The following is a 248,075-nucleotide window of genomic DNA, read 5'->3' on the forward strand; positions in this document are numbered from 1 at the left end:
TCTCTGTGCTAACAGCTCAAAGCCTGGACCCTCCTTTAGCTTCTGTGTCTCTCTCTATCTCTGCCCCTCCCTCCCTCTCTCTCTCTCTCTCCTCTCTCTCTCTCTCTCTCTGACTCTCTCAAAAATAAATAAACGATTTTTTAAAAAATTTAAAAAGTGGGCAAACAACTCAGTCTAAGAAGATACACCCATGGCCAATAAACATGTGAAAAGATGTCAACATTGTTAGTCATCAGGGAAATGCAAATCCAACCCTCAACAGGATACCACTTTACGCTTACTAGAATGGCTAAAATAAAAAAGACAGATGATAACAAGCATTGGAGAGGATAGGAGAAATAGGAATGTGATACGCTGTTGGTAGAAATGTAAAAGGGTGCAGCCACTTTGGAAAACAGCCTGGAAGTTCCTCAAAAAGTTAAACATCCAGTAATTTCACTCACAAGTATGTACCCCCAAAGAATCAAAAACACGTGCTCAAACAAAAACTTGTACGTGAATATTTGTAGCAGCATTATTCATCATATAAAAAAGGGAAAAAATGCAATGTCCGGTGAATGGATGAAGAGATGTGGTATACTCACATAATGGAATAACTGGGAGTAAAAGAAATGGAGTACCGATGTGTGCTACAACATGGAGGAACTGTGAGAACACGCTGAGTGGAAGAAGCTCATCTTGAAAGACCACCTAATGTATGTATCATTCCATTTATATGAAATGTCCAGAATAGGTAAATCCCTGGAAACAGAAAATAGATTAGTGGTTGCCTAGGGCTGTGGGCAGAAGTGGGATGGAGGAGGGCCAGGAGGGGTTGGGGGAGGTTGGGATGAAATAAGGAGTACTCCTAAGAGGATATAGAGTTTCTTGTTGGAGTGATGAAAATATCCTAAAATAGATTGTGGTGATAGTTGCTCAACTCTGCAAATATACTAAAAACTATGTACATTTTAAGTTGGTACATTACATGGTATGTGAGTTATAGTTGCAATAAAGCTGTTGTAAAAATAACAGTGGTGAATCACTGATACCAGTGAAAATTAGAGTTGGCTAAGTAATTGTTAGTGTGGTTGTTGCACCTGTAATCATTGAGAAAAATACGTTTTGGGAAAAAACAGATTCTTTGTGCAACGATTATCAACATTTTGACAACCTTACTTTGTCTCCTAGCATATATTTGAACACCTTTGATAATCTGGGACCATATAAATTCTTTTACATATTTAGAATACCTATTTAGCATTCTTTTCAGCTGTCCACAGATGAGTAGGAAAAACGCACTCTTCTTGTGACTTTCTCCTTTACTCTCACACAACTACCACACTCACAACACTTCTAACACCAGATGTGTTGTGTTCCCCTCCCGCCCCCTGGTACCAAGCAATTCTCCATGATACTAGCTGGGTATCTTACAATTCAATTCAATTCTGACCCTAACAGGAGTAGCACAGAACCCATAGGTTAAGGGCCCAGTCCCACGAGACTGCCCCCCACTTCAGATGCCATTTACAAGTGGTAGGTCCTCAGATTACCCACAATTTCTGTTGACCTGGTTGCTAGTCAGAGGTTCCCATGACCACCACCACCCCCATTTTGAATTCAGTTACTTGCTAGAACAGCTCATAGGACTAAGAGCAACACTTATTTACATTTACAGAGATCATGTGTGATAGAGCATACAGATGACTATCCAGATGAAGAGATACAAAGGGCAAGTTCTGGGAGGGTTCACCAACCCTGTTCACCAACATGGAAGTTCTCCAAACCCTGTGCTATTGGATTTTTATGGAGACCTCATCACGTTGGCATGAACAACTATTGACTCGTTTTCATCCCTCTTTCCTCTGTGGAGAACGGTCGGAGGGGCGAGGCACAGAGAGAGGTGGTAGGGCTGAAAATCCCAAGCTTCTAATCACAGTCTTTCTAGTAACCAGCCCCCATCCAGGGGCCACCCATTAGCCCATCCAGAGTTCTCATTAGAACAAAAGGCACTGCTATCACCCAGGAAGTTCTGGGGAATTTAGGAACTGTGTCAGGGACTGGGATCAAATATCAAATATTGGAACAAAAGAAGCTCTTAGTGCTCCGATCAGTTAGGAAATCACAAGGCTTTTGGAAGTTTTGTGCAGGAACTGGGGGCAGAGACCAATGAACATATTTTCTATAATTTCATAACAATACTTCTAATGGATTATTACTCACTGAAGGTGGGAATTGTCTTGTTTACATGCTGAATTCTTTTATGACTCAGAAATGTTTTCAGATGCAAGTAACAAGAAACCCAACCACAGTGGTGTATACAAACACGAGGCTACTTTTTTCTTCATATGAGAAATCTGTGAGTAGGCAGCTGCTGACATTGGTTCAGATGCTCAACAATGTCAAGGCAAATGTTTCTGGCATTCTCTTGGCCTTTCTCAACATTAGCACTCAAGACAGGAAGAAGGAGGAAGACGACCAGGCAGCACCAACATCAGAAAAACAGAAGCTTAAAAAAGAAAAAAGAAAAAAAAAAAAAGCTTTCCTAGGAACCTCACCAACTTCCACTTACATCTGGGTCACATGGCCTCCTCTGGCTGGAAAGTGGATGATAAAAGGAGGGTCAGGGATGAGAAGGGGAGGCAGGACATCAACTGACAACATCTGCTAGGATTCCAAAGTCTATGACAAATGTTGGTATATAGTAGGAGGTGTCTCCACAGTCCTTCATAAGTATCTGTTGAATGCATATGATGGAATGTTTATTCACAGATACTCAGTCCTCCTCCCTTGGGAGGTTGAGACATCCATGCTGTGTGGAACCTTGGCATCTAAACTTCCTTCAGCCAATGAAATGAACACAGAAGTGGCTTTAAGAGCCAGGTTCTCTTTTCTTTGCCCCTGTGATCATGGAAGCAGGTGTCAAAGTGGAGCCTGTATCCGCTCCAGTCCTCAAATGGACATGATGAGAAGAACACCCAGCTTACCCATGTTAGTGAAGGCACTGAGAATATTTAGTTGTTATTGCAGCCTAACCTAACCCATCCTGACTGATAACAATGTACGTACCCAGGCAAAGAAATCCACAACCAATCCCCAAATTCAGATTTTACAAACTACATTTCCTGATCACATTAATAGCAAGACTGTGCCTAAATGAAGATAAATGATAGCCACCTGGAAGTGAAACAAAATAAAAAATAGCTCCTCTGTCAAAGTGGAAATCAATACTGAAAAGACAGACTAGACATTTAAGATGATGAGACCACTGTATAAAAATACATACGGGGATGGGACTAAAGTCATTCTTAGTAAAAATTCATGATCTAAAGCTGATACTGCTAACATAAATCTGCTTAAACGTTGGAAGATTGAGAATAATTGGATGAAGAATTCAAAATAAGCTAGAAAATGAACAGCAAAATAAAAAGTGGAAGACATTAATAAAGATAAGAGCCTACATTAATCACAAAGCAAAAAGTCTGTGGAATTGATTAATCGAATCAAGGACCAGAACTCTGGAAGGATAAATCAAGTAGACAAGTCTCTGGGAAATAGGATTCCCCTCAAAGCAGGTAGAAAGAGATAGATACTCAATGTAAGGCATGAGAAACAGACAATATAAATTGGTACCATATTTCTGGTGGTCAGATTGACACAACTGTCAAAATGTAAAATGTGCGTACCTTGAAAATTTGATGGATAAATAAGTGTTAGGTTGAACTGACTGAGGTTCTCAAATGTTGAAGTCTCATGGAAAAATACTACTTTTTTGTAAGAAGGTTGAAACCCCAGACTTGGCGAACAGGGGATAAATGGAACTCCCCTCTCCAAAAGCCTTTGGAGAGGGATGTGTCTCAGTCATTGACCTTGGCCCCATGATTCTATGAATCAGTCCTATACAAAGGACATGGTCCTAGGTAGCCAACTTCCCCTCTTCTCCTTCTGGAAAATTTTCCTGGGTTCTTCTGGGCTCTAACAGCCCAAACCATCCCCAGGCTCCCAGAGCATCCCCAGACTCAAGGGGTGTTCACAATGATGCCTTCTCTACTCACTGAACTGTCTTTATCTGATGCCTCCAGGGAAGCTCCTTGAGTCAACTTGTCCCTTCTCATGCTGTGAAGCGGGGCCTTTTTGAACTCAGGTTCACATCCCCTCCTCCTCCTCCTCCTCCTCCTCCATCATGTTGCCCTAGGCTTAAATCGGCACTTTTGGCTGGAAGGCTAGGGCTCATTCTGAGCTCTGGATCTCCCTCTGCCTTTAGCATCGCCATCTCCCGTTGGAACATTCCTTTATGCCCAGAATCCTAGAATGCAAAGTGCAGATACATCCAGGCTTCTGGCCTAGAGTAGACTCTGGCCATTGGGATTCATGGCCAGAAATGAATGCCTATTCATTCATTTATGCATGTTTACATTTATTTATGTACTCTAGTCACTCAAAAAAATATGTATTTGCACACCTAATTAGTGCTGGACATTTTTCTAGGCACTGACGATTCAGCAGTGAAAACAACAGAGGAAAATCCTTGCCCTCCTAGAGCTAATATCCCAGTAAGGTGGATCAGCAGTAACCAAATAAGTAGGTGAACTAAAGTGTATGTCAGTAGTAAAGTCTATGGAGAAAAATAAGACAGAGAGGGAGGCTAGGGAGTATGTAAGGGGTAGAGGCCCCATTGAATGATGACATTTGGATAAAGGCCTGAGGGAGTGAACCCCGCAGGTTTCCAGGACAGTTCTGTTCCAGTAGAGGGGATGGCAAGTGAAAAGCCCTAAAGAGGAAGCATATGAAGAATATCTGAGTGCTGGAGCTGAATAAGCAAAGGGTGAACGCTAAGAGGCGAGGTTAGAGGGAACAGTGGGGTGGAGGCTGTGGTCAGAACCCTGGCTTTCTTCTAAGTGAGCTGGGAGCCACTGGAGGGTCCTCAGATGGAGAGGGACATGAAAGACCTCTTGCTGCTGTGCTGGAAGCAGACTGTAGTGAAGCTGGGATAGACAGACACAGGTCAGTCAAGAGGCTTCTGTAATGATCTGGTGACAGGGGAGGGTGGTGTGCACCCGGGTGATGGCACGGAGGTGACACCATAGGCAGGGAGAAGGGGGTGTGTGAAGAAAGGGAACTGGAGCGGCTCCAACACCAGCCTTTAGCACCCAGAGCCCGCACCCCCTCCAGGAATCCCCACAGGGTGTCATGGTCTCTGGTAACTCCTCTTCACTCGCCTTCTTCCTCTCTGAGGACCTGCGTGTGATCGTGTCCAAAAGCTTGTTGCCCAGAACTCTGTGATTCTCCCTCCCGAGGGCTCTGTTCCTCGCTGTTGGATGAAAAATGAATAGGACGAGAACACCAAGTGAGCATGGGCTCATCTGAATTCTGCCTCAGCCCCCTTGCTCTCTTCAGTGACAGGAAAAACAACACCATGCAGGCTGCTCAGTGAAAAAACAATATTGAATTAGGGCTGAGAGAGTTAGACAAGTAAACAATGAAATGTTCTATTATGATCGGTCTTTAGCCATTTAAGCTTCAGTTCAAGAAGGAATCATGATAAAGGTCTAATAGAAATGAAAATATAAGGAGGGTAGTTTTGGGTTACGTTTCAACCATTGCCTCAGCCTTGCAGATCCAAAGTCGGTTTGACCGTGGCCGAGAAAGGCTCCCAGCCACAAGGGGACTTACACAGACAGGAAGGAGGTGGAAGGCAGGCATGTCTACCAACTGGCTGGGGTGGAAGCAGGAACCTTTCAGCTAAGAAGGTTTCATCCTGCACAACAGGAGCTTTTTCATTTTATTTTTAATGTCTGAGAAGCAACATGAGAATTCTGCCTGGGAGGCAGGAGCGGCAGCTTACAAGAAGCTTCTGGATGTCTTGTGAGATGCTGGATTGTAGAATAAATACGTCTAATAAAATCCCCCTGGTTACCCAGCTTTGAGGATTTGGAAATACCAGTGGACTGTTTCTTGAAGGAATTGCTTCACTGAAACTGGAAAAATACCTGCTCAGGACACCACAATCACAGCAGAGGACTTTGGAGTAAAGACACTATTCATCACTGAGGTCTGAGTCTTTGCAGCCGAGACACCGGCACATCCTTCCGGGGATAGAGAGAGGCAAGCCGAGGTCACCTCTTCCTTGGATCCTCTCAATGTCTCGTTCCTCTCAAGGAGTTCCCGTCTCTTCTCCAGAATGTCCAGAATCCCAGGGGAGTTCCAGAGTATAGGGTGCTCCAGAGCCCAGGTTGCCCATTCGAGGAGTCCTGCACTGGGCAGAAATGACCAGCCCCTAGGACTGCCATACTTCTCAGTCTTGGCCAAGGACCAACCCACAAAAAGGGTTACCTTGGTTCAAATCTAAGTACCTGGAAGGAGCTGCCGGATGGACGCTGTCAGTTATTCCTATTCTTGCCACGGCAGTTTGCTTCTTTGGAAGGGGAACTCGAGTGCTGTGTCTCTGGGTCTTCCACAAGCCCCCAGATCAAGCAGTCAATGTGAGAGAAGAGGCCAGGGAGGAAGAATTGCTTACCCTGGAGTAGGACCTTGGCCTGCCTCTAAAATGGGCCACACGGTTTAGATTTGGGACACAAGCCTTTCAGTACAAAGTGTGATTTTGCCTACAGTATTCTTTCTCTTGAGCACCCATGGTGACATTTAGCAGATGAATGAGAAGCCAGAGGCCCTGGCTTCTGGCCAAACTCAACGTGGCTACTACACTTGAGGTGAATCAAATTCATCCCCCCCCCCCCCCCCATCGGCAAACTTCTGGTTATAGTTTGGCTTCCCGTGTGGCTTTCTCTACCGTAAAGACGGTGCTGGCCGTTGGGCTTGAATGAACGATTGTATTTCTCATTGTAAATGAATGCTTTGAAATTACACCTTCCATACCGGCCTTTACTTCAGTAAGTCCACCTCAGAAATGGGTCCGATGTCAGGGTCTGGACAATATTTCAGCCCAATAAACTGAGAACTGTATTGTGAACAGAAAAAGCAAATGCCACCCTAGAAGGCTTTTTGGAACTTAATAAGGCCACCTTCCTTAGACATTCCCCTAACTTGTCAAGCTCTTCTTTGGGACCTCCTGTATTACAAATGTTTGAGAAGGTTCTTTGGGTGGATGACAGTCAACAAATCCTGTAAAGTGTAAAAGGCCCCATCATTCATCAACATCTGTGTTACCATGAGGTCAGTGCAGTGAGTCCAGGGTACAGGTGGGTACACTGGGGGTAGAGAACAAGAAAACCCTGGAAGGAGCACAGGTTAGCATGAAAATTATTTCTGTGCTGAGGTCCAAGACAGTTGTCATGTGTGGAAAGCCCCATCAGAAACATTGTGACCATGAATTTTTTGCACACGTGCAATAACCAGAAGAGCTGTTGATGATGAAGATTAACCAAAAGAGCATCCTCAAGTGCAGCAAAAGCTATGATTCACCAGATATTTGGGACAACAGACCAAGTTGCAGATAGATTTGTTTTATCTTGGAAAAGGGGAGATGTAAAGAATTTGATAGCATTTCTAAAATTTATTTTTTTTTCATTTCAACATTTTATTTGTTTGTTTGTTTGTTTGTTTGTTTATTTATTTGAGAGATCGTGAGTAGAGGATAGGCAGAGAGAGAGGGAGACACAGAATCCAAAGCAGGCTTCAGGCTCTGGGCTGTCAGCACAGAGCCTGATGTGGGGCTCAAACCCATCAACATTGAGATCATGACCTGAGCCAAAGTCAGACGCTCAGCTGACAGCCACCCATGTGTCCTGATAGCATTTTGTTTTAATGAGGAGCGTTCCTTTGAAAATCCTATTTCTAGCTTCTCTTCGAATCTAGGGCTTGAGCAGCATCTGTCTTCTTTAAATGGGGCCTAGGGCTTCATTCACAGGGGGCCACCCGGCCAGCTGCCCTTGTTGATATCCCCAGTCTGGCTGGTTCCTTCTGCATTTATAACTCTCTGTTTTACGGAGAACAGAGCAGCAGGACTTCCCAGAGGACAGAAGTGGGTGTCTTCCTGTGTCTTCCCCGGGTCCTCACAGCCTAGGATAGATCACAGGTACTGACTTGTGGATGGCCAACCGGGAGCCTCAGGTCAGCGGGGTCCTTACACCCTTAGGGGGAGCAGAGCAGTGCTGGCAGTGCCATGACCCAAGCCAGGGGCCACACAAGGCCACACAGGAGGTGGCACCTTCCTGAGGAGTGGAGTGACCCCACCAGCTTTGCAGAATGTTCCATCATCTTGCTAGGCATGAAGAGGCTGGCCGCTGGTATGTGTGGCTCTGAGGCGGGGGAATGGATGAAGGTGCATGTGGGGTCGGCGTGTGGAGGCCCTTTCCCTCGGTGGTGTCGGGCGAGTGGTGTGCGTGCCGAGGGAGAGGGGCTTTGTATCTGCTGGCATCAGAGCAAGTACCTACATGGCGTCTGTGTGGCTGTGACAGATGAGGAGCCTGTGTCTTGAACAGAGGGCATGAAATGTGTGGGCAGCATCTGAATAAATGTGCCTCATTGTTCTCATCACACAGCTCTTTGATCAGCATGTTATTTGTTTAATGGATAGCAGTCCTCCCTCCTCCAGGATAATTCATTCGGGTTGAACATTGAGAACAGAACTCCACCATCCGTCCTCACCTCACAGGGTGTTTGAGACTGATCTCCTGGTCCCGGTTTGCCTGTCTGGTTAGTTGGTTAGCTAGCTAGCTGAGCGGTCATACTTTTAAGTATCCTGAGTGGGTTTCCTGTCTTTTCTGAGCCCCATCTTTGGCTTGTTGTGCGAAATCACCAAATCCCTGTTCTCTGTGTCAGCTCATTGCTGCAGAATTCTTTCTTCCCTTCTTTCTTCTTTTCGATTTTAATGAGTCTAAGTTATTTCAGAATATATTAGATCATTCTCTCCCTTGTGTTGGATACTGGAGGGGATGCAAGTAAACCGAACATTTATCAGTCCTCTCTTCTCTTAATTGAACGGGGGCTGACTGCTGCGAGGCTTGGTGTTCTGCCCAAAGATGTCCCTGGACATCCACAGCTGGGCTTCTGTCAGCTCTGTAAGCAACAAGGACAGGCCAGGGCGAAGGTGCTTCAGCATTTAGAGCTGGAGCCTCGGCGCGGGAACAAAGCCTGTTTGAGGCACCCCGTTTGAAGCCCTACTGAATCCATGATGGCCGAGTCCTACCTTCACTGGCAACCATCGGCCTCGTCCAGCGATTCACAGGGAGCTCATGCCAGCATTTAGGCAGCTTCCTATTTTGCAAATGATTCGTGATTCATAATGGACAGAAGATTGCTCTTCAGATGACCTGTCAGGGTGAGCCTGATTCGGGGATGGGATCCATAGGAACCTGTCCTCCATGTTCTGAGGGGTAGTAGAGATCTGAGGGGCCACAGTGGTGCAGGGGTGGTCCAGCTCAGGCTTGCTGCCAGCTTATATAATGCCTTTGAGTGGATTTGCAAGATGTGCCCCCTCTGGGTACATGGACACAACCCCATGGCCACACAGCTTGGCAATGGGAGGGCTCCTTCTCGGAGGAAAATGTGTCCCTTTCCCCTGGCACGTTCAGCCCTGAACCAGGGAATGTGCTTTGGTAAGGAAAGCGTAGACTGTATTTAAGGCCCCACTTGACCCCTGGTGCTTTGGGGGTGCTTTAGTGCGGAGCCCTGAAGCAGATGCCCCTCCTTCTCTGGTGGCGACTGGGCGAGCCTTTCCAGTGCTGGTTCTTTCCACCTCGAGAGTGTTAAAGACAAGACAGCATACCCAGAATGGAGTCGCTTATGCTAAGTCCCACTGCGCCAAACTAAGGCTTACCGTGATTACAGTTTTGGCTCTCCCAGGAAGGGAACCTTAAACCCTTGAATAGCCTGATCATCATGAGTCAGGTAATCTGCGTGATAAGCCCCTTCCATCCCCTAAAGGAAAGTAACCTTGCAATAAGCAACCCACCTTTTTTTGACTTCCTTCTTCCCGCTCCCTCCTGCCTAGAGACCTGAGCTCTTTTTCGGACGCTCAACCGACTGAGCCACCCAGGTGCCCCATAAGGAGCCACTGTTTTCAGTTTGGTGAATACCTCTGCAGTCATTAAAAGACAGTCTTTTCGAACATTAAAACTATTTTTATTGAACTTAAACCAAAACTATAAATGTATTGCATTTCGCAAAAGGCCATTTTGTGATAAGGTACACACACATAGTGACTTGGTTTCTTTCAAGTAGTGTCTCCTCTCTGGCTTAAGAATCCTGTATTGCTTTGAAAGGTCTTTTGCCAGGTCAGTCCTCTTCCCAGGTGACAGTATTAATGGTGTCGTACGTGGGTAAAGTGTCAGTCACAGCATTTAGAAGGTGATGCCCACACCCATCCGTTTCCGGTCCAGGTGGACCGATTCTAGTGAATATCGAATTCTAGTGAATCGAATTCTAGTGAATTCGATTCTAGTGAATCTTTTCATCTTACAGCTACATGAGATATGCTTCTTTGGCAACAATTCTATCTGGCATTTTGTGATACTCTCTGTTCAGATTGCCGTTTTCCCTAGTTCTCCTGGAAGGCAGCTAATACTTGTTCTCTTTCCAAAGCATACCTTGCAACTGCTGCTGAAGGTTTGCCACATTCTGGTTGTAGGAAGCCACAGATGTCCTGCTGGGGCGGTCCTCTGTCTCCAAATCTTTTTGCCGGATAATCTGAGTGAGTTTACCGGTCTCATCTTTGGATGGGTGATCGATCAATCTGTTCAGTTAATCAGATGTTCTTTTCAGTGAGGAGTTTATTCTCCAATTCTTTTTTTTTTTATGGTTTTTTTTTTTTTAATTTTTAATCTCCAATTCTTGTCCTTTTGTTCCTTTTACTTAATCTTTCAGTTTCAGCTTTAGATGAATCATGCTTTTCACTTCCGTGTTTCTACAGGAAGATGCTGAATCGTTGTTACTTGAAAAACGTCAGAATGTGTTGTAGGAATGTGCTGGGTTCTTGAAGGATCTGGGTTTTCATTTCCTCTATCGTGTCCTGCAAAATCTTAATCTCCTCATCTTTCGCTGAAAGGAGCTGAGCGTGTTTAACGTTCATTTGCTCATGCTGGCGCGTGAGATCATCTGTCTTCCGTTTCTGGTCTTGTAAAGCACAAAGCCATTGCAGCTTACCCTGGCGTTGATCCTCAATGATGTTTTGTTGTTGTTTGATTTCGTCTTCCAGACGAACTCTTTCTGCATTCAGCTCATACACCTCGCATTCCAGTTCCATGATACGGTCTTGCGTTTGCGGGTCGACCACAGGTACAGTTTGGCCGTCTTCTCGCAGACACTCCAGTTCGTCTTGCAGAAATTCATTCTCTTCTCTCGTGGATGCAAGACGAACGTCTTGCTCCTCCACGGTTTGCTGTAAAATTTCGTTTTCTCTTAAGACTTGGACGTACTTCTCTAATAGCTCCTGGAGCTCTGGCCTTCTTTCAAGTTTTTCGATACAGATTTCTTTGTCTTGAATAAGTCGTGTCAATCGCTTATGCTCCTCCAGAGCAGAGGAGAGCATTTCCTTAGTTTCTCTATGGTCGGCATCCATCTGCTCAACACTCTTTTTGAGTTGTAGTATTTCATCGTCTTTCTCTTGACTGCGTTGAATTAAACACTCCTGCTCTAACTGGGAGGACGACTTAGACAAGTTATACGTGTCGGTCAGTTCTTGAATAGCTTGCTCATACCTGGCTGTTTTCTCCAACAGCTTCTTTTCAGCCCGGCACAATTTTACTATTAACTGTCCTTTTTCTATTTTCAAGGCCCGCGTAATAGACTTTTTTTCCAGAGAATTCTTACGGTTACAGACAGTAGTTTCTTCCAGCCGACGTCTTACGTCTTCAAGCTCCAAAACCAACTTTCCATTTTCCACCGTGAGGTTGCAAGCAGCTTTCTTTAAATTGCCATTCAGCTCTTCCATTTCTGAAAGGCTTTGCTGCAACTTTCTAACCGTCGTTTCCCTCCCCTTAAGTGAGTCATCTCCAACAGTATTGTCAGAGTCTTGATTAAGAGACGGTGCTGGCTCCTTCTCAGCGCTAGCAGATTCCTCCTGCTCTTGTTTCATGTGTTCCTTGAGTTCAGCGTTCTCCTTCGGGATGTTTAAATTACGTATTCGCGACGGATCTGACCGATGCAAATCATTAACGGCCGATTGACTCTGAGGTGATTCTTCGTTTTGTGCATCTAACTCTTTAGCTGTGTCCGTTTGCTCCTCTTCAAATGGACAAGCTCTCTTTTCGTCACTGAGATCGTGTTCCACTTTGCCGTTGATGCCGTCGCCTTCATTTTGTTGTTCTGATAGCTGACCTTTCATCAAAACCCTGGGCCGTGTAGTTTGTTTCTGTCCATCAAACTGCCCCAGCTCTGCTGTTGGGAGTTCCTTCTCGGTCCTACCCTGAGTGGATTTTTGTCCGTCGGCCCCCAAGTCACATCTGAAATGCTCTACTTCTGAATCCAAATTCACACCTCCTGGAGCCGTACCTTCAATCACTTCCTGCTCATGGCTCCCTTTCCAAAGTGCCAGTTGAAGCGCTTCCCGTCCTTGACCTGATGAGTTTTCTTGTTCTAAAACGTAGACTCGCCCTTCAAGTTTCAGATCGTCTCCAATGAGATTGTCACCCTGGGTTAAGCTACACCGTGGCGTCATCTCCTTTTCCGCATCGGACAGCACTTGCCGCGGTCCAGACGCTTCTTCCACTGCTGTACTCTCGGAAAGAACTCTTTCCTTTTCCGTCACTGTATCACTTGGCCTCAACGCGGAAGGCTGCGATTCACGTTCTTCAGTCCTCTCTTTCTTTTCCTCATTGACCCGGTCCCATTCTCTCCTTAAAGCGTCTCTCTCACTTTCTACCGAAGATAATTGGTTATTGATGTATCTTACGGTGTCCTCAAGTTCTTCAATTTTCCTGGTAGACTCCACTTTTTCAGTCTGTAGCACTTGAATGGTGTTTTGCATATCCTCAATGACAGACTCCTCAGCTGCTCTGAGTCCAGAGTCGTCCTTCTCTAACAGATTTTCCAGTTCTTTGATTCTTTTTTCATAGCCTTTTGCCTTTTGATGGTACCTGCGACGTATTTCTGCCAGTGTCTGTTGATAGACGTTCTGCAGTACTGCCTTTTCAAGTTGATGGTCATCCATTGCCTCATTTCGATTCTGTTCAAGTTCCCTGATGGTAACCTGCAGTTTGTAGATTTCATTTTGCTCGTGGCTATTCGCTCCCGGTGCTGAAGTCTGGGAAAAATGCTTCCAGTGGCTAACTTCAGCCTCCAGTCTTAAAACTTCATTTGACAGTCTGCTTATTTCTTGTTGTGACCAAATGAGGTCAGCAAAGTCCAGGTCATCCCCCGGGGAAGCTGAAGCAAAGTAGTTGATACCGTAACCCAAGGAAGGGGACGCTGTGGTTGATCGAAGGGCTGATTGGAGCTTCAGCAACTGGTTCTTGAGCCCTATCTGTCTCACTTTAAGAAGTTTCATTTCTACCTCTTTCTGTTGTAGCTCGTATCGGTAGCTAAGAGTCTGCCGCTTTATTTGAAGCTCCGAGGCTTCATACTTCTCTTCCAGGTGACTACAAAGACGTTTAAGTCTCTGATTCTCCCATCTTAAGGTTTCCCGACTCCCTTCACTCTCTTTTCGGTCAGAGTCAGGCCCTTCTCCCACCTTTTCGGTTCCCTCCATCCGCACATCTTTGATGACCTCAGAGATGCGGTCAGTGAAGGAAGCCACACCGCCACCCACTTGCTCTAGGGAACGGCCCAGGCCACCAAACGAAAAGGACATCGCCGCGGGTCACAGAACTGACCTGGTCCGCTCGGCAAAAAGCGTCCAGCGCAGTCAGACAGTCCCGCTAAGTGTCTCCAAAGGGAGGGCTGCGGGAGGCTACTGATCAAATCACAATCAGGCGTTTCTAGGCAACGCCACACCTCACGCGGGGCTGCTAGGGTCCGCGCGACCCCTGCCCATGACCTCCCACCCCTTACCCTCCCCCCACTGCCCCGCGGCCATCCCTGGCGGTCCCCAGGTGCCTGTGAGCACCTGCGGCGGAAAATGCGACCGGCCCTGGACTTTCCGGGAAGTCCAATCAAAGCGCACAGGGCTCTGCAGCTTGTGGTTTCCAGGTAACAATTTCTTGTAATTGACATGAAATGTACACAGTGACAGCACCCATCCACCTGGGAGCGTAGAAACAGGTCTACACCCGCGCGTGGCCACAGTCCTAACGGGGGCATCCGGAAGCTCCCGGGTACCCCAAACCCTCCCGTCTTCCTCTCCCACCATCGCCCCCCCCCCCACTACCGCCCCCCCCCCCCCCGCGGGTCCCCGCCCCGTGCCCGGGTGTGGCTGTTCCCGGCCTCCAGGACCGCGGGGTCACGCCACTGGCGCCTGCTGCCCCCTCCCACCAAGGCGGCGCCTGAACGCGGGGCTCCGCTCGCTGGGCGGGGCAGCCCGGGTTGGGGGGGCGGCGGGGGCCAGGCCGCGCGCCGCGCCCGAGCCTGGCGATCATCTGCCATCCCGGCCCCGCGCGGCCCCAGGCGGGAGGCGCCCCTGGAAGTGACGCGGCGAGGGCGGGGCCCCGGCCCGGGAGCAGCAGCCGCGGCAGCCACCGCTCAGCCGCCGCAGTAGCAGCCGCAGGAAGCGCCGCCGCCGCCGCCGCAGTAACCGCAGCAGCAGCCAGGCGGCGAGGGCGGAGCTCCGGCCGGGGAGCAGCAGCCGCGGCAGCCACCGCTCAGCCGCCGCAGTAGCAGCCGCAGGAAGCGCCGCCGCCGCCGCCGCAGTAACCGCAGCAGCAGCCAGGCGGCGAGGGCGGAGCTCCGGCCGGGGAGCAGCAGCCGCGGCAGCCACCGCTCAGCCGCCGCAGTAGCAGCCGCAGGAAGCGCCGCCGCCGCCGCCTCAGTAGCCGCAGCAGCAGCCAGGCGGCGAGGGCGGAGCTCCGGCCGGGGAGCAGCCGCCGCCGCGGCCGCCGCTCAGCCGCCGCAGTAGCAGCCGCAGGAAGCGCCGCCGCCGCCGCCTCAGTAGCCGCAGCAGCAGCCAGGCGGCGAGGGCGGGGCCCCGGCTCGGGAGCAGCAGCCGCCGCAGTAGCAGCCGCAGGAAGCGCCGCCGCCGCCGCCGCAGTAACCGCAGCAGCAGCCAGGCGGCGAGGGCGGGGCCCCGGCCCGGGAGCAGCAGCCGCGGCAGCCACCGCTCAGCCGCCGCAGTAGCAGCCGCAGGAAGCGCCGCCGCCGCCGCCTCAGTAGCCGCAGCAGCAGCCAGGCGGCGAGGGCGGAGCTCCGGCCGGGGAGCAGCAGCCGCGGCAGCCACCGCTCAGCCGCCGCAGTAGCAGCCGCAGGAAGCGCCGCCGCCGCCGCCGCAGTAACCGCAGCAGCAGCAGCCAGGCGGCGAGGGCGGGGCCCCGGCCCGGGAGCAGCAGCCGCTGCAGCCACCGCTCAGCCGCCGCAGTAGCAGCCGCAGGAAGCGCCGCCGCCGCCGCCGCAGTAACCGCAGCAGCAGCCAGGCGGCGAGGGCGGAGCTCCGGCCGGGGAGCAGCCGCCGCCGCGGCCGCCGCTCAGCCGCCGCAGTAGCAGCCGCAGGAAGCGCCGCCGCCGCCGCCTCAGTAGCCGCAGCAGCAGCCAGGCGGCGAGGGCGGGGCCCCGGCCCGGGAGCAGCAGCCGCGGCAGCCACCGCTCAGCCGCCGCAGTAGCAGCCGCAGGAAGCGCCGCCGCCGCCGCCGCAGTAACCGCAGCAGCAGCCAGGCGGCGAGGGCGGGGCCCCGGCCCGGGAGCAGCAGCCGCGGCAGCCACCGCTCAGCCGCCGCAGTAGCAGCCGCAGGAAGCGCCGCCGCCGCCGCCTCAGTAGCCGCAGCAGCAGCCAGGCGGCGAGGGCGGAGCTCCGGCCGGGGAGCAGCCGCCGCGGCAGCCACCGCTCAGCCGCCGCAGTAGCAGCCGCAGGAAGCGCCGCCGCCGCCGCCGCAGTAACCGCAGCAGCAGCCAGGCGGCGAGGGCGGAGCTCCGGCCGGGGAGCAGCAGCCGCGGCAGCCACCGCTCAGCCGCCGCAGTAGCAGCCGCAGGAAGCGCCGCCGCCGCCGCAGTAACCGCAGCAGCAGCCAGGCGGCGAGGGCGGGGCCCCGGCCCGGGAGCAGCAGCCGCGGCAGCCACCGCTCAGCCGCCGCAGTAGCAGCCGCAGGAAGCGCCGCCGCCGCCGCCTCAGTAGCCGCAGCAGCAGCCAGGCGGCGAGGGCGGAGCTCCGGCCGGGGAGCAGCCGCCGCCGCGGCCGCCGCTCAGCCGCCGCAGTAGCAGCCGCAGGAAGCGCCGCCGCCGCCGCCTCAGTAGCCGCAGCAGCAGCCAGGCGGCGAGGGCGGAGCTCCGGCCCGGGAGCAGCCGCCGCCGCCGCCGCGGCCGCCGCTCAGCCGCCGCAGTAGCAGCCGCAGGAGCCTCAGCCGCCGGAGGCGCAGCCGCCGCTGCCACAGTAGCCGCACCAACAGCAGCCGCAGCGGCAGCAGCAGGTGCAGCGGGCGCAGCCCCCGCCGCCGCAGCAGCCGCAGGGGCAGCCGCAGCAGCAGGCGAAGCCGCCGCTGCCAGAGGATCAGGCGCAGCAGCGGCAGCAGCCGCTGCCGGCGCCGCCGCCGCCGCCGCCTCCTCCTCCGCCTCCGCCTCCGCCTCGGCCTCGGCCTGGAAGCGATGTAGCCGCACCAGGCCCGAGCCCCGCGGGCCGCCGCTGCCGCTGCCCTTGAACCACATGAAGCAGCTCGCCAAGCAGACCGTGGGCAGGTGAGTGAGCCGTGCCGGGCGGCCGAGAGCGCGCGGGCCGGGGACCGGGGGTCGGTGTAGGGGCCCCGCGCTCCGGCCCGGCCACCCTGCCGCCCGCTCTGCGCCGGGTCCGCTGCGGGCCAGGGAGGAGGGCTGGGCCACGCACCCAGCTCGGAGCCACCGTCCGAGCGCCCGGGAACAGCGGGGCGGGCCAGCCTCCCGGGACGCCCCCCGCGCGGGTCCCCGCCGCCCATTGCCCCGCCCCGCTGAGCATCGTCCTCTGGGGTCTGGACCCAAGCTTTCCCCAGGCCTCCCCCCCACCCCGCCCCCTGCCCAGGCTCTGAGCTGTCAGCAAAGGGCCTGTCGCGGGGCTCGAACTCACGGACCGCGAGACCATGACCCGAGCCAAAGTCGGACGCTTAACCAACGGAGCCACCCAGGCGCCCCCTTTTCAGATTTTAGAAAAGTAAAAATATACATATGCTGTTACTGTATAATCCATGGTGTGCGTCAGCAGCCCTTCGTTGAATATGTTAATATTTCTAGAGTGAAAATATAAAGGTACTTCATGCTAAATGGAACACTTAAAGATTGTAAATGGTTTCATATTAGTTCAGGTCAAGTTTTGTTAGCAAATAAGTTGCCAAAACACCTTGTTTTTTAGATTTCAAAATGATGGATAAGGGCTTATGGAGCTGGTTTACTGAGTAGTAATGCTCCTATTGAGAGAGTCTGAGATGGTTTTTTGTTTTTTGTTTTGTTGTTTTGCCTTTTACTCTACGTAATGCCCCCTTACTCCAAAAAGTTAGAAACCACAATGATGTTCTGTAACTAGGGGTCACAGACTCAAGTGCCAGGCAGGTAAAATTAATAAGCGAAGGGAAGGTAGATGTAAGGCAGTAGAGAGAGGCGAGGAATAGCAAAACTAGCTCATTGCACAGGCTTGCTTGCTCTTGGCAAGTCTAGCTACCTGTGGACATGGGGAATGTGGGTGCAGGAACACCCATCTTCCCACTTTTAAGGATACTCCAGAACGCTGATCTTTTTGTGAAGTTTATCGATACTTAAGTATCAGCAGTGAAAAAGGAAAAGAAAAGAAACCGCTGGACGTAGGCCAGAGAAAATATATCTGCAAGCTTTATCTGGCCTTGGGCTGCCTGCTCTGACCTCCGGGTGCGAGACTGATTCTTACCGAATGAAAAGTTGGACCGTGGTGTTTTGGTAGTGAACGCTTTCTTGAGATGGGGATGGGACGTTTGCTTTATCATCGTTCGTTGTGCTTTACGTATATGTCACATAATTTTGCAGTCAGATGCTCTATCCCTGAGCTATACCCCCTAGTATATAATTTTGGAGCGTAAAATATTTCAAAAGAAAAAAACACTGGAGCACTGGCTTATTTTCTAGCCAGTGGGAAGTTTTCGTTCTCTTCTGTGAATTTGAAAGTTTAATGTTTATTTATTTTGGAAAAGGGAATGAGAACCCCAAGTGAAAATAGGGCCCTCTTTTTTAAAAAGTTTGAGTTAAGGGGGGTTAGATTATAATGTCCCTGCCTTTCCAGGGCCACAGTGATCTGAAGTGCCGTTGCATGTGCGCCCCCGTATTTGGACTGGGAGGTGTGCCTCATCTTCTGTCCTCTCAGACCGTATCCCTGGTCCTATCCCCATACCTACCGCCACACGGCTGATGACTTTCAACTTGATGTCTTTTTTTTTTAAGTTTATTTATTTATTTTGAGAGAGAGAGCGAGAGCGAGAGAGAGAGAGACAGAGGGAGCACACACAAGCAGGGAAGGGGCAGAGAGAGAGGAAAAGAGAATCCCAAGCAGGCTCCACGCTGTGAGGGTGGAGCCTGACGCGAGGCTCAAACTCACAAACCGGGAGATCGTGACCTGAGCCGAGATCAAGAGTCTCGGCTTAAGATCAAGATGCTTGATCAAGACTGACCCCCCCTCTGGGTGCTCCTTAATTTTATGTCTCTAGTCCTGGCATCTCTTCATCTCCAGATTGATCTTTGCCTTGAACTTCTCTATTGAAATGTCCTGCTGGAATTCAGCTCATGAACTGCATCCTCAAATTGGCCTTCTTTCCCTGTATTCCTTAGGCCGTGGGTCAGCAACCTCTGGCCTGTAGGCCAAATCCTGCCCACTGCCTGTTTTGTGAAAAAGGGTTATTGGATCACAGCCACGCACTGCAGCAGCACAGTCAAGCAGATCTCACGGTGACCGTATGGCCCACGGAGCCCATGCTATTTACCGCCTGGCCCTTTGCAGGAAGAGTTTGTGGACACCCGCCCTGGCGCACTGAATGCCGGAAACCGCATCTCCTCTGTCACCTGCGATCCCCCTCTTTCTCCTCCATCTTCTTTATATCCAGGCTCTCCCTGCCATCTGGCAGCTCTGCCTCTGGACCATCTCTGACTTGGTCTCTGCCTCTCGGTGGCCTTAGTTAGTTCAAGCTTGCGGGGTTTTTTCTTTCTTCTTTTTTTTTTTTTTTTTTAATGAAATGTACTGTCAAATTGGTTTCCATACAACACCCAGTGTTCATCCCAACAGGTGCTCTCCTCAAGGCCCATCACCCGCTTTCCTCTCCCCCCCCACCCCCCATCAACTCTCAGTTTGTTCTCCGTATTTAAGAGTCTCTTACGGTTTGAACTGTTTTTTGTTTTTTTTTTTTAACCTGGACTCACAATTGTCTTCCAACCGGCTTAGCTAGCTTGAGCTGGATTTTATCCATACGTGGGACGTCTGGGCCTCCACTTTGGTCCGACATGGCCAATCGAAATTTTAATGGTCATAGCTATTCCTCTCTAAATTATTTTCTTCTGATGACATCATGACGTTCGGAGGACATTTTATGTCGTCCTAGTATTGCTAAATTGTCTGTGAAACGATAGTGCTGTCATTGAGTTACGGTGCGGCAGATAATTTACACTGGATCGTATGTCACCGTGCGTGATATGATGAATGTCGTGTTTCACCGTTAGGCTGGTAACATTAGATGCTGTCTTGTAAAAAATCTACCTATTTTAATTTTTTCTGTTAAGGTTGAAATGAATGTGTCCCATATTTGTATTTCTTTTTTTTTTTTTTTTTTTTAATTTTTTTTTTTCAACGTTTTTTATTTATTTTTGGGACAGAGAGAGACAGAGCATGAACGGGGGAGGGGCAGAGAGAGAGAGAGGGAGACACAGAATCGGAAACAGGCTCCAGGCTCCGAGCCATCAGCCCAGAGCCTGACGCGGGGCTCGAACTCACGGACCGCGAGATCGTGACCTGGCTGAAGTCGGACGCTTAACCGACTGCGCCACCCAGGCGCCCCTCATATTTGTATTTCTTGATGAGTTTTCTGTATGTGTTATTTGGTCATTTAATTGCCAGTTGTCAATTTTGTTTTTTAATCGCCAGTTTCGGTTCAACACCTGTCTGCTGAGAACCTGTCAAATGCTGGGGTGAAAAAGATAACGGATTCCTAGGAATTTGAGTGGGGAGAGAGACCTACAAGCAGATAATTTGAATACAGCCGGTTGTACTTATTCTAGCAGGCCTTAGGAAGTATGAATGCCACATCTTGATTTATTTATACATGACAAGGTAAACAAGTTCACGTTCTTATCCTCAGGTACATTACGTAATGAGTGCAGGGACAGAATCTTGAGGGAACGCATTCACGACTAGGTACAGGTTTGATACAAGATTCAGAAAATAAAGCGGATTCTGTTGAAAATCCGACCGACCCTGTGGTTTATAGAAGAAACTGCTTTTGAATAGGAGGAGCCTCTTTGTAGCCAGTGACACGAAAGCAATATTAAGTTCATCTCAGCTCTCCAGGTTTCAAGACTCGTTTCTGAAGTCTTGCTATTCCCTGTGAATTACAGCTTATTCATTACTTGCCTAGACTCCTTCCTTTTGATTGGTCCCAGCATGGTTCTCTCTGTCCTTTCTCACAGTTCTTTTTTTTAAGTGTCTTCCTTATCAGAGATACTTCGGCCTGGTTGTCCACTTGATCTCTCCATTCATGTTTCATTAGCAGTTTTTCTATCATTTCTGAATGGGTTCGTTAAATTTCTGCCTCCTAAAGCGTTTATAGTAGAAATGGTAGACTGAGTGACCAGGTACTCAAATGAAAATAAATGTTCAGAACTGCACAGAAATTCTTCCAAGCAGTGACCAGCTCCCTGTCAGTGTGAACATTTAGAAGTCTACCAGCTTGGTACCTGCCACATGGTCGCTGGATACTTTGATGCATAGACAGGACTGGCCACTTGAACCCATGCCCGTCTGTACCTTGGGGAAATACACGAAAGTACTTCTACTTCACTAGGTACGGTGGGTGCAGGATAGATGTAGCGTGGGCGCTGGCATGGGGTCGCTGAGACGTGCCCAGGGGTCCGTGAAGCCTTCTCGGACATGGGACACCTGAATAATCTTGAGAACAGGAAGGTAGGGGTGATGGGTGGTAGAGAATTCCCAGGGAGAAGAAAAATTCTCGGGGGAAACCTAACCTAATCTTGTCCTTTAACTTCATGTTTTGTTTGTTTGCTTTAAATTGGAAAAAGGCAACGCTATCTGATTGCTAGCAGTGGAAAAAGTCTGTCCAGCTCTTATTTTCCAATGAGGTAGTGAACTAACGGCTGTTTGTAGATCCATATGTTCTTAAGTCCAGAGCAATTGTGGTGTTTAAATTCACAAGCCTCTGGATGCATTTCCATCCAATAGATAGAGTAAGTTGGTTCTTAAAAGCTTTGAAGCTCTAAAATCAGGGGACTTAGGTGGCTCATAGTTAAGTAACCAGCTCTTGATTTCGGCTCAGGTCATGATCCCACGGTTCATGGGTTCGAGCCCCATCCCGTGTCAGGCTCTGCGCTGATAGCTTGAAGCCTGCTTAGGATTCATTCTCTCTCTCTCTCTCTCTCTCTCTCTCTCTCTCTCTCTCTCTTCTCTCTCTCTCTTCTCTCAAAATAAATCAACATTAATAAACAAGGTTTAAAACCAGTGTACCCTTATTTTCTTTGCTTAATAATAACTGACAGCCATCTTTCCCCAAAATAGACAATTTTTAATTTTTTCTGCTAAGGTTGAAATGAATGTGCCCCATATGTGTCTGTGAACATCTGTGGAGGCATCATTTCTCACAGTGAAGCTTCTCATGTCCTTAATTTGCATCATGCTTGTTCATCTCCCCTTAGAACCTTTTCACTACTCTCATGGCTTTTACCTTCTTGGACACGCTAGGATGTGTAACGTTCCTCAGACAACCCCAAGATGGCAGGACTAAAACACACGAACACCTGTGGCCGTGGACGTCGACTCTTAGAGACGGGCAGTATCGATCGGCCTTTGTGCTCATCGGTGGAGGACCATTGTTCGAAAAGCTTCCGGGCCAGTTTTGGGGGATTGTGGTTTGAGGACCACTGCAGTAGAATTGGGGGAGCCCATATGTGCAGAAGGTTGAGGAAGCCAAGCTGGTGATTGAGGAGGTGTCCTGTGGTGGCAGGTGAGCCAGGACTGTGGAGGAAGGGGAAGGGACACGAGTGAAAGTCGAGTCAGGAAGCAGGAAGCGATGGCAGCAGCCTAAGGGAGAGGTGATGGCCCCCAGAGCAGGACAATGGCATGGGACTGACGTGAGAAACTAGTTAGCACCATGGCTTTAGGGGCGAAGAAGGGAGGGGTTGGCGTGATTCGGGTTACGTCTGGATGTTATTTACTGAAGTCGGTGACGCAGTGATTATTCGCTTTTCCATTCGTTTCAGATGCTTCTCTTTTTTGAACCATAGAATTCTCACACCTGCCTCGACTTTCTGTTGACTTTGTTTTCATTGACACGTGGCTTCGGGTGGGTGTGTTTGTGCGCACCGACACCACACTGTGCTAATAATAACTGTGGGTGTGTAATGTGTTCTCAATCTGGCAGAGCTGGGCTCCTTTGGCTTTCCTTTTTCAGTTGCTGTCTCCCATTTCTGTGTAGAAGTGAATTTTGGTATCGTTTCTAGTTCCTAGAAAAATGCTATGATTGTGATTGGTCGAGAGCACATTAATCCATATATTTAGTGGGTCCCTGCTATGGGGTGGGTCCTGAGAACCCAAAAATAAGTAAATCCCAGGCATTGATGGCCTGGCATATCTGTAAACTAAACTTTGGGGAGGATTGATGTCCTTTCCCATGAGCCTGGCACATCTCTTTCTACACACAAAGGTTTTCTGTGCTTCCTGAGGGCTTTGTTGTCATTGGAAGAGTGCCTGATTAGTTCAGTTGGCAAACGTGAGTGATGTTAATGTCTGTCTATATCTTTATGTACTAAATAAAGATGTGCTAAATTAGTCACAGCTGATCATTTTTGTTACTTCTTTGGATTTCTACGTATGTATTATCTATGTTTTTATTTCTCCTTTTCCTTTTCCTTTTCTTTCAGCAATTTCTTTTTCATCCCTCATGTAATTGGTTAGACTCGAAAATAATGTGTAGCTGTATAATTGTTTCTAGCAATATTGTCTAAAGGGCGTGTGATTTCACCCTAATTAGGCGTTCCAGAAATGTGGTAAGGTGAAGTCGTGTTTAAGTGCGAATGTCCTAATCTGAGTGGTTCTCAGTGGAAATCTACAAGCATTTTCCCTCTGCTTTTGGAGCCACACACCTTGTAGTGTGTCTGATGTTTGAGCCTTTGTTCCAAGGCTCAGTCATAAGATTGGCAGGCGTGTGGCTTAAAGGCAGAATACTGAATCGAGGTAGCCTAACCGTATGGAGAAAACAATCACAGTGCACTTGGACTGAGGAAGGAACTGGAAGAGAAATTTGAAATGGAGCCTATGTGGCAATAGGTTTTTATTTGTTCGTTAGTTTTAATTTTTAAAAGGTTTTTATTTTTGAGAGAGAGAGAGAAAATGTGAGCAGGGGAGGGGCAGAGAGAGAGGGAGACACAGAATCCGAAGCAGGCTCCGGGCTCTGAGCTGTCAGCACAGAGCCCAACACGGGACTCAAACCTACACATCGCGAGATCGTGACAGGAGCTGACGTCGGATGCTTAATTGACTGAGCCACCCCGGCGCCCCGGCAATATATGTTAACATAACTTCTAAAGAAGTGATCAGCAGGTCACAGGGCAGTGGACTTAACTGCAGCCTTTGACTCTTAGAACAGTCTTTAGGAATAGAAACCTTGCTCCCTGTAGATGTTACAGGGAGGTTCTGACGGCCTCTTCCCCCCCCCCCCCCCAAAATCATCCACACACACAAATTGGCAGAGAATTTCGCGGACTCCACAGACCTCTTCAAGCCCGTGGCCAAGAACCCCGGGCTAGCTCCTGGAGAGATGTGTAGTCACGGCTCCCACGCTAGAAACACATCTGTGGAGAAGCGCCGTTTACAGGTGTCTACCTCCCGTGTAGGTGGGTGGTGTTCCGCTGTTCTCCAGAACACACACTTGACGTCTGTGAGAGCCTTGCCCAGAAAAGCTGAGATGGGATATTCTCCATGATGAGATCTGGCGATCCCATGAAATTCCTTTCCCTGAATAATCTGCTTCTTTTGATAGTCAGTCCGTTCCATAATGTTTTCAAAGCTTTTAGGTGAGGGCTTAAGAAAACGAAGACTCCTGTGGGGCAGCTGGAGTCTAGTAAAGAGTAACTGGACTTGAGTCCGTGTGGTCCCCCAGCTCTCTGTCTGACCTTGGCCGCCCGAGCCTCCCGGCTGCGCTCCCACGCTGGTGAGACGGGGCTCCTGCTACCACCTGGGAACCGGCCCTGGGAGATTTAAGAAGGCGCCATGAGGTAAGGAGGCGTCAGAAGACAGGGAGGAAACAGTACGAAACAACAGGTTAGCACTGGAAAAAGCAGGCGGGTTAGATTTTACCTCACCATTAGGGGCCAAAGTCGATTCCAAACGGATGAAGAGTTTCAAGTGAAAACCCAGAACCACAGAATGGAGGAAAAGATGGAAAGTTCTTCATGCTCTGGCATAAAAGTACAGAGAATGAACAATAAAAGATAACCACGCAAATAAAACCACCATTGTGAACTTAAGCACACAAGAATTAAACTTCTGTCTGCCTATCTCATAATTAAAATTATGGCCAATGACTAGTTGGAAACAGGAGCAGCCACCACGGAGCATTAATATCTTCAATGTATAAAGCTGTGTTATCGATCAGTTGAAAGAAGTGCACGACAGGGGCACCCGGGTGGCTCAGTTGGTCGAGCGTCTGACTCTTGATTTCACCTCAGGTCATGATCCCAAGGTCATGGGATCAAGTCCCATGTTGGGCCCCACACTGAGCATGGAACCTGCTTAAGATTCTCTCTCTCTCTCTCTCTCTCTCTCTCTCTCTCTCTCTCTCCCCCCCCTCCCCCCTCTCTCTCTCTTCCTCCCTCCCTCCCTCCCTCAGTCCCTCCCTCCCTCCTGCTCTCTATCTCTTTCCCTCTGCCCCTCTCCTACACTAACCTTTCTCTCGCTCTCTCGCAAAAAAGCACACTATAGTGAGCAAATACCATGAACAGAATGCTCACAGATGAAATACAGATGACCAGTAAGTATATAAGACTCATTTCAAAATTATAACTAACCGAAGAAACCCAAAGCTCTGAGACTGCATTTTTCACTTACTAAACTGGCACAGCTCAAAATGATGATATGTTGCTGTCTTGGGAGAACTGACAAAGGCCGTCACACAGCCATACACAGGTGGGAATGTAAACTGGCATTCCTTTCCAGAAAGAAATCTGCCTTGGCGTTTTAAGAACCACTTCTAAAATTGGAACCCAAATCGTCCACCTCATCCTCCAGTCTCTTGTCTTTCTGGATTCTTTTCCTGAACAGTCCCCTTCTGTGCTTTGCTGGGTCTCTTTCCTTCTCTGACCTCAGTCAGTCACAGAGGGTGTCTTTCACATCCTTTCCAGCCGTCTGTCCAGCCGGCCTCTTTCCTTCACCTGTTGCGCAGAGCCACAGCCAGGCTCGTTCATCTGGGGCTTCTTCGCGCCTGCGTGTTGTATGTTTGTAATAGCTCTCTGTCGCCTCCCCTCCTTATCCACTGCTTTTGGGCGGCGGGGGGGTGGGGTGGGGTGCTCCTTATTCTCACTTGGATCTCCCATTCTCCCTCCGGTCTCTTCATTCTCAAGTCCTCAGTTTCCCTGCGCACCGGTGTGTCTTCCCTCCCCAGCCCTCCACGCACCTTCCACACTGTTGCCAGAAAGATCCTTCCAAAGAAAATGATTGTAACACTGCTAGCTTACGTGTGTTTGGGTGCTTACCATCTGCCAGGCCTTTTCCCAAGTGCTAGTTTTGTGTTGACTCATTTAATACCAAAATCAGTGTTGTATTATCCCCTTTTACAGGTGAGAAAACAGAGGCCCAGAGAGCTTCAGTTAAGTTGTCCCAGGTCACAGACCAGCAAGTCTATCTGCAGAGTCTACACTCTCAGCCACTTACATCATCACAACAAAAACCACATTTTGAGCTTTCTAGGAATTAGCTCGTTGCGTATATCATCTCTTTTAATCCACTCAGTTCTGGAAGTTGGAAATTCTTAATATCTCCACTTTTCTGACGAGGAAACAGGGGCACAGAGACATGAAGTAACCCGTTCATACTCACACGGCTTTTAGGTGGTGGACGGGGCTTTGACCCGCAGCAGATGTGCTCTGGGCTGTCAGTCTTAGCCACCTCACCCGCCCACAAGGGGCCAGCACCTTCTGAACTCACACTTTCATGAGTATTTTTCTGTTCTTCTGGGTTGTGGGTGGCAAAGGAGGTATACTTGTGTGGGATGTTCATGCTGCTAAGAGTGTGATGAGAAAAGACCAGCGCCTGATCAAGTGATATCCAGATGGAATGGAACGCTTTGCCCAGTAATGCTATTGAATTTCCTGTGCCAGTTGAACATGCTTCATTCTGTTTTCCCTCCTGCCTTTGTAGGCGTTGATCGTATAATTGGGGATTTTTCATAAATCCTTAGGAGCACAACTACCATAGTAATATGTTATAGCACAACAGCTTGTCTCCACCAGTAGGTTCCTGAAATTATCCAGGGTAGGAAAATTCTCTCGTGAACTTAAGACATTATCGGAGACATTTTCGTTTCAGGTGACCGGGTAAATACGTGTGTATTTCTTCTCTCTCATTACAGTCCACTGAAACGTTAGGTATTAAAAAAAAAAAAATCTGGGAATTAGAAAAGATGGTACTAAAAGCCATTCAGAAAAAGTCCCAGATGACTGATTAAGAAGCAGCTCTGGGGCTGTTTTATTTGTTTGCTCATTGTCCAAGGCAGGACAATAGGATGTAAGAAAATCCTCAGAAAGGCTAGTACATCCATTAAAAAAAAAAAACAAAAAAAAAAACAAGCTACTGAGAAAAAGGTACAGAGTTTTTGGCAATTAAAAAATCTGTCACCAGTTCATAAAAAGTCTTAGGACACTAAGGAAAGAAACGGTCTTTGGAAAAGCAGTGAAGCAAGTTTCTGTGTTCTTTGATTTCTCAGGATATAGGACTCCCCCAAAAGTACATCGTCAGGAATAGCACTCATAAAACAGGCCATTACACAGTCAGAGGAGCGTCCCTCCTCTTCCTGCAAGCCTCCCGTCCTATTAATGTGACGAAGTCACGTTGACGTTCACACGAAAAGACTGCTGTCTTTTAGCCTTCCTGGCAGCCCTAAAGATTTTTTTTTTTTTTAATCCCAGTGGTTCTTAACCGGAAGCAGTTTTGCCGTTCTCCTCACCCCCTGATCTGGCAGTGTCTCCAGATGGTTTTGCTTGTCCCTGCTGGGGAGAGGGGGACATGTTGCCACTGGCTTTTAAGCGTGTAAGGGCCGGGGATGCTGTTAACATTCTACAGTGTTCTGGACAGCCCACAGGAAGGAATTATTTAGACCAAAATGTCAAAAGTGCCAAGGCTGGGAAATAGTGAACCGTAAATTGCCAAGCCTACTTGCAACCAGAACTTTTCCTTAATCTCCCAAGATGTCAGAGACCTAAGAAATTAAAGCTGCAAGCTGAAAGTTGGCAGTCTTCTCTTTATGCTAAACTATCCTCATACTTTACTAGAAAGTAGATAAATCTCTAACAAACACTTCTTATGCCTGATGTGCCCGCAGAGTGAAGCTTAAGGCGTGACATCAAGAATAACATTTAGCCTGGGGGAAAAAAAATATCCGTAGTTGGACGGTTTGGTACATCTTTCCGTCGTCACTGTCAGTCTGTCTGGTTCTCTTTCCCAGGGTGCCCGGGTGCAGTCTCACAGCCCTCCTTTGACCGGGACTGCAGACAGCCGTGACGAGTCAGTGCTGGCATCATCCTTCCCTAAGAGCTGTCCCCACCCAGACTGGTCCGGTATAGATGGCAGATGCCTAGATTCTTTCCTTCTCCGCCTCCCTCTCCCTCCCCTCCGCACAACCGTGCCGTGGTGAGGTCTTCAGGAGATGAGATCTCTTTAACCTTTGTCTCTTTGATAAATGTCATTATTTTAGGGTTGCCTGGCTGGCTCAGTTGGCAGAGCACACGACTCTTGATCTTGGGGTCGTGAGTTCGAGCCCCACATCGGGTGTAGAGATTACTTACAAAAACGTTACTAGTTTTGTCTTCATCTTTGAAATATTGGCATTTGGTGTGCAATTGCAGGTTGACTGGTTTGTTTCTTTTTTTCTTCCTTTAGCACTTTAAAATGCCACTCTATTGTCCCTTGGTCCTAGTGTTTCTGATGATGAGTCAGCCGTCATTCCTCGTCATTCCTGTGTCGCTCCCCTCCACGTTAAGTGCCTCTTTTTTTTTTTTTTTTTTTTTTTCTGTCTGCCTTCAAGATTTTCTCTTTCTCTTTCTCAACACTTCAACCTTGATCCTTTTAGGTGTGTTGTTCTCTGTGTTTATCCTGCTTGGAGTTCTTGGAGTTCTGAATAAGTGGATTGGTATTGTTCATTAAATTTGGATACTTCCCAGCCATTGTGTATTGAGTAGTTCTCTGCCCCACTGTTGTTGGATATTGTTCCAATTTTCTTCCTCTCTGTATTTTCATGTGGATCATTTAAAAAAATTTTTTTCATGTTTTTATTTTCGAGAGAGAGCATGAGTGGGGAAGCGGCAGAGAGAGACAGAGACAGAGACAGAGACAGAGAGACAGAGGGAAACACAGAATCCAAAGCGGGCTTCAGGCTCCGAGCTGTCAGCACAGAGCCCGATGCGGGGCTCAAAGCCACAAACTGTGAGATCATGACCTGAGCCAAAGTCAGACACTTAACTGGCTTGAGACGCCCGGGTGCCCCTCGTTTGGATAATTTCTTTCAACTTCCAAACCTCCGATGAAACCCCTCATCTACTCATTCATTCGGTCCGCCTTTTTCACTAGATGCTTTAAGGTACTTACTGTAATTAAGTTCCTGCAAAATAATTCCAACATCTCGGCCGTCTTTGGATCTAGTTCCGTTGACTGTGTGTCCTGAGAACGCCTAGTTTCTATTTTTCTCCTGTGGTGAGTTTTGACAGGATGCCAGCCACGTGTAGACACTGAGAGTGCCACACCTCTGGTGTCAGGCTGGTCGCGCAGGCACTCAGCTCTGCTGGTCTGTTGTTGCAGGAGTCTGGGCTTTGCTGCGGCTCTGGGCGCATTCAGTTCGCCACAGGCTTCCGCTTATTTGAGGGTCGGATGAAAATGTCTCCTTTGGCAGCTCTTGTTTATCTCAGTCGTCCCGCCTTACCCCCAAACTGAGTAGGACCTGTGTGCTGCCTCAGGAGAGCTAGAACTCTCCTCAGCTCTCGTGCCCTCCCTACGGTAGTGGACCAGTGCCCGATACTCATTTTGAGGTGCAGAGGCCGGCAGGGACCGCTCCTCCTCTCGGTCGTTCCCAGCGCTCTTCAGCAGGCTCTGCCTGTCTGAGCCTCGGATGGTCCCAGGGTCGGGGGTGTCGTCAGCTGTCCCTTGCCCTCCTTCAGTGGTGGGCGGCCATGACCTCCCGCTCCCCCTCAGACTCCAGCAGGCCCCACACACCCAAGCCTTAAGAGGGGTTCCGGGGCCCGGGGTTCTCCCACCCCCGTCATCGCCTTGGGTGTGTTCTTCCCGCGCTCTCTTTCCCACCTCCGTCCTCACTGCCTTCACGTACCCTTCCTCAGCACCCAAGCTTCTAAATCCAGCTCACGGAGTAGGTCTCAAGAGCCATCACCAGTTTCAGAAAACCTTCCTGCTCTCTCAGGCCTGCATCAGATGCCCTCCCATCACTTCTAACCTTTGGTAAGTTATCATCATCTCTGCGTCTAGGTTTCTCATCTCCAGAATGGGTATGGTGATAGCATCGATGGCTTAGTTATCTTGAGGATTCAGTGAATCCACACACGCAAAGCACTCGGAACACAGAGGCGAAGAGAGGGATCTCGGGAGCAAAACTGCCCAGACTCAGCGCCCTCTCGTGAAACCTGGAGCAGGTCACATCACTTTTCAGTGCCTCCGTTTCCTCCTACCTAACGTGGAGGTAACGATACTTACCCCCTGGATGTTACCGCCAATGTCAAGGGGATTAACTCTTACGAAGCACCTGGACCAGTGCCAAGCACATAGTATGAGCTCAGTAAACGTTAGTTAGCTGTGATGGTGGTGACGACAGCCCCCTCCTCTCGGAGGCCCTGTGCCTCACTCACTGCGCTGGAGCATGATCACTTACTTTCCTTGACAGCCCTTGCGCCCAGTCAGCGCAGGGGCCGTGACTCTTACTCGCGATGGCTCATGGAAGGGACTCCAACAGATATTTGCTCAGTGACTCACTGAGTGAAAAGGTTAGTGGCAAAGTATGCATGACACCCTGTGGGGTCGAATGCAGCGATGGGCCGTACTGTTCCACTCAGGGACCATTTCATCATTCTGAATATCCTTTGGAGGAAAAGCCTCTTTTTAAGGGTAAAAAGAAAAATTCGCGTTCTGTATTGAGTCATCAATAGCGTCCTTTCCTCCATCAAGCCACGGTGTTGGAACACTCTTTTCTTTGACCTTTAAAAAAGGGCAAGTGAAGATTTATGGTGTCGTCCACCCAGAATCTCGCCGTCATCCAGCAAAAGAGCCTCACCCCGGTTTTCCAGGTGAACATTTTTTCCCTTCATTTTCTGCACCATGCTGATCATGGAACTTTCTGGGCTACATCTGCAATGTGTTCTCCTCCTAGACACTTAGAGGATCCACAGTTACTGCAAAGTCTCTGCCTTGCATGCCTTGAAAAATATGTAGCATTTATTGTTGTTTATAGAGATACGACCGTACATTTGCAAAGCACAGCTTCGAAGGTTTCAAATATTCTCTTTTCTGACAAATATTCTGTTTTGTTGCAATCTCTTAAAAGTTGCATGAGATGGTTGATGCAAACGTAAATAAAGTGAGGTACAGGAATGTCACGAGTTGTATTTTTAGAGCATAAGGTTAGTTTGTGGTGGAGCTGGGACCAGAATCTGGCGTGAAAACAAATGAGGAGAGAGTCCGCTTTGGTCAGGGACCTTAAAACTGCTCTTCCTGAGGGTCCAAAGGCTTCGGTTCCCATGTCATTTATTTAACGGGTGGCTGCCCCAGTTTCCACACCCGTGAGATAGGGATAAAAATTGCCCCATAAGGGTACGTGTAAGAGAATAAAATGAAATAATTATGCAAAAGTGCTTTCATAACAGAGAGGAATGTACGAATGCAAGCTTAATCTAGTATTGGAAAGCTGGTTGATTACCTGAGTTATGGTCATGAATTCTAGTTTCTATTCTGATTTATTTCCTGATCAGAGAGACCTCCACATTTTATAGGTTTTTCTTGAACTTTTTAAAGCGTTTTTCAAGCTGATGGTTTATAGTCAGTGAGTCAGTCCTACCATTTCTTTTAAAATAGCAGCATGGCATCGGCCCAGATCGGACTGGGAGGGCTTCCTGCCTGTGTTCTTGTTCACTCCCTGAATAACTGCAGAGACCCTCAAATGCTCTCCTACCTTTGGCCTGTCCTCCAGTGTCAGAATGTTCATTCTGAAACTCAAATCTGATGCCACTCCAGGACAGAGAAACCATCAATGGCTCCCTGTTGCCCCTTAGTTCCTGGTTCTTTTCAGCCAGGGCCCCCTCTCCTCTTCTTCTGTGCCCTAGTATAGGACGCTTTGCGCATTCCGTCTCCCATACTGTTGGGGTCTGCTTACGCTGCTTCCCTGTAAAGCCTTTCCTGGCCACACAATCCATTCTGCTTCTCTCTCTGCTCCCAGAAACTCGGCACAAAGTTGGTTCTTTACATTTCTGTTTTTCCTTTTAGCTCCCAAGGGTGGGGACTGCGGCTCATTTCTCTCCTTTTAGCCTTCCCAGTTCTTGACATTTAGAGAGGGCTCCACGAATACCGGCTGAATGAATGAAGATCTACACATCTCCTAGCAAGGTCATCCTAAGATGGTTTCTGTCCAGAGAGTTCTTTGGCCCTCTGGGAAGGCACACCTGAGAACCACCAGGGCTGGCGTTTTTATAGCCTCATTCCCAGCGGTGTCAGGCACAGAGGACTGAGACGTTGATCCTTTGATGAAGGGTTTTTGCTAACTCACCACATACTAGGTCTCTGAGTTTCTGTGCGTTACGTGCCTGTGATTCTCTTTGGGGGCCTCCAGCCCACGCAGTGTGACCACCCTGGTTGGTAGGCAGCCAGAGAGTAAATACTTTGAGCTCCACAGGCCGTCTGGTCTCGGTCGCAGTAACGCCACCCTGCCGTTGTGGTGTGAAAGCAGCCATAGATGATGCATAAACGTATCAGCCTGGATGTGCTCCAATCACACTTGATTTGTGCACACCGAAACTTGAATTTCCTATCATTCTTGCGCATCGTATGTATGTTCCTCTTTTGAGTTTCTTTCCCCCACCCCCTGACCATTTTAAAGTAAAAACCATTAGCTTGCCATACAAAATAGGCAGTGAGCTAGATTGGATCTGTAGGCCCCAGTTTGCTGACCCCTGGTAATATGGGTAGTTTACTTGCTGTATTTTTTTCATTAAAAAAACAACATTAGCTTTGGAAGGCACTATCATGTTTTAATTTTAGTCGCTGTGGATTTTACTGTGGAAGGCAATTCTACACACACGTCTGCTTTTCTGCCTACTGCCATTGAATTTTTTTCTTGCTACCTCTATTGAAATCTAGAAAGACCTTTTTTTCAAACCATTCTCTATTGTTGGGACAGCCGTTTGCTTTTTCATTAACGCATTCAGTGTGTATTTACGAAGCACCCACAATGGTGTGGCAGGCAGGTGGCAAGCTGGGTGCTCCGGGGAAGGGGGCAGTGATGGCCGAGATAGCCTTGGTCTCTGCCCCCGTGGATCTCTCTGGCTCACAGGGAAGAGGTCAGTCATGCACAGTGCTTGGCAGATCACAGCATGCATTGAAGGTGTGGACTTGAGCATTCATTGCCATGGTCCCGTAATACGTGCGTTATGCAGGTGGACGCGGCCCACGTGCAGTAGTCTGTATCCTGGGAAACAAGGTGGTGTTTCACATTAGTGGCGTTGGGCATTTGAGTCTACTGATGGCAGAAACTTCTCCAGAAATCAGTCCACAATTAGAGTTGGAAATTGTCACGCCAGTTGGAGATTTTCCTTTGACCCTGTGTCCTAGTGTAAGCATCTGTGTCTTTCCGGGTAAGTTGAACTGCTTCAGGTTGGGGGCGTTTCCATTTTCTTCTGGCCCAGTAAGAGTGAGACTCCCGTTAGGCACGAGTGAAAGGCTGGCCATTACCACAACCAGTCAAGGGAACAGGGGAAGACAGCAAAGCCTGCACAGCCCTGCCGCTTCTGGTTTTGGGGATTACAAGGGAAAAAGTTAATGATTTACCAAAAAGTCATAAATTTAAAAATTCTGCCATATGTAAGTAAGCCTTGTTGGAATGTGAGTGAGTGAGATTGCACAGTGGCTTGCATAGGAAAAAACAAACCCCAGAGTAAAATGGTGAGCCGGAAGTGCTTTCCTGCTTTGTATTGTTTTCCCAGTTACAGACAGGAAACATTCAAGTGTGTTTTCAAGCACAGAACATTGGACACAAAGAAGGCTCTGACGAAGCAGAAAAAAGACCCGTATACAAAAAGTTTAGGTCTGTGGAGTAAAATGTCTGATTGAAAACAATCTGATTTAGCAAGTATTATTTTTAATCGTTGGCTTGCGTTGTCTCTAGGTGCCTTGGTAAGCTTAACATATTGCTCTCCCTCTTTGCTTTATTAACGAATTTTTAAAATCTGATCAAAAATGACATCTCAGGGGCGCCGGGGTGGCTCAGTCAGTTGAGTGTCCAACTCTTGATTTCGGCTCAGGTCATGATATCGCGGTTCAGATTGTGAGATTGAGCCCTGCATCAGATTCTGTGCACTGATCTCGAGGAGCCTGCTTGGGATTCTCCCTCTCTCTCTGCCCCTCCCCTATTCACACTCTCCCTGGCTCTCTCAAAATAAATAAGTAAACTTAAAAAAAAATCACATCTCCGTAAAAACCAAGTTTCTGTGGCTGATACACTCTTTGAATGGGCACCGTGGCCAGTATTCTGAGTAATTGCTAGACTTTCCCTGGGTAAAAATTCTACTGGCACATTCTCTGGTAAAGATGAACACTCCCAAACAGTTCAGCATAGAAAGGGCTGAGCCTTGGACCAGACACAATGATGAGAAAGATCGAGTCATTTGGAGCACATATTGGGGGAGGTAGGGACCATGGTGGTTCCCTAAAATTAAGGTGGGGATAGCATAGACCAATGGGGGTATCTGTGTGAAGGAGCCACCCCAATTTGTATGTTACATTCCAGACTCATGATTCGTCACGAAAAGTAATCTTCCCAGATAGCCTGTATTCATGGTTTAGACGACTTAATATTATTAAAACCTCCATACTACCCAAAGCTGTCTACAGTTTCAGTACAGTTCCCATCAAAATTCTAATGGCATTCTTCACAGAAAAAAGAAAAATAATTGTAAAATCCACATGGAACCACAAACGACTGAAACAGCAAAAGCAATCCTGAGCTAGAAGAACAAGGCTGGAGAAGAACAAGAACACTTCCCAATTTCAAACTCCTTGATCCTTGAACAACGTGGGTTTGAATTGCATGGGTCCTCTTACATGCAGATTTTTTACAGTACTATACTGTAGATGTATTTTCTCTTCCATACAATTTGCTTAGTAACATTTTCTTTCTTGGGGTGCCTGGCTGGCTCAGTCGGTTAAGCGTCCAACTTCAACTCAGGTCATGGTCTCGCACTTCGTGAGTTCGAGCCCTGCATTGGGCTCTGTGCTAACAGCTCAGAGTCTGAAGCCTGGTTTGGATTCTGTCTCCCTCTGTCTGTCCCTCACCTGCACACACACACACACACACACACTCTCTCTCTCTCTCTCTCTCAAAAGTAAATATTAAAAAATTTTAAAAAGTAATTACATTTTCTAACTTTCTTTATTGTAAGAATACATTAAATAATGCACATAACATATAATACATGTTAGCCAACTATTTATGTTCTCATGACGTTTCTGGTCAACAGTAGCTACTAGTAGTTAAATTTTCAGGGAGTTAAAAGTTACGTGCCAATTTTTCACTGCACAGGGTCAACACCCCTAACTCCTATGTTGGTCAAGGGTTGGCTGTATATTACAAAGCAGTAGTCATCAAAATAGGATGGTATTGGGGCGCCTGGGTGGCGCAGTCGGTTAAGCGTCCGACTTCAGCCAGGTCACGATCTCGCGGTCCGTGAGTTCGAGCCCCGTGTCAGGCTCTGGGCTGATGGCTCAGAGCCTGGAGCCTGTTTCCGATTCTGTGTCTCCCTCTCTCTCTGCCCCTCCCCCGTTCATGCTCTGTCTCTCTCTGTCCCAAAAATAAATTGAAAAAAAATTAAAAAAAAAAAAAATAGGATGGTATTGGCATAAAAAAGATACATGAATGGAACAGACTAGAAAGCCCAGAAATAAACCTGATTAAGAAGAGATATTGGATCTCTTTCTAAAATTAATTTTATCAATGTTATATGTGGCTGAGTGTCCATAAAGGCAGGAAACATAGTGTCAACTTATTTTCAAGCTGTATGTTAACATTTTCGCATAATATGTTCCATATAGATTTCAGTCTCCAGATACCTTTTTAGGTAAAGTACCTCTAAATTGAAAGCAAAGGGTCTGGTTGGTAAAATGAAAACAAGGATAAGAAATACATTGATTTGCTTTGTAATCAAATGACTTGATTACAGGGGTGTCAAATGACTCAACTTAAATCGCTGTTTGAACCAGAAGTCCCACTATGGCACCTCGATTGCCATCATTCTGGGTATTACGTACAGCAACAGTGCTGCCCCTTTGGACTGCAGAGGAGTCCTCGGAAAGTACCGTGATCCGGCAACTGAGGCTCGAGCAACTCAGGATGTTCCTCTGCCGGTTGATGGCCGCCAGGTCGGCTTTCTGGAAAGGTCTACATAGTTAATGATAATTGGAAAGCATGAGTGGGAGAAAGCTGTGAAAATACTTTGTTTCTTTTTAAAGTAAAGATGAGATGCCTGAAGGAAGGAGTACTCAGTTGTTAACTATTTGTGTGTGTAGTATTGAATCACGTTCCTGGATTTGTGACAGACTTGTTTCCATAAGGCTGTGAAGCTCAGAAATGATCATTTTAGGAACTGAAGGTTCAGCTTCTCTACAGCGGTCTTTTTTTATTTTTATTTTTAAATTTATTTTAAGTAGGCTCCATGCCCAATGCGGGGCTCAAACTCATGACCCCCAGATCTAGAGTTGCACATTCTACCAACTGAGCCAGCGAGGCGCCTCTAGAGCAGTCTTTTCTCCAAGGGTGGCCTGTGGGTCTCGGCCATGGAATTCTGGGAGGAAAGGGCCTCTTAAAGAAGCAGGATCTTGTTCCAGACCTGCTTTTGAACAGAGGTGAGGCCTGGAAACTGGCATTTTAAATGAGCACACTCCCCACCCTCAGTGATTCTATCCATGCCCAGGTCTGGGAGCCACTGGTCTTGAGGCTTTGTTCTTGTTTGGGGTTGCTATTCTTTGCAGACTTTTGTTTGCTGGTTTTTTTCTTTGGTTTTGCTCCAGGAGCCCTCTGATGTCAACATTGGTGGAATTTCTCCCCATGTTATCATTCATTTCTGCCTGTTTTATTTTTTATATTTTTATTTTAGAGAGAGCGTGCATACACAAGCTGGGAACGGGGGGAGACAGGAGCCGAGGGAGACGGAGAGAACCCCAAGCAGGCGCCACCCTCCACACGGAGCCCGACGTGGGGTTTGATCCCACGACCCTGGATCATGACCTGAGCTGAAGTCAAGAGTTGAACGCTCGACCGACCGAGCCACCCAGGCGTCCGTCCCTAGCTGTTTTGTTTTAAACTCTGGGATAGTCATTATTACATTTCACGAGTTCCTTTGCATTTCTGGATTTCTGACTCTGAGCTTTTCATTTTTTCCCACAGAGCTGAGAAAACAGAAGTCCTCGGTGAAGATCTGTTACAGGTAACAAAATCTTCTTAAAGTGCTTTGCTTAAAGAGGAAAACAAAACAAAGCCTCATCGGCGAGAACTGAAGCAGATCTGTGTACGTACGTCTGTATGTATGATCTGAGATATGATGAGACTGATCGGCATGGTCCCGAGCAGGAAAGAAAAGCAGTTGGGTTGCACGGTGATAACGAGGGGATCTGGAACTTCGGTGTCATGTTGTGAAGTTCAAATGGGGCTGTCCTGCTTTCAAGTGCCAGGTGTCGGGGTGGGGTGTGGGAGGCGCTGGCTGGCCTGGCCGGTCCACTGGCACTGCAGCCTGGTCACAGGTCCCAGGCAGGCTGCGGGCCTTCGCTCGCTGCTATGACAGTGTCCTTGATGGGACAGGCCCTGCCGGCAACAGCCTAGAGTTTCCACTTCTTGCCTCTCATGCTATCATCCTCCACTTCTGGGCTGAGTTGGCTCCTGAAGGACTTAGAGTCTCAGTGACGGTGACCAGACCTGTCAGAACCACCCTGAGGCCCTGAGGTGGCCTGTTACCAGCCTGGACATTTCTGCCCTGCAGAAGGGATATTTCCTGCAGGGACCTCGGCCGGGGCCACTGCACTTCGTCTCTCACAGGCTTCCCTAACTTTGGGGCTGGGGGTTTCTTCCAGAAGGCCTGGGACCCTTTGTACACATCCCTTCACTCGGCCTCAACCCCGTTCCGTCTCCGCCCACCCCAGAGCACGCCGGGAAAGACAGAACCCTTCTGCACTGAGGTTTCTCTTAAGCCTCCTTGCTTGTGTCCTTGCTTTTCACCTGAGCCCCTGAAGACCAGCAATCTGCTCCCGGGTGACTTTCTGTCTCTTCCCACAGAGAGGAGCCGGCATAGCTTAGAAAACTGGTGCCATGCCAGCCCATGTCAGAATATCCTTCTAAATTACGACAGCCACCTGCAGGTAGAAGATTCTAAGAGCCCGTTTTTGTTGTTGTTGTTGTTGTTGTTGTTGTCGTTTTTTAAGGACCAGAAGTTTTTATTACGAGTAGGAGGGTTTGTTTTTTTTAAGAATTATTAGATAATCATATTCTTTTTTTTTCATTTTTCTTTTTAATGTTTATTTTATTTTTGAGAGAGAGAGAGAGAGAGAATGTGAGCAGGGCAGGGGCAGAGAGAGAGGGAGACACAGAATCTGAAGCAGGCTCCAGGCTCTGAGCTGTCAGCACACAGCCCAATATGGGGCTTGAACTCCTGAACCGTGAATTCATGAGCTGAGCCAAAATTGGACACTTAACCGACTGAGCCACCCAGGAGCCCTGACAATCTTATTCTTAGTAATATTTCCTCATTGGCTTTTATCGTATATTTCAGCTTCCCTTTCAGACTTTCAGAAATGTTGCTTGGGCTCGATAACCTTTAACTAGACTAGGTTTCACATCAGTGTTCTCTGTCCCACATCCCACGTTAGTAATAAATATGCACAACCTCCTTGAACCCTAGAAGCCCCAAGCCTTGCAGGCAGTTTGAGGACTGCAGAATTCCCACAGGTGGCAACTGTCTGCTCCTGTCCCTTTCTTAGAACATCCACGGGGGCCTCAAGAGTTTGCCAGTTTCAAGGAACTCCTTGTTTCATCATGAAGATGCTTACACCCCCCCCCCCCCCCCCCCCGTCAGCACAGAGCCTGAAGCAGGGCTCAAACTCATGGACCGCAAGATCGTGACCTGAGCCGAAGTCAGATGCTTAACTGACAGAGCCACCCAGGCGCCCTCCTTTTTTTTTTAAGTAGGCCCCACACCCAATGTGGGGCTTGAACTCACGACCCTGAGATCAAGAGTCAGCTGCATGCTCTACCGACTGAGCCAGCCAGGTGCCCCCCCCCCACCCCGCATTTAAAATGTACACCCTTCCACTCAGCAGTTCTGCCTTTAAGAGTTTACCCTATATGTACAAAGATGTACGTTCCAGAATATTGACTGCAGCCTCACAGCTGCATCACAGCTGTAACCGAGGAGAGCTGGGTTCAAGAGGTTATGGCGCACTCACACAACTGGAGGATATGCAGCTATCTGAAAGAATGCGATGGGTCTGTGTGCACCGACCTGGCACAGTCTCTAAGGCTCACCGTGGAATTCGAAAAGCAAACTGTAGAGTAAATAACGTGCAGAGTACGCTACTATCTACGTCAAGAGCAAGTGGGGGACATACGTGCTTCCACACGCGTAGCTCACTTCTGGAAGAACGGGCAAGGGCACTTGCGTCTTGAGAGAAGGTGGTAGACTCGTGGTGAGGGGAGCAGGATGGAAGGGTTGGTCTTCGTACTCTACACTGTCTTCTTCTGTTTTGTTATCATGTGTTTGTATGATTTTTTTCAAAAGAGCATTTAAATATAAGCTTTAAAATATATACACAAAGAGGCGCCTGGGTGGCTCGGTCGGTTAAGCGTCCGGCTCTTGATTTTGGCTCAGGTCACGACCTCACGGTTCATGGGTTCAAGGCCCTCACCTCGGACTCTGCACCGGCATCATAGAGCCGGCTTGGGATTCTCTCTCTCCCTCTCTCGCTGCCCCTTCCCCACTCGCGCTCTCTCTCTTAAAATAATAAGTTCAAAGAAAAAATCTGCAAGCAGACTTTTCCCCCTCAGAAGCCCTTGGGCAATGTCATCTCCCTCCTCCAAAACACAGGGACTGTGCAGAATTGCCAGCGCACAGGGTGCTCTGGGAGTGCGACAGGTGTGACTGCTCGTTTTGACCAAAATAACCCGCTTTGGCACAAACCCTATCTCCGTTAGTGGCTAATGAGTTCCTCTCAAGGTGCTATGGTTTAGCCTGTATTAGCAGATTAACATGGTTCAAAATATATCTAGTGAGTGTTGGAGGTTTGAGGTTTCTTTTGTGTTTGTGTTTACATTAAAAACAGTTATGCCTTTAATCAATCAGAATTGTTCGCCGTGAAACTAACTCTCGCCAATCCGTACCTGCTCGCTTCATCTTGAGGCAGTCTGCTGTACGCTTCCAGCACGTCGACGGCTGATGCTGTTTCCCACCCATTCGACAGGAGCTGTTCTTTCTAGAATGTGCAGCGGAGAGAAAAGGCAAGGTACGAGGCACTGTTGTACAAATCCAAGGCACTCTTGGAGCACATGAGAACTTGTCTCAGATGACTCCTTTTTCAAAAGCCCGTCCCAGCCCCCATCTTTCTTCTTTTTCTTTTCCAATTTTCTACACCGAACATGCATTGTTATCATGGGAGAGAAGTCACTAATGTATATTTAAAGAGAAATAAAGGAAGGAACTTCTCCGTGAGCAAGAGTGTTTGAATGCGTTCGAGGGGTAATGTGACATATCTCACCTATTTAATAGGGGCAGGGGTGGGTGGTGTCTCTTCAGCAAAAGAAAAAGAAAAAACCAAACAAACTAAAAAACAATAAATAAAAGATATTTAAAGTCTCTATTACAGATTCTAAGAAATGGAAGGGACGTGTCAAGTACAAAGTTTGGACCACGTTTGGATCCTGTTTCAAACACACCACCTATAGAATTTTTTTCTGTTTTTTTTTTAAACAACTGGGGAAATCCAAACACGGACTGTGGAGTAGGTGCTATGGAGGAGTTTCGGCTGCTGTGTGAGGTACAATAATGATGTTACCATTATCCCAGGGTGGGGGAAGAAAATGCTTACTGGTAGGAGATTCACATGGAAGTATTTATGGGGGTAATGCTATACTCTCTGGATGTGCCTTAAAATATTCCAATGACAACACTGACAAAAAATGGGGATAAATAAAACAATATTGAAAAATGTGAATCACCAAAGTTGGCTGATGGGACATGGGTTTTCGTTCTACTGTTCCCTCTATGTTCATGTTGTTTGAAAATATGCATACTGAAAAACTGGAATAATAGGGTATGGGAAATGGGAATGTGTATTTTCCAAACCAAGATGGCGGCCCAGGTCTTGGACTTCTTTAGCGTGACGAACCAGCGGCCCACGTGGAACCCCAGCTGCCTGTTCAGGTGGGCACTCGACAGGGCTTCTCACATTCTCTGATCTGAGAAGGGAGTGTGCCCTTCCCTGGGGGGTTAAGGGTACCAAAGGATGTCCCCGCCCTGCTCTCCGACCTGTGACTCTCACGGCTTGCAGGTCTCCACTCCCGCCATGTCACACTGTCGCCTCCGCAGGTTTTCGATCACGGTCTGTCCGAACCAGTCGGTCGTCCATGTTCACCTGGGAAGGGAAAGAGGAGGCTGGGCAATGCCAGAAGGGCTTCTCGAATACGCAAAATCAGACAACAGTATTCTGTTTCTGAGCCGTCAAGGCTGATGTTTGCTAATACCCAGTGCAGTCAACGGAGTCGGGGGCGGGCACGGCACGCAGGGCTGACGAGAGCGTCGTCTGCTGCCGCCCCCTGCGGGGCAACCGGGCGGTGTGCGCTCGGCCTGGGAGCCGGTCAGACCACTGACCGGCTGCTCCACAGGTAGACTCCCACGTGCACGCCAGCTGCAAGAGGGTTTACTCCGCAGCATGATGTGTAACGGGACCTGTGACGGAAGGACTCACATGCCCATCCGCTGGGGTTAAAGCAGTTGTGGCATGGTCGTTTAATGAAATATCACATTGCCATGAAAACAGCAAAAGGACATCCAAGTAGATGTAGGTACAGATGTAGACACACAGACACAGATACAGATGTGGAATAATGTCAGATAACAGACACTCGAAAAGTACAGTACAGAGGGATGTGCATAACATGCTCCTGTCTGCCCTTAAGAAAAAAAAATCTCTAGCTACATTTATATATGCGCAGAATAATTCTGGAATCTGGCAGTGTTGCTTCCCAGGTTGGAGGACTCACTAAGGTCCGGGGTAGAAGAGAGACTTACCTTTCCCTGCATACCCTTTTGTACTATTGGATTTTTTTTGAAGTTTTGCATGTAGTGTTACTTATCTAATGAGAAACCATTTAAAACCCCCTTCTTACAATGTCTATTCATTTTTGAGAGAGACAGAGCATGAACGAGGGGAGGGGCAGAGAGAGAGGGAACCCCAGAATCCGAAGCAGGCTCCAGGCTCCGAGCTGTGAGCCCAGAGCTCGACGTGGGGCTCAAACTCATGAGCCGTGAGATCATGACCTGAGCCAAAACCAGATGCTTAGCTGACTGAGCCACCCATGTGCCCCCCATTTACCACTTCAAAAAAACCATTAACGTATCTATACGCACAAATGTCACAAAACATACATAATACACCGCGGACTGTTATTACTTTGTCCCAAAACGTCAACAGTTTACTATACGAAATGATTCCCAGAGCTCCTGTGACAACGGTGGCAGGCAAGAAGGAGCATCACTCTCTGTCGGTGGACGTGTGAGGCTTACGTGGCATGAATGGTCACACTGGGTGCCTGTGAGCACGTGCTCCGTCGTCTTCCTGCCTGGGTCTGAATCCTGGCCTGAAACTTACCAGCCGTGAGGCCGTGCGGCCGTGGGCAGCAAGCTGTCCAATCCCTCTGTGCTTGGGTCCCCTCACCGGCCACACCCGCCACACCCTGGTTACGTGACAAGTAGGTTAATACAGGTCACACTCACGGAAGGTGCCTGCTATATAGCAAGCAACTTCTACAAGTTCGCTACCCTTATTCTACCAGTACTGAAATTTGCATCACTCAGGGCGCCTCGGTCGGTAAGCGACCGACTCTTGATTTTTGGCTCAGGTCACGATCTCACAGTTTGTGGGTTTGAGCCCCGCACTGGGCTCTGTGCTCACAGCATGGAACCTGCTTGGGATTCTGTCTGTCTCTCTACCCCTCCCCTGCTCGCTCGCTCTCTAAAAAATAAACAAATATTTAAAAAACAGGTTTTTTCATCATTCATGTGGTTTTTGTCATTTTAAAATACTGATTAGGAAATCATGGAAGGCATGTGAGCAGTTAGTACACCTCAGGAGGCTGATGGTTTGCATTTGTTAGGAAATTGCAGAATTCAGTGAAAACGGACACATCCCCAGGCTTGCTCCCAAGTGACTGGGTCCATGGTCAAGATTCACTTCATCCACCATTGCTATATGATGTTGAATAAGAGAACGCACGAATGAAACGAGGCGAACAGAGCAGGGTGAACACCCACAATGTGTGAAAACAAAGCAGAATTCAGGGGCACCTACGTGGCCCAGTCGGTTAAGCGGCCGACTTCGGCTCAGGTCACGATCTCACAGTTCGTGAGTTTGAGCCCCGCGTCGGGGTCTGTGCTGACGGTTCAGAGCCTGGAGCCTGTTTCAGATCCTGTGTCTCCCTCTCTCTCTATCCCTGCCCTGCTCGCGCGCTCTCTCTCTCTCTCTCTCAAAAATAAACAAACGCTAAAAAAATAAAATAAATTAAAAAAAGCAAGCAAGCAGAATTCATTTTCCCCAGTCCTGATATCCTGCAAGCAAAGACAGATTCCCAAGACTTACAGAAGCCAGATGAGGCCAGCTACCATTAGGTCCACTCACCAGGACTGAAGACTGAGTCTGAGGAATGCCCCCAGTTACACAGAGGGAAGGAACAAAACTCAACCGAGAACCACCTCTACGGGAATGTGGCCTGGAGCATGAAGGGGTGAGAAAGTCAACCAAGGTAAGGTCTAGCCGTAGATCTGTCCATAATTATGTGACACGGGGCAAAGCCTTTATTGCTCTCATCCGTAATGGAATTTAAAAATAAAATGAGATGAAAAAAATAAAATCAATAAAGTTAAAATGAAATAAGCAATAAAATTAGCGCCATGTATTCAGTCACGTGCCCCCCGCTACACATCATCTCATGAACTCCCATAATAGTCCAGAGAAGTTATCCCTTTATAAACAAAGCCCTGGCGGGGGCACCGGGATGGTTCAGTTACTTGAGCGTCCATCCAACCCTTATTTCGGCTCAAGTCACGATCTCACAGTTCATGGGATCAAGCCCCGTGTCAGGCTCCAGGCTGCCAGCACAGAGCCTGCTTGGGATTCTCTCCACCCACCCCCAACCGCCACTCCGCTCCTTCGCTGCTCATGCTCTCTCTCAAGTAGAGAACTTTAAAAACTTAATCAAAAACAAAAACAAGGACCTGGGGCTCAGAAAGATCCAAATCACAGCTAATACCTGCTCAGCAGCCGGGCAATCCTGAAAATGCTCTTGTACAAATTAACTCGCTTACTCCTCACTACACCCTATTAACGTCGGGACTGCTATTCTCATTTTCCTGATAAAGAGACAGCACGGAGAGGTTATGAAACTTGTCCAGGTCACACAGCTAGGTAATCTACCTCCAGAGCATGGACTCCCAACCACCCTACAATTCTGCCTAAGGGCACCCGGCCAATCATAAGAGCCAGGGCCAGGACTCGGACCCACACTGAATAATTCCAAAGCTCTAAAACAGAACCCTTCCCACCACATCAGAAGAGAAAAACAGGCAACCAGCGGGCCAGACTCGGGGATCTTACAAATTAGGAATTTTACATTAAAATTCTACACTGTAGCTTCTCCTGAAAAATTGGGGGTTCTCAACTCCAGGCTCCCATGTCCACATGGGAACAACGAGGTGGCACTGAGCAGGGGTGAACTGTGGTTCACCAGAGTCCCCAGCACTCCTGTCTGCCTTACACCTGGCCAACTTCCTCCACTGCATCACCTGCCTGCCTCGGAAGGAATCAGGGTTCGCTACCCTGACACCCATATGTTAGCCAAAATTCCTTCCATCGCGGTCTATGACTCTATAATTAATACAACAGTAAAATGTGAACTTTACAAAGTTTTTGTAAAGGCCAAGAGAGAAGTTCCAAAACCCTGGCTGCGAGTTTGCAGGAAGTTAAGAAATCAGGAACGCTGGGAATTGCTAGAATCGATTAAAAAGGAGATGTGTGTGTGGCCAGAGGCGGAAGGAAAAGAGTGAGTGGAAATTTATACTGAGGTTGCTCAGAGAGGGTTAGCCACCACGCGAACGCATACAGCACGCAAAGGTCTTGAGCTTCCTTTTACCTGTTCGTAGTTTATGAACATAGCTGTCTCAAAACTGTTAGCTGCCCACTTGAGAAGGTTGGCCAACTGCTCCGGAGTCATGTAAACCAGCACGCGTTCCGTTATCAGCAGTGTTGGCAATCTTCAGAGAAGAGAAAAGGCACATAAGTATGTATTCATCAAATCGGGACTCTAACGGCAGCCACGGATAGTGCTGGCAGGGCAGGAAAACCCTGGGGTGCACACCGCAGGAAGAGGAGAAGCCCCGGATAGCACGTCAACTATCAGGGCGGTAAGAGGTGGAGAGCCCCGTCGTGACCCAAAGTTTCAGACCGTAACAACGTGAGCACTGAGCAAGGTTTTGTCTGGCTTGCTACGAATTCTCCCCCGGCATGCCCGCGCATGGTGACGAGGTGGCCCTGCAGACCCCTTGCTCCAAGGCAGTCTAGTTCCCTTCCCCTGGAATCTGGGTTAGGCCTGTAACTTGCTGTGGCCAATACAACAGTAGCAAACACGACGCAAGCGGAAGCTGAAAATCACTTGCACGTTGGCCCTTGCCCTCTTGCTTGGAAGCCTGAACCCGTGTGGCAATGAACCCAAGCTGGCTTGCTATCAGAGGGGAGGCCCTGGGCGTGAGAATGAGGCATCCACATAGGAGGGAACCCCAGGGGATCTCAGCTACAGGAGTGAACCCCAGGGGACCTCAGCTGCAGCTGGCTCCAGTGGAAGAACCACCCAGCTAAGCCCAGTCCAAGTGGTCCACTCACACAATCCTGAGCAACTTGTGAACTGCTCTGAATTGTGAGTTGTTCGAGACCGCTGAGGCTGCAGAGATTTTGGTACACATCAAAAGCTGACTGATAAAATACAGAAATACTGCTATCCCTTTAACAGAATCTAATTCTTCTTACACAAACTTTTATCATCAAGAATTAAAAGCAACACGAACAGTCTTCAGCAAATGACACATTAGTATGCGGTCTGAGTTACCAGACCCGAAGTAACGAACAAATTACGAAACAGGAAAAGCAATAAACTCCTACAGAAATCTCTAAACGCTTTACAGTTGGAAGGGAACACAGGCAGCCCTAAATCGTGTGAGCTCTGCTGATTTATTCCTGCTCCTTCTGACTCCTTTACTGGATCCTCCTCCTTCTCTGCCCCTTTACGCTGCTGTTCCTCATGGCTGGTTGCTATTTTTCTCACAAAGCAAGTAGGTTACTTTTGCCTATTTTTATTGGCAGGGAATTTCAAAAGAAGTAAATTGTCTGAACTGAAAATACCCAAGAAATGTGCTGAAAAGAACATCGTGTACGTTAGTGTCAGAATGTAACCCATGCAGTTAGACTCAGTACCTGGACTCATGATCGCTAGAGAGAAAGGCTACCCACAAATGCTGCTGGCTTTGACCCGACAGTCCCGACTATCCACTGGTACTGTTCATCAGGATTTCCTTTTTTTTCTTTTTTTGACAAGGAAATGTTGTATAACTCAAGTGACTTAAAAATATACATCCAGGGGTGCCTGGGTGGCTCAGTCGGTTAAGCATCCAACTTCAGCTCAAGTCATAATCTCACAGTCCATGGCTTCGAGCCCCACATCGGGCTCTGCTCACCGCTCAGAGCCTGGGGCCTGCTTCGGATTTGGTGTCTCCCTTTCTCTCTGCTCCTCCCCGGCTCGTGCTCACACTCTCTCTCAAAAATAAATAAACACTAAAAGAAATTAAAAATATATATCCAGGTGCGCCTGGGTACCTCGGTCAGTTGAGCATCTGACTCTTGATTTCGGCTCAGGTCATGATCCCAGGGTTATGGGATTGAGCCCTGTGTTGCGCTCCATGCTGAGCATGCAGCCTGCTTGGGATCTTATCTCTCTCTCTCGTTTCCTCTTCCCCTCTCCCTGACTTGCACATGCTCTCTTTCTCTCTCTCCAAAATAAAAATGTATGTATGTGTATACAAATACACACACACATATGTATGCATATATCTACAAATGCTCTCTGGACCCAACTGGGTCATGGTACAAAGAATGAGAGAACTAAATCCAGAGGATAGACAATGAAGTCCAAGTTGCAGATGAAGTTGAAAATCAGAAAGAAAAACATTAAAAGGAAGTTTAAAGTAAGCACTTTTTTTTTTAACCTAAGTCTAAACCCCCAGATTATATCAATAGGAACGATTAGAAAAAGTGAGTGGAAAAAAAAGTTTCAAAACCTCAATAGGTTGGTAATTAGAGAAAAACAGTTCCAAAAACGTTTTTATTTATTTAAAAAATTATTTAAATGTTTATTTATTTTTGAGAGACAGAGCACAAGCAGGGGAGGGGCAGAGAGAGGGAGATACAGCATCTGAAGCAGGCTCCAGGCCTCCAGGCTCCAAGCTGCCAGCACAGAGCCTGACGTAGGGCTCGAACCCACGAAGCATGAGATCATGAACTGAGCTGAAGTCGGATGCTTAACCAACTGAGCTACCCAGGTGCCCCTCCAAAAACCCTTTTAATGTAAAAGGTACCGATTATTACATACGGTATTACCACATGGGGAAGCCAGGTGAAGAAGGCTACGTGGGAATTTCCTGTACAATTTTTGCAACTTTTTTTACAAATTTGAATTATTTTAAAATGAAAAGTTAAACACGTTTACAATATATTTTTAAGAGGCAGGCATCGCCAATGTTAAAAACAGGATTAATACTTTTCAGAAGAGAAGTCTAAGCGAAGCAAAAACAGCCCACGGAGGAAAACACAGAGCACAAATGAACCCCAGAGAATTATGAATGTAATTCTAATACTTGTGATAGCTGCTGTTCCTTATCCATTTTGTAGATCTCCAGGAGTGAGGCAAACTTGCCTATCAAGAGCTCCCCTGATTAATTTTTTTTAAGTGTATTTACTTATTTTGAGAGAGACAGAGGGCAAGCAGGGGAGGAGCAGACAGAGAGGGAGGGAGAATCCCAAGCAGGCTGTGTCAGCACAGAGCCCAATGTGGGGCTCAATCTCATGAACCAGGAGATCACGACCTGAGCCGAAATCAGAAGTTGGATGCTTAACCAACTGAGCCACGCAGGCATCCCAAGAGCTCTCCTGATTTGTAAGTGATTATTTCCCTGGCTATGTAGCACATTTGCCCAAATGGTGTGTTTCTACGTTCGCAGCGGGTTGCTGCTGGTTACCACTGCAACTGTAATAATCTACAGATTATAGCTTCTGCGCCAATTTCCGTTCAACTGCTTTCACACGCGTACTTAATATAATCTCCAAGCTCTCCGCGCAAAGCCTGACATGGGGCTCGATCTCCCCAACCGTGAGATCATGACCTGAGCGGAAATCAAGAGTTGGACGCTTAACCAACTGAGCCACCCAGGTGCCCTGCAGTTATAGGTTTCTATACATATAATTACCTTCTCTCAAACTTTATGGTATCAGGCATCAGTATGTTATAAAAGCAACACACGTGATTCTGATGTGAAAACAGGAGAAACATTGCTTCTCAAAGACTTAGAAAACCTCCCTCATAGCAATGAAATGATAAACATCTCAGAATTAAAAACGGAACACGGGTATCATGCTGCACTTTCACCTGACCTTATTTCGTATTCACATGAAATCACAAACGCGTAAGAGGTTAAAACAAGATCTCACTGTGGATTCACGTTACATTTCTCTAGCTTCTCTTCGAGTTCAGGTGAGTCTCGGAGATCTGCTCCGATAATGGCATAGCTCTTTGAATCCAACAGGTGTCCACCTGGAAAGCCAAGAAGAGATTATCATTTCAACAGAAATTCATCCAGAGGAGATCATTTCAATGGATTTCTTTTCAAAATTCAATTATTATTTTTTCTCCATTACAGAAATACATGTCCCACTGCAAAAAGGAAAAAAAAAAAATCAGGAAGGAGGAGGGTGGAATGAACGAAAATCACATCTTCCAACTATTAATGTTTTGGTATAGAACATTCCAGTCTTTCTTCTATACATACAACATAAACCCATACACACAACATAAGCACATTTTCTGTCACACAAATACGTACACACACATCACACAGGAAAAAGAAAGGAGGGCCAATTCTTCTTTTGAAAACTGCTTCTCCTACTTAACAGTAATATCAATGACATCATCGTCTGTAATGATTTCCTAGCATTCCATCAGTGGATAAAACAACTTACTCAGCCAAGCCCTCACGATTAGGCCTGTGGTATCTCCAAATTTTCTCCATCTGAGGCACTGCGATGAGCATCTTTGTTTAGACCTCATGAAGCACCCGTCCAGTTAAGTAGGTCTCTAGGAGTAGAATTAGGAGGTCAAAGGGTAAAATATTTAAGTATTGGTACCGATCGGCTGGCCACTCTCTAAATGTCGTGCCAATTTGTGAGATACTATGTTTAAAAGAAAATAGCTTCTAAAGTATTTACAAATACAATGATAACATTTGCTTGAAAATACTCCCAGAGAGATCGGACAGCATGGTTTCTATAGTGGTTCTCGAGCTTTGGCAGTCATCAGAATCACCTGGCGGGCTTGTTAAAAGAGACTGATGGCTTCAACCCCCCGAGTTTCTGATGTAGCAGATCTTCCAGAAGTAGACATTTTGTCAAATTCTTTCAAAAGCTAGACATCTGTATTTCCAACCAATGCTCCACAGTGGTGATGTCACTAGTCCAGGACTACACTTTTAGAACCACTGGTACAGATGAAATTGGCCACAGTTAAAAGTTCAGTGATGGGTACATGGAGGTTCATTTACTTACTTATTTTGAGAGATGGCGGGGGGGGGGGGGGGAGGGAGAGCGGGGGAAGGGTGGAGAAAGGGGGAGAGAAAGAATCCCAAGCAGGCTCTGTGCTAATAACACAGAGTCCAGTGCAGGGCTCAAACTCATGAACTGTGAGATCCTGACCTGAGCCCAAATCACGACTTGGCCATTTGACTGACTGAGCCACCCAGACGTCCCCCTTGATTCACTCATTCGGACTGACTTTTCATTGTGTGCCCATTTATATACTTTTAAGTTTCACCTCGTGCATATTTCAGCTTTAAGAAATGATCAATTTCAAGATGCGTATTTTTTCTCAGTTTCACATTTCTGAAATGAGGATGCATCGGTCAATAACGTTTCGGTTTAACTTATCAGCACCTTTTCTTTCCTGGCGGTAAATAGATAGTGTGATTCTTGCAATCACAGCCTCAAAGGTTTAATGAAATAGGGCAATTTTTCAATGAAAATGTGTCAGTGTTATCATCGCCTATCACTTTTCTCAAATTTTCATTCACATTTGTATTTTCATTAATTTTTATTTCAACTGTCCCTCTCCCAGAATGATGGCAAGATCAAAAACTATCAAGGACAGGACTAGAAAATTTGCCCACACAAGACACAAACCCAGAGTTAAAAACCAAGTGAAAGGCTAAGAAAGAAATCTGCCAATCAACAGTTGACGAGGGATTTATATCAAAGAACATTGCTTTATGTTGTAAAGGATTCCTATAAATTGAAAAGGAAATGAAACAATGCAACTGGAAAATATATGAGCAGAGGAAAGTTACAAGAAATCCCACAGGCCAACAGAAGGAAGGAAGGGTACTCCGTTTCACTAGCACGTTCAAAGTTATAAAAAATTTAAAACAAAGTTACAGAAAAATCTTTAATTCATAGATTTGGCAGACTGGCAGGAATTTTTTAAAATGGTAGTAGCCAGTGTTAGCGAGGGTGTAGGGAAAGGGAACCCGCATCTACTCTGGTGAAAATACAAATTAGTCGAAAGGGTCTTGAAGCACGGCTTGGCAGTAGCTATTAGAATTCATAAGGTACAATTTTTTGAACTGGCAATTCCTGCGAATATGCACATATAACTAGGCTTTCTACAAAACTGTTTAATAGGAAACCATAAAGAAGGCGGCAATCTAAAGGACCATCAGTAGCGAATACGTTAAGTAAAATGGAATTTCCATGCAGAGGAGTACTACGAAGTCACCAGAAATAACGAGGTAGATCTAATCTGGCAACATGAAGACAGCCGTGATTCCCTAGGATGCACAAAGAACAAGTTTCAAAACAGTACGTGTAAATTATTCGCTTTGCTAAAATTATACATATAACTGTATTTATTTATTTATAGAAGTATAGATTCACTCTTTCAACAAATACATGTTGGTCTACATCATATATATTTATTTATTCAATATATGCATAGATTCCTTCACCAAAAATTTACTGAACCTTTTGCGGGCCGGGCACGGGATTCTATTTACATGTGTATTTTCTTACGCGTGATATTTACCTGCCTCTAGGTACACTGTCCATCCACAGGAGAAAACACCCTGCACAGTGGTTATCGTGGTGGGGGGAGAGATCACGCAGGGTCTTTACTTTCTACTTCACATGCTTCTACACTGATGGGTCGAAGGCAATGCAAAGTGCTAACTAACCCTTTCATTACAGCTAATCCTTCTGACGCAAATATTAACCAAATATACAGAAAAGTATGACGGCTACGATGTAGAGAAAGCAGATGTGCCAGCCAATGGCAAAGCCTGAGGAGGTTGTACTTAAAATTTGTACGAGGGAAACAAAGGATGGAGGAGATATTAGTTTCTGTGGGAGTCTGTTCACTAGGAGCGTGACGAGGGCACTGTGCTGGTGTAGAGGCCTGTCTAGTTGCCTGACGTTTCCTGTGTTATCTGTGCCCACCATCTAAGGCCATCCTCTCTGAGCATGTTTTCTGACCTGAATTATTAATAAGCCCCTTGAACTTCTCTGTCAGACACACACTGAACACAATGGAACATTCTGGAAGAGTGTTTGTGACCTTAGTTTTAAAGGCTTAGAAGGGAGGAAAGAGTTGTTGGAAACACTCATACTGAAAACTTACGGGGAAAAACTGAGCCCCGGGGCCAAGGACCTAACGTAACAGGTGAAGCGGGTCAGGTACGAGACAACAGTGGTGGGGACGTGCATTCCCTCTCAACGAAGCAGCCATGTAGGAGTCAGGGTCTGAGGCTGCCGGACTGGATTTTTCCAAGGAAAGATTTTCGGGAAAAAGCTCCTATATTTGAAATGTTTGCAACTCACTGAAATGTTTTTCAAAAGATTTCAGATTGGGACCTATGGACATCTAAGAGGGGCCATACAAACAATTGTTTCAAGTTCCTTCACAGTAGATGTGATGCAGAAGTATACACTCTATGACGTCATGTGCACACACGCACAGACTCAGACGCGCACGCTCACACACACACACACACACACACACACACACACACACACACACCATCTTTAAAAAGAAAGGGGAAGAAAAGCAGAGAGGTAGCCCATACTGTATTACTTAGTTGCCAATTTGCAGTGTGTCCTCTGAATGTCATTCTATAATGGGTTGTAATAAGAAAGGCTTGTATCTATGGGAAGATGGGAAAGAGAGAGAAATGAGTCAAGTAGCTTAGTTACTGAAAAAACGCAAACACCCACTACCGAAATGGCCAGTAGGTACCGCTACTGCTCAAAGCAAGGGCGACTCCAGAGGGCCTGCTGCTTAATCACGTCTGACCCTAGGCACACACATGAAAAATTCAGTGGATCAGCTCTCAGAGTAGGTCAGTGAGCGTTACTCTCCGAATCTGACGTCAAGTCACAAACTGATCATGAAACACTCAAGACGTAGAAACCGCCAAAGATAGGCTAGCGATATGTTTCCAAATGTTCCAGTGTTTTCCAAGCTGTCTCTCGTTTCCTGCTTCTGCTCACTCAATTAAAAATTTTAACCATTGTTAATCACAGACAACTAAACAAACCGATTCCTACTCAGACCTGACGTCCAGTAACATTTAGGTGATGACTCTGCTCTCCTCCAGAATGTGCAAAAAATTAGACATCCGAGAGCTGATTTCAGTATCGCAACCACCATACACACATCTTTCACCCCAGAAACCTCCTCTAGGCTTAAGTGAGAGCCCACCTGCTCTTATTTGACTCGGTGTCCTAACAAGCTAGGTCGTATTCTGTGGCTGCACAGCGTCAGATGCCATAGCGCATCTCAAATGCACGCTACATGGGGCGCCTGGGTGGTCCGTCGGTTGAGCATCCAACTTCGTTCGGCTCAGGTCATGATCTCGCACACAGCTCGTGAGTTTGAGCCCTGCGTTGAGCTCTGTGCTGACGGCTCAGAGCCTGGAGCTTGCTTCGGATTCTGTGTCTCCCTGTCTCTGTGCCCCTCCCCAGCTTGCACTCTGTCTCCCTCTCTCAAAAATAAATAATTATTAAAAAAAATTATTTTTAGATAAAATGCACCTTCCGTGTAATATAATCTTGTATTTGGAAAAGGGCAAAACTTGTTTCCATAGGATAAGTTAGAAAAAAAAAAACTTAAACTATTTCTAGCTTGTGGGAATTACACATCTTTAAAGGACAAGGTGAAAGTTTTAATGGTTACTAAAAATTTTTTTAAATGTAAGACTTAAGATTTTGTTTAAATGACTAGTTTAAAAAGAAGGGGAAGAAGTATATGTTAAAAACCACTGAGAAAATCTGACCTTGGGCTTGAGGTCAGGGTTTAAATTTCAGCTCTACCCCTTTGTCAACAGGTAACCTTATGGAAATTAGCTTAACTTCTTTGAGCTTTGGTTTCCTCAACTGCTAATAAAAGCATGTCATTCCTGAGTCGGCTCTGAGGACTCAACGAGATCATCTGAGTGAAGCATTTCACATGGTGCTACAAAAGCTCTCAGCAAAGATTCACAAACTCGCCATCTGTAACTGCAGAATTCTTAAAACATGGACTCAGGGTGGCCCCCATACTATCTCATATATAGTAAATGGCCAATTTGGCCTCCCATTATTCATTCAAACGCTATTTACTACACATCTGCTCTGAGCCAGGCCCCTTTCTATGCTCTGGAGATACAGAAGTAGCCGGAGCACACATGAAAATTCAGATTATTGGAGCGCCTGGTTGGCTCAGTCGGTTAAGTGTCCAACTTTGGCTCAGGTCATGATCTCACGGTTCATGAGTTCAAGGCCCACATCAGACTCTGTGCTGACAGCTCGGAGCCTGGGCCCTGCTTTGGACTCTGTCTCTCTCTCTCTCTCTCTCTCTCTCTCTCTCTCTCTGTGCCTCTCCCCCACTCATACTCTGTCTCCCTCTCTCTCTCTCTCAAAAATAAATAAAACATTAAAACACTTTTTTAAATTTCAGATTAAAATTAAACCACTATAGGTCATTTCTATTACGTGTTCAGAGAAATTACGTTAACGGACAGAAGAGTTGCAAGGGAGGGGACATTTCATTTTGAAGACAGTTTGGAATGGGGATCTTGGGGCCAGAAGGAAGGCGGGAAGGGGGTAAAAGGGAAGAGTCCCCTAAAATGAGGTCTCTGGCGTTCAGACCGGCCGCCTCCTGAACGCTGCCCCTGAATCCTGCCGGGCTCTCTCCTGTGGTCAAAGCCATACTCACTTGATGCTGTGCAGCTTTCTCGTGACTCTCATGGGAAAGTCCACTTCAAAATATTTACTTGGGAGAAGATCTTCATCCTGAGGAAAAACACGCAGTAAGCTCTAGAATTATGTATTCACTCCTACATTTACTGACCACCTTCACGTACCGAGCGAGTACTAGGCCCCGAAGAGCATCAGGGCACTTAAGGGTTTGACATCCAGGAACGATATGGGCAGAGATGTATTTTCCAGATTACTGTGGTCTCCACGTGGGGAATGGATGGAGGACGGGCGTCAGGGGTTCACAGCTGTCCAGGGAAGAAGTCACGGGGAGCCTGAACTGGGGGAGCAGTGCCTGGGATGGAGGTGGGGGTATGTGGAGGCGCTGGGGGAGTAGGACCTGACAGGATTTTCCAAAAAGCAGATCGAGATGAATCAGAGAGGGTCAGGACACCAATGCTGACCAGCATTTGAGGGATAAAATGGAATAAAACAGCAAAAATCCCGAAGCATCGCACACAGTGGGGGTGAGTACTGTTTTGTGACACGTTTACTTTTTTCTGTGAGGGGAGGATACAGCGGGTGGTAAAGGGCAGGTGCTCTGGAGCAGGGGACGGGGGTTCGAATCCCAGCTCCACCGCCTGTCTGCCGCGAGGCCCCAAAGTCACTCCACTCCCTGGGCCAAGTTTCCCTCCTCTGCGAAGCAGAGACAGGGACAGCACCTCACGGGGTTGTGAGGAGTAATGAGGAAATGAGTACACACAAGGGACACTCAGAACGGGGCCTGCCTTAGTAAGTGCCACGTGTGTGCCTTTATCATTGACTGTCATGGGGACGGGGCGCCGAGGTGGCTCCGTCGGTTAAGTGTCTGACATTGGCTCAGGTCATGATCTCACAGCTCGTGAGTTTGAGCCCCACGTGGGGGCCAGGGCCCGCTTTGGATCTTCTGTCCCCTTCTCTCTCTGCCCTTCCCCCACCGGTTCTCTCTCTCAAGTTAAATAAATAAACTTAAAAACCTTATTGACATGGGTACTTAGAATTAGGTCTTGGCCTGGGGTGTACATTTATCTTTACTGAGGGCTGCAGTAAAAGAGCGTGGCAGACGCGCGCGCGCGCGCGCGCGCACACACACACACACACACACACACACACACACACACACACGACCCTGAGCCCCCTTCTGCATCCCTGGCCTGGTCTCCCCTTGGCCCCCTGGCCATCCTAGCACATTCTCTGTCACGTCCAATCAATCCCTCAGCCCCGGTGCGTATTCACGAACGCATTCTCTCCTCCTCAGCTCGCCAACTGCACACACTGTAAGGACACCGCTGTCTGGACTCTCAGCGACACCCTGCGCGTTGCCTGCAGCAGCTCCCGATGCCCCTGAGGCTTGGGGAAAGAAACAAGGTGCTCCACAACCTGGTGACCTGCCCGGCGCCCCCCCAAAGCGCTCTTCTAACGCCTCCGTATCCACCTGTACTTACATTCCACAAGTACAGAGCCGCTTCCTTAAAGTGGAAAAAAAGACCAAGAAAAAGACACTTGTTGGTGCCCAGAACCCGGTGGTGGGCCTCACAGGTGTGGGCCGGGATTAAGGAAGAGCTGGGGTGAGGATGACACCCCTCTTTCTGACTTGAGCAACTGCGCAGAACACCATTTACGTGCACAGTAACGAGCGATGGACAGCAGAGACAGAGAGGGAGCCGGCCCCCCACGACAGCATGACGGGCGGGGGGGCAGCAATCACAAGCAAGCATTTTCCAGTAGGAGGTGACCCTAAGGGCAAGTGTCAGAACTGGGAGAGCCAGCTACCCCTCAGCCCTTGGAAAATCTCAGGGGATCTGGTCTGGGGGACAAAGGGGGAGGGAGGAAGGGGGAGACAGGAAGACAGAGACAAAGACAGTCTCCTGACCCATCAGAAGAGACACGCTCACCGATCTCACCCGTTCTCTCTCGGTGCTGCCGCGCTCCCCTGCCCGTGTGTAGGGCAGGGCCGGGTAAAAAGCTGTCCGAAGATATTTGGAGGAAACGTTTAGAGCATACCAGAAGATGACTTTTGCTAGGAAATTCCAGAACACCCTCTAAGGATTTCGCTCACACGATATGAAGTTAAGGACACGCTAAAATTCCAGAAGGCCTGGAGAACAAAAGCAAATGCAGGACAGCATACGATCCTATGGCTCGTCTAGGACTTCTGACTTTCCAAAGAGCTTTCCCACTCATCAGCTACTTGCCCTCTTAAGAATGCCGATTAAGGGGTCACCATGGAGGGAAAGCTTCCAAAAGGCACACCTGGAGCTTTTAAGGAACAGACATCTTCTTTCTTGCCTTTGGGAAAGGGGCAACAAATGGCTGTGGGACATGACGCTTCAACTTTTATTCTGGGATTCCCTGAGCCCTTCTGACACTCCACTCCACTCGCCAGTAGCTCCACGTCACAGGAGGCACGGAAGGCAACCGGGACCGTGCATAGCTACCGCAGGGCAGCCGGGGACAACCGTGAGGAAGAGTATCCCGTAGGCTCAAAGGAGATCCAACGTGGCCGACCGCTGCACAGGCTGCCATATTGAGACTGACCCCCTGCGTCCTTGATCCTCTGGCCGTGTGGAAATAGGATTCAAGAGACACCAAGAAGCTGAGGTCCCTTAAAGGGTTTCACTCACCCTTTATTCTTTGTCTGGGGTTGTACTGGCTTTCCTGCACCCTACTCTCACCCGCTGCTTGAAGGTGGGAGCCTTCAACTGTCCCTTCGACTGGTCTTGGGGCCTGACGTCATACAGAACGAGCTCACACACCAGCGGCAGCAGAAAGCCTGTGACCCACAGCCAAGCCTCTGCTGGTGCAGCCAGGGGACCCTCCCAGGTGGAAGGTGCACCAGACAACAAGACTAGCCGACGAGATCTCCCCTCCTCTTTTACAGAAGCACATAGAGCTCAAAAACAGGGCTCAGCGAACTTGCTGTAAACAGCCAGTACTCTAGCCTTTGCAGGCCAGACGGTCTCTGCTGTGACTTCTCCACTCTGCTGCCGTAGGGCTAAAGCAGCCATAGGGAAGATGGAAGGAACTGGGAGTTGGCTGTGTTGCAGTAAAACTTTATTTACCGACATAGGTGGCAGCCTAAATTTGGCCCGTTCAGCTCCTGCTCCAGAGAGCAAACAAGCATCATTTTTCTAAAAAGAAACTTAGGTTTTTGAAAACCCTTTAGACCGATGTCATTATCAAAACGAAAAAACTCCACCAAATTTCTCAGACCCTGCACTATTCTCCTTCCTCACTGCTGACAGATAACCTTTTCCTCGGAAGGGGCACATGAGCTTCAGTGTACCTTGCTCAGAAATAAAAATCTCAGATTTAGTAATGATTAACCCACCTACACGGCGGGGGGAGAGACCAAACCACGGGACCACGTTGAAAAGGGTGTCAAGCCCAAAGGAGGAGTTTCTCCCGTGGCTTCTGTTCACACTGCACACATTCTGCCACTGCATTCTCTTCCAGTTCCTTCCACCACACCGTGGTCTCTGAGGCCCAGAGGCACCGCCGACCTATAGCAAAGAGCCCCCCACCCCCACCCCCCGAGCAGCCGCAGGGCTCTCTGGAGAGAACAAGGAGGGAATCTGGACGTGGACGAACTGCAGTCCGTTGTTTGTTCCATGCTCCAGCGCCACTGGCTGTCCGACCTGGGGACGCCACAAGCTCTCGGAGCCCGCCTTGCCCCGTCTGGGTAACCCACCCCCCACCTGCAGAGCTCTCATGTTCATTCCTGAGGTCATGGATGTGCACGCCCTTCAGAAACGTTAGCTATCTTATCCTGAATGAAGAATGCAGAGGCAACCGGTTAATACTAAGGCTGTGCTGAGGCCACTGATTTCTCGCCTCAGTGAGAGAGAGGCTGGGGGCACCGATGACCAAAGACCTCATCGGGTGAGCTGATGAGGGACAAAATACACACTCAGGTCGCATTAGGCCCACACGCTCTAGTTTATCTTGGTGTACTTCTGCAAGAATCTGGGGAAATGCACGTACCCATGACTGCCACATGACCGACCTGACAGAAGAACCAGAGAGATCTGTACAAACCTACAAAAAAGAAAATGCAATCAGTGAGATCGTTGTAGAGAAAAGGTTTGGTGCTACAAGTCCAGCCCGGAATCAAAGGCCAGGCCCGTGGTCCTGATTCTGCCACTAACTGGACCCATTTCCTCTTCTGTGAGTGAGTGTAATTATACCTGCTCTTGAACCCTAATGAAGGAGGTGAAGGACCAAATCAGAGAATGAAGGGGCACCTGGATGGCTCAGGCAGTTGGGCTCTGACTCTTGATTTCGGCTGGGGTCGCGGTCTCATGCTCCGTGGGATAGGCCCCGCATCTAAGCCCCACTTAGGATTCTGTCTCTCTCTCTTTCTCTCTCTCTCTCAAAATGAATAACTAAACTTAAAAGGGCTTTGTGTCATGTTACCATCACCCAGCCTTGCAAATCTCCAAACTATACTGAAGACACCATCATGACGACAGTGAAGTCTTTTGTTGTCGTCAAAACGGCAAATGCATGGGCCCCTGGTCTCAGCTACTCCACTGGCAGGGCTCTCGCACACACGCAGAGAATGTATACAAGCATTTGGATCAAAAGCCCTGTTTGTAACAGGAGGAGCTAAGAAGCAAGGCACATATCTAGGGCCCTGGTGATATCACGTACGTGGCTGACAGTGGTTGCACAGCAGGTGCAAGCAGATGGGGACAGGGAGGCGAGACAGGCAGTCACCACATTCCTTTTGAATATATTTCTAACATTTAAAAAAATGTTTACTGACTTATTTTGCGAGAGAGATGGGGGAAGGCCAGAGAGAGAGGGAGAGGGAGAGAGTGACAGGATCCCAAGCAGCCTCTGTGCCGTCAGCACAGAGCCCAATGCGGGGCCTGAACCCACAAACCGAGAGATCATGACCTGAACCGCAATCAAGGGTCAGGTGCTCAACCGACAGAGTCGCCAAGGTGCCCCTGACATTTTTGAACCCGCTGGGAACCTTCACAAAATTAAAGAATTGGGGAAACAAGGGGGCGGTATTTTTAAATTTACCTTTAGTCTCCAGAAGGTGGTATCCATCCCAGCCCCGAGATTTAGAATCTCACAGGGACATTCTGTCTTCCCTAGAAATGCCTTTATAAGCTGACTGACGCCATGGACGCGAGCAAAATATCCTGAGAGAGAGACAGAGACAAGCCATGACTCAGTGATGATGGAAATAAGCCTTGCAAAGTTCACACCAGGAGGACAAAACACAACCCTTCTGCCCTTCTTCAGGGGTAGCGGTTTAGGTTATCCATAGACCTTATGGGAGAAGTAACGACTTTAAAATTCTCTTCCTTTTTTTTTTTTTAAAGCCATTTGAACCAACATAAGCACAATCTATCTAATGGTTGGATCAACTACCTTAAGGAAAACGCAACGCCCCCCAATTCTACATATGAAAGAAAAATATTTTACATCAAAACATGGATCTAAATGTCCCTCTTAGAAATGTGTCTTTTCGTGGCTAAGTGAAAGCTACTCAGAATTCGGCTGAAACTCAAAATTGGGAGACCCGCTGGAAAGTATTCTGGGGTCAGGAAATGGGGCAGACAAATGTCAAAGCAAAGACAGCCATGTTTCTTAGCGTGCTCCCTTCATCTCCATCCTCTGCGGGTTAGAGCCTGGATGTTTGTAAAACATCACAGGCGGGGTTGGGCGGGGGGCGGTGCACAGGCAAATGGTGCCTAATAAACTGACTTGTTAAGCTCTGGCGTGGGAAGCTGGAACAGAGGAGACAAGAAATAAAAGAGGGTCAAAGGAAGATAAAATTGATCTGGGTTCTAAAGCCCTTCTGCTTACAGTATTACTATTTTAAGAACAAAATTTGAGTGGCATTTATAGACACTCACTGCAATTTGACATAGGGATTTCATGTCTATGGATTCTACTAGTAAATAATTTGAGCTTGTCTTTTTACATGTCTCTTTTGGGGCGCCTGGGTGGCTCAGTCGGTAAAGCGTCCGACTTCGACTCAGGTCATGATCTCACAGGCTGTGAGTTCGAGCCCCCCGTCGGGCTCTGTGCTGACAGCTCAGAGCCTGAAGCCTGTTTCAGATTCTGTGTCTCCCTCTCTCTCTGACCCTCCCCTGTTCATGCTCTGTCTCTCTCTCTGTCTCAAAAATAAGTAAATGTTACGTGTCTCTTCCATTTTACTTTTCTAGTAAATCCTTTTTACCGTGGGTTACAGAGTATCATCCACAATGGACTGGACATTGGAAAAATTTTTAAAATGCTCCCCACACACTGTTTGGGAAGCACTCTCCTACTGTGGGGCCCTAGTCTAGCGATGCCAACCCAGGGAGAGGAAGAAGGAAAGCCGGAGGGCTGACCTGCTGCCCAGGGCCCCCAGCACCCAGGGCACCATGGTGGGGCCCTGCCTCTGCAGCATCTGTTAGGAAAGCGTCCTCAAGAGTGCGGGAGGGAGGCTTAAGGCCTCTTAGCCAGGCCTCGTCCAATCTTACTGATGCCTGGTTTCACCCTCAGCTCAAAGTAAGTACCATGTCCTTATTCTCAGGAAGCACTACTTTAAAATTTCTTCGCATTTCTCATTGAAACTACCCATAGGATCCATCTTTAGGGCCAAGATGCCCTGCACCCACAAGAACTAGGGTCATTTGGCCAATTTCTCAATCTGGCTGAGACTAAGTCACCCTCCTGTCTCAAATCCTTTCACTGCCTTGATAGAAATGACTTGTACAGCCTAACAGTGTTACTATCACTTTAACAAGGCCAAAAAAAGTCATTCCTTCCATGAACAGACAGTTCACAGTAAAAGATATATAAATGGCTCTTAAACATATAAAATGATCTTGGGGCACCTGGGTGGCTCAGTTGGCTAAGCAAGTGTCTGACTCCTGATTTCAGCTCAGGTCATGATCTCACGGTTCAAGGGTTTGAGCCCCACATCGGGCTCTGTGCTGACAGCATGGAGCCTGCTTGGGATTCTCTCTCTCATTCTCTCATTCTCTCTCCCTCTCTCCCTCTGCCCCTCCCTGCTTGCAAGCAAGTGAACTCTCTCAAAATAAACATTTAAAAAATATATAAAAAAAATAATCCTAATGATCTTCAACTTCACCCCAAAATAAGAGGAATCTAAAATAAAATTACTGTAAGATACCGTTTTTCATGGATCAGATTAACACAGATGAAAAGTTTCATAATACACTGTGTTGGTGAGGATGTTGGGAAATAAGCACTTTCATATACTACCGGAGAGAAGGAACACTGCAACTCTCATGTTAAGAATGAATCCCTATGTTACACTGCTGGCTTTGAAATGGAGAAGGGGTCATCTTCCATGGAATGTAGGTGGTTTCAGAAGGTAGACAAGAAAAGGAAATAGACTCTCCCCTATGGTCTCCAAAAGAAACGGCCCTGATGACACTTTGATGTTAGCCTAGTAAGACCCATGTTTGACTTCTGACCTTCAGAACTGTAAGATAATAAATTTGTATTGTTTAAAAAAAAAAAAGGAATGAATCCCTAAAACCCCAGGCCTCTCAGCTGATGAGGGAATAGTGAGGAGGGAGGGGGTCACTTGCCTCTGTTAATTTCGGGGGCCTTCCTCTCCTTAGACAGTCTTACAAAATGCTGGATGTAAGGGTCATGCCAGTAGCCAATGCTTACTGCAAACCTGGAAGGGATAAAAAGGAGGCAGGTGAGTAGACGTCAGTAGATTCAGGTTCTCAGGAACCAGGTCAAGGAGGAAAACCATCTACTTCACAAGGCCAACACACTCCCATTTAGCACTCCGTTACAAATGTAAACAGACTCAGCCATCCGCCGAGGTGCTCACTTACACTGCCTCTCACCCTTCCCACGGCGGCCATGTGTCACCTCTCTTTATTCTGACTGCTAATTCCGTTTCCAGGACCCTGGAGAGCATATAACCTCGCCTCATAGCTCACCCAGAAGACGTGCAACCATCTATTCACTCGGCAAACTCACTGGCCAGAACTATTCAGACAACTCTACTCAACCAGAAGTTCTGGGTCCACAGGAAAGGAGATCTAGAATTGTTTTGTAAACATCGCTAATGACTCCCTAAGTATTTCCCCCGGCTCTGTCATTTCTGTCATTTCACGTCCCTTAAGGAGTAAAAGGAAAAACCAGGAACAAATAAACAGAACAGCTACAACCTAGAAAATGCCGTTGTAGCTTACCCTCTCTGGCATGCACTACAACCTGGAAAATGCTACAGTAACCTAACCTCTCCCCAGGCCACACGACAGGGAATCAAAGTTCTAGTGTTCTAAGCCAGGGATCTGAAACCCCAATGACCACTTAAGGTCTCCTGGCAACCATGAGTGGAACCAGCCTTAGGACAAGGACATGTAATGGAAGAAACCTGGATCCTTAAGGCCGAGCCACTGTGGGCCTGCACCCCGCTCTACCTCTCAACAGACATTTTTAGAGTTTCTAAATGTCTTTATTGCTTAAACCAAATGGAGTCAAGCCTCTGTTACCTGCTACACCCTGAAGCATCCTAAGTGATATCCTGAGTGTATGAGCTCATTTCCGTGTTTCTTGATGACCAAGCTGAGAGGGGAAGGGGTGCGTGACTGTTACGCAGCTAGAGTCTGAGCTCCCAGAGGCAGATATGAGATCTTCTCTTTACATCCACTGACAAGGCTTACCGCTGCCTTGACTTTGGCGGTGCTAATCCTGTACAAACCTATCCCCCCCAGTCTCTCTCATGTCCACGTTCACACATCCGCGCGTGCGCACGCACACACACACACACACACACACACACACACACACACACAAGGAAGCACATACTTTTGGCTTCTCGAGGCAGCAAGTCAGCACGGAAATGCACAAAGTACTCATTAAGGGACACGATTTGCTACGGGCCCAGACTGTCCAAGTTTTACAAGTGTGAACAGGCTCAGCTGTCTAAAACGGTGCTTTTCAAATGATGAATCATGACCCATCCGTATAATAAAATCAGTGTAGTAGTTTGCAAGTCTCCATCTGTGAAAATGCAGTCGAATAGAGTGAAGTAGAAAATATCAGTATGCATTCCACACTGTAAGAGTTAAGACGGTTTTGTGAAGCTTTTGTTGAAGTGGGTGTTTGGGGTAAAATGCAATGAAAAGTCTGTTCTCAGAACACACAAAATAGACTCTTAAACACAGAGAACAAGGTGGTGGTTGCCAGAGGGGGTGGGGGGACGGACAAAATAGGCAAAGAGGGCTTAAGAGGTACAAACTTCCAGTCATATGAGTAACGCACAAAGATGAAAAGTGGAATATAGGGAATACAGTCAATAATACTGTTGTAACAGTACGGTGACAGATGTGACGACACTTAACCGTGGTGAGGGCTGAGTAATATGTAGATTTGTCAAATCACTATGTTGCACGCCTGAAATTAATGTAACATTGTATCTCAACTATACTTCGATAAGTAAAAAAAGAGAGAAGGTGGTGTTCTCCCTGTTGGCGGATTTGAGGAGCACCGGCCTCAAAGGAATCACCTAGTGCCATCTAGTGGTAAAGGCCGTGTCTGCAGTCCAAGAACCACAGACTAGTGATGCGAACATCAAACATGGACGTAAGGGTTGGAGGGGGCCTTGGAACTGACCTGGTCAGCCCTGACATCCGATGCCAGAATCCTTCAACAACACCAAGCCACTGCCTGACTACGCACCACAAAGAAGGCAGTCACTCCAATGCCCAGCAGCCCTACCTGCTGAAAAGCTGATCGAGTTGCCCCCCTCCACAAGCTCTGCGTTGGACTTACTACCGCCCTCCTCTGGATGACAAGGAGCAGTTTCCCCTCCTCTCAACCGTATCCTCCGTCAAGTTAATACTATTGATTCCATCAAGCCATCTTTGGTGAGTGTCTGCTAAGTGCCAACCATTGGGGATACAGTAGTGAACCAGCCACAAAGATAAGGAAGGGCTTGTGACAGATGAAGGACAACAGCATGGAGGACGGATGGACCTACGTTAGAGAATGTGAGAGGGAAAGCCTCTCTGAAAAGGGAATGGGCTGAGTTGGGTGCTTACAGAACTGGAGAAAGCTGTGCAAAAGGCGTTCTAGACAGGAGGAAGAGCAGACAGAAATGCTCTGGACAGGAACCGCCTTGGAATGTTCCAGGAACAGAAAGTCGGTAGGGAGGCTGGGGAACAGCGGAGAATCAAGGAGAAACTAGAGAGGCGGGTGGTGGGAGCCAGGGAGAGACCTCTGCAGCCACGTGCAGCGGCCCCAAACCACGGCGAGGTGCACAAACGTAACAGGTGGGGACAGAACACAAACGTATCCGGTCACGAGTCCTTACGACTCCCACTTTCTAATGTTTCCAACATGCGTCTCCCTCTGGTCTCCAGATCTAGAAGACTGCCAGTGGTTTCTGGGAGGAAAAGGATGTCACTGATCTGCCCTTCAGAGTGGCTAACATGAGAAGATTTACAGAGCACTGCTAAGAAGAGTCCGGGTCAAAGAACTAGCGAGCACTGCTGATGGGGAGTTCCAAAGGGAGATGGGCAACCTGTTTCAGAGCTTAGAATTCTGTCGCCCCTGGGAGCCCAGCTGAACATGGTGGATCCACACAAGGAAACACCGGTCATCTCAGATATGAACTAGAAGGATCAGCCATGCCAAGATGTTGAAGACACGCCGTGAAGGGAAAAATGTTGGGCCAAAAACCGATGTAGCCAATGTGCCCGTGAACACGTGTATGTGCGTATGTGCGTATCTAAGGACAAGTACTAGGGTACTGGCGATTTCTGGTGTGTGTGTGTGTTTTATCTCTATGTTTTAAACTTTTTCTCCATGAACTATATGCCATATTTCATCTAAGACATTATCAATTATAAGACTGAAAAAAGAAAGGAGAAACACTGCCAGTTAGTTAGCTTAATGTTTTTCTTATTGCTCACAATTTTAATTTTGTGCTTGTTGGAAAAAGCCCGTTTACTTGTTTGTTTAATTAGTTTTCAAGTAGGCTCTGTGTGCAACGTGGGGCCTGAGCTCACAACCACATCCAGAGTTGCATGCTCTGTTGACTGAGCCGCCAGACGCTCCTGCAAAAGCCCCTTTGTGCTTATTTAAACAGATTGAAAGGAAATGGATGAATGCAGTAAGAGGGTTAAGTCTTCCCTTCTGGGGTATCTGTGAGTTTCCACACAATATTGACCTTCGGGCCGCCAAGGGCATTGGCAAGGCTGCATCCCCAAGAGATCACCATCATCCTCTCCAAGACTTCCTTCCACGCTGCCGACCCTCCAGGTGCAGGTTTTGTTACTGAGCCTTTCTTGATCTCATCAGGAGGTATCCATGGATGGTTCTCCAACAGCATCAGGATTTGTGCTCCTTCTGCAAATGGCCCTTAAAAGGCACGTGGGCAGAAGCACCCAAGAGCTGACGGTGTAGTCATCCGGCCCTGCCGCAAGCAACAATGACCACATCCACTTGCACAGGTAATGACAACTCTAACACGACTTGGCAGTGACTGCAGGACACATTGAGAATAAATCACAGCTGATGGCAAAGACGTAAGAACGTGTGTCACAGCATGGATCAAATACAGTATTGCCTTCACCACATGAGCAACAGTAAGCTTAGATATCATAAGCAAACGTAAAAGCAAATATTAAGCGATGAAAAGTACCTGTGACATCACATAGAAACATCCTGAAAACATAAAGAACTTATGAATCAGTAAGGAAAAAAATCCTAATATCCCAGAAGAAAGGCCAAAAATGGGCAGTTCACCAAAGAGCCAAGTGATCACTGAATATACAAAATAAAGAAACCAAAAAATGCAAAATGAAAGCAGAAACAGCAAGCAGTAAATCTGCTATCAAATCAGCAACAAAACCGTTTAATAGAACCTGGCTTTGGTGAGGATGAGAAAGAGGGCACCTGAGCCGCCAGAACTGTAAACTGTCACTGCCATGCCACGAGGCACTTCGGCTGCTGGTACTCAAAGCTGAAGAGTAATATTTATGCGATGCCCAAACAATCCCACTTCTAGGATTTTACCCTAAGGAAATAGTCAAGAATGAACACAAAAAGGTTTCGGTAAGAACACTGAACCTGGGGTTACGGTATCAGGTGAACAAAGCAAGCTACAAAATTCTATGTACAGAATGTTCCCAATTCTGTTAGATGAATGCGTACATTCACGTACACGTCAATATACATACATGTACAGTACACATATCAAGACTTCCCAGAGTAGGCACCAAAAGGTGAACAGTGGTCACCTCTACACTGACGCTGTGCACCTAGTGCTGCTGTCTGTCTGTCCCCACCACAGTTCTCTGTTGCCCAAACCCAGAAAATATCCCCTCTTTTTGTGTATCCTGACTTTGTTTAAAACCCAAAGAATCAAAAATCTCCGATTTGGAAAGACCTATTTCGCAGTCTTCGGTCAATCCCTATTGCTTTTGAAATTTTCATGACATTCACGTACCACCTGTTCAGTGTAACATTTCTCTAAATCAACTCGCTTTTTTTTAGTACTCGGGTCTGACGTGCTACCTGGGATTTTCTTCTAACACACACTATAATAAATACCTAACTATTAAAATTTCAAACATCTGTGTGCCACCTAAAGTCATTTCACATTCCTTCCGTGGGAAACACTGATCTGGGCCAACCGCCTACTCACTCGAGAGCATTTACTGACTCTGCCCTATAGGCATGAGTACCACCTACAACAGGAAAGGTGTGACATGCTCTCCGCCAGGGATTTCTTCATCTGAAGGAAAGGGCAGGGGCCCTCCGCACTCTCCCAGCCAGTGAGGATCGAGGCCAGGTTCATTTACTTCTATCAACACTCCTGAGAGCTGACTACAATGCCAGGCATCATTCCAAATGCTTGACCGATAGGAACGGAACGCCTACAACTCTCATAATGACCCCCCGTGGAAGGCACTGCTTTACAGACTAAGGTGAAGGTCGGTCCCTCAAGCTGCAGACCCCTGTAGAAAATTTCATTCTAGGGGCGCCTGGGCAGCTCAGTCGGTTAAGTGGCCGACTTCGGCTCAGGTCATGATCTCACGGTCCGTGAGTTCGAGCCCCGCGTCGGGCTCTGTGCTGACAGCTCAGAGCCTGGAGCCTGTTTCAGATTCTGTGCCTCCTTCTCTCTCTGAGCCTCCCCTGTTCATGCTCTGTCTCTGTCTCAAAAATAAATAAACTTTAAAAAAATTAAAAAAAAAAAATTTCATTCTATTGCTTTTCGACCTATTTACCCACCTGGATTTGGATCCCTCCCCCGACACTTCAGTTGCTTAAATGATATCTGTGTGTGTGTGTATGTGTGTGTGTTTACGTGGTCGTGTGTGTGTATATATGTACACACACACACATATATATGTACATTAAACATATATATGTAACGTATGCACACATACACATACATACAATGTACTTAAATGCAATTGCAAAAATCAATCCGATACTCTTAGCATCAATTTTTAAGTTTGAAATTTGAACTACATACTGCATACTAGCCTAAGATACTGCTCTACCACTTATTGTTAATTTTATTGTTCTTTTTTTCAGTCTCATTTTTTTTTTTGTTTGTTTCTATTTCTTGGTAGTTTTATTCTTGGTTATACATGGAAGGCAGGAAGCAAAGTCTTAAGGGCAACAGACTTTGTACCTAAACAGACTTTCAGTTTGTTTCCTTTCTTGTGAGCTCTGTTGCTTTCTTAAGTAGATCCGCAAGGCCTTAAGTGTTGAATCACCTAAAAAAAACGAAAACAAAACTGAGCCTCAATGAACTCACACGCTATCGTTTCTTCCTGACAGAGGCTACTGGTATTGCCTTTTGGCTTCAGCTAACACCCAATTACTTTACAAGGGTTAATATGTCCTAAAATCTACTGCCTCCACTGTAAGTACTCATTGACTAGTGGGCAAGGCATTTATGAAAAAGGAACCAACATTCACAAGAGGGTGAGTTAAGTAGGAGAAGTCAATCAGAAAGTTCCCATGGTACAATGTCTCCTATCTGACTTAAGCAAACAAAAAACCCAGTTAATACAGAATATAGTAACAGGATGTCATGGGCCTGAATAATGCTAAAGTTCTTTTGGAAAAAATAAAACATTTAAGCACATGTAATCTGAATATTTTCTCCCAGTCTGTCTTGCCTGTTCATTTTCTCAGTGCATCCATTTTTCCTTTGTAACTAGTGCTTTTTTTGGTTCTGTATCCAAAACATTTACCTACCTCAAGGTTGTCAACATATGCTCTCATGGTTTCATCTAAAAGATTTATGGTTCTAGCTGTTATATTTCGGTTTATGATCCATCCCAAATTAATGTGTACAGAACGAGGTAGGGGCTAAGGTCCATTTGGTTTCCACTTGAATATCCACTTTACCCAGAATTATTCATTAAAAAGACGTCCCTCTCGCCCACTGAATTGGCTTGACAATCTAGGTGAAGATCAACCAACAGTACTTGTGTTTGGTCTATTTCTTGGACTCTTTATTCTGTTTCACTGATCTATCTTTATGCCAAAGACTTTGATTGCTGTGGCTTTACTGCAAGTCTTCAAATTAAGCAGTATGAAGCAGTTTAAGTTCTTCAACTCTGCTCTTCGTTTGAAGACTTTTTTGGCTATTCAAGACCCTTCACGTTTCCATATACATTTTCGAAACAATCTGTTAATTTCTTCTAAAAAAAACAAAGATGGCTAGGATTTTGACGGTGATTGCACTGATTCCACGGATCAAGTCAGGGAGAACAGGAATCTCAAAACATCAAATCTTCCAATGCATGAACAAAGCGTATCTCCCATTTATTTCAGTCTTCTTGAATTCCTGTCAACAGTGTTTTACGGTTTTCTGTGTAAAGTTGTTTTGCGTCTTTCATTATATTTATTCCTACCCACTTTAGGTTTTTGGATGCTATTGTCAATATTTTCAATTTTAATTTTCCTACCCACGTATGTATACGTACAATATATCTATCTGACAAAGAATTGCTATCCAGAATATATAATAAACTCCAATGAGTCAAAACCAAAAACCATTAACAACAAAAATGGGCAAAAGACTTGAACAGACAGTTCACGAAAGATGTAGGAATGTCCAATAAGCACACAAAAAGATGCCTAAGATCACTAGTCACCAGGGAAATGCAATTTAAAACCATACTGAGATGCTCTTTCACCCTCACTGACAATACAGGATGTTAACAAGGATGTTGAACAACTGGAGTTTCAATATATTGCTGGTGGGAAGTGGAAAGCGATAAACGACTTTGGAAATTAGTCTAGCAGTTAAATATATACCCACCCTGTGACTAAGCAATTCTATTCCTAGACATTTATTTGAGAGAAATTGAAGACCTGTATAAGAATGTCCCTTGTAGCCTATTCACAATGACCAAAAACTTCGATACAACTCAAATGTCCTATCATTGGAGAACACACGAACAAATCATGGTGTATTCATACATGTATAGGAACAAACTACACTGACAAAGACTCTTTCCTTGACCAAACTCTAGCCAGGTTCCTCGAGCCCTCTTCTCGACTAGGCTTCAACCTTGACTTACTGTATAGAGACTCGAACGAACACTAATGTAGACTTTAACAGCTCAAGGCTCCACCCCTAGGATGATTCCGGTACCCCTTAGTGCCTGCCCGAGAAAACTCAAGGCTGCCAAAAGCATCCATTGTTTCTTCTAGCCAACACTGAAAGATCAGGTCCCTGTCTCCCAGTGAGCAAATCCAGGTGGTTTCACATGAACCAATACCTTTCCTGGCTTTTGTAATTTTTTACTTCTGACTTTATTCACCCCCACTTTACTCCCTCATTCTGTCTTTAAAATCTCCTCTGTATTGGGGCGCCTGGGTGGTGCAGTCGGTTAAGCGTCCGACCTCAGCCAGGTCACGATCTCGCGGTCCGTGAGTTCGAGCCCCGCGTCAGGCTCTGGGCTGATGGCTCGGAGCCTGGAGCCTGTTTCCGATTCTGTGTCTCCCTCTCTCTCTGCCCCTCCCCCGTTCATGCTCTGTCTCTCTCTGTCCCAAAATAAATAAAAAACGTTGAAAAAAAAAATTAAAAAATAAAAAAATAAAAAAAAATAAAATAAAATAAAATCTCCTCTGTACAAACTGAAGTTGAGTTTCATTCACTCTAGACTCTTTTTCTTATTGGAATAGTTAATTACTGATTGAACTCTGTCCTCATCACGTGAACTAGTATCTAGCTTTATCTTTAAAAAAATTTTTTTAATGTTTATTTATTTTCAGAGACTGTGTGTGTGTGTGTGTGTGGATGCACACGCAGAGGAGGAGCAGGGGGTGGGGGAGGGAGACATAGAGAGAGAGAGAGAGAGAGAGAGAGAGAGAGAGAGAGAGAATCCTAAGTAGACTCTGCACTGTCAATGCAGAGCCAGACATGGGGCTCAATCCCACAAACCATGAGATCATGTCCTGATACGGAATCAAGAGTCAGATACTCAAGTGACCAAGCCACCCAGGTGCCCCTGGCTTTATCTTTGATAACGCAAACAACATGGATGAATCTCAAGGAACACAGTTGAGTGAAAGAAGACAAAATAATACATATGTATGACCCCATTTCTATGACATTCGAAAACAGGCAGATCTAATCTACCACAGATTTCGAAAGCAGAAAATGACTGGTGAGGGTAAGGAGACTAATTAGAAACATATAACAAGGGAAGTTTCTAGAGTTTCAGATATATTTTATATCTTGTTTTGGGCGGTGGTACACAGATATACCGTGTACGTTGACTCTTGAACAACACAGGGGTTGGGGTGTCAACCTCCTGTGCAATCAAAACTTTGAGTATAACTTTTGATTCCCCAAAAACTTAACTACAAATTGACTACTATTGACCAGAAGTCTTAACAGTTGATTAACATGTATTTTGTACGTTAGATTTATTATATATTGTATTCTTTCAATAAAGTAGGCTAAAGAAAATATTAAGAGGGGCATCTGGGTGGCTCAGTTGGTTAAGTGTCTGACTTTAGCTCAAGTCACGATCTCATAGTTCATGGATACGAGCCCTGCATTGGGCATTCTGCGGTCAGTGCGGAACCCACTTTGGATCCTCTTTCTCCCTCATCTGCCTCTCCCTTCCTCATGCACATGCTCACTCTCTCTCTCTCTCTCAAAAATCAATAAGCACTAAAAAAAAGAAAATATTAAGAAAATCATAAAGAAAATACGTTTAGAGTACTGTACTGCATTTATCGAAAAAGTCACATATAAGTGCAGTTCAAACCCATGCTGTTCAAGAGTCAACCATATACACTTGTTAAGACTCATCAAACTGAACACTAAAGACCTGAGCATTTTATTCTATAAATCATTACCCTGCTCTCCCACCTCCATTTTCTTCTTTCCCCTCTCCCTCTGTCTCTTAAGAATACCTGGGGAAATTCTGAAGAACAAGAAAGATGAGCGATATAGCTGACCCTCCCAGTTCCCCATTCAATATCCACTTACCCCTTCCTCCTTACCCCCATTTTGTTTGAGGTATCAATCTGCCCCGTGAGAAATTCTCCCCTCCCACACTTTCTTGCAGCTAGGGGTGAGGTCACCTGCCCAATTCTGGCCAATGAGAAGTATGTAGAAGTCTACAGGGTGGGACTCCCTGAAAAACTATTGCTTTCACAGACTCAAACACATGCTTTGGTTAGTATCGTTTTCTTTTCTTTCTTCCTGGAGTACAGCTGCTCAAATGAACTAAGGAGATTGTGCTAGTCCCTGATACAACCATGTTTTACCCCAAGCTAGAGGAGCTCTTGGCAAGTCACGACTAACACTTCGCAAGTCAAAATGTTTACGCATCGAAATGAAAAAAGCAATTCCGACTGGAAGTCAAGAATGATCTACGCATTGCTGTGCTAAAGTATACATAAGAATTTAGTATGTAAGTGATATTTCAAATCAATGGAGGATACAGACCATCAACGGACAGTGTAGGAACAAAAACTGCTAACTTATAACATACAAAATTATAAAGATAGATGAATGCTCTAAGCAATAGAAGCCAAAACCATAAAAGTGCTAAAAGAAAAGGCAGTGATTGAAAATGGTCTCATAAAACGTTACCCAAAAGCCCCAAGCCATAAAGTTAGACTGTCAGATTTGGCACCATAAAGATTCAGAATTTCTGCATCATGAAATGTATGGTACAAGCTCATCTTAAAGACAAGCAACAGTTTGAGAGAAAATAATGGAACACATACGTAGGCAAAGGACTACTACCATACATATGACAAGATCTTACAGACCAATAAAAACATAAATGAAACAAAAAACCAAAAACCCAGTTAGGAAAATGATAAGGAGAAAGGCTCATGTAAAAAATTATCAGAGAGAGTGAAGAACTAAAAATGCTCAGTCTTAGGACGCCAGGGTGGCTCGGGCGGTTGAACGTCTGGCTCCGGCTCAGGTCATGATCTCAGTTTGTAAGTTCGAGCCCCGTGCCAGGCTCTGTGCTAATAGCACAGGGCCTGCTTCGGATCCTCTCTCTCCCTCTCTCTGCCCCTTCCCCGCTTGCTCTCTCTCTCTCTCAAAAATAAACATAAAAAATTTTTTTAATAAAAATAGTCTTACTAGTGAGTATAATAAAAGTTTTTTAAATAAAATAAAAAATTTTTTAAGAGGTATTATCCACCTGCCAGCTGACAAACAATTTAAGAGGCTGAGAATATTCTGTGTTTAGCATCTCTTTTACCATGAGAACAGAAACGGACACAACCTCTTTCGAGGACCACTTTGCAAACGCTTCTCCCCTGAAATCCATCTCACTAGAAAACTGAAACGCACATGCAAAGATGTTTATCGCAGCCCTGCTTTAATAGCAAAATCATAGCTACCCAAATGAACAGAAGAACAGTCACATAAACTAAAACCATATTGTGGAATACTGTTCAGCCATTACAACAACAAAAAAAATGGAGACAAAAACTTATATGTACAGTATATTCAAATTAGACTAATGAGTTAGGGAAAAGTACTCACTTTTGCCCTTTAACAAATTAACCATTAAGGGGCACCTGGCTGGCTCAAAGAGTATGTAATTCTTGATCTCAGGGTTGTGAGTTCGAGCTCCACGTTGAGTGTAGAGACTACTTAAAAACAAAATCTTGGGGGTGGGGGGGGAATCTGGGTGGCTCAGTCAGTTAAGCATCCGACTCTTGGTATCAGCTCAGCTCATGATCTCACATTTTGTGAGATCAAGCCCCGCATCAGGCTCTGCACTGACAGAGTGGAGCCTGCTTGGGATTCTTTCCTTCCCCCTCTCTCTCTGCCACCCTCCTCAACCCCGCATGCACACGCTCACTCGCACACGCTCTCTCTCAAAATAAATAAGCATTAAAAAAATAACAAAACAAATTAAGAAAAAATCTTAGGGGCACATGAGTGGCTCTGTTGGTTAAGCGCTTGGCTCTTGATTTTGGCTCAGGTCACGATCTCATGGTTTGTGGGACCGAGCCCCACACTGGGCTCCACGTAGATGGCATGGAGCCTTTCTCGCCCTCTCTCTCTCTGTTCCTCCACCTCCCCCCTCAAAAATAAATAAACAAAACATCAATCATAATAATGTTTAAAAAATTAAAAAAATCTTAAAAACATAATCATTAAAAAAATTAGTATTCTAGATTTGAAATCATTGTTTTTCATAGATATTTTCCAAAATTTAATTTGTTGCTTTTTTGAAAACATGAGGAGAGGGTTGCAGAAAATCCACGATTTACAGGACCTTCCTGATGGGCAAGTTGGGCAGCTAATTTATCCTCACCAGAATATTCTAATTCTAAAGTGACACATCTTCTCTGAGGATGGAAAGCAGCAGCCCCCACCTTCAAATATTCAGATCACGATCTCAAGCCCTGCTCTCTGGGCATGGCTGCAAAGATGCAATCCGTGTGCTGGAAAGGCCTAAGCCCTTGGGAAAATGCCGCCTCTCCAGAGAGGTGATCCTGTGACCCACCTGCACCTCAAGGGGGACATTTTTGGATTCGGTTGAAATCCGATTAACTTCTGTAATTTTTACAACAGGATTTCAGTCTTAAAGCCCCTGGCCTGGTTTCTAAAACAGACAGACCACTCAAATCCAGTGAAACAGAACAGCAGAATGTGGAGACCTCATCAGGAAGTGCAACCCTGAGCATCGGCATTCAGTTCCCCGTCACTTTGCCGCCTGAGAAATGGGTCTAGCAGGCACGTGGCTAAGGCAGACACGGTCATTCCCCACACCTTTCTTCTCGCGGGGGCAGACAAACATTCAACACTACGCCTACGCTGCAGTTGGACTGACCACCACCAAGGACACGCACAGAGAACACGGAAGGGGCTGGGCCTGGTCTGCAGGTGTCAGGGGCCTCCTGGTGGGAGCCGTATCTGAGATGAGCCAGAGGGCTTGGCTTCTTCTTTCAGTCACTGGCCTCACCCACATCCAATCTGTCAACACATCCCATCACCTCCTCCTTCAAGACGTACCCAGAATCTGGTCGATTCTCAGCCCTTCCAGTGCAACCATCCTGACCCAAGACATCAGCGCCTCTGTCTTGGAATATTCCATCAGCCTATTAACTGATCTCCCTGCTTCCGTCCTTGCTCCCTACAGGCTGCTCTCAACAGAGAAGCCAGAGTGATCCCATTAAAACCCAAGTCAGGTCACCTCGTTCCTCGGTTCAAAATTCTCCATTGGACACCACCACAAGTCCCTAAGACCCCTTCAGCCCTCCTCCTTCTCCCTCAGGCTGGCCTGGTCCTTCCTGGAACAAGTCAGGCCTGCTCCCTCCATGGGGCTTCCTACCCGCCCTGCTCTCTGCCTGGGACACCATTTCCAGAGACATCCACAGGGCTCCCTCCCTCACCTCCTACAAGCCTGTCCCCACCATTGTCCTTCTCAGGGGGCCATCTCAGGGGAAACTCTAAGCTCTACTCAGAGATACCAGGCTAGAGTGGCATCTAAAGGACAGAAAAAAAAACCCCTCAGGTCCTAAGGAAAAACACCCTGAGTACATAGCAGAAATAATTGACCAAGCAAGGTGGAAAGCAGAGATCGGGGTCGAGAGGGGCCGCGCTGCTCACGCATCAGGTGGTGCGGCACCAGGGCGGAAACACAGGGTGCCACCGCGGCAATGGTGACAGACATGGATGAGAAGAGGTGATCGCTACAGACGAGGCGTTCCAGAAAATGAGTGTCCTGTACATAGCCTGGGTCCTCCACACGCACAGTGAAGCTGACTGGGCTGATGGCAAGAAGGTCGAGACAGACAGGAGGACTGTGGGCCAGGCACCCAAGATGTCCACGAATCAGGTGAATAACCAGGAGAAAACAGTAATGAGGAGGAAGAGAGGATGCTCCAACTGGGGACCATGGATCTCAAGGAAACGGGGGGTTGGGCGGGGGTCAAAGAACAAGGACACAAATCTTGCACCCCCGATCCTGAAATCTCATATCCCGGGGTATGAGAAAACAGAGGCACCAACTGAGAGGACTTCAAAAAAGGATATCCCCGGGGAAGGACCAGGGTCAAAGCAAAGAGAGGGAAGAGATGGCTAAGGAGAGGCTGAGGAAGGAGACGAGGCTGGCGATTAAGGAGTGGGAATTTCCCAGGACACAGGGAGGGTCTGGGGAGAGGGGGTCAGGGGTAAACAACAGAGGAAACTGCCTTGGGCAGGCAGCACAGGACGGGGAAGACAAGGAGAGGGGAGATGGGTAGTGGCAAGAGTTAGCGATCACAGCAAGTGCTGGAAAAATACTTGCGGAATCCCATGGAATTTTTAAGCATAAGCCCAGAATGTCCGCTCAGAAGAGTTCTCGCTGTAGGACCGCAGGACTGAGAGCACAGGCCCATGCTGATGGTCACGGCACTGACGATGACGACTGGGACAGTGCTGATAATAACCACCAGTCTTCGACACCTGCCGTGTGCCAGGCACTGTGGGGAGCGCGCCACATTTAATCCTGCCGACAGCCGTCTGACACCGTTCACGTCACTACTATCCCCGGGAGGGCTCTGAAAGGAAGGAGGGAACAACCTGCAAGAGAAGTAACAGAACCGCACGAGTCCTGGGAAGCTAACTGGCTCCTGTGTTAAATTAGGGCTTTTATGGCCGTAACCTAAGGCGGGGGGAACCAGCCTGATCCACAGGTATGACCTATTCAGTAACTTCAACCAAACAGTGTTCGGAATGGAGGGAAATCAAAACCAGTAGCAACAATTTATTGAAGGCTTCACGCTGTGCCAGATCCTGTGCTAACTGCCTCGTGTCTGTGATCTCATTGAATCCTTACATCCCGAAGGTGGGTTACCATTGTTATCCCCCCACTTCAAAACTCAGACGACAGACAGCCCACGGTTCATGCAAGGAATCCCTATTTAATAACGTGGCCTTTTGACAAGATTGAAGGGTTTAACACATTACGGTGAAGATATCACAGAACTTGAAGGAGAGAGACCTACAACATGTCTTAAAACACTAACTTACGGATTCTCACAATCTTTTTGCATGTTTTTTTCAGATGAGGGAAAGGTCAGTGCAAAAGAAGCTTCAATGAAATGCACCCAGATGGCAAACACGCCCAGTCTTTACAGCCCAGGACCTATCCCAGCAGATTCTGATTCCGTGAGTCTAGAGTAGGACGTGAGCATCTGTGGTTTCTTTCTTTCTTTCTTAATTTTTCTTTTAACATTTATTTTTTGAGAGAAAGAGACACAGCATGAGCAGGAGAGGGGCAGAAAGAGAGAGAGACGCAGCATCAGAAGCAGAGCCCGATCAAGAAACTTGATGCAGAATGGTTTAGTGGCAGAGCTAGGATCAGCTTGACAGAGCCCGGCCCCAAGGTCCATGTTTTAAATCACTATGCTTAGTCTCCAAGAACCTACAAAAAGTGTGAGCCTTAACCCAAAACCTTGGCATTCCCCACCTCCATTCCCTAGTGGCCCCAGCTTCAAGGGCATTCTATCCATTCCTTTAACAGTTCGCACTCCCCTGCTCTGCCCCAACACCCTCCTTATATCCCCGTTTTGCATTCAGCCTTGTGATCTCAGCTTCAACATTATTGCCTCAATGACAAACTCGAATGGCATGCCGTATTTCTCAGCACTCAACACAAAACCGTCATTATGTATTTCACAGGGAATTATTTGCTTCCTGTCTTTTCCGAGGAGATGGTGCTGCCCTCAGACGCCACGTCAGTCCTTTCATCATGTGTTCCCAAAAACTGAATACCCACCAACCATTCAAAAAAGAAGGCTTTGGCACAACGGATACGCTCAATAATTTCTGTGGAACGAATGAATAAAGTACACTCGAGCCTCGTGCTTCCAGGTGTGTGATACATGTCTGTGCTCACGATACTGCCCTCACTACACCCCCAAGTATGTAGACCCCTGTGGCATAGAGGCAAGAGCTCTGGAAAATGCTGGCTCTGCACAGCAACATTATGGGGCCCCGGCAGGCCATTCCCCCTCCCCGCTCCCCCATCTCGATTGGCCTGAGTTTCAGGGGCACGATGGGGATCGTAACAACCCCCAATGAAACGTAACCTATTAAAGAGGAAGAACTTGCACTTCTCCTAACTCCTCAAGACTAGAATTATTTGCTTCACTGTCTGTGAAGTGCAGTCTGTCTCCCAGCAAGACTTGAGCCTCACGAAGGCCACAAGACCCCGTGTGGCTGCTTTAGGGCCGGATTCCCAGTCACGCTCTCCCCAGGCCTGACACACGGCAGAGTGAGACAATTACCAGTTAAATAAATGAAACGCTGCTCTGTGCACTTCACAGGTGTGAAACCAGGGTCGCCCGAAATTGACGGGTACCTTCCGGCGCACCAGGATGTTCCTAATACGCTGGCATCACAGGCCCGCCTCCCACCTAGGCCCCAGCCCCCCAGGGACGCCGGCCCCTAAGCCCGCGCCCGGCAGGCACCTCTTGCATATAGAAGCATCTTCGCAAGTGCCGCGCACCCCCTCGTCGTCTGGGTCGGCTGAGGAGGAAGAAGAGGCGGAGAAAGAGGGCCTCCTCAGGCTAGCGGCCATGGGCGTGGAGGTTCCGGGGTGCCGTGCCCACCGGGGACATGGAAGCGAGCTCCACAAACGCCCTGGAAAGGAGCGAGCCTCCGAGAAGGCTGCAGAGAGGGGCTGGGCTCCAGCGGCCTCAGCGGGCGCGGCTCAGTGACGCCGCTCAGGTCAGCTGCCCCAGCAACCTTCCCGCTCATTGGCGCCTCTGCCCAGACGCTCATTGGACAATTTCTCCGCCCCCTTGGCCCCAGGAACGGCTCATTGGATAGCTCTATTGGTCCCGCCCACACCACTCGGAAGTACGCTGAGGAGGGGAAGGAAACAAGTGGACGCAAAACGAGAGCACCGCAATGCTTTCTGGGAATTGTGGTCGTGGGTGCGCTGGGAGTGCATTGGGCATTCATTTATTTATTTATTTACTTATTTATTCATTTACTCATTTGTGTGTGTGTGTGTGTGTGTGTGTGTATTTATGAGCGAGAGAGAGAAAGAGAGAGAAGACAAGTGGGAAGGTCACGGGAAGGAGAGAGAAAATCTGCAACAAGCTGTATGCGCAGCGCAGAGCCTGACGCTAGGCTCCATCTCGCCACCGTGAGATCATGACCCCAACTGAAATCAGCAGGCGGTCGCTTAACCCACTAAGCCACCCAGGTACCCCAGGCTTTGGGTTTCTTATTGCTGGTCAGAAAATTTTATAACTGTGATTCACGCAGGGCGGGAGAGCTAGCAGGATGCTCAGCTTTGGGTCGAAGGGCAGAGAGTCCAGCTGGAGGAAACAAGTATTCGTGTTGCAGTTAGGGCTCAGTCTCATTCGACAATTGAACAAATGTTCACCGAGTGCTGACTCTGCGCCAGGAGCTGTGCTAAGTAAGGGCTTTGCGCACATAATCGCCTTTCAAATGTGGAGGAAGGAATGTGTGGGAAACTGGTACAATGGAAAACTATGTTGCAGTGTAAATGCACCAGAGCTGCCAGTTACAAGCATCACTGGCTGAATTTAAGGACATAATATTCAGTGAAAGAAGGGATGTAACACTTTTATAAAGTCCAAACCAAGCAAAACGGATGGTAAGAGATACATATATATGATAAAACACTCTACAGAAAAATAAAGGAATGGCGGGGGGGGGGGGGGGAGGGAGGGAGACAGGAATCACCACACTTGTGACCTTAAGAGAGTGGAGAGGATACAACACTGGAAGGGAAGGGTTACTTAGGCCCTTCAATAATTTCTCAAGTTGGGGTGGTTCACCTGTGTTTCATTATTACACATACCGAAGACATTCATTACATATATTTTATACTGGCCTTCTAAAACATTTTCTAGGTAAGTAGTGTGTTTGTATGTTCCATTTCTCTATCTGTCAGGAGCACTGAACGGACATACTCAAACTGTAAGAACCATGGATCACGCAAACACGCGCACACACGCACACACACACACGCAAAATAACAACAAAAACTCAGTGCACATATCTTGGGGCAAAATCATATATGAAAAGCTTGCTTAGTAGTCATTGGAGGCATAAGAGCTCATTGGTACCCAAGGTAGAAATGACAGTGGGGAAGGCCGAGGTTAGGAAGGCTTGCCAGGGGGAGTTGTGATGAGATGGATTACACCACTTTCTCTGAGTCGTGCTCTGCCAAGAGGGTAAATGCAAAACACTGAATAAGCATAGTCTCCCAGCTTGGCAGTGTACACATTCCACGGGTGTCATAAGTAGAAAGTGTCACTGGCGAGTAGTACAAGGTGTCAATCCCGTAGGTGCGGACGGTAAGGCTCAGGGTAAGGGGAAGAAGGTGGAGACAGATATCCTGGTACACCTGTGTCGTTTGACAAGCAAAGAGTGTTCTTTGCTGAGCCTTTGATTCAGAAAAAGCTCGCAATTCAGAGGACTTTGTCATTTTTCACCGAGGACCTCCGCTGGGGTTCCTGCAGGCAGGGCCAGTTCATTTCATTGAAGTTCCTGGTTGAAGAGCTAGACCTTTATGACTGAGGAGTGGAGGCTAGAAGCGGCAAGCTTAGCCATCTCAGGCTGTGTGGTGCCTCCAAATATGAGGCTACACCGCGGTTGTCATGAACAACGTCATGAGACAATATCAGAGAAAGTTCACCACCTAATCTGCATCTACTGACAAAGATGAACTTACATTTAAAACCCTTGTGAACATGAATATTGGGAGCAAAAAGCAGGCATTAATCATGAAACTTCTCCGAGAGAGGCTGAAGAAGACATTTGTGGTTGTGTCTCTTCAGTATTTTTTTCTTCTATAACAGCCTGAGTTTATTATGGGGAGTTTTCAGTCCACGGGGATCAGGTGAGGGGTACCGGGGTGGCTCAGTCGGTTGAGCATCTGACTCTTGATTTGGGCTAAGGTCATGATTCCAGGGTCCTGGGATTGAGCCCTGTGCTGAGGGTGTAGCCTGCTTAAGATTCAGTCTCCCTCCCTCTGCCCCTTTCCCCCCCTTGCACTCTCTCTTAGAAAAAAAAATCAGTATAAACCCTGGTACCCTTAAAACACCTGGGATCCCAACAAATTTAAAGATGGTAAATATTTTGCTCTTTCTTATAGATTTGGCTAATAGGTTCTGTTCAGCACCGATTTCAATGTCCTCTCAGCCACCTTTCCCTTGACCTTGAAGGGGACATGTTTTACCTTGTTATGCACAGGACACCCGAACCCTTCTGCTATCACATGTCATCTTTGCAGGCGGGATCTTAACTTAACCCATCTTTCTCTGGGAGCACAGGTATGACATCGCATGTCTGACATCCTACCATGAGGACATTTGTTTGACATGTTTGTTGAGGACATACAAGTCTCAAATCTTGTCATATTTTTTGGGTCCTGGAGGCAACATATTCCTTGTTGATAAATTTTACGTCAGCCCATTTATGCTGTTACTTGTAAATCAGACCACATGGAGTGGGCCTCCACCCAAACAAAGCGGTTGGAGAATACTCTCCTCCCATGTAGACAAATATATGTATATGTCTTCCTTTGGCCACAGCCTCCAAACCCACCAGTGTCTACCCTGGTCAGAAGTAACCACTGTTTTGGGGTGCCTTGGTGGCTCGGTCAGTGTAAGCATCTGACTTTGGCTCAGGTTGTGATCTCGTGCCTTGTGATCATGTACCTTGTGACCTCTCAGCTCTTGAGCTCAAGCCCTGCTTCTGTCAGCACAGAACCTACTTCAGGTCCTCTTTCACCCTCTCTCTCTGCCCCTCCCCCATTTTCACTCTCAAACAAGAAAAATGAACATAAAAAAATTATTGAAAAACAAAGAAGTAGCCACTGTTTTTTTAAATTAAAAAAATTTTTTTTAATGCTTACTCATTTTTGAGAGACAGAGACAGAGCATGAGCGGGGAAGGGGCAGAGAGAGAGGGAGACACAGGATCTGAAGCAGGCTCCAGGCTTCCAGCTGTCTGCACAGAGCTCGACGCGGGGCTCAAACTCACAAACTGCGAGGTCATGACCTGAGCCCAAGTTGGATGTTCAATCGACGGAGCCACCCAGGCGCCCCTAAATTTTTTTTTATGTTTATTCATTTTTGAAAGACAGAGAGAGAGCACAAGCAGGGGTGGGGTGGAGAGAGAGGGGGACACAGAATCCCAAGCACCTCCAAGCTCCGAGCCGTCAGCACAGAGCCCGCCGTGGGGCTCAAACTCACGGACCGCGAGATCATGACCTGAGCCGAAGCCGGATGCTCAACTGACTGAGCCACCCAGGTGGCCCATACGTAGCCACTGTTTTCAGTTTAGTGAATACCTCTGCAGTCATTAAAAGACAGTCTTTTCAAATATTAAGAAATTTTTATTTAACTTAAACCAAAACTATAAATATATTGCATTTCGCAAAAGGCCATTTTGTGATAAGGTACACACACATAGTGACTTGGTTTCTTTCAAGTAGTGTCTCCTCTCTGGCTTAAGAATCCTGTATTGCTTTGAAAGGTCTTTTGCCAGGTCAGTCCTCTTCCCAGGTGACAGTATTAATGGTGTTGTACATGGGTAAAGTGTCAGTCACAGCATTTAGAAGATGATGCCCACACCCATCCGTTTCCGGTCCAGGTGGGTTAATAAGAGACACAGCAGTGGCCGTGGCTTGGGAAATCCCATCTGTTTTTCTGGGTGTGGATCCAAGGGTAGTTTTAAGACATGGTGGTACTTTTTCTAAAGCCAGTGCTTTCCTTCCTGCTGAATCTGGAGGCTTCATGTCATGAGCAAGGAGCTTGGGTGGTGGAAAAGCTAATTGAGGTTCGGTTTTTAGAAATTTTACAAAAAGTCCTGGAAAAGAATTATCGGGCATGGATTGGTGATTCAATTTCACAGGTGTGTTGGGGGCACCTTTGGGTCCAAACCACCCAGTCATCCATCCGGTGACACCACCTTGTTCCTCATTTCTTCCTCTTTGATACCCAGGGTGCATCCCATCAGCCATAAAGCTTCACGACGTTCTTGTTCCTGTGCTTGAACATATCCAGTTAAGAGTTTCCTTATCAGGATTCTATCCACCTTTCGGCGTCAGTGAGTTCATTAATTTCTTCTGCGCATCATCCGGTATTTCCTGTTGGATCTCATTTTGCGTTTTGAATTCTTCAATTTGGTCTTCCTTCAGATCCAAGACAGCATCCACTTCGTTTAATCGTCCCTGCAATGACATCAGTTTTCCTTGTAGGGTGTCCGCTTTTTCCATCCATTGGGCTGCTTCCAGCTTTAGCTTAGCTAGTGCTCCAGCGTGCTGCTTTTCTTGTTCCTGGGAGGCAGAAAGCCAGAATACGCTTTCATCTTTTTGCCTGCTGACCCCGTGTAATTGCTCCTGCGGTGACGCTATCTGCAGACTGGCTCGATGGCTCGCATCGTCCATTGCGTTGGAAGACAAAACTAGCTTCTCCTCCGATACCATGGTCTTCTTTCTTAGTTTAGCCGCTCTGTATTCTGCGGCCAAAGCACCGCGCTTACGAGAATCTTCGGATCCCAAAGCGTGGCGCTGTGATCTCTCCAGCTCCTGCTTTAGGTGTCATTCTTTTTCACGTGGATGTTGGATCTCATTCTGGAGGGCACAGGTTTCCATTTCTTTTTTGGGGCCCACGTGACTTCATCTCTCTTCCCGCTGGAACGTCGCTGTCTTGTCCTGAATTGATGTAACTGCATTTACAAGCTGATGTAATTGCCCCGTCTTGCCCTGTTCTTTGTCTTTCAATAGCCCTTTCAAAGCAAGCACCTTCTCTTTCGTTGGAGCACGCTAGGATTCTTCCTCTCTCTGCACCATTAAAAGCTGCGTATTTGTCTCTGGTAGTGCTTGATTTTGTGTCTCCCGTTCTCTAGATGTTTCCACTCTTGTTTCATTGTCCTGTTTTCGTTTACACACGTCCATTTCAAAATTTGATATTCTCTCCTTCAGATTGGTTACTGCCTGCCTCAAAAGTTCCTTTTCACCCACTTCGCCGGTGAAATTCTCGTTCAGGGGAAGCAATTCATCACTTTTTCTGCTTTGGGAAAACAGGAGCTGTTTTTCCTGAAGTAAGTTTGGTGAAACATCTCGCTTCTCCTTGAGCTGCTTGATCTCTGAATCGGGGTGTTCGTGTTGTTTTCTTTCCAGTTCTGAAGGGGCAGCAGTCGAATCAGACAATCTCTGGTTATCGTTCTGGAGGGTTCTCACTGTGGCATCTTTTTTCCTGCATTGATTTTCTTAGCTCTTCTCCCTTTTAATGGAGCAATGGAGAAGACTCACTCGATACTTCAGACTTAATTGCCTTAAGAGAGCCTGCCTGCTGACTCGGATGATTCGGTGGAGGGCTGGAACGAAATGATGGCGAATTTCCCTAAAAGCAGATCCTTGCCATTGCAAAGCTCTGCGATGCTAAGCTGAATATGTGTCAGTCCTGTCTCTGAATTTTTTTAGTTTGATTTCGTTTCCTTCGTGACTCTGGACCAGCCCAATACAGGTCATCTGTAGTTTAGGATTATGTCAATGTGAGTTAGAACCCTCGGCTGAAGTTGTTGAAGATGTTTCTGAAGCTGGGGTGACTCCCGCTTCGTATTTCTACCAAAGTCATCAGGTGCTCTTTCCATTCTTCCATGATCTTAACCTGCTGTTTTAATCTGTCCCGTTCCTGTAGAAGCTCTTTGACTCCATCGATATTAACACCTGTAACCTCATCAGCAGTGCCAGATGTTTGCAAAATTGCCAATAAAGCCTGACATTTCTGCCTTAATGCATCCACTTCAGTGTCTTTTTCTTGAATAACGTGCGATAAATTCTGGATCGTTTCTCTAAACACGTCCTGGTCGCTAGACTCAATTCTAGTGAATCTTTTCATCTTACAGCTTCATGAGATATGCTTCTTTGGCAACAATTCTATCTGGCATTTTGTGATACTCTCTGTTCAGATTGCCGTTTTCCCTAGTTCTCCTGGAAGGCAGCTAATACTTGTTCTCTTTCCAAAGCATACCTTGCAATTGCTGCTGAAGGTTTGCCACATTCTGGTTGTAGGAAGCCACAGATGTCCTGCTGGGGCGGTCCTCTGTCTCCAAATCTTTTTGCCGGATAATCTGAGTGAGTTTACCGGTCTCATCTTTGGATGGGTGATCGATCAATCTGTTCAGTTAATCAGATGTTCTTTTCAGTGAGGAGTTTATTCTCCAATTCTTTTTTTTTTATGGTTTTTTTTTTAATTTTTAATCTCCAATTCTTGTCCTTTTGTTCCTTTTACTTAATCTTTCAGTTTCAGCTTTAGATGAATCATGCTTTTCACTTCCGTGTTTCTACAGGAAGATGCTGAATCGTTGTTACTTGAAAAAAGTCAGAATGTTTTGTAGGAATGTGCTGGGTTTTTTAAGGATCTGGGTTTTCATTTCCTCTATCGTGTCCTGCAAAATCTTAATCTCCTCATCTTTCGCTGAAAGGAGCTGAGCGTGTTTAACGTTCATTTGCTCATGCTGGCGCGTGAGATCATCTAACTTCCGTTTCTGGTCTTGTAAAGCACGAAGCCGTTGCAGCTTACCCTGGCGTTGATCCTCAATGATGTTTTGTTGTTGTTTGATTTCGTCTTCCAGACGAACTCTTTCTGCATTCAGCTGATACACCTCGCATTCCAGTTCCATGATACGGTCTTGCGTTTGCGGGTCGACCACAGGTACAGTTTGGCCGTCTTCTCGCAGACACTCCAGTTCGTCTTGCAGAAATGCATTCTCTTCTCTCGTGGATGCAAGACGAACGTCTTGCTCCTCCACGGTTTGCTGTAAAATTTCGTTTTCTCTTAAGACTTGGCCGTACTTCTCTAATAGCTCCTGGAGCTCTGGCCTTCTTTCAAGTTTTTCGATACAGATTTCTTTGTCTTGAATAAGTCGTGTCAATCGCTTATGCTCCTCCAGAGCAGAGGAGAGCATTTCCTTAGTTTCTCTATGGTCGGCATCCATCTGCTCAACACTCTTTTTGAGTTGTAGTATTTCATCGTCTTTCTCTTGACTGCGTTGAATTAAACACTCCTGCTCTAACTGGGAGGACGACTTAGACAAGTTATACGTGTCGGTCAGTTCTTGAATAGCTTGCTCATACCTGGCTGTTTTCTCCAACAGCTTCTTTTCAGCCCGGCACAATTTTACTATTAACTGTCCTTTTTCTATTTTCAAGGCCCGCGTAATAGACTTTTTTTCCAGAGAATTCTTACGGTTACAGACAGTAGTTTCTTCCAGCCGACGTCTTACGTCTTCAAGCTCCAAAACCAACTTTCCATTTTCCACCGTGAGGTTGCAAGCAGCTTTCTTTAAATTGCCATTCAGCTCTTCCATTTCTGAAAGGCTTTGCTGCAACTTTCTAACCGTCGTCTCCCTCCCCTTAAGTGAGTCATCTCCAACAGTATTGTCAGAGTCTTGATTAAGAGACGGTGCTGGCTCCTTCTCAGCGCTAGCAGATTCCTCCTCCTCTTGTTTCATGTGTTCCTTGAGTTCAGCGTTCTCCTTCGGGATGTTTAAATTACGTATTCGCGACGGATCTGACCGATGCAAATCATTAACGGCCGATCGACTCTGAGGTGATTCTTCGTTTTGTGCATCTAACTCTTTAGCTGTGTCCGTTTGCTCCTCTTCAAATGGACAAGCTCTCTTTTCGTCACTGAGATCGTGTTCCACTTTGCCGTTGATGCCGTTGCCTTCAGTTTGTTGTTCTGATAGCTGGCCTCTCCTCAAAACCCTGGGCCGTGTAGTTTGTTTCTGTCCATCGAACTCCCAACAGCTCTGCTGTTGGGAGTTCCTTCTCGGTCCTACCCTGAGTGGATTTTTGTCCGTCGGCCCCCAAGTCACATCTGAAATGCTCTACTTCTGAATCCAAATTCACACCTCCTGGAGCCGTACGTTCAATCACTTCCTGCTCATGGCTCACTTTCCAAAGTGCCAGTTGAAGTGCTTCCCGTCCTTGACCTGATGAGTTTTCTTGTTCTAAAACGTAGACTCGCCCTTCAAGTTTCAGATCGTCTCCAATGAGATTGTCACCCTGGGTTAAGCTACACCGTGGCGTCATCTCCTTTTCCGCATCGGACAGCACTTGCCGCGGTCCAGACACTTCTTCCACTGCTGTACTCTCGGAAAGAACTCTTTCCTTTTCCGTCACTGTGTCACTTTGCCTCAAAACGGAAGGCTGCGATTCACGTTCTTCAATCCTCTCTTTCTTTTCCTCATTGATCCGGTCCCATTCTCTCCTTAAAGCGTCTCTCTCACTTTCTACTGAAGATAATTTGTTATTGATGTATCTTACAGTGTCCTCAAGTTCTTCAATTTTCCTGGTAGACTCCACTTTTTCAGTCTGTAGCACTTGAATGGTGTTTTGCATATCCTCAATGACTGACTCCTCAGCTGCTCTGAGTCCAGAGTCGTCCTTCTCTAACAGATTTTCCAGTTCTTTGATTCTTTTTTCATAGCCTTTTGCCTTTTGATGGTACCTGCGACGTATTTCTGCCAGTGTCTGTTGATAGACGTTCTGCAGTACTGCCTTTTCAAGTTGATGGTCATCGATGGCCTCATTTCGATTCTGTTCAAGTTCCCTGATGGTAACCTGCAGTTTGTAGATTTCATTTTGCTCGTGGCTATTCGCTCCCGGTGCTGAAGTCTGGGAAAAATGCTTCCAGTGGCTAACTTCAGCCTCCAGTCTTAAAACTTCATTTGACAGTCTGCTTATTTCTTGTTGTGACCAAATGAGGTCAGCGAAGTCCAGGTCATCCCCCGGGGAAGCTGAAGCAAAGTAGTTGATACCGTAACCCAAGGAAGGGGACGCTGTGGTTGATCGAAGGGCTGATTGGAGCTTCAGCAACTGGTTCTTGAGCCCTATCTGTCTCGCTTTAAGAAGTTTCATTTCTGCCTCTTTCTGTTGTAGCTGATGTCGGTAGCTAAGAGTCTGCCGCTTTATTTGAAGCTCCGAGGCTTCATACTTCTCTTCCAGATGACTACAAAGACGTTTAAGTCTCTGATTCTCCCATCTTAAGGTTTCCCGACTCCCTTCACTCTCTTTTCGGTCAGAGTCAGGCCCTTCTCCCACCTTTTCGGTTCCCTCCATCCGCACATCTTTGATGACCTCAGAGATGCGGTCAGTGAAGGAAGCCACACCGCCACCCACTTGCTCTAGGGAATGGCACAGGCCACCAAACGAAAAGGACATCGCTGCGGGTCACAGAACTGACCTGGTCCGCTCTGCAAAAAGCGTCCAGCGCAGTCGGACAATCCCACTAAGTTTCTCTGAAGGAAGGCCTGCGCCAGGCTAATAATCAAAACAGAATCAGGCATTTCTAGGCAATGCCACACCGCACACGGGGCTGCTAGGGTCCACGTCAGCCCTCCCCACGACCTCCCACCCCTTACCCTCCCCCCAATGTCCCAGGGGCCATCCCTGGCGGTCACCATTGCGTGTGAGCACCTGCGGTCAGAAAATGAGCCTCGCCCTCGACTTTCCCGCAAAGTCAGATCACAGTACACAGGGCTCTGTAGTTTGTGGTTTCCACGCAATAATTTCTTTTAATTGACATAAAACGTACACAGTGACACGCACCCATCCACCTAGGAGCTTAGAGAAATGTCTACAGCCACGCCTAGGCACAACCTAAGGGGGGCATCCAGAGGCTCCTGCGTACCCCCACCCCCCTCCCATCTTCCTCCCCCCCCTTCCCCCCCCCCCCGTCCCCCCCGCTCCCAGAACTCCCTGGGCCAGCCCTGCGGGAACAGCGCGTCCCACGCCCTGGTATGGCTGTTCCCTGCCTCCAAGACCGCGGGGTCACGCCGCTGGCGCCTGCTGCCCCCTCCCACCGGTGCGCGGCCTAGCCGGCCTGCGAGTCAAGAACACGGGGGCGCTGTGACGCGGGGCTCCGCACGCTCAGCGGGGCGCCGGGGGTGAGAGGCGGAGACGGCCGGGCGGCGGGGGCCAGGCCGCGCGCCGCGCCCTAGCCTGGCGCTCGTCTGCCAGGCCGGCCCCACGCGCCCCAGGCGGGCGGCGCCGCTGGAAGTGACGCGGCGAGGGCGGAGCTCCGGCCCAGAGCCGCCGACGCTGCCGCCGTCGCCGCCGCCACCGCCGCCGCCGCCTCCTCCACCTCGGGGGGAAGCGATGTAGCCAGGCCAGGCCGTCCCCCGAGCTGCCCGGCCGGAGCCCTGCAGGCCGTCGCTGTCGCCGCCATGAAGAAGCAGTTCAACCGCATGAAGCAGCTGGCCAACCAGACCGTCGGCAGGTGAGTGAGCCGCGCTGGGCCGGCCCTGAGCGCGCGGGCCAGGGACCAGGGGTCGGGGTCGTGGCCCGGGCCGGGCCGGCCGGCTCACCCGCGGGGCCCCGCGCTCCGGCCCGGCCGCCCGCCCGCTCCGCGCCGGGTCCGCTGCGGGCCAGGGAAGAGGGCTGCGCCACGCAGCGGCCTGTCGCCCAGCTCACGGCCGCCGCCCGAGCCCCCGGGAACAGCGGGGCGGCCCGGCCTCCCGGGACGCCCCCCGCGCGGGTCCCCGCCGCCCATTGTCCCGGCCCCGCTGAGCATCGTCCTCTGGGGTCTGGACCCAAGCTTTCCCCGGGCCTCCCCCCGTCTCCCGGGGCTTTGCCTTGGGCGAAAACTCGGCTAACCGGTGTGCCCGAGGCCGGGCGGGCGCGGTGCTCTAGGGGGCGGCATTCTCAGCCTTTCCGGGTCGCCCGGCCGCTGCCCACCGACCGTCCACCTCCAAGTGCCTGAGGGCAGTCAATAAGTAAGGGGCGATCAGAGCCCATCGGAGCCGCTTAGTGAGACTCAGGACTCCCTTGGAGGCACTTTGGAGGGTGTGCCGTCTCCCAACCGTGGCCCCTGTGGACCGGACTGCTCAAGTTCTTGACCTGTAGACATTCGGAACCGGGAGGAAAGAATTGTGGAAAGGCCTTGGGCAAATGGAAAAACAAAAAGAGGGGGGGCTTTCAAAACAGCTTTTCTCACTTTGGATTGGGGAGCAAATCCTTCTCCAGGTTTCTCTGGTATCGCTTTAATGCTTGACAGGAAACTATCGATGATTAAATGACAGAAGAGACCAGAGTTTGTAGTGGTTTTGAGAGCCTCTGGAGGTTGATTATCGTGTGCTGTGTTATCTAGGGTAAGTTTTTCAAGGTCTTTCAGGGCAGTGAGCTGTCCTGTCCCCGCTGACTGTTTATTCTGAGAAGGGGTATGAAAGTGTGACTTTTTCATCGCTTTTTCTTCTTCTTTGTTTTCAACAGTTGAGTAAAAGGGGGAGTTTGGTTTGGCCAAAGCACGTGGGGACACTTGTTTTCTGTGTGTCTGAAAATACTTTTACTTCCCCTTGAGCTTTCTATATTTGCTTTTTACAGTTTCATTTCCCCACCTAACTTTTTTGCTTAGTTTTGTTCAATTTCGTTGCTACTCCCACCCTATTATCTTCGTGTGCACTTATCCTGTTTCCAGAGTGGATCCCTGTCCCTACAGCCTAGCAGTGCCCACTTTTCTGTCATTTGTAGGAAAATGATAGAAATAACGAGTGCCAAGAGGAAGGCAGACGGAATAGTCGTGGGGCCCAAAGCTTCAAGCAGGCATCTGTGAATGAGTTACAAGATAACTCCTTAGGAGTTTCCCCCCCCCGCCCCCCCCCCTTAGCATTCTCAGTAACATGCATTGTGAAATCAGTATTTAGTGACTCTGAAGACACATCTGTCACATTGTCGTTCTGGCCAGTTTGTACATCTCATGAGGAAAGGGGTGTTTGCTCTGTTTGCACAAAGTTCTGAGACTTTTCAAGCCATCAAGCCACTCAGGGTCTCTTTGGCTCCGGCTTCCTCTGTGGCAGCTTCTCTCTTCACGCTGCCGAATTACAGCCATGTGTGCCTCCTTTCGGTTGCCAGAGGCCGCCGAACCTTCTTCCCTGTTAGCCTCTACCTGGAAGTCTCCAAAGCTCCTTTCACCTCACCTGCCCTAGACCTGCCTCCTACTCATTCTTCAGGTGTCCAGACAAAGGTCACTGCCTCTAAAAGACCTTCTGTGATGCTCCATTGTGGATTGGAAGTCCCTCTCCTGGCCACTTACATACGTCCGCATAGCACCTGTTTTTCTATAATGCAAGGCCTGTTTACTTGTTAGTATTCTCCATTAGACTGAACGCCTTGAGAGTCCTTGCCGTCTTTCTGTTTCCTTGGCCAGCTCTGCTGTGGCTCCTGTCATAAGGTCGATTCTCCATAAACATTTGTCAATCTAGTACACATCTAGATCTTACCAGATCGCTCCGGTGGTGTGAGCCCAAGAATGGGAAAATGAAAGCTGGATAGAGTAAATGGTGATTCGTGCTAGCATTGTAATTCTGGCCCTGACCTTTGACTCTGTTTGAAAATCTTTATTGCTAGATGCCAGTGGAAGCAGCAGCTGTTACAGAGCTATTAGGGGTGTGGCAGTTTCTGCTCCCAAAGCCAAACTGTTTACTGGGGAAGCTTTGGCTTTACTGCTGTTGATTCCCTCGACAAGTTTGTATTATTTCCACGTCAAGAATTACGAAGGACTAGGGAGGAAAAAGGGAGGCGAGAGAGAGCCTAGAATTGTAATTGTGTGTTATTGGCGTAGGCATCAGGATTGGGATTTGAGGGGTATAGGGGTCCAGAGGAAAGCTAGAAAGCAGAGAAGTTACCTCCCCCCCCCACCCCCCCCCGCCGCAGCCAGGAGTGATATTCTGTGTGTGAGTGGCTTGCCCATTGTATCTGTTACGGATGCATAGAGTTCTGAATGGTGTCTTGCGAGGAAATATTCTCTTCCGAACAATGAGGACCTCGTGAGTCACCCCACCATGAGGTTCTGTGGGATGGACATGTGGGAGAATTCGTAATGGGTAGAAGAAGTGAGTTCTCATGATGCAGTTTGTGGACAATGGGTGCATGAGTCTGTTTCGGAAGATGGTTTGTGTATCACAGGCGCAAGGACGATGCAGTGGTCTCTTGAGTGGGGTATCCCAAAGAAGAGAATTACGATGGTTGATTCATGCGTTCAAGAGACCCTTATCGAGCCCAAATTATGTGCCGTTGTGGAAAGTAGAAAAGAATCCAAGTGAATACAAACGCAGCTTCTGCCCTGAAGGGGCTCCACAGACTTGTGGAAGAGATAGGCAAGCAAAAATGATTATACACCATGAGGTAAGTCCTTACAGAGGGATGGCGAACACACTAAGGGAAACTCTACTCTTACTGGAAGGAGAGAGGTAACACAACACAACAAAACAAAAAAAAAAACAGGAGAAAATTTGACCAGAGCCTTTCCCCTCTATCTTTCAACACTTCTTTCAAACTTCTGTTGTACTGAGTAGGTCCCTTTTTTTTTTTTATTTAATTTTTTTTTTCAACGTTTTTTATTTATTTTTGGGACAGAGAGAGACAGAGCATGAATGGGGGAGGGGCAGAGAGAGATAGGGAGACACAGAATCGGAAACAGGCTTCAGGCTCTGAGCCATCAGCCCAGAGCCTGATGCGGGGCTCGAACTCACTGACCGCGAGATCGTGACCTGGCTGAAGTCGGACGCTTAACCGACTGCGCCACCCAGGCGCCCCCAAAAAAATTTTTTTTTTAAATATTTATTTTTGAGAGAAAGGGTAGACAGAACACGAGCGGGGGAGAGGCAGAGAGAGAGGGAAACACAGAATCCGAAGCAGGCTCCAGGCTCCGATATGTCAGCACAGAGCCTGACGCGGGCCTCAAACCCACGAACCAAGAGATCCTGACCTGAGCCGAAGTCAGACACCTAACCCAGTGAGCCACCCAGGTGCCCCGTAGGTCTCTTTTGATTGTCAGTAAACCCACCTCGAGGGGCGCCTGGGTGGCTCAGTTGGCTGAATATCCTGCTCTTGATTTCAGCTCAGGTCATGATCTCACAGTTCCTGGGATGAAGCCCCGCCCACGTCAAGCTCTGTGCCAGTGGTGCGGAGCCTGCTTGGGATTTTCTCTCTCTGCCCCTTCCCCGCTCTCTGTCTCGATGACGAAAAAAGAAAAAAACACACAAAACCAAACCGACTGGAATTGTTATGAGCCAAGCTGCGAATTTGATTGGCTCCTATGTGAGGAAAAGAGTCCAAAAGCAATATAGTTGCAGCCAGGGCTGGATGCAGGGGTTCCACTCTTTAGGGAAGCTGTGTCACAAGGAGGAATCGCCCCCCACCCCACCCCTCCACCCCCCGGCTTCCAACATCTTCAGTTCAAGTCCCAGAGGGACAAAGAATACCTTTCACTGTGGCCAGAGCCCCAGGATTGACTGTGAAGGTATCTGATGGGGTCAGTGGCCTTTCCCTGGGCATGGAAATGGAGTCAGCCCCACCCCAGCCACAGGGGCCTAGAATGGGAGAGTGCCGGGGCGCCTGGGTGGCGCAGTCGGTTAAGCGTCCGACTTCAGCCAGGTCACGATCTCGCGGTCCGTGAGTTCGAGCCCCGCGTCAGGCTCTGGGCTGATGGCTCGGAGCCTGGAGCCTGTTTCCGATTCTGTGTCTCCCTCTTTCTCTGCCCCTCCCCCGTTCATGCTCTGTCTCTCTCTGTCCCAAAAATAAATAAAAAAAAAAACGTTGAAAAAAAAAAAAAAAAAGAATGGGAGAGTGCCGAGCCCCCCCCCCCCCCCCCCGCAAGGTAACCCAGCAGGAGGCAGGAAGTGTGGTCTTTTCTAGTCCTGCTAAAAGGAAAGAAAGAGCTTCTTGGAAATCCGGGACGCAGAGAATCCAGTAGCTGCGGATGGCCGTTGGCGTGGAGGGTGTGGAGGAAGGGGTGCACCGAGGTGAGGAACCTGAGCGTTTGGTCGTGAGGTCGATGAGTCCGGGAGGACAGGAATCTGGGGGCCTCATAGCAGAGTCGAGTACACGGGTGAGGCTCTGGAAGGGAGTGTCTCTTTGGATGTGGGATTCTGCCGAGATCGAAGCTCTCCCTGGAGGCCTGAATGTTCTCCTAGATAGTAGCCTTTAGGTAAGTCAGGGTTGCACACTCCAAGCCTCAGGGGGCCGGGCTAATAAGAATAAAGAAAATAAGAGCGACCTAGACCAGGTGAGGGCCGTGGGGGACCCGACGGTGCCTGTCTTACCAAAGGGCTGCGTGAGAATCTGGGCCCGCCGTCGGGCCCGACCTTTGGAGTTGTTGAGAAAGGCCCAACTCCTTCTGGATTTTCATGAAGATTAGGTGGCATTTAATGCCAATTGAAAACAACCACCAGGACCCTGAGCGGGACTAAACAAAATACATCTGTGGCCACAGTTGGTCTGTGGGTCACCAGCGGGCAGTTGCTTGTGTAAAAGGTTGGGGAGGTGGAGATTCCTGTGGTGACTTTTTTCTCCTTTTCCTCCTGCACCCCACCCTCCGATTACTACCTTCCGAGTTCTTGGGTTTGTCGACGAGCTCGTCCTTTCCTTTACAGAAACGTTTCAGAGATCCGAGAGTAGCAATCATCACTACTTGTCTCCTGGTTTGGTTTACCAAGCGCTGTACCGAACCACCTGGCCTGGTCTCACCTGCTGGCGCTTGTTATCATTTCTGGTTTAGAGAGAAGAAAAATGACCTGCCGTTGTCTGCCCGGCCAGCGAGTGGCCGAGGCAGGACTTGGGGCCGGGGTGTGACTCCGGACCCCGTGTGTTTCCGACTGTAGACACTGGGCCGGCTGCCCGCCAGGGAAGGGTTGGTGTGGATGAAATGTCTTTGGTGCTTGCTGACTTGCTGGGCTAGATGCTTTTGAGTCAAGTCTCTCACTGCCTTCTCCACAGCAACTCCCAGAGGTGATGTTCTTTATTCCTGGTTTAATGATGAGGAAGCGAGGACTCAGAGAGGTCATCGGGCTAGTTAAGAAGAGCGCTGCCATTCATCAGAAACCGGGGTTCTGCTTCCAAAGCAGATAGGAGTCCTTCCTTCACGCAGGCAACTCTTTGTTTCAGGAACCCCGTGTTAGAATTCTGTGTGACGACGCTTCCACAAACTCCTGGAAGCTAGGGGTTGGATGTTGCTCTCGTCCAGGGGCTCCTGCCAGGGATGGCCCCCTGGGGGACATTTGGCAATGGCCAGAGACATTTTTGTTTTTGTCGTGACTTGGCTCGGGCGTGGGGTGCTCCTGGCATCTGGCGACACAGGCCGGGGATGCTGCTGACCAGCCTACACCGCCCAGGACAGCCTCGCCGCACAGAATTCTCTGGTCCCAAATGTCAAGAGTGGTGAGGTTGGGAAAGCCTGGTGGAGTCCTTTGAGATTCTGGATACGTGAATCGTGAAAACCAAAGGTCCATGATGTTTGCCTGCAGGGTGAAGATGCGTTCCGTTTGGTCTATTTCTTATGTGTGGAAGTATTAATGACAGTCATTGGCCCACATTGAACACTTGGGAGTTTTCATATGGAAGCCTGGGCTTCCTGCTGCTTCTCAAATCTTGCAAGACCTAGTGAAGCCTGGCATCGCGCCCTTGTGCAAGGACACGTCGTCGTAGCTGCAGCCGCGTAGGTGCTATCCCGTCCGGGTGGGGCATCGACCGTCCAGTGTGCCCGGGTCCCTACCTGGCTTGTCCTGCTGTGGTATGTTCCTTATGGACCCCTCCCTGCTCACAGGTCTGTAACGACCTTCTCCAGGAGCAGCAGAGTCTCTGCCTCGGGAGGTAGCCTGTTGCGTTAGGGGCAACGTGAGTCAAAGGCATCTCTGCCCGTGAGTCCCAGGGGAGTCCTCTGGTGCCACGACGCCTGCGTCTCTCTTCCGCGAGACGGCCCTTTCTGTATTCGGCGTCGCAAACCGCACACCGTATCCTCGCTCTATCAGCGGTAACCTTCTCCACCCCTCACCTATTCTACACCCTGACTTCCTCCGCCTTTTCCAGGGGAGGTGGCTGTGCTTGGTTCGCTTCGGTCTGGGTGGATCCCGTCCAGCCTCTGCATAGAGCAGAGGAGGAAAGGAATGTGTTCTCCCCACGACTTCTGAATCCGAGCTTCCGTGGCCTGGTCATCCACTTTACCTCCTGTGAAATCAAACAGGGTTGTTTATAGGTGCGTGAAGAAAGCCCACGGTTCACTGAACCAAAATGAACTCTAAACAGATGTGGTCACGTGTGGCCTTATGGTGTTGGTTTTACACGTGAAGGCAGCATGTTATTCTAATAGGAAATGATGTCTGTGGTCGTGGTTCCCAGTGTGTCCACAGCAGCCCCCTGCCCCTGAGATTGACATGGGTATATGGTATAGGGTCCCAGTGTCAGTATGCACACCACGCAGTCTTGTCGGACTGGCGATGTCTGGCCTTTATCATTCTGTTTCTTTTTCTCAAATGTAGGCAGGTGCCATCGTTATCAATCAAGTATAGATCCATGTACAAATATTGTTACACTCCTATCTGCTGTGTGTGTCTATTTGCTTAAACGTGGGTGTTAAAAGTACAACAGGCCCACGGTCCTTTTTCCAAAACCCTAGGAGCCAGATGAGTTTTGGAATTCAGACGTTTTCAGATTTTATTTTATTTAAAAAAAGAATATTTTTTTAACGTTTATTGATTTTTGAGACAGAGACAGAGCATGAACGGGGGAGGGTCAGAGAGAGGGAGACACAGAATCTGAAACAGGCTCCAGGCTCTGAGCTGTCACCACAGGGCCTGACGCGGGGCTCGAACTCACGGACCGTGAGATCATGACCTGAGGCGAAGTCGGACGCTTATTCGACGGAGCCACCCAGGCGCCCCTTTTTCAGATTTTAGAAAAGTAAAAATGTACATATGCTGTTACTGTATAATCCATGGTGTGGGTCAGCAGCCCTTCGTTGAATATGTTAATATTTCTAGAGTGAAAATATAAAGGTACTTCATGCTAAATGGAACACTTAAAGATTGTAAATGGCTTCATATTAGTTCAGGTCAAGTTTTGTTACCAAGTAAGTTACCAAAAAACCTTGTTTTTTAGATTTCAAAATGATGGATAAGGGGTTATGGAGCTGGTTTACTCAGTAGTAATGCTCCTATTGAGAGAGTCTGAGATGGTTTTTTGTTGTTTTGGTTTTTTGCCTTTTACTCTATGTAATGCCCCCTTACTCCAAAAAGTTAGAAACCTCACAATGATGTTCTGTAACTAGGGGTCACAGACTCAAGTGCCAGGCAGGTAAAATTAATAAGCAAAGGGAAGGTAGATGTAAGGCAGTAGAGAGAGGCGAGGAATAGCAAAACTAGCTCATTGCAGGGGCTTGCTTGCTCTTGGCAAGTCTAGCTACCTGTGGACATGGTGACTGTGGGTGCAGGAACACCCACCTTCCCACTTTTAAGGATACTCCAGAACGCTGATTTTTTTGTGAAGTTTATGGATACTTAAGTATCAGCAATGAAAAAGGAAAAGAAAAGAAACCGCTGGACGTAGGCCAGAGAAAATATATCTGCAAGCTTTATCTGGCTTTGGGCTGCCTGCTCTGACCTCCGGTTGCGAGACTGATTCTTACCGAATGAAAAGTTGGACCGTGGTGTTTTGGTAGTGAACGCTTTCTTGAGATGGGGATGGGACGTTTGCTTTATCATCATTCGTTGTGCTTTACATATATGTCACATAATTTTGCAGTCAGATGCTCTACCCCTAGAGCTACCCCCTAGTATATAATTTTGGAGCGTAAAATATTTCAAAAGAAAAAAACACTGGAGCACTGGCTTATTTTCTAGCCAGTGGGAAGTTTTCGTTCTCTTCTATGAATTTGAAAGTTTAATGTTATTTATTTTGGAAAAGGGAATGAGAACCCCAAGTGAAAATAGGGCCCTCTTTTTTAAAAAGTTTGAGTTAAGGGGGGTTAGATTATAATGTCCCTGCCTTTCCAGGGCCACAGTGATCTGAAGTGCCATTGCATGTGTGCCCCCGTATTTGGACTGGGAGGTGTGCCTCATCTTCTGTCCTCTCAGACCGTATCCCTGGTCCTATCCCCATACCTACCGCCACACGGCTGATGACTTTCAACTTGATGTCTTTTTTTTTTTTTAAGTTTATTTATTTATTTTGAGAGAGTGAGAGCGAGAGAGAGAGAGACAGAGGGAGCGCACACAAGCAGGGAAGGGGCAGAGAGAGAGGAAAAGAGAATCCCAAGCAGGCTCCACGCTGTGAGGGCGGAGCCTGACGCGAGGCTCAAACTCACGAACCGGGAGATCGTGACCTGAGCCGAGATCAAGAGTCTCGGCTTAAGATCAAGATGCTTGATCAAGACTGACCCCCCTCTGGGTGCTCCTTAATTTTATGTCTCTAGTCCTGGCATCTCTTCATCTCCAGATTGATCTTTGCCTTGAACTTCTCTATTTAAATGTCTTGCTGAAATTCAGCTCATGAACTGCATCCTCAAATTGGCCTTCTTTCCCTGTATTCCTTAGGCCGTGGGTCAGCAACCTCTGGCCTGTAGGCCAAATCCTGCCCACTGCCTGTTTTGTGAAAAAGGGTTATTGGATCACAGCCACGCACTGCAGCAGCACAGTCAAGCAGATCTCACGGTGACCGTATGGCCCACGGAGCCCATGCTATTTACCGCCTGGCCCTTTGCAGGAAGAGTTTGTGGACACCCGCCCTGGCGCACTGAATGCCGGAAACCGCATCTCCTCTGTCACTTGCGATCCCCCTCTTTCTCCTCCATCTTCTTCATATCCAGGCTCTCCCTGCCATCTGGCAGCTCTGCCTCTGGACCATCTCTGACTTAGTCTCTGCCTCTCGGTGGCCTTAGTTAGTTCAAGCTTGCGGGGTTTTTTCTTTCTTTCTTCTTTTTTTTTTTTTTAATGAAATGTACTGTCAAATTGGTTTCCATACAACACCCAGTGTTCATCCCAACAGGTGCCCTCCTCAAGGCCCATCACCCGCTTTCCTCTCCCCCCCCCACCCCCCATCAACTCTCAGTTTGTTCTCCGTATTTAAGAGTCTCTTACGGTTTGAACTGTTTTGTGTTTTTTTTTTTAACCTGGACTCACAATTGTCTTCCAACCGGCTTAGCTAGCTTGAGCTGGATTTTATCCATACGTGGGACATCTGGGCCTCCACTTTGGTCTGACATGGCCAATCCAGATTTTAATGGTCACAGCTATTCCTCTCTAAATTATTTTCTTCTGATGAGATCATGACGTTCGGAGGACATTTTATGTCGTCCTAGTATTGCTAAATTGTCTTTGAAACGATAGTGCTATCATTGAGTTATGGTGCGGCAAATAATTTACACTGGATCGTATGTCACCGTGGGTGATATGACAAATGTCGTGTTTCACCGTAAGGCTGGTAACATTAGATGCTGTCTTGTAAAAAATCTACCTATTTTATTTTTTTCTGCTAAGGTTGAAATGAATGTGTCCCATATTTGTATTTCTTGATGAGTTTTCTATATGTGTTATTTGGTCATTTAATTGCCAGTTGTCAATTTCGTTTTTTAATCACCAGTTTCGGTTCAACACCTGTCTGCTGAGAACCTGTCAAATGCTGGGGTTAAAAAGATAACGGGTTCCTAGGAATTTGAGTGGGGAGAGAGACCTACAAGCAGATAATTTGAATACAGCCGGTTGTACTTATTCTAGCAGGCCTTAGGAAGTATGAGTGCCACATCTTGATTTATTTATACATGACAAGGTAAACAAGTTCACGTTCTTATCCTCAGGTACATTACGTAATGAGTGCAGGGACAGAATCTTGAGGGAACGCATTCACGACTAGGTACAGGTTTGATACAAGATTCAGAAAATAAAGCGGATTCTGTTGAAAATCCGACCGACCCTGTGGTTTATAGAAGAAACTGCTTTTGAATAGGAGGAGCCTCTTTGTAGCCAGTGACACGAAAACAACATTAAGTTCAGCTCAGCTCTCCAGGTTTCAAGACTCGTTTCTGAAGTCTTGCTATTCCCTGTGAATTACAGCTTATTCATTACTTGCCGAGACTCCTTCCTTTTGATTGGTCCCAACATGGTTCTCTCTGTCCTTTCTCACAGTTCTTTTTTTTAAGTGTCTTCCTTATCAGAGATACTTCGGCCTGGTTGTCCATTTGATCTGTCCATTCATGTTTCATTAGCAGTTTTTCTATCATTTCTGAATGGGTTCGTTAAATTTCTGCCTCCTAAAGCGTTTATAGTAGAAATGGTAGACTGAGTGACCAGGTACTCAAATGAAAACAAATGTTCAGAACTGCACAGAAATCCTTCTAAGCAATGACCAGCTCCCTGTCAGTGTGAACATTTAGAAGTCTACCAGCTTGGTACCTGCCACATGGTCGCTGGATACTTTGATGCATAGACAGGACTGGCCACTTGAACCCATGCCCGTCTGTACCTTGGGGAAATACACGAAAGTACTTCTACTTCACTAGGTACGGTGGGTGCAGGATAGATGTAGCGTGGGCGCTGGCATGGGGTCGCTGAGACGTGCCCAGGGGTCCGTGAGGCCTTCTCGGACATGGGACACCTGAATAATCTTGAGAACAGGAAGGTAGGGGTGATGGGTGGTAGAGAATTCCCAGGGAGAAGAAAAATTCTCGGGGGAAACCTAACCCACTGACCATCTTGTCCTTTAACTTCATGTTTTGTTTGTTTGCTTTAAATTGGAAAAAGGCAACGCTATCTGATTGCTAGCAGTGGAAAAAGTCTGTCCAGCTCTTATTTTCCAATGAGGTAGTGAACTAACGGCTGTTTGTAGATCCATATGTTCTTAAGTCCAGAGCAATTGTGGTGTTTAAATTCACAAGCCTCTGGATGCATTTCCATCCAATAGATAGAGTAAGTTGGTTCTTAAAAGCTTTGAAGCTCTAAAATCAGGGGGCTTAGGTGGCTCATAGTTAAGTAACCAGCTCAGGTCATGATTTCAGCTCAGGTCATGATCCCACGGTTCATGGGTTCGAGCCCCATTCCGTGTCAGGCTCTGCGCTGATAGCTTGAAGCCTGCTTAGGATTCTCTCTCTCCCTCTCTCAACCCCTCCCCAACTTGTTCTCTCTCTCTTCTCTCAAAATAAATCAACATTAATAAACAAGGTTTAAAACCAGTGTACCCTTATTTTCTTTGCTTAATAAAAACTGACAACCATCTTTCCCCAAAATAGACAATTTTTAATTTTTTCTGCTAAGGTTGAAATGAATGTGTCCCATATTTGTATGGGAAAATCTGTGGAGGCATCATTTCTCATGGTGAAGCTTCTCATTTCCTTAATTTGCATCATGCTTGTTCATCTCCCCTTAGAACCTTTTCACTACTCTCATGGCTTTTACCTTCTTGGACACGCTAGGATGTGTAACGTTCCTCAGACAACCCCAAGATGGCAAGACTAAAATACACGAACACCTGTGACTGTGGACGTCGACTCTTAGAGACGGGCAGTATCGATCGGCCTTTGTGCTCATCGGTGGAGGACCATTGTTCGAAAAGCTTCCGGGCCAGTTTTGGGGGATTGTGGTTTGAGGACCACTGCAGTAGAATTGGGGGAGCCCATATGTGCAGAAGGTTGAGGAAGCCAAGCTGGTGATTGCGGAGGTGTCCTGTGGTGGCAGGTGAGCCAGGACTGTGGAGGAAGGGGAAGGGACACGAGTGAAAGTCGAGTCAGGAAGCAGGAAGCGATCGCAGCAGCCTAAGGGAGAGGTGACGGCCCCCAGAGCAAGACAATGGCATGGGACTGACATGAGAAACTATTTAGCACCATGACTTTAGGGGCGAAGAAGGGAGGGGTTGGCGTGATTCGGGTTACGTCTGGATGTTATTTACTGAAGTCGGTGACACAGTGATTATTCACTTTTCCATTCGTTTCAAATGCTTCTCTTTTTTGAACCATAGAATTCTCACACCTGCCTCGACTTTCTGTTGACTTTGTTTTCATCGACACGTGGCTTCGGGTGGGTGTGTTTGTGCGCACCGACACCACACTGTGCTAATAATAACTGTGGGTGTGTAATGTGTTCTCAATCTGGCAGAGCTGGGCTCCTTTGGCTTTCCTTTTTCAGTTGCTGTCTCCCATTTCTGTGTAGAAGTGAATTTTGGTATCGTTTCTAGTTCCTAGAAAAATGCTGTGATTGTGATTGGTCGAGAGCACATTAATCCATATATTTAGTGGGTCCCTGCTATGGGATGGGTCCTGAGAACCCAAAAATAAGTAAATCCCAGGCATTGATGGCCTGGCATATCTGTGAACTAAACTTTGGGGAGGATTGATGTCCTTTCCCATGAGCCTGGCACATCTCTTTCTACACACAAAGGTTTTCTGTGCTTCCTGAGGGCTTTGTTGTCATTGGAAGAGTGCCTGATTAGTTCAGTTGGCAAACGTGAGTGATGTTAATGTCTGTCTATATCTTTATGTACTAAATAAAGATGTGCTAAATTAGTCACAGCTGATCATTTTTGTTACTTCTTTGGATTTCTACGTATGTATTATCTATGTTTTTATTTCTCCTTTTCCTTTTCCTTTTCTTTCAGCAATTTCTTTTTCATCCCTCATGTAATTGGTTAGACTCGAAAATAATGTGTAGCTGTATAATTGTTTCTAACAATATTGTCTAAAGGGCGTGTGATTTCACCCTAATTAGGCGTTCCAGAAATGTGGTAAGGTGAAGTCGTGTTTAAGTGCGAATGTCCTAATCTGAGTGGTTCTCAGTGGAAATCTACAAGCATTTTCCCTCTGCTTTTGGAGCCACACACCTTGTAGTGTGTCTGATGTTTGAGCCTTTGTTCCAAGGCTCAGTCATAAGATTGGCAGGCGTGTGGCTTAAAGGCAGAATACTGAATCGAGGTAGCCTAACCGTATGGAGAAAACAATCACAGTGCACTTGGACTGAGGAAGGAACTGGAAGAGAAATTTGAAATGGAGCCTATGTGGCAATAGGTTTTTATTTGTTCGTTAGTTTTAATTTTTAAAAGGTTTTTATTTTTGAGAGAGAGAGAGAGAGAGAGAGAAAATGTGAGCAGGGGAGGGGCAGAGAGAGAGGGAGACACAGAATCCGAAGCAGGCTCCGGGCTCTGAGCTGTCAGCACAGAGCCCAACACGGGGCTCAAACCTACACATCGCGAGATCGTGACAGGAGCTGACGTCGGATGCTTAATTGACTGAGCCACCCAGGCGCCCCGGCAATATATGTTAATATAACTTCTAAAGAAGTGATCAGCAGGTCACAGGGCAGTGGACTTAACTGCAGCCTTTGACTCTTAGAACAGTCTTTAGGAATAGAAACCTTGCTCCCTGTAGATGTTACAGGGAGGTTCTGACGGCCTCTTCCCCCCCCCCCCCCCCAAAAATCATCCACACACACAAATTGGCAGAGAATTTCGCGGACTCCACAGACCTCTTCAAGCCCATGGCCAAGAACCCCGGGCTAGTTCCTGGAGAGATGTGTAGTCACGGCTCCCACGCTAGAAACACATCTGTGGAGAAGCGCCGTTTACAGGTGTCTACCTCCCGTGTAGTTGGGTGGTGTTCCGCTGTTCTCCAGAACACACACTTGACGTCTGTGAGAGCCTTGCCCAGAAAAGCTGAGATGGGATATTCTCCATGATGAGATCTGGCGATCCCATGAAATTACTTTCCCTGAATAATCTGCTTCTTTTGATAGTCAGTCCGTTCCATAATGTTTTCAAAGCTTTTAGGTGAGGGCTTAAGAAAACGAAGACTCCTGTGGGGCAGCTGGAGTCTAGTAAAGAGTAACTGGACTTGAGTCCGTGTGGTCCCCCAGCTCTCTGTCTGACCTTGGCCGCCCGAGCCTCCCGCCTGCGCTCCCACGCTGGTGAGACGGGGCTCCTGCTACCACCTGGGAACCGGCCCTGGGAGATTTAAGAAGGCGCCATGAGGTAAGGAGGCGTCAGAAGACAGGGAGGAAACAGTACGAAACAACAGGTTAGCACTGGAAAAAGCAGGCGGGTTAGATTTTACCTCACCATTAGGGGCCAAAGTCGATTCCAAACGGATGAAGAGTTTCAAGTGAAAACCCAGAACCACAGAATGGAGGAAAAGATGGAAAGTTCTTCATGCTCTGGCATAAAAGTACAGAGAATGAACAATAAAAGATAACCACGCAAATAAAACCACCATTGTGAACTTAAGCACACAAGAATTAAACTTCTGTCTGCCTATCTCATAATTAAAATTATGGCCAATGACTAGTTGGAAACAGGAGCAGCCACCACGGAGCATTAATATCTTCAATGTATAAAGCTGTGTTATCGATCAGTTGAAAGAAGTGCACGACAGGGGCACCCGGGTGGCTCAGTTGGTCGAGCGTCTGACTCTTGATTTCACCTCAGGTCATGATCCCAAGGTCATGGGATCAAGTCCCATGTTGGGCCCCACACTGAGCATGGAACCTGCTTAAGATTCTCTCTCTCTCTCTCTCTCTCTCTCTCTCTCTCTCTCTCTCTCTCTCTCCCCCCTCTCCCTCCCCCTCTCTCTCTCTTCCTCCCTCCCTCCCTCCCTCCCTCAGTCCCTCCCTCCCTCCTGCTCTCTATCTCTTTCCCTCTGCCCCTCTCCTACACTAACCTTTCTCTCACTCTCTCTCTCGCTCTCTCGCAAAAAAGCACACTATAGTGAGCAAATACCATGAACAGAATGCTCACAGATGAAATACAGATGACCAGTAAGTATATAAGACTCATTTCAAAATTATAACTAACCGAAGAAACCCAAAGCTCTGAGACTGCATTTTTCACTTACTAAACTGGCACAGCTCAAAATGATGATATGTTGCTGTCTTGGGAGAACTGACAAAGGCCGTCACACAGCCATACACAGGTGGGAATGTAAACTGGCATTCCTTTCCAGAAAGAAATCTGCCTTGGCGTTTTAAGAACCACTTCTAAAATTGGAACCCAAATCGTCCACCTCATCCTCCAGTCTCTTGTCTTTCTGGATTCTTTTCCTGAACAGTCCCCTTCTGTGCTTTGCTGGGTCTCTTTCCTTCTCTGACCTCAGTCAGTCACAGAGGGTGTCTTTCACATCCTTTCCAGCCGTCTGTCCAGCCGGCCTCTTTCCTTCACCTGTTGCGCAGAGCCACAGCCAGGCTCGTTCATCTGGGGCTTCTTCGCGCCTGCGTGTTGTATGTTTGTAATAGCTCTCTGTCGCCTCCCCTCCTTATCCGCTGCTTTTGGGCGGCGGGGGGGTGGGGGGGTGCTCCTTATTCTCACTTGGATCTCCCATTCTCCCTCCGGTCTCTTCATTCTCAAGTCCTCAGTTTCCCTGCGCACCGGTGTGTCTTCCCTCCCCAGCCCTCCACGCACCTTCCACACTGTTGCCAGAAAGATCCTTCCAAAGAAAATGATTGTAACACTGCTAGCTTACGTGTGTTTGGGTGCTTACCATCTGCCAGGCCTTTTCCCAAGTGCTAGTTTTGTGTTGACTCATTTAATACCAAAATCAGTGTTGTATTATCCCCTTTTACAGGTGAGAAAACAGAGGCCCAGAGAGCTTCAGTTAAGTTGTCCCAGGTCACAGACCAGCAAGTCTGTCTGCAGAGTCTACACTCTCAGCCACTTACATCATCACAACAAAAACCACATTTTGAGCTTTCTAGGAATTAGCTCGTTGCGTATATCATCTCTTTTAATCCACTCAGTTCTGGAAGTTGGAAATTCTTAATATCTCCACTTTTCTGACGAGGAAACAGGGGCACAGAGACATGAAGTAACCCGTTCATACTCACACGGCTTTTAGGTGGTGGACGGGGCTTTGACCCGCAGCAGATGTGCTCTGGGCTGTCAGTCTTAGCCACCTCACCCGCCCACAAGGGGCCAGCACCTTCTGAACTCACACTTTCATGAGTATTTTTCTGTTCTTCTGGGTTGTGGGTGGCAAAGGAGGTATACTTGTGTGGGATGTTCATGCTGCTAAGAGTGTGATGAGAAAAGACCAGCGCCTGATCAAGTGATATCCAGATGGAATGGAACGCTTTGCCCAGTAATGCCATTGAATTTCCTGTGCCAGTTGAACATGCTTCATTCTGTTTTCCCTCCTGCCTTTGTAGGCGTTGATCGTATAATTGGGGATTTTTCATAAATCCTTAGGAGCACAACTACCATAGTAATATGTTATAGCACAACAGCTTGTCTCCACCAGTAGGTTCCTGAAATTATCCAGGGTAGGAAAATTCTCTCGTGAACTTAAGACATTATCGGAGACATTTTCGTTTCAGGTGACCGGGTAAATACGTGTGTATTTCTTCTCTCTCATTACAGTCCACTGAAATGTTAGGTATTTAAAAAAAAAAAAAATCTGGGAATTAGAAAAGATGGTACTAAAAGCCATTCAGAAAAAGTCCCAGATGACTGATTAAGAAGAAGCCCTGGGGCTGTTTTATTTGTTCGCTCATTGTCCAAGGCAGGACAATAGGATGTAAGAAATTCCTCAGAAAGGCTAGTAGTACATCCATTAAAAAAAAAAAAAAAAAAAAACAAGCTACTGAGAAAAAGGTACAGAGTTTTTGGCAATTAAAAAATCTGTCACCAGTTCATAAAAAGTCTTAGGACACTAAGGAAAGAAACGGTCTTTGGAAAAGCAGTGAAGCAAGTTTCTGTGTTCTTTGATTTCTCAGGATATAGGACTCCCCCAAAAGTACATCGTCAGGAATAGCACTCATAAAACAGGCCATTACACAGTCAGAGGAGCGTCCCTCCTCTTCCTGCAAGCCTCCCGTCCTATTAATGTGACGAAGTCACGTTGACGTTCACACGAAAAGACTGCTGTCTTTTAGCCTTCCTGGCAGCCCTAAAGATTTTTTTTTTTTTAATCCCAGTGGTTCTTAACCGGAAGCAGTTTTGCCGTTCTCCTCACCCCCTGATCTGGCAGTGTCTCCAGATGGTTTTGCTTGTCCCTGCTGGGGAGAGGGGGACATGTTGCCACTGGCTTTTAAGCGTGTAAGGGCCGGGGATGCTGTTAACATTCTACAGTGTTCTGGACAGCCCACAGGAAGGAATTATTTAGACCAAAATGTCAAAAGTGCCAAGGCTGGGAAATAGTTAACCGTAAATTGCCAAGCCTACTTGCAACCAGAACTTTTCCTTAATCTCCCAAGATGTCAGAGACCTAAGAAATTAAAGCTGCAAGCTGAAAGTTGGCAGTCTTCGCTTTATGCTAAACTATCCTAATACTTTACTAGAAAGTAGATAAATCTCTAACAAACACTTCTTGTGCCTGATGTGCCCGCAGAGTGAAGCTTAAGGCGTGACATCAAGAATAACATTTAGCCTGGGGGAAAAAAAATATCCGTAGTTGGACGGTTTGGTACATCTTTCCGTCGTCACTGTCAGTCTGTCTGGTTCTCTTTCCCAGGGTGCCCGGGTGCAGTCTCACAGCCCTCCTTTGACCGGGACTGCAGACAGCCGTGACGAGTCAGTGCTGGCATCATCCTTCCCTAAGAGCTGTCCCCACCCAGACTGGTCCGGTATAGATGGCAGATGCCTAGATTCTTTCCTTCTCCGCCTCCCTCTCCCTCCCCTCCGCACAACCGTGCCGTGGTGAGGTCTTCAGGAGATGAGATCTCTTTAACCTTTGTCTCTTTGATAAATGTCATTATTTTAGGGTTGCCTGGCTGGCTCAGTTGGCAGAGCACACGACTCTTGATCTTGGGGTCGTGAGTTCGAGCCCCACATCGGGTGTAGAGATTACTTACAAAAACGTTACTAGTTTTGTCTTCATCTTTGAAATATTGGCATTTGGTGTGCAATTGCAGGTTGACTGGTTTGTTTCTTTTTTTCTTCCTTTAGCACTTTAAAATGCCACTCTATTGTCCCTTGGTCCTAGTGTTTCTGATGATGAGTCAGCCGTCATTCCTCGTCATTCCTGTGTCGCTCCCCTCCACGTTAAGTGCCTCTTTTTTTTTTTTTTTTTTTTTCTGTCTGCCTTCAAGATTTTCTCTTTCTCTTTCTCAACACTTCAACCTTGATCCTTTTAGGTGTGTTGTTCTCTGTGTTTATCCTGCTTGGAGTTCTTGGAGTTCTGAATAAGTGGATTGGTATTGTTCATTAAATTTGGATACTTCCCAGCCATTGTGTATTGAGTAGTTCTCTGCCCCACTGTTGTTGGATATTGTTCCAATTTTCTTCCTCTCTGTATTTTCATGTGGATCATTTAAAAAAATTTTTTTCATGTTTTTATTTTCGAGAGAGAGCATGAGTGGGGAAGCGGCAGAGAGAGACAGAGACAGAGACAGAGACAGAGAGACAGAGGGAAACACAGAATCCAAAGCGGGCTTCAGGCTCCGAGCTGTCAGCACAGAGCCCGATGCGGGGCTCAAAGCCACAAACTGTGAGATCATGACCTGAGCCAAAGTCAGACACTTAACTGGCTTGAGACGCCCGGGTGCCCCTCGTTTGGATAATTTCTTTCAACTTCCAAACCTCCGATGAAACCCCTCATCTACTCATTCATTCGGTCCGCCTTTTTCACTAGATGCTTTAAGGTACTTACTGTAATTAAGTTCCTGCAAAATAATTCCAACATCTCGGCCGTCTTTGGATCTAGTTCCGTTGACTGTGTGTCCTGAGAACGCCTAGTTTCTATTTTTCTCCTGTGGTGAGTTTTGACAGGATGCCAGCCACGTGTAGACACTGAGAGTGCCACACCTCTGGTGTCAGGCTGGTCGCGCAGGCACTCAGCTCTGCTGGTCTGTTGTTGCAGGAGTCTGGGCTTTGCTGCGGCTCTGGGCGCATTCAGTTCGCCACAGGCTTCCGCTTATTTGAGGGTCGGATGAAAATGTCTCCTTTGGCAGCTCTTGTTTATCTCAGTCGTCCCGCCTTACCCCCAAACTGAGTAGGACCTGTGTGCTGCCTCAGGAGAGCTAGAACTCTCCTCAGCTCTCGTGCCCTCCCTACGGTAGTGGACCAGTGCCCGATACTCATTTTGAGGTGCAGAGGCCGGCAGGGACCGCTCCTCCTCTCGGTCGTTCCCAGCGCTCTTCAGCAGGCTCTGCCTGTCTGAGCCTCGGATGGTCCCAGGGTCGGGGGTGTCGTCAGCTGTCCCTTGCCCTCCTTCAGTGGTGGGCGGCCATGACCTCCCGCTCCCCCTCAGACTCCAGCAGGCCCCACACACCCAAGCCTTAAGAGGGGTTCCGGGGCCCGGGGTTCTCCCACCCCCGTCATCGCCTTGGGTGTGTTCTTCCCGCGCTCTCTTTCCCACCTCCGTCCTCACTGCCTTCACGTACCCTTCCTCAGCACCCAAGCTTCTAAATCCAGCTCACGGAGTAGGTCTCAAGAGCCATCACCAGTTTCAGAAAACCTTCCTGCTCTCTCAGGCCTGCATCAGATGCCCTCCCATCACTTCTAACCTTTGGTAAGTTATCATCATCTCTGCGTCTAGGTTTCTCATCTCCAGAATGGGTATGGTGATAGCATCGATGGCTTAGTTATCTTGAGGATTCAGTGAATCCACACACGCAAAGCACTCGGAACACAGAGGCGAAGAGAGGGATCTCGGGAGCAAAACTGCCCAGACTCAGCGCCCTCTCGTGAAACCTGGAGCAGGTCACATCACTTTTCAGTGCCTCCGTTTCCTCCTACCTAACGTGGAGGTAACGATACTTACCCCCTGGATGTTACCGCCAATGTCAAGGGGATTAACTCTTACGAAGCACCTGGACCAGTGCCAAGCACATAGTATGAGCTCAGTAAACGTTAGTTAGCTGTGATGGTGGTGACGACAGCCCCCTCCTCTCGGAGGCCCTGTGCCTCACTCACTGCGCTGGAGCATGATCACTTACTTTCCTTGACAGCCCTTGCGCCCAGTCAGCGCAGGGGCCGTGACTCTTACTCGTCGGCGCAGGGGCCGTGACTCTTACTCGCGATGGCTCATGGAAGGGACTCCAACAGATATTTGCTCAGTGACTCACTGAGTGAAAAGGTTAGTGGCAAAGTATGCATGACACCCTCTGGGGTCGAATGCAGCGATGGGCCGTACTGTTCCACTCAGGGACCATTTCATCATTCTGAATATCCTTTGGAGGAAAAGCCTCTTTTTAAGGGTAAAAGAAAAAATTCGCGTTCTGTTTTGAGTCATCAATAGCGTCCTTCCCTCCATCAAGCTACGGTGTTGGAACACTCTTTTCTTTGACCTTTAAAAAAGGGCAAGTGAAGATTTATGGTGTTCTCCACCCAGAATCTCGCCGTCATCCAGCAAAAGAGCCTCACCCCAGTTTTCCAGGTGAACATTTTTTCCCTTCATTTTCTGCACCACGCTGATCATGGAACTTTCTGGGCTACATCTGCAATGTGTTCTCCTCCTAGACACTTAGAGGATCCACAGTTACTGCAAAGTCTCTGCCTTGCATGCCTTGAAAAATATGTAGCATTTATTGTTGTTTATAGAGATACGACCGTACATTTGCAAAGCACAGCTTCGAAGGTTTCAAATATTCTCTTTTCTGACAAATATTCTGTTTTGTTGCAATCTCTTAAAAGTTGCATGAGATGGTTGATGCAAACGTAAATAAAGTGAGGTACAGGAATGTCACGAGTTGTATTTTTAGAGCATAAGGTTAGTTTGTGGTGGAGCTGGGACCAGAATCTGGCGTGAAAACAAATGAGGAGAGAGTCCGCTTTGGTCAGGGACCTTAAAACTGCTCTTCCTGAGGGTCCAAAGGCTTCGGTTCCCATGTCATTTATTTAACGGGTGGCTGCCCCAGTTTCCACACCCGTGAGATAGGGATAAAAATTGCCCCATGGGGTACGTGTAAGAGATTAAAATGAAATAATTATGCAAAAGTGCTTTCATAACAGAGAGGAATGTACGAATGCAAGCTTAATCTAGTATTGGAAACCTGGTTGATTACCTGAGTTGTGGTCCATGAATTCTAGTTTCTGTTCTGATTTATTTCCTGATCAGAGAGACCTCCACATTTTATAGGTTTTTCTTGAACTTTTTAAAGCGTTTTTCAAGCTGATGGTTTATAGTCAGTGAGTCAGTCCTACCATTTCTTTTAAAATAGCAGCATGGCATCGGCCCAGATCGGACTGGGAGGGCTTCCTGCCTGTGTTCTTGTTCACTCCCTGAATAACTGCAGAGGCCCTCAAATGCTCTCCTACCTTTGGCCTGTCCTCCAGTGTCAGAATGTTCATTCTGAAACTCAAATCTGATGCCACTCCAGGACAGAGAAACCATCAATGGCTCCCTGTTGCCCCTTAGTTCCTGGTTCTTGGTTCTTTTCAGCCAGGCCCCCCTCTCCTCTTCTTCTGTGCCCTAGTATAACCCTTTGCGCATTGCCTCTCCCGTACTGTTGGGGTCTGCTTACGCTGCTTCCCTGTAAAGCCTTTCCTGGCCACACAATCCATTCTGCTTCTCTCTCTGCTCCCAGAAACTCGGCACAAAGTTGGTTCTTTACATTTCTATTTTTCCTTTTAGCTCCCAAGGGTGGGGACTGCAGCTCATTTCTCTCCTTTTAGCCTTCCCAGTTCTTGACATTTAGAGAGGGCTCCATGAATACCGGCTGAATGAATGAAGATCTACACATCTCCTAGCAAGGTCATCCTAAGATGGTTTCTGTCCAGAGAGTTCTTTGGCCCTCTGGGAAGGCACACCTGAGAACCACCAGGGCTGGCGTTTTTATAGCCTCATTCCCAACGGCGTCAGGCACAGAGGACTGAGACGTTGATCCTTTGATGAAGGGTTTTTGCTAACTCACCACATACTAGGTCTCTGAGTTTCTGTGCGTTACGTGCCTGTGATTCTCTTTGGGGGCCTCCAGCCCACGCAGTGTGACCACAACCACCTCTTTTTTGTAGTTGAACGGGCTGCCCGCTTCTGTTGTAGTTTTCTCTTTGTGTGGCCTGCACTCGGCCGTAACTTCTGGGAGAAGCTAGAACGCTTGGTCACTGCAGAAGCCTTCCACAGATAAGACTTAGCTTGGGAGTTATGTGAAGGTGGCAGTCATCTGTCGTACTGCCCCGGACAGCTGACTCTCCGTGAACCCTCACCTGGGACCACATTAATGAGCTGAAGGAGATGAATGGCGTCGCTAAACGATCACTGTGGTGGTGGCATTATTATGACCATAATTCCCATTTGACTGTGGAAGGCATGGGCACTCATATTTGCAGCGACCAAGCAACAGCACTGGGACTCCCAAGTCAGATCTGTCTGACCCCAGAGCCCTGACTCAGCTCGTACCACATTCCGTCTCCTTCTTTGCCTGCGGTGAACCTTAGAGTCCGCCAGCCCTCGGGTTCTTATCATTCAGCCTGCAAAGGCAGGAGCGTGAGCTCGGTTGTGAGTCACACACATCAGACCCCGTTCCAGGCAGTACTGACCCAGCAAGGGTGCGGCCGCGGCCCTTTCTATGGGAGCACCTCTGTTTTTGCTACTGCCAGCCATTTACTGCTGGACCCTCTTTCTGTCGTGTCCTGGTGGTTACCGCGCCACCTGCCAGCTTCGGTCCTCTGACCCTCCTCCCTCAGAGGTTCTCAACCCTCGCTGTACTTTGGAATGGCCGGGGAAGCTTTACAACAGAATGCCCGGCCCTACCCCCAGAGGTTCCATTCGGTCATTCCGGCTTGGGGTTCGGGTATTAATCTTTCTGAAACCACCTTGGTATGTCATAGAATTCGCATGTTTTAAGTGCAACACTCGGTGATATCTTTCTTTCTTTTCCTTTTTTAATGTTTATGTTTATTTTTGAGAGAGAGAGAGACAGACAGACAGACAGACAGCGTGCAAGCAGGGGAGGAACAGAGAGAGAGGAAGACACAGAATCCGAAGCAGGCTCCAGGCTCTGAGCTGTCGGCATGGAGCCTGATGTGGGGCTTGGGCTCACGAACTGCGAGATCATGACCTGAGCTGAACGCAGTCAGACGCTTAACTGACTGAGCCACCCAGGAGCCCCCAAAACTCAGTGATTTCTTAGCAAACCGACAGCATCGTGTAACCGTCACCACAGTCTGATTTTACAAAAGTTCTCTCACCCCGATGAGATCCCTTAGGCCATTTTAGAGTCAGTGCTCAGTTCCACTCCTGCCCTCGGTTAACACGAATCTGCTTTCTGCCTCTGTAGATTTGCTTTTTCTGGCCATTTCATAAAAATGGAATCATCTGGGGGTGGCTGGTGGCTCAGTCAGTTAAACTCCAACTTTGGCTCGGGTCACACTCTCACCGTTAGTGAGATCGAGCCCCACGTCGGGCTCTGTGCTGACAGATCGGAGCCTGGAGCCTGCGTCGGATCCTGTGTCTCCCTCTCTCTCTGCCCCTCCCCTGCTCGTGTTCTGTCTCTCTGTCTCTCAAAAATAAATATTAAAAAAAAAAATGGAATCACCTGTAGTATTTTTAAAGCCCCCAGGATTATAATGTGTAGCTATGGTTGAGAATCGCTGTTACCTCTTGGGTTTTTCTTTTTTTTTTTTTACTACTGTTGCCTAGATTCACAGTGGCTCAGATAAATCAATAGGCGCCTACAAGGGCTGCCTTTTAGATAAGCTGTAAGCGTAATGGGCACTTCAGATAAGCCTTAAGCACAATGGGTCCTGGACTGAGAACTTAATGATCATTTATAACCCGCTTTTTATGGGAACATGCTTTTCAAAGTCCAAATGTGCTGACTTAGGGAGAAGCATTTGGAAAAGAGCTTGCACAACCTGTCTTAAGATGCGGAGTGCCTCCCTGCCGGTGGCTACGGCACTGAGTCAGAGCCGAGCCCTGAATTTGTGTGGCCTTGCCTTTGGCACTTCTGCTTTACATTTTTTTGTGTATGGCCTTTCACCTCGGCCTGACTTCTTGTCCGGCTGTGGCAGTAAACTGAATCCCCCATCCCAGAACCACCCCCCCCTCACCGATAGGATTTAGCTCCACATGCTTTGTCCGCATTGAGATCCTTTACAAAATATTTCTCACATATTTCTGCCTGCTTCAGTACATTTTGAAATCTCAAACTGAGCTGCCCTCAGGCCCAAGCAGGTTTACTATAAATGACTCGCCTGGGGAGACCACTGCAGGGACTTGCACAGCGAGCTTCCTTCCGAGTTTGCCACGAGCAGAAATTGTTGGTGGAGCACATGGTTACAGCAGGGACAGCAAATAGATTCCATTTCGTGTGCCAGAGGGGGAAAAGGCCAACTGACCAAACAAAAAGCTGTGGGTTAAGCTTCCGTGCCTAGGAAGACAATAAAACTCAATTCCGTTTATCTGAGAATATAACCTTTCATCTTATTGACTGGAATTCAAATAATAGTATAGAGATTCAGTTAAGAGCCATCAGGGTTTTGTTATTGTTGTTTAAGGTAAAAAGTAAACGGTATTAATCTTAGAAAAGCTATAAATATGAAGGCAAATATGTACGTAGGTATATGTATTAGGTATATACAAATAAGTATTAGGTATATTTCACCCATCCTATTACCAAAATACTTCGATCATTTTCCCTCTGAAAAATACCCTTTTCCTTTTCAGTGTTATGCGGGGGGCCGGGGGGATGGTCTTCTGTTTTTCTTTTCCCATACTTTCCCTTTAGAAGTCTATAAACCCTCTTTTAAGTCTTTTAAAAGTACTTTTGGAATGTGTAACAAATTGTTTCATTTAAATAAAGTGTCATAGGGTTCCTTTACTTTTAAAATCCAGTTAGGTAGACTTCAGATCACTGCCCAGAAATTTAAGAAGACAGCTAATCTAATGAGACAGAACAGGAAAAAGTCACCCAGTAGTTCCCTGGCACACTGTGAAATCAGATGAGTGTGTCCAGACTGGGCACAGAGGCTCAAGTGGGTTTTGTAAAGGCTTGTACCAGGAGAGGACAGCGTTGCTCAAAATCTGGTTCCCGGCAGAATGCATCTGGCCGCTGTAATTTCCCTGCAAATATAAATTTCATTGCAGTCGCTGACCATGTATGTCTTTGCCCTGTAGACCGTATTGAGACACCTCAATTGATTGGTCATAGTTTATATTCTTTCTCAAACATGCACTTAAATATTTGCAGGTAACCAGCATTTCAAATCAGTTTATTAAAAATTCTCTCCATGTCTCACTTTTTTTTTTTTTTTTTTTTTGATACACCCAAGTGATGGTTGAAGTGAAAACCAACAGAATTATGAACTCTCGTGTGGCTTGGTCAACCAAAGCCGTCAACACCACAATCTTGGAGCAGTGGGAAGGCACTGATGTTTGAAGTTAGTGTTGGCTCTCGGGCCGTGTGTTTGCCATCCCTGGGGAGAGAGGGACTGAGTGGTAAAAGGTGAGCTTTTGCTCGCGGGCTGAGAGTGGCTCAGAGCTGGTGAAATCCCGAAAAGCTAGCGGCGCCGCTTGCCTTCAGAAGAGCAAGGTGGGAACGGGCAGACATCCCCCTTCAAAGTAAGAAGAATTGGAAGTGATTAGAAAAGATCGAAGCTTCTTGGGAAACCACACTGAACCGCTACACAGATCAGAGGTCAGCAAACTATGCAGTTTTAAATGTTTGGGAAAAAAATCAGGAGAATATTTTGTGACATAGGAAAGTTATGTGAACTCACATTTCAGCAGCCAGAAGTCACGGTTATTGGAACATGGCCAGGTCCATTCGTCTGTATGTTGTCTGTGACAACCTCTGTGTCTCGGCGGCAGAGCGGAGTAGTTGCGGCAGCAATGGTGTGGCCTGCAAGCCCGAAATATTTACGATCTGGCCTTTCCGGAAAAAGTTTGCCGACGCCTGACCCAGGCAGTTGTATTTATTTAGAACTTGTCCTGGCATTGGTGTATCGGTAAGGATCGGGAAGAGAACAATAGTTACAATATTTCAGTGGGTTTTGGGGAGGGGAGTGGGCGGAGGTGGGTAGGGGGAGGAGAGACATCATTTCTGATTTCTGCCTGTCACCAACGTCACCAGCATCGGGCTGTGCCTCACATTTGGACTGTATCATCAGAGTCAGCCGCCCCCGTTCATTTTAGCAGCAGCTTCTCAAACATGAGGCAGAACTTCGGAGAAGGTCGGCTACATGCCTCCAGACCAGCTTCACGTACCAGTCCTCAAAGTGACTCCAGAAAGCCTCCTTGTGAGGTTTGCACCACATCCCGTGAGGATCACTGGTGTGCAGCCGGGGTTGGCAGCCTGGTTGGTAGGCAGCCAGACAGTAAATATTTTGAGCTCCACAGGCCGTCTGGTCTCTGTCACAGTAACGCCACCCTGCCATTGTGGTGTGAAAGCAGCCATAGATGATGCATAAACGTATCAGCCTGGATGTGCTCCAATCACACTTGATTTGTGCACACCGAAACCTGAATTTCGTATCATTCTTGCACATCGTACGTATGTTCCTCTTTTGAGTTTCTTTCCCCCACCCCAACCATTTTAAAGTAAAAACCATTAGCTTGCCATACAAAAATAGGCAGTGAGCTAGATTGGATCTGTAGGCCCCAGTTTGCTGACCCCTGGTAATATGGGTAGTTTACTTGCTGTATTTTTTTCATTAAAAAAACAACAACATTAGCTTTGGAAGGCACTATCATGTTTTAATTTTAGTTGCTGTGGATTTTACTGTGGAAGGCAATTCTACACACACGTCTGCTTTTCTGCCTACTGCCATTGAATTTTTTTCTTGCTACCTCTATTGAAATCTAGAAAGACCTTTTTTTCAAACCATTCTCTATTGTTGGGACAGCCATTTGCTTTTTCATTAACGCATTCAGTGTGTATTTACGAAGCACCCACAATGGTGTGGCAGGCAGGTGGCAAGCTGGGTGCTCCGGGGAAGGGGGCAGTGATGGCCGAGATAGCCTTGGTCTCTGCCCCCGTGGATCTCTCTGGCTCGCAGGGAAGAGGTCAGTCATGCACAGTGCTTGGCAGATCACAGCATGCATTGAAGGTGTGGACTTGAGCATTCATTGCCATGGTCCCGTAATACGTGCGTTATGCAGGTGGACGCGGCCCACGTGCGGTAGTCTGTATCCTGGGAAACAAGGTGGTGTTTCACATTAGTGGCGTTGGGCATTTGAGTCTACTGATGGCAGAAACTTCTCCAGAAATCAGTCCACAATTAGAGTTGGAAATTGTCACGCCAGTTGGAGATTTTCCTTTGACCCTGTGTCCTAGTGTAAGCGTCTGTGTCTTTCCGGGTAAGTTGAACTGCTTCAGGTTGGGGGCATTTCCATTTTCTTCTGGCCCAGTAAGAGTGAGACTCCCATTAGGCACGACTGAAAGGCTGGCCATTACCACAACCAGTCAAGGGAACAGGGGAAGACAGCAAGGCCTGCACAGCCCTGCCGCTTGTTAGGTTTTGGGGATTACAAGGGAAAAAGTTAATGCTTTACCAAAAAGTCATAAATTTAAAAATCCTGCCGTATGTAAGTAAGCCTTGTTGGAATGACTAGTGAGATTGCACAGTGGCTTGCATAGGAAAAAACAAACCCCAGAGTAAAATGGTGAGCCGGAAGTGCTTTCCTGCTTTGTATTGTTTTCCCAGTTACAGACAGGAAACATTCAAGTGTGTTTTCAAGCACAGAACATTGGACACAAAGAAGGCTCTGACGAAGCAGAAAAAAGACCCGTATACAAAAAGTTTAGGTCTGTGGAGTAAAATGTCTGATTGAAAACAATCTGATTTAGCAAGTATTATTTTTAATCGTTGGCTTGCGTTGTCTCTAGGTGCCTTGGTAAGCTTAACATATTGCTCTCCCTCTTTGCTTTATTAATGAATTTTTAAAATCTGATCAAAAATGACATCTCAGGGGCGCCGGGGTGGCTCAGTCGGTTGAGTGTCCAACTCTTGATTTCGGCTCAGGTCATGATCTCGCGGTTCAGATTGTGAGATTGAGCCCTGCATCAGATTCTGTGCACTGATCTCGAGGAGCCTGCTTGGGATTCTCCCTCTCTCTCTGCCCCTCCCCTATTCACACTCTCCCTGGCTCTCTCAAAATAAATAAGTAAACTTAAAAAAAAATCACATCTCCGTAAAAACCAAGTTTCTGTGGCTGATACACTCTTTGAATGGGCACCGTGGCCAGTATTCTGAGTAATTGCTAGACTTTCCCTGGGTAAAAATTCTACTGGCACATTCTCTGGTAAAGATGAACACTCCCAAACAGTTCAGCATAGAAAGGGCTGAGCCTCGGACCAGACACAGTGATGAGAAAGACCGAGTCATTTGGAGCACATATTGGGGGAGGTAGGGACCATGGTGGTTCCCTAAAATTAAGGTGGGGATAGCATAGACCAATGGGGGTATCTTTGTGTGAAGGAGCCACCCCAATTTGTATGTTACATTCCAGACTCATGATTCGTCACGAAAAGTAATCTTCCCAGATAGCCTGTATTCATGGTTTAGACGACTTAATATTATTAAAACCTCCATACTACCCAAAGCTGTCTACAGTTTCAGTACAGTTCCCATCAAAATTCTAATGGCATTCTTCACAAAAAAAAGAAAAACAATTGTAAAATCCACATGGAACCACAAACGACTGAAACAGCAAAAGCAATCCTGAGCTAGAAGAACAAGGCTGGAGGCGTCACACTTCCCGATTTCAAACTCCTTGATCCTTGAACAACGTGGGTTTGAATTGCATGGGTCCACTTATATGCAGATTTTGTACAGTACTATACTGTAGATGTACTTTCTCTTCCATACAATTTGCTTAGTAACATTTTCTTTCTAGGGGTGCCTGGCTGGCTCAGTCAGTTAAGCGTCCAACTTCGACTCAGGTCATGGTCTCGCAGTTCGTGAGTCAGAGCTCTGCATTGGGCTCTGTGCTAACAGCTCAGAGTCTGAAGCCTGGTTTGGATTCTGTCTCCCTCTCTCTGTCCCTCACCTGCGCGCGCACGCACACACATACACACACACACACACTCTCTCTCGAAAGTAAATAAACATTAAAAAAATTTTTAAAGTAATTACATTTTTTAACTTTCTTTATTGTAAGAATACATTAAACAATGCACATAACATATAGTACATGTTAACCAACTATTTATGTTATCACTGATGCTTCTGGTCAACAGTAGCTACTAGTAGTTAAATTTTCAGGGAGTTAAAAGTTACGTGCCAATTTTTCACTGCACAGGGTCAACACCCCTAACTCCTATGTTGGTCAAGGGTCGGCTGTATATTACAAAGCAGTAGTCATCAAAATAGGATGGTATTGGCATAAAAAAGATACATGAATGGAACAGACTAGAAAGCCCAGAAATAAATCTGATTAAGAAGAGATATTGGATCTCTTTCTAAAATTAATTTTATCAATGTAATATATGGCTGAGTGTCCCTAAAGGTAGGAAACATAGTGTCAACTTATTTTTAAGCAGTATGTTAACATTTTCGTATAATATGTTCCACATATATTTCAGTCTCCAGATACCTTATTAGGTAGAGTACCTCTAAATCAAAAGCAAAGGGTCTAGTTGGTAAAATGAAAAAAAGGATAATAAATATATTGATTTGCTTTGTAGTTTTTACACTTTTGTATTCTTGTATAGTTTTGTGCAGACTGGCAGTTGGACTCATTGTTTTCAGTTAGAGTTATGCTTCACTTGCAGTTATGCTTCACTTGAAACCATATCAAACATGTCACTAAAAAATGTAACTAACGTACTATTTTTTAAACTTTGAAACTAAGTATGCATACAGTCTAAAAAGTCAAATATAATAGTAAAAGGCTTATTACAGTGGATCCTCTCTCTAGTAATCCCACTCTCCCACTTGAGATTCTCCAACCCCAGAGGAAGCTGTTTTCAAATTTCTGTTTATTTTGGCATTTACTCATGTCTACATGTGTAGATAATATATAAACAGCTATCCTTCAAGTCATCAAGTTTTAGTTATTACCTATTGGCCCCCTGTCATGAAAAATGAGGGCTTAGTGCTCATGTGTGTGATTAGTGTGTGATCACACACGCTTTAGTGTGTGATTTCCCTCTTTGCTTCTGCTCCCTTATCCTTGCAATGCACTTAGAGTACAATTTTTGGATATATTACTGTTTGGTATTTACATTATTATATCCAATCAATTATTTTCAGCTAAGCATAGTAATGCACTATGATTCTTTCTGATGGGCTTTTTGTTTTTCCCAAAGTTAACACTTGCTTTGTTTTTACATCTGCTTTATTATTTTTGTGGCTGTTGCAGTGCTGTGCTTGCTCATAAGTGTTTGACAGCCCCCCCACACACACACAAAGCCCCAGTTTGTATTGTTTGCATTTCTTTGTGTTGTATTCGAGTTTTCATTTCAAATGACCAGTGTGAGGTCATTGAACAAGTTGCTGAGAAAAGATGTACACAGTTGGTTTTCCTATACCATTGAGTTGTTACTTTCTCATACCTGCTAACGGCCCACATTCGGGTTTTGAAATTAAGTTTTTCTCTTCTGTTACATTTTTAAAAAATTCCGTTTTGTAAAAGGACTTATTTGCTCTGAATCTCTTCTTTTGAACTTTGAGTGTTTTAAGAGGCCTTGAGGGCTTTTCTCTGTGTATACTTCTACTTACAGAAGGCAGAGATTTCAGAGCTCTGGCCAGAGAAGATGAGGCGGAAGTTACACAATCTCGTGGTGGCATTTTGCTAGAGGAGGGACAAGGCTATTGGCGAATAGGAGTTAGGGTGAAGCTGTGGCGGTCTGCGAGGCTGACTGTCGGAGTTCTTTCTGAGGCTGGTTGCTTGAGCTGCTGGTCAGCTGGGGCCCTGCTCCACTTCCCTAACTGGCATGACTACATATGTTTGGCGCTTCAGCAATGCCTGGCACCATGTATGCCAAGCAAGGGCTGGGATGGCAGATTTTGGCCCGCCACTTGCAGGACTTGTCATGGAATCGAAAGGCGGCCTCCTCTGAAAGCTGGGGCCTCGACCTCATCTCCAGGCCTGCGCACCAGGGAGGTATCTGAGTTAGGTCAGAGTTCTGATTTCCTGCAGAAACTGATGAGTGAGCCATTCCCACTGGCGTCTCTGAGTTACACAGGGCACCGCGGCGACAACTGGTGTTGGAATCCCCTGTGGCAATGCCGGCTTTTACTTGACATGCCATGGCCCAAGCCTGGGCTGGAAGCGTGCACCACCGTGCCTCATGCAGCTGGTGCTGCTCTGAGCTTAGCAGCGTTTGAAGGTCCTTCTCGGGGGTCCTATCAGCTTGCCCGCCAAATGGCTTTTCCTTCTCGTGCATTAGATTCACTCAGAGGCAAGATCATGCAGCCTTCCGTTCTGTGATATGTCTTATTAAAAGGCTTTACAATTCTGGTTCATTGATGGTCTGCCTTTCTCCCCAGCTCCCCCAATGTTCAGGGCTGAAAAAGACTTTTTTCTTGTCCCTTTAAAAGTTTCCTTGTTCGAGGGCACCCGGGTGGCTCAGTCGGTTGGGCGTCCGACTCTGGATTTTGGCTCAGGTCATAATCTTGCAGTTTGTGGGACTGAGCCCCACGTCGGGCTCTGTGCTGTCGGCATGGAGCCTGTTTGGTATTCTTTCTCTTCCTCTCTCTGTCTGCCCTTTCCCTGCTTGCATGCTCTCTCTCTCTCTCTCAAAACAAATAAATAAACACTCAAAAATAATAAGTTTCCTTGTTCGTTTCAATGGGAATTGGGCAGGGGTGTCAAATGACTCGACTTAAATCGCTGTTTGAACCAGAAGTCCCACTATGGCACCTCGATTGACATCATTCTGGGTATTACGTACAGCAACAGTGCTGCCCCTTTGGACTGCAGAGGAGTCCTCGGAAAGTACTGTGATCCGGCAACTGAGGCTCGAGCAACTCAGGATGTTCCTCTGCCGATTGATGGCCGCCAGGTCGGCTTTCTGGAAAGGTCTACATAGTTAATGATAATTGGAAAGCATGAGTGGGAGAAAGCTGTGAAAATACTTTGTTTCTTTTTAAAGTAAAGATGAGATGCCTGAAGGAAGGAGTACTCAGTTGTTAACTATTTGTGTGTGTAGTATTGAATCACGTTCCTGGATTTGTGACAGACTTGTTTCCATAAGGCTGTGAAGCTCAGAAATGATCATTTTAGGAACTGAAGGTTCAGCTTCTCTACAGCGGTCTTTTTTTATTTTTTTATTTTTTTTAAATTTTTTTTTCAACGTTTTTTATTTATTTTTGGGACAGAGAGAGACAGAGCATGAACGGGGGAGGGGCAGAGAGAGAGGGAGACACAGAATCGGAAACAGGCTCCAGGCTCCGAGCCATCAGCCCAGAGCCTGACGCGGGGCTTGAACTCACGGACCGCAAGATCGTGACCTGGCTGAAGTCGGACGCTTAACCGACTGCGCCACCCGGGCGCCCCTTTTTTTATTTTTTAATTTATTTTAAGTAGGCTCCATGCCCAATGTGGGGCTCAAACTCATGACCCCCAGATCTAGAGTTGCACATTCTACCGACTGAGCCAGCGAGGCGCCTCTAGAGCAGTCTTTTCTCCAAGGGTGGCCTGTGGGTCTCGGCCATGGAATTCTGGGAGGAAAGGGCCTCTTAAAGAAGCAGGATCTTGTTCCAGACCTGCTTTTGAACAGAGGTGAGGCCTGGAAACTGGCATTTTAAATCAGCACATTCCCCACCCTCCGTGATTCTATCCACGCCCAGGTCTGGGAGCCACTGGTCTTGAGGCTTTGTTCTTGTTTGGGGTTGCTATTCTTTGCAGACTTTTGTTTGCTGGTTTTTTTCTTTGGTTTTGCTCAAGGAGCCCTCTGATGTCAACATTGGTGGAATTTCTCCCCATGTTATCATTCATTTCTGCCTGTTTTGTTTATTTTTTATTTTTTTATTTTAGAGAGCGAGAGCGTGCATACACAAGCGGGGAACGGGGGGAGACAGGGGCCGAGGGAGATGGAGAGAACCCCAAGCAGGCACCACCCTCCACACAGAGCCCGACGTGGGGTTTGATCCCACGACCCTGGATCATGACCTGAGCTGAAGTCACGAGTTGAACGCTCGACCGTCCGAGCCACCCAGGCGTCCGTCCCTAGCTGTTTTGTTTTAAACTCTGGGATAGTCATTATTACATTTCACGAGTTCCTTTGCATTTCTGGATTTCTGACTCTGAGCTTTTCATTTTTTCCCACAGAGCTGAGAAAACAGAAGTCCTCAGTGAAGATCTGTTACAGGTAACAAAATAAAATCTTTTTAAAGTGCTTTGCTTAAAGAGGAAAACAAAACAAAGCCTCATTGCCGAAAACTGAGGCAGATCTGTGGACATACGTCTGTATGTATGATCTGAGACACGATGAGACTGATCAGCATGGTCCCGAGCAGGAAAGAAAAGCAGTTGGGTTGCACGGTGATAAAAAGGGGATCTGAAACTTCGGTGTCATGTTGTGAAGTTCAAATGGGGCTGTCCTGCTTTCAAGTGCCAGGTGTCGGGGTGGGGTGTGGGAGGCGCTGGCTGGCCTGGCCGGTCCACTGGCACTGCAGCCTGGTCACAGGTCCCGGGCAGGCTGCGGGCCTTCGCTCGCTGCTATGACAGTGTCCTTGATGGGACAGGCCCTGCCGGCAACAGCCTAGAGTTTCCACTTCTTGCCTCTCATGCTATCATCCTCCACTTCTGGGCTGAGTTGGCTCCTGAAGGACTTAGAGTCTCAGTGACGGTGACCAGACCTGTCAGAACCACCCTGAGGCCCTGAGGTGGCCTGTTACCAGCCTGGACATTTCTGCCCTGCAGAAGGGATATTTCCTGCAGGGACCTCGGCCGGGGCCACTGCACTTCGTCTCTCACAGGCTTCCCTAACTTTGGGGCTGGGGGTTTCTTCCAGAAGGCCTGGGACCCTTTGTACACATCCCTTCACTCGGCCTCAACCCCGTTCCGTCTCCGCCCACCCCAGAGCACGCCGGGAAAGACAGAACCCTTCTGCACTGAGGTTTCTCTTAAGCCTCCTTGCTTGTGTCCTTGCTTCTCATTCCATGACCTTCGGCAGGTCTTTTCACCTGAGCCCCTGAAGACCAGCAATCTGCTCCCGGGTGACTTTCTGTCTCTTCCCACAGAGAGGAGCCGGCATAGCTTAGAAAACTGGTGCCATGCCAGCCCATGTCAGAATATCCTTCTAAATTATGACAGCCACCTGCAGGTAGAAGATTCTAAGAGCACGTTTTGTTGTTGTTGTTGTTGTTGTTTTTAAGGACCAGAAGTTTTTATTAAGAGTAGGAGGGTTTTTTTCTTTTTAAGAATTATTAGATAATCATATTCTTTTTTTTAATTTTTCTTTTTAATGTTTATTTTATTTTTGAGAGAGAGAGAGAGAGAGAATGTGAGCAGGGGAGGGGCAGAGAGACAGGGAGACACAGAATCTGAAGCAGGCTCCAGGCTCTGAGCTGTCAGCACACAGCCCAATATGGGGTTGAACTCTTGAACCGTGAATTCATGAGCTGAGCCAAAATTGGACACTTAACCAACTGAGCCACCCAGGAGCCCTGACAATCTTATTCTTAGTAATATTTCCTCATTGGCTTTTATCGTATATTTCAGCTTCACTTTCAGACTTTCAGAAATGTTGCTTGGGCTCGATAACCTTTAACTAGACTAGGTTTCACATCAGTGTTCTCTCTCCCACATCCCACGTTAGTAATAAATATGCACAACCTCCTTGAACCCTTGAAGCCCCAAACCTTGCAGGCAGTTTGAGGACTGCAGAATTCCCACAGGAGGCAGGTGGCAACTGTCTGCTCCTGTCCCTTTCTTAGAACATCCACGGGGGCCTCAAGAGTTTGCCAGTTTCAAGGAATGCCTTGTTTCATCATGCAGATGCTTACCCCCCCACCCCACTTCACCCCACCCCCATCTGCCATCATTGCCACAGGTGTTTCCCCCTTCTTTGACTAAAAAGAAGAGAGTCCTGTTTGAAAGTGTGGAGGCTGGTGCCTGCCTACCCAGGTCTTTCCCTGACTGGCTCTGTGGCCTCAGGGGATTACTTAACTTTCTGTGTCTCAGTTTCCACTTCTCTAAAATGAGGATAATGTCGGTATCCACTCCATCAGATCATTAGCAGGAATTAACAGGTTAAGCGAGAGAACACTAGGGATGGATCCCAGGCCATAGAAATTTTCTTTTTTGTTTCTGGTGTGAGATTTCCCTTCACTTAGTCTGTGTGCTCCCTGTTTGATCTGTGAGAGCAGTTCAAATGGCTCTATTTTGCCTCTTATTTTTTGCTCATAAGTTTGTTGTGCTTGTGTGGAGTTTCCCTGGGAGGCTGTGAATCCCAGGAGGATGAGAACTACAGCTTATTTACTGTTGTTTTTCTGATACCTTATACAGGGACTTAATACATGTACTTGACCTTTCAGCAAATATTAAATGAACACCTTGCATTCGTGTTCCAGACAGTGTTCCGGGTACCTGGGATAAATCCGTGCACAGAACAGACCAAGGTCCCTGTCCCCCAGTGGACTTTATAATTTTCTAGTAGAAATTAGAATCAAAGCGAAATGGAGTTTTGTGGGGTTTTGTTTTTGTTTGATTTTGCCTGTTTTTTGTGGCCAGTAAAGAAGTGCATATTAGTTTTCCAGTGTGTTACAATGTGGTCATTATAAGATGAGGGGTCAGTGATGTGGCCTCTGCTCCTTACATAAATGTGCCTGGTCGATCAGGGCCCTGGTAGTCAGGCCTTGGCTCTGAAGAAAAGCTGGGGGCGGGGGGGGGGGGGGGGGGGGAGCGCGGTGCAGACCTTCAGGAGAGAAGCATAGAACCATGTCATTGGGTAAAATGTTGTGGGGTAAAAACGCATTCTGCTTTGAATTTGTTGATTTTTCTTTAAAATAGAAAGCATCCCTGAGGGCCTGCACTCATTCTTAATGAGTCATCAGAATACACATTTTTGGCATTCCTTCCTGTGAAAAGCAGCTCTCTTTGCCATAAACAGCCATATCCCAGCAATAATATTTTGGGAAACTAAATCTTGATGCGTGGGTCCCCTAAGTCAGTGTTTCTTGCAGTCTATTGTGCTTTAGGGGTTTAGTTAAAACCAAAGCAAAAACAAAGACAAAAACCCACCCTAACCCCAATAAAGAATAATTTTGAAAACAACTGACCTTGAATGGAAACTGTGGAGCCTTGATTTGGACTCTTCTGTCTGATGTCCCATGTGTGGAAGGCTCTGCCACTATCCACAGGGGATGGCTTCTGACAGTCCCGTGGTTTTTCCACTTGGCTGTGGGTCTGGGCCTGAGGTGTTCATCTGCGGTTCTGCAGGCTGGCGCCGGGCCTTTGCAGGGAGCGCATAGCCCGACTGCCGCCACCCTTCCTGATAGGAGTTGTGGCCGTGACCGCACTCCCTCCCTGCACACACACTTAGCCTTTAGGAGATGTAAACCCCTCGGTGTAGGAGAGGTCGGCGGTTCTGAACCAGGGGCCGTTTCGCCCACTGGGAGGATATTCATCAGTGTGTGGAGACACTTCCGGTTGTCACAACTCGGAATGGGGTGCACCTGGCATCTACTGGGTAGAGGGCAGAGAGATGAGGCTAAACGTACCATATGCATAGAGCAGCCCCCCTCGCCCCCCCCCCACACACACACCCAGAATTATCTGGCCTCAAATGTCAGTAGAAAGAAACCCTGCTCTAGGGGAATGGGGACCATGTGCGTTTACACCAAGAGCTAAAAAATTAGACCCCCGCGTGCTGCTTCTATCTACATGCCAATGCCACGTAGGAAGAGATGTGTTCTGAAGCCTTGCTGATGGCTCGTTTGTCTCATTTGTCAGATCGAGCGGCGCCTGGACACGGTTCGGTCAATATGCCACCACTCCCACAAGCGCCTGGCAGCATGCTTCCAGGGCCACGGCCCCGACGTGGAGAAGAGATACGTGAGTATCGGATGTGACATGGGGCCACGGCTGTTGGGTCTTTCTTGTGTCTCCGTGAGGCTCTTCACCCTTCGCTCGCTTGGTTTTTCCCAAGCAGCGTCAGCACATTTGCCTGCAGATTTGTACCTCGTACTGCCATTTACTCTCCCGACACCTGCCAGACCAGAACATTTTTTTGTGCTTAAGACGTGGCTGTGCTGAAGGCACTGCTCACACTGCATTTTCCCCAGGTGCTTTTAAAGACTCGATAAGCCATTTGTCATTGATAAGAGAATAGAGATGTCTGTTAGGAATGCTTTGATGGCAAAAAGCAGAAAGCCTGTCTTAAATGGACTTAGAAAATGACGCAATTTATTGGTCTTCTAACTGAAAAGTCCAGAAGCTGGGATGGACTTGAGGAGAGGCCTGAGCTAGCAGGTCAGTGGTGTCAGCAAAATGTCACTCTTTTTCCTTCTGCCCGCTCTGCTTCCTCAGTGTCTGCTTTGCCCCTAAATGGGCACCTCCCATGGCTGTGGGTTGGTACCAGCAGCTTCCACCGGCTACTTGCTTCCTTGTGCATGTCCAGCAGAAGTAGAAAGCACGCTTTCCAGTGGGTTTCTTTAAGGGAGTGAGAGAACTTCTTTTTCCAAGTCCTTGGCAGGTAGAAATGGCCTTCCATTGCATTGGTCTGTATTGAGTCATCTTCCCCATTCCTGAACATTCCCATTCCACCCTGGCTACCTTGGGTAGGGGTGAAGTTGGGAGGAGGCGGGATGTGCTGGTTGGCTTAAGCTAATCAGGGCCTGCCCTTAGAGCGTGGGCTGTGGAGCTGCCTCTGTAGCTCACAGGCTTTATTTAGACTGGGGTGGACCCGAATGAGAAGCCAGGACACTGTCCTAAGAGGGAGAGGGATGGCCTCGAGGAGAACCGCCGAACATCTGCTCCAGGATACATTTGTCTGAAGCATCCGGGTCCTCTTGTGCCACCAGCAGAGCACAGCCACTCTCAGTCGCCAGGCAGCTCCATCCTTGGGTTTACAGGTTCCTAGCTTACGAGCACATGCTAGCACTCGGAAGCCCATACAGCATTACGGTGGTGGCTGCAGTGGCGTACAGGGAAGCTATGATTTGCCGTGGTGTGTTGTGGGACACCGATGTCGCAAGAGGAAGAACTGGTATGCCCGTGACCTGTGTCACCCTTCTCTCACATTTCCTACACACATCTGAGAAGGACGTCCCAACACCAGGATATTCCTGTCTCGTGCAATACTTGGTTTGCTGCAGTAATAGGTATCAGAGAGCGGACGTTTGCCCACACCTACGACTCCAGGAATGCTTGCTGCACGTCCTGTCCGGCAGAACCGGACCCAAGCCACCGGTCCTGTCCCCACGGCTCCTTCTTGTTCTCTCGCTGTTCTGCCTCCCCTTTCAACATTGTTTCCTAAGGCTCTGTCCTCCTCCTCATTGCTCCCGTCACATTCCTTGGGCCACCTCTTCTGTCCTCGTGGCTTCTGACTGAGGTGTTGATGCCAGGGACGTCTAAAGCATTTCAACCAAGCAAAACACTTCCTTCCCTAGATGTCTGTTTTGGCACGCGTCACCAGTTCTTCATTGTGCGTGGACTCTTGAATTCCACCCACCCTGTTATGCAAGCTAGAAACCGTCGGCTTACCTTATGTTCCCTTTTATTGTATCCTCACCCTCCCATGGCTGCTTGATTAGCAAGGCCTGTGATTCTCTGTGACTGTCTTTGGAATTCCTCACCCCTGCCTCATCTCTGCCACCTTTGCCTTAAAGCAAAACCTGATCCCTTTCGCAAAGGCGATGATCACAAAACCTGGATGGTGCAGTCACCTCCTGATCTTTGTTTCCTGCCTTTGATTTCCTTCTCGTCCAGCCTGGCTCCAGCCTGATCACCAGAATTGTTTTTCTGAAATACAGATAGATACTGACATCCTCCTGCCGAAAAAACATCGTAGCTTAGCGGTTCTCAACAGGGGCCAGGATTACACTCCTGGGGATACTTGGAAATACATAGAGACATTTTGTGTTGCCATAGGGACCGGGGGACACTACTGGCATGTAGAGGGTGGGGAGCGAGATGCTGAACATTCTGCAGTGCCTAGGGGCATAGTTCCACACCGGAAGTGGCCCCTAACACCAGTGGTGCCTCTTTTGAGGGGCGCTGGCTGGCTCCCATTGCCAGGATTGAAAGTCTGAGCTCTTCATTAGCACGAGGAACCTTTCATAATCCCATCCTGTTTCCTTTCCCCTTATCCAGTCCCATTGTCTCCCACTTCCACCTGCCATACGTCTCTGTCCTTCACATCGTTGTGTCCTGTCCATTCCTTTGACTGCCTTTTAAGCAGGTGTTTATCAAACACCTACTGTGTACAAGTGCTGGAGATAATAAAATGAACAAGATGTGGCCTCCGCCTTAAAGGTGCTCACGGCCTGGCCGGGGGAGATACACACAGATGCATAATCTTAAAATGACATGCCAAACAAAGTGTGCACAGGGTATTACAGGAGGACTGAGAATAGGCATCACAGGAGGAGAGACGTAGTCAGGGGAGGCTTCCCAGAGGAGGTGGTAGCCCAGCCATAAACGAGGACAGTGAGTGGCAAGTGACCGGCATATTCTAGGCAGCAGGATGCAGAGGTCATTTCTAAAACCTGATGCCTTGGGCTTCCTTTTCCAACCTCGAACAAAAAGTGCCAAAGACAGGCCTCTGAGGCTGTCTACACTGTGCATGTGGGAGAGAGTAGACACCATGGAAACGATAGAAGATGGATGGGTGACCACGGCGGTCAATATTGTGGAAGAAATGACAGCAGTCTCTAGCACTCTAGAATACACAGGAGCAGCCTCCCAAAGGTCCCACGAGAGACCCCCCACGCATGTGAGGAGGCAAGAATCATGTGGGATCTGGAGCGGCTGCCTTTTGGGCAGTGGGCATGCATTTCGTAAATTATGGCTTTAGATCTTTTTAAATGAATCCCTGGTGACTAAAAAAAAAAAAGCTGTTCATGCCTAGGAAGTGCTTAGCTGTGTTTGTGGAGGAGTATGTTGTTGGTGGATAGCATCCTCATCGAAGAGCATGGGGTTAAATAAGCGGGATGTCCTTTTTTATGTACATCAAGATGCAGGACTGTTGTGGCTTGGGGTCAGGGCATGGAAACCACAAGGCTGTTTATAGCCGAGAACTTGAATGATTTTGTCAAAGTAGACTCTGCTCTTTATGATTTTGGTTCCGAGCTCCAGAGTTGCACAAAGTGTATTTCTCCAGATTATTGCACTTATCCTAGATTTAATTTCCCTTATAAAGGCAGCATGACTAACATGTATGAATTACCCTCATTATGACAAGGCACATTGCCCGTTTTCTCCTATCTTCCTGATCTGAAAGTGCAGAAGCTGGCAATGTCCCCTTGTGGGGCAGGGGATGCCTGATATTTACTTACGTGATAATAACTTGGGAGGATGAGAGGTGGGTAAATAGAATTGTTATTTATTTTTATTTTTTATTTTAAAGTTTATTTTTGAGATTGAGAGAGAGTAGGAGAGCGAGAGCGTGAGTCGGGGAGGGGCAGAGAGAGAGGGAGACACAGAATCTGAAGCAGACTCCAGGCTCCGAGCTGTCAGCACAGAGTCCGACGTGGGGCTCGAACTCATGAACTGTGAGAACATGACCTGAGCTGAAGTCGGACACTTAAATGACTGAGCCACCCGGGTGCCCAGTTGTTGTTTATTTTTAAATTTCAATATACTGTTTTAAGTAGGCTGCATATTTACATGGTCAAAATCCAGAAGATACAGAAGAACATAAAGTGAGATCTCTCAGCATCCTGTCCCCAGGCACCCTGCTGCCCTCTCCAGAGTGACCAGCATTAGTAGCTTCTTGTATAGCTTTCAAGAGATATTCTCTACAATACAAGCAAATACGGTGTAAGTGTATCACATGGAGCCCTTTAAAGCAGGAAAGGCAGGTGATATGCTAGAGGTCAAGGCACAACAATGCCACAGCAAGGTGGACCCTGTGTCTTTGACATAACAGCCCTTTCTACTGGGGAGGCAAAATCATGGGGAGCATTGCCACATTGGATGCATTTTGAAAAAATGTTTATTCATTTTTGAGAAGGGGAAGGGAGGTGCAGAGATGGAGGGGGAACAAAGGATCCAAAGCAGGCACTGTGCGGACAGCAGAGAGACCAATACAGGGATCGAACTCATGAACCGTAGGATCGTGACCTGAGCCAAAGTTGGACGCTTAACCGACTGAGCCACCAGGAGCCCTGAATGCATATTTTTGTTTGCACGTTATGTGCTATAACCAACCCACTTGTACTTGACAGGCCCTTTCTACCCTTATGAGATGAGCCATCAAGCAGTGGTGGAAAGAAACTGAACTGGGGCTCAGGCCCATGGACACAAAGGTCCGGCTCTGCTGCCCCTCACTGGGGTGCCCAGCCAGCCCACCTGACCACCCTGGGCTTCAGGTCCCTTGACTGTACAATTAGAACATAAATCAGATGATCCTTATGGTCATTTCCAGCTGCAAAACAAATCTCTGATAGGAAAATCGCTTTGTGATTAAATACCTTAAAAATTTTTCAGATATTTAGCCAGACGTTTTTAGATATTAACTAGAGCTGGGCCCTTATGATTACAGCTAGGTTAAGAGCCTGTTTAAGAATGAGTATTCTAGCAAAAGTTCTTGAAATTGAGCATTTTCTTGCATTTATTTGTTAGGATAATCAGAGAGTAAGATCTGTGTCTTATGTTCCCAGGGCTTCAGACACAGTATGTACTTGATTAGTTAATAAGAACAGTTAACAGCTACCCCAACAATAATACTAGCAGCCAACACCTACTAAATACGTAGCACACGCTAGGTACTTGACGTTGAAGATCTCCGTAGATGGGCAGACAACCCTAGGACACCCTTGCTGTTATCATGCCTCGGTATCATCCAGGCGTGAGGACGTGGACATAGAGGTTAAGTCACACAGCGCACATGTTTGAGGCTGGATCCTGAACCCAGACAGTCTACCTCTTACCTGTGCAGTGTGCCTGGAGGACAAATCACTGAATGATGATCTGCGGCTGGTCATTGAGAACGGGTATCAGTAATAATGAAAACAACACATTGTCTTCTGCCTTCCAGAAAAAACTCCCTCTGACCGCTCTTGCTCAGAACATGCAAGAAGCATCGACTCAGCTGGAAGACTCCCTGCTGGGGTAAGAGTGGGCTGCTTTCAGAGAGCGAGCCTGCTAGCCTGCGCGTCAGTGGGAGCGGGTGGGCGGGTGCTGTGCGCGGCAGGCATCTGCGTGACAGAGGGGCCGTGAGCGTGACGGTGTGGCTCCTGCTCCAGGAGGAGAATGGCGCAGTCTCCATGGGAAGAAGTGGGGTCTGGGCCCCCGGGATGGCAGGCAGTCTTCCCTTTAGCAGGAGCAACGCTGGCTTCCGATGACTGAAAGGGCCACTAGCGAAAGTGATTGATAGGGTCATTCTTTATTCCCCTGAGCCTCGGTATAAAGAACATGTCCCTTCCCTGAGCAGTCCCGTCCAGTCCTCAAGAGCCACCTCCTTTGAGGGTGGCCACCGTAATATCAATGGTGGTTGTCTCAAAATCTTGTGTTTTCTGAATTAATTGGATTTTTTTTTTTTTTGCAGTAGGCATGTGTTCTATAAATAATTTTTAAAAATCTAATCATGAAGTTGTTTTTACTGTAAGAGGGAAGGTTAACCCTTCCTTCCACCTGCTTCTACATGAGGCTGGGGGCCTTTGAGCCAATCTGCTGTCTCTGCTATACCGCTCACTGTGCTTCCCAGCTGCCCTGGGCTTTGGACTCCACAACCCCCTTTCCAGGGGCCTGTTATACTCCATGCCCTACAACGCTACCTGTGTTCTTTTTTATTTTGCAGTTTGTTTATTTATTTATTTTGATGGGGGGAGGGGCGGGGAGAGAGAGTGAGAAAATCCCAAGCGTGTTCCACACTATCAGTGTAGAGCCCGACACAGGGCTCGAACTCAGGAACCGCTCAGTCATGACCTGAGCCAAAACCAAGAATCAGATGCTTAACTGACTGAGCCACCCAGGCACCCCATAACTTTGTCCGTTCCAGGATGATAGTTTCCCCCCACTCTTCACCCTTCCTCCGTCCTGTCCATGCTCCCATATTTGGGAGTAATGGTCCTGGGAAGAGGGTGGCTGGTGTGTGCATGCTGGCACTCCTGGTCTTCCCGGCTGATGGAGGGAGTCCTTGCTCTGCATTAGCACTGCTGTACGTGTTTTCCATGTACTCACTCGTTCAGTCCTCGAGACAACCTACATTCTACCTCCCATTGAAGAAATTGACAGAGAGGGTGAGTCAGTTGCCCAAGACCCCACAGCTGGTGAATAGCAAAGCCCGTATTCAAACCCAGGCAGCATGGTATCGGAGATCGTGTTCTTAATGACAGCACCATGGCCACCTCATGCCAGTGCCACACACGTTGGTCATTTTAAAAGGACCCCGTGGGGATCTCGAGGGGCAGGGCGAGAAGGAGAGGGGTAGGAGGAAAGAGGGAAGGACAGAGTCAGAGCAGCCGTATCATTCTCACGTGTTCTTGGTGTGACATCAACTGCGTGCTCCCAGGAAAACAAAAGCAAACATGGTTTTCATGCAACATGTCCCTTGAGCTTAGCCCACCATCCCCAGTAGAAAACCAGCACTTGCATTAACTCCGGAGCAAACCCTGCCTCGGCTGGCCTCACTGACAGACATAAAACAGCACATATCGAACGTAAGGTTCTAAAGCACATAAGGTTCTAAAGAATTCCAGGGTTATTTGGAGAACATTTGGTCTTCCCCTGAAGCTCATCCTGGACTCATCACCTCACTGTTCACACACATCCCACACACGTACTCACAAAGTGTATCTGAGAGTGCCTTTTTCATGTTAGAGCACAAACCCGTGGGCTTGCATTTTAGGCGATGCCCCAGACTTACCACGTTTTTAAGGTTCTACCGTGTAGCACCCTAAGGTGTCCCCATCGTGTAGAGAGCTGGCCGAGTATGGTAATCGGACACCTGGTTTAACGAGCAGATGCTTGTTGTGGGGGTATCTTGTGTTTTTAAAGGAAGATTCTGGAGACGTGTGGCAATGCTGAGAACCAGCTGGCTCTAGAACTTTCTCAGCACGAGGTCTTTGTTGAGGGAGAGATTGTGGATCCTCTCTGCAGCATCGCAGAGGTGAGTGCTTCTGTCAGGCCACATAGAAGAGCCAAGACCGGTGTGGGCTGCGCGGTGAATGGTTCGCTTGGGTCTGCAAGTTTCACGACAATCGGTGACTTTGACATATGCTTCCTTTTGGGAATGAGGGAAATCAGTTGAGGGTACAAAATCCTATGCCTCAGGGGGAAAAATGTAAATAAATACTGCCTTTTCAGATGTTAAGGTAAAAACCCCAAAGCTTATCGCATTCGGTCTGTGGTATGTTCTTCTTTCTAGTTGGAGATTCCCAACATCCAAAAACAGAGGAAGCAGCTCGCTAAATTGGTGTTAGACTGGGATTCGGTCAGAGCCAGGTAAGGTACGGACGAGAGGAAGACCACTCAGTGGACAGCATGCGGGTTTCCAGATTCACGCACTTGACCCACAGACCAAGTCGCACCCACTTACACCTGCCTCGAGGGCCCATTCTCCCAAGTGTGGCAGTGGGAATGATGTTAGAACATCCTGTTCTAGGATAGTGGAGTGTAGGAATAAATAGATCTGTGATCTTAGCAGTTCCTGAGGGTCCTGCCACGTCCAAACCCTGTGTGGTTATACTTTCATGATCGAATGCTGCGCCCAAAGGGAGAAAACTCCCCGTAAAAGTAAGTAAGCATCCCAGAGGGCTGCCGACTTGTCGCCTGCTGCCAGATGACTGTGGTGCTTCGTGGCAGGACTCCAGCCCAGCTCTGTCCTTGAGGGCATGTGTATCCGTGACTTCTGCGGCTTTCTCCGTGGATGAGAATAGGGAATATCTATGGAGGCAGCTGCCGCCTGCCCCGACCTTTCTCATGCTTTACCACAAGAGTTGGCAAACATTCCATAAAGGGCCGGATAGTAAATATTTTCAGCTTTGCAACCCAGATGGTCCCTTTTGCAACTTTTCAACTCTGCTATTGTAGTGTAAAAACAACCCTGGACCGTAAGTAAATGAAAGCCTGACCGTGTTCCAATAAAACTTTATTTAAATAAAAAAAAAAGGTGGCTTTGTTGATCGACCCCTGTTTTGTTAGCTCCCACTTTTTCTTCTTTTAATTTTTTTAAATTACTGCAGTGTAACTGACACATGACGAATTAATTTTAGGTGCACAGCATTGATTCGACAATTCTGTACGTTACTCAGTGCTCATCACGATGTGTGGTCACCATCTGTCACCATGCAGTGTTCTTACAATATTATTGACCATATTCCCTTTGCTGTACTTTTCATCTCCGTGACTTGTTTATTGTGTAACTTAATTCTCACTGCAGTCCTGTGAAGCAGAGATGACCATTTCTCTTTGGCAAATGGATGGAGATATAACTGTCATTTACTAAGCTTCTACCTGTCAGATGCTTTTTTTTTTTTTAACAGATTTAGAACATCTGTAGCAATGCAACATGCAGCATTTCCTCGTTCCTGAGATGCCGGTGACTATCCGTGCACCACTGACTAGATATCTCCTTGGGGGAGGGGTGAAGAAACGCCACTCCATTAAGTGTATGGGTCACTCGTTAAGACATGTCGTGATGTAGGACATACTGAGATGATAGAGGGTGCGGTAAAAATAATTGCCACCACTTACCGGACGCTTGCCGCGTGCCAGGTATGGAGTGATGGACATGACATGTCACCTCCTTTGATTCCTCCACCAGTTCCTGTTCATTCGTTCATTCATGTTTTCGACAGATCTCGATCGGGTGCGTCCTGTGTGCCCGACTCTGTGCTGGGGACTAAATTCAGAGGCCCCCTCAGTGAGGACTGGAGAGGGAACAGGGGTTCTGTTCTCTCGGGAAGAGACTCCTTTTCTAGATGAGAGAGGAACCTGCACAGATTCTCTACATGGCTTGCTTCACGCTTTGTCATGTGTACATCTGTAAGGAGAATCCCCGAGCCAGGACCAGGAGTGGGGCCACCTTGAGGTAGACTTTTGCTCAGGATAAGGAAGAATGTTCTAATGGTTCGTTAAACAAGGCCGTGAATGCTCCCTCCCCGGAGCTGGTTGAGCGACATTACAGGTGCTTGTGCCCCAGGAATTTTACGTCTACAATACAGGTATCCCGGAGGGGATTTCAACACTGATTCTTGATCTGCGTTCAGGATCTTGTTCACTTTTAACCAATCAAAGCAGGTATCAGAGAAACACACAGTTGAATATTTCACCTTTACTTATTCCTGTGGCTTTTCCCTGGGGGAAAATGATAGTATCTAATGACTAATTACTACCTAATTCCTAAGGAGGAATCCCTAATGGGGCAGATATCATATGCACACACGTGCACATGCATATCGATTTGTTCTCGATTCCTTATGACGGTTCTGCAAAGTGTTTGTTATCTTAGCTTTACAGATGAGATTACTGAGGCACAGAGAGGTTAAGTCATTGCCCAAGGTCACACAGCTAGTGTGGGAGAGCCAGGCTTCAAACCTGAGCTTGTCAGCCTCCCAGGTCCGTGCTCTGGCCACTCCATGGCATCGCCAGTCTTGCTTAGGCAGACTTGCCGAAGGCCGGCTTTGGAGGAGAGCCTCATCAGGAACTGGGAAGAAGGCAGAGCCTACTGTTTTGGGGGCAGTGCAGCAGCTGGGAAGCTTGAGCAGTTGCTCGCACGGGTTTTCATGCTGCATCTCTGTCATATCCATGTTTACATTTAAATTGCTTCCACAATAGCAGACATAATTCATATTCGAACAGAAGGTCAAAGCACACCTGAAAACCAAATAGAAGGGGCGCCTGGGTGGCGCAGTCGGTTAAGCGTCCGACTTCAGCCAGGTCACGATCTCGCGGTCCGTGAGTTCGAGCCCCGCGTCAGGCTCTGGGCCGATGGCTCGGAGCCTGGAGCCTGTTTCCGATTCTGTGTCTCCCTCTCTCTCTGCCCCTCCCCCGTTCATGCTCTGTCTCTCTCTGTCCCAAAAATAAATAAAAAACGTTGAAAAAAAAAAAAAAAAAAAACAAATAGAAATTGTTTTAGATTATTACCCCTCCCCACCCATGCACTCCCCTACTCTTGCTGTGGTATAATTCTTTCCTTTTTTTTCTCAGTCCTTTTGACTTAATGTAAATTTTCCACATTATGCTTTAGACTTCCTGTAAACTTCATCTTTAGAATATTAATTCTTAACAGATGTTTTTAGTTCTACATGTGTTTTCCTCGCTATGGATTGTTAGCTGCATGACCGAAGCTCGGTCTTTACTTGCTGGAGGTAACCACAGATGAGGATGGCAGCAGGAAGGGTCCCAGGGGCCCAGGAACATTCCAGACCAGAGCAGGAAGCACAGGGGTGTTTCATGGCAAGGGTGCCATGATCAGACACTACAGGAAAGGGGGTTCCAGCAGTGGGGCGTCTATGAGACAGGATTATACTGTCTCATAGCAGACAGCTACTCCCAGCACTGCCAGAGTCCCATCACAGTGGGCATGTAATGTCTCTTTTTGCTTGCTTCCATTCCTAGAGGATAAACTCAAGAGGAGCTGGCATCCTAGGTACTCATACCGATCCCGGGTAGAATTGGCTTTGGGGAAAGAGTCTGTTTCCCTCAGGGCCTTGATTCCGCAAGGTTGAGTGTGTGCAGCCAGCTCTCAGATGCCGATTGCCCCCATGTGTTACAGGTGGAACCAAGCTCACAAATCTTCAGGAACCAACTTCCAGGGGCTTCCATCAAAAATAGATACCCTAAAGGAAGAGATGGATGAAGCTGGAAATAAAGTGGAGCAGTGCAAGGTACAAGACTTCCCTGATACATACGCACTTGCATCAGTCTGCTTTTTACAAATGACGGGTGAAAGGCCAAATATTGCAGATTCTTTAGTGTTTGGCACAAATACTCTGAGTGATACGAAAAATGCGTTCTAGTTTCTTCTGCCTTCTTTCTTTATTTTCCAAGACTGTATTACTTTATACTAAGAATAGCATAGCCTTTAAAAAAAATTTAAGTAGGGGGTGCCTGGGTGGTTCAGTCATTAAGGGTCCGACTTCGGCTCAGGTCATGATCTCACGGTGCATGGGTTCAAGCCCCACGTTGGGCACTGTGCTAATAGCTCAGAGCCTGGAGCCTGCTTCCGATTCTGTGTCTCCCTCTTTCTCTGACCCTGCCCTGCTTGCTCTCTGTCTCTCTCTCTCTCTCTCTCAAAAAATAAACAAATATTAAAAAAAATTTTTTTTTAAATTTTTTAAATGACAGAAATGTCTGAGCTTATTTAAAATAAGGAATAGATGGGGGAAAAAAGAAAACCATAGCAAACCATATAAAGTTACAGCTGTTACAACAATGTACATAGGGGTGCCTGGCTGGTTCAGTTGGTGGAGTGTGCAACTCTTGATCTCAGGGTTGTGAGTTCAAGCCCCATGTTGGGTGTAGAGATTACTTAAACAAATCTTTAACAAAAATGCACAATAGGCACAAAAATAGATCTGTGGAATAGCATAGTTTTTCTAGAATCAATGCTATTACTTTATTTAAAAATTTTTTTTGTTTATTTATTTTTGAGAGAGAGAGAGACAGAATGCGAGTAGGGGAGGGCAGAGAGAGAGGAAGACACAGAATCCGAATCAGGCTCTAGGCTCTGAGCTGTCAGCACAGAGCCTGACACGGGGCTGGCACTTGTGAACTTCAAGATCGTGACCTGAGCCAAAGTCGGACGGACGCTCAACCGACTGAGCCATCCAGGCGCCCCTCAATGCTATTACTTTAAACAATGGAATATACAGTAAAGAGGTCATCATATATCCGTAGAGAAGGGAAGAATTATTTTTTAAATGTTGCTGGGACAATTGGTTTGTAATTTGGGAGAAATACTATTTTTTATGTCATTAAATAAATTACAGATTAGATGGTTAAGTGATCTCATTCTCTGTACATCTATCTGTGAAGATAGATCTTTATTCTAAATGTTATTTGAGGTGTTAAAGAAACGGGTCTTTGCTGAGTCTTAGGGTCATTGACCTAAGCTTTTCTTCCTCTTACTATTCAGCATTTTTCCAAAAGTGGTCTCTATTCTATTAGATAGTGTTGGGACTGCTATATTTTAGTTTGTGTAAGTCACGCTATAATTCATTCTTCAAGATAATGAATTTTAGGATCAATTAACTGCAGTAAAATGAGTTGTTTAAAACTGAACTCACAAAGTCATGCCATAGCCTTTGCATTTGAAAAGATGACCTTCAGATAAATGCTTCTGATAAAATGGTCTCATAGTGGCTTATTCCTATTCAGAAGAGTTACAGAGGTCTTGGGACTCTGGACTGGTGCATTATGGGCTGATGTGTCTTCTCTCGACTTCCACCCCAGAGCTTCTCAATTCAGATGGTGAAAACTTGTGAAAATATCTTCTGTTGCTGTATGCTAACTTCTGGGTAATTTCCCAACATCTAAGTTCTGTTTCACTGATTTTCTCTTTAGCTAAGTCTCATCTGCTGTATAATTAATCAACATTGAGTTTGGAATTTCATTTACTGCATTTTTCCATTCAAATTTCTTCAGGTCAGCCTTTTTTGATACTATGATATTGTTCTCTAGTGCCTGTTTTTTTTTTAATGTCTTTAACCATTTTATGTATACTTACTGTAACAATCTTTGGTAATTCTGTTTCCTCAGTGAGAGTGGTGGGAGTTTACTTCATGGTGGATTGTTTCTTCCTGTGTTTTGCAATTTTGTATTGTGAGTTCATTTTAAGAGAGACTTTATCTGTGGGACTCTTAAGGATTGGGAGTGATTTTCCCTACAGAGTATTACCAGTTCAAGGCCATTTTTAACTAACTTTAACTTTCTCAGTTAGGAGAAAAGATTAGGATTCCTGAACCACACGTATTATAAACATAGACTTCAGACCTTCATGAAATCAGGCTGTATTTGTAAAATCCAGGAAAATATTTTTACTTTCCCAATGCAAAACACATATACTCTATTCTTTCCATATACTACTGAGCGAATATTTTCTGATCCACCCTTCCGCTGAGGATATAGTTTCTCAGGGATCTTTGTGTGTGATGTGAGCATACTTGTCAGTTACAGTTCCTCACCTTGCCGGGCCCAAGGCTTCATTTTCTGTCCTCTGACTCCACGTGACTGCCAGACTCCAACACCTTGGCCATCAAGCGTGGCATAGACCCACCCAGGTCATCCCCAGCTTCCACTTGTCAGGCCTTTTCCTTTAAAAAAAAATTTAATGCTTCAAGTTTTTATTTAAATTCTAGTTAGTTAACATACAGTGTAATATTGGTTTCAGGAGTAGAATTTAGTGGTTCATCACTTACATACAACACCCAGTGCTCATGCCAACAAGTACCCTCCATAATGCCCATCACTCATTTAGTCTAACCCCTGCCCACCTCCCACCAGCAACGCTCAGTTTTTTCTCTGTCGTTAAGAGTCTCTGGGGCCCCTGGTTGGCTCAGTTGGCAGAGCATGTGACCCTTGATCTTGGCGTCATGAGTTCAAGCCCCGTGTTGGGTGTGGAGCTTACTTTTTAAAAAGTCGCTTTTATCGTTTACCTCCCTCTCTTTTTCTTTCTCCTATGTTCATCTGTTTTGTTTCTTAAATTCCACTTATGAGTGAAAGCCCTTCTCTCTTCCTTTGTTTTCTTTCTCCTCTGCCCTGCCCTCTTTCTCTTTTCTTTCTCTCCCTTTCTTTTTTGGAGATGTGTGGTGGATCTCCATGAATTTACTCCATTGCTTTCCCAGTTATTCTAAACGAATGTTTATTGCTCCCAACTAGCATTTCTAAGTTTTTTCATAAATGAGAAGGGCCTTCGTGTTAATTTGTGCACCTTGATGCTAAAAACAGAAGGCAGTACATTTTATAAATATATACATATGTAATTCAAATACAATCTAATTCAAATATAATATAAGAAACATATATGTATACATACATACATATATATACATATATATATACACAATTGCCTAATCTATCACTTTTAAGCAAATTATTTAATTTTTATAAGCAATTCATCTACATTAGTTCAAGTATCAAAAGCATAAAGCAATATACAGTAAGTCTTTCTTCCACCCTTGTCCTGCTTCTACCGAATTTCCTCTGCTCCCAAAAGGTAACCTCGATTGCCAATTTCTTGTTTTTTCTTCCGGAGGTATTTTTATGCTAATGTGGCAGCAAAAATATAACATTTTTTTCTCTTCTATTTTTACACAGGTGGTAACATAGCATAACTAATGCTCTATACTTGTTTTTTTTTTTTAATGTTTATTTATTTATTTTGAGAGAGAGAGTGGGGCAGGGGCAGAGGGAGACAGAGAGAGAGAGAGAATCCCAAGCAGCCTCTGCACTGTCAGCACAGAGCCCAATGCAGGGCTCAATCTCATGAACCATGAGATCAGGACCTGAGCCAAAATCAAGAGTCTGGATGCTAAACCGACTGAACGACCCAGGCACCCCTATACTTCACTTCTTTTTTTTCTTTTTCTTTTTTTTTTTTTTTTTAAATGCTTATTTATTTATTTTGAGAGAGAGAACCAGCCAGCATGGGGAGAGGCAGAGAGAGGACAGAGAGAAAGGATCCCAAGCAGGCTCCAAACTGTCAGCGCAGAGCCCGACGTGAGGCTCAGTTTCACCAACTGTGAGATCATGACCTGAGCTGGAACTAAGAGTTGGACACTTAACAGATTGAGCCACCCAGGTGGCTGTATATACTTCACTTCTTAATAAGGAATATTAACCGTGTATCTTGGAGATCTTCCCACATCATTCCCCTAATAAGCTTCCTTTTTTGTTGTTGCTGTTGTCCCAATGTATGGTTATACCAGGCAATTGATGGACGTTTATTCTGTGGCTCTTTCCATGACGTTTTGCTCTAAGAGCTCATGGATATTAATTCTCAGATGCCATTTTCTTCAGTGACCTCTCTTCTCTTCCACTCACCAGGACCAGCTTGCAGCGGACATGTACAACTTTATGGCCAAAGAAGGGGAGTATGGCAAATTCTTCATTACGGTAAGCACCTGGCCTTGACAAAGTATGAAAACATTGTAAAAATGGAGTCATTTTAGTTTTTTTGTTTTGTTTTGTTTTGCAAAAGATTTCATTTTTGGTTTTGCTCAGCCATTGTGTGTGTGTCCATCCGATGCTAACGTTGCTTTTGTTTTTGAATGTGGGTCTGTTCTCAGTTATTAGAAGCCCAAGCAGATTACCATAGAAAAGCATTAGCAGTCTTAGAAAAGGCCCTTCCCGAAATGCGAGCCCATCAAGGTAATGTAACCTGCGTGCTGGCTGATGCCTCCTTTTTGCCTCTGCCACTTGCGCTCTGTTCTTCTTCACCCTGACTCCTTTGCATGCATTTCCTTTGGATAACGCCTTTCTCCTCGGAGAGTACTGTTTCCCAGCATAATCTCATCTTTCCTCGCCGCATTCTCTAATTTCTTCCAAACCCGAATTAACATACTAATGGGACATGTGCAATTCTGACATGTTCAGTTGCTGGACCCTTTGGGGGAGTACCTGTATGTGTTTTCGTGTCTTCTCCTTTTCCGGGTCAGTTATTTGTTCCCTTGGGTTTAACTCTGACCCTGCGACGCCAAGAGCATACATTCTGGGGAAAATATTGGACTTCGCGAAAGGGATTTTAGAAGCCAGTACTTGATAGCCCCTCATCAGGCACTCAGTTGGTGGGAATGAACCATGAGGCCATAGACAACTTCCTTCCCCCTCTTCCTTGCCTGCATACAAGGCTCTTGTTCTCAGCACTCACGTTCTGCCCGCCATACTCAGGCTTTCGGCAGACTTTACCCACAAGTCATGAGCGGACTGAACTTCCTTCTGATGTTTAGTTTTAGCCCAACATTAGAGCTTTTGATTCTCATTTTCTCATTTGCCATCAGAGCATCTGCCAGCAGAGATCCGAAAACCTGGTTGAGGCAGAAGTTATTCTGTCTTCTTTGGACCTGTTGTACTCTTTGGTTGTGTAGACCCCGCATTCGGAGCCTTGGTTCCCCCTGCAGAACCTTTGGTCTCAAGCCAGGTGCTGAGCGCAGTGACTCTGTGATCGCGAAAGAGAGCGAGCGTGTGTGGGTGTGCACGCACACCCGCACCCTCAACAACGCCACTTCTCTAAATTTGAGGAGGCCCCGATCTGCATAGGCAGATCTTCACCCAGCTCGAGTGCATGCATCTGATGAGCTCTTCCTAGGGCAAGCTGTTCTTGCTTTCCTACGTGATCCGGTTTCCTCGTTTGTGGATGACGAGGTCAAGTCCCCGTGCGAGGGAATGAAGCTGCTGGTGTACATCCAGCCTTGCAAGGGGCAGGCTCTTGCCGGGCAAGTTCCGAGCTCCAGGCGTGTGTATTTATGGGATACCTACCGTGTGCCTGGCCCCGTGTAGGACAAGATGGTAACCGTCATCATCTTAGCCTTTGAATGAATTAAAATCTGGTTTGGAGCTGACGAACAAGCACAGCAAAAGGGAAGATTGGGTTTTGTGAGCAGGACTTAAAAAAAAAAAAAACCCAAAACAACCTCTTTTTTTCCCAAGGCTGTTTTCCCTGGAGAAGTAGGTCAGCCAGTGACAGGGAACAGGAAAGTTCATTGTTAGGGCTGTGCTCTTCCCCCTCCTGCCCTCCTTGTCCCCAGAGCCCCTTCCTGGTGACAGTTCCCATCTCACCAGCGTCTTCGGCCTCACGGCCTTCTCAGTGCTGGTTCCCTCTGAGGGCCTGCTGTGCCCTGAAACTCCACACATCCCAGAAAGCAAGCCGATTCTTCCCCTCACGCCAGCTGTCCCTTCGTCCTCCGGCTCTCCCGGGTGCCGCCTTCCTCCAAACCATCCAGGCTTGAACTTGGAGCCACCTGTTGCCGGGGTCTGCCCTTCCTGCCTTCTGCTAGGCCTTCTCCTTCTCTCATGCCGTCTCCCTGCCCCGGGCCTGTGTCACTTCACGCATGAACTGTGGAATCAGATATCACTTCTGAGACTCAAGGTCCCTGGACTTTTCTCAGCTGCTCTTCCTTGGTCTGTTTCATTCATCTAAGCCCCCCTCCTTTGAGAAGCCTTCTCTGAAGCCAACAGCACACACTTTGTCTCCTGAGTCACTCTAGCATCTGTGGTCTATGCCAGAGGTCGCAAACAGCCACATCTCATTAAAAAAAAAATGTTGCCATCATTGAAACACCAGACACCTTCATGCAGCAATCTGGTTTCTGGCTTCTCCTGGAAGCTGTGGGAGTCTGGCAACCCTGGATCTGTTTTCCTACATGGCAGCATGGGTGGGTGCCAGGCGCAGGGCTGGTATGTCCCTGGCCCCTGTGGACAACTGCATTTGTGACCCTCATCTATACCATATTTTGGCCATGACTTAGCACACATGCGTTGTCTTGTGAATGAGTGTTGTACGTTTACATGTGTGTCTTATATTTATTTGGGGGGAGGGGGGTGTTGTGAACTGTGGGTGCCGCTGTGGCAGCCAGCACTTGACTGGTCTGTTGTGTGAGAGGCCGGCATCCTCAGGGCGGTTTGGCTCAGGAGTCATCTAGGTCACTGGTTCTCACGTCCACCCTCAGCCAACATTACACCGCGGTGGGGGGCAGGGCACACCGTAGAGTGTTTACTAGAAAGTTCCAGCAGGTGTTTGGAGAACACCCAGCCCTTGCCACCATGGGGTCAGGCATGTGGGGTGGCCATGATGGCAGGTGCCATTTGCAGAACTCCCCCGGGGCACTCTGATGTATCTCCCAGGGGAGGGGTCATGTGGCCGTTTTCTGCCTGATTGAGAATCCTCGTTTTAGATGAAAGGGACAAAGTATGCGGGGGAAGGTCTGGCCTCTGAGAGGGCTGTCACGGAGAAGGGCCAGGCCTCTGGATGCTCTTGCTGCTAGGAATTATGCTGACCATGGCTGGGGCTGGGGCTGGGGCCGGGGCCAGGGCCAGAGATGAGGAGGGCTCCTGCCTCTCTTGCTCTCACCTCTCTTCAACCGGGACCCCACTCGCTCTTCCCATCAATTCTAGCCTTGCACAAGCTCTCAGGCCCAGGGACCTGGGGATTCCATTCTTCTTCCTCCCACTATGTGCAGATCACACGATGGGGCCTGTCCCTGCTCTTTCATGTAGTGGAGTCTAAGAGGACACACCAGGGTGATCGTGCCTGCTTTGAACTTGTGGTTCGAACAGCAGAGCGGCTGAAGGATAATTGTCCATTGGTGGTGCGGAGGAGGACGGGAACCTTTCCCGTCACCGGAAGGAACTAAGTGTTCCTCAGCTGAGCATTTTTCTTGGGCTGGTTTCCCCTCTTCTGCGTCCGTGTGCTTCTTGGGCAGCGGTAGATGTGCACAGGACCCGCAGGCGGGCCAGACCCAACCGAGTGCTTCTCATCCCAATGGGACACATCCATTCGCTAAACTCTTGTTTCTGTTTTGCTGCTTTATTGTATGTATTTCTGCTAAGCTGCCTCAAATCTCTTATGGAGTGGAGCAGAGTATCTGACCCCAAAATAATATAAATGATCGCTTTACTGCTGGCACAGGCTTCAGTCTCAGCTGCTTTGGGGCTGCGGATCCCACGTTGTTCCCTACGCAGAATGTCTGGGGCCTGTCTGGGGCTCCGGCATTCGGAAGCACTGCATGTCACGGAGACGTTGCATTTGCTACGAGTTCCCATCGGCCATCTTCCGGTCTTGTGTGATGATGCTTGGCTTGTGTTTAAAATCTTAAGAAGTTATTTCCTCTTGCACTGAGGGAGTCCCCTAGATGGAAGGCCAGTGCTGCTTTGCGTGGCTGGAATCAGTTTCCTTCCAGTGAAATCAGGGTGCCTAGATGCATCCTCGGTGTAGGGCCAGGCAGCCCACCAGTCCCATGCAGGAGCACCCTCGTGACTTCAGCTGGGCCGCTCTCACGGGGTGCCACAGAGGGTGTTCAGGGCTTCTGCTCCGCAAGTAACCTCCCAGCCCCATGCCTATTTTTGCTCTAGTAAATGGTAAACAGCAAAAGCAAACAGAACAGATGTTTCCCCTTTTCCCAAAGCCTCAACCACCAGTCCGCTTAAAAAAAAAAGAGCCCCTTTGGTAATTTGGGGGAGGAAAAAGACCCCCCATTGATGCCGTGACGTTGTTGGGTGTCTCACTGGATGCTTTGCTGCTCTAGATAAGTGGGCAGAAAAGCCAGCCTTTGGGACTCCTTTGCAAGAGCACCTGAAGCGGAGCGGGCGTGAGATTGCACTGCCCATCGAGGCCTGTGTCATGCTGCTTCTGGAGACAGGCATGAAGGAGGAGGTAAGGGCGCCGAGTGGGCCTGCTTGCCGCCATCTGTACTGTGTAGACCCGTTGGTGGTTTTCCCACATTTTGAGACCCTGCACATTGGACACTGTGAATAAAACCAAATTCATAGGAAAACAATACTTACCCTTTCCGCCTGTAGTACACTCTGACTTTCTTTTGTCCCCTTGATTGTTTCACGTTAGACTCTGGCTGTGATTTGTGGCATTGACTTTCATGATGCATTAAATGGACCAGAGCTTCCGTGAACTTTGTTCGTAGCGAGACTCTTACCCTCGTGTGTTTTGGTGGAGGTTTATTTCATGGGTATGGTATCCTTACCGCAGAAAAACCCAGGAACCGAGCAGGTCTTGTTACTTACTCCCTGTGTAGATAAGGAATTCGGCACACAGTGAGCTCATGGTGGGGGGATGAAAATCAAATGCCGAGTCTTTTTTTTTTTTTTTTTTCCTTTTAAGAACCTTATTGAGGGGCGCCTGGGTGGCTCAGTCGGTTAAGCATCCGACTTAGGCTCAGGTCATGATCTCGCGGTCCGTGAGTTCGAGCCCCACGTCAGGCTCTGTGCTGACAGCTCAGAGCCTGGAGCCTGTTTCCGATTCTGTGTCTCCCTCTCTCTCTGACCCTCCCCCATTCATGCTGTCTCTCCCTGTCTCAAAAATAAATAAACGTTAAAAAAAAAAAAAAAAAAAAAAGAACCTTATTGAAGTATAATGTAGATAGAAAAATGTATGTATCATAAGTGATGCATTGATAAATGTTAACAAACTGAGCCTACCTGTGTGATCAGCATCCAGATCAAGGAACACTCTAGAAGCCCTCTTGTGCTTGCTTCCAGGCACTGCCCCATCCCCCACTGACATGACCCCAACTTCTAGTAGCCGAGATCAGAGCTTCTCAGCCGGGGCTAAATTTTGTCCCCTTTTGGGAGCGATTTGGCGAAGTCTGGACACATTTTTGATTGTCACGATTTTGGAGGGGGGTTGCTCCTGGCCTCTAGTGGGCAGAGACCAGGGCTCCTGCTAATAAGCAGCCTGCAATGCACAGGACAGGACCATGATGAGGAATTACCGCTCCTGAAATGTCAGTACTGCTGAGACTGAGGAACCCTGCCTAGATTTATTTTGCTTAAAACCCGAATCTCATAACTCCTGGACCAGTGTCTTCACAGTCCTGCCTTTCTTGGGTGACCTTCACGTGTTTTTCTCCAAGTAACTTTTAGAGCGGTGAAAATGACTAAGGGGCCTAGTCTAACAATTTCTCATGAGATGTCCATTAGAAAAAAAACAAAAGAATCCTAAATTTAGAAAATCTGTAGCAATCAGCCTTGTGGAAGTATAAAATAGCGCATTTAGTAGATTTCTAATAGAGACAGGTATTTTAGCAGCGGGGCAGGGCACGAGCGCTCGCTGATCGGAAATGCGCTGCTCTCTGTCTGCGCTTGTCCTCGCCACCCTTCCTGGCAACCCTACAAGGCAGGCAGCGTTCCAGCCCTCAGAGAGGGGTCTGCAGGGCCGGGGCAGAAGGCTCTTCCATCGGATTTGTACTGCCGCCCCCAACTTGAACGTGACACTGATGGCTTTTTGTTGTCTTCAGGGCCTTTTCCGAATTGGAGCTGGGGCCTCCAAGTTAAAGAAACTGAAAGCTGCTTTAGACTGCTCCACTTCTCATCTGGATGAGTTCTACTCAGACCCCCACGCTGTAGCAGGTGAGCCGCAAGGAGTCGCCCTCAGGGTGGGTGGCAGGTCGCATCTCAGACAGAGCATCAGTCAAAGATCCAGTTCTGGGGGCGCCTGGGTGGCTCAGTCAGTTAAGCATCCGACTCGATCTCAGCTCAGGTCATGATCCCAGGGTCAGACGTTCAAGCCCTGCGTTGGGTTCTGTGCTGAGTGTGGAGCCTACTTAAAAAAATTTTTTTTTCATTTTAGGTTTAAGTGACAGATAAAATTGAAATGGTCTCCCTATATAAGTTTAATTGGAAAAAACTGAAAGGACAAATAGAACAGTGTGCAACTCTTGATCTTAGGGTCATGGGTTCGAACCCCACATGGGGTGTAGAGATTACTTAAATGAATAAAACTTTTTTAAAAAGCTGAGTGTACACACACACACACACACACACACACACACACACACACACGTCTTTTCTGTTCTGGAGGGTTTATTTGTTTCTTTGTTTTCCTGATTATTACGTAAAAGGTGAAGGTGGTTTATAATCCAGATATTTGGAGACATGCTTGTATTTCCTTCCCTTCTTTTTTTTTTTAATAAAAAAATTTTTGTTTAATGTTTATTTTTGAGTGAGAGAGCACAAGCAGGGGAGGGGCAGAGAGAGAGGGAGACAGAGTCTGAAGCAGGCTCTTCCTTCCCTTCTTTTTTTTTTTAATAAAAAAATTTTTTTTTAATGTTTATTTTTGAGTGAGAGAGCACAAGCAGGGGAGGGGCAGAGAGAGAGGGAGACAGAGTCTGAAGCAGGCTCCAGGCTCTGAGCTGTCAGCACAGAGCCTGACAAGGGACTCGAACCCTCGAACCCATCATGACCTGAGCTGAAGTCAGATGTTCAACTGACTGAGACCCCAAGTGCCCCTTTCCTTCCCTTCTTTCACCTTCAGACTCGAGATCTTCCTGGGGAAGTGATGTCTATTAGAAGGTGACTTTGAAGCTAATTTTGTTTTCCATTGATCCCTCTCTATATTATGCAAGAGACAGAATTTGTTTTAGGAGCACCTAATTCTCTAGCCACTCCCGCTGGTTAGTGGCTTGTTCTAGATACTCTCGGAAGGTGGTAACTGAGATCATTTCAGCTTGCAAAGTAACACGCCCCAGATTCCCATGCTTACCCCTGGACATACTCAAAGTGAGTGTTAATAATTCCAGGTGCTTTAAAGTCCTATTTACGGGAATTACCTGAACCTTTGATGACCTTCAGTCTGTATGAAGAATGGACCCAAGTGGCAAGGTAAGTTTAAAGAACACGGAGTTTTATAAGTTAAAGGAATATTATGGAATATTATGTTCCCTTTGTGAATTATCTTACTCTTGGATATAGGATAACATTAAAATAGCACATTCGTTATTTAGCATGCTCTTAAGTTGAGGGTGAAAATATTGAGTGTGAGTATGATTATTAGTATAGGAAAGTCACCCCTAGTGCATTGGCTTCAATATGTGTGATGTATATCGATGAAGACATATAGTGGAACCCACACTAATAGATCAGCTGATCCCAAGCCCCTTTTATATTGAAGACAGCCCTATAACGGGGACAGGTGTCATAGTGATCGGTGGCGATGTGCCCGGTGAACTGTGGAAACTCAGCAGGGCAATAATACAATGTTGATGGCACCAGTCATGACAGTTTACACTTGCTGAGCATTTACTGTGTCCTAAGTACCTACTAAGCTTTGTACCCATTACCTCCTGTAATCCACAATCAATGACCTAAAGGGAAGATGCCGTTATCCTTATTTTACAGACGTGGAAACTGAGACTTGGGGAGGAACAGGGCCAAGGTAACAGCAAGTAATTGGCAGAGTGGGAATTTAGACCCAGACCTGTCGGACCCAAAGACTGGGCCTCTATCTTTGTCCCTTCCCCTCCACCCCCAGCTTCAGTCTGTCCAGGAGCCGCTGGCAGTTTTGTCCAAAAAGTCCCAGGGGCTTCGATCTGGCCCACCAGCCTGCCTCCCTGTTAGCTTGTGCCTCACGGCTCTGACTCACCTCCTCCGGCAGGTCCCTAATTCCTCACCCCTAAGGGAAGAGGAACAAATCTCCCTTCCCCTCCACCCCTTCCCCTGTCTTTAGCCACTGTCACCCATTCCCAGCAGATGGGCCGCTGGGTCTGATCGGCTCGGTTGCAGCAGGAGGTGGGGCTGCCCCGTCGTTTTAACCGCATTTGCGCCAGAACCTTTGTGGCCACAGAATGCGAAACACGTCCTGGGTAGGTGATGAGGTTTTTAAAGTCAGAATAAGTTCTTAGTTGTGGTCATATCCTTGGAACCTGCATGTGGCCCAGCCTGTTGTAAGCGTCCATGTTTGTGGGGCTGAATAAATGGAACCCAACATCAGTGTCAGGTAGGGGAGCTTTCTGGGGTCTCTTTTCTTAGGTAGCCTCTACTCCTCCCAAACTTGATTCTTCTCTCAGTTCTGAGACTCTCAAACTCATCCCTGTGAGGAAATACACTTTTCAAAGAAGGTATCTGTTTATTGGTGTATTGATTCCATATACTTGAGAAATGTCAGCATGGGCCACCATCCGATCCCGGTGACACATTGACTGGCCTTTAAAGTATCATTGTGTTTGGGGCGCCTGGGTGGCTCAGTACGTTAAGCATCCTACTCTTGATCTTAGCTCAGGTCTTGATCTCAGGGTCGTGAGCTCAAGCCCTGTGTTGGGCTGCACATGGGGTGTGAAGCTTACTTAAAGTATAATTACGTTTGACCCCTTCTTGTAACTCCAGATTGCTTCAGTTGTGGAGGATGTTTTAGATCCAAAGGTGTGTTGTGTGGGCAACTTCTAACGTGCTCTCCTCCTGGCGGGCAGGGGTGACTGATCTCATCTGGCCCTTTTTTGTGTCTGTGAAAGTTTGTGTGTTGGAACTGTACAGCAGAAGAGCTCCTGCAAATGCTTCAGCACAGAAAAGGGCTTCTTGGCCTGGAGACTTGGAGTGGCACGAAGGGCAGGGAAAGACACTGGTACCTGGGTGCCTGGGAGCTTGGCCACCTCATGTGTGGCTGGGCCGACAAGACTCCTGGGCTCCATGAAGCCACACACAGAGATACGCATTTTCTAGACGGAATTTTCGGTGGTGTCTTGTCTCACGAGTGCCGGGCATTGGCACGGGCAGTTTGCACGGCGATGCTTCTGGAAACTCACAGTCACTCGGTAGAATCAACACTCTCATCCCCTGTTGGGCACGTCAGGAGATTGAGTCTCAGTGAGGCTAACCAACTGCCCAGAGTTAAATATTTAGTTGGTATCTGACTCCAAATTTATTTATTTCCAAATCTACCCTGTGTCACAACTGTGCTTTCTCTGTCAACGAAGACATTGCTGTTAACGTAGCCTGTTGACAGAGGTGTTACTAATAGGTGTTTTGATAAAGAGTTATGAATACCGGTTTTTTTTTTTCCTCAGTGTGCAGGATCAAGATAAAAAACTTCAAGATTTATGGAGAACATGTCAGAAGTTGCCACCACAAAATTTTGTTAACTTCAGGTACGAATGACCGGCATTCTGCAAATTAAGCTACCAAGCCACAGCGACTCTGGAGTGAAGAAAGGTTCCACCTGCAGCAGAGGCCACTTAATTCAAGCGCACTACAGAAGTCCTTTGGGGGGTGCCTGGGGGGCGCAGGGCATGGGATTTGATGTGTTATCGTGCTGCACCTGAAGCACCTGATTGCGTCCACACGAACATGTGAGTCGCCTGGTCAGTTTACCACTGCAGCTACGGGGAAGAAGGTTCTCGTGGAAAGCTGGCTTGACTGCACGTTGGATTCAGAGTCTAAGTTGTTCAGTATAGGGGCGCGCTGGGCTGGCTTAGTTGGTGGAGCATGTGACTCCTGATCTTGGGGTTGGGGTTGTGAGTCAAGCCCCACATTGGGGATAGAGATAGATGGATGGGTGGATGGATGGGTAAATAAGTAAGTAAATAAGCAAACAAATAAGTAAGTAAATAAATAAGATTTTCCAGCATGCAAAAGGCAAAAATTAATAATTCTATTTTCTGCAATAGTGCTTTTATACGCTACATAAATTTATCTTTAATAGAGCATAAATCATCCCATTAAATGAAAGGTCAAGAACTGAAGATGATGTATTGCTTTATGGAATAGCTAGGTTTCTAAGAAAATTTACCACAGAATAAACTTCTAGAATTTAACCTCTATTTTCCTTTTGACTTAAAATGTGACTCTGAAGAAGCATAGAGAGAAGGATAAAAGGTAGCCCTAAGTCATTGAAAACCAAAGAGAATTCTGTACAGGGGACTTGGCCCAAAATGACAAATACTCTACTGGTGAAATTTCTAGTATGTTACCTGACCTTTAATTTCAGTCCTGGATTCGGCCACTAAACTAAGCTAAATATTCCCTTTTAATACCTTAAGCATCAACTTTGCCTTAGGAATATGTTAATATTTTTAGTAACCTTCATTGCTTCATTTAGCACGCCCAGCCTGGGATTACAGATAGTCTTGGTTAGAACTATGGTGGAACTTTAGGATTTGGCTTCTTCTTTTGTTTATTTTACTCTTTATAATTTTTACTAATTGTATTTGTAATAGGGAGTATGTTCCCATAGTTCAAAATTCAAAAGCTGTACAGAGAAGAATCTCTCGCATATATACACATACATACATTTCTTTCTCTCACATGCTTCCCTTTTTGTAAAAAACCAAATGGTAGTATATATTGTATACATCATTCTCTTTAACTTCTTTGCTGGATATACATCCTAAAGATTTTTCCATAACAGTACATAACAATTTTTTATGGCTGCATAGTACTCTACTGTATGGATATATTATAATTTATGTATTTAAAAAATTTTTTTAGGTTTTTTTTATTTGTTTTGAAAGAGAGAGCAAGTGGGGTGGAGGCAAAGAGAGACATGGGAGACAGAGAGAGTCCCAAACAGGCTCCGCACCACAGCGAAGAGCCCTGCTCATGAACTGTGAGATCATGACCCGAGCTGAAATCAACAGTCAGATGCTTAACCAACTAAGCCACCCACGCGCACCCCCCCCCCGGCTTTTTTTTTTTTTTAATTATTTTTAAGTTTGTTTATTTATTTTGAAAGAGAGAACAAGCAGGGTAGAGGCAGAGAAAATTTTTTTTAAGTTTATTTATTTATCTTGAGAGAGGGGGAGGGGCCCAGAGAGAGGATTCCAAGCAGGCTCTGCACTGACAGCACGGAGCCCAATGCAGGGCTTGAACTCACAAACCTCGAAATCATAGCCTGAGCCACCCAGGCGCCCCTGAGGCACTGTGCTTATATAGAAGAGAGTATATCTATATGATAAATTGGAGATTTTCATAATTACCACATAAGGCATTTTCAAATATGATTTCCTTTAAGCAGTGTACCTATACTTGTATTTTTTTATGTTTGTATTAAAATATATTGAGCCCACAGCTAATCCTGTTGTAATTGAGGGGTACATAGGTAGGGCATAAAGGAGAAATGGATTAGAAATATACAGTAAATAGGGATTGAATCATTGAGGTTTACACGTGAGCTCTTTTCCTCTTCCAAGCCCTAACGTGGGGCTTTCTGTTCTCTGAAGCAAAGAACACAGGACTTTGTAAAAGACTGAACCTGAGCCAGATTCTGATTTAGCGGCACTCTGCAGTTAGCACCTGAGCCATCTGGAACTGAGCATGTGGGCAGGAGGATGCTATAAGTGCAAAGGTTTCAGAGTACGTGCTTTCTCTCTTCTCGTTTCTTCCATAGGTATTTAATCAAGTTCCTTGCAAAGCTTGCCCAGACCAGCGACGTTAATAAAATGACTCCCAGCAACATTGCAATTGTGTTAGGCCCTAACTTACTATGGGCCAAAAACGAAGGGTAAGTCTTCCCCGTATGCCTGGATTCATCTCTTCTCTCCGCCTGGTGGGAATAGACACATTCCGGTGTAAGATGCACTTCAGAGTTGCGCTTCTGAACTTGGGTCTTTCCAGTTAGCCAGCATTCTTGGAACACTGCTATGAACTGGGTCCTGTCCCTGGTGCTGGTCACATGCACAGTCCTCAGAGGGTCCCACTCTTGGGCAGTCAGGCAGATGAACAGCTGTGGCACAGTGATGAGCTCTGCACATAGTCTGTGCCCATGGGGATGCTGTCACAGATGTTATAAAGTCGGATGACCATGGTACTTACTGAAGGAACACAGCTCAGGCTGAGAGTTCAGGGAGAGCCTCGCACGGCACTTGGGCTGTACTTGGATGAATGAATACCTTCCTGCAGGTGCAACCAGATAAGCAAAGTCATTGCAAGGCATGAAAGGGTCTGGTTGCTAATTTGGGGCTGGGAGTGCTGTCATATGGTCTTGTATAATCAGGGGCCAGGAGACTGTGACTGGGGATTATGCAGCCAGAGCCAGGTTCTGAAGAGCCTCACGTATCTTGCTGAGGTTTAGAACGAATTTAAGGGATCATAAGTGGTCGGGGAGGCATCAGGGTTTCTAAGCAGAAGAATGACTTCATCCAACCATATTTGGAAAGATAATTTGCTGGCACTGAGAAATGTGGATTGGAGGAGAAGGGTCAGGGAGACCAGCTAGAAAGCTCCTGGGAAATCACTGACACTGACATTTATTCTGTCCAGGGGCATAATAATTAACCTCATTTCAATCTTCACAAATAACCTTTCGAATAGGTGCTTCTGTCCTCATTTTTACAGAGGAGGACCAGTAACTTGCCTAAGTTTGCACAGCAGGGAAGTCATGGGACCCCCCAGGCCACATCCCAAACCTTCCCCACCACCCCGGGACTCCCTCCATGTTTCTTCATATTGGAAAATCAGGGGCGGTCCTCATCTCCATTTAAAAAATTGCAGTGACTTTCTGAATTAAAACCTTTCTTTTTTTTTTTCATTTATTTATTCACTCATGCCCGCCCAACCATTATATATACGATTACTTAAAAAGATCCAATATCATAAAGCAAAACTAACACTACGTTGATACACAAAGTTAACTACATACATCATATCTTACAGCCAATAAATTCCAGGTAGACCAAAGGATTAATTATATAAAAAGTGATGCCATAAACATGGCAGGTAGATACTTACTACCTTTTGGGATAGAGAGGTCTTTTCGAAACATAAAATTGGTGTAAACAATTTAAAAATGAATAGATTTGGCTTAACAGCTACAAACTTCTAAATGTCAGAAAGCACCTTAAACAAATGGTAATTCATGAACTATGAAGGAGTTCCTCCAGAAGTGTCCAGAATATATTGAAAGGTCTTGCAAACCAATCAGCAGACAGTATCTCCTCAAAAAGAAAACTTGGCTGAGATCATGAGTGAAGAGTTACTCCCTAGTCCAGCAGGGTTCTAAGGCACAAGGGCAATCAGAATCCAGGATGGAAGGGAGGACTGAGTGGGCAGTGGGGAAAATGTGCAACTGCGCTTGCATTTTAAGCTGGAATTTGAAAGGAGCTAGAACGTTTGCTTGATTGGTAATGGGGGTGAAGATGTTCTTCCCGGTGGGAAGAGAGGTCAGAGGGGTATAGAGGGAGGAGGGAGGTTTGGGGCAGTCAGGCAAGGGCTCCAGCCTCTTGGGGGTTCAGTGTCCTCATTTATGACCCAGACCTTGTAACAGTCCGTGTTGTAAACACTGAGTTCAGTGAGGTGAAGAACCTGACACACTGAAGCACGTGGGGGCTCCCTGGGTGTCAGGCCTTCTCAGTTTCTTGGCTTCTGTGGTGTTCTGACTCTGAACTGGAACGTGAGCTCCTTGACAGCAGGGATAGTGATTCTTACTTATTTTCTTCCTTTTGAGCCCTGACATTCACACTGTCAACTTCTGAACATGCATCTTGGGACCAGATATGACAGCCTTAATACTGTGGGTTGTTTGGGTTTTTTTTAAGTTTATTTATTCATTTTGAGAGGGTGAGAGCAGAGGAGAGGCAGAGAGAGAAAGAGGGAGAGAGAGAGTCCCAAGCAGGCCCTGAACTGTCAGCACAGAGCCTGACGCAGGGCTCGAACCCACGAACCGTGAGATCATGACCTGAGCCGAAAGCAAGAGTCAGATGCTTAACCGACTGAGCCACCCAGGTGCCACCTTAATACTGTGTTTACTGTGGGGGCTCAGGCTTTCTGATACGAGGGGCACAGCAAAACAATACATACTTTCTGCTGTATTATGGGCAAAACTGGTGGTGGTATCTTGGGTCTTACAAGATAACTACCATGGGCAACACTGTGGGAACATGGTGGGAAAATGCCTGGTTGACATCCTGCTCCGAACCAATTTAAAATCAGCATTTGGACTGAACACTGTTGTTCACTGGCTCACTCGCTGTTAACACGGTGCACGCAGATCAAGGAGCGATAATCAAGTGGGGGTAGTTTTTCCTCCTGGGGCATCACCGCCACACTCCTAGGTCAGAGCCCCGTGCATCTAATTTTTGCACTTGTGCTTGAAGATTTTACCGTTTTAAAGTAATTACACTGCCGTGACACAACCTGCCTGGGGGAAGCACTTTGACTTTGTGAATGTCCTTTGCAGGTCGCTAGCTGAAATGGCAGCGGCCACATCTGTCCACGTGGTTGCGGTCATTGAGCCCATCATTCAGCACGCCGACTGGTTCTTCCCTGAAGGTAATTCACCTTTCCAACTTCACTGGCTGCCCAAGCAACACAATAACAGTATAAGAAATTCTTCCGAGAAGAAAATGCATCAGTAATCCCTTCACCATTACCTAACTGGTTTCCCTTTTTCACGTTTCTTTTTAAAATAGACCGCTTACATTCATCTTTGACGTATTGGCCACCACGTTATTTTGTGTTTCGCTTTGTTTCACTTAACGCTGGAGTTGTTCGCTCTAGCCAGCGTATACTGGAATACCCACTAGGCACCACATGCTGGTGGTGACATGCTGTCCCCTGGAGGAACTTGGCCCTTGGAGAAGGACACATAAACAGATATTGTAACACATGGCGAGTGAGAAGGAAAGGCGGATAGTTTGACAAAGTCAGATGCTGGGCACAAAGAACCAGGGACTGCTTTGTGGAAGAGGTGACACTGAATATGCAGTTTTCCATTGGGAAGACCTCTTTTTGTTTCTCTAGGCAGAGAGCTGGTTTTTTCATATAGGTGGAAGGTAACACAGGATAGGTGGATTGGAGCCATTTTGTGAAGGTCGGAGTTGGCATGTCAGAGAAGTAGGATTTCAGTCTACAGGCCGTAGATTTTCAAACTGCGTCTGTTGTAGTCCTGGGATCCTCAGAGGTTCCACGACCCTCTTTGGGGCCACTGGTTGGCATGTTTTGGGAGTCCAGACCCCCGCCCCTTATTCCGTGAGCCCCGTGAGTGACTCCAGGCCACGCTCACCTCTTCTTTACCACGGTCTCCACACCATCGAGAATCCCGCCTCCCTCATGTAGGCTGCTCAACAAATACGTGATGTCTCAGTGAATCCTGGCATTCTGCCCAAGATTTCTTTGGGAAAACGAGTCTTAGAAAAACTGCTATAGGCAGTACAGAGTTGGTGTTGCTTTTATTTGTATTTTATAATCAGAATGTAAATACTTTTCATTTTTTTATCCAAATAAGTAATCCATGCTTATTGCCCTTGTCCATATTCCATGATTTTTTTTTTTTTTTAAACAAAGAAGAAAGCAGAGGGATCGTGTAAGTTATATTCTGAATCACACCCCTTCCTTATTTCTAGTTCCTTCATTTTACCTCCCCTGGCTTGGGAAACCATTCTTTTTTTTTTTTTTTTTTTTTTTTTAATTACTAGAAAGAGAGAGAGAACCAGCACAAATGAGGGAGGGCCAGAGAGAGAGAGAGAGAGAGAGAGAGAGAGAGAGAGAGAATCCCAAGCAGGCTCCACACCCAGCACCAAGCCCAACGTGGGGCTCAATCTCACGAACCACCAGCTCATGACCTGAGCCAAAATCGAGAGTGGGACACTTAACCGACAGAGCCACCCAGGTACCCCTTGGCAAACCATTCTTAAGAGGAGAGTGCAGGGGTTCCACTTGTGAAGCAATGAGGGCTGAGGGGCTGAAGAATGAGGCTCTCGTTGCAGAGGGAGTTTTAAAGCTCTGTGCCCCCATATGTTCTCTTGTCACACATGGGCAAACCTCATTTTATGGCGCTTTGCTTTATATATTTGCAGTCTCGATACTGCATTATTTTACAGACAAGGCTTGTGGTAACCCTGCATTGGGCATGTCTGTCGGTGCTGTTTTTCTGACAGCATTTGCTCATCTCGTGTCTCTGTCACATTATGGTAATTCTTGTGGTTTCAAATTTTCTCATTATATTTGTTGTAGTGATCTGTGATCAGTGATTACGACTCACTGAGAGCTCAGGTGATGGTTAGCATTTCTTAAGAATAAAATCGTTTTAAAAGACAAGTGAATTTATTTTGAGAGAAAGAGAAAGAAAGCAAGGTTGGGGGAGGGGCAGAGAGAGAGGGAGAAAGAGAGAATCCCAAGCAGGCTCCGTGCCGTCAGTGCAGAGCCCAATGCAGGACTTGAACCCGTGAACTGTGAGATCATGACCTGAGCTGAGATCAAGGGTTGGTCGCTTAACCGACTGAGCCACCCAAGCACCCTAACAATAAAGTACTTTCTATTTCAAGTACATACATTGTGTTTTTAGACATAATGCTATTACATGCTGAATAGATGACAGTATAGAGTAAACCTAACATTCATATGCTCTGGGAAACCAAAAAAGTCACTTGACTTGCTTCATTACGATACTCGCTTTATTGGGATATTCACTTTATCGTGATACTTGCTTTATCGCGATATTCGCCTTGTTGCAGTGGTCGGACGGCGCACCTGCAGCGTCTCCGAGGTGTGCCTGTACACTTGTTTCTTTCTCTTGTTGCAGAGGTGGAATTTAACGTCTCAGAAGCATTCGTGCCTCTCGTCACCCCAAATTCCAATCACTCATCTCACACTGGAAATGACTCTGACTCAGGGACCCTCGAGAGGAAACGACCTGCCAGCATGGCAGTAATGGAAGGGGACTTGGTGAAGAAGGAGAGGTGTGTGTTCAGAGCTGTTCACTCGCATCCAGCAGCAGATGTCATGTAGAAGGATGTTTGAACCCTCGGTATCTGGTCTGGCCTCAGCCGACCTGTCATGAGAGTGGCCCACTAACCACCCGTGATTGTTAGGTCCAGATATTTAAGGAATTTTGCTCTAGTTCATTCCAAACATTAATATGACTTACGTAAGACAGATGGGTAGCTTGTCTGCTAACATCCAGACCGTGTGCGTCCAGGCTTTCCTTGGTGGTCTGTGGGATGGCATCATACACGTGACAGAGCCACCCGAACGCACTTGGGGAAAAGAGAGAGGGCGGGGGAGAAAAGTTAAATATTGTGGACAGATGTCCAGGAGCGAGTGTGAGAATAACCCACCTCTCACAGTAAGTTGTGTGACTTGGTGTTTAAAGAGACCTATTTTGGATAGAACGTGGCCCTTCAGTGGAAGCCAACCACTGAATCTGATGTTCATCTGGAGAAACTTGAGTATTTCCAATTCTGGAAGAAAAAAAAGATGGTGGGTGGTATCAGATCTAGTGAGAGACCGTAGGTCTCCGTGCTGTGCTCCATGGGCGATTTTAGTGGGATTTTCAAAGGTTAGTAAGGCTCTTTGTGATTTGTGTCTTCAGAGGCCAGCCTGCTCAGTGTGTATGATGAAATAGCTCCATACTCACCAGTAAGGCCAAGTTAGGCCTGTTTGAGTAGCGTGCTGTTCTTGCACACGCGTAAGTAATAACATCACGGACGTGGTGTTACATTACAGCTAAACAGCAGGCTCCTATTTCGATCACCCGATCTTGTAGCGACCTATGATCTTTTTTTGTTTGATTTTGCTTCGTAGTGATTGTTTTTAATCCACGGTGAAGGCTCTCCTTCCCTACTCGGTCCCCCCGAAGCCCGTGTTTATTACGTGCCGAGACCTTACTTCTCTGCAGTCCCATTCACACATTTGGTCCTGCTGCACGATGACAAACTGTCCACCACGAAATGAGCCTTCATGGACTTTAGGTTACAAAATGCAGTGTTACGGGTCTGACTGGCATATAGTAAACGATTCTTGGTTACCCCCCAGGGTGGATTCTCCCCACCAGCTGACCCAGTAAACATGAGCTCAAGAAGCCATGCGCCTCGATTTTTCAAACTGAAGAGTTTGAAAGTTCACGCATCAAGTAAATCTTAAGCGAAAAGTGAATCTTCCTCCTCCCCACCCTCCAACTGCCATCTGCTTCCCAAAAGCAACTGTTCTTCCCAAGGTTACGGACCCTTTCAGATCTATTCTTTGCACACTCATGTACCAGTGTTTCTACATTTCGGCTCAAGAAGCAGGGTGGCGTCACAACCTTCCCACTCAGCTCCCACCTCATCCCCCAAACACACAGACTCGAGGTGGCCGTTGGGTGGCACGCAGATAGGCAGGCTAACGTGATGCCACTCACTCGAGACGAGGCCCGCCCGTTGGCTTGCAGCTGTTCACCCCCAGACTGAGAAAGGACACTGATTGGGACCGGGTCTGTCGGCTCGCTCAGGTTTAAAGCCCTGGTGAGCTGCTTGCCTTGGTAATAGGGATGGCCGCGAATCTGGTCCGCGCCGCTTCACTGCATGCTGGGCAACCGGGGGGCTGTCCACGCGTGTGGGTTTCAACACGCGTGGACCGATGGGCTTCTGTCTCAGTAGTCAGCTTGCATGGTGTGTTGACTGTTTCTTCTTTCTGTGTAGCTTTGGTGTGAAGCTTATGGACTTCCAGGCCCACCGGCGAGGTGGCACTCTAAATAGAAAGCACATAGCCCCAGCTTTCCAGCCGCCACTCCCGCCCACAGATGGCGGCACCTTGGCTCCTGCGGGCCCAGAGCCCCCTCCCCAGAGCTCTAGGGCTGAAAGCAGCACAGGGGGTGGGGCTGTCCCCTCCTCTGCGGGCATACTGGAGCAGGGGCCAAGCCTGGGCGACAGGTAAGGAGGCCGGCTTCTGCTGGGTGCCCGGTGCCCCAGCCTTCTCGCAGGGGCTGGCCTGTGGGCACGGCATCCAGGCCCACAGAATCACTCGGCAAAGAGTGAACCGGATTCGCCTTCACTCTTCTGGTTGGCAAAGGATGGGGAAAAAAAGACTGCAAATTGCTTGCTTCCTTTCCTGTTTTCCAAAAGAAGCAACATTTGTTTGCATTCTTTACCGTACTGCTTCGGTGCTGGAAGCCAATAGGTGGCTAGCAGTATTGTAAACCTCTTCTAGCTGTTGGATGTGCACTCGATGTCCATTGACCACTCGCTTGTTGCCATCTCGTGTGCTAACTGGTTAACACTTGAATGTAGCAAGTTACTTATAGTATCCTTGGCATTCATTCATTCATTCATTCACTCACCCACTCACCCACCCATCCTTCCACCCACCCATCCACCCGTCTGTCCGTCCGTCCATCCGTCCATCCATCCATCCATCCATCCATCCATCCATCCATCCAGACTTATTGAATAACTAACTGAGTACCGGACGCTGTACTAGATGCAGTTGGTGACTGAGACCCTCCCAACCCCTAGCGTTCAGTCTCGTAGGCAAATTGATAATGTGAGTACAAGGTAAAAAATATGATAAATTTTCTTAAAAGGCTCTTTTGTTGATTCCTTTAGATTAACCATCTGGAGTGGGGTACAAGTATACAGCAGCTTGAAAAAAGAGGACCTTTGAATTTGAGATTTCTGTTTAATGTGCATGAATTCATTTCTCCACACTGACCCAGGCAGATGACCACTGGAGGCCACTTCAAGTGGTATCTCAGGTGGTTCAGGACCAGAAGCTGCTGTAAAAGATGAGCCCCTCTGCAGAGCACGTGCTCAAATGTTTATCGTGGCCTTCTATAAAGCACTAAATAATCACATATTGAGTAAAACAGATGCACAGAACAAGGATAACCTGTTTCTGCATACATTGTGCGCAGAGACGAAGCTGCCTCGGGAGAGCTCCCTCACTTCCTGTCCTCTGCATGGGGAGGGAGTGCCTTGGGTGTGAAGCCAGCTGCTTACGAGAGCGGAATCTTGTTCGGTCGTCACACCTGAACTCTGACTCTCTGCGTCTTCCCGAATTCCTTTTTAGTCCGTGATTTGCACAAGTTCACGTTTTGGTGAAAAATAACTGAGGCTCCGTGTTGTCTCTTTAACCGCTGCTCCACACGTCTTTGTTTTGGCTTAAATTTTTTTCTTTGGGAAAAGTACTCGCAAACCCTCACATTTTCATGTACCTGTTAGCATTCAACCCATTCAATCAAGGCTTAAATACATTATTTAAGATAATAATCAGAATTCACTGCAGATGGACAAATAGAATGTCAGTCCTCGGTTTGCCTTTGTTTTCTATGCTGTGTAGACATTTTTGTGTGCACTTGGCTAGTGGCATTCACTGGTGACCCTGACAAAATGTAGCTGTCAGGTTTAGTGTAAGAGGGTCTGACCCGGGAACTAGCCCGAGTTCTGATCTCCATCTCCCCTGCTACTAACCAGCTCCGGACTTTGAGTGATCAAAGGGTTTCTCTTTCCTCAAGTCCAAACTATTGATAATAACCGAGTATTTTGTAATTTACAGCACTAGTATTTTGCCACAGCTTTTGCTTTGTTTTATACACTGTATGTGTCAAAATCTCATTAGTTTGAAGTCCAAAAGCCCTTTTGTGTTTTTCAGTATTGCCCAATCTTAAGTACAGGCAAACTAGAAATTTCTTGTTGGTTGCTATGAAATGGTCTCTATCATGATGTTCAAGGGGCAGAAGAGTGGAAAGACAGTCTGATGCAATGAATCTCATGAAATATTTAGTCCTGTGTGGCCCCAAACAAATACTAGCTTTGTAGACCCAGTGTGAACTGTTTCAAATTCCAGATCACCTCCTTGCCTGTGGAGGTGAGAACTCTGGTTGGGATCTGGTATTTTTAGCTTGCTTATTAGCTTTCTAGCTGGGACCGTCCGACATCTAATTTGACTTTGCTCCCCTTAGTCCGCCGAAACCCAAGGACTCTGCCCCTGCCCCCGCACCCACCCCGGGGAGAAGCAACAGTCAGATGGCCGCTGGCCCGAACCAGACCCAGACAGCGGCTGGCTCCCATCAGCTCTCGGTCGGCCCAGGGCACAATTCCGCCGGCCCCAGCCCGCACACTCTGCGCCGAGGTAAGTAGCCACCTTTACTCCTTCCCCTTAGGGACGGATGTGCAGACATCCTTGGGTTAGCGTGGGGATTCACTTGCAAGGCTTTCCGACAGATCATGGCCATGTCTGTTTATAAAAGGGCAAGCAGAAAAATCAGTCATTTTAAGAGCAAAGTCAGTGAAGAGAAATGAAATAATGGAGAGCAGAGAAACAGGCACTGCTGAGTATGTTTAAGCCACAAAGTCCAACAAACGAAGGTTGCTTCTCAGAAGCAGTGCTCTCAATTTTCCAGGAATCTGGCATGCCAAGCCCTCCCTCCGTTTTGAAAGCACCACAGCCTCCGTAGTAGCCAAGCTTTACGGGTCTGCAACCCTCAAGATGATGGTCAGGGCTTTCTGGGTCCTGACACTGACATGTGATCCAAATCATCCCCACCTATACCCCTGCAAGCCCTCCACCCGGCAGTTAGGGGGACTGTTTGAAAACACAGCAGGTTGTGTCATCTCTCGGTTGAAAGGCTCCAGCGGCTTCTGTGTAAACCTCCCCCGTGGGCCCTGTGTGGTTGGGCCTACCTTTGGGCCCCGCTCTTAACCACTGCTCTCTCTCACCAAGCTGCCAGCAGCGCTGGTCTGCTCTCTGTTCCTCGCCTGCACTGAGCTCGTTCCCTCTTTAGAGCATCCACATTCCATGTCTTCTCTTCCGGAACATTCTGACCCACATCTTCTCGTGGCTCTTTTGAAATTTTATTGGGATAAGAAGACCTACCGTGAGGTCTCCCCTCTTAAACTTCTAAGAGTACTACAGGCACACTGTGGTACGGCAGACCTCTGGAACTTACTCATCTGGTGTAACTGGAACTCTGTGTCTGTTAGTTAGCAGCCCTCCGTTACCCCTTCTGCAGCGCTCTCTCTCCAGCCCTTGGCAGCTGCCATTCCACTCTCCGATTCTGTGGGCTTGACTCTTCTAGATACTTCGTGCAGTCCTGTCTTTCTGTGACCGGCTTATTTCACCCAGGGTAATGTCCTCCAGGTTCATCCATGTTGTTGTGTATGGCAGGATTTCCTTCTTTTTTAAGGCTAAATAATATTCCAGTGCATGTATAGCCCACATTTTTGATCCAGTCATCCATCGATGGACATTTAGGCTGTTTCTACATCTTGACTATTGTGAATAGTGCTGCAGTGAACACAGGAGTGCAAGTATCTTTCTGAGACCCCGACTTCAGTTCTTTTGGCTAAGTACCCAGAGGTGGGTTTGCTGGATCATATGGTAATTCTATTTTTAATATTTTGAGGAGTCTGCTCACTTTTCCATAATGACGGTACCACTTGTATTCCCACCAACAGTGTATAAGGGTTCGATTTTCTCTACATCTTTGCCAGCACTTCTTTTGTGTTTTGTTTTTTTTTGTTTTTGTTTTTGTTTTTAATAATAGCCACTCTGACAGATATGAGGTGCCTCATTATGGTTTGGATTTCTTTTTCCCTGATGATGAATTTTATTCTTTTGCCTGTGGATGTCCACTTTTCCCCACACCGTCTGTTGAAGAGACCGTCCTTTCCCCTCTGTGTGTTTTTGGTGTCCTGTCAAAGACCAACTGTCTGCGCGTGGACTTATCTCTGGGCTCTCTGTTCTGTTCCACACGTGGTTCCTTTTTACCACTCAGGTCACAGCTCAGAAATCACCTCCTCCATGAGCCCTCCGCAATTACCCGCTCTGAACTGATGACCCCTCTCGTCCCTACCACTCACCAAGTCTTCCTCTGTCATAACACTGTCTTTCTTTCCAGGCATTTTTTTTCTTGATCTGAAATTTTTAAATTTGTCTTTTAACTTATTGCCAGTTTCCCCTAGTACCTCTTAGAAAGCTGGGATCTCACCCGTCCAGGGGGTGGCAGAGGCCTCAGGGACAGCTGGCTTCAGGAGAGTCAGCTACTCTCAGGTGGCCTGGTCAATGCTGGTCATGGGAGGGGCAATTGTGATAAATAATAAAAGCCCTCAGACTCAAAAGTTGAGCTGTAGCTATGCCTAAAGTCACACAGCTGGTTGGATCAAAGGCTGCTAGTTTAACCTTTCCTAACTGAATCCCTACAAATATAAAGTAGAAATTAAAATGCCTTCTTGAGGGGTATATTGTGGGAACGCCCATGAAAGCACCATCTTTATAAAGCGTAACATAAATGTTAGGTGGAATTTTTATAAATTACAGGCAGGGAGGGGCCCCTGGATGGCTCAGTCCATTAAGTGTCCGACTTTGGCTCAGGTCACGATCTCACAGTTCCTGAGTTTGAGCCCCGCATCAGGATCCTTGCTGACAGCTCAGAGGCTAGAGCCTGTTTCAGATCTGCGTCTCCCTCTCTCTTTTTCTGCCCCTCCCTGGCTCGCACTCTCTCTCTCCAAAAAAACTAAATAAGCATTAAAAAAATTTTTTTTAAATAAAAATAAATTACAGGCAGGGAGGCAAAGTCAGGTATATGCTGCCTGGTTACAGACCCACGTGGTCCTTTTTAAGGTGCTCCTCTCCCCTGAGGATCTTCGTCTGTACCCCAGCTTATCCTGGAGCGTAATTAGGTCTTCTCTTCCTGGATTCTGGGTGTAATCCTGCTTTTGGGTTGAGGCTCTCCTTATGGCCACATTAGGAGTCTTTCCTGCTTCCGTAAACCACAGACCTCCGGCTTCCTCACAGGATTAGTCTGAACCTTCTGCCCCTGCCTCAGCCTCCCCAAACCTTCATAGGTTTGTCCTATGGAAAGTCCACCTTTCTCCCATCTCCCCGGCACCCAGCTCTCCTGCTTCCTCTTCTGATTCCCTCTACACACTTTCCTGTCTGGAGTGGTCTTTTTTTTTTTTTTTTTTTTTTTAATTTATTTATTTAAAGTTTATTTATTGTGAGAGAGACAGAACAAGTGGGGTTGGGGCAGAGAGAGAGAGGGAAGAGAGAGAATCCCAAGCAGGCTTCATTCACACTGTCAGTGTGGAGCCCAATGCTGGGCTTGAGCCCATGAACTGTGAGATCATGACCTGAGCCGAAATCAAGAGTCTGACACTTAACCGGCTGAGCCACCCAGGCGCCACAGGAATAGTCTTTTATTTGATGTGAATTCATAATTAATATTGCTCAGAACAAAAAACTAGAACTTTTTCTTTTTTAAATGTTTATTTTTGAGAGAGAGCTAGTGGGGGAGGGGCAGAGAGAGAGGGAAACAGGATCCAAATAGGATCTGACAGGAGAGAGCCCAATGCGTGGCTCGAACTCACAAGCCTCACGGCTCATGACCTGAGCTGAAGTTGGACACTTAACCAACCGAGCCACCCAGTCGCCCCAGAACTTTTTTTTTTAAGTTGTTTATGGTAGCCAGAGTACAGCTAATATTCCAAAGGTTCCTTCCTTTGTCTGCTGGTTAGTTGTTTCTTTGGGAAAAGGTCTTCCAAGGTCTGGGGTCAAAAGTTCTAGGCCAGCAGAGCAAAGGAGACTTTATACCCTTTTCATTCCTTAATTCTGGGCCCTGTGAGCAGACAGCCAGGCTGTACAGGGAGAAGGAAAGGGATGAAGAGAGTCCAAGGAGTCCACAGAACATGGTTGTGAGGCTGTTCTGCCAGTTGCTAGCTGTGTGAGCTTTTGCAAATACTTGACCTCTCTGAGCCTCAGTTTTCTCCACCATCAAATGGGTGTAACAATGTCCATCTTGCAATGTGAGCTTATGAGACTCAACCGAGACAGTTTATGTAAGGGGCCGGCCTTGGTGCTGGTGATGTGTTGGGCAAATGAAACATTTCCTTAATTTCCCTATCCCTTTTTGGGAAGATGAGTAGAATCTCGGTACAATTTGAAAAATACTGGGGAGCGTGGATGGCTCAGTTGGTTAAGTATCTGACTCTTGATTTCAGCTCAAGTCATGATCTCACACACAGTTCATGGGTTCAAGCCCCGAGTCGGGCTCTGTGCTGATGGTTCAGAGCCTGCTTGGGATTCTCTGTCTCTGTCTCTGTCTCTCTGCCCCTCCCCCACTTGCACTTGTGCACGCGCTCTCTCTCAAAATAAATAAACTTTAAAAAAAAGAAAAATACTAAAGCCTCTCCACCCACCTCTCCCAGCCCAAAGCCCGGTCTCCAGACCCACTGTTGGTAGCAAATTCTACTCCCATGGCCCCTTAGTGACGCTGATCTCAGCTGATACCGGGAAGGTAGTGAAGTGCTTCAACTCTCCGTAGATATACCTAAGGCAGTTCCTCCAGATTTATTTATATTTATATCCAGAATATATCTGTTCATTCAAGTGATTCTGGAACTGGTAGAATTTCTGTCATTAAAAAAAAATCAAGCCGTCTTGAAGAAACTGGCTTAGGGCAAGGGGCCATGGTATGTTGTGTAGGCAGATCAGTCATGCTTGGCTGTTGCCCCCTCAGCTGTTCTCGCTTCTCCCCTTTTCTTACTGGGCCATCAGGCAACCAGGGAAGGGTTCTGACATGAGGGCAGCTCAGTGAGCTAAGAGCAGCGACTCTGTGTAGGGGGGCGGCCCCTTGACTGAGTTCTTTTCTTACTGGACTTTAAACTTTTTTTTTTAACACTTACTTATTTTTGAGAGAGAGACAGTGGTGGGGAGGGGAGAGAGAGGGAGACTCAGAATCCCAAGCAGGCTCCACACGGTCAGCACAGAGCCCAACACAGGGCTCGAACCCATGAACTATGAGATCATGACCTGACCCGAAGTCAGAAGCTCAACTGACTCTGCCACCAGGGGCCCCCTATTCTTACTGAACTTTTAAAACAACAGGTCATGGGGGGCCTGGCTGGCTCAGAGGAGCATGCGACTCTTGGTCGTGAGTTCAAGCCCCACATCGGGTGTAGAGATTACTAAAAAATCTTAAAAAATGCGAAATAAAACAACAGGTCTTTAAGGGTCTGTGTGTGTGTGTATGAGGTGCTTTTCTCTTTTTTTTTTTAATAGAAACTTATTGTTTGGGAACAGTTTTGGATCTGCAGGGAAGCTGCAGACAGTACTGGTTGCTCCTTTGTACCCGCACCCGCTTTCCCCCGCTGCTGACCTCTTAGGTCCCCGGGGTGCCCTCTCACAGCCGGGCAAGCAGCACCTGCAGCGTCACTGCTAAACAACTAGCCGCTCCCCCGGCGTTCACTCCCCGCCGCGGGGCCACGGCGCCCAGGAGACCGCGTCACACTGCGTCATCTCGTCTCCCGAGTCTCCCCTGGGCCGAGACGGTTTCTGACCTCCCGTGCGTTTCCCTGGCCTTGACCGCGTGGGGGAGTGCGGGTCAGGCATTTTGAAGGACGTCCTCCATCTGTGCACGCAGCTGGTTTTCTCTTGGTTGGACGGGGCCGGGGGCTTTGGGGGAGGACGACCGCCGAGGCGAAGTGTCCCCCCGACGGCGTCCTTCCGCGGGGGCGCACGGTACCCACGCGGGTTCGCCCGCGGAAGGTGACGTTGGCTCTCGCCGCCGTGCCCTTCTCACTGAAAGGCGTTCTCCTCCTTTGTGCAGCTGTTAAAAAACCTGCTCCTGCACCCCCGAAACCAGGAAACCCGCCTCCCGGCCACCCCGGGGGCCAGAGTTCTCCGGGAACGTCTCAGCATCCGCCCAGTCTGTCGCCAAAGCCAGCCGCCCGAAGCCCTTCTCCTCCCACTCAGCAGGCGGGCCAGGCCCCGGGCCAGCCGTGCGCCGCCCCGCAGCCCTCGGCGCCCCGGAGGTACTCCAGCAGCCTGCCTCCCATACAAGCCCCCAGCCACCCGCCGCCGCAGCCCCCCACGCAGGCCGCGCCGCCCCCGGGGCACACCAAACCCGGTGGCGGCCAGGGCCCGCCCGCCCCCACGGCACCGGCCGGCGAGCAGGGACTGGAGCAGCCACCTCACACCCCTCCCCAGACTCCGACGCCCCCCAGTACTCCGCCTTTAGGAAAACAGAACCCCGGCCCGCCCGCTTCGCAGACCGCGGCGGGGACTAACCCTGAGACTGCGCAGCCACACGCCGGAACCTTACCGAGACCGCGACCAGTACCAAAGCCCAGGAACCGGCCCAGCATGCCTCCGCCCCCACACCCCCCTGGCGCCCACTCCGCAGGGGACGGCACCCTCAGCAACGCAGCTCCCACTGCCTCCAAAATAGTAACGGGTAAGTGAGAAACTGCTCCCCGCCCGCGCTCCGTCGTCTCTGTCCCCTTCCTTTTAGGCCTGGGTTTACAGCAGGGGGCAGCCAGCCTTACCCACTGGCCACATCTGGCCCATAGCCAGCCCGTTTTTGTAAATGAAGTTTTACTGGGACACAGCGGGTCTAATTTGTCTACATATCATCTTGGGCCGCTTTTGTGCTAACATAACAGAGTTGTATAGTCAGAGATTATTAGGCTCGCAGAACCTAAAAATATTTAGTGCCTGGCCCTTGAAGTTAGCTGGCCACTGACTTATAGTTTCATTATGTGTCTAAGACCTCCTATGTTGACATTTTTCTAAGTGTAATGACCTAATCCATGTGGAAGGTACTGGACCACACGAGCATGAAATTCATTTCTTCCTCATTAGGATACTTATTTTCCTTCTAAAGGTAAAAATGTTAATAGTGAAGCATTTCAGGTATAACTTTAAAAAACAGGGTCTGTGCCACTTCGGATGCCCCAGGAAGGGAGATCTTGGGGGGGGGGGGGGGGGGATCACATCAGAGTGCCTCCGGGGCAGGGGGAGGGAAGGATTGACATTTTCCCGTAATCCCCATGGAAACCTGTTTCCGGTGGTGATGATGGTACAGATTTCAGCAGGCCACCTGACAGGGTGTTTTTAATAGGCAGTCGAAAACACGAGCATTTATTTAATTGTGATTTCTTTCCAAAATTCCACCCTAAGTGTTCTAATACACTATTTGATTTAACGGTGGGGTAGATGGGGGTTTTTTAAATGTGTTTTTTTTTTAAATGGCAGTTAGGAGCTTTGAATCACAACAGTTTAATTTTCCATTTTCTACGTGGGGCTAGTTTTAGAGACGAGGTGGGATATACCTCTGGGCTGTCCAGCTCTACTGCGTGACTTCTCTGCTGAAAATGAGCCAATGGTGTACCCCAAACTGGGGGTACTCCAGATGATGAGGGTTAACCCACTAGCCTTCTGATAACCTTTTTTCTCCCCCAGGAACATACTGCATAACTTGCACGTATTGTAAATGGTTAATAACGTATGATGACACTCCAGCTTTTATTTTTAAAAAACAAAGCCACATTGGTGTGTTTGTTTGTTTGTTTCCCAATAGATGCCCTTCCTAGTGCCCTCACAGGTGGGGAAGGTTCCCAGGACTAAGGTCTGTAACCCCCCCAGCAGCTCGCACCAAGCTCCATACGCTCCTGCTTAGTCGTGTTTTGCAAATGTGCTTTTGACCACGTGCTCAGGAGCAGCTACCGGACCCCCCTGCCGTCCATTCTGTAGCATGTGGACGTTACTTTTGTTCTTACCAAAAGCATTTTGAGCTGCAGTGCTCCAAATTCGAGGTAGCTGTCAGTAGATTGAGAACCCGATTTCAAGCCGCTCACCTAAGATGCTAGGATGCCTTCTTTCTTGTTGGTAAGCCTTTTGTAAGTGTCCTGCTCTTCTCGGTGACTTCCCTGTCGTTGGTTGGCTCATCACATCCAACCGAAGAGGACTCGGGTGCAGTCAGCACAGAACATTGTGTTCCTTGTGTCTTGAGCTTCAATTTGTAATTGTATATCTTAAGTGCAAGTTAACTGCATGGAGCTTCTTAATTTGATGTTTGAAATTCTCAGGACCAAACCAAACAAACAAACCGATCTTCTTCCAAAGATCCCACACTAAATTCCTTTGCGTTCTAGCACGCCTACATTTTGCTTTCTTAAACCATACGAGCTTTTCAAAAGGCACCGTTAGCCTCATCTGAGCCGGGTCCACATTTGGACGCCTTAGGGCTCTCGTCGTGCGTACCATTGCTCTAATCGGCTGATCTGAGCCTTAAACCCTTGGTGAGCTACTTCGCCAGCGTTCGCAGCCTTGGTCTGAGTAAGACTTTCTGTAGAAGCCAGAAAAGGAAATGAGTGAGGCCTTAAAGGCGTGGAGGAAGGCACGGGTATGATTCCACATCCTGACTCCTTATAACCCAGCAGTCTGGGGTTGCCCCACTGGGTATGGAAGTCGTGCACCAGAGTGACACAACTAAACCCTAATTAAGGCTGAGCCTTTTAACCCTTCATGACACCAGCATTTCACCCGCAGATCTCTCCTTTTACGTAGATAGGAAAACTACGAACTGGAATCACGTCTGTTCTTTAAAACCGTTCCCACCTCACATGTGTTTATTCCAGAAAACTATCTTATTGATCCGGTACAACACTGTAATGCTCTGTACTTTATCAGATCAGGGAAATTTTATATGAAAGTACTTTGCCTTAAGATATTACCTAAGTATTTAAAAATCTATGTTATGAATTCTCCTAAACTCAAGAAATCCCAGGCCACCACAATTATTTTTGTATTGCGGAAGTAACTTTTAATTGCCTAAAATCGCCTGGACTGCCATTGGGAGCACACAGAAAACCCCGTTTAGGATTCATGCATCCACTAGTATTGAGCAAGCTGCTATGATGAACCATTCTTGGGTATTTCAAGAAGAAAAACAATGTAACTTCCTTGGAAGGCCATCCTTTCTTATGGCATTATGTTTTCATGTGGAAAACCGTAGACAGTTTCCTAAAAACAGGTTATTTGCTTAGAGCATTTAATCCTAAAAAGTTGAATTACAGCCTGGGGATTAGGATAAACCCTTGGGGGAGATCGATGCCGCCAAGCAGATTTGACCGCCATCGTCTAGCGGCTCAGCACCAGCACAGGAGAACGGAGGGATTCTGATGTCCTCCGAAGCTCCTCTTTATTGTTACTGTAGAAAGCGCGCAAGCCTTTCAGCTTTGAAAGTTAAAGCGTTTGCATCTTGCTGTTTTTAAAGGAACAGATTTTAGCCAAGAGTGTTCTAATTGAAACATTTTATTAAATAATTTAGATGTATGACCTGCCATATTCAGTAAGAACTCAAATTGGAATATTTAATGGTAAGGAAAAGGCACCTGATTGGCCAAAGCTTTTGTGCTCCTTGATGATCGTTACTCGTGCGCTAACGCCTGTTACTAACCGGGCACCCTAACCCTGCCTGCTTGCATCCCTACTAACAGTGCATGTACTAAACGATGCTGGCTTCGTTCATGCTTGCTCTCGATCACTCTGAGTACTAAGTGTGTTCACAGACGTGTGTGACAGGTGGTCACAGGGCCGGCCTTGTGCCTTCTCTAATTTCTGTCCTTTTCTGTACCAGGCAGGCTTGAGGTGTAGTAGAAGGACTTTGTGGACTTGGGCCCGAATTCGAATTTCAGCTCTCTGTGTAACGTCAGGCAAAGGCACAGCCTGGCTGATCAGTTAGAGGGTGACATTTGTGAGAATTTTTGTTGAAGGAATTGAATCAGATAAAATAAGACGTCTTACAGTTCTCAGCATACACTGGGTCCTAAGTGAATGCTAGCGATCTGTGATCATGTTTATCTTGGAAAAAACAGATAATCAGAGTTATGTCCTACACTCATAGGTCAGTGCTTTAAGAATGCATATGCCCAGGGGCACCTGGGTGGCTCCGTAGGTGAAGCGTCCAACTTAGGCTCAGGTCGTGAGCTTGCAGTTTGTGAGTTCGAGCCCCACATCAGGCTTGCTGCGGTCAGCGCAGAGGCCGCTTCAGATCCTCTGTCCCCATCTCTCTCTGCCCTCCCCGACTTGTGCTCTCTCAAAAAAATAAATAAATAAAAATAAAAATAAAAAAACCCAGCCACAGGAGGGCACCCATATTTAGATTCTAATGCACCATTTGATTTTCCCAATAGCAGTTCTTTTGTGGGTTAAAAAGTGCTCAGGAGTAGAAGATATTTCTTACTATTTCATGATATTTCGGGAGCCTGAGAATACGTATCCCCAGGGCTGCCGTCCGCTGTGCGATGGTACGTCCTCTTGCTCTCGGGGCCGCCACTCAAAACTCAGCACTTTGCTGGTTCTCACAGTGTTGTGTTTTTTTTTTGTGTTTTTTTTTTTAAACTAACCTCTTTTTACATCCTGAAAGTAACACATTTTAAAAAATTAACCATAGGTATTAAAGAAAACTTGGAAACTAGAAATGATAAGCCACGCTGCTACAATTGAAGTAGTTCACTACTCATATTCTGGGTTTTTCTCTATTTTTTCTTTCCTAAAAGTCCAGGGTGTGTGTGATCATGGCTTTTGATCCTGTATTTTTCATTTTACCTTACATCATATGCCCCTTCCCATGTTACAATGTTTTTACAACCCATCTTCTCAATGACTGCATGATATGAAGCGGGTTTATTTTTGCTCATAGTTGGACATTTTTTTTTTTTTAATTTTTTTTTTTTTAAGTTTATTTTTGAGACAGAGACAGAGCATGAACGGGGGAGGGTCAGAGAGAGCGGGAGACACAGAATCGGAAGCAGGCTCCAGGCTCTGAGCCATCAGCCCAGAGCCCGACGCGGGGCTCGAACTCACAGACCGCGAGATCGTGACCTGAGCTGAAGTCGGACGCTTAACCGACTGAGCCACCCAGGCGCCCCTAATAGTTGGACATTTTTAAGTGGCTCCTGCTTCTCTTTGCAGGTTATTTTTAACAAATAGATACCAGAATCATGTCAAGGTGAATATCCTAGTGAGACTTGAGCAGAATCTCTCCTTTGTAAAAATAATAAAAAGTTGACGCAGAGTCTCTGACAGCCTGGAAAGTCTCCGACAGCCCTAGCGAGCCGCTGCGGGGCAGAAGGGAGTCATTCTCTCAGACAGATGGGTCAGGAGGCGGGGTAGGTCACCCCACAGTTGTGTCTGCAAAGTGTAATTCCAAGGCTGTGTTTGGAGTGGCCGGGAGAATACCCTTGGACTGTCTGGAGGGTCAACTGACAACCTAAAGCACGTGTTCACAATTGTTGACGTGATAAACCTTTAGGACCGTATCCTCAATCACATGGTGCCCGTTCTGGCCCCCCGGGAGCCCACATCCTTGATACAGATACTCAAAACAGGAAGGAACTCACTTAGATTTGTCCAAACCCCACATCAGGGGTGATGTTCTGCCTGAGTGGAAGGAGCATCCTGGGCATCTCTTTTTGTTTTTTGCTTTTTAATAAGACATCAGTCCTGTGAACTTAGCTCCGAGCTGTATGCTCAAAGACCAGCCCTTCTTAGAACGTATCTAATGAAAAATGATGCCTTATGTAAATTCGCAGCCAGAAAGTTTCAGAGGCATTTTTTTTTTAAAAAACAGAAAAGAGTTCCTGCGGGAATCTTTCTAAAATAACCTTTTCCTCATTTTTACTACAGTGAACCAGAGTGTTTAAGACTCATGCATTATCTCCTCAGATACCGTCTTCTCTGTCAGGACCCTCACCCGAGGACACGCAGACTCCTGTCGGGAGGAGGGAAGCGCTGTGTCAGTTAGACCCCACAGTCCAACTGGTGTGGCTCCGATCCTCTGAGGGGTTGAGTCTCTCCGAGTCCCCGTTTCTTACCTCCACGGTGGCATTGCTGCTGCCGTGGAGTTACCTCGTGTGGAGGTGTCAGCGAGTGCCATGATGACGTGTGTGCAACGCTTAGCACCGTATCTGGGAAACGGCACCCTCTCCATGGTGGCAGCCGTTGTGACAAAGAGGAGTCTCCTTCTGGAAGCTGGCTCTGCCCCCGTGCCTCTTTGTTGCGTGTAAACGTTACCTGTTGCATGTGAACGGATCTGCTGTCTTCTTTTTAAAAAATGGTTCATGTAAGAGAGAGAAGGGGGGCTGAGAAAGGGGGTACCAACCCTGCCAACCTCAGGCAAACCAGGCGCAGCAGGCAGGAGGCAGAGGGAACTTCCCTTAGGCTCCCCCACACGTTTTTTCCCTGGGTGTGGAGGTCGTGCGTGCTCATCAAAAATAGAGGAATTCTGGGAAGGACAAATCCAGGAATTCTTTATATGTGATGTAAAAAAAGAAAAAGAAAGGTAGTAAGTTTGTCCTCTGAGAAGGATCTGCGGCCCATCGGTGTTGGTTTGCACATGCACCCACCTGTTAACAAGTAGGAACCTACCCAGTGCGTACGGTGCCCGTGCATCACGCACCCCCACCGGGCGTGGCGGTTCGGCAGTCTCTGGTAGACTCTTTGAGCTAAAAAGAGACGCTGACTGGTTGCGCCATCTGTCTTGTCGGGTTAGGACAATGGTAAAGGGATTGAATTTGCAGTGCATTTCTGGTACGAGTCTTGTCTCTGAGACACGACTGCTCTGCCTGAGGCAGTAGGAGGGGAGGATTGGGAAGATGGCCGGGCTGGATGACTCTTCACCATCCATCCCTGCAGCTGGCCAGCCGTAAAACTGATGGAGCGTCAGCCATCATCCAGTCACTGTTCTAAGCATCAGGGAGGCACTGAACAAGACAACAAGTACAGGAAAAGCATCTCTTAAGCATAACGGGAAAACTCCCCAGCACACCCACCCCAGCCCGGCAGCGTGAAACCACAGCAGATCCGAACATCTCCCTTCTCTCCTGCAGCAGCCCTGACACCTCTCAGCAGGCTCTCACAATTCTCTAGAACACACACCTACTAGAGAGACAGAGGATTCTGTCTTGACGAGGGGCTGTCTCCCCCAGTCAACTGCCGGCTTCATTAAAGCCGTGTCTGGCTTGTCCACTGTTGTGCCCTCACGGGTGGGTGCTCAGTGAGCACTTGTTCCTGAGTGAGTGCATCTGAGACTCCCCGGCCTCATTAGGAGGAGGGCTGTGGTAGGTGACAATGTCTTTTGTGAGTTTAGGAGTGAGGGACCGACGGCTCGAGGATTGTGCGTTGCCCTCTTGCTAACGGAATTCTAGCCAACATAATAAGACAAGAAAAAGGAACTGGAGTATAAGTTAGGAAGACAAGAGAAAATACTTGTGGGATGTTGGCGATCCACCTCAGTGATTGGCAAGCAGTGGTTGTTGCCAGGGGACATTTGGAAGTGTCTGGAGACATCTTTGTCACCCTGGGGGAGAGGGGGCCGTTTGCCACGGCATCTAGGGCATCAAGGGCAGGGCTGCTGCCGTGCACCCTGCAGACAGCCCCACAAGCCAGAACGATCCAGCCCCGAATGTCACTGGTGGGAGGCTGGCGTAGCATTGCTAAGAGGAATAACCCCTCAGCCCCGGAGGAGGGGGCTGTCTCCAGTGAAGCACACCTGTCCCTACGGCCCAGATGTCGTGAGGGGAGTTCTGTTAGTGCGTCAGAGGGCTTGGTGAGAATGAGGTTTCCTCTCCTCAGTCAGAGCGAGCACGCGCTGCAAGGCTGCATCCGAGAGCTGCCCTGGGGTCTTGGAGGCTTGACCCCCGCTCCCAAGGGCTCATGGCGGCTCTAGCACGAGAAGGCGTGTGTGCATGGGCTGACTCGGACTTTCCGGCTCCCCTTCCTCTCGGAGCACCCCCGGGCGGCTTCGGCATTACCACGCGCTGATCCCGTGTCTCCTGTTTTTGTCCAGACACCAGTTCTAGAGTTTCAGAACCGCTTCGCAGCACCTTTCCTGACACGCATTCAGACTCCGCAAGCAGAGACGTGCCCGGGCGCATTCTGTTGGACATAGACAACGACACGGAAAGCACCGCCCTGTGAAGAAAGCCTCCCCCAGCCCGGCCCCCTCCACCCTGGTGCGTGGAGCAGGGGCAGGTGCGCAGTTACCCTTGCAGACCCAACAGCGAAGAGCTTCCAGTGAAGGGAAACGAAGGCCTGACGTGCAGGGCCTCGCCTCCCACAGCCCGAGGACAAGGTGGGGGCTGACACTTGAAGCCGAATGACCTGTGTCTTGAGGACGCTGGCTTTCTTTACCTGGGAAGGAAATCATGCCCAGAAACATTTCTAAAAGAAGGAAAAACGGAAAAAGACAAAAGAAAACGAAGTAGCTAGAATGGAAGGAGTATGCTCGCCGAGACGTGGGGAGGAAGCTTTGTCACTGCGCGGTTAGTGCAGGCCGTTCGGAATGAAGAAGCACCGCTTAACTATTTAATAAAATGCGTTCATTATGCAGATCACCCACTTCCTGCTCCTTGGACTTTGATTCTCACACCTTAAGAGGGAGGTACCTCTCCTTCAGAATCGCTGCAGAATCATTTTGTATGAAGTATGGTCTGTGCCTCCCCGAGCCCCCGAAAACCACGCGCATCGATGGTGACTGCTGGATCCGTCACCTCAGCAAACTGGATGTGACCTGTGCCTTGCCGGATTGCAGAATGTAGAAAGAAACGTACTGTTCTTTTTTTTTTTTTTTAAACAATGTAATTGCTACTTGATAAGGACCGAACAATATTCTAGTTTCATGTTTAATTTGAATTAAATATATTCTGTGGTTTATATGAAAACTTTATCATTCTTGGAAGCAAGACCGTGGACTGTGTGTATGCGTGTGTGTGCATGCTGTCTCTCACCCAAATAGAATTCGGATGAGACGTCGGGGGGTCTGACTGTGACCGTAGAAGCCTGAAGGAATGGAGAGCAAAGTCGCGGCAGTGACGCCAGCCCCCAGGTGCCCCAGAGACCTCCCGGACTGGCTGTCCCCCAGTGAGTGTTCCATGGTCGGGCTCTTCCTGTGCACTTACCGGTCCTGACTCCCTTCCCTGTCCAGCCAGAGACACAGAACAGTCGGCCCCGCAGACCCAGTGCGGGAGTCCCGAAGCCGCTCTTTTCCGGTGGCGGGAAGGCACTGCCCACCCAGGGTTGAAAACACTCGGGAGGAGCAGGTGGGGAAATGGAGCAGAGCGGGGCCCACAGGCTGGTTGCCTGTTCTGATGACAGCCGCTCCCGGTGGCCCAGACGTGGCGGGCTCCTCGGGGGACTAGGCAGGGACACACGCTGCCAGCGTCGGCTGCCTTGAACCATTCCGTTGGTGGAATTGGTTGCCAGGCACATCAGCGACCTGTGCCTTGCCCGGAGGACCCCGGCCCTGTGTTCTGCTTCAGCAGCACACGCAGTACTGGTGGCACGATACAGAAGTGAGGCTGCGAAGTTTAACAGCCGTAACTCGCAAAGGGCAATCCCTTTTTCCTCCCAACTCAAAATTCCCTGTGTCCCCAAAGTGCTTCCTACACTTACTAATTATTAACTACATTGAAAATAGGTACCTATTGAAGCGCCTGGGGGCTCAGTCGGCTGAGTGTCTGACTCACGACTCGTGAGCGTCGGGCTCGCTGCTGTCAGCACAGAGGCTGCTTCAGATCCTCTGTTCCCCCCTCTCTCTGCCCCTCCCTTGGTCGCATTCTCTTTCTCTCAAAAATAAACATTGAAAAAAAAGAAAGAAACACTGACACATCAAAACTAAGCACTGGACAAACAGAAAATAAGAAAGTATTTTTGAAAAAATAGGTACCTATAAACCCATGTCCCCCTGTATCTTAAATTTATATTCACTTAAGGCTCCCTCTCCCCCATCCCCCCTTTGCTGTAGACCAAGCTCCTTGCAGAAAGCAAGAGGCTCGGTGTCGGTTGCCCATCAGCATCGAGCCCCTTCCCCGGGGAGCCCACTGTCCATAATCTGGCATCTGTGCAGCACCTCGGAGATGCCGCGGAGCCTGAGCTGGCACTCAGGGGGAAGCTGGGACACCGTGCTTGCCGTGGAGATGGCGTTGGTGCCTGGGGACCGGGAAGGTCCACGGTGGACAGTTCTCTCCAGAGCGGCACATGCCTTTTATTATTGCTGGCTCCAAAATACAACACAGACCCTCTTTATTTTAAGAATGTTTTGTTTTTCACTCTCCTTTGTTGGTAATGATCTCCCAACCCCAACAGCTCCAATCTAAAGAAAAATGATGGTTATGCGTGTCAAAGGTGAATACCAGACCAAGGCCAGTGCACATCTTCCTGAATGGGGGAGGACCAGAGTGGGGTGTGGGCGGCTTGGCTTGGATTCGGAGCTGTAACCGCATCATGGTGGAAGCATCTCCAAGGTCCCACAGAGACGTGATTACCCCTGCTGGGAGAGTCGCCACCTTACCGTCCCCTTCTCCTGGCACTAACACCGCCAGAGAGCAGGAGAGGGAGGTCTTGTGATTTAAACTCACGGTGGCCATCCTGCTCATCCAGGAAGGTGCTGGTGTCTAGGAAGATGGTGCCGGTCATCTGCCCCTTCAGATGGTTTCCTTCCCTTCTCTACGGAATGCTTTCTCATAGAATGTTCTAGCCCTGTGTGCTCAGGCCTTCTCTTCCTGCTCCCCTGCCCACAGTGACACCAGGGTCATGGCCCTATTCCTGACTGACACACGTTGCATTCAGGACCCATCTGTCCTGTTCTTAATCCAGCATTTGGAGACCACGGGGGGTCAGCGCAGGCCTCTGGCGGCCTGACTCTGCTTGGTCCTACTCTGTGAATCCCCAGGAGTTTAGATGCAGCTGGACCAAGGAAATCCCTGGGGGCTCCACGGATGGACCCTTGTCCCTCTCTTGGGACTGTAGCTCCCAGTGAGTCTCACACATGCTCATAGTTGAAGGTCTGAAGGTGATCCTTCTCTGGCTTCTCTACCTGACGTCTGTTCCCACCATTTCCCCACCAGCGCCGTGGCCCTGGTGGTCTGCAACCGAACTCCAGAGACTCCACCCTGTCTCACAGACTGTTCTGCGTCTCTTGGCTCCAGGGCCCCAGGTGACATCAGTGACTCACAGTCTAGAGTCTTACATCCCATTGGGTAGCAGCAGCTCACTGGCGGATGTTTCTAAACCAGTGGCCCCCACTGATATCATGGTGGCGGAGCTAGGGACGGGGAAAGATCCGGCACAGCAAAGCCAAAGGCAGAAAGTGGCCTGAGCTACCTCAGCTGCCAGCTAAGGGGAGCCAGGCAAAAAGTGGGGTGGTGTCGGGGCACCTCTCTCTGGAAGCCATTTCTGGGGGTGTCTCTGTAGTCCCCTTGCCACCCACAGCCCATCTGGGTCCTGAGGCCATTCTGCACTTCCTGCCCTCAGAGCCACACAGTAAATTCCTTTTGTGTTTTTTGCATCAGCTTTCTTGGGTTCGTTTCTGTTACTGACAACCAAATGGCCCCTACTTGATGCACTTCCTAAAAGAAGCTGCCCCCCTCTGCTCACTCAGAGACACAGCTGTACAGACCCCTTGTGGCTCCATGGGCGAACTTTCCTTTCCATACTCCCTGCCAACTCCCCCTTTGCGTCTCCCACGCGTTGACAAGCCATACACAGTGTGTCAGTTCTCCATTGCTACGCGACAGACACCCACAGACTTGGCAACCTAAAACGACACACACGTATCACCTCCCAGCTTCTGTGGGTCAGGAGTCCAGGCACAGCTCAGCGGGGCCTCCACATAGGGTCTCACAGGCCGCTGTCAAGGTGCTGGCCAGGGTCAGGGTCTCATCTGGAGGTTCGACTGGGGAGGGATCCACACCTAAGCTCCCTTGTGGTTGTAGGACCACAAGGTCTGAGAGCCCTGGCTTCTTGCTGGCCCACACCTGGAGGTCCCCCTCAGCTCTTAGAGGCTGCCTACAGCCCCTCGACTCGTTGGCTTCCCCAGTGTGGCCGCTAGTGCATCAGACCAGCAAAGACAGTCTCCAGGATGCATCTGCTGGCAAGACGGTCTTACGTGATGTGATGTAACCACCGACTGATATCCCGTCACCTCTGCCGTGTTCAACTGGTCAGTAGACGGTTGTGGGTCTGTCCACCATCAAGGGGAGAGGACTATACAAGGACACGAAAACCAGGAGGTGGGGATCGTCGAGGGTCACCTTAGGGTCTACACCACACACATGAGAACGTCATCACAAATGACACATGTGGGGCAACATTCGAACCAAATATTCTTTTGAGAGAACCAAAAAAGTCATCAGCGTTCTGTTTTCACCCTCTCTACTTGTATCTGAATGGAGTCTTTATGCACATCAATAAATTAGATTTGAATGACCAAAAAATTGTTTGCATGTCAGTTCATGATAGGGACCCCGCATTTGTATGTTTACACAAGGACCCTCAGAATTGAAGCCTGGTCTTCTAGATAATTGCTGGGTGTCCTCCAAGTAAATACTGAGGGCTCGCTCTTCCATGTGCTGGCCCAGACCCTGGGGACCCAACCTGAGCCACACAAGCATGGCCCTGGCTGCCGGGGAAACTGGCAGACGAACCCAGGACACACACCAGGGTGTGGAGAGGGAGGAGCCACGGGCAGGTGGAGGCGGGCCCTGCAGACAGAAGGACAGCTGGTGAAGTAGATGCCTCAGAGGCAGGGAGCCGGGCTGAGAGGTGAGGAGGAGCTGGAGCACCAAGGGCCTCGTCCAGTTGTCCAGGGCAGTTGGGAGCCGCTGAGGGAGCCATGGTGGGGGCGAAGGGGGGTGGCAGTCCCCGTGGTTTGTAGTTTAGACCCCTGCGGCTGTGACCGCAGGGAATGGACTAGAGCAGGGGCAAGACTGCTTGGCAGGGAACCCCAGGAGAAGAGCTGATTCAGGCCCAGATTTAGGTGGAGGTGGCGGGAAGGGGGGCCAGCGGACAGAGGAACACATCCTTAGGGAGGCAGAGGTGGCCCCGTTTGCCGACCGACCGTCCCGAAGGTGAGCGCCAAAGCAAAGGGCGGCCCTGCAGACCCTTCGTTGTCTGTGGTCGAGGTTGCACAGGTGACTGGACTGGCCAGTTGGTCCCCTGCACCAGCTCAGACCTCGGGGGCTGAATCTGTGCAGGGCTAGTGGGTATTCCTTCCTGGTCCCCGGGCAGGGGTGGGCAGTCAGGCTGGGGCAGGGCTGCGGCCGGTGGACGTGAGACCAGGAGCTGGATGACATCTGCGTCCTGGAGGCCCTCCACCTGTGCATTCGCCAGGCACTGTGCTAGGTGTCTGTGTGACAGACTTTACCCTTGTGGAACTTTCACTCCAGTTGGGAAGACAGTTAAGGAACCGATGATGATGTGTGATACCTGCTTTGAAGGCACATGCCCTAATGGGCCTGAGTGGGATGATCCCAGAAGGCTTCCCGGAGGAAGTGGTGTTCAAGCAGACGCTAGAATAGGAGTTAGGCAGAAGAAGAAGGAGGGGTAGGTTAGGTGGAGGGAAGAGCAGACAGATATAACTGGACTTCCGGGACCCACCGTGCACCAGCCCTGCGCGTGGCCCAGAGGTGGGAAACTCCGAGAGTGATGTGGACTTAGCCTGTGAGGGGAGAGGGTCAGAGTCGAAGCCGCGGAGAGGCCTGGCCATCAGGGGTTATTCCCATCAGGGAACGTGGACTTCATCCTGCGAGCCTGGGAAAGTCACCGAAGGGACCTATGCAGAACAGTGGCTTGATCAGATCCGCTCTCTCTGCCTGTGGGTGGACAGTGAGCGAGACGAGAGGCAGGAAGGCCAGTGGGGAGGCTGTGGCAGTGATCCGGGGGAGATGGCCGTGGCCTGCTCGAAACGCAGCTCCGACCCCGACCAGCAGCAGCAGAGATCTCTGGGGCCTGGCGGAGGGGCAGCGCGGGGGAGCTCAGGACCCCAGCAGGGCCTGCCGGGCCTCCCCTCCCCACCTTTGGCCCCTGGAGAAGGATGTTCAGCCCCCCTGGAGCCCACTCGCCTCAGATGCCGTCTCAGGCTCTTGCCAGCAACACGCTGGGGAGGGGCTCCCCGCAAAGTTTAGGGTGTGCCTCCATCCACGGATCAGCGTGGCAAGGCCCGGCCTCCGACAAGGCTGCCCCCAGGTACTGAGGGCAACGACACACTGAGTGAGCCGATGGCTCCTCGGCCCCCAGTTTCCTGTCCATGTTCCTCTCAAGTGTGGAAACCGGGGTCCCCTGTGAGACTCCTGTTCCCCAGCCCTGTCACGCCAGCACGTGGTTCCCATCCACCCTGCCAGCCCCCTCTGTCCCGGGACTGGAATCCTTGCTCATGGCGCCGGGCCGCCCCAGAGGTGGGCTCCCGGCTAGCTCTGGCGGTCTGCCCTCCAAGCCGTGCGTGGGGCCAACAGCCCGGACCGGAGATCCCATCAGACCCCACGAGGGCCCAGAACACAGACGTGAGGATGGCCGACCCAGCCCGGGACACGGTGGCTTTGCCCCTGGGCCAGCAGAGATTCGCTGTGGACAGACTTGTCCATCCTTCTGGCCGCTTATTTGAGGGGAAGCAGCACGTGGACGACGAAGCAGAGAAAAGGCTCCACCAGTGCTTGGAAAGGGCGCGCAGTTCCCAGATTTTCTTCAAGCACAAGATTCCAGGGCGTCGCCTGGCCCACTTCCCGGGGATCTCAGGGAGGAGCAGCCCTGCAGTGAGAAAGCGCTGGGGACCGGCCGCTGCTTCCCCCAAAGCCCGCCAGCGTGGAAGGCAAGCGGTGGAACGCAGGTCCCAGTCCCCACACGTCGAAGGGAGCGGGAGAAGGTTAAGGGCTAGCGCTCGGCCGGGCCGGTGTGGCAGCTGCTGGGCTGGGAGGCCTTGGGGGTGTCTTAGCTTCTTTATCCCTCTGAATGTCGTTCTTGGTGTTCCACGACAGGTAAGAAGAGTGAACAGCCCTTTGAGAAAAGGAACCGTTTACACTTCTTTTTCCCCCAGATTCAAACCGCCATTGCTTTTTTATGTTTTTAAGTTTATTTGTTTGTTTTTGAGAGAGAGCAAGAAAGGGAGGGGCAGAGAGCTGGAGAGAGAGAATTCCAAGCAGGCTCCACACTGTCAGCAAGAGCCCAATGCCCACTGCGGGGCTCGAACCCACAAAGCCATGAGATTGTGACCTGAGCCGAAATCAACAGACACTTAACCGAGGCGCTTAACCGACAGCAACCCAGCAATCCATTGCCTTTGAAGAAGGTGCCTCACCCTGGATTTCAGCTCAGGCACCATCTCCCCAGCTTCGTGGGTTCGAGCCCTGCATCTGGCTCATGCTGACAGTGTGGAGCCTGCTTGGGATTCTCTCTCTCTCCCTCTCTCTCTCTTTGCCCCTCCCTTGCTTGGTCTCTCTCAAAAATGAATACATAAACTAGAGAAAGAAGAAGAAGAAGAAGAAAAGAGCTCGGTGTCATGTTGGAAATGCCCTGGAGGAACTCCCATGAAGCCTCGTGGTAAACAAACAAAGCTTTATTACTTGTCTTCTCTCATTACAAAAACAGGGCACGGAAAATAAACCGAGAGCTCGGACCCCTGGGTTCACCCCACGTTAAGCAAAGTAGCCCCAGACAAAGACGGCACAGGTAACGCACACGATGAGGTTGATGTCCAGAAGGGTTTTCACGGGGGGGGTTTCTTCCAAGGAGACGATGACGGGTTCCACTTTGCTGGGGGGCTCCTCCTTGCCCCGGCTCTCCATCCCACAGAGCCACAGGATGGCCCGTACCACTCTGGACTGCTCTGGGGTCGTGTCACCTAGAAGAACCCAAAGGAAGGTCATAAGGATGGGCTGTGCGTCCGGGAGAAGACACCAAGGGGACCAACCAGATGTGTTCCGCACATAGTAACAAATACTTGGTGTATCTCTCGTGTCTCTTGAAATGCACGGCCTCCTGGATCTATACTTGAGTTTCCCCTGTTAGGCTGATGTGGACACATAGCCACAGTGTGTATGCATGTGTGTGCATGTATGTGTGTGTGTGTGTGTGTGTGTGTGTGTGTGTATATATATATATATATATATATATATATATATATATATATATACAGGGCCACGCGTGATGATGAACAACAGCCCACAGCCTCAGGGTCATGGAGGCAATAGGGGCTGGTGGGGACTTTGGCTAATTGAAGGGCACATCCCAGGTCTTAAGGCACCCACTTTACAAGCTCCAGATGTCAGTCGTGCAGACATGTGGGCCCAGTGTTGTTACAATCTCCCCATTTTCCAAGAGAAGACAGATATCTGGAATTTTACATGCAATCTCCCGATTTTTAAATGTTAAGTCACATTTCATTACAATGGCAGGTGGGCTAAACCACACTATGTCTGCAAGCTGCCAGTTTGGAACGAGTGTAATTTAGAGAATGCCAGTAGTATTCCAGCCTGCCTTGTGGGATTTCGAGAGGATTAGGTGAACCATGTTCTAGCAGGCGCTCAGCAAGTGTTTGCTGCTATTGCTTCCCAGCGAGGTATCTGATGAAAGCTACTGAGGGGCACCTGGGGAGCTCAGTGGGTTAAGTGTTTGACTTTTGATTTCAGCTCAGGACACAATCTCGTGGTGTGTGAGTTCGAGCCCTGCATCAGGCTCCATGCTGATGGTGCAGAGGCTGCCTGGGATTCCTTCTCTCTCTCTCTCTCTCTGAGCCTCCCCCCATTCATTTTCTCTCTCTCTCTCTCTCTCTCTCTCTCTCAAAATAAATAAACTTAGGGGCGCCTGGGTGGCTCAGTCGGCTAAGCGTCCAACTTCAGTTCAGGTCATGATCTCACGGTTCGTGGGTTCAAGCTTTGCATTGGGCTCTGCTGACAGCTCAGAGCCTAGAGCCTGCTTCAGATTCTGTGTGTGTGTCTCCCTCTCTCTCTGCCCCTCCCCCACTCACACTGTCTTTCTCTCCTTCAAAAATAAACATTAAAAAAAAAATTTTTTTTTAAAACACTAACTAAATAAATAAGGGAAAGAAAGAAAGTTACTGAAGTGCTAAAATTTCAATTCTGCCCCTTCTCTGGCTTATGATTTGGTAGAAAAATTCCCCCCTGAAACAGAATTCTTCCTGGGCTTCGACTGTAACTGAGGAGAGACCACTCACAGCTGTGGGGTTTGGATATGTTTTCTTGAATCATCTCCAACTGGATGGTGGTGATGCTGGTCTCGGGGGTCCCATTCTGAGAGACGGGAAGAGGCAGGGGAGTTGCTGGTGGGAGTGGCTGTTCCTTCTGGACCATGGGGTCATGACGAGTAAACCAGGTCAGGCGGCTTACCTAAGGAGCAGCGATGGATTAGAAGATTGGGGTCCCCTGCTCGACCCCACGTTCAGCTTCATGTCTGAGAATGTCCCCGGCCTGGCCCTGTCATTGCACCTACCACGAGCTCCACTCCCTGCACTCTTCAGAAGCAGTGGGCATTCCCCCCACGATGCCCCCAGGTTATTTCAGCAGCCTCAAGTTCTGTTGGGACCTCCCCCACCCCTCCCTCATTCCAGCCCCCAGGGCTTAACCCCAGCCCGGGAATCTGGGGGGACCCGCCCGTGAGCCACTCAGCACATATATTTCTCTAGCTACAGGGACTGAATTGGTTCGCAGATACATGTGTCGAGCCGACTCCATCGATGGGAATCGGGAGCTTTGCCAGAAATGCTGGGATGAACATGTTTCTGCTATTGCTTAATGAATGTAAGAGAAGATAAAAGCCTTAGAAGCTGGCAGGCCCCTGTGGTGCCTACAAATAGAGGCAGAAATAAGGATGGATTCTGATGATCCTCAGTCCTGAATCAGGTTGTCCCTCAAGCCTAACCCTGGATGTCTCAGCTTTTTGAACAGTCGAACCCTCTTTGTTAAGGCCATCGTGGGTGCGTCTGCTCACGGCACAGGGTCTCCGTGGTTACACAGTACCAAACCCAAATGTACCATTTCCTTGGAGGGTGGCTCCGTGAACCAGCTCACAACGGACACCGTGATCAGAGTAACCGCGGACAGAATCATGGAGAAGTAGAGGTAGTGGACATGCTTCACCACGGCGGGGCGGTCATCTGGCTGGTCACACCGAGGCTGCGTGTAAACGAAGTCCAAGGCCAGCCGAATCAAGCCTAGGAGAAGGCCCAAGATCAGACCTGAGAAAGCACCCTGTAAATCAGAGCAAGGCCATCTTAGAGACGTCCAAGGTTAAGGGGCGGCCGGCCTGGGCCTCTGCGGACCTCGACCTCGACCTCGACAAGCCGTCCTCAAGAGCTTGGCTCTCTAGGGACGGTCGATGCACATGTCAGTGATTTGAAAGGACTGCAAGTTACTCAGCTGTTTATCTTTCACACGTGACTAATCATTTATGCATAATTCACTCCTTGTTAACTCGGCTCCCCCGTTTAATGACGGAATGCATCAACACAGAACCCCCATCGCTGCTTTGCAAAGGCCGGGTGGCACCCTCCCCATTCCTCCCTCCACAGAAACGCATCCCCAGAAACGCCACCCACGCCCTCACGGGGCGGCGCTAGCTTCTCGCGTGGTGGGGACTCGTCCAGAGCTACCTTTTCATTGGTCCGCTTCCAGAAACATCCCATGATGAAGACCACAGCCACAGGCGGCTGCAGGTAGGAGCTGACGGACTGGATGTAAATGAAGAGCTGGCCCCCCTGGCTGGCCTGAACCACGGGGATCCAGAGGATGGAGATCAGCACCAACAACAACACAAACACCCTGACAGCAGGCCGAGAGAGACCCTGGTTAGTATGCCTCCCAGGATGCTTACTGCTGTCTCTTGTTAACAGCTCTATTGGGGTAGAATTTTCACACCATAAGATTCACCCATCGCAAGTGTACAATCCCAGAACTTCGGGTAACACAATCAAGATTCAGAGCATCCATTGCTGGGGCGCCGGGGTGGCTCAGTCGTTCGAACGTCCCACTTCGGCTCAGGTCATGATCTCATAGCTCATGAGTTCGAGCCCCACCTCGGGTTTTCTGCTGTCAGCACTGAGCCCACTTCAGAGCCTCCGTTCCCCTCTCTCTCTCTGCGCCTCCCCTGCTCACACCGTCTCCCTCAAAAATAAACTAACATTAAAAAAAAAACCTGCCAAACCGTTTTAAACAGTTGGACCGTTTTACATTCCTACCTGTAGTGCTATGAAAGTTGCTATTTCTCTACCTCCGTGTCTGTCTCCCTTTTTTTAATGTTTATTTATTTTTGAGACGTGAGCAAGTGGAAAAGGGGCAGAGAGGGAGACAGAGGATCTGAAGCGGGCTTTGCACTGACAGCAGAGAGCCTGACGTGGGCCTCACCCACAGATCACGACCTGAGCTGAAGTCGGACGCTCGACCAACTGAGCCTCCTTGCCTTTTTGATTACAGCCATTCTAGGGGGTGTGTAGCTTTCTAGGGGTACAGTCTCATTTTGTAGATTGACCTAGATCGCAGATCCTTTGTCAGCTACGTGGCTTGCAAATATTTTCTCCTCATCTGTGGCGTCTCCTCTCATTGCCTTGATGGTGTCCTTTGAAGTGAAAAACTTTTAGCTTTGGATGAAGTCTAATGTATTACGATTATTTTTTCTTTTCTGGGTTATGCTGTCTGTGTCTGACCTAAGAATGCTTTCACTAACCCAAGACTGAGACAGCCCTCCGGGCTCCAAGATGCCTTATTAGCATGTATTTTACATAAAATTTGCATACCATTCATTTTGGTCACTTCCGTTCCCCCCACTAGACTTCAGCACCTTGCAAAAAGCCTTGATAGAAAAGCCTTCCCTGAGGGGGTGCCTGGGTAGCTCAGTGGGTAGAGTGTCTGACTTCGGCTCAGATCATGATCTCACAGTTTGTGAGCCCGAGCCCCGCGTCGGGCTCCATGCTGACAGCACAGAGCCTGGAACCTGCTTCGGATTCTGTGTCTCCCTCTCTCTGCTCCTCCCCCGCTCACGTTCTGTCTCTCTCTGCCTCTCTCTCTCTCAAAAATAAATAAACATTAAAAAAAAAATTTTTTTAAGGAAAGCCTTCCCGAGTCCCCAGAACCCCATCCCCTTTTTACCAGGCTTTGGGGTCCCACCCAGTCCAGGCTGGGGACTCCTCCTCTGAATGTTTACATCTCCTGGCTCCTGATCATAGCACTCATTGGGGTTGTAATTTCCTTTTATTTTTTTCATTAAAAAAAAAAAAACGTTTATTCATTTATTTTGAGAGAGAGCACACGAGCAGGGGAGGGGCAGAGACAAGAGGGAGAGAGAGAATCCCAAGCAGGCTCCCTGCCATCAGCACAGAACCCAATGTGGGGGTCGATCCCACGAACCATGAGATCGTGACCTGAGCCAAAATCAAGAGTTGGACACTTAACCATCTGAGCCACTCAGGCACTCTGTAATTTGCTTTTTAATTATCCTTTCTCTGTAATTCTCTTCTCTTTAGTTTTGTGAAAGCAAGAACTAAATCTTTGCTTTGCACTGCTGTGCGCCCGGCCACCTGGCACATAGTAGGTGCTCAGGGAACGTCTCTTGGATGAGTGACTTCTATGCACGCAGAGTCCTAAGGAACCTCCCCTTTGCCATCAGAGGAGGCTGAGCCTCCAGGATGAGTGGCTGGTGGGGCGTGGCCTCTGGGTGGGCTCAGCTTTCTCCTCCCTGGGTGTGTGTGGGACTTTTCACTCCCCTCCCCCGGCCCTGCTCAGTACGGCCTTACCTGCCGACAATCATGAGCTCCCTCTCGGACGCCCGGGGCCGGATGCAATTCCAGAGGTCCATGGTGAAGATGGTGCTGGCACTGTTAAAGATGGAGGTGAGGGAGGACATGAGCGCCGCCACCATCACGGCCATCATGAGCCCACGGAGCCCTGGGGGCAAAAGGGAGGTCTATGGGCCTCAGGTTTCTCCCGCTACCGGCTGTTACCTCCACTCATGACCCCAGGACCCCGGGCCCGTAGCAGCAGCTGATCCCAGGCGGTGCCCCTAGGAGGGGGCAGAACTCAGGGGACCATGAGGAGGGGCTGGGGTTGCTTGTGGGGAGTCAGGCGGAGACCCCTGCAGAGCCAGGGCCTGGGTTTTATGCGGGGGCTCTGTGGCTCGGTCCCTCCCACGGCCCTCCCATCTTGTCCCTCCTTCAGGTCAGGGCTCAGCCGAGGCCCTCCTTTCTGGATGCTCCAGGGGACTGCACTCAGGGGAGAGGGGACATTACCTGTGGGCAGGAGCTCCAGCACAAGTTTGGGGTACGCGATGTCTGAGCAGCCAGAGGGATTGCTGCAGACCTTCAGGCAGGTGTCTGGGTCCGCACAAGCCACTTGATCTGTGGAAGAAACGAGGCCCAGAGTGAGCAGAGCCTCTGAGCCCAGGCCTTGCCAAAACACGGCCCGACTGACGCAGGCCGGCACCAGGAGCCAGGGCTTTTGCATATACCAGCATAGATCAATGAAATAAAGGAGCCTGGACTCTACACCACGACCTTCTTGTTTAACCTTACCATCGCTGCAAAACTGGGACGGTCACATAACAATCGTAGCGGGGGTCGGCCGAAATGACATCCGTTATGCGCTTAACACAGTCCGAGGAGGAAGGGTTGGATGCATTGCAGCTGTTATTACTGTGACCCAAATAAAGCTGACATACACCTAGCGGCCACTCTCTCCACAGTGTCCTACATCAGGCTGCATCCCCGGATCCCCCAAAAGGGGCCGCAAGCATTTCACATCTTGCCTGCCGTTTGTCGGAGGTGCAAAGGCGAATGCCATTGACTGGCACGTGGCGAGTTATTTTCTAAATCCCTCTTTACCCATCTCCTCAATAGCTTTTTTCATTGTAGGCTCATAACAACCCGACCACGCTGGCTGAGTGTCTCTCCTCCTCTCCCTGTAATTCTGTATCAGGTCTTTTCCCTCCTGGACAGCATTCTAGTTTTCTAGTGTAAATCCATCATGGCTTCCTGGCATCTGTAGTTCTTTCTTTTTTATTTTTAATTTTTTTAATGTTTGTTCATTTTTGAAAGAGAGAGACAGAGCACAAGCAGCGGTGGGACGGAGAGAGAGAGGAGGACACAGAATCTGAAGCAGGCTCCAGGCCCTGAGCTGTCAGCACCGAGCCTGAGGCGGGGCTCGAACTCACAAACTGTGAAATCATGACCTGAGCCGAAGTCAGACACTCAACCGACTGAGCCACCCAGGTGCCCCCTGGCATCTGTAGTTCTTTATGTCTTCCTAGCTTAAGGATGAACACAATCCCAGAAGATGAGCCTAGGTCTCCGGCTTGGAGGACAGAGTGTGTGGCATTGAGTAGGTGCTCAATAAATTTTTATGGGGCCGAGGCTAGCTATCACAGAACTGCTGTTTACTTTTTCATAACCATATGAGGAAGGCAGAGATTACTTTAACCATTTCACAGATAAGGTACCAGGGCGAGGGACCTGATTATAAACACCTACGTCATGTCAGAGGAAGAGCTGAAACCCAGGTCTCCTGACTCCCAATCCAATTTTTCAGAGGAGGAAGACCAAGAGAGTGTATGTTTTCCATCTTTAATGAGTCAGCCAGTCACTTCATCTGAGGCTCAATCGTGACCACTGGGACCTTCAGAACTCTGTATGGTCTCAATGGTTCGGCACCTGCATCTGAGTGACCTCTTTCCTGTCACCTTGTCACCTTCTGCCTTCCTCAGCTCCGGATATCTGAGCCGAGCAATGCTCCTCACCACCGTGCCAACGTCTACCCAACACCTGTCACCTTGGCAGGGCCACTTGTGATCTCTCAAGTCTCCTCTGCCAGATGGACTGAAAACTAACGCCCATGAATCACTCCTGGCCCCCTATTCTCAATCCAAAGGCTTCAGTCCTTTTTCCTCATTTTGAGGGGTGACACTGCTTTTCAGCCCATCTCGAACCTCAGTTTACAAGTGAACATGGAGCCCTCCACTGCCTGTGCTGACTTCCCCCCCACCCCCCGCCCACTCCAATGCAGTTCCAATGTCATGATAACCATTTAGGTGAGGCCTCAAAAGCAGATGTTGGACAGTATACCAGATGAGCTTATATATTCTATATTCTTACCTGCATTAAAACTGCTAATTTAATAAATGTCAAAGGAGACCACGATTTTAAAATGCAAAATGGGACACCTGGGTGGCTCAACTGGTTAAGCTTCCAACCTCAGCTGAGGTCATGATCTCGCGGTTCGTGGGTTCAAGCCCCGTGTCGGGCTCTGTGCTGACAGCTCTGTTTCATATTCTGTGCCTCCCTCTCTCTCTGCCCCTCCCCTGCTCACACTCTGTCTCTGTCTCTCTCAAAAATCAATAAAAAAAATTTTTTAAATGCAATATTGTTGTATCTTCCTTTTTGTAACATCAGACCTCAGAAATGGAAATACTCTTGGCCCTTTCATCCACTGGGAAGTCCAAAGTCATACTGGTCTCTATAAAATTTCTCCACACGCTGTCATTTGTCTTCTCAAGGACGGGACCCTTTGCTCCACTAACATCCACCAATGGGTGTTGTGGCCACAACTGATCATACAATTGCTGCGGAATAGAAGTAGATGCCCCCAAAACTCTGGTTCAATCCTTACATAAAATTAAAACTGTAGACCAAAAGTGATATTTGATGAGAAGTCTTGAGCTGAAAACATCTTAAGAAAAATTATTTTGAGAGTTCAAAGTTCTTGGCTTTTTATGACTCCTCTGAGAAGTCTTAAAAGATAAGGAAGTACTGTCATTCCCATGCCCAGAACATGGTAAGGAGCCTCCCAGTCGGGCAAAGGTCTTGTTCACCTTCAGATCCTATGGGCTTTGCTTCTTTTTGTCCAAAAGCCCCTCTCTTCAAGGTACATCTAGAAGGAGAAAGACTCTCCCCGAGATATTTAATTAACTACACAGTTTAACCTTTGGTTGTTAACTTCATGTTGTTTACCCTTCTCGACATGCAGCCTTCAACCATGAAATGTGACAGACACAGTTTACAAGGCCATTGTCCTTGTCTGTTCAGCTTAAAGAATCCATAAGGATATTAGTTGGCTCAGCTAAGTTACATGTGGAACCAGCGGCCTGGCAGATCATTAACCCACCATTCAGTAACAACCACCCACATGCCTGAATCAACCATTCAGATCTGGGGCAGGTTCTTCTGTCAGACCCTCTGATGTCTGACAGGAAGGATGCTTCTGGCAATGTCAGATCCGAATAACACAAAACCTGTTTCTGAATGCCAACATTCACCGGAGGTTCACTATGGCTCAGGTGCTACAGAGAAAGACAGTACATATACCTTCTCTATATTCTTCACAACTCCATGGGGAAGATGTGGTTATTACCCACATATGTGGTTATTACCACATTTAATTGTCTTTAAAATATTAAAGACAAGTAAATTGAGGCCCAGAGAGGTGAAAAGGCTTCCCCAAATCATACAGCTAGAAGTATCATGGGTGGGTCTCATTCCCCTAGTGTATTTCCAAGGCTCAGGCGGGACCATTGGCTTTGAAAATGGGTACATTTCTAGACTCGTGTTTTATTGGTTTTGAGGGTGGTTTTGCTTCTCTCTTAGTTTCCACTAGGGTTCATTTCAAAGTCTGCACCATTTCTCACTTGGATAAGCGGAAGAGAGTGTTGTCCAGATTCATGATAGCTCAGGACTGCAGCATCCTTTTAGGTGGTTTCTGGACCCAACTGAGGATTCAGGGGGCACCTGGCAGAGCAGACATGGGCGAAGACACGGGAACAGGTAAGTAGAGTGGCCGGGGTTTCTCAGTCTTCTGGAGGGCTTGTTAAAAACAGATTGCCGGGCTTCAACTGCAAGAGATTCTGATTCAGTAGGTCTTGGATGGGGCCTGAAAATTTGCATTGTTTTTAAAGAGAGACGGGGCGCCTGGGTGGCGCAGTCGGTTAAGCGTCCGACTTCAGCCAGGTCACGATCTCGCGGTCCGTGAGTTCGAGCCCCGCGTCAGGCTCTGGGCTGATGGCTCGGAGCCTGGAGCCTGTTTCCGATTCTGTGTCTCCCTCTCTCTCTGCCCCTCCCCCGTTCATGCTCTGTCTCTCTCTGTCCCAAAAATAAAAAAAAAAAAAAAAAAAAAAAAAAGAGAGAGAGCACAGGTTGGGGAGAGAGGCGGACTGAGACAGGGAGAGAGAGAGAGAGAGAGAATTAAACAGGCTTCACACCGAGTGTGGAGGGGGCTCGATCCCACAACTCTGGGATCATGACCTGAGCCGAAATCAAGAGTCAGATGCTCAACCGACTGAGCCACCCAGGCGCCCCTGAAAGCCTGCATTTCTAACAAGTTCCAAGGTGACACTGATGCTGCCAGACTGGGGACCACACTTGGAGAAGCACTTGTCCAGGCCTTCAAACACACTACGACCACCTCACCCTCTCCACCCTACTTCACTCTCCCTTCACACTTACTGCTGGTACCACATGCTAGAGTGTTTTGATTTCTATTTTAGCTTGCTTTTTCCTGAGTACCAGACTCGTCCATTACATTACAAAGTCCTTAGGGGCAAAGAACATGGCATCGTGATTGCTGATTGGCTGGCTGTTAACAGTGATGGTCAGGGTGTTGTGATTGGTCTTCCAGACACCGATCCAAAGCTCAAAGTGTAATTTGCTGCAAGATACGGTAACATGAGGGGGCACCTGGCTGGCTCGGTCAGTTGAGCGTCCAATTCTTGGTTTCTGCTCAGGTCAAAACCTCATGATTCATTAGTTCGAGCCCCGCGTCGGGCTCTGCGCTGACAATGCGGGGTCTGCTTGAGATCCTCTCTTTCCCTATCTCTCTGCCCCTTCCCTGCCATGCGTGCTCTCTCTCTCTCTCAAAATAAACAAACTTAAAAAAAAAAATCCTAAGATACGTGATTAAGAGTCGGGCTTTGGAGGCCGATGCACCTAGGTTCAAATCCCAGCTCACCCAGCACTAGCCAGGTAACTTCTGGCAAGTCACGCAGCCTAGGAGGGGTCTAGATTGCTCTTCCTTAACCCCCACATCCAACCCATCATTAATCTTATTAGCTCGGGGCGCCTGGGTGGCTCAGTCGTTAAATGCTGGACTCTTGATTTCAGCTCTGGTTACGATCTCACAGTTGGTGAGTTTGAGCCTCGCATCAGGCTCTGTGCTGACAGCGCAGGACCTGCTTGGGATTCTCTCTCTCTCTCTCTCTCTCTCTCAAAATAAATGAATAAACTTAAAAAAAATCCTATTGGCTCCACTCTGAAATGTATTTTGAAAACATCCATATGGATCAACTTTTTTTTTTTTAAATGTTTAGTTTTGAGAGACAGAGTATGAGCAGGGGAGGGGCAGAGAGAGAGGGAGACACAGAATCCAAAGCAGTCTCCAGGTCTAAGCTGTCAGTACAGAGCCCGACGTGGGGCTTGAACTCACAAGCCGCGAGATCACGACCTGAGATAAAGTTGGACACTTAACCGACTGAGCCACCCAGGTGCCCCTTTGTGGATCAACGGCTGCCTTGTCACAGAGGACATCCCTGGAAAGCTTGTCAGAAGAAACCACTACCCAGCATTCCCTGCAACATCTCCCTGTGCCTGTCACTCACAGCTGTCGGCACAATCAATGGATATTTTTTATCTTTTTCTCCTCCACCACTAGAATGTGAGCCCTACAACAGCAGAGATACTGTTTGTCTTATTCACTAATGGATCCCCAGCATCTTCTAGAATAAGGCCTGGCAGATCATTGGCTCTCAGGATCTTTGGTGGATACACAGAAGAATAAATAAATGAGCAGATTGGGGCGCCTGGGTGGCTCAGTCGGTTAAGCGTCCGACTTCGGCTCAGGTCATGATCTCGTGGTCCGTGAGTTTGACCCCCACGTCGGGCTCTGTGCTGACGGCTCAGAGCCTGGAGCCTGTTTCAGATTCTGTGTCTCCCTCTCTCTGACCCTCCCCTGTTCATGCTCTGTCTCTCTCTCTGTCTCAAAAATAAATAAACGTTAAAAAAAATTTTTTTTAAATAAATGAGCAGATTAACTGACTTCTCTGAGCTTCAATTTCCTCATCTGTAAATGAAAACAGCCCTAACAGTACCTATCTCTTAAGGCTGTTTTGAGGAGTAAATGAGATAATACATTAAAAAAAAAAAAAAAGAGCAAACACTTCTACAGTGCTTACTTGTGCCAGAACTGCTTTACGTCTCATGAAGTAATATCCCCGTTTTATGAGTGAGGAAACAGAGGCAAGTGGCTTTCCAAGGTCACACAGCTAGTATGTGGCAGAGCCAGGATTCTGGCTGCACCGTTCAAATCAGAGTCCATATTCATAACCACTGCACTCTCGGTAAGACTCGGCGTGACGAACGTAGGTTGTTTAAAGCTGCTTTCTTGTGCACATGTTAAGCCTACCCGAGAGCTGTGTACTTTCCACCAAGTCACTCCAGCTCTTAGTCTCAGGAGGGTTTTTCCAAGCCTTGTGCGCTTTCCCTGGAAACCGGCCCAGTGACTGGGTTCTCCATGCCATCTGGACTGCAGGAGCATGAGCCCAGCGTCTAGCACCACGGACAGCTCCCCACACTTTCCTCCTAATGCTTACTGTCCTAAATTATTCTGACAAAATTTCTGGGCCATCCTACCCTTTCTTTACCAGGTGGCACTGTTTAGGATAAAGCACAAAGGAGGAAGCACTCTAGGTTACACTCCCCTTTGAGTTAACAACAGCCTTGGTGGGCATGAGAGAAGGCTCACCGATATGGAAGAAGAGGAACTTTCCTCCATACAGATCAGCAGTTCCTGACATCACAGTGACTCCCGATTACACCCTTCCCCAGTCCTGTTTATCCACACAGTGCAAATGTCATCACTTTACCAGACTGAAAAAACTTTTCTAAGGCAAATATTCTAGAGGCTATGATATCCCTGATTTTTGTTAAATACCCCCAAAGTTATTTGGCCACTGGGCCAAAATGACCAAATGGAGCTGAAACACTAAAGCATTAAGAGGAACTCTCACATTAGTCTTTAGGAAACTGACATCTGGAACCACAAGGTCTTAGCTCAGTTTGTGGCTTTAAAAAAATACACACGGGTCACCCCTCGATTGGACATATACTAGACGTTCCTGTTGAACCCCTGTTGGGAAACAGTATAGAGTCAAATGTCCGGATGGAGATACCTCAGTCAAAATCACTCTGCAGGGACTCCAATCACATTCTATGATGGCAGTCATACATTTAGAACATGTATGAAACTCAAAGGGCCTGAAACTCAAAGACAGATGGCCTCTACTCCCCACTGTCTTCTCACCTGGGAAGAGGACACGACTGACCATTCCAGGGAATACCATCATGAAGAGAGGAAGCACCTTCAGGTAGGCAGCCATCAGAGAGCCTCCTTTGGCATGGGACAGGTTCTTGGCAGCCAGAGACCGCTGAACAATCACCTGGAAAACAGTGGGGTGGTTGGGAGCTGAGGTGGCTCTCTGTAACGGCAAACTAAGTGTGCACAGCTCCTGAGTATGTGTCAAGGACTTAGGATCTTGGTTTGCCTGGCTTCCCTCAGAGGAAACATTGCTTCCCTATCTCCAATACCCATGGTACAGTTCGGGAAGCCAGGAATCCCATTCTGTTCCCTCCCCACTCCTTTATCCTGGGATTGCCGCTGGCCAATTAGATTTCTCCACAGAGTTACTCTATTTCTCTGGCTACCATTTTCAGTTAAGGACAAGTACAAATCCAAGGTGGGCCAGTTACAACTTCCCATGGAACTTCTCTAAGTATCCGACTTCAGCCCAGGTCATGATCTCATGGTTCGTGGTTCAAGCCCCGTGTCGGGTCTGTGCTGACAGCTCAGAGCCTGGAGCCTACTTCGCATTCAGTGTCTCCCCCTCTCTCTCTGCCCCTGCCCTACTCATGCTCTGCCTCTCCCTCTCTCAAAAATAAATAAACATTAAAATATTTTTGAGAGACAGGTGCCTGGGTAGCTCAGTCAGTTGTGTCTGACTTCAGCGCAGGTCATGATCTCATGCTTTTTGAGTTCGAGCCTTGTGTCGGGCTCTGTGCGGACAGCTCGGAGCCTGGAGCCCACTTCCGATTCTGTGTCTCCTGTCTCCTTCTCTCTCTGCCCCTCTCCCACTCTTGCTTTGTCTCTCTGTCTCTCAACAATGAATAAACGCTAAAAAAAATTTTTTTTTAATTTAAAAAAATTTTTTTAAGAGAGAGACAGAGCACACCCCCAGGCCCAAGTCATGGAACCACAGTTCATAGGACTGGTATGAAAAGGAATTAATTCACCGAATGGTTAGATCAGGGCCTGGATCAGCATCAGGAAATGTTTAAATGCCATTATAACTGTCCACTGTTACTTACCTTCTCAGTCTCTACCCAGGAAGATCTGGAACATTCTTTGTGAATTGTGAATGCTGCTTTGCCCGTGTCCTGTTCTAAAAGTAGCCTAGACAGAGGGCTGTGCGTTCCCTAGGGCAGCACCAGCACAGTGAACCAAGTCAGAAGACCCTACAGAATCTAGGTCAGCAGCTACACTGTGTGGTCAAAACCAGTACAGCGTCAAGGAGGGCTTGGGTTTCTAGGCCCTCTTGCCCTGCCTGGCATTTGGAAGGAGACAGAGTCTTCTGTGACTACGTCCCCAGGCTCCTGAACCATGCAAGGTGGGTTGGAGGTGGCTTTCAAAGGGTGCATGCTGGGATCCCAACTAAGAAGGGCGTGAGGAATCTCAAGGAAATATTTGCACAAATTCATACTGTGTCAAGAGCAGTTAACAGGGGCGTCTGGCTGGCTCAGTGGGTAGAACATGTGATTCTTTTTTTTTTTTTTTAATTTTTAAAAAACGTTTATTTGAGGGAGAGAGACAGAGCGTGAGTAGGGGAGGGGCAGAGAGAGGTGCAGAGAGAATCCAAAGCAGGCTCCAGGTTCTGAGCCATCCGCACAGAGCCCGACATGGGGTTTGAACCCACAAGCTGTGAGATCACGACCTGAGCTGAATCCAGACACTTAACCAACTGAGCCACACAAGGCTCCCCTTTGCGATTCTCCATCTCAACATTATGAGTTTAAGCCCCACATTGGGCGCGGAGCCTACTTAAAAAAAAAAAAAAATAGCAGTAACATAAACCATAGCAAACCTATAAATGTTTTTAATGGTGTATTAGCTGTCTCTGCAACAAAAGGACTATGACCGAATTCCTCATGCTTCCCTCTTCTGTAACCATTAGTAACCCCACTTAACAGATGAGGAAACAAGATGTTAGGATGCCAAGGTTACGCCGCCTGAACTTAACTCCAGGCCTGGTAAGTTTGCTTTTTTTCATGTTTATCTATGAGGTGGGGGAGGGGCAGAGAGGGAGGGGGACGGGGGATCCAAGCAGTCTCCGCGCTGTCAGTGCAGAGCCTGATGCGAGGCTGAAACTCACACCCCGAGCGGAAACCAGATGCTCAACCGACTGAGCCACCCAGGTGCTCCCAGGCCTGTGAAGTTCAAAGCTCATGCTGTTAACCTAGATCTGCGCTGTGTCCCGAGGTCTCCTCTACCTGAGATGGGCTGAGGGGGAGAAGATTTGCCAAGGATGGGCTCCCTCTTAGAGGGGCGGTTCATGTGTACTGCGCCCACCACTGCCCCGGGCGCAGAGGAGTCGCGGCCCGTGGGGGGACCTGGCCTCCTTTTCCTGCAGTGTTGACCGGCATACATTCCACGGCCCCACTCCATGATCGTTACTTCGGTTAAACTTCCATCAGCCCTGACTCTGCAATACGGCTGCCAAGATGGCACACAGATCTCTGGTCTTCAACAGGAGAGGCATTTTGATTCACGGGGCTTAAATCTTGACAAAGTACGAACAGGTGCACAGGAGGAAACAACTTCAATCCAACCTGGCGTATCTGCCCTGTCTCCCTGCCCATGAGCCCTCTTCTTTCTTTTACCTACATGCATCCGGCTCCTTTGTGCAAATGTAAGAAATGTGAACGTTGATTCTATCCACGCTCTGTTAACACAAGGGCTAATTATGCATCCTGTGCTGCCTTGTACCTTATTGCTTTCTCCTTTGCACAGGCTGTTCCCTCTGCTGCACACTCTGTTCCCCACCTATCGCTGGGAGCCCTGCTCCTCTCCTTCGAAGCCTGTGCTTCCAAGGGTCACTTCTTGGTCCTACCTCCCCTTGCCACCCTATTTTATTTATTTTTCAGTATATATTTTTAATCTCTACACCCAGTGTGGGGCGTGAACTCAACCCTGAGATTAAGAGTTGCACGTTCCACCACTGCCCTTTTAAAAAAATGTTAATTTATTTTTATGGGGCGCCTGAAGCCTGTTTTGGATTCTGTGTCTCCCTCTCTATCTGCCCCTTCCCCAATCACGGTCTCTCTCTCTCTCTCTCAAAAATAAATACACATTTAAAAAATAAATTTTTAGGGGCGCCTGGGTGGCGCAGTCGGTTGAGCGTCCGACTTCAGCCAGGTCACGATCTCGCGGTCCGTGAGTTCGAGCCCCGCGTCAGGCTCTGGGCCGATGGCTCGGAGCCTGGAGCCTGTTTCCGATTCTGTGTCTCCCTCTCTCTCTGCCCCTCCCCCGTTCATGCTCTGTCTCTCTCTGTCCCAAAAATAAATAAAAAACGTTGAAAAAAAAAATTTTTTTAAAAAAAAAAAAAATAAATAAATTTTTAGGGGCGCCTGGGTGACTCAGTCGGTTGAGCATCCGACTTCGGCTCAGGTCATGATCTCGCGGTTCGTGAGTTCAGGCCCCGTGTCGGGCTCTGTGCTGACAGCTCAGAGCCTGGAGCCTGTTTCAGATTCTGTGTCTCCCTCTCTCTCTCTGACCCTCCCCCGTTCATGCTCTGTCTCTGTCTCAAAAATAAATTTAAAAAAATTTTTTTTAAATAAATAAATAAATAAATAAAATTTTAATTTATTTTTAATTTTTTAAATGTGTATTTATTTGAGAGAGTGTGAGTGGGGGAAGGTCAGAGAGAGGGGACAGAGGATTGGAAGCAGGCTCTGTGCTGACAGTGGAGAGCCCAATGTGAGGCTTGAACCCACGAACCGTGACATCATGACCTGAACCAAAGTTGGATGCTTAACCAACTCAGCCACCCAGGAACCCATACCACCACCCTACTTTAAACTGCACTCCCACACTCAACCCCTGTTTCCCTACCCTGCTTTAAAAAAAAAAAAATGATATATATCACCTTTAAATATTCCACACAATTTGCTTAAATAGATATATTGTCTGTCTACCCTGCCACTAGAAGAAGGTGAGCTCCGAGAGAGGCGAGAGCCCTGTCTGATTTGTTTGCTCATGATTTCCAAGTGCCTGGTGCACAGAGGACACCCAGTGAGTATTTGTTGAGCAAATGAGGCCCACTATCAATTTTAACCTCCTTTTGAAATATATCATCTGTTTTGCTTAGTGGATCTTTCCTGACATTAGCAGGATGTATTAAGAGTTCCCCTTCGTGGGCGCCTGGGTGACTCAGTCAGTTGAGTGACCAACTCTCAGTTTCAGCTCAGGTCATGATCTCGCGGTTCATGGTTTTGAGTCCCACATCAGGCTCTGCACTGATGGTGCAGAGCCTGCTTGGGATTCTCTCTCTCTCTCTTTCTCTCTCTCTCTCTGCCCCACTCCTGCTCCTGCTCTCTCTCTCTCAAAATAAATAAATAAACTTAAAAAAAAAAAAAAAAAAAGAGGGGCACCTGGGTGGCTCAGTCGTTAAGCATCTGACTTTGGCTCAGGTCATGATCTCACGGTTTGTGAGTTCAAGTCCCACATTGGGTAAGCTTGTGCCCTGCTTCGGGGGAACCCCACTTCTCTCCTTCTCCCTCTGCCCCTCATGTGATTTCCTCTCCTCTCTCTCTCTCTGCCCCTTGCGCACTTGCACCCTCTTTTTCTCTCTCTCAAAAAGAAAAGAGTTCCCCTTTGCAAATATTAGTAGCTTTGGATTTGCCCCTACATGAGCAAGCTCAAGAGGTAAAACAACACACAGATGTAAAAAGGAAGTAGTCGAGCTTGGGGACAAGGGGGGGGTGGGGAATGCAAACAAGAGCAGATGGAGGGAAGAAAAACCAGAGTCTCCGGCCCCCCCAAGGAAAGAAGCCTCCAGGGGGGCGCTCGCTCAGCCAGCTGGTCTGTACCTGATCCGTGCACCAGTACCAGAGGGACGGGATGGACATTCCAAATAGGATCCCGGGCCACGGGAGATCGGATGTCAGTGGGTCTCTGAAAATATGGAAGGCGTCATCTCGGGGCAGTCCGCAGCTGCTGTTCTCACTCCGGTTGCTAGCCAGGGCCAAGAAGTACTTCTCCTTTAGGCCTTCCATCCCTCCGACTGCAGCAAAACCTAGAATTCAGAGGAATAGCAAATTGTCCAGAAACTCAGAGCAATCCATACCAAGTGGTTAAGGGCATGGTAGGAGATGGGTGAAATCCTACTTAGAGCAGAGCTACTCAGGAAGGTTAGTCGCCTTCAAGGTTCTTAACTTTTTTTATATGCCTTCGGTAGTGATTATGTATTGCTTCTCAAAATATTAATAATCAGGGGCGCCTGGGTGGCTCAGTCAGTAAAGCATCTGACCTCAGCTCAGGTCATGATCTCACCCTGCGTTGGCTCTGTGCTGACAGCTAAGAGCCCGGAGCCTGCTTTGGATTCTGTGTCTCCCTCTCTGCCTGCCCCTCCCCTCCTGGTGCGCTCTCTCTCTCTCTCTCTCTCAAAAATGAATAAACATTAAAAAATATTAATAACATAATACAAAATACATAGGACTGTAAAGGAAACAGATATACTGAAGACAATCATTGAAACATAAAAATTGTGACTCAATAATTTACATATTTGCTCCATTAAACAGTAAGAACCAGCAGTGAATGTAATAACAATTTATTTATTTTTAAGATTTTATTTTTAAGTAATGTCTACACCCAACATGGGGTTAGTTAAAATGAAGGTTAATATAAATGGATTTTTTAAAAAAAGGCTTTTTCTTCTTTTTAATCACTCTAAAAGACAACTGTCTAAAGCAAAACTTGTAGCATTGTATTGGGGTTTAAAACATCTGTAAACGTATGGCAACAATAAAAGAAGAGAGGATTTGGGAGTGTAATATTGTAAGGTTCTTTTTTCTTTTTTTTTTTTTTTTTTTGAGAGACTTGTGCTGTCTCTCTTTGAAAAATAAACATCTAAAAAAATTTTTTTAATGAATTCAGTAAAGTTGCAGATACAAAAACCAACACACAAAAATCAGTTGTGTTTCTATACACTAACAAACCATTGAAAGGAGAAATTAAGAAAACCCCGTTTACAATTGCATCACAGAGGATAAAAAAAAAAAATAGGAACAATTGTAACCAAGAAGATGAAGTGTCTGTGCACTGAAAACTATAACACACTGATGAAAGAAATTAAGGAAAACACAAATAAATGGGCAGATATTGTGTTCATGGATTAGAAGAATTAATATTATCAGGGGCGCCTGGGTGGCTCAGTCGATTAAGCGTCCGACTTCGGCTCAGGTCACGATCTCACAGTTCATGGGTTTAAGCCCCACATCGGGCTCTGTGCTGACAGCTCGGAGCCTGGAGCTGCTTCGGATTCTGTCTCCCTCTCTCTCTGCCCCTCCCCCGTTCATGCTCTGTCTCTCTCTGTCTCAAAAGTAAAAATAAACATTAAAAAAAAAAGAATTGGGGCGCCTGGGTGGCGCAGTCGGTTAAGCGGCCGACTTCAGCCAGGTCACGATCTCGCGGTCTGTGAGTTCGAGCCCCGCGTCGGGCTCTGTGCTGACAGCTCGGAGCCTGGAGCCTGTTTCCAAATCTGTGTCTCCCTTTCTCTCTGCCCCTCCCCCGTTCATGCTCTGTCTCTCTCTGTCCCAAAAATAAATAAAAAACGTTGAAAAAAAAAATTAAAAAAAAAAAAAAAAGAATTAATATTATCAGCATGTCCACACCCCCCAATGAGATCTACAGATTCTTTTTTTTTTCTTAATAAGCTCTATGCCCAACGTGAAGCTTGAACCCACGAGCCTGAGATCAACAGTCGCATTCTCTGACAACTGAGCCAGCCAGGTGCCCTGCAATCTACAAAATCAGTGGAATCCCCATCAAAATTTCAATGGCTTTCCTCACAGAAATAGAAAAAAAAATCATCCTAAAATTCATATGGAGCCACGAAAGACCCAGATACCCAAAGCAACATCGAGAAAGGAGAACAAGGTGGGAGGCATCGTGCTTCCTGATTTCAAGCTTATTATAAAGCTGCAGAAACCAAAACCATATGGTGTTGGCATAAAAAGACTCACAGACCAATGGGACACACAGACCAATGGGACAGAATTGAGGGCACGGAAATTAACCCACACGTATATGGCCAGTTAGTTTTCAACATGTGAATATCTGCAGATCCCTTGGGAGAACATCTAATAAAGCAGACTGATGAAGATTACAGAGGGCTGATCTGTAATCTCTTTCCTGCCCGACTGTAATGGATTAAGTAATGGAACTTCCCCACTGAGAACCCATACTTTTGTGGAGAAAGATCTAGAGGTGTTGCTAAGAATGACAGAACTTGGGAAGATCTATATTTTGGGTCTCTTTGCATCTAAAACCTGTCATAAACAGCTCGTGAAGCCCTGGGAGGTTCAAAGGTTTGGTATTTATGACAGTGACCACACCGAGCATTTTTCTAATAAAGCTGACAATTGTCCTTCATGTATTTGTTACTCATTTGTATTTCCTCTTTAAAAAAAAAAAAATGTTTGTTTATTTTTGAGAGAGACCGAGAGTTGGGGAGAGACAGAGAGGGAAGGAGACACAGAATCCCAAGCAGGTTCCAGGCTCTGAGCTGTCAGTCCAAAGCCTGACTCAGGGCTCAAACTCACGAACCGTGAGATCATGACCTGAGCTGAAGCCAGACACTTAACCGGCTGAGCCACCCAGGCGCCCCTGTATTTCCTCTTCACATACGGTATCAGTGAAGTTTTCTTCTTCATGAGGATCCAAAACATTTGTTAAAGTTAATGAGCAATTTTTGTTCATGTTGCGAAACAATTTTTCCATAATTAACTTCCTTAAAGTTTTGTTTAAAAGACGAAAGCCATTGAGGCGCCTGGGTGGCTTAGTCGGTTAAGCGTCCGACTTCGGCTCAGGTCACGATCTCGCGGTCTGTGAGTTCGAGCCCCGCGTCGGGCTCTGTGTGGACAGCTCAGAGCCTGGAGCCTGTTTCAGATTCTGTGTCTCTCTCTCTCTGTGACCCTCCCCCGTTCATGCTCTGTCTCTCTCTGTCTCAAAAATAAACGTTAAAAAAAAAATTTTTTTTAATAAAAAATAAAAAAAATAAAAGACGAAAGCTGCACATAAACACAATTTAAAGTGTGCGGAAAGGCACAATGCTATGATAAAACTCTTATTTCCTCGACCCCTGTTCCTAGACAATTCCCGAGTCCTTATTTCTTGTGACTTTGACACTCTTGAGGAACTGATTAGGAATCTTGTAAAATGATTCTCCATCGGATGTCTGATGTTTATTCCTGAATAATTATGTGTTTTTGGTAAGCGTGGCACAGAGGCTCCGTTATGTCCCTCTCACCCTATGAGCAGCTACATATCAGTATGTCCTATTCCTGGCGACATTGACCGCAATCACTTAGCTACAATGGTGCATGCCAGGTTGCCCCACGGTAAAGCGACTATTTTCCCCTTTGTGATTAGTGAATATCTTGGACATGGTAACTGAGATCATGCAAAAATCCCTGCTATCTTGAGCATTTACCGTTGAATCTTGCCTCCAGTTATCACGGTGGTGCCCTCATGTTGATTTTCTATTTCTCTCCCTCTGTCTGCATTTATTAATTAGAATTCTTCTGTAAGAAGAATTTTGTCCCTGTGTCCCTTTTATTTATTAATGATTTTTCCCTCTCAATATAGGAGGAACTATTCATTTTTACCTAAAAATCAGTAAACTTCCGGGGCGCCTGGGTGGCTCAGTTGGTTAAGCGTCCGACTTCAGCTCAGGTCATGATGTCCCGGTTCGTGAGTCGGAGCCCCGCGTCGGCTCTGTGCTAACAGTGCAGAGCCTGCTTGCGATTCTCTCTCTCCCTCTCTCTCTCTCTGCCCTTTCCCACCCCCACCCCCACCCCCTGGTGCTTTCTCTCTTTCTCAAAATAAATGGATAAACTTGAAAAAAAAAAAAAAACAGTAAATTTCCATAAGTTCAGTTCTCTTCCAGCTAAAACAACCATGTCTCAAGGAAATCATCCGTGATGGAATGCCCCAGGGGTATGCTTTTGGCAGCTGGGTTTGCTGATCCCCATGATGAGAGCAGATGTCCCTTCCTGAGAGAGGGCCTGTCACCCACCCAAGTGACCCTGGGGCCCCACTTACTGTAGCCCATCAGGATGAGTGCTCCTATAAGCATGATCAGAGTCTGCAGGGCATCCGTGTAGATCACAGCAGCCAGGCCACCTGGGGGTGGGGGTGGGAATAAGCATGGAGATGAGGGTCGGACACCCTGGGTAACAACAGAGAGAATCTGGAAGCTCAAGACCTAAGATTTCTTTTTTTTTTTTTTAATTTTTTTTCAACGTTTTTTATTTTTTATTTTTGGGACAGAGAGAGACAGAGCATGAACGGGGAAGGGGCAGAGAGAGAGGGAGACACAGAATCGGAAACAGGCTCCAGGCTCCGAGCCATCAACCCAGAGCCTGACGCGGGGCTCGAACTCACGGACCGCGAGATCGTGACCTGGCTGAAGTCGGACGCTTAACCGACTGCGCCACCCAGGCGCCCCAAGACCTAAGATTTCTTAGTGTTGTTTACAAAGATGGCCACAAGACCTCCTTCCTGGACACAGGCCCATGTTGCCTTGTGGCTTTCCTGCTCCTTTTCATGTTTTTTTTTTTTTTAATTTTTAAATGTTTGTTTTTGAGAGATAGAGAAAGAGAGATAGAGAGAGACAGCATGAATTGGAGAGGGGCAGAGAGAGAGAGACACACAGAATCCGAAGCAGGCTCCAGGCCCTGAGCTGTCAGCACAGAGCCTGACGCGGGGCTCGAACTCATGGACTGTGATTTCATGACCTGAGCCAAAGCTGAATGTTTAACCAACTGAGCCACCCAGGTTCTCCTGCTTTTCATGTTGATGTAAATAAAGCTGATTTCTCTATGTCTTAACTATGGGCTTGGCCAAATGACTTGCTTCGACCAACAGAATATGGGGGAGTGCTACTGTGCAGGCCTAAGCCTAGCCCTCAAGGGCCCTGAAGCTTCTGCTCTTGCTTAAGACCATTGTTTTACATCCTTATATCTGTAGGTGGTTCGTTACACAGTAATTTCTAACTGATTCAGGAAGTGATGCATGGGCTGTAGTCCCCAAGCTCTGAACAGCTTTATTTTTAACCCTGGAAAAAGGATATGAGTACTAGGTATTCAGAGCCCTAACAGGCTTCCTGAGCAGGCTCCTGTGGTTGGCCTCAGTGAATTCTTCTTACTTTTGCCACCTAGCATAGTCTTGGTAATGACAATAATGGCAGCAAATCTATCTGGCCAAGGCCATCTTTCTAGTCTCTTCCTTATACTATACCTCCTTCTTCCCAAAGGGAAAGGGATGTTTATCTGATCTGAGCATGTTTTACGAGTGGGCAAAGTCAGCGTGCAATAAAAAACATGGGCAGAGGTGTGGGGTTCTCTACCATGCCTCCTCCTTCCTGGCCAGCAGGAATAGGGCCCTGTCACAAATGGGCAGACACCCAGCCTAGACTCTTGTCCCAACTCTCTGCTGCCTGAGTGCAGTGATCCTGAAGCCGGGTGCCACTGAAACCCGCCGTCGTTTCTATACTGATGTTCACTGAACAATTTATCATGTGCCATGCACTCTGTTTAGTATTTTATTCAATTGTTCACCAAATATCTGGTGAGTGCCCTACCTAGCTCTCCATGGTAGGGATAGAGAAGCAAGCAAAACAGCATGTTCCCTGTCCTCATGGAGATTACAGTCTAATGGGACATGCAGACCAGGAAACGAAGGTAAATTGGCTACTGGGACTAGCCCTTCCCTTTCCCTGGGCTCCAGGCACACAGCTTCCATTAGTGTGGAACACTCTGAAAGATCCTTCAGGGGCCTTTGCATGGGTTTGATTTGACCGCTCTTGAGCTTAGAGCCTCCCATGGTGTTCCACAGCCCTTGGAGCAAAATCCAGGCTCATTTCATCTTTCATTTCCCTCAAGGCACTGGTTGCTGGCCTTTCCCCCATCCGCTGCTGAGCCACACGGGGGTGGGGGTGGGGGGGTGGCAATCCATCTCTGGCTGGTGGAAGTGGCCCCCCTGGAGGTTAGCGGGTCGCAGCTTGAGTCATCTGCTCATTCAGCGTCAGCCACATTGACCGCCTTTCTGTCCCCCAAACAAAGCATAAGTCTTTACATGTGCCCTTCTCCTGGCCTGGTCTTCTCTTCCTCTGTCCTTGTCTTTAAAGTTTCCTTCCTTTCATTTAAATGTGGTTCAGATGTCACCTTAGAAAGGCCTCTGAACATGCTATGTAAAGAAAAATAATAATAAAAAACCTCTCCTTACCCATCACTCCCCACCTCACCCTGCGTGGAACTTCCTTCACAGCACTTATCAGATTATAACAATACATCCTGATATAATTTATTGGTTTCCTTGTTCATTGTCTGTCTCCCCATCCCTATTAGAATAGAAGTTCCTTTGGGGTCAAGATTTTCCCTGTTTTGTCTATTGCTGCTCTACCTCATTTCCTAGCACGATGTCTAGCACATGTAGGTGATATCCAGACAGATTTGTGGAATGAGTTATATTATACGAAGAGGAAGCAGAGAAGGGTGAGCTGGACCAGAAGATGAAGATTAAAAGGTGAATATTCCAACACAGATATTTGTCAAGGCCATACTCTATGCCAGTCACTCTCCCGGAGTGTGGTTCCGACAGGGAAAAACGCTGCCGCACGTTATTCTCCGAGATTACAGTTGCTTACCATCTCACTTTGCAGAGTGCATGTGAATAGACACATGCCTCACTCGGTTTTCAATAAATAATTCTGCAGTAAATAAATGGAAAATAGCTTGATGCAATTGTGGTGCATTTTTCAATCCTCCCTCTAATCGGGAAGCCCTCTTCCCTTAGACAATGGCCAAGAGACACCATATTATCTGGGGTCATCGACTGAGGTGTAATGAATGGATGGTTTTAACACACTAGAACATCAGAAGATGGGCCAGGAAAAGATGGGGGCGGGGGTGGCCCACGGCCTCTCAGGCATCACCTCTCGTTCAGACACACCTGCAACGGTGTACAGAGCTGTGATGGCCAACAGCCCAACTATGGCCAGGTAGAGATCCAGGTGCAGAGACTGCTGAATAAAGATGGCACCCGCATACATGTCCACCTGTAGAGACATGAAGTTCACGGATGAATGAATGGATGGACATTTTCAGCGCAAGTTCCCCTAAGACTGGATTCCAGCAAACAGAAGAGTCCTACATTGTGCTTTCTTCAGCCACCTCTTCCTGTATCAAAGGTCTCAAACTGGGACCCTTGGGCAAGTACATTTGAGACCCATTCACTGGGCTAATACGACAACCTCCTCAGTGGCCCTCCTGCTGCTACTCCCGGTCTTTCTAGCCTCCATTCTCCACTTTGCAACCTTTATCAAATACCGCCATGAGTATATCATCCTTCTCCTGCCCATTAAAATTCTTCCGTGGCCCCCTACTGCCCCCAAGATAACGTCTACGTAAATAAGTTAGAGTTGCATGCCAGGCTTCATGGTCTGCTTGACCCTTGGCCTCATTTCCCTCACTCACTGCTTCCCTGCTTCCCTAACAAGCTATGCCATGTAGTTTGTAGTTCCCTGCTTCCCTAACAAGCTATGCCCATCCATGTCGCCGATGTTTTGCTTGCTCTAGTCCATCCATCGGGAACACCAGTCCCCTTTCTCTAGTTCGTAATCCTCCTTGGTCATAACTTCCCTGGTGACGGCTTCCCCACATCCGTAGCTTTCCACCAGACCCAGAGGCAGAATTCTGAAAGGATGCTGTCATCCAACGTCTGTCTTTCAAGCCTGCAGCTGGCATGGACTCAAGTTATTGTTGTTTGGATTGAATGGAATTCCTCTGCACCCCCTGCACTCCCTCACAAGAGACAGGCTCTCCTCAGCCCCAATTGGAAGTGGAGACAGCATCAGCTGAGTCACAGGCAGGCCTGGAGGCTGCAAGGCATCTGCTCTTGGCCTCTTTCTAGAGATTGGCCCATCCAACCAAAGTTCAAGGTGGAGCAGGCTCAACGGCCGCAGCCCATCTGATTAATAGCTGATCACTGTCTAATCCCAGGAGGAATATGACCGCTCCACCCAAGGGGTGACCTGCACCGTCTAGAGATGTTGCCAGAGAACCTTTGGCAGAACCTTCTCCCAACTTCTGCCCATGCTTGTCCTCTCCCTCCCACCCCTCCTACCCTCTGCTAACCTCCCAGAAGCCTGCCCAACAGAAGGAGGAAGTGCACAGGGAGGACACACTCCCAAGCAGTGGCTGTCGTTGATCTTCTCACCATGCCACAGGTACACGGCTGGGCTATGTCCCCACCTTACCGAGATCTTGGTGAAGATGTAGATAAACAGGTAGAGCACAGCCAAGATGATGGGGATCCTGTTGCCACCAAAGCGTTTCCTCAGGTATTCTGGCATCGTGGTGACCTAGGGGCCAGAGCTCAGTGGTCACCACATACCTGACTTTGGGCACATGGTCTCAGGGCACTGGCCCTTCCCTCCTCCCCAAACTCAGCAGCACCAATGGCCTTCTTGATCATAGGCCTAAGAAAGGAGGAGAAAATGGGGGCAGAGGGGTGGGGTGTGGAGGAATTGGGGAGGAACTGTGCAGGGGGATGTACCCAACTACCAATCCTATCCCAAAGTTTGCTATCTCTTATTAGTTACTTAATGTTTTCCTTTCAACCAGCTCACCTAAACAGTTAAATACATTTACCTAAACTTCAATTCACCATCATAAATGGAAAATCAACCCTAAATTTAAGAGAACCAGCAAAAATAAACAACGGGTAGTAAAATAAACACCGGGTAGTAAAACAATTCATTATTTTCTATTCCTTTCTGGGAACACCAAAGACTCTGGACCCTGAGCCTACTCATTTAAAAAAGAAAAAGAATGCTGGAGAAGTGTTGGATTGGTCTTGAAGACAGGCTAGGACCAATGTAAGGCTTCCCCCTTGAGCTCATCAAACAAGTGAAAGACAACAGAAAAGGAAGTAACTCCACCACGTGACTCAGTGTGGCGGGTCCCATGTCTGACACCTAAAAGCATCTCAAGAATCTCCATTCGTCCAGGTTCCAAACTTTGGGGAATTGCTCTATTCTAATCCTTTGGTCAGGGGGCACCTGGGTGGCTCACTCGGTGAACTGTCCTACTCCAGATCAGGTCATGATCCCATGTTGTGAGGTTGAGCCCCGCGTCGGGCTCTGTGCTGACAGCTCAGAGCCTGGAGCCTGCTTCAGATTCTGTGTCTCCCTCTCTCTCTCTCTCTGTCTCTCTGTCCCTCCCCATTTCATGCTTTGTATCTCTCTCTCAAAAATAAACATTAAAACAAAATTTAAATCTTTGGGCAGGTTACCAGCAAAAGCAGGGGATTCTAATAGCAGGCTCCAGGGTTGGCAGAAAGATGAGGGGGGGCACTGAATCATGGCGGCTCCCTATGCCCCAGGCTGGGTGGTCCAAAGTCAGATGTCATTACCATATGGGCACCCAAGTGACTGGGGTGTGCTACTGAAAACCACTGTTGAGGGTTTGGCATGTTCTTTCCCAATCTCCTCACCCTCACTGTACTCTAGCCCCAGACTTGCAGCTGAGACACTGCGACATCAAACCAATGGCTCTTCTGTGAGGTACTAGATCTTGGGATGGGGAAGGACCCAGTTATAAAGATATTTGCAGAAATGTTTGCAGCCTCTCCTCCAGGCTGTTGCTGCTTGGGTATCCCCAAGTCTAACCCAGGGAGGAGAAAATTAACAGGTCCCCCACCACAAGCTCATGAATGGCAAACCATCCATTTCGAGGTCAGATTGTGAAGGGATACTGGGAAAGACTAGATGGCTAGACTCGGTTCAAGAATAGTAAATAGTTGGGGCACCTGGGTGGCTCAGTCAGTTAAGCATCCGACTTCTGCTCAGGTCATGATCTCACCTCTTGGGTTCGAGCCCCGCGTCAGGCTCTGTGCTGACAGCTCAGAGCCTGGAGCCTGCTTCTGATTCTGTGTCTCTCTCTCTCTGCCCCTCCCCACTCATGTTCCGTCTCTTTCTGTCTCTCAAAAATGAATAAACATTAAAAAAAATTTAATAAATAAATAAGAATTGTAAATGGCTAATGGTAATCTGGGTATTCAAGAACCCAAGGGTGTATGGTGCAAAATTATTTCCACTTCGATGTATGCTTGAACGTCTTCTCACAATAAAATATTGGCCAAACAAAAAAAAAGAACTCCAGGAATAAATGGGCATTTTCAAATAGGAAAAAAGAAAAAAAGCTTCTCTTTCCTGCCCATCTCCCCCAGAGAACAATCTGGAACTCTGACTCTCATGTCTTCCCCTGGTTTTGCAGCAAGGTACCCACAACAGAGATTTTCCAGAAGCACATGCACTGACACTCTATCAAGGAATAACGCATGGGGACATTCAACCAGTACTGAACGGATGTGCCCGTGGTGATGGTGTGATAGCTGATTAAAGAGGACACGAAGAGCCTCAGTCCATTCAGTTGAGAGGAACGGGCTTCCCTGGCAGATTTACTGTCTGTGACCACAGCTGTTAAGCTGTCAAGGAGCTAAAAAGGCAATCTGCCAGCAAGCAAGGTTGAGAAAGACAGACAGACAGAGCCGAAGAGGTGAGGGACGGCCCACAGGCAGCACAGGAACCACCCTCTGGTTGTAGCTGGGTGAATGTTAAAAAAGAAGTAAATGCAGGGGCGCCTGGCTGGCTCAGTTGGTAGAGCATGCGACTCTTGATCTCAGGGTCATGAGTTCGAGCCCACGTTGGACGTGGAGCCTACTAAAAAAAAAAAAAAAAAAGAATAAGAAATAAATGCAGTAGGGGCGCCTGGGTGGCGCAGTCGGTTAAGCGTCCGACTTCAGCCAGGTCACGATCTCGCGGTCCGTGAGTTCGAGCCCCGCGTCAGGCTCTGGGCTGATGGCTCGGAGCCTGGAGCCTGTTTCCGATTCTGTGTCTCCCTCTCTCTCTGCCCCTCCCCCGTTCATGCTCTGTCTCTCTCTGTCCCAAAAATAAATAAAAAACGTTGAAAAAAAAAAAAAAAAAAAAAAAAAAAAAGAAATAAATGCAGTAAATGACTGCTGCCCTGGGGGGATGAGTACCCTAGTTCCTGAGGCCTCGCTGCTTGTGGGGCCCCTCCCTCCCAGACCCCCCATTTCCTGGGGCAGAGGACGGCAAGGGGCTTCCGGGACCTGCATACTGTCTCCCCCACCCCATTCCATCCAGACTGCCATACTTCCTCCTCCTGTAAATCCCCTCCCTCTTCCTCCGAAACCCCCGCCCCTTACCTCCAGCCTTCCCCAGGGCCCTGCCCAGGACTCAAGGGGATTCCAGCTCCTTCAAGGTCTTCCTTTTCTTGGAGACCCTTCCCCAGTGTGGAAGCAGCCACAGGGACAATGCAGAGAACCCACATGGGACACCTTGCATGGTGTCTCAGTCTGCTCAGCCCCGGCAAGAATGGGGCATTTCTGCTCCAGCCCCCACTTCCCTGACCCACACCTGGGCCTCGTCAGCCCCAGGACCCCATTCACCTCCGACGCCCCAAATGTTCATCAGTACAGCCCTCTCACTTGCTAACTCTGGTGATGCTTTGGGATCTGACCAAGACTTCTGGTCCCTAACCAGTGCCTCTTCTCTTGGGTGTTAGCTCATTCCTCATGTTCTTCCTTCTGAATCCATCAAAGACCCTGCTGCTGAGTTATTTCAACAATATTTAATTGCACATCTCCTGTGTACTAGGCACAACTCTAGGAGAGAACAGAAATGGTTCCCACTCTCCTAGAGCTTACAATCAAATGGGAGACGCACACAGTCTAGGAAAGTGGTTTTCAACCAAGGACGATTTTGTACCTCCCTAGGGAACGTTTGGCAATGCCTGGAGACGACTTGGCTGTCACAATTTAAGGTGTGGGGTGCTGCGAGCATCTACTTGGTAGAGACCAGGCATGCTGCGAACACCCTATAATGCAGAGTACCCCCTGAGACTGAGAAAGCTTGGTTTACTAGAAGAGGCACACAGTCTATTGGGAGACATCTGAGTTTCATAGCCACATGAGCTAATGCAAAGCAGCAAAGGCCACGATATGATGAAGAAGGAAATTTAACCTCATCAGGGAGGTCAGAGGGGCTTTTTGGAGGAACTATTGCTTAAAGTAGGATTTGAAAGATGAACAGGAGGTAACCTCCCTGTGAATGAAAAAGAAATTTCCAGCAAGAAGGGAAAGCATTGTAATGGTCACATCACGAGGTGAGGATGGGGAACTGATGGGACCTGGCATGCAGCTGACATTTGGCTCAATAAACGCATCTTCAATCAATGAATGAATGAACTGGTCTGTAAGTTTCCTGATGGGTGGCGTTAGCATTATCCCATTCTCAAACTACGGTGGACAAAAATCAGTATTACATGGATAATTGACTTAAATGTGAAAAGTTCTAAAAGACAATATAGGAAAATATCTTTATGACCTTGGAGTAGGAAAATATTTTTTAAACAGAACATGAAAGACAGGAAAAAGTGATAAATGTGACTACATTGCAGTTGAGAACTGTGTATCAAAAACATCATTAAGAGACTGGAAAGGCAAACCACAGAGTAGAAAAAGATAGATATATACATTTGCAACACATAAAACCACCCCAAGGGCTTGTTTCCAGAATATATAAAGAACCTCTACAAATCAATAAGAAGCTCTATAACCTAATAATAATTTTATTTATTTATTTTAATGTTTATTTATTTTTGACAGAGAGAGACAGAGCAAGAGTGGGGGGAGGGGCAGAGGGAGAGAGGAGACCCAGAATCTGAAACAGGCTCCAGGCTCTGAGCTGACAGCTCAGAGCCCGACGCGGGGCTCGAACTCACAGACCGCGAGATCATGACCTGAGCTGAAGTTGGATGCTCAACCGACTGAGCCACCCAGGCGCCCCTCACCTAATAATAATTTTAAAAAAGGTTGGCAAAAGCCCCAGACAAGTGACTTCCCCAAAGAGGAAATCCAAAGGGCCAAAAAAAATAAAAATAGAATTGTCAGTCGAAAGCGCATTGAGATTAGCAAGAATTTTAAAGTTGGAAAATACCAAGTGTTGGCAAGGATGTGAAGCAATGGAGCCAAGGGAATTTGCAGACACTGCTGGTGGGACTCTAAGCTGATAGAAATACTCTGGGGGATATTGGGGGAGTATGTAGCAAAGCCAGACAAACATACCCAATAGCCCAGACACTCATAGGTAGACACTCTCCATAAACACCTGTTTACATGCCTCAGGACACTTGTATAAATGCTCACGGGAGCATTAGTCATCACAGCCTAACACTGGGAACAACCTAAATGCCCACGAACAAAAGAATGGACAAACACATGGACACATGGGCTGTAGTCACACTACAGAAAACTACACAGCAAAAAAAAAAAAAAAAAAAAAAAAAAAAAAAAAAAAAAAAAATTAACACATCAACTAATGAAAGAATATGTTACCCTGATCCCGTATACGTTTTTTCAAAAGTAAATTAAACCAACTGTCTAATTATGCATAATGAAACCTGCAAAGAAAAGCAAAGGAGTTAACTCGATGAACTTCAAGGAGAAAGGAAGGCATGGTCACGTGCTAAAGGCACACAGGGGAGGTTAGGTTTTATGTCTTGATCCGGGTGTTTATTTTACGATAGTTTATTAAGCTGTGCATCTGTGTTTTATCACGTTTTCAATGTATTTATTTCCCAATAAAAATGGGGTGGGTAGATTTTTTCTTTTAAGTTTCTTTAAATATTCTTCTAAGTTTATTTATTTAAGAGAGAGTGAGAGAGCAGGGGAAGGCAGAGAGAGAGAGAGAGAGAGAGAGAGAAAATCCGAAGCAGGCTCCACACGGTCAGCACAGAGCCTGATGCAAGGGTTGAACTCACAAACTGTGAGATCATGACCTGAGCCAGTATCAAGAGTTGGACGCTTAACCAACTGAGCCACCCAGGCGCCCCTACTTTGTGTAGTTTTTAATTGCCATAATCAAAAGTTAAAATCAGTTCTTGCCTTATGAATGGTCCTGAGTATGATCTTCCCCCGTGTGGTAGAACCTTTGGAGCAGAAATAAATCTAGACAGTATGAGTGACATAAAGCTGTCAGATCAGAAACAATTTTTTAAACTACTTTTTCAAAATAGTCTAAAGCAGGGGTGCCTGGTGGTTCAGTCAGTTAAACGTCCGATTCTTTTTTGCTTTTAATTTTAATGTTTAATCTTTGAGAGAAAGAGAGAGAGCGAGAGAGAAAGCAAGAGCAGGGTAGGGGCAGAGAGAGAAGGAGACACAGAATCCGAAGCAGGCTCCAGGCTCTGAGCTGTCAGCACAGAGCCCGACGTGGGGCTCAAACAACCTGAGCCAAAGTTGGACGCTTAACCGACTAAGCCACCCAGGCGCCCCATAAATGTCCGACTCTTGATTTCAGCTGTCATGATCTCACATTTGGTGAGTTCGGGCTCTGTCTTGGGCTCTACACGGACAGCATGACAGCATGAAGTCTGCTTGGGATTCTCTCTCTCCCTGCTCATGCTCTCTCTCTCTCTCAAAATAAATAAACTTAAAAACATATACACATATGTATGTATGTATGTGTATATACATATATAGATAGATATAGATATAGAGATATAGATAGATAGATATCTTAAGTCTAAAGCAGCATTGTTATTTGGGAACAAACATTTTGACCCTTCGCATCTGCCAGAAAGAACTCAGTTTTTACAGCTCTGTGTGCAAAGGAAGAAAAACCGTAATATGTTACCGCCTACACATGTCAAAGACACCACGAGCCTCACACCGGTGTGTTCGCATTGAAAAGAGATGCTTCTGGGCTCCCGTCTCCTCCAGCCTGTGTGCATCTTCATCATCGGTCACCAGGTGGGAGCTGCCAAGGGCGGGGCTCCCCTGGTCTCACCTGTGCGGCGTCCCTTGCCATGCAAGGACAGACCTCCCGGGGACTAAGGGAGGTCGTCAGGGGGGAAGAAGGGAATGCAGGGGTGACCCTTCCAAAGGGTTTCTCAGCCCACGGCACCCCAACTCCCCCACACTCACCTGACCAGCGATGTAGATGGGCAGGAAGATCCAGGCCAACATCAGCACGGAGAACAAGCCCTGCCCGGGGAAAAGAGAGTCAGGACTCGGCTCCCACCAACCTCAAGGCGCTCATCTGGATCTCCCTCTGCCCCTGGAGGTAGCCAGGCCTGGCTCCACCTCTGGTTCAGTCTGCGTACCTCACCCTCCCTGGACCATCATATTTCCACGTTTAAGTGGCAGAAGGGGACGAAGGAGGGAAGAGTGGAAATAGAAGCTTTTCCGTCACTCCTCATCCGGTGTCACCCTAAACCTCACGTCCTCCCCCTTCCTCTAGGCGTATCCCCTCCCTCGTTGAGCCAGGCTGGGCTTTGTAAGGGATCCCACCATACGGTAACGCGTGTAGTGTAGGCCGCAGGGTAGAATGAGCACTTTAAAAATATTAGTCACAGGGCGCCTGGGTGGCTCAGTAGGTTAAGTGTCCAACTCTTGCTTTCGGCTCAGGTCAGAGTTCACGAGTTCAAGACCTGCAGTGGGTTCTACACCGATGGTGCAGAGTCTGCTTGGGATTCTCTCTCTCTTTCTCTGCCACTCCCCTGCTCACATTCTCTCTCTCTCTCTCAAAATAAATAAACTGGCTGGCTCAGTCAGTGGAGCATATGACTCTTGATCTAGGAGTTGTAAGGTCACGCCCCATGTTAGGCATAGAGCTTATCTGTAAATAAAATAAATAAATAAATAAGTAAATCGTTTGTTTCAAAGAAAGTTAGTCACTATGAGGATGAAAATCACCACTAACAGTGCAAGCCCTCCTCCTCAGTGAAAATCATATCCTTCACGAGCCGTGCGCCATAGGACAGTGCGTCCTCGCTCTTGGGCATCCGGGCAAGATAGGTCAAAGCACCACACCACAGATGTCACCTGCTTTTTGTGATACACAGAAAATCCCTCTGGTCCCGGGACACCTTCTGGCTTCTGCATCCGCAGGGAAGGGATTCGGAGCCCTCTTCTCCCACACAGTGGTTTATTATTAGGGTCCTGACCTTACCGGCCAGCACCGGGCACACCCACGCAAGCCAGAAGCCTGCGGGTCAAACTAGTTTTAGCTGGCGAGGGGTACCCTTGATGCTTCCTGCTTGTCTCCTCGTGAAGTACTGCTCCATTTTTACAAGTACGGGGCATTCACACTGTCCCCCAGGGTCACCTACTGGGCAAAGGGTGAGCTGTAGACACCCCTGGTAAGATACTTACATTCAACTCATAAGCAGTTACGGAAAGGCCCGCAGCAGCACCCGACCCTGCCAGGCCTACAAAATGCCCACTTCCGACATTGCTGGCAAACAATGACGCACCCACCTGTAGGGAGACAGACAAGTCAGATCCTGGAGCCAAGGTCTACAGTATCTTCTCCCCACCCCCAGTTCTTCCCGTGCTCCAAAGGGACCAAGACAGAAGGAGAAATAGAGAAGGCAGGGCCATCCCTAGCCCAGCTGGCATCTTCCTTTTTTTCAAATTAGAAAGACTCGTCTTCCCCCAAACTCTCTTACTTCCATCTATCAGTTATTGGCACAGTAAGTATGCATCTTTATGATGCCTAAAATGTGAATCATACCCCATAGGGTAGTGCAGTGCACAACACGAACAACTGTATGCATCGTCCCTGGGGGAAAGGATGACAGGTATTGTGGAAGGTGCTTCATGAGGAGAATCAGGAAGCCTTTGTTATATATCCCAGTTCTGTTTCTACCTTGGCAAAGTAAATAGTTCTCCTTCTGGTAGAACATTAAGTGGCCAAGCCTATACTCAATGGCCCCAATCCCTGGTCTCAACAGATTGAACCAGACACCCCAGTTACTTGGCCCAAAGTAGGTAAATGACATTTTCTCTCCTAAGAATCTGGAACTGGGACACCATCTCCGTTACTAAATCCTAGCTAGTTTCTCTCACTGAGGCCTATAGTCTCTTGATTAAACATAGAGCTTGGTCAGCGATGAAAGACTGATGAAGGTATATTAGCACCAAACTGTGACTTTTTCTTTTATGCAGTCAGGAGGAGTGACGTAGAATAGGAAAGGGATGATGTTCACACTATGCTATCTGAAGTTATTTAATGCTATGTCAGTGTGCAGCTGGAAAATCTTAGAGCGACTGTTACTCATACTTTGGGAAACACTCGAATACAAGCTCCTTGAGGGTGAAGACCAGCTTACTGATGTGTTGGACACAGTGCCAGACATCCTCCTTGGTGAATATATATTTTTAGGGAATTTGTTGAACATATAATGCAAAGCATGTCGTTGGTACCTTTTGAGAACAGTATGGTCATTGTCTCGACACATTTCACTGATCAGGGGCTCAGATACCACTTGTCTGTCTGCACCTTAAACCCTACATCTTTTGGACTCAGTGCGAATGGGAGCAGTCCTTCCTCTTCTTAGTTCAAAGATTCCACTCTTATTTCAGGAGATTCTAAGTAAACTATTATCCCTGACCATCCATGACGTAGGCAGGCCCATACACACCTGGGTGCGTGTGTGTGTGTGTGTATGTGTGTGTGCACGTGCATGCTGTATTTGGCAATGCCCTGAGGTCCACTCGAAAAGAAAACACCAATTGGACTGCTGTGTTTGTTATTTGTGTTTTCAACATCCATTCCGCCTTGTCCCAGTAACGCTTTCTAGCCCCTTCCCATCTCATCGCATATGCTTGAGGACAGTTTCCAAGCTCCACCCCCCCCCACCCCCCGCCCCAGCTCAGGCATTGAGTGTGTGACCCAGGCTTGAGCCAATTAGCACATCAAACTACCCTGGTCACAGTGACTGGCACAGAGGTGGGCATGGGACACATTCGGAGATGAGATATTTTCCATGCTCTTCCGTGCACTGGGACTTGAGAGGATGAGAAGCTTAGAGCAAACTCTGCCATCCTGTTGCCATGAAGTTGACTCTGTTTGGGGAACAGCGCTCATCCAGAAGAAGAGAAATTGATACGGAGGAAAGGAAGAGAGGGAGGGAGGGAGGGAGGAAGGGAGGAAGGGAGGAAAGAAGGGAGGGAAGGAGGGAGGGAAGGAGGGAGGGAGGGAGGGAGGAAGGAAGGAAGGAAAGAAGGAAGGAAGGAAGGAAGGAAGGAAGGGAGGAAGGGAGGAAGGAAGGAAAGAAGGGAGAGAGGGAGGGAAAGAGGGAGGGAGGAAGGGAGGAAAGAAGGGAGGGAGGGAGGAAGGGAGGAAGGGAGGAAAGAAGGGAGGGAAGGAGGGAGGAAGGGAGGGAGGAAGGAAGGAAGGAAGGAAAGAAGGAAGGAAGGAAGGAAGGAAGGAAGGAAGGAAGGAAGGAAGGGAGAGAGGGAGGGAAAGAGGGAGGGAGGAAGGAAAGGTTAAAGAGAGGAAGAGAGGGAGGGATGGAAACCAGGTCCTAATGATATCACTTGAGCCCTTGCACTCAACCATACCTGAAACCAGCCTAACTGATTGAGTTGGAGCTAAGCCTTCTCTAGACCGTGGCTTCACACAACGTGCAACCCGGGTCCTGAGAGACCAAAGGCTAGACAGACCATCAGCATGTGAAGAAGCGACTTCAATTGAACCAAAGACCACTTACTGGCCACCACACCATGTCCCCTCCAGCTAGGAAGTAGCCTTTCACTGTGTCTCTTTTGGTCTTCACTGTGGACTGAAACAAAGAAGAAGGGTGGGTAACAGTCAGAGGCATCCCGAAGTGCCAAAGCCATGGAAAACCAACTGGGAGTCCAGCAGGCCAGATCTGGACAGCAAATATAGGGTGCTTTGGACCCACGGTTTTTAAGATTTTAATTTGAATGCTTTAGAGGAGACAAATTCTTCAGGTCAATACAACCCCTGCTCATCGCTAGGATAGCTCATAAGGGGCACCATTTATTGAGTGTTAGTGCTACATAGTGTCACAGGAGCACAGCCATCAGACGCCCCTAAGCATCTCTGCGCTTTAGCTCATGTTAATCCTTACAAACTCCTATGAAGTTGGTATCATGAGGCCCATCTAACAGATGAAGAAAATGAGACTCAGAAGTAAAGTCACTCTAGTGCCATTGTTTCCTGAGAGCGGAAGTGCCGGGAATTCAGGTCCAGGTCAGCCTTGGGAGCCCATGTCCTTAACCGGCCAACAAAACCGTCTTTAGAAGGAGTGAGCTTCTAAGCATCGAAGGTGTTCGAATAGACACATTTCGGCTGCTAAGTGGCTTGTCTGATCTTGGCAAGCAGTTGCACGTCTCTGAGCCTGGGTGCGAACGCTGGTGAGGGGATTCTTACTGGATAGGACATGGCAGGAAATGGTACCTTTTCATCCCTGCAAATGACCTTGCTATAGAAAACAGAACCTGAGGGTCATTCCGGCTCATTCCTGACACAGGAAGTATTTTTTTAAAATAAAGAACTCCAGGGGCGCCTGGGTGGCTCAGTCGGTTAAGCGTCCGATTTCACTCAGGTCATGATCTCACGGTCCGTGAGTTCGAGCCCCGCGTCGGGCTCTGTGCTGACTGCTCAGAGCCTGGAGCCTGTTTCAGATTCTGTGTCTCCCTCTCTGTCTGACCCTCCCCCGTTCATGTTCTGTCTCTCTCTGTCTCAAAAATAAATAAACATTAAAAAAAATTTTTTTTTAATAATAAAAAATAAATAAATAAAAAATAAAATAAAGTAAAATAAAGAACTCCCGGGGCACCTTGGTGGCTCAGCAGGTTAAGTGTCCTCCAGCTCAGATCATGATCTCACGGTTCATGAGTTCGAGCCCCACATTGGGCTCTGTGCTGACAGCGTGGAGCCTGCTTGGGATTCTCTGTCTCTCTCTCTCTCTCTCTCTCTCTCAAAATAAATAAATAAACTTAATTTTTTTTTTTAAATAAAGAACTCCTTGAAAGGGATTATCTAAATCCAGGGCTCCCAAACTAGTAATATATCAGAGACTCCTGGTCCTCTTGTGAAAATACCGATTCCCAGTGCCTCCAACCTCACCCTAACTTAACCCTGACCCCAAGGCTGTCTGACACGAAAACTCTTACTCTCAACAATGTCTCCTCCGTCTCACTATGTCCTGCTAAGAGCGGAGGGCAGGGGAGTGTGCAGAGAAAGGTCTTTGGAACGTCCAGCACTTGCATCCCCTTGTTGACTTGGAGGAGGAAAAGCTAAGGGGTAGGAGTAGAAAAATGATGTATAAATAGTTGGAGCAAAGTGGGGACACCTTGGGGCTCAGCTTTCAAGTCTTTTGTACCAAATGGCCTAAAACCCAGATAGCAGTATCTTCTCTTCAGCATCCTTATCCCAAAATTACTCATGTTCTGAGCATGGAAGGAGTTCCTAGGGGCACCTGGCTGGCTCAGTCAGAGGAGGGGCATGTCATTCTTGATCTTGGGGTCACGAGTCTGAGCCCCATGCCAGGTGTAGAGATTACGTAAACAAATAAGAACTTTAAAAGAATAAAGAATTCCCAGAAGTTGGTAAGTAAAAGAACAAGAACCTAATGAAAATGGGAAAAATATATGAAACCGTGCATCACAGAATGGAATGAAGTGGTCTTTAAACATATGTAAGGGTGTCCAGCCTCATTTATTGTAAGATAAATGCAATTTTTTTAGAGAGAGGGAGCGTGAGTGGGGGAGAGGGGCAGAGGGAGAGAGAATCCCAAGCAGGCTCCGTGCTGTCAGCACAGAGCCCAACACAGGGCTTGAACTCTCAGACCGTAACATCATGACCTGTGCCAAAGTTCTATGCTCAACCAACGGAGCCACCCAGGCACCCCAATCCTGTGCAACTTTTAAAAAGACAAGGAAGCTTCTATGCACTGATATGAAAAGATATCCCAGAGATCATGATAGGTGAAAAACAGCAAGGTAAAAAAACAACAGTATAATAACCTACTTCCTATTTAAGAAAGAGGTAAATATACATGATAATATTTGCTTGGATTTCCATAAGGAAACTGAAATTAATGTACAAACAAGGTTACAACAGTGGTTACTCGTGAAGGGAAGGGTAGTAGTGAAATTTTCACTATGTTTTTTTTTAATGTTTATTTATTTCTTTTCTTTTCTTTTCTTTTTTTTAGTGTTTATTCATTTTGAGAGAGAGAGAGAGAGTGGGGGAAGGGCAGAGAGAAAGGGAGAGAGAGAACCCAAAGCAGGCTCCGGGCTATCAGTGCAGAATCTGACTCAGGGCTCGAACTCACAAACCTTGAGATCATGACTCCTGAGCCAAGAACAAAAGTCGGGACACTCAACCAACTGAGCCACCCAGACCCCCCCTAAGTTGCTTTTATTTGAACGCTGTGACTGTATTGCCTTAAAAAAAAAAAAAAAAAAACCCAAAAAACTGGGGCGCGTGGGTGGCTCAGTCGGCTAAGCGTCCGACTTCAGCTCAGGTCATGATCTCAACAGTTTGTGGGTTGAAGCCCCGTGTCGGGCTCTGTGCTGAAGGCATGGAGCCTGGAGCCCACTTTGAGTTGTGTGTCTCTCCGTGTCTCTTTGTCCCTCCCCTGTCCTTGCTCACACTCTGTCTCTCTCTCTCTCAAAAATAAAAAACATTAAAAAAATTGTTTGTTTGGTTTTTTTTCAACGTTTTTTTTTATTTTATTTTTGGGACAGAGAGAGACAGAGCATGAACGGGGGAGGGGCAGAGAGAGAGGGAGACACAGAATCAGAAACAGGCTCCAGGCTCTGAGCCATCGGCCCAGAGCCTGATGCGGGGCTCGAACTCACGGAACGCGAGATCGTGACCTGGCTGAAGTTGGACGCTTAACCGACTGCGCCACCCAGGCGCCCCTAAAAAAATTGTTTTAAAAAGCTTCCTTTAAAAAAGAAAAAAGAATATGGGCTTCAAAGTGAAGGAGATATGGATTCTAACCCAGCTGTGCTAACTTACTAACATACAAAGAGTTTCCATTTTTGAGCCTCAGTGTCCTTATCTATAAAATGGGTACAGCAGTACCCATGTCTTCATAGACATCTGTGCAAATTACATGACATAGCATGAGATGGAAGTGCCTAAGATAGCACCTGACCCACGGTCAACTCTGTATTTTTACAAGTTTAAAGTTCTAATTGCTTTACGACCTTGGGCGAGTTTCTTCCTCTGCCTCCTCTGGCCTGGCTTACCCAAAGTCCAACAGCCAGGACGAAGAGGAAGTACAGAACCAACACCGCGATGTCACCTGGCTCCAGGCTCCTCTGGGGAAAAGCCTCCAGGGGATCGGACTCCATGGGCTGAGGACTGCCGGAGCTGCTCTCCATGGTCCTGAGCAAACTTTCAATCCTGCGGGAAGTGCAAAAGCGGGTCAGATGCCAGCACCCTCTGCGCGGCTACCTCCTTGGAGCAAGCGAAAGGACACCTGTGGAGACATGTGTAGTGGGGACAGATCTCCCAGGAAGGCAGATCCACCCACCCATCCACCCATCCATCCATCCATTCACTCATTCATTCAGCAAACGAATGATTTGAAGTCACATCAAATCAACAGCTACTTTTTAGCAACTCAGCCACTCACTCGGCAAAATACTAAGAACAAACTGTGAACAGTACAGATGGTTTCATCATCCCATCCCACTTCAGGAGCACATGACCAAGAGTGAGAGTAAAACAAGACACTGGAGTTATTTCCCATTTCTGAGGAACCTCGGAGGTGGGCAAGAGTCGAGCCAACATCTTGTCTGAGGGTCGGCGGGACACTAGTCTTGTTCCAATGTCGGCCAGGCCCGTAAAACTGAATATATTTTGTAATATATATAGCACCTCCTACATCATTCTAAGTGTTTACAAACCTGTAAAGTGGGCACTATTGTTTTCATCCCATTTTACAGATGGCAAAATTGAGACACAGGGAACTTGTCTAAGATTAATATGGCTCAAGTGGCAGAGACAGGACTTGAAGGCAAATAATCTTGCTCCAGAATCCATGCCTTGAACCACTGTGTCCTCGGCTGTTTCTCAGTATACTGTACTTCTGTGGGCAATTTCAGGGATTCCTACGGGGAACAGAATGTCCCCCTCAAGGATGGGCACCTTCTAATCCTCAGAACCTGTGAATATGTTAAGTTACATGGCCAAAAGACAATTGAGTTTACAAACAGAATGAAGGTTGCCAGTCAGCTCTCCTTAAAATTGGGAGATTTAAAAAAAAAAAAAATTAAAAAAAAAAAATGGGGCGCCTGGGTGGCTCAGTCGGTTAAGCGTCCGACTTCGGCTCAGGTCACGATCTCGCGGTATGTGAGTTCAAGCCCCGCGTCGGGCTCTGTGCTGACTGCTCAGAGCCTGGAGCCTGTTTCAGGTTCTGTGTCTCCCTCTCTCTCTGACACTCCCCCGTTCATGCTGTCTCTCTCTGTCTCAAAAATAAATAAATGTGAAAAAAAAATTAAAAAAAAAATTGGGAGATTTTCCCTGAAGTGTCTGAGTGAGATCATTGCAACCACAAAGGTCTTTAAAAGTGAAGAGAGAATCCGAAAAGAGAACCAGCATGAGAAGGATTTGGACCAATGTTGCTGGCTTTGAAGATGGAGTAAAAGGGCCCACAAACCAAGGAAAGCAGGCAGCTTCTAGAAGCTGGGAACAGAAATGAACGCATTCTACCCTAGAGCATCCGAAAGGAATTCAGCCGTGCTGTCACCTTAATGTTAGCCCAGGGAGACCCATTTAGAACTTGTGACTTCCAGAACTGTAAGATAATAACCCTGCATCGTTTCAAGCCACTACCTTCTGGTGATTTTTTGCAGCAATAATTGGAAACTAATAAGACTCCTAAGGGTGATTTTCAACCATAAGCGATTTGGGCATGGACTTATTCCCAGTGTGTGACTCCACTCTGGAGGTCTGGGAGTGAAAAGACTCATGATGCCCCCCACGATGTGCCACCCAATAATGGGGAAATTCACTCGTCAGATAACAATACAGAGATGGTCCATATGGGGAGGTGTTCAGAGACAGATGTGTTTAGGATTCAAGCTCAGGAGCTGTGCCACTGGCTTCACCGCTCAGCAATCCTTAGAACGGGGACAAACTCCCTAACTGGGCGATAAGAGTATATATCCATAGATGGCTGAGCTCATACCTGGGAAGGGTGGAATGCAGCATTCGCACAGCTGTGCTTAATCAATTCTGGCTGCTTTTCTTATCACCATCACTATTATTTTCTACAAGATGCAGTGAGTGAGGTAAGGACCACTTCATTGTCAGCGGAGGAATCCAGCCAGTAGCATATAAACTGAGTTTTGAAGAATGAGTCGGTGGTCCTACACGTATGAGCAGGGATGGGGAGCATCCCAGGCCAAGACCACAGCCTCTACACACTGAGGGGTGAATAAGCATGTCACGTTTAAGGAATTGCCAGATTCTTGCCTGAGTATTAGGTAAGATTAGGAAGAGGGGACTGGGCAGTGGGGCCGATCAGATATGAAGGTGACTATCTCAGCCCTTTGATGTCATTAAAGGATTTTTATCGGGTCAGCGATTCCCAACTTCTCAGACATCAAATATAGCAAATATTTTTATAGCAAATATTTTTATAAAGATTTTTAAATCAATTTATTTATTTTGAGAGAGAGAGAGAGAGAGCAGGAGCAAGGGAGGAGCGGAGAGGGAGCAGGGAAGAGAGAATCAAAGCAGGCCCCACGATGTCTCTGTGCAGCCTGACGCGGGGGTCAAACTCACAAACCCAGAGATCATGGCCTGAGCCGAAACCAAGACTCAGATGCTTAACTGACTGAGTCACCCAGGCGCCCTCGCACATCACTTTTTAAAAAGTCAGTACAATGCTCTAAGTCCAAAAGAAATAAAAGGAAAGCCATTTATGATAAACTGATGAATGCTTCAACATATCACCCATCTGCCAACTCCACGGGAGACCCCAAGGGGAGACCCCAAGAACAGTCAGATACTTGCACCCACTACGCTAAGTTTTGAACTTAAGGGAAATGAGAAAGTCGGAAGCCATTTTAGCGCAAAACCTCAGAATCAAAAGTGAATCCGCAGAGGAACAGCACCAGCATCAACAGTGTGGGGGTTGGGGTGCTGACCCTCTTGTGCAGCCGAAAATCCACGTGTGGTTTTTGACTCCCCCAAAATGTAACTACAAATAGCCTACTGTGATTTTAAATGTTATGGAAAAGTCCAAGCAATACCATGTTTTTAAGACAGAGCACTGAAAAATATTTGAGACAATGCTATGAAGATAAAAGCAGGCACATTCTTTGCTTTAAAAACTTTGGGGCTCCTGGGGGGCTCAGTTGATTAAGCGTCCGACTTCAGCTCAGGTCACGATCTTGCAGTTCGTGAGTTCGAGCCCTTCATTGGGCTCTGGGCTGACAGCTCAGAGCCTGGAGTCTGCTTCAGATTCTGTGTCTCTGGCTCTCTCTGCTCCTCCCCCACTTGTGTTCTGTCTCTCTCTCTCTCTCAAAAATAAATAAACATCAATCAACAAATAAACAAATATCAAAAAAAATTTTAAATTAAAAACAAACCACTTGGTGTTTCATATACCCTGGAGCTCTAGTCTAACACCCACATGCAAGTCTGGAACATCTCGAAAGTTCATGCTGCATGGGGCAGTTCTGTGCATTTCGGGGAGTCTAGCATCTCTGGTCTCCATGCACTGAAGGCCAGTGGTACCCCCAAACGACTGTCATAAGCAAAGATGTTCCCATACTTTTTCAAAGCATCTCCTGTTGGGCAGCCATGCCCCCACGGCACACCTGTGCTCTGGGTTAAGGGACAAGGGAGTTGTAGGATCCAATGGGGGCGAGGGTAGGTTGACTAGAAGCAGGAAGGTGACCGTGTAATGCCATAGACTTTAGATGAAATCTAGAGGGGCGTGCGAGAGGATGTGAGAAATACCTTGGGGTTAAAATCAACAGTGCATGGGGCGCCTGGGTGGCTCAGTCGGTGAAGCGGCCGACTTCACCTCAGGTCATGATCTCGCGGTCTGTGGGTTCGAGCCCCGCGTCGGGCTCTGTGCTGACAGCTCAGAGCCTGGAGCCTGTTTCGGATTCTGTGTCTCCCTCTCTCTCTGACCCTCCCCCGTTCATGCTCCGTCTCTCTCTGTCTCAAAAATAAATAAACGTTAAAAAATTTTTTTTTAAAAATCAGCAGTGCTTGGGGCGCCTGGGTGTTTCAGTCGGTTAAGCGTCCGATTTTAGCTCAGGTCATGATCTCATGGTTTGTGAGTTTGAGCCCCGCACTGGCCTCTGTGCGGACAGCTGGGAGCCTGGTGACTGTTTTGGATTCTGTGTCTCCCTCTCTGTCTGCCCCTCCCCTGCTCACACTCTGTCTCTCCTTCAAAAATAAATAAACATTCCAAAAAAATGTTTTAAAAAATCAATAGGGCTTGGTGATTAATCAACAGGGTAAGGATTGGGGAGTAATTTCCCGCAGACAGAACAGCCTGATTACCTGGGCAGTCTGTTCCTTGTTCCTAGAATACGTTTCCTCATCCTCAATAACTCTTTGTTATGGGGTGGGGGAGGCTGTCCTGTGCAACACAGGATGTTTAACAACCTCTCTGGTAGCTACCCACTGGATGCCAGGAGCATCTTCTCCCAATTGTAAGAGCCACAGAAGTCCCCTGGGTGGAGAACAGGACCTTAGAGCCCTATAAGAGGGGACTGGATGTTCACTTAGACAAGATGCCTCAGGGGGGCGCTCTATGATCTTACGTTTCCTTCGCATGCCAAGTATGACTTTGAACTTCTCCCTGGGGCTGCACCTTGCCTAGTTCTGTTGGGAGGGTGCTCACAGCTTCTCAGACCTAATCTTCCCTGGAAGGGAAGACTCAAGCAGCCATGGGTCCACCGCATTTATGGAGGGGAAAGAGGGAAGGAAGAGAGAAGGAGGGAAAGAGGGAAGCCAGCCAGTAGTGGGCAGACCCAGCTCAGACACTTACTCTGTCCTAATACAAGAGGAAGTTGAATAGCAGAAGCCAGGATTCCCCTCACCCAGCAGTCAATCAGCCTAGATTTCATGGCAATTGTCATCTGTGAAATGGGGTAATATCCTGCTCCGGACCAACCTAACTGGACCAGACACCTGCAAAGTCTTTGTTCAAGAAAGTGGGAAGGGAGGCTAGTTTCTTGGGTCAGAAGAGAGGCTCATAAAAAAGGGTCTTACCAGGAGAGGCACATTTTGGAGGCTTGGAGAGGAAGGGGCTGGATGGTCCCTCAGGGTAGCTCAAGGGTGAAATCCCTATTAGGTAGGTAGGGTCAGTGCACGTGATCAGCCAAGAAGCTGTGGCCGGGAGAGGTTTAGCATCATGTCCACAGCCAGGGCTCTAACCCAGATCTGTATGGTTTCACAGCCTGTGTTTTTAAACACACTGACCTGCTGCTTCCAAATCCAGGGGCTTCGGGGAAGGTGAGGGCTTAGAGCTCAGGAAATAGTTCAAGGCGGAGACTGATGCAGAACTGAGGAGTAGGGTGGATGGTTCTAGAACCCAGCAGGTCTGAAAGGGAGGAAGGGGGGGCAGTGGGTTGAAGGGTGAGGCGGCCCCTCCCCCAGCTGCCCCTTGCAGGCCTCTGCCCGCCAGGCACCGAGGGCGGTGGGAGCGGATAAACAACTTATTCATCACAGCTCCGGGCAGGCTGGCACCGACTCCAGGCTCTTCCTGGGTCCCAGGGAGGTGGGGGCCCTGCCAGGGGCCGGGAGGGACCGGCCCGTGGGTGTGGCAGGATTAGGAGCGGGGATCAGAGAAGCTGTGGACCCCAGCGCTGCTGGTTCACCCACATGCTCACAGGCTCAATGAGCCCCTTCTGAGCAAAATCTGTGAGCACTGTGGACTGGAGGCATGGAGATCACTTCTCATCTGGTCAGCCTGTGAGGCACACACCAGTCCCCTTTACAGGTGGGAGACGGAGGCATGAAGAGGGAAAAGTGAGCTGGGCTCGAGTCTTAGCCACTTGCTTCTAGGTCACAGTAAATGCCCAGGGGTAGGATTCGAACCCAGGTCCTCAGCTGAAGGAACCTGCATTATCCGACACTGGCTGTTCTGTCGTTATTTCCTTCCTCCCTCCTGCCCGTCTTGCCTGCCTGCTCCCCTCCTCCTTCCCTCCCGCCTTTTCCGTTCTTTTCCACAAGCATTTATTAGGCACCAGCTGTGTGCCAGGGTCTGTGCTAGGCACAAAGTAGTGAGTGGGGCAGACATGGCCCCTGCAGCTCTGTACGTGAGAGCCCTGTGCCCTTGTGCTGTTCTAGAAGGGGCCAAGCTGGGGGTGGGGTCCGGGTTCACCTCCTGGGAGGGACCCTCTCTGTATGGGAGGGCAGGGTTAGCGGGAGTGCGGACAAAGCTGTCCTTGTAACAACAGCTTTGTTTGTAAGAACACCCTGCCCTAGCAGTCACCCATGGGCCGGAGAACAAAGGAAGCCCAGCACCCAAGGATGTCAGCCTACCCTTTTCCTTTTAGCCGGTTACATAATTTGCCACAGCAGATGTGGAAATTTTCCACACCCCGGTGCGAGGAAAAGACCGGGAAATGCGTCCACAGGTGGGGTGGGGGCCCTAGGTTTCTTAGGCTGGTTCCCCTTGTGTGCGTCCACTGCCGGGGGTCAGATTTACATTATTCTTTTTTTGAGAGAGAGAGAGAGAGGGGGGGGATGAGCAGGGGAGGGGCAGAGAGAGAGAGAGAGAGAGAGAGAGAGAGAGACAGAAAAAGAGAGAATCTCAAGCAGGCTCCGCGCTGTCAGCACAGAGCCTGGTGCAGGGCTCGAACTCACAAACCATAAGATCATGACCTGAGCCGAAACCCAGAGTCGCTCAGCCCAGGACACTCAACCGACTGAGACACCCAGGCCGCCCCTACATGATTCTTTATAACTTACGTGTCTGGAAACATTTCATCACAAAAGAAACAGAAACAAACAGAACAAGATTTATAGCCTAACATCATCTGCATATATTAAACACATGCAAGACACAAAATAGTTTGACGTATTTTGCCAGGACGCAGGTACATTTGTCAAACCACATTATTGGGGACAGGAAATAAAAGAGACAGACAGACAGAAACTAGGGAGGGGCCCTGCTCTGACAACAGACAACAACTATTTTCCTGCAAGACTTAATTATAGACCAAAGCTCTCTGGGAAAGAGCTGCCCTGATCGAGTGTAAAGATACTTGCACTGCAAGGCCTGATTCAAATCCTGGCTCTGCCTCGTATTAGCTCCGTGATCTTGGGTAAACAACTTCTCTGAGGCTCAGTTTCCCCATCTATAAAATGGGGGTAATACCAAGACCTATGTCACAGGCTTGTTAAAAACTTTAAGCAAGTCCATTATATAACATGATTAAGTCTAGAATACTTGGTGTATCCTTGTCCTTGTTAGAGAAAAAAAAAAAAAAAAAAAGAGCCTGGACTTTGTGGTCAAGTGGATCCTGGCCACCTACGTGTGTGAATCTCATTTTAAATCCACAACACCCCAGAGGTCAGGTCTCTGATTAACCCCATCGAACACGGGAGAAAAATAAAGCAGTGGCACCGGGCCCCAAATCACACTGCTGGTAAATGACTGAACCCGTGCAACCCAGGCTTACCGCCTAAGTCTGTAACCGCTGCCTGGCAGGGAAAATGCCAGGGGTGGGGACCTTCGGGGATGACCTTGTCTCGTGATTCCTCAAACAGAACATGTCCAATTTGGGGAGCACGCTGTTGGAGGCCAGTACCCGCCACGACGCTCAGCGGCCACTTTGTTCTTTTTTTTTTTTTTTTTTTTTTAAATTTTTTTTTTTTCCAACGTTTTTTATTTATTTTTGGGACAGAGAGAGACAGAGCACGAACGGGGGAGGGGCAGAGAGAGAGGGAGACACAGAATCGGAAACAGGCTCCAGGCTCCGAGCCATCAGCCCAGAGCCTGACGCGGGGCTCGAACTCACGGACCGCGAGATCGTGACCTGGCTGAAGTCGGACGCCTAACCGACTGCGCCACCCAGGCGCCCCAACAACCGCGTTTCTTTAGCCGCAGACAGTCACATTGTTGTCTCACAAAAATCTCCCTTGAAGGAATAGTTGAAGGGTTGTTTCACTGCTTGGGCCGGTGGGAATTCTCACACCGTGCCAGAACCTGCTTCCTTACCTTTGCTGAGTACATGGTCCCTTATAAAGGGAAGCTTCTGGTATCTCTAAGGTGAGCAGTAGAGCAGGGTTCTGGAACACAGGCTTTGAAGCCAGGTGGCTCAGATCAGAGTTCACTTCTGACACCTTATAGCCACTTTGAACAACCTGCCGCTTGCAGACGCCCAAGAGCCTTAAGTCATGCGTTCATTCATTCACTCACCCGTCCAGGGGTCCGTGGGCACCTGCGATGTGTGGGGGGCCCTGTGCCCAAGCGAGATGGCTACGAGGGCCATTGCCAGGGCCATACACTGTCGAAGCACTTAGAGGGTCTCCTTCTCAACTCCCGGAATCTATTGGTCCCTAATTCATTCCCTTCCACCTCCCAAGCACGGCTGAATCCATCCATTTTCCCTTTACTTCCAGGCGTCCATCCATCCCAAGCCAGCACCACCTGGGTCTACACTAGGGCGAGGACCTCTCGCCTCGTCCCCTTCCAACCCACCCCTCGGGTGGAAGCCACAGGGATTGTTGACCATAAGTCAGATCAGGACATCACTAGCCTCATCTCTCACCGGCCCTTGAGCACTACTCTGGCCTCAGAGTCTTCACCATTCTGTTCCCTCTGCCTCTCTCCAGCCTCGGCTTGACCAGCTCCTATCCCGGCTTCAGATGTTATCCTACCATCACAAGCCCAGAGGAGCTCTCTCCCCACCTCAGCCTAAATCGGGTCCTTAAGTTATTTGCCGTCATAACAAAGGTGACTTTTCCTCACTGTTGAGTCAAACAAGATGTCGGGTTGGTATGAGTCATCATTGGCCGTCCCCGCTACTGTAAGCTCTTGGAAAGCAGGGACCATGTCTGTCTTGCTTACACTATTCCGAAGCTGGCACTCAATAGACATCTGGGTAGTACACATGGGATTTCCAGTAAAAAAAAAACAAACAAAAGGGGAGCCTGGGTGGCTCAGTCGGTTGGGCATCCAACTTCAGCTCAGGTCATGATCTCGCGGATTATGAGTTCGAGCCCCGCGTCGGGCTCTGTGCTGATGGCTCAGAGCCTGGAGCCTGCTTCGGATTCTGTGTCCCCCTCTCTCTCTCCCCCTCCCATGCTCATGCTCTCTGTCTCTCAATAATAAATAAACATTAAAAAAAATTTTTTTTAAACAAACAAAACCATGGGATTTCCAGAGCTTTTGCTATATACCCTTGCATGTTATGACCCCTCCTCCCCCAAGTCCTATCCCTAAGGACTTCGGGAGGGCACCTCTCCCTTGCGCTTCTCCAGAATCATCCAGCACAACACCCACTGTCGGAAAACCAGATGTTGTGGGTGAGCTCATGGCTGTGGGACCGGAGTCTCGGCTTTGCCTCTCACTATCAGTGCAAACCTGGGCGTGCTTCCGGATGGCTGTCTGTCTCTCTCTGTGAATCAGGGTGGCTGTGTCCTCCACAGGGACTGACCAGGCCCAGGAGGAGGAGGCCAGTACATGTGCCAGCACATTGCAGTGAAACTCAGATTTGCCTTGTAAATAGCAGCCGGGCAGGCAGCAGCCTATCCCTCTGGCCTTTCAGGGGTTTACAAAGATATTTCCACCCGCATTATCTCTTTGGGTCCTTGGGAGACAGCACGCCTGCAGGCTGGGCTGGGCTGGGGTTTACATTCCCATTTAACAGATAAGAAACCTGAGGCTCAGTGAAGTGAAATGATCCACCAACTCCGAACTTGGGAAGTGGACGAACGAGGACCAAGCCTGGTGCCACCGGGCTGTACCCACCCCCCCAACAACACACATTCCATGTGCCCGGTAGAGAGGAGCTATGCTCCCACCCCCGGCTCACAGCGGGAGTCCTCTCGGCCACCAGGGCCTCCCTTCCCCAGACCAACGTCCCCAGTGTGGAGAATGGGCACCAGGTTGGGCAGGGTGCCAGCAGGGAACCTTACCTTCCTCTGATGCAGGGCTCACCTGCCCTGGGGCCTGCCCGTGGCTTCTGAGGCAGAAGGAGGTTGTGGAGAAGGGCCCCACCCCCTGCCGGCTCCTCCCCCCTCCTAGCCAGGGGACAGCGGCCGCCCTCTCCTGCACCGCCTACAGCTGAGAGCCTCCTTGCAGGTCAAACTCCAAATTCCAGCCCCACTACAGGCAGGGGTGAGGAAGAGAATGATATCCCCAGGCACCAGAGACGGTGGGCCCGGCCCTGAACCCCTGAACTCTGTGCAGCCCCCAGTGGGGAGGAGGGTAATCCCTGAGCTCCGCCCACACAGCCTCCACCTGGTAGGGTGCCCATGGCAGGGAGGGGTAGGAGAGTGGCAGGAGCCCCGAACTGTCCTGCTTCACTCACCCATTCCTCCACTGGCCCGCCTCCACGCTGGGGACAGGCGGGCTTGGGACGAGCTGGGGGAAGGGGGGAGGAGAGATGCGGGGACTGGGGGGGGGGGGTGGATAAGGGGGGAGGCAGGGGACAGCGGAAAAATCCCAGGAGGGCACTTGCAGCCACGGCCCCATCACTGCAGCAGCAGTAACAGTGACCACCCTTTGTTCAGCCCCTTTTGCCGGGTGCTCTCCGGGCCAAGGCAGCTCAAAGACAAGCGTCTGGAGCCCAGGGGAGCTATGGGGAACGACCAAGCCACGGCCCGAGGGGCCCGCGGCACCGGGACAGGCAATGGAGGACAGCGCAACACTTCCACTGGATGTTCAGAGCATTCAAAAAAGTTTTGAAATAGACACTAGCATTTACAAAGCATGAGACTTTAAACAAGACTGATCTCCCACTTTCGTAGAACATTCTGAAGATCTGGGGGGCGCCTGGGGGGCTCAGTGGGTTAAGTGGCTGACTTGGAGCCTGCTTCGGATTCTGTGTCTCCCCCTCTCTCTGCCCCTGCCCTGCTTGCACTCTGTCTCTCTCAAAAATAAACATTAAAAAAAAAACCCATCATGAAGATGTGGCCACACCAGGCCCACAGTGCCACATGACAGCCACTGGCTGGAGTAGCGTCGTGGCCAACTTGTTTCACCACAGACCCCTACCTCCAACCCACCTTCTTCCTTCACCAGACCCTGCTGGGCCCTGGGTGTGCAGCACCCCCACCTTGCAGCATAATTCAGAAAGGACAGTGATAATGAAGGTGCATCAGGCTCGTTCTAAGTGCTCTCTCTTCACGTCTTCGCTCACTTGGTCTTTCCAACGACACTGAGACGGAGCCTGATTATCTCCCTTTTACTGATGAGGAAAGAGAGAGGGCCAGTAACTTGCCCAAGGTCACCGAGAGGTGAGCGGCAGACTTAGGATGGGAACCCAGAGCCCTACAAGAGCGGGGGGCTGGGTAGGGGGACAGCAGGCAGGTTCCGGGGTCAGAGCGAGGAGGCTGGCCAGGTGGGGCTGCGGCCCACTGGAGAGCATGTGTCCCTGCTAAAGGGGGCAGTCATGGCTCAGGTGTCATGTGAGGAGGAACACAGGCCCAATGGTGCCAGACCTTCCGATTGTTCTAGAAAACTGAAAAGTCCAGAATTTTGTGTAGTCTCATGACTGTCCGGGATCATAGCCTGAGCCGAAATCAAGAGTGGGACGGTGGACCGACTGAGCCACTGATGCTCCCAGAGTGGTGGGGTGGCCCCCCAAGGCAGGCTCCACGCTGCTTGAGATTCTCTAGCCCCTTGCCCCCCCCCAACCCCCCCCCCCCCCCAGCTGGAACTGGAGCTCTCTCTCTCAAAAAAGATTTTTTTTTAAATAAAGTCTCAGAAAATAAGTGAGAAGTAAGTCTCAGGGCTGTTAATCTGTAAAAGCCGGGCGTGGCCCGCTGGCTACCCCCTGAGAACAGCACGACCACGTGCAAGCGCTTTTCAGAAGTTTCTTCTAAAGTGAACATACCCCTCCTAGCTCCGCGGCCCAGCAATTGCACGCTCGGGGTATTTCTCTAGGGATGAAAACAGACGTCGCCACGAAGACTTGTACACCGAGGTCTGGCTCACCGCTGCCCCAGGTCGCACCGCGGGGACGGGGACAAACAGGTGCCGTCACGCACCATGGAAAACCACGCTACTTTTCCCTAGCAACAAGCTGCCGACAGGCGCCGCCGCGGCTGAACCTCGGAGGCCGAGCCAGACGCGAAGGAATAGGTACGTACCTTCTGAACCCGGGGGGCCGGGGCGCAGGGGTGCGACAGCCTGGCTCGGTGCAGGGGGTGGGGGAGCGGGGGGCGGGGGGCTCCGAGCAGAGCAGGGACGGCCGCAGGCCTCTGACAAAATCCAAAGGCAGAGAAACTTTCTCCAAAGTGCTGAAAATACCTGCAGGTGTGTGTAAGGAAATGTGGGACAAAGGTCAGTGGACCCAGGCAGGTGGGCTGTAAAGGTCAGGGCGTCGTCGTCCTGGGGTAGATCGCGGGTGGGGTCTTGCTGGCTCCGGGCGGTCCTTCTTGCCTGAGGGGGTAGTTTTGGTTCCCATTAGGGGATGCTTTGCCCTCCGGCCTTTTGCCTGAGTTAAGAGATCAGCTGGAGATAACTTAATCAATGAGAATGTTTGAGGTCAAACTTAAATAAGGTCAAAAATAAATAAATTAAAAATAAAAATAAAAAAAGATGGGGCGCCTGGGTGGCTCAGTCGGTTAAGTGTCTGACTCTTGGTTTCGGCTCTGGTCATGATCTCCCGGTTTCATGAGTTCGAGCCCCCCATCGGGCTCTGTGCTGACTGTGGAGCCTGCTTGGGATTCTGTCTCCCTCTTTCTCTGTCCCTCCCCCATTTGTGCTGTCTCTGCCTCTCTCAAATAAACTTAAAAAAATTTTTTTAAATAAAAAAGAAATAGTACAGTTTTATACAGTTTATAAATAATAAAGATATATATAAATATTGTAATAAATATGACATTTACGTTGGGGGGGGCCGGAATCTGTACATTTGATCGGATGCAGGAGGCAGAAAGGGAGAGGCTAAGGGCTAGAAGGTCTCTGGGTGGGGAAAAACACAAGTTTTAAATCAGGTCTTCTGGGAAGGTCTCACCTCTGTGCAAACTGCCTCTGGCATTAAGTTTCTCTATAAAAATGTAACAGACACCGCCTACTCCCCCTCAGGTGCCCCTTAGGAAATTGACAAAAGACCTGACTAAAAATAAGTAGACCATAAAATGTAGAACCCAAGGAACCCTGGGGCCATAGACTGCCCCTCATACCACCGAAATGGTCAAGGGCATTCACTTCCCAATGCCCCCTCTCTGGAAAGAGAGCTTTCATACTACTCTTACTTTCTGGTCTTTTCTTTTCTTTTTTAATGTTTATTCTCGAGAGGGAGAGAGACAGAGTTCCAGCAGGGAAGGGACAGAGAGAGAGGGAGACACAGAATCTGAAACAGGCTCGGGACTCTGAGCTGTCAGCACAGGGCCTGACGTGGGGATTGAACTCATGAACTGAGAGATCATGACCTGAGCCGAAGTCAGACGCTTAACTGACGGAGCCACACAGGCACCCCTCTTGCTTTCTGATCTTATACTCAAATTAACTTTTTCCTGCTGCTCATTTTATTTTGTGTCCACCTCTTCATTCCTCCAAGCAGTGAGACAACAAATCCCAGGTATCGGGGTAAAAAATCCTGCAACAATTCCTTAATAAAATAGGACAGAATGTACCAACAAGGAGTATGCAAATACAGCCCGTGCTTCTCTGGTGGCAGAGGCTGTTGTCCCCGCCCCCCCCCCCCCCCCAAATACCACCTCCCAGCAGCTGGTCCCATTCTACTGTTTCCACTGGAGAACGCAGTCCCAATGTTTCCAAAGTGCCTGATTTTTAAGAGAAATCCCAAAGCCTGGTTTTTATGTATAAGGTTCGGCAAGTAACTCGATATTAACAAAAAAGTTAAAACATTGTAGTTTGTGAGACGACTGGGTGGCTCAGTCGGTTAAGCATCCGACTTGGGCTCAGGTCATGATCCCGCAGTTCATGAGTTCAAGCCCCACATCAGGCTTTGTGCTGACAGCTCAGATCCTGGAGCCTGCTTCCGATTCTCTCTGCCCCTCCCCTGCTGGCTCTCTGTCTCTCAAAAATAAAAACATTTAAAAAAATTGTAGTTTGTAATCGCTGATGTAGCGATTTATAAGAACCTATATTTGGTCTCCGTGCCTGTTTCTGGCACCAAGCTCCCAAATCCCTTGGAACTTTTTGAGCTGATGAGAGAGATCAAGGAGACTTTTGTCATGTTAATGAGGTGACTTTGGGACCCACCCAGCAGGGTAGGGGCTGGGTGTGATTAGGGTTTGGAGCCGTCGGTCCCACCCGCTGACCTCTGGGGGATCGGAAGTTGAATAAATCGCCAATGGCAATGAATTAATCAGTCATACCTGTGTAATGAAGCCTCTAGAAAAACCCAAAAAGGACAGGGTTTGGAAAGCTTTTGGGTTGATGAACACGTGGGGGTTGTGGAAGAGAGAGAAAGAGAGAGAGGGCATGGAGCTTGCACCCTTTCCCCCACTGCCTTGCTCTACGAGCCCTTCATAATATACAGGTGATCTAGCAAGTAAAACGTTTCTGAGCTCTTCGAGCCACTCTAGCAAATTAATCCCACGTGAGGAGGGTGTCTTCGTATCCCATCTATACCGGGTGGGTCAGAAGCACAGGTGAAGTGGGGGAGGGGGCAGTCTCATGGGACTAAGCCCTTAACCTGTGAGTTCGGACACTGTCTCCGTGTCCAAATTGCGTCGAGGTGTGGGACACCCGCTGGTGTCGCAGAACTGCGTGGTGGTGTGGGGAAAAACCCACACATCGGTCAGAGCGTCCCTCGGTGTCCCCATGTCACACCCCCTCCTACTCTGGAATCCAGGCTGAGCTCCTCCAGGTTGGAATTCCTTCCCAAGTTTTCTACAGCCTTTTAGAAACCCACCTTCACCCACCGCACACTTACCTGTCAATGCTGCTATTTGTTCTAACAACTGAAAGAAGGCAAACCCTAAACCCTGCTGCCGTAGGCGAGCTTTCCTGGGTGGTTCAGAGGAAACCAGGTATGTCAAGTAAAACCAAGTAAATAAAAGCAAGAGGAAAACAAGACACTTTTTTTTTTTTTTTAACTTGGTAACTGTGAGACCAGGGGCAAGTCACTTTCCTCCCTGTCCAAAAGGATGTTTTTTTAAAGAAAGTGTTTATTTTTTAATTTACATCCAAGTTAGTTAGCATATAGTGCAACAATGATTTCAGGAGTAGATTCCTTGGTGCCCCTTCCCCATTTAGCCCATCCCCCCTCCCACAACCCCTCCAGCAACACTGTTTGTTCTCCATATTTTTGAGTCTCTTCTGTTTTGTCCCCCTCCCTGTTTTTATATTATTTTTGCTTCCATTCACTTGTGTTCATCTGTTTTGTGTCTTAAAGTCCTCCTATGAGTGAAGTCATAGGATAATTGTCTTTCTCTGACTAATTTCACTTAGCATAATACCCTCCAGTTCCATCCACGTAGTTGCAAATGTCAAGATTTCATTCTTTTTGATTGCCGAGTAATACTCCGTTGTATATATATACCACATCTTCTTTATCCATTCATCCATCAATGGACATTTGGGCTCTTTCCATACTTTGGCTACTGTCGATCGTGCTGCTATAAACATGGGGGTGCATGTGCCCCTTCGAAACAGCACACCTGTATCCCGTGGATAAATGCCTAGTAGTGCCATTGCTGGGTCATAGGGTAGTTTTGTTTTCAATTTTTTGAGGAACCTCCATACTGTTTTCCAGAGTGGCTGCACCAGTTTGCATTCCCACCAACAATGCAAAAGAGACCCTCTTTCTCCGCATCCTCGCCAACATCTGTTGTTGCCTGAGATGTTAACGTTAGCCATTCTGCCAGGTGTAAGGTGGTATCTCATTGTGGTTTTGATTTGTAATTTCCCTGATGATGAGTGATGTTGAGCATCTTTTCATGTGTCGGTTGGCCATCTGGATGTCTTCTTTGGAGAAGTGTCTATTCATGTCTTTTGCCCATTTCTTCACTGGATTATTTGTAAGGTGGTATCTCATTGTGGTTTTGATTTGTAATTTCCCTGATGATGAGTGATGTTGAGCATCTTTTCATGTGTCGGTTGGCCATCTGGATGTCTTCTTTGGAGAAGTGTCTATTCATGTCTTTTGCCCATTTCTTCACTGGATTATTTGTTTTGTGGGTGTTGAGTTTGATAAGTTCTCTACAGATTTTGGATACTAACCCTTTATCTGATATGTCGTTTGCAAATATCTTCTCCCATTCTGTCGGTTCCCTTTTAGTTTTGCTGATGGTTTCCTTCACTGTGCAGAGCTTTTTATTTTGATGAGGCCCCAGTAGTTCATTTTTGCTTTTGTTTCCTTTGCCTCCAGACACGTGTTGAGTAAGAAGTTGCTGTGGCCAAGATCAAAAACGTTTTTGTCTGCTTTCTCCTTGAAGATTTTGATGGCTTCCTGTCTTACATTGAGGTCTTTCATCCGTTTTGAGTTTATTTTTGTGTCTGGTGTAAGAAAGTGGTCCAGGTTCATTCTTCTGCATGTCGCTGTCCAGTTTTCCCAGCCCCACTTGCTGAAGAGACTGTCTTTATTCCATTGGATATTCTTTCCTGCTTTGTCAAAGATGAGTTGGCCATATGTTTGTGGGTCCATTTCTGGGTTCTCTATTCTGTTCCATTGATCTGAGTGTCTGTTCTTGTGCCAGTACCATACTGTCTTGATGATTACAGCTTTGTAATATAGCTTGAAGTCTGGGATTGTGATGCCTCCTGCTTTGGTTTTCTTTTTCAAGATCGTTTTGGCTATGCGGGGTCTTTTCTGGTTCCATACAAATTGTAGGATTGTTTGTTCTAGCTCTGTGAAGAATGCTGGTGCTATTTTGATAAGGGTTGCATTGAATCTGTAGATTGCTTTGGGTGGTATCGACATGTCAACAATATTTCTTCTTCCAAAGGGATGTTTTTACTGCTCACTTTGCAGCAGGATAAATGAAGAATAAACAACATCTGGAGAGAAGCCCCCCGACCTGGCACATCGGCTCCTTCCTTCTCCCCACACTTAACCCCGTAGTTAACCATGAGCTGCCTGGTTGTCACTGAGAATCTCAGGCCTTCTTTCTCTCCATGTTGGATCCAGTGAGGAAAAGGTGCACTTTTTTTCTTCTCTCTCCGCCTCTCTCGCTCTTTTGCAGTTTTGTTTGTTGCCCAGGTCCCGGTTCTCACAAACGTGGAGGGTCTGCCTTGGCTGCAGGATAGTGGTGGAGGGCAGCGGGGCAGGCGGGGGTGGGGGTGGGGGGTTAAGATGCCAGAGATGAGGGGGCAGGCCGACCCCTGTCCTCATTCTGTCTTCTCTGCTCCTCGCTGTGTGTTCTGATAGACAGGACTCAAGTGCTCTGAGTCCATATTCCCTCCTCTGCAAAAACGGGATGTCATAATCGTACCGAGGTGTTTTGTCAGGAAGACTCAATGAGGCGATACCTACAATGGTCTTTATAATACTAAGATGCCACGTTTCTTTTTTTCTCTCTCATCATTTCGCGAATGTCCAGTGGAGTTTTCCAGAGGCCACGTGACATGAGCTGTCACAACAGACTGAACACAGGAGCAGGTGTGAGAATCCAGCCGTCTTCTATTAACCCAGACATTCAAGAGCTGGGCCAGTATGCGGAGTAATGCCACCCTTCTCACCGAATCTTTCAGGAAAATATGGTTACTTTTCATAAGAGTGTAATTTATTTAACATGGAGTGGGTTTGCTATTGTTACTTTTTTTTTTAATTTTTTTTAACGTTTATTCATTTTTGAGACAGAGAGAGACAGAGCATGAACGGGGGAGGGTCAGAGAAAGAGGGAGACACAGAATCCGAAACAGGCTCCAGGCTCCGAGCCGTCGGCACAGAGCCCGACGCAGGGCTGGAACCCACAAACCGTGAGATCATGACCTGAGCCACAGTCGGACGCCTAACCGACTGAGCCACCCAGGTGCCCCTAAGTTGCTTCCTCATTTAAATGTTTAGTTCTATAAATTGCTGTCGATAGAACCCACATAAATGAGAGCTCTTCGGGGTTCTTGTAAAAAGTCCTAGATCCGAAAGTCCTTGAGAATTGTTGACAGGAGTCTGCATGTAGGGAAAGTCTCGTGGATATTCTATTTAAACCCAAAGCCAAACAAGGTGTGGAAAAGCGCGTTCCCTCCTTGGAAAGCACATTTATGCACGAGGGGCTGCGCGGCAAAGTTGTTTGTACCTCCGTAGACCTTGCGGGTCAGCGTGGAGTGGGTTGTTAATGAATCAACGAGGCCGCTGCTTAATCACTAAACGCTTTAACAGATCCTGAAAGATCTGGTGAGAAGGGTGGCATTCATGACAGAGAGGTTGAAGGTTGGAGTGTCACTTCTACGCACTTGGAGATTATCAGAGTGGAACAGGGCCCCGTGGAAGCCAGCTTTGCCAAAACTGCCACCTGTTGGGCCTGGGCTACATGGAAGAGCCGGAGAGTCCAGGTGTGGGGCCAGCTGTAGGGCCTGGACCCGATGCCAGGGCTCTGCCTGCCCGCTTTGGTTAAGTCCTGGCTGTTACAGCAAGTTGCCTCACCTGTCTGTGCCTCAGTCTCCTCTTTGTCAAAAGAATGATCTGAGGGGCGCCTGGTGGGCGCCTGAGGGTGGCTCAGTCGGTTAAGCGTCCGACTTCGGTTCAGGTCACGATCTCACGGTCCGTGGGTTCGAGCCCCGCGTCGGGCTCTGTGCTGACAGCACGGAGCCTGCTTGGGATTCTCTCTCCCTGCCTCTCTCTGCCTCTACCCTGCTTGCTCTTTCTCACACACAATAAATAAACTTAAAAAAAAAAAAAAAGGATTATCTGAGGTGGGGAACTGGCCAGCAAAATCTGTCCTTCTTCCTTCCCAGACGCCACTGGCCAGCCCCACAGGCGGTGGTGCGGCCAGTGGATTGAGGGGGATGTGATCTATGTGGTTTCTGCCTCCCTTGCTTAAGAGGGAGCTCCAGGGGCGCCTGGGTGGCTCAGTCGGTTAAGCGTCCGTCTTCGGTTCAGGTCATGATTTCGCGGTCCGTGGGTTTGAGCCCTGCGTCGGGCTCTGTGCTGACAGCTCAGAGCCTGGAGCCCGTTTCAGATTCTGTGTCTCCCTCTCTCTGACCCTCCCCCGTTTATGCTCTGTCTCTCTCTGTCTCAAAAATAAACGTTAAAAAAAAAATTAAAAAAAAAAAAAAAAAAAGGAGGGAGCTCCAGGGCAGGCTCCTGGCTGGCTCAGGTGGAGGAGCATGTGATCTTGGGGTTGTGAGTTTGAGCCTCATGTTGGGTGCAGAGATTACTTAAGTATTAAAAAAAAAATCTTTATTAAAAAAAATTTTTTTAATGTTTATTTTTGAGAGAGAGAGAGAGAGAGAGAGAGAGAGAGACACAGAGTGCGAGCAGGGGAGGGGCAGGGAGAGAGGGAAACACAAAATCCAAGCGGGCTCCAGGCTCTGAGCTGCTAGCACAGAGCCTGATGTGGGGCTCAAACCCATGAACTGTGAGATCATGACCTGTGCCACTCAGGCACCCCCAAATCTTTATTTTTTTTTAATGTTTATTTACTTTTGAGAGAGAGAGTGAGAGAGCAAGCGTGAACAGGGGAGGAGCAGAGAGAAAGGAAGACAGAGAAGACAAAGCAGGCTCCGAGCTGTCAGCACAGAGCCTGACGTGGGACTAGAACTCACAAACCACGAGATCATGACCTGAGCCTAAGTCGGACGCTCAACTGACTGAGCCACCCAGGCACCCCTTGAGGATTTTAATGTAAACATAATTCTTCTACATCTTTGTCTAAGCCATTGAGAAAAGCACCAAACAGGACAAGATTGTGAACATTCTGTAGAGACTTCTCTCTCTGCTCAAAAATCCCAAAAATAATTATATCGAGGGGAAGAAACCAGATCTAAAAAAAAGAGGATATACCAAACGATTCTGTTTGTGTAAAATCCTAGGAAATGTGGCCGAATCTGTTACAACAGCAGATTGATGTTCGTCTGGAGATGGCGGTGGCAGGATGTCACAGAGGGATGTGACAAAGGGGAACAAGGACACTTTTGGGGGTGATGGATATGTTTACCAGCTTGATTGTCGTAACGGTTTCTTTCACTTACGCAGATGTTGAAACTCTTTCAGTTGGGCATCTAAATACACACAGTTCATCATATGCCATTTATTCTTTCACAAATTTGTTTTAAAAAGCATTAAAGTCTTTCTTTTTTTTTTATTTAAAAAAAATTTTTTTTTTCAACGTTTTTTATTTATTTTTGGGACAGAGAGAGACAGAGCATGAACGGGGGAGGGGCAGAGAGAGAGAGGGAGACACAGAATCGGAAACAGGGTCCAGGCTCCGAGCCATCAGCCCAGAGCCTGACACGGGGCTCGAACTCACGGACCGCAAGATCGTGACCTGGCTGAAGTCGGACGCTTAACCGACTGCGCCACCCAGGCGCCCCCATTAATGTCTTTCTATAGATTATTCTTACAGAGAAACATAAAGCACCGCAGCATGAAAGACAAGTGTCCAGGATTAAAGCCTGGATAGGAGAATCAAGCCTGGGGTACCTGCCCGGCTTCTAGGGGTTTCCATGGAGTCAAGCACATGCTACAGGTGTGCTAGGAAGGTGGAGAGAGTACTTGGATGTCCTGGTTCCTCTTTTCAGAGCATTTCTGCATTTTATTTATTTATTAATTATTATTATTTTATTTGAGAGAGAGCACACACAAGTGAGCAGGGGGAGGGGCAGAGGGGGAGAGAGAGAGAGAGAGAGAGAGAGAGAGAGAATATCTCAAGCAGGTTCCATGCTCAGCATGGAGCCCGATGTGGGGCTCGATCCCACAACCCTGCGATCATGACCTGAGCCAAAATCAAGAGTCAGCTGCTGAATTGACTGAGCCGCCCAGGCACCCCTGCATTTCTACATTTGAACGGCATCTGTTTCTTCGATTCAGTGTTAAAATTTATTCATTCACGGATCCAGTCATTTATTCAGTGCCGTTCTGTGCCGGGCCACATTCTGAGCTCTGGGGATTAAGCAGAAGGCAGGGCAGACCTGTCCTCACGGGGCCCTTTTGCGACGTTATTCTCTCTGGGTTCTGCAGTCTCTCCTCCAGGGGTTCCCCCTCCTTCCCCTGAAAACCACATTCCAGTGTGTCCCAAATTATCAAATGCGGAAGCACACAAAAGCTTTTCTGGCCCTTTGTCTCCCTCTAACTGTCTCTTAGTCTCTCCCTCCATAGACCAATTCCCTGGGAGACTCGTCTACGCCAACCACTTGTATGTTCCCCTTCAGGGCCAAGGCACCTACGCCCCCAGCTGCCGGGAGACTGTTGCCGATGGCTCCCTGCCGAGTCCCTCACTAGGAATCATCTTGGACCAAAAGGAGCAGCCACCCTACCCCTGCATCCAGTGAGGGTCACCCCAGCTGCACAGTCCCTAGAGGTGAGCTAAGTCTCTGTTGTGACCTCATCACAGTTCAGATCCTCCTGCTGCCCAATCCTGCCTTCCTCCCTCTCTCATTCGTGTTCCCAGGGCACTTTCCAACAAACCACCTCCACTCTGAGCTCCCTGGTCTCGGACTGTGACTCTCAGGGGACACAGCCCACAATACCAGCCCCCACTTCCATTGTCCATTAGCCCCTTCCCCCACTGGGATGCGGCTTTTGCAACTACCCCACTGAAGGACTCTGTCACGAGTCCAGTCATGGCTGTACCCCTCCCCCCAGACTTTCTCTCTTCACAGGCAGCATTTGAGAACGTGGCTTTCTCCTTCCCTGAGATTTCCCTCCCCAGATTCGGAGATCCCATTCTCTCCTGCCACCCCTCCATCCCGTGCCTCTTTGAATTTTTGATTCTTCCTACTCAGGCACCCAGGCTCCTTTCTGCTTCTCCGATGATGGTGTTACCCGAACCTTCACTCTACATGCATTTCCATTTCCACAGCATCAGCCTTCATCTCTGATTGATAACCCCCAAACTGATCTCTCCGCTTGTAACTTCTTTCTTATACATACATACAGCTCTCTATCCATCCCTCTACCCACCCTACCACCCATCCATCTGTCCATCCATCCATCCACCCATCATTCCTTCCATCCATCCATCCATCCATCCTTCCATCCATCCATCCATCCTTCCATCCATCCTTCATCCATCCTTCCATCCATCCATTCATCCATGTTTCCATCCACCCATCCATCCATTCATCCATCCTTCCATCCATCCATCCATCCATCCATCCATCATCCATCCATCCATCCATCCATCCATCCTTCCATCCATCCATCCTTCCATCCATCCATCCATCCTTCCATCCATCCTTCCATCCATCCATCCATCCTTCCATCCATCCATCCTTCCATCCACCCATCCATCCTTCCATCCATCCTTCCTTCCATCCATCCTTCCATCCATCCATCCATCATCCACCCATCCATCCATTCATCCATCCATTCATCCATCCTTCCATCCACCCATCCATCCTTCCATCCATCCTTCCATCCATCATCCACCCATCCATCCATTCATCCATCCTTCCATCCACCCATCATCCACCCATCCATCCATTCATCCATCCTTCCATCCACCCATCCATCCTTCCATCCATCCTTCCATCCATCCATCCATCATCCACCCATCCATCCATTCATCCATCCTTCTATCCACCCATCCATCCTTCCATCCATCCTTCCATCCATCCACCATCCACCCATCCATCCATTCATCCATCCTTCCATCCATCCATCCATCCTTCCATCCATCCATTCATCCATCCTTCCATCCACCCATCCATCCTTCCATCCATCCTTCCATCCACCCATCATCCACCCATCCATTCATCCATCCTTCCATCCACCCATCCATCCTTCCATTCATCCTTCCATCCATCCGTCCTTCCATCCATCCATCCTTCCATCCATCCATCATCCACCCATCCATCCATTCATCCATCTTTCCATCCACCAATCCATCCTTCCATCCATCCTTCCATCCATCCTTCCATCCATCCATCCATCCATCATCCACCCATCCATCCATTCATCCATCCTTCTATCTACCCATCCATCCTTCCATCCATCCATCCATCATCCACCCATCCATCCATTCATCCATCCTTCTATCCACCCATCCATCCTTCCATCCATCCACCCATCGATCCATTCATCCATCCTTCCATCCACCCATCCATCCTTCCATCCATCCTTCCATCCACCCATCCATCCATTCATCCATCCTTCCATCCACCCATCCATCCTTCCATCCATCCTTCCATCCATCCATCCTTCCATCCATCCATCATCCACCCATCCATCCATTCATCCATCTTTCCATCCACCCATCCATCCTTCCATCCATCCTTCCATCTATCCATCCTTCCATCCATCCATCCATCATCCACCCATCCATCCATTCATCCATCCTTCCATCCATCCATCCTTCCATCCATCCTTCCATCCATCCATCCATCCATTCATCCATCCTTCCATCCACCCATCCATCCTTCCATCCATCCTTCCATCCATCCTTCCATCCATCCTTCCATCCACCCATCATCCACCCATCCATCCATTCATCCATCCTTCCATCCACCCATCCATCCTTCCATCCATCCTTCCATCCATCCATCCTTCCATCCTTTCATCCATCCATCATCCACCCATCCATCCATTCATCCATCCTTCCATCTACCCATCCATCCTTCCATCCATACTTCCATCCATCCATCCTTCCATCCATCCATCATCCACCCATCCATCCATTCATCCATCTTTCCATCCACCCATCCATCCTTCCATCCATCCATCCTTCCATCCATTCTTCCATCCATCCATCCTTCCATCCATCCATCATCCACCCATCCATCCATTCATCCATCCTTCCATCCATCCATCCATCCATCCTTCCATCCATCCATCATCCACCCATCTATCCATCCATCATCCACCCATCCATCCATTCATCCATCCTTCCATCCATCCATCCTTCCATCCTTCCATCCATCCATCATCCACCCATCCATCCACCCATCCATCCATTCATCCATCCTTCCATCCACCCATCCATCCTTCCATCCATCCTTCCATCCATCCATCCTTCCATCCACCCATCCATCCACCCATCCATCCATTCATCCATCCTTCCATCCACCCATCCATCCTTCCATCCATCCTTCCATCCATCCATCCTTCCATCCTTCCATCCATCCATCATCCACCCATCCATCCATTCATCCATCTTTCCATCCACCCATCCATCCTTCCATCCATCCATCCTTCCATCCATTCTTCCATCCATCCATCCTTCCATCCATCCATCATCCACCCATCCATCCATTCATCCATCCTTCCATCCATCCATCCATCCATCCTTCCATCCATCCT

General features: G+C 47.9%; 2 protein-coding genes and 1 pseudogene across 7 annotated transcripts; 1 reads left to right on the forward strand and 2 right to left on the reverse strand.

Annotated features, from left to right (window-relative positions):
• Positions 1–16,576: 16,576 nt before the first annotated feature.
• Positions 16,577–177,275, forward strand: ARHGAP17 (Rho GTPase activating protein 17). Of its 5 annotated transcripts, none has more exons than XM_058710337.1 (20): positions 16,577–16,689; positions 122,863–122,902; positions 126,490–126,591; positions 131,738–131,811; positions 133,699–133,810; positions 134,069–134,145; positions 137,420–137,531; positions 141,691–141,759; positions 141,933–142,014; positions 145,887–146,014; positions 147,612–147,723; positions 148,893–148,974; positions 151,152–151,232; positions 153,470–153,583; positions 156,257–156,348; positions 158,600–158,756; positions 160,476–160,706; positions 162,734–162,903; positions 168,377–169,003; positions 176,402–177,275. In XM_058710337.1, exons 1-20 carry the CDS (start codon positions 16,658–16,660, stop codon positions 176,530–176,532), a joined length of 2,625 nt encoding a protein of 874 aa, XP_058566320.1. In that variant the 5' UTR covers positions 16,577–16,657; the 3' UTR covers positions 176,533–177,275. The 5 variants fall into 5 exon arrangements, with proteins under 5 accessions (XP_058566320.1, XP_058566322.1, XP_058566324.1 ...); XM_058710339.1 differs by having other exon boundaries at positions 16,652–16,689; positions 133,703–133,810; XM_058710341.1 differs by lacking the exon at positions 16,577–16,689 and adding an exon at positions 88,976–89,250.
• LOC131501565 (leucine carboxyl methyltransferase 1-like) lies at positions 40,007–78,720 on the reverse strand (annotated as a pseudogene).
• Positions 177,276–183,925: 6,650 nt separating the features above from the next.
• Positions 183,926–223,987, reverse strand: SLC5A11 (solute carrier family 5 member 11). 2 transcript variants are annotated; one of them, XM_058710433.1, is made up of 15 exons: positions 223,800–223,987; positions 220,280–220,351; positions 217,938–218,042; positions 216,708–216,767; positions 209,959–210,063; positions 208,653–208,758; positions 205,743–205,823; positions 201,506–201,711; positions 196,668–196,803; positions 189,620–189,727; positions 189,128–189,278; positions 186,992–187,160; positions 186,375–186,590; positions 185,558–185,729; positions 183,926–184,225 (listed from the first exon to the last, which is right to left on the reverse strand). In XM_058710433.1, the coding sequence occupies exons 1-15, from the start codon at positions 223,932–223,934 to the stop codon at positions 184,020–184,022; spliced, it is 2,028 nt and encodes a 675-aa protein (XP_058566416.1). In that variant the 5' UTR covers positions 223,935–223,987; the 3' UTR covers positions 183,926–184,019. The 2 variants fall into 2 exon arrangements, with proteins under 2 accessions (XP_058566416.1, XP_058566417.1); XM_058710434.1 differs by lacking the exon at positions 201,506–201,711 and having other exon boundaries at positions 189,128–189,208.
• Between the last annotated feature and the right edge of the window lie 24,088 nt (positions 223,988–248,075).

This window comes from Neofelis nebulosa, chromosome 18, assembly GCF_028018385.1.
Source record: "Neofelis nebulosa isolate mNeoNeb1 chromosome 18, mNeoNeb1.pri, whole genome shotgun sequence".
Lineage (NCBI taxonomy): Eukaryota > Metazoa > Chordata > Mammalia > Carnivora > Felidae > Neofelis > Neofelis nebulosa.

Excerpts from the sequence above, each read along its gene's own strand:
- ARHGAP17 (XM_058710341.1), top strand. The coding sequence starts at position 89,198 with ATGAAGAAGCAGTTCAACCGCATGAAGCAGCTGGCCAACCAGACCGTC. Across the intron at positions 141,760-141,932 it reads ATGGCAAATTCTTCATTACG|TTATTAGAAGCCCAAGCAGA; the intron begins GTAAGCACCTGG and ends GTCTGTTCTCAG. Across the intron at positions 148,975-151,151 it reads GAATGGACCCAAGTGGCAAG|TGTGCAGGATCAAGATAAAA; the intron begins GTAAGTTTAAAG and ends TTTTTTCCTCAG.
- SLC5A11 (XM_058710433.1), bottom strand. The coding sequence starts at position 223,934 with ATGGAGAGCAGCTCCGGCAGTCCTCAGCCCATGGAGTCCGATCCCCTG. Across the intron at positions 216,768-217,937 it reads TAACTGCTTATGAGTTGAAT|GGCTTGTTCTCCGTGCTGAT; the intron begins GTAAGTATCTTA and ends TTCCCCGGGCAG. Across the intron at positions 205,824-208,652 it reads AGCTCTGTACACCGTTGCAG|GTGGCCTGGCTGCTGTGATC; the intron begins GTGTGTCTGAAC and ends CCCCACCCCCAG.